General features: G+C 48.3%; 1 protein-coding gene and 3 non-coding genes across 4 annotated transcripts; all 4 read left to right on the forward strand.

Annotated features, from left to right (window-relative positions):
• The first annotated feature begins 16,585 nt into the window (after window positions 1-16,585).
• Window positions 16,586-239,335, forward strand: TRPC5 (transient receptor potential cation channel subfamily C member 5). Its single transcript, XM_060249986.1, is given in 11 exon segments — window positions 16,586-16,985; window positions 93,817-94,338; window positions 155,968-156,304; window positions 172,355-172,494; window positions 188,121-188,443; window positions 201,716-201,911; window positions 228,270-228,366; window positions 228,369-228,475; window positions 229,077-229,118; window positions 235,323-235,412; window positions 237,927-239,335. Coding segments are annotated over 11 exon segments (2,964 nt in total). The 5' UTR covers window positions 16,586-16,607; the 3' UTR covers window positions 238,659-239,335.
• On the forward strand, window positions 159,569-159,640 carry TRNAP-GGG (transfer RNA proline (anticodon GGG)). Its single transcript has one exon. It is a non-coding gene; the product is annotated as a tRNA-Pro (tRNA).
• Window positions 160,102-160,173, forward strand: TRNAP-GGG (transfer RNA proline (anticodon GGG)). Its single transcript has one exon. It is a non-coding gene; the product is annotated as a tRNA-Pro (tRNA).
• TRNAA-UGC (transfer RNA alanine (anticodon UGC)) lies at window positions 227,695-227,763 on the forward strand. Its single transcript has one exon. It is a non-coding gene; the product is annotated as a tRNA-Ala (tRNA).
• Window positions 239,336-263,242: the final 23,907 nt, after the last annotated feature.

The raw sequence follows: 263,242 nt of genomic DNA on the forward strand, positions 1-263,242 counted from the left end.
GATAATGCTCAAGTTCATGTGTTTGATTTGCCTAATGAGGCCATCCCGACTTGGGGAAATGAAATGGAAACAACGGCCTCACTGCGTCCTTCCAAGTAAACTGATTTTATTGGTTGATTTCCTTCTCCACAGTGGCTTCCGTCCTTCTCCTTGCCTCCTTGGCCTGGTGGCGCGCCCTCCCGAGTGAGATCCGGGCCCTGTGGGATCTGATGCAATTCTTCAGGGCCCATAAAACTGAAATGCTCAGCCAGGCCTGTGACTGAGGCGATGGCAGAGTTGTCTGGACTGGCCTCCCCCTGCCTTCCCTTGGCCACCTACGCTGTCTTTAACACCAGCTGACCGTCTGGTGCCACACACAAGGGATAGTTGTCCCTCGGACAAGAGGCATCAACTGTTCATCTGTGTGCCATCTGCTTGATATTGATAATATGCTGGAAATTGTTTTGAATAGCTCTTTTGTAATCATTGTCACAATCACAATTTTTATTGTTTTTCCTGTTGTTGTTACCTGAGCCCTGCTGTGCAGGACAAGGCAGATTATAAATCCAATAAAGCAAACAAACAACTAAACAAGAAGTGTGCTACCAGCCAGCCAGCTTCCAGAGCAGAGCAGAGGTTTTAACGTGGCCTCCCAGATCCCAGTCCTAAACTCTCACTCAGGGGTCCTGCAGGTACCCTTGGGATTCTGACACTGTGGTGGACACAGCCCTTGAATGGCTGCTGCGGGAGGTGAAGCCGGTCACAAATGGCTGCTGCGGGAGGTGAAGCCGGTCACAAATGGCTGCTGCGGGAGGTGAAGCCGGTCACAAATGGCTACTACCGGAGGTGAAGCCGGTCACAAATGGCTGCTGCCGGAGGTGAAGCCGGTCACAAATGGCTGCTGCGGGAGGTGAAGACGGCCACAAATGGCTGTTGCGGGAGGTGAAGCCAGTCACAAATGGCTGCTGCCGGAGGTGAAGCCGGTCACAAATGGCTGCTGCTGGAGGTGAAGCCGGTCACAAATGGCTGCTGCGGGAGGTGAAGCTGGTCACAAATGGCTGCTGCCGGAGGTGAAGCTGGTCACAAATGGCTGCCACAACTTACCTTCAGTCACACAGTGAAGATCCTTGTGCTGTGGTGGCAGGCCAATCCAATCCCCAGTGGCCAATCAGAAGCCTTGCAGGGCAAAAGCCCCACCTGGCCCTGCCCACTTTCTAAAAACACTTTGTGGGGGCTTGGAAAAGCATCAGCAGATGCCGCAGTGCCCACGGGCAGCATGTTGCAGACCCCTGTCTAACTACTATACCACACAAAGCAAATGCAAAAAAGAAAAAGGTTTCTGGTGGGTAGCTGTGTTGGTCTGAAGCGGCAGAACAAAGTTTGGAAGTGTCTTTGAAGTGGGATAATTGGCTGTGTAGAGTTATTTCCCCTGTCCCCAGACCAGAGAAATACATCGCAGTCTACCATTCCAAATTACATTACATTTTACTATTCATTACTTTGCATTACAGTCTGCTCTTCTAATCTATTATTGCAAATAAATACAATAAAATAAAGCGGGCGTATGGCTCTTCTGGGGGATTGATGAGAATACAGATGTAAGGGCTGGATGATGTTAGCATGTGTAGTGAAATACAGTCTGAACAGAGACATGACCAGAATGACGGCCAATAGAAATCATCACTTAGATAATCTCCAAAACCGTAATTAGAAAATTTTAAAATACGTGAGAAGATAACGCAGAGGAGTTTTTTAAATGAAAAAAAAAATCACAATGTGCCCATGCAAATATCTGTTTGTGTGCTCTCAAATAATAGATCTTTCCAAATCACTCCAGTTCCGTAACGTTTATGGAGGCCCAACTCCATAAAAGCTGCTTGGACTGTCTTCTGCAAACACTTTAGTAGCAGCCCAATTTCGAATCAAAGTGAACCTCTGCAGTAAATTGTTCACATTCTGGCACTGCATTCAACAAACGTAATAACAGTCTTGCAGTTTTTCCAGCTCCAGTAATGGACAAAGGCAGGTAGCTGATGCTCAGCCTCTGTCATTTTAAGAACCTTTCTAAACTCTTTTTAGGGACGGCAGCCTCCAGAATGGACCTCAGGATCCCTTGGAATTGCAGCTCACCTCCAGACTAAAGAGATCGGTTCTCCTGGAGAAAACTGATGCTGTGGAGGGTTGGACTCTGGCACTGTACCCCACTGAAATCCTTGTATTCCCCAGGCTCCATCCCCAAATCTCCAGGAGTTTCCTAACCTGCAGCAGTCCACCCTACCTTCCCATTCCCCACTGGTGGCCGGGGTGGGGTGGGGGGACCTGGCAGCCCTACAGCACAACTTCAGCTTTCATCACCCTTAGTAGAACAGCTTGTCCCAAATGCAGGAGCTTTGTTAAGGCATCTTTTAAGCACGCAACTAGAATAGGATGGGGAACTTTCACCATTTCTCTACTGAAATCCATGCTATGCCTTAATTTTCTCACGAATTGGGTACTTGATTACTTACAAGTGCAACACACTGGAGGTTGCCCCCCTCCTCTTCATGCGCTCGTCACCTATCTGGGTAGCTTGCAATGAGCAGCGGAGCCAGGCGATTGCTTATCTCACAGCTGCATTGCATCATTTTGTCTTTAGAGCTTTCTGCTCATCCGTAGCTGTGTTAGGAGACAGAAGAGGACCGGCGGCTCTCTGCATTTCACGGCTGCGTCTCAGGGTGGCTTTGCTCATTTAGACTTCGGGCTTGCACACCTGCCTCCGACCGCACTTTGTCATGTGTGACTGAAAAGTGCATAGGCACCTGCCCTGCATCCTATGCTTCTGTCAAGTTCGGGGGAAAGGGGGTGGGCATGGGAATGCACAGCTGGACTGGGACACAGACCCCAGATGTGCACTGATCCCCCTTTCTACATACATGTGGATGTTCCGTATAATATGTGAAATGGAGATAGGTGTTGATTCAATCCTGTGTACTACATGCCTTGGGACCAGGAGATCTGAAGGACCATCTTCTTCTGTATGTTCTTGCCTGGAAATTAAGGTCAACCAGTCAAAGAAGCTCATCTGGTGGGCAAATGAGAGAGGGGCTTTTGGGGGGCAGCCCCACCGTGATGGAACAACCTCCCCAGGGAGGTGTGCCTGGTCTTCTCACTTCGGATCTTTAGGAAGCTGCTTAAGATGGTTTATTGCAGGGGGGTTGAACTCAGTTGTCATGAGGGCCGGATCTGACATAAATGAGACCATGTTGGGCTGGGCCATATCAAGCCAGGTCATGTGCGTACTTATTGAAGATTAGGTAGCAGAGATACAAGCTTTATAAGGGACACAGATAAACACAAAGACTTTTTAAAAACTTAAAACAAAACATGATTAAAACATTAGCATTTGGTTTTAAAGGTGCTTTTCTTTGTATCTCTCTTGTGGGATTGAGTGAACTGGGCAAAGGAAGCTCTGGCTCTTTCCTTCCTTCCCCAGGGGACCAGGAGGGGGAGGAACCTCAACCAATAGAAGGAAGAGAGGCTTGGCTCAGTAGCTCTTCTGTGTGATTGAGAGAGCCTGGCAAAGCAAGTTATTCCTCCCCAAGGAAGGAGCCTCAGCCAATGGAGAAAATAGAGGTTTTGCTCTGTAACTCCTGTGCAACTGAGCAAGGCTTGCAAAGCAAGCTGTTATGCAGAAGGAAGCAAGAGAGAGGGAGAAGATAGCAGATGACAGCCAGTTGCTCGGGGGCCTGATTCGGCCTCCGGGCCGCATATTTGACACACCTGGTTTATTAGGACTGCATTTTGTTCTGTTTACTGGCAGTCTTGCGAGTTTAAATTTTGGGTTTCATGTTTTGATTGCATTTTATTTTATGTGTTTTGTGCGGTAAACTGCCTTGAGCTCTGTAAGGAAGAAAGTCAGCTAATGAACATTTTAAACAAATAAATGCACACCTGCTTAAGGGAATTGTGCTTGCGAGCCGCTCCTTGCAGCCATGGTCGGTTTGCTGGTGGTGTGCATGGAGGAGTTCCAGCAGTTTGTGAGAAGTTTTGATCTCTTTGGAAGTAGACTTTTCACATATCCAAGCAATGCAGTAGAGTACAGTGCAATCCGCCGTGTTTTCACGCATGCAGATTCTCAGCCTGAAGGCAGGCCTGCTTTCCCCCACACTAGGGTTGCCAAGTTCAGTTCAGGAAATATCTGGGGACTTTGGGGATGGAGCCAGGAGCAAGATTATGACAAGCATAATTGAACTCCAAAGGGAGTTCTGGCCATCACATTTAAAGGGACGGCACACCTTGTAAATGTCTTCCCTCCTTTGGAAAGAATGGAGGATAGGGGCACTTTATTTTGAGGCTCATAGAATTGGACCCTCTGGTCCAATCCTTTTGAAACTTGGAGGGTCCTTTGGGGAGAGGCACTGGATGCTATGCTGAAAATTCGGTGCCTCTAACTCAGAAACAACTCCCTCAGAGCCCCAGAAACCCTCAGATCAATTCTTCATTATATCCTATGGGAATTGGTCTCCATAGGAAATAATGGAATTCCCAGCAGACATTTCCCTCCCCCTTTCTAATGACCCTGAAGGGGGGGGAAGGACCTCCAAACTGGGGAATCCCCTGCTCTCACCTGGGGATTGGCAACCCTAACCCACACACACACATTGGGCAACCAATGGTATGAGTAAACAATGAGTAAATTGCTCAGCCAGTGATACCTAAATATATATATATTTAAAGTCTTACAGTTTGTTTCTGTTTGAAGTTGGTGCAATTAACATTATTATGTGCATGCATGATTTCTTGGGTGCTGCTTTTTTGGGGGGGGGGGGGTCAGGGTTTGTTTTTTTTAATCTTCATTGCTGTGTAAGAATGACACAGTAGGAACAGGATTTGGAGCTGGCCTTTGCAAGAGCATTAGCCTGAAAAGAAGTGCTCCTCTGCCTAGTAGAGGAGGATTCAGTTACAACAACCAGAGCTGGGCTGGTTTCCCCAAAGATATTGAACACCACCTCGCAGGACTGGCAACTCTAGGGTGGGAAATTCCTGGAGATCTGGGGTTGGAGAAGGCCAGGACCTCAAAGGGGCATAATGCCATCGAGTCCACTCTCCAAAACAGCCATTTTATCCAATGGAACTGATCTCTTTTAGTCTGGAGATTGGTTGTAGTTCTTGGAGATCTGTAGGCCTCACCTGGAGGTTGGGAACCCACTGTATAGGATAAACTTGTGCTTGCGTTGCGTATGAGCCGAGTCCTAAATGGCTTTCCAGTCCCGTTTTTAAAGAGGTACATCAGCGTTCATTGCTTCAGCCACAAGTTGGACTTCATGATTGTTGATTTCAGGGAGGGGCTGTGGCTCAAGCAGAAGGTCCCTGCTTCAATCCCGGCATCTCCAGTTAAGAGGATCTGGTAATAGGTGGTGTGGAAGACCTCAGCCTGAGACGCTGGAGACCTGCTCCCTTTCTGAGTAGACAAGACTGACATTGAAGGACTGATGGTCTGATTCAGTATACGGAGTCTTCCTGTCCATTCATGCGATGTTTGTAAGAATACAGCTACTTTTAAAAACTTCTTTTGTCTTCTGTATATTCTGGGTCCTGCTCTTACGTTCATTTGTGACACATTGAATGGCAAAAAGGAACAGGAGGAGAAGGGATGATTGAGTTAAAGGAAATGGTGCAAAGCCTCTCCTTGGGTTTTGGGGTACGTCGTGTTCTCTGCTTCCTATCAACCCTTCCTGGAACTGGGCTGCTTCTGAATATCGTCAGCAATCGATCAAATTTGGGAAGCAGCCTGTGGTATTAAGCTAGAAGAATTTTGGGACTGTGTTCTGGGTGCATCTTTTGAGCAATGTGATTCTCATACTTAACATGCCGTCAGATTCCTTGCAGAAACGGAGACTTGAAAGTGGCTCAAGCATGCTTGCCTGGCAGTGCTTTGAGAAACCCCAAAAACCTGAGGGGTGGAGCAAATTAGTTGGGTTGCCAACCACCAGGTGGGGGCTGGTGATCTCCCAGAATTACGGCTGATCAGACTGCATAGCTTGCTTATTAATTTATTTAATACCTGTATTCCACTTCTTCCTGGAGAAAAAGCTTGCTTTGGAAGGTGGACTGTAGGGTATCCTACCCTCTCTAAACCCCCCCCCCTCCCGGGCTCCACCTGCAAATTCCAGGTATTTCCGAATCCAGAGATGGCAGCCCTGGATTGCTGGGAAGGTATTGCAGCGCCCGCCTCACGGCCTCACTGGATCTCTATATTTTCGTCTCTTCGGGGTATTTTACTTGTTCTGTTGATGGGACCACAGCAGCTTTGTTTATTCTTCCCACAAAATATATAGGCTCACGAGAACTTTAACTTAAACCCCAGATTTATTGTAACAAAAAGTCTTAAACTGGGGATATGGGAGATATTTACACAGGCTTATACTTTGTTCTGTTGTTTCAGGCTTTACATTCACTTTTCCTTTTGTTTTGCGTCTTTCACAGTTACACAGTTCACCTTTCACTCACTCTCCACCTCTAGCCAAGGTCTGGCCTCTTGGGATTGATGTGTCTAGTCTCACCCCTCGACTGGAGTCTCTCCTCTCAGCCCTTCTTGGTGTCTCAGACCCACATCCACTCCCTCAACCTCCTCACTAGATCTTTAGAGTAGTTTCCTGGTGTCTGTGACCGTTCAGGTCTTAACTGACTCACACACACACAGCCCTCTTGGCTGGTTTTGTCGAGCTTGCAGTCTCTGGAAGACTTCCCCGTCTCCGTCTCCAGCTTCTTCACAGGATCAGCTGCCCTCTCAGCCCTTCTGGCAGGCTCGAACTGACCCTCTCAGTCTCTGTCAGGCCCCAACACTGACAGACTTCTCTGACAGGCCTCCACTCTGTCAGACATCAACTGACTGCACTCCTGCCTTAGCAGTTTCTCCCCTCAACTACTTTTTTCCCTCCCTGAGAGCTCTGAGCCCTTTGCCCCCACCTGACTCAGCCCTGTGCGTCTTCAGCTTATGCTTAACCCATTGCTTTCCGTCACAGAAGGCAACTGCAGAAACAAATTCCATCCAAATGCTATATATAAAAAAGTTGCTGTGTTGTGTCCACAAACAATTTCAAGGGCCTGTGACTGAATCAAATGAAGCGGAGGGGAATGCACCAAAAACTGACCAGGGCTTGAAAGTGAAAGTGTGGCTTCCTGTAATTCATCTCATATGATTAGCAAATTGAAGGGCAGCTTACAGTCGCCATGTTTTGACTGAGGTGGGTGCTTCCGATCCCACGCCATTGTTTTCCCTACCCCCCCCCCCCCCACACACACACTTATTTTGACCTACTAAAGGAGAATCGTCATACAGAATGTGAAATAGGGTTGCCAAGTCCAATTGAAGAAATATCTGGGGACTTTGGGGGTGGAGCCAGGAGACATTTGGGTGGAGCCAGGAGAAAGGTTGTAACTGAATTCCAAAGGGAGTTCCGGCCATCACATTTCAAGGGACTACACACCTTTTATATGCCTCCCCTCCCTTGGAAATAATGAAGGGTAGGGGCGCCTTCTTTGGGGCTCATAGAACTGGTCCCCCTGGTCCAATCTGTTTGAAGCTTGGAGGGTCTGTTAAGGAAAGATGTTGGATGCTATGCTGCAAATTTGGTGCCTCTACCTAAAAAAACAGCCCCCCCCCCAGAGCCTCACATACCCGCAGATCAATTCTCCATTATTCCCTATGGGAATCGGTCTCCATAGAGAATGAGTGCCCAGCAGACATTTTGCTCCCTCCCCCCCTTGCTTTCTGATGACCCTGAAACGGGGGGAGGTTTGGGGATCCCAAACCAGGGGATCCCCTGCCCCCACCTGGGGATTGGCAACCCTAATGTGAAATCCCTCCCTCTCCATGGCTTCTGGGAGTCCCAAGGGAGACTGCAGGGTGGAGTTGCTGCGTCAGAATGTATTGAGGAGTCTGATACTCTCCCACTAGGCCTCACTCACAGTCATGGTTTCCTCTCACGCCGCAGAGGTTGAACTAGTCTGGCAAGCCTCCATCTGTTTCCGCTCTTGCAAATGGGCTCTGTGCTTAACTGATATGCACTTGACCTTTGCATAGAAATGTCACGGACTGTTCCTCTTGCATTTTATTGCCTTTCCTCTCTTTTGCCTTTTGTTTACATTTTTTCCTCTTTACCTATGAATGTATGCGATATACAGCTTCCATCTGAAGACCCTCAATGGGCCTAAAGTAGCGGGTTCTCTAGCAGATTACGAAATCTGTCAGTCCTCGAGGTGTCATGAGATTCAGAATTGCTTAGGGTTGACAGCCTCCAGGCGGGGCCTAGAAATCTCTTGGAATTATATCTGACCTCTAGACTGCAGAGATAAATTCCCCTGGATAAAATGATTGCTTTGGAGAGGGGGACTCGATGGCAGGGGTGGCTAAATTGTGGCTCAAGAGCCACATGTGGCTATTTCACACACAGTGTGTGGCTCCTGAAGCCCCCACTGCCCTGTTGGCCAGCTTGGAGAAGGCATTTAAAGTTAAGTTGCTTTCTTTCCAAGTCTCCCTCCTTTCTCTCTTCCCCATCTATTTGCTTTCCTTCCTTCCTTCCTTCCTTCCTTCCTTCCTTCCTTCCTTCCTTCCTTCCTTCCTTCCTTCCTTCCTTCCTTCCTTCCTTCCTCTAACAGTATCCCACAGGCGATGACCAGTGCGAGTCATTTGGGCCAGCTGCCTTTCCGCAAAGCTTGTGTGTCATTCCTGAGCTTTTCATGTAACAACTGTTAATAGACTTCCAAGGAACCAGAGTTTCCCCAGAGCGCACTTGGAAGGCGGCTTCTCCAGAGCCATGGTCTTCAAACTTGGGTTCCAGAGCACTCTGCATTTCCTTAAATGTTTCTCTGGCAGCCCTTGCTGAGATTGTTGACATTGACAGTCAAGCTTTTCTGAAAGGCAGTCATCTATTTGCTTTCCTTCCTTCCTTCCTTCCTTCCTTCCTTCCTTCCTTCCTTCCTTCCTTCCTTCCTTCCTTCCTTCCTTCCTTCCTTCCTTCCTCCCTCCCTCCCTCCCTCCCTCCCTTCCTTCCTCCCTTCCTCCCTTCCTCCCTTCCTCCCTTCCTTCCTTCCTTCCTTCCTTCCTTCCTTCCTTCCTTCCTTCCTTCCTTCCTTCCTTCCTTCCTTCCTTCCTTCCTTCCTTCCTTCCTTCCTTCTCTCAAACATCTGATGTTTTATTCTATGTGGCTCTTACACTAAACAAGTGTGGCCACCCCTGTTCTGTGGCATAATGCCATGCTGAGGTTCCTCCCCTCCAAACCCCTCCTCCTTAGGCTCCACCCCACCCCCCACCCCAAATATTCAGCAATTTCCCAACCTGGAAGAGGCAATGTTAACTGCTTTGCAGTAGCAGATTGACACAACTGGCCTTCTGGAACCCCAGCACAGCTGTACTCTGGCTACACCAGGACTGAGAATACTTGGGGTTTTTCTCCTGTTTGAGTGGAAAGATTTTTGCAGTTCAACAGCATGTAGGCTGTTCCCTTTGTAGAAACTGATCCCAGCAGGGCCAGAATCAGGCATCAACACGAGGTAGCCCTTTCAGAAACCCACTGTCTTGCAGAGGGCAGACATGGAAGGCATCAGAGGAAGCCAAGTGTGCCCCCCCCCCAGTCATCCCAGCAGCCCTTTTAGACTGGTTGGCGCAGATGGGACTGGTTGGCGAGGGGGGGTGTATTGAGAGGACCCTGTTCCTGACACTGAAGAGGTCGATGGAGGGTGAAGGTGTGATGCAGGGTTCTAGAGACAACTTGAGCCCTAGGGTTGCCATCTCTGGGTTGAGATATTCCTGGAGATTTGGAGGTGGAGCCTAGAGAAGGTGGAGTTTGGAGAGAGAAGGAAGGCTCAGCAGGGGATGTGATGTCATGAAGTCCATCTCTGAAGCAGCTGTTTTCCCAGGGATCTCCAGAATTCACCTGGAAACTGGCAACCTTAGCCTATGGGAAGCTGCAGCTGGCTCCAGGTCCCAGCCACACGGTTTTCTTTCCTTGTCATTCTCTCTCAGTGCCTTCAGTTGGCATCACAGCCCTCCCCAGTCTGTCACAGATAATGTCGAGTGTTGTGTGGTCTCACTGGTGGTCAGAGTTCAAGCTTGCGTCCACAAGTCCAGCATCTCCAAATGGCTAGTAAATGACTAGCAGCAGCCTTCCACTTTTATTTGCTGCCTATTAAAAAAAATAATTTACCCACCTGGTAGAAGATATTGGATTTATATCCTGCCCTCCACTCCGAAGAGTCTCAGAGCGGCTCACAATCTCCTTTCCCTTCCTTCCCCACAACAGACACCCTGTGAGGTAGATGAAGATATTGGATTTATATCCTGCCCTCCACTCTGAAGAGTCTCAGAGTGGCTCACAATCTCCTTTCCCTTCCTCCCCCACAACAGACACCCTGTGAGGTAGATGAAGATATTGGATTTATATCCTGCCCTCCACTCTGAAGAGTCTCAGAGCGGCTCACAATCTCCTTTCCCTTCCTCCCCCAAAACAGACACCCTGTGAGGTAGATGAAGATATTGGATTTATATCCTGCCCTCCACTCTGAAGAGTCTCAGAGCGGCTCACAATCTCCTTTACCTTCCTCCCCCACAACAGACACCCTGTGAGGTAGATGAAGATACTGGATTTCTATCCCGCCCTCCACTCCAAAGAGTCTCAGAGCGGCTCACAATCTCCTTTACCTTCCCCCCCCTCCCACAACAGACACCCTGTGAGGTAAATGAAGATACTGGATTTATATCCCGCCCTCCTCTCCGAAAAGTCTCAGTGTGGCTCACAATCTCCTTTCCCTTCCTCCCCCACAACAGACACCCTGTGAGGTGGATGGAGCTGGAGAGGGCTCTCCCAGCAGCTGCCCTTTCAAGGACAACCACTGCCAGAGCTATGGCTGACCCAAGGCCATTCCAGCAGCTGCAAGTGGAGGAGTGGGGAATCAAACCCGGTTCTCTCAGATAAGAGTCCACACACTTAACCACTACACCAAACTGGCTCTTAGAAGACTAAGTCGGGCAGAAAAGTCCTTTGCAAACGTACCACAGAGGGGCATTCTGCTTCGCCGCGAGATGGATTTGTTTAGATCCTATACGATTGCAGTTTGAAGAAAATAAGCCCTCAAATTAATGGAGAATCTTAGAATTCCCTGTTGGTAGTTTGCATCTCCTCCCCCCCCTTCCATCGCCCCCACCCCCTTGTCTCTGCTCTTGTGTTTGATGTTTGGGAACTTTTTATTCTCTACAGGGTTGACTGGATACTAAGAGCTGAAGTTTCATTTGCAGCCTGCTCTCCAGGGAGGGCTTTATTGCAGTCATTTTGGGGCAGAGGGAGCACAGAACCAGCCTGTTGTTTGCTACACCGGAGCCGTCTTAGGGGTTTATTTATAAATGGAGCAGAGAGAAAGAGAGAGAGTTACACTAAAAATAATTGAATGTGTCAGGATGCAAATTAAACCATCACAGGCTCACATGAAGAGCAGGGGGAAAGTGAAATCTCCTGCCAGGGAAAAGGTAACAGAAGCAACGTAGATTCACTGGAATGGGCCTTGGCTCGAAAGGCAAGAGAGTCTCATTACGGGGCTGGCTGTAGAAGAGTCCCTGATTTGCACATGCTGATCTCTGTAGGCTGGTGACCAGTTGTAATTCTGGAAAATCTCCAGGCGGTTGGCAACCATGGGTACAGCTAATGTACTGAGGGAAGCAGGAAGACTCTGCTTTATTCTGGGTTTATTCTGGGTTGCTCCCACATGTCTGTGATGCATTCAGTAATTCGCAACTGGTTTGACTCGTCTATGCAAAAAAACTCAGCTGTGAATGCTTGCTGTGGTCTGAAAGTAGAGCAATATCCCATAATGCACAGGTGCACTTTGGAGTGCCCTGAGCCCTCCTCACATCTGGCTGTTTTGGCTGTCTGGCACCTGCATCCTGTATGTGTCACATTCACCTAAGTAGGGCCATCACTCTGTGGCAGGGCAAAGTGCATGCGTATTCCCTGGAGACTGCGCAGAAATGCGCTAAATGAAGTCTCCAGCATCTCCTGGTAAAGGATATTAGATCACAAGGCCGGGACAGATCTTGGAGTCAGCCCAAGTAGACAGGACTGCACTGGGCATGATGGATCAGTGACCTGACCATGTAGAAGACAGTTTCCAAAGCCATAACCTTGACCTGGGCACAGAAGCCAAGTGGAACTCAACACATAATAGACTTTCTTCTGGGGATGGGCCTTATTCCAGTGGCACATCTTTGGCGAAGGGCTGTGGCTCAGTGGAAGAGCCTCTGCTTTGCATACCAGAGGTCCTGAGTTCAATCCCTGGCACCTCTAGTTAAAAGGTGGTGAGATGTGATGTGAAAGACCTTTCTGAGACCCTGGAGAGCTGCTGCCAGTCTGAGTAGACAAAGCTGACCTTGGTGGACCGATGGTCTGGTTCAGCAGAAGGCAGCTTCCTCTGTGTGTTTCCTGTTGAAGAAAACTACTGGGTTGTGTCAGTGGTCAATGATGTCAAGTCCTTAGTCTCCAGACAATCTCACTGGGTGACCTTGAGTCACTTCTTATCTCTTAGCCTAACTTCACAGGGTTGTGAGGGAAATCAAATGAGAAAGAGAGAACTGTGGATGCTGCCATTAGCTCCTTGGAGGAAGGGCAGGAGTGTGGTGCAGTGGTTAGGGCACTGGTCTAGGAGTGGGGACATTCACATGAAGCTTGTTGGGTAACTGCATCATTCACTCTCTTTCTCACCTAACTCACGGGGTGGCTGTGAGGTAGGGTTGCCAGGTCTGGGTTGGAAAATAGCTGGAGACTTTGGGGGTGGATCTGAGAGAGGGTGGGGTTTGGGAAGGGGCCTCAGCATGGTCAAGGCCATAGAGTCCACCCTTCAAAGCAGACATTTTCTCAAGGGGAGCTGATCTCTGCCAGCTGGAGATCAGTTGTAAAAGCGGGAGATCTCCAGGCCCCACCTGGAAGCTGGCAACCCTATGATAAAATGGGAACGGGGAGGAGAATGACATAAGAACAGAAGAAAAGCCAGCTGGATCAGGCCAATGGCCCATCCAGTCCAACACTCTTTGTCACACAGTAGCCCAAACCCTGGAGCCATCAGGAGGTTCACCAGTGGGGCCAACTTGAACTCCTTGGAGCAAGGGTGTGAAAAAAACCCCCTGCAAAAATGTACAGAGAGAGAAAATTAACAAGAAGATCCCAGGCTGAGTGAGAACTTGGGAAATGGCTTTCCCCTGAGAAGCCCCAGAATCAACAGCAGCTCTTGGGAAAGACTTTTTGGTGGTCTCAAGTCCTTGGAGAGCTACACGGTTGTAGCAATTGAGCAACTGAGTCCCAATTTAAGCTATTAAAACAAGGTTTATGGTGGACAAGGGTCATTTTGTAGGGGGGGAAAGTGCAGAAGCTCAGTAGCATATCTCATTTGCATATGACCCATGAACTCCCCACCGCTTGCAGACCCTGGCTGGAGCTCCAGCTGAATTCGAGCCCTGACTGTGGATCTTAATAAACAGGCATAACAACTACTGCATTACTCAGTAAGTCAGTATGGGTCCAAGAGAAATCTGTTTCCTGATTTACCATACTGCATCATCCATCGGTAGGGATGAGCCAGTTTGGTGTAGTGGTTAAGTATGCAGACTCTTATCTGGGAGAACTGGGTTTGATTCCCCACTCCTCCACTTGCACCTGCTAGCATGGCCTTGGGTCAGCCATAGCTCTGGCAGAGGTTGTCCTTGAAAGGGCAGCTGCTGTGAGAGCCCTCTCCAGCCCCACCCACCTCACAGGGTGTCTGTTGTGGGGGAGGAAGGTAAAGGAGATTGTGAGCCGCTCTGAGACTCTTCGGAGTGGAGGGCGGGATATAAATCCAATATCTTCATCTTCTTCTAGGGCTGCCTACCTCCAAGCGGTAACAATCATAAAGAAGAATTACATTGTAGGTGCAAACTGGCAACAACAAAAAATCTTACTGTAGTAAGATGCTAGGTGTCTAAATAACTTTATATGGGATTTTTAGAGTCGGCTGTGAATTTCTTTAGGTTTAGTACCACTTCCATATGTTTGATTGGCGATTCTCTTAGCTTTGTTAACAGTATAAACTTCATGACACTTGTTGGAATTGAATTAGAAAAGCTGTACGTCTTTCTGTATTGGTCCATGGAATTGGAATGAACGTCACTCTTATTTCTATTGGAGTTCATAGGGATTTTAGAGAAAACGTTGTATAAATTGCATCGCTTTGGCGTTGGTCTCACTGAGGAAGTTGATCGAAACCGGGGTGCTTTTATCTGGGGTCCTTGTGGGATGGTTCTTCCCTTTGATGTTGATGATTCTTCCCTCTGATGGCTTTACTTATTGAAGTTTGGATTTATCTTGTTCTTGGAATTGTTTGTATTGACTCTAGTGGAGTTGTACTGTTATGTGGGGTTTTTTTTGTAAGCTGTATTTTGTATACTGTATATCAGGGCTGGCCAACGATAGCTCTCCAGATGTTTTTTGCCTACAACTCCCCTCTGCCCCAGCCAGCATGGCTGGGGCTGAGGGGAGTTGTAGGCAAAAAACATCTGGAGAGCTACCGTTGGCCACTCCTGCTGTATATGACACCTTTATGTTATAAAATCATAGAATCATAGAGTTGGAAGGGACCTCTAGGGACCAATCATAGAGTTGGAAGGGACCAACCCCTTGCATAATGCAGGAAACTCACAGACACTTCCCCCTAAAATCACAGGATCTTCATTGCTGTCAGATGGCCATCTAGCCTCTGTTTAAAAACCTCCAAGGAAGGAGAGCCCACCACCTCCCGAGGAAGCCTGTTCCACCTAGGAACCGCTCTAACGGTCAGGAAGTTCTTCCTAATGTTGAGCCGAGAACTCTTTTGATTCAATTTCAACCCACTGGTTCTGGTCCTACCTTCCGGCGCCACAGAAAACAATCCCACACCATCCTCTAGATGACAGCCCTTCAAGTACTTCAAGATAGCAGAAAAATAATTACGATACAAAAATTTTGTATAAATTTATTTAGACATTTAGCGTCTTATCACAGTGGATTTTTTGTTGTTGTTGCCAACCTCCAGGTGGTGCCTGGAGATCTCCCAGAATTCTCCTCTAAAGAAAATGGCTGCCTTGGAGGGTGTTACAGCTCTCCAAGGGGACTGGAACAGACACTGCTGGGCCAGTTGTGCCCTTCCTCAAACCTGCCTTTCCAAGGCTTTGCCCCCCACCCCCATCTCCAGGAATTTCCCAAGTCAGAGCTGGCAGCTCCGTCCAATGGGCAGTGCCTTCTGTTCTGTTCTTCTAGCCTCTAATGCATATGAACAAACTGCTCTTTGCCAGCACAGCAGATAATAACAGGCAAGGTTAGGGGTGCCAGCAAGTTTGGTGTAGTGGTTAAGTGTGCGGACTCTTATCTGGGAGAACCAGGTTTGATTCCCCACTCCTCCACTGGCACCTGCTGGCATGGCCTTGGGTCAGCCATAGCTCTGGCAGAGGTTGTCCTTGAAAGGGCAGCTGCTGTGAGAGCCCTCTCCAGCCCCACCCACCTCACAGGGTGTCTGTTGTGGGAGAGGAAGGGAAAAGAGATTGTGAGCCGCTCTGAGACTCTTCAGAGTGGAGGGCGGGATATAAATCCAATATCTTCATCTACCTCACAGGGTGTCTGTTGTGGGGGGAGGAAGGTAAAGGAGATTGTGAGCCGCTCTGAGACTCTTCGGAGTGGAGGGTGGGATATAAATCCAATATCTTCTTCTTCTTCTCTCTTCTGGCAACTCCGCAGGAGCACTGGGGTGGGGGTAGACACTGTCAGAAATGGCGTTGCGTGATGTCATGCCATCATTTCCAGTTGCACACCCAGGAGTGATATTGCAGCATCAGTAACACTCTAGGAATCAACCAAATCTCTGTAGTAAAAATCATAGCAATTTGGGAAATGCGGAGAGTGTGGAGGATCAGTCTATCAGCAGCGCTTAACTAACCATGGTGACTGAAGGGAACATCCACATTCAGAGTCAGTCAGCCTCTGAATCCCAGAGCCAGGAGGCAACATCGGAGGAAGGCCTTGGCCTCTGTGCCCCGTTGTTGGTCATCCGGAGGAGTTGATTGGCCACTGTGTGAGACAGGATGCTGGACTAGATGGACCACTGGCTGATCCAACCCTGATCCAGCAGGGCTGTTCTTATGTTCTTATGAAGGACTCAGCCTCTGTGCCCTGTGGTTGGCCCTCCAGAAGAACTGGTTGGCCACTGTGTGAGAAAGGATGTTAGATTAGAGGGACCCTCACTGGTCTGATGCATCAGGGCTCTTCTGATGCCACTTTCATATATGAAACTGGAAGTGACATCACAGTGTCATGTCATGCGAGCGCCCCTGCTCTCGTTTTTGCTTCCACTGCCCATTCAGTGGCAGCAGAAGCTTAGACTGTGGATGTGGGAGATTGCCAGCCATGGCAGGCAACCCGGGAGCTAGCTGGAAGCTAGCTGGAGAAATGACACCATCGTATGTATGTAGAAATCTCCATATGTTGGTCCAATAACATCCAGGCAGGTAGAACTTTCTGCTCATGGTAGGAGATTTTGAGCAGCGTCTCAAAAAGTGCTCTTCTTTCTTTTCCAAACAGGTCCCACAGTCGCTATGAACAATGGCTCAGCTGTATTACAAAAAGGTGAACTATTCACCCTACAGAGACCGGATCCCACTGCAGATTGTCCGGGCGGAAGCAGAGCTTTCCTTGGAGGAGAAGGCCTACCTCATTGCTGTGGAGAAGGGGGACTATGCCAGTGTGAAGCATGCCTTAGAAGAGGCAGAAATCTACTACAACATCAACATTAACTGCATGGACCCTCTTGGACGCAGTGCCCTTTTAATAGCCATAGAGAACGAAAACCTGGAGATCATGGAGTTGCTACTGAGCCACAACATCTACGTAGGAGACGCTCTCTTGTATGCAATACGGAAGGAAGTGGTAGGGGCTGTGGAACTCCTCCTAAACTACCGGAAGCCAAGTGGGGAGAAACAGGTAGGTTGAGCATGAAAACAAAACATCCAGGGTGATATGAATTCCAAATGCTGGGATCCTTGCAGATAACATGTTCTGAAACCAAACTCAGTTTGCTCGCAGTACCCGTTTCCTCTTGAGTCAAAGACCCCATCTGCTCAGCTATTTGTTCACAATTTGAAAGCGGCGGTGTTGTGAGCGTATCGCATCTGTGCATTTGGCAGCAGGCTTGGTTGTGTAGTTGGCTGGACGGGCGCCACCTTTGGTGCATGCTCAGAACTTGCTGGGGGGCTGGGGTTGAAATAATTTGGTTCAGTTTGGAAGCCGCAAAAGCAGTTCAGCTCCCATAGACCCTCAGCAAGGATTCATGCCGGGGCAGAAAGAGTCATTTGGCTTATCCAGTGTTTATAGAGCCATCCCTCATTAGAGGTTACTTCCCCCACTTAGAGAGAGTTGTGAGACAGGAAGGGGATTGGAACAGACACAGCTGGGTGTTGTTGAATACTCCCTAATTCCTGCTGTTAAGTAGGGTTGCTGGAATGAGGCCCTTGCCGGCAATGCAGTGAGGTCACTTCCTGTGCAATCAGAAGTGATGTCAGCACGTTGCCGACGATGCTGCAACAGTCGGAAAAGAGTCCAGTAGCACCTGAAAGACTAGCAAAATTTGTGGCTGGGAAGGAATTTTCGTGAGCCACCGCTCACTTCTTCAGCTCTGTCTTTCAGGTACTACTGGACTCTTTTCTACTGCTAGAGTCAGACTGTGAGCTTTCGTGAGTCACTGCTCACCTCTTTAGATAGAAGAAGATGAAGAAGAAGATATTGGATTTATATCCTGCCCTCCACTCCAAAGAGTCTCAGAGTGGCTCACAATCTCCTTTACCTTCCTCCCCCACAACAAACACCCTGTGAGGTGGGTGGGGCTGAGAGGGCTCTCCCAGCAGCTGCCCTTTCAAGGACAACCTCTGCCAGAGCTATGGCTGACCCAAGGCCATCCCAGCAGGTGCAAGTGGAGGAGTGGGGAATCAAACCCGGTTCTCCCAGATAAGAGTCCGCACACTTAACCACTACACCAAACTGGCTCTCCTAGCTGAAGGAGTGACCAGCGACTTATGAGAGCTCCTCCCCTGCCACAAATTTTGTTAGTCTTTAAGATGCTATGGAATTCTTGCTCTTTTCTACAGAATGGGGGATATCCAAAAATTTATGTATTCAGACATTAGGGTGCATGGGGACAAAACTTTCCCTGGGTTGTTGCATTATATATAGAGTGAGAACTTAGCAAACGGTGCATTTGGGACAACCAGAGTTTGCATGATAGATGTTCCTCTGCTGAATAATACGGGACTGAGGTGGGCATGGTGGAATCCGTGCTGCTTGATAAGGCTGGGCTGAAGGTTCAGGACTGAATTTCTCCAGTTTGAAATAAGTTTCTCCAGCATTTTTTAGAAGCCGTGGTGACCAGGCACCTGGGATTTTTCAAACCTTGTCATAGAATACGTAACAAGGAATATGTTCATTTGATTTCTTGCTGCGGATATATTTCTGTGGTTCTTCTGGATCCATCACTAACTTTTCCAGATCCTTGTTTGAGATAGAGTGGGCATCAGTGGCCATCCTCTTGCATCGTCATCATGCCCCTCCCCACCGACCATCTTGTGGCACCTTTCCTTTGCTGTTGAGAGCTGGTCTAACTCTACTCAGCTCAGCAGCTGTGTTTGGGCAGAGATCAGTGAATGTCCCAAATCAAACTGGGAACCTGGAGGCATGTGTTTCTCTTGTGTTTCCCTCTCCCGTTCCCATTCTCTGCATCTAAAGCCCACCCCGAGCTTCAAAGTTCTCTCTCTTTGGGTTTAGCTTTGTCAGGTAGGGAGGCCAGCCTGGGGACCCACTGGAATGACAGCTCCTCTCCAGACTACAGAGACCAGTTCCCCTGGAGAAAATGGATGCTTTGGAGGGTGGACTTTATGGGATTGTGCCTCAGTGATACACCCCTGTCAATGGAGACAGGTTTTGGTGTTATACCTTCCTCAGTCATAGACTTTTTTGCCATTCAATGCATTGCAGTTTTTCCTATTACAATATAAGGCTAGCCAATAAAGCATCATACCAATAACCCAATATTCCATAAAGAGACAAACACCCACTCATGGTCACCAATAGCATCGAAAAATGACTTTTTTGGTGACAGTTTGGTGTAGTGGTTAAGTGTGCGGTCTCTTATCTGGGAGAACCGGGTTTGATTCCCCACTCCTCCACTTGCACCTGCTAGCATGGCCTTGGGTCAGCCATAGCTCTGGCAGAAGTTGTCCTTGAAAGGGCAGCTGCTGTGAGAGCCTTCTCCAGCCCCATCCACCTCACAGGGTGTCTGTTGTGGGGAAGGAAGGTAAAGGAGATTGTGAGCCGCTCTGAGACTCTTTGGAGTGGAGGGCGGGATATAAATCCAATATCTTCTTCAATATCTTCTTCTTATTAACCGGGACTCCAAGCCAACAGCTTTAACAAGACAAACATCTTATATTGTAATAGATGCACAGAATGGCAAAAAAAGTCTACAACTGAGGAAGGTGTAATACCGAAATCTTCGCTATAGGAGTTGCTTCAGACCCTCGAAGCCAAACACGATCCCTTCTGCCCTTTCCTAATGCGTGCATACTGCTGCATTCCCTCACCCCCACACCTCTTGTTTGATTGTTGTTAATTACATTATTTCCTTTTTGTTCTAAAGTCTGCTCGGATGCCTGTGCAGGGAGCAGCGACCAAGGACATGAAACGCACTTAAGTCCAAATTGAACAAATACTTTTTTCCACCTCCTGTTGGTTGGGCTTTGGAACTTCTGAGATCGTCTTTTCCTGGGCCATAACAGCTTCGTTGCTGGAGGAAGCCCAGATGTCTTCCTCCAAGGGAATTCTTATGTATAAGGGAAATTGCATTTTCTAGTGCTTAAGATGCTCAGAAACTGCTCTTTTCCTCTGGGCTGACTCAAGGTATTTTGTCAGTCAGGAGCCGGGGTGGGGAGAGAGAAGCATCTCTCTATCATGAGCAGCACTTGGAGGGGAGAGCGTGCACAAGAACAGAATTTAAAAGCTCATCCATCACTCACAATAGACATCTTTTCCCCCTGGTTTTGTAAAACATCATATCAAATATTGATTAACATCCCCCCCTATAAATGCTACATTTCTACAGGAAATTGGATGCACTGCAACTAACAACCACACAGGAAAAATACTTATGTGTTTTTTTAAAAGATGGGAAGCCTGTGCAAGCTGCTAACCTATTTTTATTTTCCTGGCCGCTGAGCCAGTAGCCAGGCACACAGAAAGGTCAAAGGGGATGTTTTCTCTTCCACTAGAAATGTTTCACCTGTTAACTTATTTTAGATCATTCTGGAGCAGAAGTGGGAGCCATAAAAATCCATCATAAGCCTGAAAGCTTCCTTATCACCTGCAGGCATCTAAGCCAAGGCTGCAAAAGTATACATTGGTATGGTTCTAAAACAAAAAAGCCATGGAAAAGAACTCCCATTTCATTTCCCGATTTCCTAGTTTTTTCTTTGCAAGTGAGCTGTTGTAGCAGAATGAAAGAGGAGTCTGGTGGAGTCTTAAAGATGAACAAAACGAGCTTTTGTGAATCAGGCCGCACATCATCAAATGCAAAATCTGGAGCCTACCCTGAAGTGTTTGGAAGCTGCAGCTAGTGCAGAACGCCGTGCTCGACTGCTGGGAGCAGGTGACCCCAATATTACAGCAGTTACACTGGCTATTAACTTGCTCCCAAGCCCAGTTCAAGCTGTTGGTTTTGTCCTTTAAAGCTCTACCTGCCTTGGGATTGGGGTATTCGAAGGGCCGTCTTCTCCCATAGATTCTTCCCTGAGCATCAAGATCCCAGGGAGAGGCCCTCCTGGCTGTCCCATCAATCAAAGAAGCTCATTTGGTGGATACATGAGAGAGGGACTTTTCAGTGACGGCCCCATGATGATGGAACAGCCTCCCCAGGGAAGTGCAGCTGGTCTCCTCACTTTGGATCTTCACGAGGCACTTGAAGGCAGATTTATTTAGGATTGCATCTGAGTAATTTATTTTTTATTTCTTGGCAATCCTCACTGAGATTTTAAATTGTGTTTTTATAATCATTGGTATTTACATTGTAAACACTGCCAGGAAGCTAAAATGACTAAACTGAGGCTATTGTACTTGGTTTCATTATGAGAAAGATTGATAAGAACATAAGAGAAGCCATGTTGAATCAGGCCAATGGCCCATCCAGTCCAAAATTCTGTGTCACACCGAGGCCAATATATGTGTGGGTGTGTACACACACACACACATATATGTATACACACACACTGTGGCTAATAGCCACTGATGGACCTCTGCTCCATATTTTTATCCAATCCCCTCTTAAAGCTGGCTATGCTTGAAGCCGCTGCCACCTCCTGTGGCAGTGAATTCCACATGTTAACCACCCTTTGGGTGAAGAAGTACTTCCTTCTATCTGTTTTAACCTGACTGCTCAGCAGTTTCATCGAATGCCCATGAGTTCTTGTATTGTGAGAAAGGGAGAAAAGAACTTCTTTCTCCATCCCATGCATAATCTTGTAAACCTCTATCATGTCACCCCGCAGTTGACGTTTCTCCAAGCTAAAGAGCCCCAAGTGTTTCAACCTTTCTTCACAGGGAAAGTGTTCCAAACTTTTAATCATTCTAGTTGCCCTTTTCTGCACTTTTTCCAATGCTATAATATCCTTTTTGAGGTGCGGTGAGCAGAATTGTACACAGTATTCCAAATGAGACCGCACCATCGATTTATACAGGGGTATTATGATATTGGCTGATTTGTTTTCAGTTCCCTTCCTAATAATTCCCAGCATGGCGTTGGCCTTTTTTATTGCAATCACACACTGTCTTGACATTTTCAGTGAGTTATCTACCACGACTCCAAGATCTCTCTCTTGGTCAGTCTCTGCCAGTTCACACCCCATCAACTTGTATTTGTAGCTGGGATTTTTGGCCCCAATGTACATTACTTTGCACTTGGCCACATTGAACCGCATCTGCCACGTTGACGCCCACTCACCCAGCCTCAACAGATCCCTTTGGAGTGTCTCACCATCCTCTCTGGTTCTCACCACCCTGAACAATTTAGTGTCAACTGCAAACTTGGCCACTTCACTGCTTACTCCCAACTCCAAATCATTTATGAACAAGTTAAAGAGCATGGGACCCAGTACCGAGCCCTGCGGCACCCCACTGCTTACCGTCCTCCACTGCGAAGACTGCCCATTTATACTCACTCTCTGCTTCCTATTAATTAGCCAGTTTTTGATCCACAAGAGGACCTATCCTTTTACTCCATGACTCTCGAGCTTACTAAGGAGCCTTTGATGAGGAACTTTATCAAAAGCTTTGTGGAAGTCAAGGGAAACAACATCTCTTGGGTCCCCTTTGTCCACATGCTTGCTCACCCCCTCAAAGAACTGTAACAGGTTAGTGAGGCAAGATCTTCCCTTACAGAACCCATGCTGAGTATTCCTCAATAATTTGTGTTTATCAATGTGCCTACTCATTCTGTCCTTGATAATGGTTTCTACCAACTTTCCCGGTGTTGAAGTCAGACTGACTGTCCTGTAATTGCCTGGATCTCCTCTGGAACCCTTTTTAAAGATGGGGGTGACATTTGTTACCTTCCAGTCCTCTTGATGCACAAGAGGACCTATCCTTTTACTCCATGACTCTCAAGCTTACTAAGGAGCCTTTGATGAGGAACTTTATCAAAAGCTTTGTGGAAGTCAAGGGAAACAACATCTCTTGAGTCCCCTTTGTCCACATGCTTGTTCACCCCCTCAAAGAACTGTAACAGGTTAGTGAGGCAAGATCTTCCCTTACAGAACCCATGCTGAGTATTCCTCAATAATTTGTGTTCATCAATGTGCCTACTCATTCTGTCCTTGATAATGGCTTCTACCAACTTTCCTGGTACTGAAGTCAGACTGACTGGCCTGTAATTTCCCGGATCCCCTCTGGAACCCTTTTTAAAGATGGGGGGTGACATTTGCTATCTTCCAGTCCTCAGGAACGGAGGCAGATTTCAATGAAAGATTACATATTTTTGTCAGGAGATCCACAAGTTCAACTTTGAGTTCTTTCAGACCTCTTGGATGTATGCTATTCGGACCTGGTGACTTATTAGTTTGTAATTTGTCAATCAGTTGTAGGACCTCCTCTCTTCATTATGGAAAAGACAATAATGCTAGGAAAGGTAGAAGGCAGCAGGGAAAAAGAGGAAGGCCCGATAATGAGCCGGGTTGACTCAGTCCAGGCAGCCGTGGCCTTCAGTTGGCAAGACCTAAGCAAGGCTGCTAGCAACAGGACACTTTGGGGGTAGGGTTGCCAGATGCCCCCTAGCCACTGTCAGCGGATGAGGGGGTAGGGTTGCCAGAATCTAGACTGGGAAATTCTTGGAGATTTGGGGATGGAGCCTGGAAGGACAGGGGCCTCAGAGGCTTACGATGCCCTAGAGTCCACCCTCCAAAGCATCCACTTTCTGCAGGCGAACCTAATCTCTGTAGTCTGGAGATGAGCTGAAATTCTGGGGGATTCCCAGGTCTCACCTGGAGGCTGGCATCCCTCCACCCCTGCCCCCCATGCAGGGTCTTTAAATGGGGGGGAGAGACTGGGGCTGCTAGGCGGCCAGGTGGCAGAAGCAGCCAATCTGCCTTCCCCTCCCATTTAAAGACCCCCGCCAATCGGCTGATCGACGGGGGGGTCTATAAATGAGGGATAGGCGAAGGTCGCAGCAGCCCTGCCCCTTCCACCCACCCGGGTCCCTCGCTCCAAGGCTGCCTTGCCTACAAGGGGAGGCTGTCTCGGAGCGAGGCTGCATTGCCTCTTTTGCCCGCCCAGGCTCAAGGCAGGCAAATGGGCCGGCGTGGCACCTCTGCCTCATGGCCCGGTTGCTAACAGGCCATGGACTGGTTTGGGACCCCTGCCTTATGGCATTGTACCCTCCTGAGGCCCCTCCCCTCCCCAAACCCCACCCTCCCCAGACTTCAACCTCAAAGTCTTCAGGTATTCCCTAGCCCAGAGCGGCCAACCCTCCTTCCGGCATTTTCTCCTGCCCACCTTCACAAGCGGCCATAATTTCAGGCCCTCATCCTAGACTTACGTCCGGGGCCTCAGAATCACTCCCCCCGCCCTTGCTAACAGCTCAGTAGTCAAAAGCAAGCTCCGCTGAAACCCATGCAGCTTGGTTGTAAGTAAATGCGACTCGGTGCGTCGTCTTGAATGTGTGAATAGTGTGAAGTTGAGATGCGTTATATGACAGTCCTGCGGTATTGTCTAGAATCGTTATCCTCAGATTTTGCAGTTGTGGGGGTGGGCTACAACCCCGTACCCCCTTCCCTGTTTCACCATCTATCACTTCTCAGCCCCTCAGCGGAGACACTTTTTCGAGACGGGGGGGCTGAAATTGATCGATGGTCTTTTCTGACAACTCTCCGAGAAAGGCTTTTATAACTGTCATGATACGATCTTTATTGATGAAACGTACTTTAGCCAACCTTCGGCGCAAACGGTCGGGGCCGTTCTGTCTTTCCGAGAAACCCAGTCGTGGAAATTTGGTTCTTCCTTGTCTGCTCCTGGCTACGTTTGGCAGACATCTGTGGGTACCTGGCAGAAGTAGGGTGCTTGTGGAGTAGGGTGGGGTAAAAAATCCCCAAATAAAGCAATTAAAAATAAGTATCTCCAAGAAAAGCACAGCTAGGATTCTTCTGCAAAGGACCGCATACACAGTGAGGTTAGTCTGTCTAATACTTTCAGCTCACTCCTCGCTGCGTTTGCATATGCCCCCAAAATAGACCATTTTACAGTGTGCTTCTCTGCTTCGGTTCTGGTAGTAGTTCCTTCCTTGTGGGCGATGCTTTGGTTCTTCCTTGTCTGCTCCTGGAGATGTTTGGCAGACATCTGTGGGTATCTGGCAGAAGTAGGGTGCTTGTGGAGTAGGGTGGGGTAAAAATCCCCCAATAAAGCAATTAAAAATAAGTATCTCTAAGAAAAGCGCAGCTAGGATTCTTCCCCAAAGGACCGCATACACAGTGAGGTTAGTCTGTCTAATACTTTCAGCTCACTCGTCGCTGCGTTTGCATAGGCCCCCCAAATAGACCATTTTACAGTGTGCTTCTCTGCTTCGGTTCTGGTAGTAGTTCCTTCCTTGTGGGCGATGCCTGCAGGGCAGCTGGGCTTAGGTTTGGAATCCTGACCACCCACTAGCTCCTTCGGCCTGCAAGTGGATCGCTTAGCCCCTCGGTTGGCAGCCACCACCGCTACCCAGCCGGTGAGGGATCATGTCGGAAATGCGATGACTTCAACATTCTGCTTAACCAGTAATGTACTTGTGCAAAAGGTACTGACTAAGCAGAATGTTGACGTTTGTGGTCATGGAATTGTACAAAAGGTACAGGCAATGCTTTCTGGAAGGGCGAGGGTGACACAATGGCCAACCACCTCTGCTCCAGGCCTGGCTTGAAAGCCTCTTGCTGGACTCACTGTTAGCTGGCTGCTTTGATATTTCTCAATAATCAGTCTTTTGTTGTTAAATCAAAAGTTACTTTATTGTAGAAACTGCAAAGCTTTGTCAAGGACAGAATCCTTGGAAGTAATGACGTGTACAGACTCACATGGTTACTTTATAGGATAGCTTCAAAGGATAACATACAGATGCCATTTGAGTCACGGGTTCAAAGGTTACTACTACGTGTCTCTTTCATGCTAAGGGATGTGAGTAATAGAAACATCTCCCTTTCTCACACTTTCTCTGCGAGTTGATGACCTGTCTGTGTGAATCTGGGGGAGAGGCACATCGCACTGTTACCAGTAAGGCTAACCTAAACATCCTTGAGCCAGATGGATTTATTATTGCCCTTAGGTTGTAAAAAGAGGGGGGGCAGGAGAGCTTGGTGTCCTGTTCTTTGTCTGATGAACTGTACTGGCACTCAGAAATATGCATGCTTGACAGCTGCGACATTACAACACTTTACACACAAGGGTAACATGGGTGATCTCAGAAGTGCAGCCAGTTAGTTTTGGCTCCTCAATGAAAATAAGGTAAATATTGCCTACTCTCAGGGCTCTTTTTCTAGCAGGAGCTCCACTACATATTGGACCACACCCTCTAACATAGACAATCCTCCAAGAGCTTAGAGGGCTTTAGTACAGGGCCTACTGTAAGCTCCAAGAGGATTGGCTACATCAGGGGGTGTGGCCTAATATGCAGAGGAACTCCTGATAGAAAAAGAGCCCTGCCTACTCTGAGTCCCCAGCTTGCTTGGGGGAAAGCGTAGATGATTGGGGAAGGCAATGGCAAACCACCCCGTAAAAAGTCTGCCACGTTGTGAAAGCAACATCACCCCAGAGTCAGAAACGACTGGTGCTTGCACAGGGGATCTTTCCTTAAGAGCCCTGTGGCGCAGAGTGTTAAAGCTGCTCTGCTCACGACCTGAGTTCGATCCCCGGCGGAAGCTGGGTTTTCAGGTAGCCGGCTCGAGGTTGACTCAGCCATCCATCCTTCCGAGGTCGGTAAAATGAGTCCCCAGCTTTCTGGGAGGGAAAGCGTAGATGACTGGGGAAGGCGATGGCAAACCACCCCGTAAAAAGTCTGCCATGAAAACGTTGTGAAAGCAATGTCACCTCAGAGTCGGAAACGACTGGTGCTTGCACAGGGGACCTTTCCTTTCCTTTTCCTCCTCTGACTGGCAGCAGCTCTCCAGGGTCTCAGGTGGAGGTCTTTTACATCGCCTACTACCTGGTCCTTCTAACTGGAGATAGCAGAGATTGAACCCGGGACCTTCGGCAAACCAAGCAGAAGCTCTTCTACTGAGCCACAGCCCCACCTGCAAGGTTTCTATGGGTATTTGACAAATGCAGTTACAGAGTGTTACTCTTGATGCAAACAAATGCTCCACAGGTATCTGCCTTTCGGTATGTCAGCATGTTCATCATTTCCCCAGTGCTCATTTTCTGTTTTGGAATCTACTGGCAACGCATCCCCCCGCGGTGTCAAAGAACTGAAGGATTAATGTTACTTAACTCCAGACGAGATTTTCTTTTCCCATTAACGAGGTCCGTGGTGTGAAGCTTTTTGATAATAGTTGTAAATAAGCCAAAGGCAAGCAATGGAGCCATGAGCCGGTTCATCACAGTAACCGCAAAGGGGGTGCAGGTTACGTATGAGACACAGCGCAGACCACCTCCCCGAGCAGCCTGCGTGAGGGCTCCTGAACTCTAACAAGGACTTGGCGGACAGAAAATCAGAGGAGCAGCGGGCATAGCGGCTGCTCGTTTTCATTTTGGCTGCCTGGAAGAACACGCCGGCAACCCTGGCAAAACGCGGGAGAGCTGCACGGTTCAGAGTTGCTCATGGATGACTTCCAATTATGAGTGGAAGAACTTCTGGTCTGTGGTGTGTCTCCTTCTACGGATGCTTACACCTAGGCCTGGCACAGATCTAATGCTGCGAGGCCTTGAAGTCAGCGGGCGCTCACAGGAGTGCAGCTCCTGAACCTTTCTGAAGGTTCCCCCTCCTCCTCCCCACCTACCGTGTCCATTGAATAGTAGGTGCAGCTGCATAACAATCCCTGGATTAGGAGAGTGAGCAGCCAGCCAGCCTCCAGGGGCTTTGCCACGCCCCCAGCAGCCCTCATTAACCCCTGGAGAAGCCCACGCCACCCTTTCTCCACTTCTTATGTGATTTTGGGTGGCAGGTGGCTTGCTGGCCTTTTGACTGGAGGGGGGGGGGGAGGCAGCCAAGGAGAACCCCAGGTGCTTGGGCTGGCTGGATCTCTAGTCAGCCCAAGCAGGCCTCACTCACCCAGGGCTTTTCTGTCTTGCGTGGGGTTGCTTTCGACTTGGGGTGGTGGTGGTGGTGGTGCAGCAAATGCTAATGAGTTATGCTAATGAGCTCCACCAGTGTCAGGAGTTGCTCGGGAACAAAGGGAGAAGCTTCAGATCTGTGTGCTGCTGCCCCACAACGGCGAGATGGTTTTTAATAATAATAATAATAATAATTTTATTCTTATATCCCGCCCTCCCCCGCCAAAGGCGGGCTCAGGGCGGCTCACAGGCATGGAATTCCATGGTTCAATAAAACAATACTTGCTCTTAGGCTTGCCAACTCCAGGTGGGACCTGGAGAGCTCCTGGAATTACTACTGATCTCCAGGCCACAAAGATCAAGTTCCCTTGGAGAAGATGGCTGCTCTGGACTCCATGACATTATGCCCCCCCCCAAGGTCCCTCCCCTCCCCTCCCCAAACCCTGCCCTCCCCAGATTCCACTCTTAACTCTCCAGGAATTTCCCAAGCCATAGTTGGCAACCCTCTGCAAGAAGCAGTGCTAATAGCCCAGTTTGGCCCAATACTGGGAGCTAAACTGGGTTGTCCCAAGGAAGTCTGGGGTTGCTGTGCAGAGGAAGGCAAGGATAAACCACTCTTCCTTTGCCTTGAACACTTCTGCAAGAAGCTCATGGTGGCATGTGCAGTTCTCCCTTCCTCTACTTTATCTGCACAACAGCCCCTTGAGGCCCTCTGATGGCCACCTGACAGCAATGCAGATCGTGTGAATTTAGGGGGAGGTGTTCGTGAGTTTCCTGCATTGTTCAGGGGGTCGGACTAGTTGACTCTGGAGGTCCCTTCCAACTCTATGATTCTGTGAGGTATTGGTCTCATTCACTGCCCCAAGGGCCACCCAGGAAACTTCATGGCCACGTGGGAACGTCAACGTAGGGCTCAGCAGTCCTAGTCTAACCTCTGCACCACTGACTCTCAATATGGTCACACAACTTGGTGTAGTAAGTGGCTCAGGAGATCCAGGTTCAGGTCCTCACTCTGCTGTGGAAACTGGCTAGGTGACCTTGGGTCAATCATATGCTTGCAGCCTAACCTATCTCACAGGGTTGTTTTGAAGATAAAACAGAGGAGGGGAGGAACAATGTCAGCTGCTTTGGCACCCAGTTAGGGTGGAAGAGAAACAAACCAGAGAGCTCTCTGGGACATGGAGTGTGATGAAGTGTTCTCAAATTCTGAGTTGATATCTGATCATCCATTCAACTTACTGCCTCCCCTTGCTTGGGAAGGACTGTAAAAATTAGGGGTGGGGCTATGGCTCAGTGGCTTGCATGCAGAAGGTCCCAGGTTCTAGTTAAAGGGACCAGGTGGCAGATGAATGGGGTGGCATTCCCCATTGCTATGTACAAATGGACAACGAAGAAAACTACAAAGATGAAAATTGATTCCTTTGAACTGTGGTGTTGGAGGAGAGTTTCATGGGTGACGTGGACCGTCAAAAAGAGAAATCAGTCGGTTTTCGATCAAATTACGCCTGAATTCTCTGTAGAAGCTCAAATGACTCACCTGAGGTTAGCGTACTGTGATCCCATCATAAGTCGACGAGACTCAGTGGTAAAGACAATAACGCTAGGACATTTGGAAGCCAGCACGAGAAGAGGGGTATCCCACCTGGGATGGGTTGACTTGCGACGGGCCTTCAGTTTGCAAGACCTGAGCAAGGCTGTCAGCCACAGGGCGCTTGGGAGGTCATTCATTCATAGGGCCATCGTGAGTTGAAAGAATCTTGGTGGCGCTTCACAGACCCAGTAGGTGATGCGAAAGATTTCTGCCTGAGACTCTGGAGAGCTACGTCCAGTGAGCGTAGATGGAACTGACAGGAGACCCAGTGGCTGACAGCATGCGGCGATTCATGTGTTCATTGTGTTCCTTCATGTGTTTGTTCCTTCCTTCTGGAAGGAAAACTTTCTCCAGTAGAACACGGCACTTGAGCCCGAAAGATTCTACAAACCCTAATCATGTGTTCATTGGCTGGGCAGCAGCATTTTCAGCTGGATCGTCCTGTGGGTGATGGGGAAGCTCATGGGTGAGCAGGAGCTGATAGGGCAGGGCACATTAGGGTTGCCACCTCCGGGGTAGGAAACATCTGGAGATTTGGGGGTGGAGCCTTGGGAGGGCAGGGTTTAGGGATGGGAAGGAGCCTCAGTGGAAAACAAAATTGCAAACCTTCAGGTAATGGCTGGTGATCTTCTGCTATTACAACTGATCTCCCAGAGACAGAGATCAGTTCCCCTGGAGAAAATGACCACTTTGGAAGGTGGACTCTGTGGCATTATGACCCATTGAAATCCCTCCGCTCCTCAGGCTGCACCCCCAAAATCTCCAGGTATTCCCCAACCCAGAACTGGCAATCCTAGTAGAGTATATTTCCATAAAGCCCCCCTCTCCAAAAGGAGCTATTTTCTCCAGGGGAAATTGTCTCTGTAGTCTGGAGATCACTTGTAATTCTGGGAGACCTCCAGCCACCACCTGGAGGGTGGCAACTTTAGGATGTATAGGTGGGGAATAGGGAGGGGGGCTGAGCATTGTCGTTTTAACCTGACTACTCAGCAGTTTCATCGAATGCCCATGAGTTCTTGTATTGTGAGAAAGGGAGAAAAGAACTTCTTTCTCTACTTTCTCCATCCCATGCATAATCTTGTAAACCTCTATCATCTCACCCCGCAGTTGACGTTTCTCCAAGCTAAAGAGCCCCAAGTGTTTTAATCATTCTAGTTGCCCTTTTCTGCACTTTTTCCAATGCTATAATATCCTTTTTGAGGTGCAGTGACCAGAATTGTACACAGTATTCCAAATGAGACCGCACCATTGATTTATACAGGGGCATTATGATACCGGCTGATTTGTTTTCAATTCCCTTCCTAATAATTCCAAACATCAAAGAGAGCGGAAAAGAATCCAGAGCTTAAGAGAGGAAGTGGGGGAAGGGTGGCTTTCCGGTTTCCTAACAGTGATTCAGGAGCAGGCAGTATTATGACAGCTTCGTCGCTTGTCCTCCGAGTGACAGGATCTTTGTGTGACCGACTGCAACTGGGCGCTCGAAGCCGAGTTCTGTGGACCTGTTAGTGCAATTGCTCGAGATGATTCATATGATCGTAACTATAACAACCCCGCTCACCGCTTTGTTTGAATTAGAGGTGCCCAGAGTGGAAAAAGGAGAAGAGAGGGTGTTTACATCTGAAGCTTAAGAGATCTGCGAGCGCATGAAAGGCCGTGTGAGGGGAGCCACGGAGCATGCCTGGCAAAAAGGGTTCGCGGCATTTGCGTTGAAGGGAAAAGAATTTATTTTTGCTTCAGCCCCGAGATCTGCACTGTTCCCAGGAGATCTGTTGCTTCTCAAGCTGACAATCGGTAGGGCCTGGCCCCCATCCAGCTCCGAGTGAACAGCTCTTAAGCCCATTGATTTCAGATATAAAACGCCCACTCTGTAGGTACTTATATAGGCATCTACTTAACTTCCTGTCAAATGAGATTAATTGAGGAGGTGACTCTGAAACTTTGCTCAATCTCAGCAGCTACATAATTCAAACCTAAAACCCTTTGGAGGTCTGTTTGCAAGATCCCTAGGACTGAACGAGGGGAAGTGGAACGGGGCGGTATCACCTGATCTTGCCAGATCTTGGAAGTTCAGCAGGGTCAGAACTTGGATGGGGGACGGCCAAGGAAGGCTCTGCAGAGGAAAGGTGCAGCCAACCACCTCTGCTTCTCACTTGCCTTGAAAGCCCCCGGCTGAGATTGCCATAAACTGGTCATGACTTGATGGAATATGCATACTTAGGCCTGAACGATGTGAGGACCACTCCTTAACAGACCTACTCAGAAGTAAGTCCCTTTTTATTCTTCTGGACTTACTCACAGGAAAGTGTTGGCAGAATTGCGGCCCTAGTCATTCCGAGTTAGTACAAGTGTCCTAAGCAGCTTGCAAAGGAACTACATCGCCTGCCGAGAAACGATGCAAACAGGAAATTTGGGATCACATGAAGACTAACTCCTATCTACACTTCCATGGACTGGAGTCAAAATGTTGTAACTGGCAGGGTCAAAGAGCCAATAAATGCAAGCCATTCAGGGTCTGACCACTGTTCCCTCTAAGCTGCAGAGTCTTGTGAGCAAAAATTCTACTTTGTGAGCTACTGGTATTAACGTTGTGAGCTACCGCATAAATTAGTGTGCTCTGGGGTCATCCTTCCTGAGCGGAGACAAAAATGTGGGAGCTGGAGGCTAAAAATCTGCAAGCTAGCTCATGCTAACTCAGCTTAGAGGGAACGCTGGTTCTGACATATCTAATTGTGAACTTGTTCCCCAAGTGCAGATTAAAAAAAAAAAAAAACCATGCAGTGGGGCCAGATGCAGAAAGAGCAGATGTTTCTACAAACATGTGTCAAACCAGGTTTACAGACACCCCCCCCCCCAAAAAAAAGTTTCACAGATGGGTGCAACACCCCTCCCATGGAAAAATGTCGTATGCGCCTGTGAACACCTTGGAATGCCAGCTGAGATATTCCAACCCAATTTGCCAGGTTTCCCCTCTCTTCCTAGACTGTCACCAATTGGGAGAGGGCAGGGGAAAGTAGCGAGTGTACCCCATATATAGCCTGTCCTCAGCTGCTGTTGAGCCAGTGTGTGTTAGTGATCAGAAGAAGAGAAGATTTTTATACGCTGCTTTTCTCTACTTCAGTGAGTCTCAAAGCAGCTTACAATCACCTTCCTTTCCTCTCCCCAGATGGGGAGAAAACAATTCCACAGCATCCTCTATATGACAGCCCTTCAAGTACTTGAAGATGGTGATCATATCACCTCTCAGCCGTCTCCTCTCCAGGCTAAACATCCCAGTTCCTTCAACCTTTCCTCATAGGACTTGGTCTCCAGCCCCCTCACCATCTTCATCGCCCTCCTCTGGACCCAATCCAGCTTGTCTATATCCTTCTTAAAATGTGGTGCCAAAACTGAACACAATACTCCAGGTGAGGTCTTACCAGAGCAGAGTAAAGCGATACCATCACATCACGTGATCTGGACACTATACTTCTGTTGATGCAGCCCAAAATTGCATTTGCCTTTTTAGCCACTGCATCACACAGTTGACTCATGTTCAGGGCATGATCCACTAAGACCCCTAGATCCTTTTCGCACACACTACTGCTAAGACAAGTCTCGCCCATCCTATAACCATGCATTGGATTTTTCCTACCTAAATGCAGAACTTTACATTTATCCCTGTTAAAATTCATTTTATTGATTTTAGCCCAGTTTTCCAGCCTGTCAGGGTCATCCTGCATCCTGTTTCTGTCTTATTCTATGTTTGCAACCCCTCCCAATTTCGTATCATCTGCAAATTTAATAAGCATTCCCTCTATTCCTTCATCCAAATCATTGATAAAGATGTTGAACAAAACAGGTCCCAGGACAGATCCTTAAGGCACTGCACTTGTCACTCTTCTCCAAGAGGATGAGGAACCATTCACAAGAACTCTTTGGGTGCGATCTGTCAACCAGTTACAGATCCACCTAACAGTAACAGAATCCAAACCACATTTTACCAACTTGTCAACAAGGACAGTATATGGAACTTTATCAAAAGCCTTACTGAAATCAAGATAAACGATGTCTACAGCATTCCCCTGATCCAGCAAGGTAGTCACTTTCTCAAAAAAAGAGATCAGGTTAGTCTGACATGACTTGTTCTTGAGATAACCATGCTGGCTCTTAGTAATCACATCCATTCTTTCTAAATGTTCCAGGACCGACTGTTTGATGATTTATTCTAAAACTTTTCCAGGTATAGACATCAAGCTGATGGGTCGGTAGTTACCCGGATCATCTTTTTTCCCCTTCTTGAAGATGGGGACAACATTAACCAACCTCCAATCTTCCGGCACCTCTCCTGTTCCCCAAGAATTCTCAAAAATAATAGCCAGAGGCTCAGAAATTACATCCACAAGCTCTTTTAGAACCCTTGGATGCAATTCATCTGGCCCTGAGGACTTAGTTTCATTTAAAGAAACTAGGTGTTTATGTACTACATGCTGATCCTAGGTTGGAACTTCATACCCTCCTTATATGTTCTGTTTTTGCCATGTTGAGCACCGTTTCCCTCAGAAGAGAAGACTGAGGAAAAGTAGGAATTGAGCAGTTCTGCCCTCTCTTCATTACCTGTTACAATTTCACTCCCCCCACCCACCCCCATTGATCAGATGTTGAACCTTTTCGGCCCTTGCTTGCCTTCTGTTTCATTTTATATGTAGGACCTCTCTTCTACTCTCTCTCTTACCTGGGCTTGGAGCTGTAGCAAGTTAACCTTTCTGAAGTGAATCTGTTCACGATAAATTAAATGTAGCTATATGAATGTGTTCTGTAAGATGTGCTCCTATCTTTGTAAGTAAAATTTCTTTCTCTTGTTACCACTGGAAGTAGATCATCTTTGTAATTTGTTTGAACAGTATTTTCCCCTTAACTGGGAAATGTGGAGAAGCAGGATACTTCTGTGCTTGCAAGGCCATTGATTTTTTTTTAACATTTAATCCCGTAAGAACCACGTAATGGATATATAGCTAGACAGAGGGTTGTTTGCTCTCCCTATGCCAAGCGTGGGGAACCTCTGTCCCAAGGGCCGTATACAGTCATTCATCGAGGTCACTTGGTGTGGCCCTCTGGGATTGCTGGACCAAACCGAGCTATGTGGCAGCCTCCCTGGGGCCTGGCTGGCCAGTGAGGATTGTGAGGCCCAGCCGCGCTGTGCAGTAGAGCCTCCCCAGGGCCAGGCAGGGATCACGGGGCCCAAATGTACTGTGTGGCAGCCTCCCTGAGGCCTAGCTGGCTGGCCAGAATTGTTGCAGGGCCTGGAAAAGTTACTGTCACCGTTCATTTTGCACTTGATTATCCCAGATGGTGTGGCCTAATATGCTAATATTAGGGGATGTGGTCTAATATGCTACTGAGTTCCTGCTGGGCTTTTTCTACAAAAAAGCCCTGGATCTATGCATTTGCCTAGGGCCGTGTGTGTGTGTGCGCGCGTGCCAGGTTAGGCTCTCCCCACATGACTTCAAATAGAAAAACAATGATTTGCATTAATTTTGCCGGCCTGAATCGGTCTCTCTTGGCAGAGCACTGTTTTTTATGTTGATAATTTTTTATGGCCCGCGAATGATGTTATAAATATCCATATGGCCCTTGGCAGCAAAAAGGTTCCCCACCCCTGCCCTATGCAGTCAGTGATCACTTCCTTGCTGCCTTCCTGTAGGTGATGGGTAGGGTTGCCAGCCTCCAGGTGAGGCCTGGAGATGTCCTGGAATTACTGCTGATTTCCAGACTATAGAGATCAGTTCCCCCCAGAGAAAATGGCTGTCTTGAAGGGTGGACTCTGTGGCACTATTTCCTGCTGAGGTCCCTCCCCTCACCAAATCCCACCCTCCCTAGGCTCCACCCCCTCCCCAAATCTCCAGGAGGCAACCGTGAACAGCATTTCTAACAACAGGGGTTAAGCTCTTGGGAAGGTTGATAAAGCATTTTGCTCAGGGCCTCATCACCTCTGGAACTGGCTGTTCTCCTGCATTTCCTCCCATACATTAAGATATAAGAACATAAGAGAAGCCATGTTAGATCAGGCCAATGGCCCATCCAGTCCAACATTCTGTGTCACACAGCGGCCAAAATATATATACACACACACACACACTGTGGCTAATAGCCACTGATGGACCTCTGCTCCATATTTTTATCTAACCCCCTCTTGAAGGTGGCCATGCTTGTGGCCGCCACCACCTCCTGTGGCAGTGAATTCCACATGTTAATCACCCTTTGGGTGAAGAAGTACTTCCTTTTATCCGTTTTAACCTGTCTGCTCAGCAATTTCATCGAATGCCCACGAGTTCTTGTATTGTGAGAAAGAGAGAAAAGTGCTTCTTTCTCTACTTTCTCCATCCCATGCATTATCTTGTAAACCTCTTATCATGTCACCCCTCATATTTTCTTGAGGCTCTTCTTTCATCGTCCCCACCTTCAGAGATGAGCTGGATGGCCTGTCGTGGCAAATGGGGCTTTTTCTGTGGCCCGCACCAGACGTTAGAATTCCTTTTAACAAACATGTACCCGACAGCCTTCCGTGCGAGGTCACGCAGCCTTTTGCTTGACAGCGGATAGATTTCTGGCTGTATCTTCTCTTTAGACACTTGCTGGTTTCTTTCTTTTTATCCTTCGGTTTTGTTTTGATGATAATGATTTTATGGATGCTGGAAATAGCAGTGGAAAATGAGGGTGTTGGACAGACAGCGTAAAGATGAGCCAACAGAGAAATGTCTGCTCTGGGAGGAAATCGGGAAATGTTCTGGATGCTTCCAAAACTCTCCTCGTGTGAATTTGCCCCTGCGTTCTGGAGTTTTCTGGTCTTGTTTCTGACATGGAGCTGACAGATTAGGGATCCTCCACATTCAGAGGCAGAACGCCTTGAGGTTGCTGAGGAGTGACAGCAGTGAATATCTGTGGCGCACACGCCCTGCTTGCGGGAGGTCGCCCAGGGAGTATGGCTGGCTCCCGTGAGAAACTAGGAAGGCTATTGCATGTTCTTAGGGCATTATGTGGCAACTTTTCTTCCCTTCTGCTCCTCTCCAGCTTTCCCCTCTCACTCCACAATAACTTATATCTTTGTATGTGTGGGGGTGGCTGGATGTACAGGAAAATCAATCTTGATGTGATAGTATTTATGATTGGATTGTGGGGGAGGGGGGGTTGTGTGTGTGTTGTTTTACCAAAGCATGAAATGCATTTCTACATCAATGATGTGTGTGTTATGTGCGGTCAAATTGTTACTGACTTATGGCAACCCTGTAAATGGATAACCTCCAAAATATCCTTGCTCAGATAGAATCCTAGAATCACAGAGTTGAAAGGGGCCATGAAGGCCATCTAGTTCAACCCCCTGTTCAATGCAGGATCAGCCTAGAGCAGGGGTGTCAAACATGTGGCCCAGGGACCGAATTAGGCCTCCGGAGGGCTCCTGTCAGGCCCCTAAGCAACTGGCTGTTATTTGCTTCCTTCTCCCTGTCTCCTGCTTCCTTCTGCATAACAGCTTGTTTTGCAAGGCTTGCTCAATCGCACAGGTGCTACAGAGCAAAACCTCTATTTTCTCCATTGGCTGAGGCTCCTCGCTTGGGGGGGAAGAGGGGAAGGCAGAGCTTGTTTTTCCAGGCTCTCTCAATTGCACTGCAGAGATGCTGAGCCAAGCCTGGCCCCCTGGGGAAGGAAGGAAGGAAGGAAGGAAGGAAGGAAGGAAGGAAGGAAGGAAGGAAGGAAGGAAGGAAGGAAGGAAGGAAGGAAGGAAGGAAGGAAGGAAGGAAGGAAGGAAGGAAAGAGCCAGAGCTTCCTTTGCCCAGTTCCCTGGATCCCATGGGAGAGATGCAAAGAAAGTACCTTTAATACCAACGTGATAGCATTTTAAGCATGTTTTAAGGGTTTTTTTAAAAAAATATTTAATTGTGTTTTTCTTTGTCCTTTATAAAGTTTAAATCTCTGCTCCTTAATCTTAACTAGGTATGCACATGGCCTGGCCCAACAAGGTCTCATTTATACCAGATCCGGCCCTCATAACAAATGAGTTCGAGCATCCCTGACAAGGGTGCATTCAGCCGCTGCTTAAAAACTGCCAGCGAGGGGGAGCTTAGCCCCCCACCCCCACCCCTGGCACCTCTTTGCTCTGCTGAACTACTCTGACTGTAAATACATTTTGCCTAATATCCAGCCGGTACCTTCCCGCCCTTAATTTAAGCCCATTATTATGAGTCCTTTCCTCTGCTGGGTAGCTTCTTCAGACTGAACATTTCCAGTGCTCAGCCTTTTCTCATAGGGCTTTTTGGTCTCCAGGCCTTGCAAATGGAAGCTTTTCTTTATTGAGTCCATCCATCTCATGATCGGGTCTTCCTCTTTTCTTGCTGCCTTCAACTTTTCCTAGCATTGCTGTCCTTTCCAGTTAGTCTTGTCTTTGCATAATGTGACCAAAATTATACTACAGTATTAATTCACTGCCACAGGAGGTGGTGACGGCCACAAGCATAGCCACCTTCAAGAGGGGTTTAGATAAAAATATGGAGCACAGGTCCATCAGTGGCTATTAGCCACAGTGTATGTGTGTATATAATTTTTTTTTTGCCACTGTGTGACACAGAGTGTTGGACTTGATGGGCCGTTGGCCTGATCCAACATGGCTTCTCTTATGTTCTTATGTTCTTAATAATACAGAGACAAAAAGAATCTCAATGGACTCCTAAGAATGATCGCTTCCATGTTGCTTCCATGTCTACTGTTTCCCCCCCAGTGTTTTCACAAGGATCCATTATGGGAAGGGAAAAAAGCAAATGAATGGGAAAGGACTGGAGAGCCGGGACCACCTGTGCATCTTCTTCTCCTGGAATTACTTTCAGAAAGGCTTTTTTGTTGAAGGGAAATTGAGGAGGAATTGAGGAGGAAGTTTGCAGAGCAAAGTCCCAGAATAACCAAGTGGAATGGAGGAAATCAATTTAGCTTTTGAAATAACAAGTAAGGGTGTAGCACATTTCACTTGAGACCAGTTCTGCAATCTGAAAAAGCTTTCCTTGTGAGTAAACCCAATCACAAGATGCTCCTCCACCTCATGCCCTGCCCCTAGAGTTGCCAACTTCCAGGTAGGGTCTGAAGACCTCCCAAATTACAATTGATCGCCAGACAACAGAGGTCAGTTCCCTCGGAGAAAATGGCTGCTTTGGAGTAGGGTTACCAGACCCCAGATGGGAATGGTGGATCCCCCCAATTTAGCAGGCTCCAAACTGCTGCTGGCCAGCTGGCTGATGGGGGAAATCCCACCGCCTGGCACAACATCTCCAACATGTGGAAATGACATCATGCTGGGGATGCCACACAGTGACACTCTAGTATTTTATGCAGAACTCTCTGGAAACCATAGAGTTTTGCCCAAAATACCAGAACATCACCATGCAGCATGGTGTGACGATGTCACTTCTGGGTGATGTCATCACATTAGGGACATCGCACATGGGGGTGCCACCCTGCCCCTGCAGTCCCAGAGACCTCCCCACCCTCCACTGGGGAGCAAAGAGGACCTGGCAACCCAACTTTGGAGAGTGAATCTGTGGCACTGTAGCCTGCTGGGGTCCCTCCCCCCTCAAAGCCTGCATCCCCCAAGGTTCCACCCCTCACATTTCCAGGTATTTCCCTGCCCAGACCTGGCAGTGCTTACACTGCCCCCAAATGCTCCCAGGATTACCGGCCCCAGGGTTGCCATGTTGGGAAACCCCTGGAGATTTGGGGGTGGAGCGTGGGGGAGCAGGGTTTGGTGAGGGGAGTGTCCTCAGTGAGGAATAATGCCCTAAAGCCCACCCTCCAAAGCAGTCACTTCCTCCAGGGGAACTGTAGCCTGAAGATGCATTAGAATTCCCAGAGATCTCAACCCCCCCCCCTACCCCCGCCCCGGAAGCTGGCAGCCCAACTGCTTGGCGATCCCCCGCATTCCCCTCTTTCCAAAGCCGCAAAGGAGAGACGGTCTGAGCATGAGCAGGATGTGAAGCAACAAGAGGGGGGGCTTCTGCAGCACCCCTCAAAGGACTGGATTGAACCACAGGCTGCCCCGTTTGTCACCCGTGCTGATGACACTTCCTTCCGAAATCAACTTCCATTTTTATTTTTAACTCATCTTTGAGCGGCGGATCATTCCCTGCCCCATGCCAACGGCGGGTGTCTTCTCCTCTCTCCACAAAGGCAATGCCCACATTCCTCTTTTATCTGCTGTTGTTAGAGGTTTGCCCCTGGCAGATGGCTCCAAATTAATATTTGGCTCACAGATGGGACCGAACGAAGCAGAAGGCCTCCGTCTGAAAACAGCAACATTGCAATTTTTCAGTATCATTTAAAAAAAAAAATGTATGCTTGAATCTTGCTTCAAAGGTCAGACGTCCCCCCCGCAGTCCGTCATTCCAAGCTCAACAGATGCTCAGATCCTTCCGTCCTGGAAGATGCAGAGTTCAGACACAGATTTTGTTTTGTCAAGAGACCCCCGGGGGAGAAAGATGGGGAACTGTAAGGACCTTGGTGATAAGCCCATTGTGCTTCTTAAAAGAAAGGCTTCCTTAGCCAGCTGTGTTGGCTAACTTGAATCTGACCTTTGGATTCGAAGAGGTTTGCCGCAACTAATGTTAATTTTCCAGCTCCTCGAACCTTCTGCATAGCGAATCTGCTTTCCCCCTGAATTTTCCAGCAGGGATAGAAGGGAGAGTCACAGTGGGGGAGCAGAGTGGAAAGGGAAAATAATAGGCAGTGTTTGGGAAACTCTCACCTGAGAACTGTGCCTCCTCCAATGATCTTGTATATATGCATTTATTTGATATATGGTATCGCTTTATTCTGCTCTGGTAAGACCTCACCTAGAGTATTGTGTTCAGTTTGGAGCATCACATTTTAAGAAGGATATAGACAAGTTGGGGGAGGGACGGTGGCTCAGTGGTAGAGCATCTGCTTGGTAAGCAGAAGGTCCCAGGTTCAATCCCCGGCATCTCCAACTCAAAAGGGTCCAGGCAAATAGGTGTGAAAACCTCAGCTTGAGACCCTGGAGAGCCACTGCCAGTCTGAGTAGACAATACTGACTTTGATGGGCCGAGGGTCTGATTCAGTATAAGGCAGCTTCATATGTTCATATGTATGTTCATAAGTTGAATGGCTCCAGAGGAGGGCAACGAAGATGGTGAGGGGTCTGGGGATATTTAGCCTGGAGAGGAGGCGGCTGACAGGTGATACTTCAAGTACTTGAAGGGCTGTCATCTAAAGGATGGTGCGGAATTGTTTTCTGTGGCCCCAGAAGGTAGGACCAGAACCAGTGGGTTGAAATTAAATCAAAAGAGTTTCCAGCTCAACTTCCTGACCATTAGAGCGGTTCCTTGGTGGGACAGACTTCCTCGGGAGGTGGTGGGCTCTCCTTCTTTGGAGGTGTTTAAACAGAGGCTAGATGGCCATCTGACAGCGATGAGGATCCTGTGAATTTAGGGGGAGGTATTTGTGAGTTTCCTACATAGTGCAAGGGGTTGGACTAGATGACCCTGGAGGTTCCTTCCAACTCTATGATTCTATGAAATAATTATGTCAATCCAACCTCCAGTGAACACTCAGAAACATCTCTGGGCAAAAGCCCCCCCTGCCCCTCCTCATCTTCTAAAACCTGTGGCAGGCGCCAGGGAAGGCATTGTGGCACCCAGGGACACTGCGTTGGGGATCTCTGCTAGACCCCGTTAAAAGTGCTGGTGAATCAAATGGTTTTGGGGTGCCTCCTACATATTTCTAGAAATATCCCTCTTCACCGCCTCAAAGTGCCCTTTCTGCAGAGTGAAAGCTACAATAGAAAAGGGCGCAGCCTGGATTTGATATCAGGCAGCCCACCCTAAGCAGGGCAGGCCACTAACAAGTGGCAGTCAGAGAAGTGTAATGGGAGCCTGGGCCACGTGGCAGGAGACTGGATCTGTTGGTCCAAGACTGTGGAAGCCTTTAAAGTTCATGACCAGGATCTTGCAGGCGGTGTGGATGTCAGCCGGCAGCCAATGGAACTGTTTTAAGACGGGCAAGATAAGTTCCCTTCCAGCTAGCAATAACAGGGCTGCCACATTCTGAGCCACCTTGGACTAGATGCTTGGACTAGATGACCTGTATGTTCCCTTCCAACTCTGTGAGTCTGTGGTTCTATGACCTGCGGCCTCTAGGTTGTCTTCAAGGGCAGCCCCAAGGTAGAGTGCAGTATGGTAGTCCAACCATAATTGGAAGGGAATTGAAAACAAGGGAAGGGAATTGAAAACAAATCAGCCAGTATCATAATGCCCCTGTATAAATCGATGGTGCGGTCTCATTTGGAGTACTGTGTGCAGTTCTGGTCGCCGCACCTCAAAAAGGATATTATAGCATTGGAGAAAGTCCAGAAAAGGGCAACTAGAATGATTAAAGGGCTGGAACACTTTCCCTATGAAGAAAGGTTGAAACGCTTGGGACTCTTTAGCTTGGAGAAAGGTCGACTGCGGGGTGACATGATAGAGGTTTACAAGATAATGCATGGGATGGAGAAAGTAGAGAAAGAAGTAGTTTTCTCCCTTTCTCACAATACAAGAACTCGTGGGCATTCGATGAAATTGCTGAGCAGTCAGGTTAAAACGGATAAAAGGAAGTACTTCTTCACCCAAAGGGTGATTAACATGTGGAATTCACTGCCACAGGAGGTGGTGGCGGCCACAAGCATAGCCACCTTCAAGAGGGGTTTGGATAAAAATATGGAGCAGAGGTCCATCAGTGGCTATTAGCCACAGTGTGTGTGTGTATGTATAAAAATTTTTGCCACTGTGTGACACAGAGTGTTGGACTGGATGGGCCATTGGCCTGATCCAACATGGCTTCTCTTATGTTCTTATGTTCTAACCATGAGGTTGCAAAAGCATGGATGAGCATGGCCAGATTAGCTGAGTCTAAGATGGGAGAGAGCTGGAGAGCCACTTGCATATCATGGAAGGCACTCCCGGCCATTACACCCACCTGCGTTTCAAACAGCAAGACTGGGTCCATGAGTGCCCTCAATGTAGCTGCTGTCTGCTGACTCTACTTCTTCACCGGGCCCTTCAGGTTCATGCTGGAGGCTATGTTGTTTTGACGCAGAGAAAATAGCCTCAGCGAGTGAAGCACCAGAAAATGGAGAATTTCCAGAATTCTCCAGATATTGGAAGCAGTTTCGTTTGGATTAGCTGTCTTGTGGAGGTTAATGAGCAAGGCATATTCAGGTTGATTTTGATTAGTGACTTTCCAAACGCAGTTCGCTGTTGCTTGGAACCGGAAGCGAACAACTGAGAAACTGAGAAAGCCGAGATGTCTTTCCCAGGGGGTTTGCCAAACAAGGGGGGGAAGTATTGTGCACAAAAAAGAAATGTGCTCATGGCGCAAGTGCTTTCCCATCTTCTTGCACACTCCCAATTTGAAGGGGGGAGGGGGGGGAGCCTAGCTGCTATGCCAACATCTATTCTTTTCATTCTTTTTATTGATATTGTAATAGTTCCTGACTGCAGCTAGCAATAGCCTCGATCACAAAAATGCTGCTCTGGGAATGGATCCCATACAGTTAAGCCAACAAGAAAAAGGTGACTTTATTTAATCATCACTAATGCAACCCGAAAAGGCAGTCAATAAGTGCAAGAGATGTAGGAACAGAGGGTGACCAGGGCTTTTTTCCCTGGGGGAATGTGGCAGGACTAGGGTTGCCAAGTCCAATCCCAGAAATATCTGGGGACTTTGGGGGTGCAGCCAGGAGACTTTGGGGGTGGAGCCAGGAGACACTGGGGTGGAGCTAGGGGGGAGGGGGGGAAACGGCGCCGGGGAGCGTGGCGAGCTGCCCCATCTCGGAGCGGGCGACGCTGCTGCACGGCTGCCGCCTCTTCTCTGCTCGCCATGGCTGCTCCTCCGAGATGGGCTCAGGCTGAGCCCATCTCGGAGGAACAGCTGGGGGGGCGGGGGGGCGGCAGCAGCACAGCGGCCTCGCCCGCTCCGCCTCTGGGGTGGAATCGGAGGGGGGTGGAGGCGGGCTGGGGGCGTGGCGAGCCGCGAGTCCGGGTCCAAGAAGGGCCCGGATTCGTGGCTCGCCATGCTCCTGGCCTGCCTCTGCCCTCCCCTTCTCTGGGTTTGCCTCGCTGGTTTTGCCTGCGCTGCTGCCGCCTCTTGGCTGCTCCTCCGAGATGGGCTCAGCCTGGGCCCATCTCGGAGGAGCAGCTGCTGTGGGCGGGGAGGGGGCAGCAGCGGTGCGGTGGCCTCGCCCGCTCCAGGATCGGGCGGCTCGCCATGCTCCCCGGCGCCGTGTCCCCCCCGCTTCCTTTGGGGGGGGGAGCGGGGGAAGAGGGTGGAAATCCTGGGGTCCCCCGCCAGGGCGGGAGGGTTTGGAAGCCTAGGTAGGACAGAGTTCCAGAACCTCTTCATGGAAACAAAATTCTCAAAAACTGTTTAAAAGTTCATGAAGGGATCTCGTGTATTTCCCCTTCATTTCCCTCTTGAGAGCTCCAGCACCTCGTTTTTCCAGGAAAAAAGCCCTGAGGGTTACCAGACCTCCAGGTGGGGCCTGGAGTTCTTTCAGAATTTACAACTGATCTCCAGACTCCAGAGATGAGTTCCCCTAAAGGAGGAACGGATCTGAGTGCAACAGATCTGAGTCCAGCCACACCTTGGAGCAGCCCCAAAGTGAAATTATATCCCTTGGTGAGCTGCCTGAGGAAGGACTCACTCTGAAAGTGGACGGAAACAGCAGTCCAGTTGCAGCCACCCCAGTTTGGGAACTGCAGTCACACCTGCACTGGACTTCAGGAAGTCCTACAGACGAAGAATAAACATTGTATATTGCAAAACAGACTGTAAAATATTTCTAAATTAATATGTGAAGAATACTGTGGTTTAAAACTTTGTGTTCAGTATACACCTTGGAGTCATACAGCTTGGAGACCAGCAAAAAGTTTCAGAATATCAGCTTTCAAGAACCAAAGCTCCCTTCATCAGATATGAGGAAGAAGAAGAAGATGATATTGGATTTATATTCCGCCCTCCACTCAAGGGTCTCAGAGTGGCTCACAATCTCCTTTATCTCCCTCCCCCACAACAGATGCCCTGTGAGGTGGGTGGGGCTGAGAGGGCTCTCACAGCAGCTGCCCTTTCAAGGACAACCTCTACCAGAGCTATGGCTGACCCAAGGCCATGCTAGCAGGTGCAAGTGGAGGAGTGGGGAATCAAACCTGGTTCTCTCAGATAAGAGTCCGCACACTTAACCACTACACCAAACTGGCTCTCTAGGAGGAATGGTGATGTGAGTCTTTTTATCCCAGGGCTCTCTTCCCCTGCTCTGGGTCTCCAGGCAACCTCTGTGGAGGAGGAGAGCTTGCCAGCCTGCCTTTCCCCCCCTCCTTCCCTGCTTCACACAAGGCAGAAATAGATGCCTACCTGGGGGTCAGCACTGAGAGGCTGACTGAGGTCCCATTGCTAACTTGAGAGTAAGCCACCTCGACCTTCAGGAGCTGCACAACACAGTTTGGCTACCCTTGACATAGAGTCCAGCCTCCAAAACAGCGGTTTTCGGTAGGGAACCTGTGTCATCTAGAGCCCAGTTGCAATTCTGGGAAGTTTCCAGGCCCCACCTGGAGGCTGGCAACCATAGCTCATGGATCTTCTAAGTCTTTTTTAAAAATAAATAAATGAATGGCTCAGGGCACCTTTCTGATTGCATGTCCTTGTGAGAATATTATGGGAGTGTTCTGCAGCTCAGTTGGGGCTGGTGAACAAGTGTTTGCCATTAAGGCATTTAACGAGCCAGTTATTTGAGTATGGGATTTGGGTTGGGAAGATCTGGGTTCGAATCCTTGCTTGACCACGAGCCTCATAATGGGTGACTTTTATGGGCAAGTAAGGGCACAACCAGGCAAGGTGGCAAAACGAGGTGAGAAGCTGCACTAAAATGGGTTGATGGTCATTCTCATCCAACCATAGTTACCTCTGGGAATCACTGGAAACTCTGTTGTAAACCATAGAGTTTCTGGCAATTCCTAGAGCAACCACTGCCTTCTCCAGGTTTTCATCACACTTTCTTTTTCCGCTGCTGCTGTGTGGAGTGGCGGCAGCAGCAGGAGCTAAAGGCAGAAGATTCCCCCATTGCATCTTGGGACTTGGCAGCGCTACTTGGATCCAAGGATAGCTTTTTCAGGAGTGGGGTTGCCAGCCTCCAGGTGGAGCCTGGAGATCTCCCGCTTTTACAACTGATCTCCAGCTGGCAGAGAGCAGCTCCCCTGGAGAAAATGGCTGCTGTGAGGGTGGACACTAGGGCATTGGACCATGCTGAGATAGGGTTGCCAATCCCCAGGTGGGGGCAGGGGATCCCCCGGTTTGGAGACCCTCCCCCCACTTCAGGGTCGTCAGAAAGCGGGGGGAGGGGAGGGAAATGTCTGCTGGGAACTCTTATTATTCGCATAGAAAATCATGGAGAATTGATCCATGGATATCTGGGGCTCTGGGGGGGGCTGTCTTTTGGGGTAGAGGCACCAAATTTTCAGTATAGCATCTAGTGCCTCTCCCCAAAATACCCTCCAAGTTTCAAAACGATTGGACCAGGGGGTCCAATTCTATGAGCCGCAAAAGAAGGTGCCCCATCCTTCATTATTTCCTATGGAAGGAAGGAATTGAAAAGGTGTGCCGTCCCTTTAAATGTGATGGCCAGAACTCCCTTTGGAATTCAATTATGCTTGTCATAGCCTTGATCTTGGCTCCACCCCTAATGTCTCCTGGCTCCACCCCCAACGTCTCCTGGCTCCACCCCCAAAGACCCCAGCTATTTCTTAAATTGGACTTGGCAACCCTATGCTGAGGCCCCTCCCCTCTCCAAACCCCGCCCTCTCCGAGATCCACCCCGAAAGTCTTCACATATTTTTCAACACGGACTTGTTCAGGTGGGACTTCAAAAGTGCCTCCTTTGAGTTAAAGATCATTCGTTAACTCTTGGACCCACAAATTTAATCCCCCGTTCAGATAGTTTTAATAAGCCAAGCAGTGCAAGGGTCAAGCCCTGAAAATGTCAGCTGATATTATTAGTACTATTAATTCAGGGCTGGAAATGATCAGGCACTTGGCATACAAAGCGAATTACGTTGTTGTTGTTTTAAGTAGAATTTATCCGTCATCCTTCTACATTAAAAAATGAGCTCAGACCGACTGAGCAAGCTAAAAATAGAACACAAGCCAAGTTTTTTTTTTAAAAAAAGCAAGAATTGATCATTAAAAGATATCGTCATTAAAAAGTAATCAGTGTCAGCAAAATCAAATACAATTAAATAACATCTGCATCATTCATTAAAGCCGTTTCTCATGAAAACATCTGTGAACAAGGACAGCCTTCCCACTCTCTTTAGAAAGTTTATACCTTTTCCCACGCAAGCTCGTGAAAGAAGCCATACAAGGGATTTCTCTAGTGGTTTTCCCTGGGCAAGAAATTTTATAACGCAGCTACGAGGGGGCCTCTGGGGGCACAGCACACCCCCCCCCCCCGACTTCTGGGCGAGGCTCCCCTGACTTTTTTTTTAAAATCAATATATGAAATTTTTTATTAAGAAAAGATGGACATACAAAGAAAAGAAAGAATAAAGAACGAACAAATACAATCAACATTAATCATACGAAAAAGATACATTCCAAACACCTTAGACGCTTGGGCGCGCCATACAGTCAAAAACACATCTATGTCTAACGTCTACCACTACATCCCAATCATACACACTGGGGGATGGAGAGGATTTGAAAGGAAAAAAAAAAATTCTAGCTACTCCATGTCGAAGCCTCTACTTTTGACCCATTTATAAATGGGGTCCCATTCCTCCTGACATTTTTGCACATTACCCTCTCTTAATCTTGTGGACATTAGATCAGATTCAGCGACTTCCAACAGCTTATTAATGAATTCGTCTCTGTTCGGGATTCTATCATTTTTCCAATACTTGGCATACAAAGTTCTAGCAATGGTAACTATATACAGTAACACTTTCAGTTTGGTCGTAGGCAAATTTTGCCTACAGATATTCAGAAGATACAATTCTGGCACATGCTTAACTTGTATTTTCAAGATTTTTTGAATCCAAATATTAACTTGAGCCCAATATTTCCTGGCTTCTTTGCATTGCCACCATATATGGAACAACGATCCTTCAACTTCTCGGCATTTCCAACATTTATTAGAGTATGTGGGGTAAATTTTGGCCAGTCTATTTGGTGTAAGATACCATCTATATACCATTTTATATAGATTTTCTTTGAGATCAGTTGGCTTTATTAGTTTTAAATTCTGTTTCCATAACTTTTCCCATTCATCCAGATCAATATTATAGCCAAAATCCTTAAGCCAGCGGATCCAAGCTTCTTTTACAACTTCATCCTGCATCTTAACTTGAAGTAGCCAATCATACGTTTTAGAAATTATCTTCTGCTTGGACTCTAAGATAAGATCTAATTCAATTGGTTTATTCGAAAAGCCCCTTTCTTTGTCTTTCTGAAATCTTGATTTGAGTTGACACTGGAGCCACCAATTTAACTTAGATAGTTCTTCCTCAATCAAATCATTTTGGCTATTCAACAAATAGGCATAATCTTGTGGGTTATCCCAATTATACAAGTTGGGGTGAGTCAGAGCTTCTATCGGAGATAGCCACTTTGGAGTATAAGTATACATCAGCTTAATTTCATCCCAAATCTTATACAAGGATCTTCTTATTTCGTGTCTGAAAAAGCGTCCAGTTTTTACAGGAGTGTGATACCACATATAATTGTGCCAGCTTTTTCCCAAACCTACGCCTTCAATAGTCATTAGCCTCTTATTATCTAGCTTACACCAATCCCTTAACCATGCAATACAACAAGCCTTATAGTACGGATTCCAATCTGGGAGAGCAAGACCACCTCTTGATTTGCTGTCTTGTAAAATTTTCAATTTTATTCTGGCCTTTTTCCCTTGCCAGATAAACAACTTGATCATAGAGTTAAGTTTCTGGAAAAATAGTTTGGGTAAGGTGATTGGGATTGTTTGGAAGAGAAATAAGATCCTTGGAAGAATGTTCATCTTTATTGTAGCGACTCTACCTAAGAGCGAAATATGGAGATCTTTCCAGGCTCCCCTGACTTGGGGCCCCAACCAGCTCCCGGGGCCTCTGCCACGTTTTCACACACAGGGGCAGTGGCAGAAGCAGCCACCATCCTCCTGCACAAATTAAAAGGGCTGCCTGTCAATCAGTCGATTGGTGGGCTCTTAACTTGCACGGGAGGCCAGGACTGCTTCTGCTGCCAGCCCTGCGCACTATTTGAGTGGCGGGGAAGGGAGGGCAGCGGCGAGAAGGGCAGGGAGGGAAGAGAAGACCCTTCTCTTCCTTCCCTGTTGCTCTCTTCGCTGCCGCCCTTCTGCTGCCGGTCCCGTGCACTCTTCCCTCCCTGCTGTTCTCGTTGCTGCCGCCCTCTTCCCCTCCACTCCGTTCCCCTCCCCATAGCGCACAGGCCAGCAGCAGAAGCAGCCCCCAGCTTGCTGTGTGAGTTAAAAGGGCATGGGGCGGCCCACTGATCCCCTTTAACTTACAGGAGAGGCTGGGGGCTGCTTCTGCCGTGGGCCCCCCACGCTGTTTGAGTGGCAGGGAAGAGAGGGCTGCAGCCACGAGAGCAGCAGGGAAGAAGAAAAAGATATTAGATTTATATCCCGCCCTCCACTCCGAAGAGTCTCAGAGCGGCTCACAATCTCCTTTACCTTCCTCCCCCACAAAAGACACCCTGTGAGGTAGATGAAGATATTGGATTTATATCCTGCCTTCCACTCCGAAGAGTCTCAGAGCGGCTCACAATCTCCTTTACCTTCCTCCCCCACAAAAGACACCCTGTGAGGTAGATGAAGATATTAGATTTATATCCCGCCCTCCACTCCGAAGAGTCTCAGAGCGGCTCACAATCTCCTTTACCTTCCTCCCCCACAAAAGACACCCTGTGAGGTAGATGAAGATATTGGATTTATATCCCGCCCTCCAGTCCAAAGAGTCTCAGAGTGGCTCACAATTTCCTTTACCTTCCTCCCCCACAACAGACACCCTGTGAGGTAGATGAAGATATTGGATTTATATCCCGCCCTCCAGTCCAAAGAGTCTCAGAGTGGCTCACAATCTCCTTTACCTTCCTCCCCCACAACAGACACCCTGTGAGGTAGATGAAGATATTGGATTTATATCCCGCCCTCCACTCCGAAGAGTCTCAGAGCGGCTCACAATCTCCTTTACCTTCCTCCCCCACAACAGACACCCTGTGAGGTAGATGAAGATATTGGATTTATATCCCGCCCTCCAGTCCGAAGAGTCTCAGAGTGGCTCACAATTTCCTTTTCCTCCTCCCCCACAACAGACACCCTGTGAGGTAGATGAAGATATTGGATTTATATCCCGCCCTCCACTCCGAAGAGTCTCAGAGCGGCTCACAATCTCCTTTCTCTTCCTCCCCCACAACAGACACCCTGTGAGGTGGGTGGGGCTGAGAGGGCTCTCACAGCAGCTGCCCTTTCAAGGACAACCTCTGCCAGAGCTATGGCTGACCCAAGGCCATTCCAGCAGGTGCAAGTGGAGGAGTGGGGAATCAAACCCGGTTCTCCCAGATAAGAGTCCGCACACTTAACCACTACAACAAACTGGCTCTCCAGGGAGGGGAGGGGAAGGACATGTGGGGCACCAGCTGGTGTGATGGCAGGCTGAGGTTGCCATAAGAGCAGCTATTGGTTGGGGCTGCTGAGTGCCCCCCCCCCCCAAAAATGAAAGGCACCCCTCCTGACCTTCCAAATCCTGGCTACGGGGCTGTGGGTGCCACAACAAACAAGACCCTGCCCTGACTGCAGTAATCAAAGATTTCTCAAGTTAAACAGAAATACGTATAATCGGGAGGGGGCCCCTCGGTGACACATAATGGGCTTCGCTTGTAGTGGTGATGCCCACCTGTTGCTTTTGGAATTGTCCAAAGAGACGACGTTGTGTAATGGTTGGATGGAAAATGCTGTCAAGTTGCAGTTGACTTATGGTGACTCAGGAAGTTTTTCAAGGGAAGCGGCGGTCAGAAATGGTTAGTTTGGACTTCCTCGGTGGTCTCCTATCCGACTACTCACCAGGTCTGACCCTGCTTCGCTTCCAAGATCTGACAAGACTGGGCCAGCCTGGCCCTCTAGGACAGGGCAAGATCTGCGAGTCTCATGATCGGGTCACTGCTTGAGTATGGAAGACTGCTGGGTGGCCTTGGGCCCATGACCGGTGCGTGGGGTTCTGCCTCCCAAGGCAGCCCCGCGCACTATCTGAGTGGCGGGGAAGGGAGGGCAGCAGCGAGAAGGGCAGGGAGGGAAGAGAAGACCCTTCTCTTCCTTCCCTGTTGCTCTCTTCGCCGCCGCCCTTCTGCTGCCGGTCCCGTGCACTCTTCCCAAGGCAGAACCCTGACACATGCCCACTCCCCTCCCACCGGGGAAAAGTTTTTGCAAGTTTCGAAAAGTTTTCGTTCGTGCGGCATGATGACATCACCTAGAGGCGACGTCATCACATCGGTCACTGAAGTGCCATTGTTTCTGGGCGCTGAGGGGCCGGAGGAGTTCCTTTGACCCCTCAGCACCCAGAAAGAATGTGCGGCGCTTTCAGTCCTCGGTGCTTTCTTTGGAATTGGGAGTTGCAATGACCCCAAGGAAAGGAGTCTTTGCAACCTGAATTGTTGAGTATGTAGTAGGAGCAGGAAAACGCCCTGCGTTTGTGCTCTGTCAAAGCTTTCCTCATGCCTGTAGCGTCATGGAAAAGCTCAATTGAACTGCACTGCATTTTTGGAAATGGGGTCATTCTGTCACCCAGCAGGATAAGCCTGGACATGTTTGAAGGCATCCCCTGAACCTCACATTTTCCAGACTTGAAGGAGCCATGAAGCCTGGAAATCTAGATGACCTCTGGCTGCCTGTTTTCTGAGCTAATTGCTTCCCTTTGTCCTTCAGATTTTGCAAACCTCAGAGTGATCTTCTCAACCTTACATATCTGGGGGAGGGGGAATACTCTAGATGACCCCAGTCACCTGTCCACATAGTTGATTGGTTCCCTTTGTACTTCAGATTTCTGAAACTTCTAATTTGGTCATCTCAACTTTACAGGGGGAAGTCAGTCTAGCTCAGGGGCGTCAAACATGCAGCTTGGGGGCCAAATCAGGCCCTCAGATGGCTCCTATTAGGCCCCTGAGCAACTGACTGTCATCTGCTTCCTTCTCCCTCTCTCTTGCTTCCTTCTGCATCACAGCTTGCTTTGTCAGGCTTGCTCAATCACACAGGAGCTACAGAGCAAAGTCTCTATTTTCTCCATTGGCTGAGGCTCTTCCCTTGGGGAGGAAGGGGGGGAGGCAGAGCTTGCTTTGCCAGGCTCTCTCAATTGCACAGCAGAGCTACTGGGCCAAGTCTCTTTTTCTTCTATTGGCTGAGCTTCCTCCCCCTCCTGGCCCCCTGGGGAAGGAAGCAAAGAGCCAGAGCTTCCTTTGTCCAGTTTCTTGGATCCCTTGGGAGAGATACAAAGAAAGCACCTTTAAGACCAACGAATGCTAATGTTTAAAGCATGTTTCATTTTAAGTTTCTTTAAAAAATATTTAATTGTGTTTGTGTCCTTTATAAAATTTCTATCTCTGCTACCTAATCTTAAATAGGTACACACACGGCCCAACCCGACATGGCCCGGCCCAACAAGGTCTCATTTATGTCAGATCCGGCCCTCGTAACAAATGAGTTTGATACCCCTGATCTAGATGACCCATAGCCACCTGTACACTGAACTGGTCACCTTCAAATTTTCCAAGCCTCTGAGTCACCTTCTCAACTTTATATATTTGGGTGGGTGTGTATGGAAGGTTACAATGATTGCTTTCTTTAAAATAAACAATTTTATAGATTCCCAACTGTGTCTTCTGTTTTAAAAATGGTGGGGTCAATCTGACCCCATTAAAGTTTTTGTAGTTTGATGTTTTCAGTGAGGGGTATTTTTGACCCCAATCCCAAGTTTTACTCTCCTTTGTCCTGCATTTCTGAAGGAAGTTATTCTTGAGGCCTGGTTTTTTTTTCTTAACAGCTAACTCCTTGACTGAGAGAGCTATCAGGTTTCTGTTGCTTTTCACTGTAATGTGGGGTCACTTTGACCCCTATGTCAAAGTAGTATAGCTGGTTTTTTTTCCTTGGGAGGGTTAAGGGGGGGGGAATTGCAGGGAGACGCTCTACCCATGGGATGGATTAAAGACCTGGGTGGGCCAGTCCCATCCTGCAGGCCATTTGACACCCCTGATCTAACTGCTACACCACACTGCCTTCCACTGGGTGGCTGCTGTTGAACAGAAACAAGCAGCCCAGCCTAGATGACTCATGCAAGTCAGGCAGCATCAAGTCACCCAGAGGTTGCTACCAGGCCTCAGGCTGCCAGCCTCCAGGTGGGCCCTGGAGATCCCCCAGAATTACAACCAAACTGGAGATCTGCCACCCTGGAGAAAACAGATGCTTTGGGCAGTGGACTCTGTGGCATTGTATTGGAAGATATTGGATTTATATGCCACCCTATACAATGGATCTCAGAGCGGCTCACAATCTCCTTTCCCTTCCTCCCCCACAACAGACACCCTGTGAGGTGGGTGGGGCTGGAGAGGGCTCTCACAGCAGCTGCCTTTTCAAGGACAACCTCTGCCAGAGCTATGGCTGTCCCAAGGCCATTCCAGCAGGTGCAAGTGGAGGAGTGGGGAATCAAACCCGGTTCTCCCAGATAAGAGTCAGCTCACATAACCACTACACCAAACTGGCTCTCATACCGTGATGAGGCCTCTTTCCTGCCCAAAGCTTGCACTTCTCACTTTACCACAAAATCTCCAGGGATTCCCCAACCTGCCGCTGGAAGCCTTAGCCAGGCCTAGCCCTGGAAAGAGCCCTCCCCCTGCCCTTTTACTCACAGAAACCAAGCCTTGGGATACTGTGGCTGCCTAGCAACAGCCACTGAAGGAATCTGTTGTTTAAAGCTGCAGGTGCTCCTTTTATAATTTTGGGGTTTTTAAAGCTGTCCAATCCCCACCCCCACCCCAGTTTGCATTATTCTGCAAACCTTGGGACCTTTGTAGAAAGTTGTGGTCTGTCTGCCCACAGCTCCAGTCACCAGATGTAAGTATCCAAGAGTTGACCCACTTCACTGTTAGTATGCAGATAGAAAAGAACAGAACGGAATGGGGCAAGATAGATGATTGATTGATAGAGACAGAGGGAGGGAGAGGGAGAGAGAAAGATAGAAGAGAGGCAGAGACAGACAGACAGACAGATAGAAAAGAGGCAGAGAGAGAGAGAGAGAGAGAGAAATTTAATCCTGCATTCCGCCCCCCCCCCCCCTTCCTCTATTTTGCTTCTGCCCTGTAAATTCTGCTCCTTCCTTCCAGCTGTCTTGGTTCCCAGCATCGCCTATATCTATAGATGAGCTCTCGTATGGAGTGGAGAATATGTCAGGCAGGCAAATGGAAGCAGAAAATTCACTCCCCTCCTTAGAGGACTGATTTCTAAAGAAAACCGGGTGAAACTCCTGCCCCCATTTTATGCATGTTAACAATCACAAATTGCTGCCCGTAGAATTGCTTTATTGAGCATGTTTTGGATTTAAGAGGAGCTTATCTATCAAATGTACGCTGTGTCAGATGCAGTCATACAAAGTATTAACAGCATTTGAGTGGGTAAGCTCTTTAGTGAGCTTAATTCCCAGTCTTTTTAAAATGTACCATTGGTTCTTAGTCATTCTTACCACCAAAAATTCCAATTCCCGGCATTTAAATAGTTCTTAACACACTAATGAGGGGGGGGGGGATTGCAAAGCTACCCATCGACAACTTTGTGGGTTTTTTTAATGAGAGGCATAACATTTTCATCAGTGCAGAATGCAAGAAAGTGTAGGGTAATGATTCATGCCTTTATCGCTAACACACAGAACGTCTCAGAACTACCGCCAGGAAATGAGGTCACAAGAAACCTGTTGCAAACCTAACATTTTTAAAAGGTCAGGTTCTCTGAGTTGTGAACCCTTGAGAGCTCACGGATCAGGGCTGGTGTCAGCGTGCCCGCAGGTGGGGCAGCTGCGAGGGCCCCTGGGGTTTCTGGCAGGGCTGACTGATGCTGGTACCCCCTGCCCGCTTCCTTGCTAGCGCTCCATGCACTGCCCGGTGCCACTGGGAAAACATCCGCAGGCAGCTGTGAGCAGGGGCAGCGGGAGGGCTTGTGAGCTGACAAGGGAAGGTGGCTTGGGAGGGAAGGAGGGCAGGAGTGCCTGCTAGTGGGCAGAGGAAGGGGGGCTGGGAACTGCCTGTCCAAGCCTCCCCTCCCCAAACCTGTCATGGATGGCTCCTGGAAGGCCAGAGTGGGGTACAGGGTAGGGCTGCAGGGGAACCTTGGGATACCTGATCAGGAGGAACCTAATCAGTTCCCATCCCCTAAAATGGTACCCTCAGCTGCTGCTCAAGCCCAGGCATCTTCAGTCACTAGCAGATGGACGTTTTGGAACAGCCTGCTCCAGGAAGTTCAGGGAGCTCCTTCTTCAACCTTCTTTTGGAAGGCATAACAGAGATTTCGGAAGGTACTGTGGCTTGGTGGTAGAGCATCCGCTTTGCATGCTCAAGGTATCAGGTGTTATCCCAGATTAAACAGTCATGGAGTGGGTGGTGTGAAAATCCTTGGCTCCGCGCCTGTCTTCGGATTTACTGCTGGACCACTTCGACCCACTCAGCCTGGAAGAAGTTGATGGAATTCTCTCCGCTGCTCGCCCAACAACATGTGATCTGGACCCTTGCCCCTCCTGGCTGATTAAATCTTGCCAGAGGGAGCTTAGATGTCCTCTACGGGACATCATAAATAGATCCCTCTTAGAGGGGCGTTTTCCAACGCCTCTGAAAGAGGCCTTGGTCCGCCCCCTCTTGAAAAAATCAACAGCAGACCCGGCCGAATTGGCGAACTATCGACCGGTGTCTAACTTACCATTTTTAGGTAAAATCATCGAGAGGGCAGTGGCGTTGCAGCTACAGAGATTTCTAGATGACGCTTCTATCCTAGACCCGTGCCAGTCTGGCTTCCGACCGGGCCACGGGACGGAGACGGTCTTGGTCGCCTTGGCAGATGACCTCCAACGGCAACTGGATCGAGGCGGTGTAGCAGTGCTGATGTTATTAGATCTGTCGGCTGCATTTGATACGGTCGACCATCGGCTACTGATCCACCGCCTCGCCGACATTGGGGTTAAGGGGTCTGCTTTACAATGGCTCTCCTCTTTCCTCATGGGTCGGGGACAAAGGGTGGCGATCGGGGGTGAACGATCCCAGAGGCGCACACTAGATTGTGGGGTGCCTCAGGGAGCAGTCCTCTCCCCGATGTTATTTAACATCTATATGCGCCCCCTTGCCCAGATTGCCAGGAGGTTTGGGCTGGGCTGCCACCAATATGCGGATGACACCCAGCTCTATCTGCTAATGGACGGCCGGCCCGCCTCCCCCCCGGAAGGCCTGGATCGGGCGTTACAGGCTATCGCAACGTGGCTTAGACTGAGTGGGCTGAAGCTGAATCCGGCAAAGACAGAGGTTCTCTGTGTGGGTCGCGGCGCTCCAGGGAGGGAAATATCCCTCCCGACCTTCGATGGTGTGCAGCTAAAGGCGGCGCAGCAGGTGAAGAGTCTGGGTGTTTTACTGGAGCCTTCATTATCAATGGAGGCCCAGATAACAGCCACTGCCAAGTCAGCTTTCTTCCATCTGAGGCGGGCAAAGCAGTTGGCCCCTTTCCTGGAGCGTCGGGACCTAGCAACGGTGATCCATGCGACGGTCACCTCACGATTGGACTACTGTAACGCCCTCTACATGGGGCTGCCTCTGTGCCGGACCCGGAAGTTACAGCTAGTGCAGAACGCGGCGGCCAGGCTGTTACTTGGTCTCCCAAGATGGGAACATGTACGGCCGGGGCTACGCGAACTGCACTGGTTACCGATTGTATACCGGGTCCAGTACAAAGTGCTGGTTATCACCTTTAAAGCCCTATATGGCCGAGGACCAGCCTACCTGAGGGACCGTCTCTCCCCGTATGAACCCCAGAGAGCACTGAGGTCAGTAGGAAAGAACAGACTGACTACCCCTGGGCCAAGACAAATTAAACTACAGAATACTCGCTCTCGGGCCTTTTCGGCCGCAGCCCCACATCTCTGGAACCAACTCCCAGAGGAGGTGCGGGCCCTGCGGAACCTTGATCAGTTCCGCAGGGCCTGCAAGACCACCCTTTTTAAATTAGCTTATGAATAACTGAAAATCCGCCATCAGCATCAACTAGTAGAGTGTCAAGGATAGCGTCATAAAATGTTTTAGTTAATTGTTTTAATTCAGGCTTTTAAGGTTAGTTTAATGTTAATTTAATGTTTCTAGTGTAACTGTTTTATTGTTGGTGCACCATTGGTCACCGTATTGTTAGCCGCCCTGAGCCTGCTTCGGCGGGGGAGGGCGGGGTACAAATAAAATTTATTATTATTATTATTATTATTATTATTATTATTATAGAGAGGATGGAGAGCTGCAGCCACTCAGAGAAGACAGTATTGACCTTGATGGACTAAGTGATCAGACTCTGCATAATGCACCTTCTTGTGGTCTTTTTAATAACTGAAACAAGATTTTCTTTCTGGTTTGGCAGCAACCCTGTAAAGTAAGAGACCCAGATAGGGTCACCAACTCCAGCTTGGTAATGTCCTGGAGATTTGGGGGTGGAGCCTGGGAAGGGTCCATTTGGGAAGAGAAGGGAGGGACCTTGGTGGCAATGCGACATCACTCAAGAACTTGTGTTTCTCCAGCACTCTGGTATACTGTAGTAGAATCTTTTCTCCGAAGCTACCATCTCCTCCAGAGGAACTGATCTCGGTAGCCTGGAAATTCTGATTCCCCAGAGATCTCCAGGCCTCACCTGGAGGCCGGCAACCCTTTCCCAGAAGACTTTGTGACAAAGCAAAAGTGTCTAAGTAGGCAAATGGGAAACTTATGACTGCTTACCCCAGTTCCCTGCTGGTGCTTACAAGCCAGTGGGAGAAAATTTGGAAGAACCATAAACTTGGGGGGGGGGGGTATTTGTGAATTACCTGCATTGTGCAGGGGGTTGGACTAGATGACCCTGGAGGTCCCTTCCAACTCTATGATTCTAACTTTAGGCCTAGTGTTTCCAGCAAATTCTCAGGTATCAGGTTTTTACAGGAAGTGATGTTGCTATCCAACAGGACACTGCAGCACATGTCTCTCTCTCTCTCTCACACACACACACACACCCATGCTTGACGGGAGGTTCCCTGGCAACTCTGCCTCATTTCATACTACAGAACTGGAGGCATGAGGAGAGGAAAGAAGGGGTCACAACACAGTAGGTGGGTCTAGGTGAAGGAACTGGGCTTCTCTTTTTGATTGCACCCACATACATTCAGAAAATGGCCCTTCCATGTTTCTTCATGACAGCAGAATTCATACAATATGCTGCCCTAATAACCAAAACGCTATTTCTTGGGATGTGAACGAGTTTCATTCAAATTCAGATTCACCTCATGAGAGTCTTTAAACGTTTTCTTTTTTAGTAATGCTACGATGTGTGCTTGGAGCCTCGATTGTATCTGGATTTTAGGTTCAGTGAGAAACACACTTTCCCCAATAACTTTGTTTTTTGTCTTGCACCGAGTGGAGATGAAATGCTCAGGAAGTACAGCCCTCACAGTGGGAGGGGGAGGGGCGTTCCTTCCTCTGGCTTTGTGACAGATGAGAGAAAGTCTTCTTGTTCTAGAGGCAATTCCCACATACTGACCAGGCTGGGAGAAGAAAAATGCTCCACATAGGCAGGTGCTCGGTGCATTGAGTTAAGAGCAGGGGATTAGTGTCTTTCCCTATGCATCCTATTCCCAAAAGAGCTTTCTCAGGCCCACCTGAGGGTGTCTGTTGTGGGGAGGGGGAGGGAAAGGAGATTGTCAGCCGCTCTGAGATTCTTGAGTGAAGGGTGGGGTATAAATCCAATCTCCTCCTCCTTCATTGTGTCTCATCTCTCTTGCATTTTGTGTGCATGGGATACGCAAGTTAGAGAAAGAAGTACTGTACTTCTCTTTCTTTTTTCCATACAATGGAGCGGGCACAGTGGCAGGACCTCTAGCCCCACTGGTGGACCTCTGGATGGCATTTGGGTATTTTGGCCACTATGTGTGTGACACAGAGTGTTGGACTGGATGGGCCATTGGCCTGATCCAACATGGCTTCTCTTATGTTCTGCTGTGACACAGAGTGTTGGACTGGATGGGCCATTGGCCTGATCCAACATGGCTTCTCTTATGTTCTTCTGTGACACAGAGTGTTGGACTGGATGGGCCATTGGCCTGATCCAACATGGCTTCTCTTATGTTCTTCTGTGTGACACAGAGTGTTGGACTGGATGGGCCATTGGCCTGATCCAACATGGCTTCTCTTATGTACTTCTGTGACACAGAGTGTTGGACTGGATGGGCCATTGGCCTGATCCAACATGGCTTCTCTTATGTTCTGCTGTGACACAGAGTGTTGGACTGGATGGGCCATTGGCCTGATCCAACATGGCTTCTCTTATGTACTTCTGTGACACTGAGTGTTGGACTGGATGGGCCATTGGCCTGATCCAACATGGCTTCTCTTATGTTCTTCTGTGACACAGAGTGTTGGACTGGATGGGTAATTGGCCTGATCCAACATGGCTTCTCTTATGTTCTTCTGTGACACAGAGTGTTGGACTGGATGGGCCATTGGCCTGATCCAACATGGCTTCTCTTATGTTCTTCTGTGACACAGAGTGTTGGACTGGATGGGCCATTGGCCTGGTCCAACATGGCTTCTCTTATGTACTTCTGTGACACAGAGTGTTGGACTGGATGGGTCATTGGCCTGATCCAGCATGGCTTCTCTTACGTTCTTCTGTGTGACACAGAGTGTTGGACTGGATGGGCCATTGGCCTGATCCAGCATGGCTTCTCTTATGTTCTTCTGTGTGACACAGAGTGTTGGACTGGATGGGCCATTGGCCTGATCCAACATGGCTTCTCTTATGTTCTTCTGTGACACAGAGTGTTGGACTGGATGGGCCATTGGCCTGATCCAGCATGGCTTCTCTTATGTTCTTCTGTGGGCACTCAATGAGATTGATGAGCAATAGCTTTAGAACAGATCAAAGGAAGTACTTTTTCACCCAAAGTGTAATGAACACGTGGAATTCACTGCCGCAGGAAATGGTGGCAGCTACAGCCACAGACAACTTCAAAAGGGGATTGGGTAGACATATGGAGCAAAGGTCCATCAATGGCTATTAGCCACAAGGTATAGAGAGAACACTGTCTGAAGCAGTGATGCTGTGAATTCTTAGTGTTTAGGGGGCCACAGTGGGAGAGGGCTTCTGTAGTTCTAGCCTCGCTGGTGGACCTCCTGATGATACCATGCCTCTGTGTGACACAGAGTGTTGGACTGAATGAGCCACTGGCCTCATCCAGCATGACTTCTCTTATGTTCTTAAGTTCTCTTATGTGTTTGTTCTCTCAATTCCTAGCTCTACTCAGTTCTCTCAATTCCTAGCTCTACTCAGTTCTCTCAATTCCTAGCTCTACTCAGTTCTCTCAATTCCTAGCTCTACTCAGTTCTCTCAATTCCTAGCTCTACTCAGTTCTCTCAATTCCTAGCTCTACTGCTAGGTAGGTAGGTAGGCATTGCCATTGCTTTGAAGACCAAGTATGTCTGTTGGTTGCTTGGGGAGCCCCTGAGCTTGTTCTCTATGTGTGAACAGGAACCTCCTATGTCCAGACAGAAACTAGGAATAAGTAAAATAAAATAAATATTTGATTCAGTCCTTACCCCCTTCCCTTTTGCTTCCACCAACTGGAAGACGGCTGAAGAATTCTGAGAGGTTAAGGCTGCATGAATTAGTAACTGAGAGACGTGATTGTTCACTAGGCCATTTCATTTAAAAGGCCTCTTCGTTCAGGACTAACATTTCAATTACACAGTGGCTGTTTTCCATGCTCTGTGCCACATTAACCATGTTTGCTTTACTCCCAAGTTTGTGTTCCAGGGTCAGGCTCCCCATAAATCAGGTTCCGGTGACTGTTTTTGGTTCGCAGCTCCTCAAAATCCTAATGGTATCAAAATCCGCATCACATGAGAATAAGGTTGCACTTATCTGGATGGCTCCAGCTTAGGCTTCCCAATCCCCAGGTCCTAGCAGGGGATCCCCCGTTTTGACAGGCTTCTCCCCGCCCCCAGCCAGCTAGCCGCTGGGGGAAGCCCCGCCCCCACAGTCATCCTGTAGTTTTAGAGCTCCTGCAGGTTTAGAAACCTGCAGTTTTTAAAATTTGTGCCTTTAAGGCTGAGCAGGAAGCAGGAAACAGGAAGGGCTTCATGGGAAAGGATCAGTAACAGTTTCCTCAGAGAAGGGCCCTTCCCTTTCTTTTGCTTTCGTTTTCAGAGCAAGTAAAGTTCTCCAGGAACAAGAGCCGGTAAGTATTTGTATGTGAGAGAGAGGGAGGGGGCAGGGGATTCCCTGGTTTGGAGGGCCCCCCCCCCACTTTAGAAAGCATGGCGGGGGAGGGAAATGTCTACTGGGCACTCTATTATTCCCTATGGAGAACGATTCCCATAGGGAATAATGGGGAATTGATCCGTGGGTATTGGGGGCTCTGGGGGGGCTATGTTTTGAGGTAGAAGCACCAAATTTTTAGTATAGCATCTAGTGCCTCTCCCCAAAATACCCCCCAAGTGTCAAAACGATTGGACCAGGGGGTCCAATTCTATGAGCCCCCAAAAATGGTGCCCCTATCCTTAATTATTTCCTATGGAAGAAAGGCATTTGAAAAGGTGTGCTGCCCCTTTAAATGTGATGGCCAGAACTCCCTTGGAGTTCAATTATGCTTGTTCCTGGCTCCACCCCCAATGTCTCCTGGCTCCACCCCCAAAGTCTCCTGGCTCCACCCCCAAAGCCCCCAGCTATTTCTTGAATTGGACTTGGCAACCCTACTCCAGCTAGCCCAACCTTATCAAAACTCAGATGCTAAGAAGGGTTCATACTTGGATGGGAGACTACGCAGAGGAAGGAAATGGCGAAGCACCGCTGAATGCCCCTTGCCTTGAAAACCTTTTGGGGTTGTTGCCGTAAACTGTCTGCTACTTGAGGGCACTTTCCACCACATCTGGTTGCCAGCCTCCAGGTGGGGGCTGCGGATCCCCTGGAATTGCAGCTGAGCTCCATATAACAGAGATCAATTCACCTTGGAGAAAATGGCTGCTTTGGAGGGTGGAGTCTGTGGCAGTATAACTCCAGTGAGGTCCCTGTCCTCCCCAGGCTCCATCCCCAAATCTCCAGGAATTTCCCAATCTGGAATTGGCAACTGCAAGTAAAAAGAAGAAAAAGGTACACTAAGCGACTTTAGTGAGGTTGACAATCCAGACCCCGTTTTGTGCATTGATTATTTGCCAGTAAAAATCCGTGGACTGCACAACTTCCTTGTAGGGTAAGCACTGAAGCTGGGACACTGTCCCAGAAATGGAGGCACAGTTGCTACAGTTCCCACCCTCCAGGTGGGTCCTGGTGATTCGCCAGAATTTCACTTGGTTTTCAGGTTACAGAACTCAGCTCCCCTGGAGAGAATGACTTCTTTGGAGGGTGGACCTCAAATGTCCAGGAGTTTCCCAACCTGGAATAGACAGCCCTTTTGCAAAAAAAAAGCTGTTTTTGTCTGAATTTTTCCCAGAGTGAACGAGTTCTTGATACGGTTCTGCCGGCTCTTCCTCTTTGCACGTTATCTTTCCCAGTTATCTCTCTATTACATAAATGAAATAGAGCAGAAGCCTTTAATAAAAGGAGAAGCGGTCCTATAAAGCACGCGTTTTGTCAGGATAATAAACTTCCCTACCGTGTTTATTATAACCACCACTAAAATTAGAAGTCATAAACAGAAGAGAGGGTTTAGCTGTTCCGCTGCTTAAAGCTCAGGACAAGCTCCCTGCCATTGCTTTGCAAACTGCAGACCTTCCAGGGAAACAGAATGACAGATTGCAAGGTGTCAGTGGCGACTGCTTTAGAAAACATGGTCATTCAGGCAATGCAATGCAAAAGGCTGCGTTCAATTAGCTGCAGAAGACCTACGTTCAATATTGCTAATCCTGCTTAAAAAAAAAAAAAAGAGCTTATTTTCTCCCATTTCTCTCCTTTCTGCCCAATGGTTCAAATGTTTAGGTATCGTTCTGAGCGAAAAAAAGAGTGAGAAATCTTCCCTGGAGGGAAGATCCAGGGAACAGGCACTTTTGTATGTCTTTAATTGAGGGGGGAGGAGAGTGAGAGGTTTCCATGGTAACTTAAGGTCATGATATAGAAATTCCATTATTATAACCTACCTCCCCTCCCCTTTAAAACAGCTGTGGGGGAGTGGTCAAAGCTGCCAGGTACTTCCTGGGTCACCTGTGGTCTTCCCTGGTCACCTCCAGGGATTTCCCAGCCTGGGGCTGGCAACCCAATTCAGATTCCTAACTCATCCCCCACCCACCCACCCAACACACACACACACACACACACACACACACACTTGCTTTTCAGGGGGTTCGATCTTCTTGTAAGAGATAAAGATAGGTTTGTAAGAGGTGTCCACCTCAGTAGACAGCTTATTAAGTTTGTCTTGATTTTTCAAACACGAAATAACATTAAAGCACTTGCTAGAATCAGCAACAAAACAAAATCTCTTGAAACTAAATAGTGACCCTCCATCTGTGATAAAAACATCCAGATACAGTTAAATAACATTCTTTGGTTGATATTTATTAAGGAGTTTTGAGTACTTTTGCACTGTCCTGATCTCTCTCTCTCTCTCTCTCTTACACTGGAGAGATTAGAGAAATAGTTCACCAGTTTCTAGTAGATATGCCAAAGTCATATATTGCGCTCCTCTCTCTCATCCTCCCACCCCTTACTCCTTGTTCTCTCTCCCGTTCTCCTTCTGCTGATGTGTACAGAGAGGAAGAACGTGTGTAGTGGAGAGCTTTTGCATTGGGCTCCACTCCCATGCCTATCAAAAACTGCAGAGCTCCTCCTCTAACTTCACACTTGAACTTGCCACATGGAAGTTTGGGGGGGGGGGGGTTGTTAGCACCCATAGCTAATTTGTCACATCCAGCCTGCAGGGGAGTTGTGGGGAGGGATTAGGATGCATCGAACAAAACCAGCATGTCAGGCAGGAGGTTAGTCGAGAACATGTAGTCCTGTGTACCCTCATCCTTTCTGGCACTGCCCTGCAGTCTAAAGTGGACCAGCTGGACAAAGGCTAAACTACAGGTCTGTTCTGTTCTCCCAAGGGGTAGGCCTTGCACCTGCTGGGCGTCATGCCTCCTCCAGCCCTCGGGAGTAGGGTAGCCAACTTGGAGCTGGGAGATTCCTGGAGATCTGGGAAGGGGTGGAGCCTGAGGAGAGTGGGCTTTGATGAGGGGGGTGGGACCTCAGTAAGGTATAATGCCCTAAAGCAGCCCTTTTCTCCTGGGAAACTGACCTCCGAAGACTGGAGATCAGTTGTGATTCGGGAGATCTCCAGGCCCCACTGGAACATAAGAACTTAAGAGAAGCCATGTTGGATCTGGCCAATGGCCCATGCAGACCAACACTCTGTGTTACACAGTGGCCAAAAAACCCAGGTGCCATCAGGAGGTCCACCAGTGGGGCCAGGACACTAGAAGCCCTTGGCAGCCCTACAGTATAGAGAGCTTTGGACCACCCCAGCCATTGAAGACAAGCACTGCACGCAGCAGCAGAGGCCTGAATCTTTGGCTCAGCAGGACGATAGCTCTGCCAGGTGATCAAATGTTAATACTGCCCCAGGACTTGGGGGCGGGAGACATTTCTCCAGTCTTAGTAGCAAATCCGGAAGGTTTTTGTCAGCACCAAAACTTTTCTCCTTTTGACTCTGGCCCTACTTTATCCAAAACACAGACTGCGTTCAGACATCTGTTCTAATCAGTGTGACTCCCAAATGTGCGCAGTCTCCACTCGATTTCATGGATGTTTCTTGCTCCTTCTTCGCTCTCTTCTTGGTGGAGAATCCTGAAACCAGCTGTGGTTCCCCAGCCCATATAAGTGCAGCACATGTATAGCCAGCCTTCTGTGCCTGAATCAAAACTTCATTTGCGGAATGGACTGATTCACTTGCACACCTGCATTTGTGGGTCGCAGGGAATTGGAGTTAGTTTCTAACAGAGATTCTCTACATGCGGAGAGGGAGTGAGAGGTAGCCAACTGGGTTTGTGATGTCTGAATGCAGCTTTAAAGTATCCCAAAGGAAACTTTTCCTCTCCAGTGCATCTGCTTCATGGCTTAGGGATAGCCACATCTCTCAGAAACAATAATCACTCTAACTACTCTAATTGACAAGGCATGTATTGTCAAGCATGGTTGAATACTATTGATAATTGATTGTTTTAGGGTCCTGCCTAAACCTGGTCTGTGAATTGTCATGGAGGATCCATTCCTGTTAGTTTGTTATTCTTTCCCTTTCCCCTGTCCTGCTTTATGGCTGTTAATTAAGAATAGTGAGAAGGGAACCAAATAATCAGCACCTTCCCAAATATCCTTCTAAGGGAGGACGAGACATCTGGAGAAGGCAAGGACAAAGTCCTGATAACGCCCTGGGAACGTAGACAGTTTTGATAGTTTATGTGCGAACGCTACCCCGCAGCCCCATCCCTTGGAATCCTTTTGAAGTAAGCCTTAAAAGTATTGTATCAATGTATCAGTTTCATTACTCTCAAGAAATGGCTTCCGCTAAAGTATCGGTCTATCAATAAACGTAGTCTTTGTATCAACTTCGACTCGTCATTGAACCCGCATGCTTGACATGTATTATGCAATGCATGCGGACCCAAGTGAGAACTGAATGCGTGTTCCTGCCTGGCTCATTGGAGCCAGATGGCCAGAGCTTGGGGACCTGGGAACAATGGGCAGCAGGATCCAAAACCCCGCTGCCGTGCTCCAATCACGAGCCCCCTACTGGTTTGAATGGACCAATCCAGTGCTTGCGCGGGAACACAGGTGTGCATATGGTTGGCCCTGTGGGCCCAGTTTAGCAGTCTTATGTGTATGCCTCATGATGCTGTAACCAATAAAGAGCTGGCTACCACCTTGCCTCTTCCATGCATTGAACCCGCTATATTGTACTTCCTTTGTGTTCCTCTTTTTGCCCGAACTTGGATGGCCCAGAACCGAAGCAGGGTCAGCCCTGGTTTGTCCTGGAGTGAGAGACTGGCAAGGAAGTCCAGGCTCCCTGTGCAGAGGCAGGCGATGGCAAACCTCCCCTTGCCTCGAAAGCCCCAGGAGGGATCACCGTAAGTCGGCTGTGACTTGACGGCTCTTTCCACCACCACCCCTCTTTTCAGCCTTGGCTTCCAAAGAGACTCTCAGGATTCAGAACCCCAGATAAACTCGCAACTGAAATTGTACCGTGAGGAGGGGGTTGGCACTGGAGCCTGATCCAGGCCCAGCAAGAGGCTCCTGGGCTGCTCTTTGCTCTTCCTCTGGCGGTCCAACTGACGGCAGGTGGAAGGAAAGGTGTCCTCAATTTGAGCCGGATCCAGGTGCGATTCAGGGATTGGCTGGTGACTTCCTGCCAGGCCTTGAATTCAGCAGGAGCTCACAGGAGCACAGCTCCTGAACCTTTCTGAGCGTTCCCCCTCCTCCTTCCCACCTACCTCGTCCATTGACTAGTAGGTGCAGCTGCATAACAATCCCTGGATTAGGAGAGCGGGCAGCCAGCCAGCCACCAGGAGCTTTGCCACGCCCCCAGCCCTCATTAGCCCCTGGAGAAGCCCGCACCACCCTTTCTCTATTTCTTATGTGATTTTGCGTGGTGGGTGGCTTGCTGGCCTTTTGACTGTGGGCAGGGGGGTGGCCAAGGAGAGCCCCAGGCGAGCGAGGCCTGCTTGGGCTGGCTGGATCTCTAGCCAGCCCAAGCAGGCCTTGCTCGCCTAGGGCTCTCCTTTCTTGCATCAGGTTGCTTTGGCTGGTGGGGGGCCGGCATTTGCTAATGAGCTCCACCACCTATTTTTCTACAAAGCGACCCCTGCTTCCTGCCATCTCTCTGACAGTCCAGCATATTTGTATGATTAGCTGCTTCCCACCTCCCCTCCATGTCTGACTGCAGTCGGAATCTGCAGGAAGGGGGACTGGATGAAGGAGAAGCCCTGATAACCCTCGAAATGCCCCAAGACAGAGGAAGAAGTGAAGGACACATCCTACCTCGTTACACAAAACTCTGGCACAAACAAAGAAACAGCCCTTGACACCCTGAGGACCTGAAGTTGGCAGCGGGTTCTGTTAGTAGGGAATACAGCAGAATTCAAGAGATTGATCTCCGTGACGGATTGGGAATAATTTCCAGTTTCCTTCCTGTTTCCTCCCCCAGTTTTGTTGACTTTTTGACCGTTGTAGCGCTGCGGGTCGAAGCCAACCCGAATGACTGCAGAGCCTTGCTTGGGCGGAGGTAGCTAGCTAATTTAGAGCTCTATCCATGCGTGCATCCATCCTCCCCATCAAATTGCAGAGACGCTGCTCTTACGGTCAGAGCAGTAAGTGGGATGACGTCGTCTTCTGACAGCCGAAGCGCTTCCACTGCATCTCTGAAACAGCTGACTGAACACAGAAAGGGAGGACTTCTGATGTCACAGTCAGATATCCTTTTTTCCTTCTCATTCTCTGTGCTGACCCCTTCCAAGGGCGCACTTCCATTCTTATGTGGGCACAGGGATTGCTGAGCTGTGACCGTGTGAAGTGATTAACGAAAGCTTTATTCAGGAACTCACAGGGTGGTGAAAAGTGCTGTCAAGTTGCAGCAGATTTATGGCGACCCCCGTATGGTTTTCAAGGCGAGAGGCAAGCAGAGGTGATTTGCTGTTGCCTGCCTCTTCGGGATGGCCCTCGATTTCCTCGGTGGTCTCCCATCCATATACTAACCAGGCTGACCATAGTTAGCTTCTGAGATCCGACAAGTTCAGGCTCACCTGGGTCATCCAGGTCCAGTTGGGAACTAACCAGCCCCGAAGCTAAGAGTCAAAGAGGGAGGGGGCCACAGGGGGGACATAGGAGGGGGCGCCATGGGGGTGAGAGCAAGAAGCTGGAGAGGCTGGGGGCCACCCCTCTCCCTCCCCTCTCCAATGTGATTTAGATTGCATGTAAGCTCTAATTCCCCTTCTACCTTTCCTGGAGCTCAGCCTGCAGGGATCAACTTCCAAAGTTGAAAAGAAGGCTGATTTGTATCTCTGCGCTCCCTCCTCATTTCCCTGCTTTCCTGTGCCCTTCTTCAAGTGTGAGCAGCAGGGAATGCACAAGGCTTGTACACGCTGGCTGGGGGGAGACATGTCCTAGCTGCCTCCCTCCCTCCCCACCCCAAAAGGACTCTAGCTGCTCTTGCAGCCTATGCAATCCAGGGGCCTCTCCTCCCTCCCACCCAAGAACTTAGCATTCAGGCTTATGGCAGTGGAAAGCAAGGCAGCGCATGGAGTCCCCAGCTCTTCATGGCCAGACTAAGGGCTGCTGGGAGCAGGGGGTGGGGCTGGCTGCTCACCTACTCATCCAACTTTTGGAATCTAATAGTATCACCTACAATGTGAATAATAATAGTAGGCCTTTTTTTGAGCAGGAATGCACAGAAACACAGTTCTGGCTGGTTTGGTGTCAAGGGGTGTGGCCTAATATGAAAATAAGTTCCTGCTGGGATTTTTCTACCAAAAAAAAAAGCCCTGCATAGAAGCTAGTGGTAGTGGCTGTATCACACAACACAAGCTTGCAGGCACTCAAACAGACATTTAGGGCGTTTTCGCACTTACCTTAAGCCGGAGCGACGTCCCTCTTCACCGCGCAGCGTCTGCACGGATTTCGCACTAATTGCTCCGCAGAACCTGGAAGAGCTGCAAAGTCCCGCGGCTTTTGCGTCGCAAATGTAAACCGCCAAAAACCAGTTTACATTTGCGACGCAGAAGCCGCGGGACTTTGCGGCTCTTCCGGGTTCTGCGGAGCAATTAGTGCGAAATCCGCGCAGACGCTGCGCGGTGAAGAGGGACGTCGCTGCCGATTAAGGTAAGTGCGAAAATGCTCAGAGTGACCCGTGTGCTCACAGACACAACTCCAGTTTGTCTTAAACTGTTCTCAACAGTTGAATCTTCACAACTGAAACGTCCTTAAGTGGTACAAATAATTTTACAATAACGAGTCAAGAAACAGAACAGAATCAAGTCTAAAAGAACAGAAGCTGTTCCGCTAGAGCTGTAGAGTTCCAAAAAAGTTCAAAACGACATGGAAGGCAATCAAGATAGTAATCTCAGTTATCTTCAAGGGAAGCGGTGGAGTCCCTTAATGCTAATAACGTTGCTAATGTTGAACTGGAGCCATGCAGAATATATAGAGGAAGAAACGAGATGCATTTCCTAAGGAAGCTTCACATTTCAAAAACTTCTCTGCATTCAGTTAAATAATTCAGCTTTCAGTTGGAACTAAACCATAAAAGTCATAAATAGTATTGTAACAATTATATGCAATCCAAACATTGCTAGGGAATTCACAGATAGTAAAAGTAGACTTACCCCACTTATCCCATGAAATGCATAAAGTCAACAGCTACATGACTTCTGTGCCAGAATAAAGGTTCTTACACAAGGTGTACCAGAGAAGTTAAATCCCCTCATTTTTAATTGGCAACAGGCATTAATATGAGAAATAAAGGAGAAACACTCTAGCTAAAGGGAGAAAAAGCAACATTCTGATTTAATCCAAAAGGAGCAAAAGTCCATAAATTAAAATATAAACGGAGTCTCTTTCTGCAACAATATTTGGTTAACATCCTAAGTATTATAAAGCTACAATTTATATTTATAAATAACACAAAATTTCAAATCCCCAGCAGTATGTCTATTTTGGATGTAAATGTTCAGCCGTCGGGGCTTCTTCTATCTGGATTGATGGTTGAGGATCTGAGTCTTAATTAAGGTGAAGTAGTCTCCTGTGCTAGCACCAGTCGTTTCCGATTCTGGGGTGATGTCACATCACAACATTTTCACGGCAGACTTTTTTATGGGGTGGTTTGCCATTGTCTTCCCCAGTCATCTACGCTTCCCCCCCAGCAAGCTGGGTACTCATTTTACCAACCTCGGAAGGATGGAAGACTGAGTCAACCTTGAGCCGGCTACCTGAACCCAGCTTCTGCTGGGATCGAACTCAGGTCGTGAGCAGAGTTTAGGACTGCAGCTTTACCACTCTGCACCACGGGGCTACTTCTGAGCCTTTACCTTCATAGAAATTCCAATATGAAATAATCCACAAGGGCAAATTACTAAATATGCCGCCTGTTTACTAGGGCAGGTGGCAAAAAAACAGCCCTTCGCCTAAAGGAAGAAAGGAAGGTGTTGACCCCACTTTCCCATCTGACTGGCCCTTCCTCTTGCTGCTCCCTGAAGGACCTTCCCCTCTGCTTTTGTACACCAGACGTTGCTTATGCCAGCATAAAACACTTATGCCAGCATAAGACATAGACACTTGCAGCCAAATTAAAGCCTAAACTAGTCACTGTTAGCAGCTGCAGGCCTCCGTACCCTGTCTTTCAGAAGACTGGCATTCTTTGACTCTCACACTGGCATCTAAATCTGGCATAAAATGCTCCATAGTAGGTGTATTCAAATATGTATTTTAATGTGAATGTAGTTCTGCATATTCCATTGACTACCTTCTTGAATAGTTCCAGTGAAATCAGTGAAGCTAAATTTAGGGTAAATGGCTTGAAGACTGAAAATGTAGTAGGAAAGGATGCCACATTTTCCTTGCTGTTGATGCTAATTCATGTAACCCAGTTGGCACAGTGGATGGATCTGTGTAAATGTTAGTCTGGGGCACAGGGGCTCTGGGACAAATGCCTTTCAGCATTTCAGTAAACAGTTCTCACAAGGAAGAGAATGTAAGCAAAGGACTCTCCCAGGGACCCATATTAAGACTCCTGCTTTTAGGGTTGCCAAGTCCAATCCCAGAAATATCTGGGGACTTTGGGGGTGGAGCCAGGAGACTTTGGGGGTGGAGCCAGGAGACACTTGGGTGGAGCTAGGGGGAGGGGGGAAACGGCGCCGGGGAGCGTGGCGAGCCACCTCGTCTCAGAGCGGGTGACGCCGCTGCGCCGCTGCCTCTTCAGGCTGAGCCCATCTCGGAGGAGCAGCCACAGCGAGCGGAGAAGAGGCGGCAGAGCCCATCTCGGAGGAGCAGCTGCCAGGGGGGGTGGCAGCGGCGCGGCGGCCTCGCCCGCTCCGCCTCTGGGGTGGAATCGGAGGGGGGGTGGAGGCGGGCCGGGGGCGTGGCAAGCCGCGAGTCCGGGTCCTAGAAGGGCCTGGATTCGCAGCTCGCCATGCTCCTGGCCTGCCTCTGCCCTCCCCTTCTCTGGTTTTGCCTGCGCTGCTGCCGCCTCTTGGCTGCTCCTCCAAGATGGGCTCAGCCTGGGCCCATCTCGGAGGAGCAGCTGCGGTGGGTGGGGAGGGGGTGGCTGCGGTGCGGCGGCCTCGCCCGCTCCGGGATGCGGCGGCTCGCCATGCTCCCCGGCGCCTTTTCCCCCCTTCCCCCGCTTCCGTTTTTTTGGGGAGCGGGGGAAGAGGGTGGAAATCCTGGGGTCCCCCGCCAGGGCGGGAGGGTTGGGAAGCCTACCTGCTTTTTAACTTGTTCCTAAATGACCTAGAGTTAAATCTGCCAGCTCAGGGCTGGAAAATACCTAGCGATTTTGGGGCTAGAGCCTGAGGGCAGAGTCTGAGGAAGGGAGGGAGGGTCCTCAGTGGAGTACAATACCATAGAGTCCACCTTCCAAAGCAACTTTTTTCTCCAGAAGAACTGAACTCTGCTGCCTGGAGATCGGTTGTAATCAATGTTCCCTCTAAACTGCAGAGTCTTGTAAGCAGAAATTCTGCTTTGTGAGCTCCTGCATAAATGATTGTGTTCCTGAGCTAAGACAAAAATGTGTGAGCTGGAGGCTAAAAAATCGTGAGCTAGCTCACACTAACTCAGCTTAGAGGGAACACTGGTTGTAATCCCAGGAGATCTCCAACCAGCATTTGTTTAGCATTTGAAACGTACAGTCAAATGACTGAGTTTGCAGAGATCACCAGTTTTGTTCAGGACAGGGAAAACCAAAGATTGCGAAGAGTTCCAAGAGGAATATCCCTAAACAGGAAGAGCAGGCAACAGCATGGCAAATGAAGCTCATGGCTTATGGAAGTGGAAAGTGACACACAGTGAGGCAAACAATAAGATCTGACTTCGCAGTATCATATCTAGGAATAGGGTTTGTTTTGGATTTCATTAATATAGCAGAACTGCCAATCAAAGGGATCGCCTTCTCCATGGGCACTGGCACTGTCAGAGGTTAGGCAGGCAGTTGCCAAGAAAGGCCCTTTTCTGTGACCTTGCTGCTCTTAAGAAATTCTCTCTCCAGTCAGTGCTGTTGAGCACTGCCATCATTGGGTGCCTCAGTTTATAAGCCTATCTTATTAACTCATGCGCTTCTCCGCTAAGAACATCTACTTTTTTAAAAATTGAAATAAGGTTTTACTGCCAGTTTTGCTTTGTTTTAATCTGTCAAAAATTGTGGCAGGGTAGGAGCTTTCGTAACTCGCCATAGCTCCTCCCCTGCAGCCACAAATCTGGTTAGTCTTGAAGGTGTTCCTGGACTCTGGTTCTTTTCCGTCTGAAGAAGTGAGCAGTGACACACGGAAGCTCCTCCCCGATACAAATTTTGTCTGTCTTGAAGGTCATACTGGACTCTTGCTCTTTTCCACTGCTGCTGACGTGGCTATCTGTCTTGTTTTAATCTGGATCGTGTCTGTTTTAATGTTGTTCTGTAAAGCCTCCTTGGATATTATTTGAACAGAAAGGTGGGGTACAAATTCCCATATCAGAACAAAAGAAGCCGGAGGCTGCCCGATTAGATTGCTCAGAGAAGTTCACAAAAGTGGCAAGATGTTGGTACTCCTCTCCTCTACCCTTTGTCATGTGCCAACCTCGGTCGCAATCAGAGCTATACTGTGTGTCGGGAAATAAGAGAGCTATAGGTGGTTTGTACTGATGAAAGAAATCTCAATCAGGCCTAGGAGCTGATAAGTAAATCTGCATACATTTGTATATGAGAAGAAATAAGTTCTCGGGGGAATCTTGCTTTTTGTTGGCGATGCACCTGTGAGTTGTGGCGGGCAACCTCGGAGAAGAGGCGTTTCTCTCACCTAAGAGGGAAGGCCTCTCCTAAGATGGCCGCAGCTGCCAACGGCAATTGTCGCTACTGATATTACAAATCATGTAAAACGTTAAAAGTCCACTGCCTGATTGTTGCCACCTATTTAATCAATCCAAATATTTTAACCATTGATTAATCTGATTATCGAATCAGTGTTGCTGCCTGACATGACATATTTAGAGATCAGAAATAACATCATGGAGTTTACTTCCCAAAGTTTAGGGTTGCCAACCTCCAGGTGGAGTCAGGCGATCTCCTGCTATTACAGCCTATGTCATTCCTGGAGAAAATGGCTGCTTTGGAGAGTAGACTCTATAGCATTATGCCCCACTGAGGTCCCACCCTGGCCTTCCCAGGCTCCACCCACAAATCACAGGAATTTCCCAACCTGGAGCTGGCAACCCTAAATGCATTGGCAGTGAGTTGTGCTCACCTTAGGGCCCAGTGGCACACAAAAATGGGCATCTTGTACCACCAAGCCGGCAGTGTGCATCACCAATCATGGTTGGCCCCACCCATTATACTGTGCCACTAAAGTTTTGCAGCCAGTGCTGGGCAGCAAAACCAACGGGCAGAGGTTATTTATTGAAGAAGAAGATATTGGATTTATATCCCGCCCTCCACTCCGAAGAGTCTCAGAGCGGCTCACAATCTCCTTTACCTTCCTCCCCCACAACAGACAACCTGTGAGATAGATGAAGATATTGGATTTATATCCCGCCTTCCACTCCGAAGAGTGTCAAAGCAGGTTCACAATCTCCTTTCCCTTCCTCCCCCACAACAGACACCCTGTGAGGCAGATGAAGATATTGGATTTATATCCCGCCCTCCACTCCGAAGAGTCTCAGAGCGGCTCACAATCTCCTTTCCCTTCCTCCCCCACAACAGACACCCTGTGAGGCAGATGAAGATACTGGATTTATATCCCGCCCTCCACTCCGAAGAGTCTCAGAGCGGCTCACAATCTCCTTTCCCTTCCTCCCCCACAACAGACACCCTGTGAGGCAGATGAAGATACTGGATTTATATCCCGCCCTCCACTCCGAAGAGTCTCAGAGCGGCTCACAATCTCCTTTCCCTTCCTCCCCCACAACAGACACCCTGTGAGGTAGATGAAGATATTGGATTTATATCCCGCCCTCCACTCCGAAGAGTCTCAGAGCGGCTCACAATCTCCTTTCCCTTCCTCCCCCACAACAGACACCCTGTGAGGTAGATGAAGACATTGGATTTATATCCCGCCCTCCACTCCAAAGAGTCTCAGAGCGGCTCACAATCTCCTTTACCTTCCTCCCCCACCACAGACACCCTGTGAGGTGGGTGGGGCTGGAGAGGGCTCTCCCAGCAGCTGCCCTTTCAAGGACAACCTCTGCCAGAGCTATGGCTGACCCAAGGCCATGCTAGCAGGTGCAAGTGGAGGCGTGGGGAATCAAACCCGGTTCTCCCAGATAAGAGTCCACACACTTAACCACTACACCAAAATTTTGATCTTGCCTTTCCCATAGAAAGATAGTTAAAATGACTTTTTTGGAGGGGGGAGTGCACCATAAAATAAGACAAGGAATATACATAGAACACAAACTAAAAACCACTTTAGGGGATTTGAAAGCATTTGCCTGCTGGAAGACCCATCTCAGTAGCTTAATCTTACCATTGCCATTGCAATGGTAATGTTGCAGAGAGCTTTCTTGCTGGCTCAGGAAAGCCATTCCATCTCCCTTGAGGCCATGGCTAAGAAAACTCTGGTGTGGAAGGGCAGATGTTGACAGGGCAGGAACCAACCCACTTCCCTCAAGCATTTGGTAGGCATCAGGAAAGGTTGATTGTAGACAGGCCACCATAACATATATATGAACATATGAAGCTGCCTTCTACTGAATCAGATCCTGGGTCCATCAAAGTCAGTATTGTCTACTCAGACTGGCAGCGGCTCTCCAGATTTTTCTGAGGTTTTTCATGCCTATTTGCCTGGACCCTTTTTAGTTAGAGATGCCGGGGATTGAACCTGAGACCTTCTGCTTACCAAGCAGATGCTCTACCACGGAGCCACCATCCCTCCCCAAGTTATCAGATAGCCAGCAAATGGCTGCCTGATGACTGTTTTTCAGATATATGGCCCCCAGGTCATGAAGGGCTTTAAAGGTCATGCCTAAAGAGGTGTTGCATGAGCATTGCAGCCAGATTGAGCCCCCCCTCCCATAATTGCCAAAAGAGGGAAGGGCATGATTTTGTGTATTCATTGGTATGTCCAGGGCTTTTTTTGTAGCAGGAACTTTTTTGCATATTAGGCCACACACCCCTGATGTAGCCAATCCTCCTGGAGCTTACATCAGGCCCTGTACTAAGAGCCCTGTAAGCTCTTGTAGGATTGGCTATGTATGTCATAAGAACATAAGAGAAGCCATGTTAGATCAGGCCAATGGCCCATCCAGTCCAACATTCTGTGTCACACAGCGGCCAAATATATATATATATATATATATATATATATATATATATATATATATATATATATATATATATATATATATATATACACACACACACACACACACACACACACACACACACACACTGTGGCTAATAGCCACTGATGGACCTCTGCTCCATATTTTTATCTAACCCCTTCTTGAAGGTGGCTATGCTTGTGGACGCCACCACCTCCTGTGGCAGTGAATTCCACATGTTAATCACCCTTTGGGTGAAGAAGTACTTCCTTTTATCCGTTTTAACCTGTCTGCTCAGCAATTTCATCGAATGCCCACGAGTTCTTGTATTGTGAGAAAGGGAGAAAAGTACTTCTTTCTCTACTTTCTCCATCCCATGCATTATCTTGTAAACTTCTATCATGTCACCCCTCAGTCGACGTTTCTCCAAGCTAAAGAGCCCTAAGCGTTTCAACCTTTCTTCATAGGGAAGGTGTTCCAGCCCTTTAATCATTTTAGTTGCCCTTTTCTGAACTTTCTCCAATGCTATAATATCCTTTTTGAGGTGCGGCGACCAGAACTGCACACAGTACTCCAAATGAGACCGCACCATTGATTTATACAGAGGCATTATGATACTGGCTGATTTGTTTTCAATTCCCTTCCTAATGATTCCCAGCATGGCGTTGGCCTTTTTTATTGCAAACGCACACTGTCTTGACATTTTCAGTGAATTATCTACCATGACCCCAAGATCTCTCTCTTGGTCTGTCTCTGCCAGTTCACACCCCATCAACTTGTATTTGTAGCTGGGATTCTTGGCCCCAATGTGCATTACTTTGCACTTGGCCACATTGAACCGCATCTGCCACGTTGACGCCCACTCACCTAGCCTCAACAGATCCCTTTGGAGTTCGTCACAATCCTTTCTGGTTCTCACCACCCTGAACAATTTAGTGTCATCCGCAAATTTGGCCACTTCACTGCTCACTCCCAACTCTAAATCATTTATGAACAAGTTAAAGAGGATGGGACCCAGTACCGAGCCCTGCGGCACCCCACTGCTTACCGTCCTCCACTGCGAAGACTGCCCATTTATACTCACTCTCTGCTTCCTATTACTCAGCCAGTTTTTGATCCACAAGAGGACCTGTCCTTTTACTCCAAGACTCTCAAGCTTTCTAAGGAGCCTTTGATGAGGAACTTTATCAAAAGCTTTCTGGAAGTCAAGGTAAACAACATCTATCGGGTCTCCTTTGTCCACATGTTTGTTCACCCCCTCAAAGAAATGTAACAGGTTAGTGAGGCAAGATCTTCCCTTGCAGAACCCATGCTGAGTCTTCCTCAATAACCCGTGTTCATCAATGTGCCTACTCATTCTGTCCTTGATAATGGTTTCTACCAACTTTCCCGGTATTGAAGTCAGACTGACTGGCCTGTAATTTCCCGGATCTCCTCTGGAACCCTTTTTAAAGATGGGGGTGACATTTGCTACCTTCCAGTCCTCAGGAACGGAGGCAGATTTCAATGAAAGATTACAGATTTTTGTTAGAAGATCCACAAGTTCAACTTTGAGTTCTTTCAGAACTCTCGGATGTATGCCATCCGGACCCAGTGACTTATTAGTTTTTAATTTGTCTATTAGTTGTAGGACCTCCTCTTTTGTCACCTCAATCTGACTCAGGTCTTTCAACACCCCTTCCAATATTAGTGGTTCTGGGGCGGGCAAACACTTCTCATCTTCCACGGTGAAGACGGAGGCAAAAAATGCATTCAGCTTCTCAGCCATTTCCCCATCCTCCTTCAGTAATCCTTTTACCCCATGGTCATCCAAGGGCCCCACTGCTTCCCTGGCTGGTTTCCTACTTCTAATATATTTGAAGAAATTTTTATTGTTGGTCTTTATGTTTTTTGCAATATGCTCCTCATAGTCCCTTTTTGCCTGCCTGATCACAGTCTTGCATTTGATTTGCCACTGCCTGTGTTCCCTTTTATTAATCTCACTTGGACTGGTTTTCCACCGCTTAAAGGAGTCCTTCTTACCTTTTACAGCTTCCATTACTTTGTTTGTTAACCATGCTGGCCTCTTCTTATACCTGTTTGTGCCTTTCAGATCCAGAGTCAAGGAAAAGACAGTTGAAGTTCAAGATCTTTATTCCAGCTTCATGGGCATACACACGCGTTGTCGGAACTGACCTCTCTGTCAGTTCCCCCAACTTATAAACCTTTGCCCTGACCGTTATAATTCAAGCCAAAGCGCACCAAGCAAAAGCAGGGGTTTTGCTAAGCTCTCATCACCACAGGTGCCCGCTATCAGTTTATGGTTTGCATCTCCTCCAGCTCTTTGACCTTGATTACTTAGCGACTAGCCAATTCCCAGACATGGCATTCTCCCTCCAGATAAGCAACAAGTTACAGTTATATCAAAGGCATAGCAAGTGCAGCATAGCATTGAAGCACAGCAAAGCATTGTACAATTGAATACACATGACAAGAGGAATAAGATGGAGTGACTCTTGACATTCTGCCCCCCTAAGACCCCCTTTCCCTGGGCTTATTAGGATGTTTGTTGTAAAAGTTTTTAATTAAAGCTCTACAGTTGGTATCTTTGGAACTGACACATTCGGCCTGACTTAATGGAAAGTGCGTCCATTTGATGAGATAAAACAGTTCACCACATTTGATCTTGGCATCAAAGATTTCCTGCACTTCATGATGAATTGGACCACGAACCAGAGTTGGGGTTAGTGGTTTCATCTGGGGGTGTCAAAGTGAAGGTCCAGGGTCCTTCTTCAGGTAGCTGCCATGGAAACAAAGGTGGACATGTTTAAAGTTTTTTGGCAGTTCCAGTTCAAAAGTTACCTTATTTATAATCCTTTTGATTGGGAAAGGTCCCAAATATTTCATCCCCAATTTTTTACAGTTTTGTGCATTAGGCAAGTGTTTGGTTGAAATATACACCTTATCTCCCACTGCTAAGTCCCAAAGTTCAGAGTGTTTTTTATCATATTGGGTTTTGTAGGCTTCTTGCGCCCTCTGTAGTTGCTTACTAATAATCTCCCAACCTCCTGTTATCCCTTGCCACCATTCGGTAAAGTCTGCGGGGGGCTGACAAGGGGTGGGGGCAAGTTCAGGGAACGGTTTGCTTTCATATCCATACACCGCTTGGAAGGCGCTCACTTTAGTGGCGCTATGCACACTGTTATTGTAAGCATACTCTGCAAAGGGTAGCAGAGTCACCCAGTTGTCCTGTTGGAAGGATGTATAGCAGTGTAAGAACTGTTCAAGCACCGCGTTGGTGCAATCTGTCCGTCCGTTTGTCTGTGGGTGGTAGGTGGAGCTGAGCTCCTGCTCCATTCCCGCTAGTTCACAGAGGTGCGACCAAAATTTGGCAACGAATTGTGGGCCGCAGTCAGAGACCACCTTAGCAGGGAAGGCATGCAGCCGAAAGATGTGCTGGATAAACAACTGAGTCAGCTGCTTGGCTGTGAGGAGTTGCTTACACGGCACGAAGTGAGCCTGCTTAGAAAAAGTGTCCACTACCACCCAGATCACTGTCTTCCCCTCTGAGGGAGATAAATCAGTTATGAAGTCCATAGGTATGCATTTCCAGGGGCTCAAGGTGGGGGGAAGAGGCTGTAAGTGTCCCGGCAGCAACCCCGCCCTTTCTTTTTCGCCATGATACAGGTGGAACACCCTGTTGTATATTCTCTCATATCCTTTCATAAACCTGGTCACCAGAATTGTTGCTGAATCAAGTGCACTGTCTTTACAAACTCACAATGCCCCCCAGTTTGGAGTCGTGCGCCCTCTGGATGACTCGCTTATGTAAAGAGGGGGGCACATAGAGTTTCTCCCCTCGGCGCCAAAATGCATCCTCTGCTTTTGTTAATTGTAAATCCTCCTCCGGGGGACTGTCGAGGAAAGCTTGTTTCAGATCGGGGGCTGCCTTTCCTTCCGGCTCTGCGCATGCATGGTTACCAATGGGTTGGGAGAGCGTGAACAATGAGTCGATAACTTCCTCCCTCTTGCTATCGTGTTGAGGGAGGCGGGACAACACATCCGCCAAAATGTTCAGTTTTCCGAGGATGTGCCCCAGCTTGAAATTGAACTGCCGAAATAGCCCCGCCCACCTTACTTGTTTATTGTTGAGGTTGAGGGTGCCAATGAGGCCGGCCAAGTTTTTATGGTCTGTCCAAAGTTCAAATGTTCCCACACCCCTTCTAGATAGTGTCTCCACTTTTCTAGGGCCAGTTTGATGGCTTCCTTGTCCCACACTGACCAGTTACGTTCAGTCGTGCTGAACTTTTGAGACAAGTATGCGCAGGGGTGCAGTTGGCCATTTTGCCCCTCCTGGAGTAACACAGCTGTGCGGGCAATGTTGTTCGCGTCACTTTGGACCACAAATCTTTTGTTTTCATTGGGGTGTATTAGGCAGGGCTTGGAGGTGAACCGGGCCTTAAGTTCATCAAACGCCTTTTGGCACTCCCCCATCCACAGGAGGCTAGAGCTATCCTTAGTGGCTTGCAGCCCCTTCCCCTTGGTTTTTAATAGTTCTGTGAGGGGTACAGTGATCTCGGTAAAGTTATTGCTGAACCCCCTATAAAAATTTGCAAACCCGAGGAAACTCTGGAGTTGTTTCCGGGTTCAAGGGGGCTCCCACTCCACCACGGCTTGTACATTGGTAGGATCTATTCCCAGCCCCCCCCCCCCCCCGTGGAAATGCGGTATCCCAAAAAGTCGAACTCTGTCTTGTGGAACTCACATTTGGACAGTTTGGCAAATAACTTGTGCTCGTACACTGTTTATAGCACCTCCCTTACCAACTGGATGTGTGAGGGCAGGTCTTGTGAATATATCAAAGTGTCATCCAGGTAACAGACCACGCCCTTATATAGGTATTTATGCGATACTTAATTGATTAAATTCATGAATACCCCTGGCACCCCCTTAAGGCCGAACGGCATGACCAAGTACTTTTATTGGCCCAGGGGTGTATTGAAGGCTGTGTTCCACTCATCCCCCTCCTTGATGCGCACCCGGAAGTAAGCATCTCTGAGGTCAAGTTTAGTGAAGATTTTCCCTTGGGACACCTCCCCTAAGAGATCCCATATGAGGGGGAGGGGGTATGCATTACTCATGGAAATTGCGTTCAAGCCGCGGAAGTCAGTGCAAAGCTGTAAACTGCCGTCTTTTTTCTTTCTAAATAGCACCGGAGTGGTGTGTGGGGACTTGGTGAGTTGGATGAACCCCCTACGCAGGTTGAGTTCCAGGAATCTCTGTAACTCCTCCCTCTCCCCCCGACTCATTGAATATAGCTTGGCTTTGGGAAGTGGCTCCCCCTCCACCAGTTCAATGGCACAATCAGTGGATCTGTGGGAGGGGAGCTCATCCGCCTCCTGGGCGTCAAACAACTTTTGCAAGTTTTGATACTCGGGGGGCAAACTGGGCACTTCAGCTCTGGTGATGCAAAGTTTCTCAAGCTGGGGAGGGGAGTGTGGGCCCCATTTTTTATTCCACCAGTGACTCTCGCACACCAGATCCAAGAAGTAAATGGCGCTCCCACTCCACTGGACCAGCGGGTCGTGGTCGGCCAGCCACTCCAGACTGAGAATGGCTTGGAACTTGGCGACCGGGGTGATAATGAACATGCAAGGTTCCCAATGTTCCCCCACCCCCACGGCACACACTTCAGTCCCCATCCTACATGATTCCCCCTTCATTGGGCTCCCATTCATTTGCTCAAACACGTAGGATTCTTGAAGGGGCACCGTTTTTAATCCTAGCGCTTTCACCAAGCTCGGGATAATAAGTCTTTGGAGCATCCTGAGTCCAGTAGGGCCCTGATGCAAGAAAATTGTTTTGTAATGGGGTTTACTAGTTATGGGTACGTAATACAAAGTCTCAGATAATCCCACCTGTAGTGGCGTGGCCGTGGCTCTGACCTGCTGTTGCGCGCTCCTCACAGCAGGTCTGGGTCGTTTCCCGGCAGCTGGGCCTCTCTGTCCTCCTCCTCAGACTCCTTGGGGATCGGCTCGCAGAACTGCAGCACTGCTGACTTGACCTTGGCCGTTGGGGCTCTGGTGCTGCCAATTTTCTTCTTAGCCTCCAGTTTCAGGGGTGTGGAGGTCCGCGGCTCCTTCGGCTTGCTGGGGCATTTGCTGGCAATTTGATCCCCCCCCCCACACACACACACTTGAAGCACAACTTCGCTTTGGCTCTCCAGTCACACTCCTCACGCAAAAGCTGTTCAGGGGCACGCTTGCGTAGATTGGGTTGGGATGTCTTCTCCCGAGCTTCTTTTGGAGGGATCCTTGTTGCTTCTTATGTAAACAATCCTCTTGTTGCGATCCTCTATTTTGCAATCTAGCTGGGTCCACCCGACCAGATCTCATGGCTCCCCCAGTTTCTGGGCCTCTCCATATATGTGAGAGTTGAGGCCCCTCTTGAATTGCTCGATCCTGGCCCCATTGTCCCATCGCTGAACTGTGGAATTCAGCGCCCTGAACTCGCTGAGGTACTCTCGGACCGATCCAGCGCCTTGCTTCAGGTCCTGTAGGGCTGCTATCGCGTTAGTCTCCTGTAGAGGGTCTTCGAAGTGGTGTCGTAGAGCCCTCAGGAGGTTTGTGGCTGAGTTCAGCACAGGGGATCGCCTCTCGAATAGGGTGACATACCACTGGGCCGCCAGGCCCCGGAGGCAGCTGCCAATGTACACTACTTGCGACTGTTCCGTCAGGAAGTTATGGGCCCAGATGCTGAGGTGCCCTCGTACAGTCACAATGAAGTAGGCTAGTTCCGATGGGTCCCCATCAAATCACGCTTCACTTACTCGGGGGCCTCCGGGCACTGCCACTGGCTCCTCCAGCTCAGGTTGAGGTTGTGGCACCCAGTCGCCACCCACAGGTTGTTTGCCTCCCACAGGGGCTCCCCCCCAGCGGGAATCAGCGGTGTTTCCCCCCCTCAGGGGCTGGTTGCAGGGGGGTGCAGCTGCGATCTGCTCCTCCATCTCTCACACTTGCCGGGCGAGGTCCTGCATCTCTTGGATCATGAAGGCGTGCATGGCTTGCATTTCTTCCCGTAGTTGGGTGCTTTGAATGGCTAAAGCTTCTTGCATCCACTCCGCGTTTGCATCCCCTGGCCCACCAGTTCGGGGGTCTTCCCCACAACTTTCGTCACCCTGGAACCCCCACGGATGGTAGGAGCGTTGCAGTCCTAAAAGTGGTGCTGCTGGGGGTCCTCTCTCAGATCTCCGATAATGCGCTCCCAGAAATCCATGGAGCCCCAGTTTTGATTCCTCACCGTCCGTTTTAGTAATCCCTGTAGCCTGGTCCTGTTCACCAGCCATCGTGTGTTTGGGGTTAGGCTAGGCCAGGGTGAAAAGGGAGTTCTGACAAAATGTCAGACCCAGAGTCAAGGAAATTGAAATTCAAGATCTTTATTCCAGCTTCATGGGCATACACACACGTCAAAACTAACCTCTCTGTCAGTTCCCCTAATTTATAAACCTTTGCCCTGACCGTTATAATTCAAGCCAATGTGCGCCAAGCAAAAGCGGGGGTTTTGTGCGGGGTTTTCGCTAAGCTCTCATGACCGCAGGTGCACACTATCAGTTCATGGTTCGCATCTCCTCCAGCTCTTTAGCCTTGGTTACCTAGCAACTAGCCCATTCCCACACATGCCATCCTCCCTCCAGATAAGCAAAAAGTTACAGTTATATCAAAGGCATAGCAAGCGCAGCATAGCTTTGAAGCACAGCATAGCATTGTACAATTGAATACACATGACAAGAGGAACAAGATGGAGTGACTCTTGACAACGTCAAGGAGTGTGGCCTAATGTGTAAAGGAGTTCCTGCTACAAAAAAAGTCCTGGGTGTGTCAGACTATGATCTGAAAGATCTGAGTTCTAAACCTTACTCTACCATGAAGGAAACTCAGTGATCATCTTGGGCCAGTAGTAGCTCTCCTTTGGACAATTCTACCATTGTTATTAGGATAAAATGAACGAGGGGAGAGAACCACGTGGGTTGCCGTGTGTTACTATAAAAATGTACTCAATCGATCAATTGCGGGGCAAGAATTGGGGGTGGGGGGAAGCATAACCTAAGCACTGTTGCAGGACGGCTACAACCCAGTAATAAACATTCGGATAGGGACAATAATACTTTGCATGCCAAACTGCCAGTGCCTTTGAGGAGACGCGTAGGCCTTCTTCATTGCAATTGGAGTACGGAGCTTTCTGGAGGTTTTCCACTTAACGGCCTGTTGTGTTGGGAGATAAGGCGAATGGGAAATAATTTGTAATTCATGTCACTCACTGCAAACAACCTTGGATGGTGCAGATCTTGGAGTGAAAAGAAGGTCTTCCTCCGTCTCTGCTCCGGAAATCTAAATTGGAAAAAAGTGGTCCTCTGAACAGGAGTTTGGCCAGAATGGATGATGCTGTGTGAAGGACGGATCGTCAGCAATTGCGCCACCTGTCAGTTTGTCAGATCAGATGTTGCATTATCAGGCAAGGATCTCTCTTTATGTCAGCATCAGAGGTGGGAGGGAGGGTCACTGACTGAAAGTGGAATCTGCAGACTGTCAAGGGGTGATGTGAGGTCACCTCATATGCCAGAAGTGTTGCACTAGCTTGACCTACAGCCTGTCCTCAGCTTATCAGGATAAATCGACAACTGTTGCAGTTGACAATTTTCTGATGCGGCTGTTTAATAACGAAGTGGGGCTTCTTCTTAAGGAACTTTCAGGTCGATATTGTAAAGCAGGGGTGTCAAATTTGTCACGAGGGCCGGATTTGACATAAATGAAACCTTGTCGGGCTGGGCCATGTGTATCATAAAATGTAATGCCAGGTAGTGGACGTATAAACTTTCTAAAGGGCACAGACACACAATTAAATATTTTTTTACTTAAAATAAAACATGCTTAAAATATTAGCACGCTTGCAATATTTTGTTTTGCAGTCTCTGATAAATGTCACCTCTTGCTATGAATTATTGCATCAAAAACTGCAGACAATGTCTGTGCTGTACCAGCCCAAAAATTGCATTTGCCTTTTTAGCCACCGCATCACACTGTTGACTCATGTTCAGCGTATGATCCACTAAGACCCCTAGATCCTTTTCGCACAGACTACTGCCGAGACAAGTCTCCCCCATCCTATAACTATGCATTGGATTTTTCCTACCTAAATGCAGAACTTTACATTTATCCCTGTTAACATTCATTTTATTGATTTTAGCCCAGTTTTCCAGCCTGTCAAGGTCATCCTGGATCCTGTTTCTGTCTTCTTCTGTGTTTGCAACCCCTCCCAGTTTCGTATCATCTGCAAATTTAAGTTGAATGGGAATATGTAGAAGATTGCAATTAGGGTTACCAACCTCCAGCTGAGCCCTGGAATTCTCCCAGACTACAGAAAACACTTCCAAAGGAGCAAAAGGTTGCTTCGGAGGGTGGACTGTATGGCCTTGTGCCCCACTGAGATACCTCCCCACGTTCCACCTCCAAATCTCCAGCAATTTTCCAACCCAGAGTTGGCAACCCAGAGGCAATAATAATCAAAGTTGTCATATATCCAGGCATAAACTTCCATATGGTATTGGAAATGGTTCATTACATGGTCGAATACAAAATACGGCAAGACAAAGAGTAATTCACTGTTTTCGTTAGTTTTAACTTTTGCTAAGAAATTTTTTAGGATATGCTGATAATTCTATCTCTATTGAACAGCTTTTGGGTGGAGAGCCAGTTTGGTGTAGTGGTTAAGTGTGCGGACTCTTATCTGGGAGAACCGGGTTTGATTCCCCACTCCTCCACTTGCACCTGCTAGCATGGCCTTGGGTCAGCCATAGCTCTGGCAGAGGTTGTCCTTGAAAGGGCAGCTGCTGTGAGAGCCCTCTCCAGCCCCACCCACCTCACAGAGTGCCTGTTGTTGGGGAGGAAGGTAAAGGAGATTGTGAGCCGCTCTGAGACTCTTCGGAGTGGAGGGCGGGATATAAATCCAATATCTTCTTCTTCTTCTTCTTCTTCCTCCTCTTCTTCTTTTCATTTTGCGTGATTTTGCATCTGATTCTCTGTTGCTTTTGTATTGAATCGTATTGTGTTCTATATTTAAAATAACCTACAAGTTCTTAGATTGATTTTTTCAAACATTGTGATCGTGGTAAACATTTCAACAATAGTGAACATTAACGGTTTGTGTCTTCATTGATTTATTTCCTTCATTTGTGCTCCACCACCTCCCCAGCGGGGACTCAAAATGGCTCACACCATTCTCCGCTCCTCTGGTTTATCCTCAAAACAACTCTGGGAGGTAGGTTAGCCTGAGAGTCGTGTGTTACTGGCCCACGTTTGCCCATTGGGCTCCATGATGCGTCTCTGGAGAAAATGGCCGCTTCCAAGGGTGGACTCTCTGGCATCACATCCCTGCTGAGCTGCCTCTCTAGGCTCCACCTCCAAATCTTCAGGAATTTCCTCACCCCAACACTCTAACCGCATGGTCTCATGATTTGTCTATTAAATAATCAGATGTAAAAATGGACCTGTAGAATAAACAACGTACATCATGTTCTGGCTGTCTTGAGCCTCCCCCCCACCCCTCACACCAGCAGTCACTCTTGGGGGCCCTGTAGTCCCCAGAGTTTCCATGGCTACCTCAAAGCCTGAGGCAGAGTTCTTGAAAACTCTACAAAAATAATGGATTAGGTTTCATACAACCTTAATCTCAATTCTAACACTGTGGTGCCAGGGTGATCTTTTGACTAGGTATGCCAGCTCTGGGTTGGGAAATCTCTGGAGATTTGGGGATGGAGGGTGTGTGTGTGTGCAGAATATGAAGGGAACATAAGAACATAAGAGAAACCATGTTGGATCAGGCCAATGGCCCATCCAGTCCAACACTCTGTGGCCAAAAAACCTCCCCAAGTGCCATCAGATGGTTCACAAGTGGGTCTAGAAGCCCTTCCACTTTGCCCCCCCACCCCACCCCAAGCATTGGAAAAAGTGCATTGGAAAAAGTGCAGAAAAGGGCAACTAGAATGATTAAAGGTTTGGAACACTTTCCCTGTGAAGAAAGGTTAAAACGCTTGGGGCTCTTTAGCTTGGAGAAACGTCGACTGCGGGGTGACATGATAGAGGTTTACAAGATTATGCATGGGATGGAGAAAGTAGAGAAAGAAGTCCTTTTCTCCGTTTCTCACAATACAAGAACTCGTGGGCATTCAATGAAATTGCTGAGCAGACAGGTTAAAATGGATAGAAGGAAGTACTCCTTCACCCAAAGGGTGATTAACATGTGGAATTCACTGCCACAGGAGGTGGTGGTGGCTACAAGCATAGCCAGCTTCAAGAGGGGGTTAGATAAAAATGTGGAGCAGAGGTCCATCAGTGGCTATTAGCCACAGTATAATATATTTTTGGCCACTGTGTGACACAGAGTGTTGGACCGGATGGGCCATTGGCCTGATCCAACATGGCTTCTCTTATGTTCTTTTATGTTTTTAAGCACCAAGAATACAGAGCATCACTGCCCCAGACAGTTCCAATAATATACTGTGGCTAATAGCCACTGCTGGACCTACCTCACAGGGTATCTTTTTTTTGGGGGGGGGGGGGAGGTAAAGGAGATTGAGACCGCTCTGAGGCTGAGATTCAGAGTATAGGGCGGGATATAAATCCAAATCCAATATCTTCTATGTTGCTTATTCTACAGGTTCATTTTTACATCTGCTTATTTAATAGCCAAATCATGAGACCGATTGATTAGAGTATTGGGGTGATCTCTGTAGTCACAGAATTGTCAAATCATACTTGGAATGAACCATAGAGGTCACCTAGTCCAACCCTCTGCTCACTGCAGGATCAGCCTAGCACACCCCTGACAAGTATTCATTCAGCCACTGCTTAAAGATTGCTAGGGAGAGGGAGCTCAACACCTCATAGGGATCTGCTTGCACTGCTGAACTACTTTACTAGGCTTCCCAATCCCCAGGTCCCAGCGGGATCCCCCGGTTTTACAGGCTTCCCCCCACCCCCAGCCAGCTGGCCGGTGGGGGGAAGCCCCGCCCCCACAGTCACCATGTACCTCTAAAGCTCCTGCAGGTTTAGAAACCTGCAAACAGGTCCGTTTTGAAAATGTGTGCCTTTAAAGTTGAGCAGGAAACAGGAAGTGCTTCATAGGGAAGAGTCAGCAGCAGTTTCATCAAAGCACAGACCCTCCATTTGTTTTGCTTTCATTTTCAGAGCAAGTAAAGTTGTGGAGGAACCAGACCCAGTAAGTGTGTGTGAGAGAGAGAGAGGGAGAAGGAGGGGGCAGGGGATTCCACGGTTTGGAGGCCCTCCCCTCACTTTAGAAATCTTTAGAAAGTGGGGTGGGGAGGGAAATGTCTACTGGGCACTCTTATTATTCCCTATGGAGAACGATTCCCATAGGGAATAATGGGGAATTGATCCACAGGTATCTGGAGCTCTGGGGGTGGGGGATGTTCTTTGAGGTAGAGGCACCAGATTTGCGGCATAGCATCTGATGCATTTCCTCAAAACACCCTCCAAGTTTCAAAAGGATTGGACCTGGGGGGCCAATTCTATAAGCCCCCAAAGAAGGTGCCCCTATCCGTCATTATTTCTGATGGAGGGAAGGCATTGAAAAGGTGTGCAGTCCCTTTCAATGTGATGGCCAAATGTTCCAACCTTGCTCATGACTCCACCCCATGTCTCCTGGCCCCACCCCCAAAGTCCCCAGATATTTCTTGAATTGGACTTGGCAACCCTAACTCTTACTTCTAAAAAATTCCTAATATCCAGCCAGTATTTTGCTGCCCATAATTTAAACCCATTATTGTGAGTCCTTTCCTTTGCCACCAACAAGAACAACTTCTTGTGCTTTATGTGATGGCCTTTCAAATACTTTTAGAGACTAATCATACCCCCCTCCCCAACTCCTCTTGCCCATCGTGAACATTCCCAAGTTCCTCCGCCTTTCCTTGCAGGGCTTTGTCTCCAGGCCCCTGGTCATGATCTGTGCTGTGAGACAGAGGCCTTGGGAGCCTGGGAGGCCTATGTAGAAGAAGAAGAAGATATTGGATTTATATCCCGCCCTCCACTCCAAAGAGTCTCAGAGCGGCTCACAATCTCCTTTCCCTTCCTCCCCCACAACAAACACCCTGTGAGGTGGGTGGGGCTGGAGAGGGCTCTCACAACAGCTGCCCTTTCAAGGACAACCTCTGCCAGAGCTCTGGCTGACCCAAGACCATGCTAGCAGGTGCAAGTGGAGCAGTGGGGAATCAAACCCGGTTCTCCCAGATAAGAGTCCACGCACTTAACCACTACACCAAACTGGCTCTCCTATGTAGCAGTAGGGAAAGACAGCCTACAATCCCCAGAATGCTTGGCGCTGGTTTCAGCCCCTCGGCGTCCAAGTAGGCTCTGAGGGGAATTGTTTAAAAGCTCTCTCAGGAGACAAATGCTTGTCTTTCCTCCTGAGCGGTCAAGCAGATAGGACAGCTGCTGTTAGGAGGAAGAGCCTCACTCTGAGGGAGAGAGGGAGCAGGCCAAGGCCTGGGGCCTGACAGACTAGGAACAGTGAAGTCTAGTCGCATTAGGGACTTTATGTTTATTTTCCTTCACTACGTTACTAAAGCACCTTATCTGTTCGCTTCCCCTTTATGGATTTTCCTGTGTAAAATAAACCTTTTTGTTGTTCTTTGTTATTCTGCCTGGTCTATCGTGCCTGTTTTCTTGGCCAAAGCAAGGGAAATCTGAAGGGCTTGGGAGGGTCCTCTGAGCCTTCCCAAGGGACCCTAACTCCAGAGTGATGGCAGTGACAGGCGGCACTCCATCTGGGTCATTTCACCCCTAATCATCTTGGTCATTCTCTTCTGCATCCACATCTCTGTTCCATCCACATCATTTTGAAGTGAGTCTAGAGGTCAGTTGTAATTCTGGGAGCTGTCCAGCCTGCCCTTGACAACCCCCTGTTTTGACAGACCTTTCTTGAAGTTAGCCATCATGAGGCAAAGGTGTGTGGCATTCACCTGTAGTAACTCTCATTCTGAGCAGAGAGGTCACACCAAGTCCCAGGAGCTGCCTCTATTTTGTAAGATAACAGCAAACCAAAATGACCTGGTTACAAATGGCAGTGAGTGGAAATGCTTTTGCCTGCTCATATTTCAGTGTGCTGGAGAACAGATGTACCTCACAAGCCACAGCAGGGTACACGGTGTGTTGAGCTTTATTCTTCTCGCTACTCAAGTGGTGCGGCAATAAGCTCATTGCATGCAATTGTCACGTTGGCGTCTCACAGGCTGTTTGCATCACATTTCCGTTTCATTTTCCTCTTGTTAAACCGAAGGAGTTGGAACAACCAATCCCTTTTCTGAAGGACAGCCCAACGTTTACCTCAAAAGAACAACAACAAAAGTAGTGCCACTTTTGCCCAGCTGTTTTGCTGTTTTAAAATTCCCAGTATCCAAAATGCAGTGCTACTAAGTGTGATGCCACATTATGAAGGGTGAGTTTACTCAGTCAGTATGAATGGCTATCATTTTCTGTTCTGACTATCTGGATTTGGGGCAGGGGGGGTGGGGGCTTTAAAAATGCACTTTTCAAATGTGAATCTTCTCTGAATGGAACCGCTTCACGTTGGGTCTTTTGCTTCATTTACAGCATAGCTCATCTGCCCTTCTAGTCACAAGAGGCCAGTGGCAAGCTGCAAACAGCACCTCCTAGTGACAGAATGTATGGAGATGATGTATGGAGGGGGAAATCCTTGGGAATGCAGGAGGAAAATTGAGCCATAGGGCAGCATTTCCTTGAGGTCCTGTTCTTTCAAGACTTGCAGTGTTCAGTAAAATCTGTTTTTGTTGCACACCTCAGTCTCCTGTAGCACCACATTGGGAAGTCTGAAGAAACAAACATTACAAATTGGCCAGCTTTTTTAATAGTTATCAAAGGAATGCAAAGAATAACACTCAATAAGTGTGTTCTAAGCCCTCTCCAAAGAGAAGTCAAAGCAGCAAAGACAAGCCGTGCCCTCACCCCTGGCTCTAATATTGCCGACTCCAGGCTGGGAAATGCCATAGAGTCCACCCTCCACACTGCCATTTTCTTCCAGGGAACTGATCTCCCTTCCTCCCCCTCAACAGACACCCTGTGAGGTGGGTGGGGCTGAGAGGGCTCTCACAGCAACTGCCCTTTCAAGGACAACCTCTGCCAGAGCTCTGGCTGACCCAAGGCCATTCCAGCAGGTGCAAGTGGAGGAGTGGGGAATCAAACCCGATTCTCCCAGATAAGAGTCCGCACATTTAACCACTATATCAAACCGGCTCTCCGGTTTGGTGTAGCCAGCCCGACTGTAGCCAGCCCGACTGTAAAGAGGCGCAGAGTGCTGTGAGAATCTCTTTGGGACCATAGAAAGCTGGTGACAAATGGAGGAAGCTTCCAAAGGCAGGTTGAGGGCCCTGAAAGGGGTGATCAGGTTGGTTGCCACGTGGGTTAAGGGTGCTCAGTGATGGACTTCTCATATAAATACTGCTGGGTCTTTATTGAGGGGGAAGGAAGGGGGAGTGCTTCATCTTGGCCCAGTTAACCTGCTTCACAGAGTTGTCATGAGACTAAAACAGGAAGGGGAGAAACCGTGAGCCTTGCCCTGAGTTTTTCAGAGAAAGGTTGGGTGAAAAATGCACTTTCAATCCACGTCCAGTGCACTTTAGCAATCGTTTGTGAGTGGATTTTACAGTTTCACACAGTAACGTTGCAAAGTGTGTTAGAGGTGGAAAGTTCATTATACAGCATGTGTGCAAATGTCTGCTGAAAAGGACAGCCGTTTTCAGGTGTCTCTTGGTCCATGAGGACATGTGTCTTACTTAGCCGGAGAGCCAGTTTGGTATAGTGGTTAAGTGTGAGGACTCTTCTCTGGGAGAACCGGGTTTGATTCCTCACTCCTCCACTTGCACCTGCTGGAATGGCCTTGGGTCAGCCATAGCTCTGGCAGAGGTTGTCCTTGAAAGGCAGCTTCTGTGAGAGCCCTCTCAGCCCCACCCACCTCACATGGTGTCTGTTGTGAGGGAGGAAGGGAAAGGAGATTGTAGGCCACTCTGAGACTCTGTCCTTGAAAGGGCAGCTGCTGGGAGAGCCCTCTCCAGCCCCACCCACCTCACAGGGTGTCTGTTGTGGGGGAGGATGGTAAAGGAGATTGTGAGCCGCTCTGAGACTCTTCGGAGTGGAGGGCGGGATATAAATCCAATATCTTCATCTACCTCACAGGGTGTCTGTTGTGGGGGAGGAAGGTAAAGGAGATTGTGAGCCACTCTGAGACTCTTCGGAGTGGAGGGCGGGATATAAATCCAATATCTTCATCTTCTTCTTCTTAGCAAGTTGGTCCAACTCTTTCCTATTCCTTTTTCAACCCCATTCTCCACCTTGGAATGCAGAAGCTGCTGGCTCTAAGAAACCACTGCGACATAATTATGCTGATTTCAGAGGAAAAGCCCCTGCTCTCTCTAACCAAATGGAAGCTCAATGCCTGACTTTCCGCTCTGCTGAATAATACTGCTGTTATTTCATTCTGAGATAATATTATACAGCTCAGCAGAATGCAAAACAAATGACTGCTCTTCCCGTCAGCTGTGTTCTCAGTATAGTTCGGGGGGAAAGGCAAAGTGGTTCCAATATTACTTCTCATCTAAGTAATTTTTATTATTCAATACCTAGAAGTTTTAGGTGCTTTATTACCAAACTATGTAAGAACTTTTAACTATGAAATATTCCTTTTACTTGTATGTCAGGATTAGGCTTCTCGCTCTGGCTCAATTTTATAGTCCTCTGACTCTTCTTCAGCCTTTGTGACCACTAGGTATAGCTTCGGTTTTGGTTTCCGTCATCAGTTCTCCCCTAAATTCTGCACAGAAGATAAATCTGATGGAAGCTTGAAATGCTCCATTATTGACCAAAGGGTATAATCTGGCATCTTTCTATACATTGCTGGAGACGCAAAGGAGAAGAGGACCACTTCTGACACCATTTATTGCTCTTTTTGGTTGTAAGGCAGTACTCTCAGGTTCATACAGCAGGTTAATTTATTAACAAGAAGGTACAAAGGTGGGAACAACTAGTTTCAGAACAAAGGAGCTCATATCATTGATACTTCTGGCCAACAGACTGTACTGACTAAGCACAGTGTTCCCTCTAAGCTGAGTTATTGTGAGATAGCTTACAGTTCCTTAGCCTCTGGCTCACACATTTTTGTCTTAGCCCAGGAAGGATGGCCCCAGAGCACACGAATTTATTGCACTGGCTCACAGTAGCTCATGAAGTAGCTCACAAAGTAGAATTTTTGCTCAAAAGACTCTGCAGTTTAGAGGGAGCATTGTCTACCCCGTGAGACTAAGCCAACTCATATCAACATTGGAGGGATTCAAATTGTTCCTTTTATGTGCACAATAAATAGACTACTTACTGCCGCTGTATATTTTTATCCCAACCTTTCTCCAAAGTGCTCAAGAGAGAGTACATGACTCCCCCACTTTTACCCTCCCAACATTCCTATGGAGTAGGCCAAGAGGTAATCTCTGACCCAAGTAATCCAGCATAGAGTTGTCAGCCAAGTGAGGAATGAAAGCTGGCATCACTCCAATGGCACAACATCACTTCCACCACAAATGTGGAAGGGATGTTATTGAGCCAAAACAATGCTGTAGGATTCTGCTGAAACTCTGTAGTTTCACCATAAAGTTTCAATGGAATCCTAGAATGTCACCTCAATGTGAAGACAACACTTCCGTGCTTGCACCAGAAGTGACCTTGTACCATTGGAGCCATGCACTGTAGTAAGAGCTCCATTGCTGGACAGGGAAGAGCTTGAACTCAGCTCTGCCCCGTTTTAAGTTCTCCACCCTGCTGGCATTAATAATAATAATAATAATAATAATAATAATAATAATAATAATAATAATAATAATAATAATAATAATAATAATAATAATAATAATTTTTATTTTTGTATCCCGCCCTCGCCCGCCAAAGGCAGGCTCAGGGCGGCTAACAGGCATGGTAAGTACCATGGTACAATAAAATACAATAAAATACAATCATTACTATAAACAGTTACTATAAACAGTTAAATAAATTAAGTTACATTCATAAATTAAACTAGAACTTAGATACAAGAGAAAACCATTCTGATTTATCATTTAAAGTGCTACATTCAGAGTGTGTATAGAATGGCTTGCTGTCACATCTCGGGCTTCATCCAAAAGCGAGCTGAAAGAGGGCGGTTTTGCAAGCCCTGCGAAACTGGTTTAGCTCTCGCAGGGCTCGCACCTCCTCTGGTAGTTGATTCCACCATTGGGGAGCCATTGTTGAGAAGGCTTGCTCCCTCGTTGATTTCAATCTAGCCTCCCTTAGTCCAGCGATTTTTAAAAGGTTTTGAGAACTAGATCTCAGTGCTCTCTGAGGAACATATGATGACTATGGGAGTCATAACAGTTTTTCTCATGCTTTTCAAAGGTGAAGTCTTGTCTAAAGTGACTGTAGAGTATGCTCTGAGCAGTTGTCTTTTAATTGGTGTCGACAGGATAGACAGTGATCTGCTGTGGTTCACAGCTTGTGCAATAAAAATCTTTACTGACTGGTTGACTTTTTGTGTAGGTCCCCACTCTGATGATGGACACTCAGTTTTCAGAATTCACCCCCGACATCACCCCTATCATGCTGGCGGCTCACACCAACAACTACGAAATCATCAAGCTGCTAGTCCAAAGACGGGTCACAATCCCGCGCCCGCACCAGATCAGATGCAACTGTGTGGAATGCGTCTCCAGTTCTGAGGTGGACAGCCTGAGGCATTCCAGGTCGAGGCTGAACATTTACAAAGCTTTGGCCAGCCCATCCTTGATTGCCTTATCTAGCGAAGACCCTATCCTGACAGCCTTCCGGCTGGGCTGGGAACTGAAGGAGCTCAGCAAGGTGGAGAACGAGTTCAAGGCGGAGTACGAGGAGCTTTCGCAGCAGTGCAAGCGCTTCGCTAAGGACCTTCTGGATCAGGCCCGAAGCTCCAGGGAGTTGGAGATCATTCTGAACCACAGGGATGATCAGAGCGAGGAGCTGGACCCCCAAAAATGTCATGATTTGGCAAAGCTAAAGGTAGCAATAAAGTATCACCAGAAAGAGGTAAGGGCTGCTTTTTTTGGGGGGGGGGGTGGAATTGAGGGTTAGACAGAAGTGATAGAAATGTCTTTGCTAGAGTGTATTACCAGAAGCAGAGTGCTGGAGATCTAGAGATTATGACTTCCTTGAGCAGAAGTCTTTTTCTCATGGAGGGGTGTCTTCTGTGACATAGGGATGGATTTCCTTGAGTAAAAATATTCTCATGGAGGGATGTCTTCTGTAATGTAGGGATGGACTTCCTTGAGTAGAAGTCTTCTCATGGAGGGATGTCTTCTGTGAGCAAATATATATATTGGGGTCCAACCCATGCTCTCAATCCATTCCATAATGGGTGTAAATATGCATGTGTGAGTATGTGGGTACACCACCCAGTTTTATTTTAATACCAGTCAAATGCTCATTATAGGTGGTGTGTGACTATGTCCATCTGCTGCAAGGATCCCTGGGAGGTGTGAATACATCATGCACTCTCCTTTAGTATTGCCCTCCCCATTGACCAGTATGAGATGTAGAGGGCAGCTTTCAACCTCAGTGCACCTGTGTCTACAAATGGGGCACTTTTCCTCACAGGACTGAATGGCGGACATTATGGTATTCAAGGGAAAGTGATGAGGTTCATTAAGGGATACCTCTGGGGTGGAGGTGAAACCTGTCTCTTGCCCCCGGTGACCCCAGCATCTGGAGCATGGAATAGAACAAAATGGGTTTTCCTCTTCCCAATTGTGGTACGCTTGTTTTTATTTTTATATAGCCGAATGGGAGCCAGTGAAAAAAGCCATGCCTTCCCCTATTTGCATAACCACACCCTTTGATTTGCATAATTCTATGTTGGTTACGATACACAAGAAGATTGTAGGAATCAGCTTGCGTACCAAGAGAGAATGGGTGATTCTGCTCAGATTTATTTGCCACCAATTCCAAATAGTAGGGTTGCCACCTCTGGCTTGGGGAAATTCCTGGAAGTTTGGAGGTGGAGCCTGGAGAAGGTGAAGGGGAGGGAGGGAAGGAGGAAAGAGCAGCTCAGTGGGGAAGTGATTCCATAGAGGTCACTCTTTGAAGCTGCCATTTCCTCCGAGGGAACTGACCTCTCTAGTCTGAAGAGCAGTTGTAATTCTGTGAGAACTCCAGACCCCACCAGGAGGCTGGCAACCTGGCCAAATTGAAATGTTGGGTGCTTGGAGCCGTCACAGTCAAAACAGGGTGGAAATACAGCTGCCAGCTGCGCGGCTTTGATTTAACTGAGCTGCCAAGGAGGACTGCCGGCCTAGTGCTGGGGGCCACTCATCTCTCGCCCCCGTGATGGATGGAGCTTGCAAAATGGAAGGCATTTGTGGCACATTTCGTTTTATAAGGAACCTTCAGTGCTGATGGGACTCTGATGGCTGAATAATCTCCTTCTCTGCAGACTGGAGTTTGTCATCAAGATGCAGGAGCCTTTCATTTTGACAGCCAACCAAGCTCAATCCCCCGATTGAGTGTGGCTCTTCAGCAGGCCGCCTTCGCTTATTGAGACGGAATCCGTTTCCCACCCAAGCGGCGGGGTAGCAGGGAGTCTATGTATCCAGGGCTTTTTTTGTAGATGAAGCCCAGCAGGAACTCATTTGCATATTAGGCCACACCCCCTGGCACTAGGGTTCCTAAGTCCATCCCCAGAAATATCTGGGGACTTTGGGGGTGGAGCCAGGAGACTTTGGGGGTGGAGCCAGGAGACTTTGGGGGTGGAGCCAGGAGACACTGGGGTGGAGCTAGGGGGGAGGAGGGTAAACGACGAGCCCCGGCCTGCCTCCACGTCCCCGGCCCGCCTCCACGTCCCCGGCCCACCTCCACCCCCCCCTCCGCTTCCACCCCAGAAGCGGAGCGGGCAAGGCGGCAGCGGCGCGGCGGCCTCTTCTCCGCTCGCCATGGCTGCTCCTCCAAGATGGGCTCATCTGAGCCCATCTTGGAGGAGCAGCCACGGCGAGCGGAGAAGAGGCCGCCGCTGCCGCCTTGCCCGCTCCGCTTCTGGGGTGGAAGCGGAGGGGGGGGTGGAGGCGGGCCGGGGACGTGGCGAGCCGCGAGTCCAGGTCCTAGAAGGGCCCGAATTCGCGGCTCGCCATGCTCCTGGCCTGCCTCGCCCTCCCCTGCGCTGCTGCCGCCTCTTGGCTGCTCCTCTGAGATGGGCTCAGCCTGGGCTAATCTCGGAGGAGCAGCTGCGGTGGGAGGAGAGGGGGCAGCAGCGGCGCGGCGGCCTCGCCGGCTCCAGGATGCGGCGGCTCGCCATGCTCCCCGGCGCCGTTTCCACCCCCTCCCCCTGCTTCCGTTTTTTGGGGGAGCGGGGGAAGAGGGTGGAAATCCTGGGGTCCCCCGCCAGGGCGGGAGGGTTGGGAAGCCTACCTGGCACCAGGCCTGCCAGAACTGTGTTCCTGTGTGATCCTGCTCAAAACAAACACTGCATATGACTGCTGGTCTTTGGGGGCTGGTGGCATGGAGATCTCTTTGAATGTGGGACTGTGAGCATGAGTCCTGGCAGAAGGGGGGAAGGACGGGCCATCCATGAAGGGGGAAGTCCTTGTCCCGGGGAAGCTGTCACCGAAGGCAGCGGTCTAGGTCAGAGATCCCGAATATTTTTGAGCCTGCCTGCGCCTTTCAAATTCTGACACAGCATGGTGGGCATAGCTACGAAAGGGCTACCGCAGGTTACCTTCAGTCCCACAGTAAAGGTCTTTGTGCTGTGATAGTAGCTGCTGCTGGACCAACATTTTTAAAAAATCAAATTATGGCCCATCAGCAGCCTTGCTGGGCAAAAGCCTCATCTGCCCACGCCAGTTTGGTGTAGTGGTTAAGTGTGCGGGCTCTTCTCTGGGAGAACCGGGTTGGATTCCCCACTCCTCCACTTGCACCTGCTGGAATGGCCTTGGGTCAGCCATAGCTCTGGCAGAGGTTATCCTTGAAAGGGCAGCTGCTGTGAGAGCCCTCTCCAGCTCCACCCACCTCACAGGGTGTCTGTTGTGGGGGAGGAAGGTAAAGGAGATTGTGAGCCCCTCTGAGACTCTTCAGAGTGGAGGGCGGGATATAAATCCAGTGTCTTCATCTACCTCACAGGGTGTCTGTTGTGGGGGAGGAAGGTAAAGGAGATTGTGAGCCCCTCTGAGACTCTTCAGAGTGGAGGGCGGGATATAAATCCAATATCTTCATCTACCTCACAGGGTGTCTGTTATGGGGGAGGAAGGGAAAGGAGATTGTGAGCCGCTCTGAGACTCTCCGGAGTGGAGGGCGGGATATAAATCCAATATCTTCCTCTACCTCACAGGGTGTCTGTTGTGGGGGAGGAAGGGAAAGGAGATTGTGAGCCGCTCTGAGACTCTTCGGAGTGGAGGGCGGGATATAAATCCAATATCTTCATCTACCTCACAGGGTGTCTGTTGTGGGGGAGGAAGGGAAAGGAGATTGTGAGCCGCTCTGAGACTCTTCGGAGTGGAGGGCGGGATATAAATCCAATATCTTCATCTACCTCACAGGGTGTCTGTTGTGGGGGAGGAAGGGAAAGGAGATTGTGAGCTGCTCTGAGACTCTTCGGAGTGGAGGACGGGATATAAATCCAATATCTTCATCTACCTCACAGGGTGTCTGTTGTGGGGGAGGAAGGGAAAGGAGATGCTTCATGCTTCACTGTGCAAAAATATCAGCAGCATTTTTTTTTTTTTTGAAACGTGCAAAACTACTCTGAGATTTGGGTGGGAAGGTCTGCCAGTGATGTTATAGGCATTAGCCCACAGGTGCTCAACAGAACAGGTCTTCTCTTGTTCAGACTGAGCCTAAAGTTGTTGTTGTTTTTTACTCCAAAGCTTACCTTGAGAGACAAAAACATACAGCTTTTTGGAGCGCAGTGGTTCTTGCAGTTTTAGGTCTGTCTTCATTCCCAGGCTGTGTACCATTTGGAGTCTTGGGTACACAGGGCTTTTCCACATCAGCAAGCAAGTTCGATTGCATTTCAGGTTTCACATGCACTGGGATGTGCAGATTATTCATATCCCGATCTCCCACTACTGCATTTGATCTTCATACTACAGAGATCCGTCCCACTGGAGAAAATGGCTGCTTTGGAGAGTGGACTGTATGGCCTTATACCCTGCTGAGGTTTATTTATTTTTATTTTATTTGGTAGGCTTATATTTTGCCGTTTCCCGAAAACAAGCTCAGGGCGGATTGCAACATACCATAATAACAATAAGAAAACCTACAGATCAAAGTTAAAACACTACATTAAAATTAAAGAGTAAATCAATAAGACAGTAAATAGAGTGAGGCAGGGAGGGCACTTCATAGAGGTTTACAAGATGATGCATGGGATGGAGAAGGTGGAGAAAGAAGTCCTTTTCTCCCTTGCTCACAATACAAGAACTCGTGGGCATTCAATGAAATTGCTGAGGAGTCGGGTTAGAACGGATAAAAGGAAGTACTTCTTCACCCAAAGGGTGATTAACATGTGGAATTCACTGCCACAGGGGGTGGGGGCGGCTACAAGCATTGCCAGCTTCAAGAGGGGGTTAGATAAAAATATGGAGCAGAGGTCCATCAGTGGCTATTAGCCACAGTGTGTGTGTATGTGTGTGTGTGTGTATATATATATATATATATAAATTATTGGCCACTGTGTGATACAGAGTGTTGAACTGGATGGGCCGTTGGCCTGATCCAACATGGCTTCTCTTATGTTCTTCTGTGACTCAGAGTGTTGGACTGGATGGGCCACTGGCCTGACCCAACATGGCTTCTCTTATGTGACACAGAGTGTTGGACTGGATGGGCCATTGGCCTGATCCAACATGGCTTCTCTTATGTTCTTATGTTCATACGGGTAAACAGTTATAGGCCCAGATTAAATGATGGTAGTAATAGCAGGATACTACTGCAGTAGGGCACAGTGTCACCACAAGGGAGGCCAACGGATGGAATAAAAGCTGGAATAAGACACCCACTGCCTCAGCCACAGCCCAGTGGAATAACTCCACCTTGCAGGCCCTACGAAATGGCAGTAGCTCAGGTAGGGCCAGATTTCCATAGGGAGCTGGTTCCACCAGGCAGGGCTGAAAAGACCCTGGACCTGGTTGAGGCAAGTCGAACATCCTTCGGGCCAGGAGTGGTCAGGAAGTGTCGCGTAGCCGATCGTAATGACCACTGGGGTGTATCTGGGGAAAGGCGGTCCCTCAGGGATGTTGGTCTGAGACCACGTAAAGCGGATCCAGTACTCAATAGGTAGCCAAGGCAGGTGGCGCAGCGCTGGCTGAATGGTTGCCTGTAGAGGCAATGCAGTTAACATGCCTCCCCTATCTAACCCTCTTCCTCCTGGCTCCACCCCCAAATCTCCAGAAATTTCCCAACGTAGAGCCGGCAACCCTATCTTGTTGCTGGCATAGTCCATCAGTCATGAGCTGTGTGGGTCTGTTGGATGTTGCACATTCTTGTTTAATGGCGATGTACGTATTGCTAGCAGCAGGGGTGCAAGCTTAATCAATCACTCTGGGAAATTAATCAATTAAGCTGCAGATTAAAATTCTGGTTGGCCTCTAGGACTTGATGGGAAGAAAATGTTCCAGGAACCAAATCTTATGAAAGGCTCTCCTTGTGTAAGCACTGCAGGTTACCCCCACCCACACACTCTTCTAAGCCTAAACAGAAACAAGATTCTCATTATTTACTGCTTAAACCCAATAGTTGGTTTCCCATTCAGGAGGCCTACTCCCGTGACAGTAGCAGCACTCAAGTAGCAGCTTTGGGATTACTGATTCTAGAAAACTTTTCAGTTCTTGTGAAATAGGGTTGCCAACCTTCAGGTTGGATTTAAAGATCTTCTGGAATGCATGGGATGGAGAAAGTAGAGAAAGAAGTACTTTTCTCCCTTTCTCACAATACAAGAACTCGTGGGCATTCGATGAAATTGCTGATCAGCCAGGTTAAAACGGATAAAAGGAAGTACTTCTTCACCCAAAGGGTGTTTAACACGTGGAATTCACTGCCACAGGAGGTGGCGGCGGCCACAAGCATAGCCACCTTCAAGAGGGGTTTAGGTAAAAATATGGAGCAGAGGTCCATCAGTGGCTATTAGCCACAGTGTGTGTGTATGTATAAAAAATTTTGCCACTGTGTGACACAGAGTGTTGGACTGGATGGGCCATTGGCCTGATCCAACATGGCTTCTCTTATGTTCTTATGTTCTGATGACAGTTGATCTCCAGAGTACAGAGTAGGTTTGCCATTCCCCCTGGCTAGGGAAACCCCCAGTTTTGGGTACTTCAGCTCACTGCCAGCCAGTTGGCCAGTGGAGGGAGCTCCACCCCCAAACAGGGATGTCGCTGTGGATGTTCTGGTATTTGGGCTAACTCTGTGATTTTGAGGTTGAAAAAAACCATAGTGTTTGCCCAAATACCAGAACGTCCTCACACAACGTCCCTGGCGTGATGATATCCTCCAAGTGACGTCATCGCTTCAGGGACATCATGGAACATCTCCACCCCACCTACCCCGAATGCCCCCCAAAGTCTCCAGCCAAGGTAAGTCTTGGCAACCCTGGTACAATCACACACTGTCTTGACATTTTCAGTGAGTTCTCTACCACGACCCCAAGATCTCTCTCTTGGTCAGTCTCTTCCAGTTCACACCCCATCAACTTGTATTTGTAGCTGGGATTCTTGGCCCCAATGTGCATTACTTTGCACTTGGCCACATTGAACCTCATCTGCCACGTTGACGCCCACTCACCCAGCCTCAACAGATCCCTTTGGAGTACCTCACAATCCTCTCTGGTTCTCACCACTCTGAACAATTTAGTATTATCTGCAAACTTTGCCACTTCACTGCTTACTCTCAACTCCAGATCATTAATGAACAAGTTAAAGAGCATGGGACCCAGTACTGAGCCCTGCGACACCCCACTGCTTACTGTCCTCCACTGCGAAGACTGCCCATTAGTTGGTTGACATCTTGCCCCCACACCCAGGACCAAGATTTTCATCCATCACCATTCTGATTGCCATGTCTAGATGGAACTCAAGGACTGGTGCAAAACTGAGAGGCCTTGAGTGCACGAAAGGTTCGAGGTCCAGATCTTGGGTATGGGTAACAATAAGGAGATAAAGCACCAGGTCCAAAGAGTTTCTGGTCCACTGAATCAGAAAGCTGCTGAGGAGCTGCAAGTCTTATTGTGCTGATCTTGCTCGTGCTTTCCTCAAGAATTGGAAGGTGATTGCGGAGAGAGTAGCTCCAATTGCTATCAGGGTTGCCAATCCAAATGCAAAACCGCGCACTGAGGACAGCGAATAGTTGTTTTTAGAAGCAAAAAATGCTGAATAAAATATCAGAAGTGTTGGGATTTTTTTCTTAAGCTTGAAACGAAATGTGGGTGTGTTGGTGAATGCTAACTTGTGCTGATTGATTTTTTAAAAAATAATTTATTAATAGCACAACAGCACATCAGCGTAACATCAACGACGACAGAAGAAAATTACTACAGAATTTAAAAAGATTGTTATTATCTTACATAAATCTAAATTCTTACATTAATGAGATAACTTTAAAGTAACGATGAATACTGAAGGGATAAGTGGAATCTACATTATTTAATTTCCCCCCTAAAACCGGGTACCACTTACGCTGGAAGTTTGACTCCAACATAGGATATTCATTTGACCTCTTAACATCTGCTATTTTATCAAAAATTATGTCGTCCCACAAACATATATACTGTTCCTTTACAACTGTGCTGATTAAATTTAAAATGAGTTTGTACTGAAAAGAGGCTGTGCTTCTGGCTTCCCAAAAGCCAACCTTCTCTGTGGGTTTACCAGGGCCGGATTTAGGGGTGGGGGGCAGAGGGGAGTGCTTGCCGCAGGCACCAATGGAGGGGGGGGGCGCCAAATAGTATTCTATGGGACCATAACATAGAATGACCTATAAGGGGCATCATTTTTTAAAACCCCCCCCCCTTAAAAAACCTGTAGATCCAGCCCTGGGGTTTACTGTCACCTTACTTACATGTCATCGATTAATCGGTCACTTAAAAGTCAGATAAATAGCCTTACGTGTCCTCCCCCACCCGTTGAAAAATGACACAACAACCCAGCAATGCAGCCACAGCCTTGGCTTTGTAGAAGTGGTGGAAGAACCCACATGTGTACTCAATCCAGGTTAAAGCAAGGGTGGAGGAGAGGGCGGCCAGCCTCCAGGTAGTGTTTGGAAATCTCCTGGGATTACAGCTGTTCTCCAGGCAGCAGAGATTAGTTCCCCTGGAGGAAATGGCGGCTTAGGAGGGTGGGCCATATGGCATTATACCCTGCTGAAGTCTCTCCAAGCCCCACCCCCCTTAGACTCCACCCCCAAATTCTCCAGCCGTTGTCCAACTTGGAGCTGGCAACCTTAGCGGAGGGGCCTGTTTTAAAATGACAGTGCATGGCACGGGAAAGAGACGATCATCTCCGCCCACACACATATCTTACGTCTGCTGCTTTCAGCTTTTTTTCTCCCAGCCATGTCCCAATGCCAGAAGAGACCTGAGTTGTAAGAGAAATGCCGAAAGCAGTGCAGTATAATGAGGGAGCCGGCTTTAGTTCCCCTCCCTGTTGCAAGTCAGTTTTCATTTTAAAAGTCGCTCCTGACTGTCTCACCGATCAAAGAAGCTCGAATGGTGGTCACACAAGAGGGGGTCATTTTGGTGGAAGCCCTGTGATTATTGGGGTTGCCAGCCTTCAGGTGGGACCTGGAGATTTCCTGGAGTTACAGCTTATCTCCAGACATCAGAGATCAGCTCCCCTGGCGAAACTGGCTGCTTTGGAGGGTGGAATCTAAGGCATTGGATCATGCTGAGGTTCCTACCCCACCCAAAGCCCCATCCTAGACATTTTTATGGCATTTCTTAGGCATTGTACTATGCTGAGGTTCCTACCCCACCCGAAGCCCCATCCTCTCTAGGTTCCACTCCCAAATTTCTGGGAATTTCCCAATCCACTGTTAGCAACTATGACAGTTATGCAGCGGTCTCCCCAGGGAGGTGTGCCTGGCCCTTTCAGCAATTGGAGTTTTAAAATTGTGACCTTTTGTATGTTTGCAGAATTGTTGTTTTACCTATATTGTTTTTACTGTGTTTTTAGTAATCTTTTTATTTATATTATAAGCCACCTTGAGTTCCACAAGGAAGAAAGGCGGGTAATAAGTTTTTTACATAAAAAAGTAAATTTTTAAAACATTGCTTAGACATGAATGGATGGACACTTAAGCAGATGTATGTAGATCCCTTTCACATTACCATTCTAAACCAGATGTTATTATTCGTTGTTGGCCCAGTTCCCAGTTAATTTATATGGAGGTTTCATACAGTAAATTTTATCCCATTAGTGAGCTGTCTGTGAAAACGATCTGGTCATTTCAAACAGCTCCATGCTGTTTTCCCTGCCCTTTTATTGTGTGTGATCTTCCTCACAATTTTTTAAAACATTCTTAGTTGAGTGCTATAGTGCTAGACCAATATAGCACTTCTCAATATATCTTAATGGTTCCAAGGCATCACAGTGGGGCTGCTGTAGCGCTGAAGTGCTATATCGGTTTAGCATTATAGCACTCAACTTAGAATATTTCCCCCAAAATTTGAGGAAGATTGCATGGTGAAATATGACAGGTGGGGGAAGCATGAGGCTATTGAAAGTGCTGCAGACCATTTTAAACAGCAATTCAGAAGCACAAAGGAGAGATGAAAATGAAAGAAAGCAGTTAACCTAAAGAACGGCTCAACAATGCTTTGCTAACTGGACGCAAGCACCTTTGTATGAAAAGGTAAATAAAATCAGTTAACAACCAGTTGCTAAAACAATTGTGTCTGAAATGACACAAAAAACGCTACCAAAATGGATTACCAAGGCTGTCTGAAAGGGGACGTAGATTCTGTTTCCCTAATAGCTTGGCTGTCAGCAACAGGTTCCAGGGCTGAATTATTCAGGATGCTAAATGTGTGGGGTTGTTTTTTCAAATGACAGAGCTATCTAGAGTTCCCCAGCCTGAATTATGTTCCTCTTTTGCCCAGAACTTTAGAATTTTTGCAATGTGATGACTGGTGTTCCCTTAGTGCAAGAGCAGCCATTTCCCCATATATAGACAAATGTTAAAGACTGGGAGCCTGCCAGAAGGAGTGCACTCTGCCGGAGGAGCATTCTCCGCATTGCAGAGGTTCTGAAGAAGAAAGCAAAATAAAAGCGGATGGGATTGTGGATGTCTTTGTTCCTGTGCACACACACTTTATTAATTAACCCTGATAAGTCCATGGCCACCTTTGTGAGTGGTTTGTAGTTCGAGATTCTGACCATTTCAGGCCCTTTTCCAAAGCTTCTAAACATTTACACAGTTTTAGAACAGGTCAGGCAAAGAACAGCGCCTCCTCAGAGAAGATCTCTGTCCTTTCTGCATGAATCTCTCATCTCGACGTACATTCTGACAAAAAGGAGGCAAGCCTGGAACAATAACTCACGCAGAGATGCCACGAGCAGTTTCCCTTGTGGCTTTGCACCGAGATGATGCTCATACCCAGGGCACTGCAGGGATGCACCTGTCCCCGCTGAAAGCTGATTGGTAGAGACAAGCCTAGAGCAGTAAATCACACAGAGACTATAGCAGGCAGTTTCCTTGGGGGCATGCTTTGAGCTCACTGGGACTAGTGAAAACAGTTGTTGTTTGGCGTTCCAAAGAAGGAGAAGAGTAAGCAGGAGGACAATGGATAACAGTTTTTCACTGATCCATATGGTACCTGGAATGGAAAAACATTTTCCAATGTTACAGTGGGAAGGAGAAGAGGCCATCGTTTTAAGTTGCAGGAGTGTAAACTGAAATGAAAAGGGGGTATTAACATCCTGTTGGTACGATCATATGGGCTATGAAGCAATTTGTCCGGGAAATATGTCGAATATTTTTCCTTTGAGGTTTGACGAGAGCGTCTGTGCAATCATCTGTCAGGGATAATTTAGGTCAAGTGGTTCGTGCCTTGGTGCGGGGGGGTTTAAAACCAGTGACCTTCAAGGTACAGCAAAAAAGTGACGCACATTTGAGGAAATCCAGAAAGGAAGAACTTACATTTTGTAAAGCTGTGCAAATATTATTCTGGTCCGCGTTGCAGGCTGAAAATAGAACTCGAGCAGTTGAATATATTTTTGCCTCATTTCTTCTTCTGTCCGCTTTGGCTTATTGGCGATCCCAGCCAGTCAGCGATCACATACAGCAATGGGGGGGGGGGCGGTCCACAATAGCCTATCCGCTACTGGATGCTGCCATGCCCCTACCAGGGTAGCAGCAGTCAGTGGGGTTGGAACAAGCAGGAAGAGCATCTGCGCTGCCCCATCCCCACTGCATTCACTGCTGCTGCCTCACCCCCAGCCCCCCTTTCCTCCATCACATCTGTGCAACACAATGGCCTGGAACTCTTCCTCCCTTTTCCCCTGGTGCACCACACTGTAGCACTGGAGCGCAGATTGGCTGACAAGGTGGCGGGGAGGCCCTTAAAGCCCTTTAATGGGGGCAGCAAATGCCCCATCACCATTCTGAAGTAGGGTTGCCAAGTCCAATTCAAGAAAAATCTGGAGACTTTGGGGGCGGAGCCAGGAGACTTTGGGGTGGAGCCAGGAGACATTGGAGGTGGAGCCCGGAACAAGGATGTGACAAGCATAATTGAACTCCAAGGGAGTTCTGGCCATCACACTGAAAGGGACAGCATGCCTTTTAAAATGCCTTTCTTCCATAGGAAATAATGAAGGATAGGGGCACCATCTTTTGGGGCTCAAAGAATTGGATCCTCTGGTCCAATCGTTTTGAAACTTGGGAGGTATTTTGGGGAGAGGCACTAGATGCTATACTAAAAATCTGGTGCCTCTACCTCAAAAAATAGCCCCCCAGAGCCCCCCATACCCACGGATCAATTCCCTATTATTCCCTATGGGAATCGGTCTCCATAGGGAATAATAGAGTGCCTAGTAGACATTTCCCTACCCCCCGCCATGCTTTCTAAAGGGGGGGGGGGCTCCATACCAGGGAATCCCCCCTCCCTGCCCCCTCCCTCTCTCTCACACACACAAATACTTACTTGGTCTTCTTCCAGCAGAACTTTGCTTGCTGTGAAAACGAAAGCAAGGCTGCACAGGAAAAGAAAGGGAGGGGCCGTTCTCCATGGAAACTGTTACTTTCCCATGAAGCCCTTCCTGTTTCCTGTGCAGCCTTAAAGTGGCACACATTTTAAAAACGGATCAGAAGCTCTACAACCTACAGGTATGATGCCTACAGGTATGTTCTCTCTCCCCCCCGCCCCCTCTCCCGCTTCCAGATTTTTTGAGAGTGGGGGAGGAGGCTGCAAATTTGGGGGTTGGGAAGCCTATTCTGAAGGTGGAACTTAGTTTAGCCCCCCACCAATTTGAAGGTGTAGCTTAGCTCCGCCCCCTCTCCGTAGTGACTGTGAGTGGAGCATCCAGATGGACGCTGCACCCACAGCTGCTGCACAGGTTCTCCTTTGAGCCTGATTTCAATAGATTATTTATTTACTTCATATATACCTGGTCTTCCTCCCCAGTGGGGGCCCAAAGCAGCTTACATCCTCCTCCTCTTCTCCATTTTATCCTCCCCGCAACCCAGCGAGGCAGGTCTGGCTGAGGCTGAGGGAGACTGGCCCAAGGTCACCCACGAGCTTCCATGGCACAAGCAAAGATTTGAACCTGGATCTCCCAGACACTAATGCAGCACTCTTCACCCTTACACCACACTGGCTCTTCCGTTTTTAATCCATCTCAAAGGGGGAAATGATGGGGAGCCAGACGGGTTGTGGCCACATCAGTCAAGCATCATCAAAACACCGTAGGATCTTCCTGCCGTTCGTGCAGCGAGAGCCTCTGCTGTGAAGGCTGTTGGGCCCTGAAAGAGGAAGGCCCTCTTCAGCTTGGCTTAAAGTGTCGCCAAAAGGCAAGCAGTAAATGTGACTTTCTCCAGTTTTCAGTTCCTGTGTAAGTTAAGACAGTGGTTCCCAACCTTTTTTGGCACCAGGGACTGGTTTCATGGAAGATAATATTTCCACAGACCGGTGTGTGTGTGTGTGGGGGGGATACTGGGGTTTTTGCTGCCCCAGGCTGACACACCCCTGCCCGCGCCCCATCCCTCTCCCCCCCATAGGGATCTTTAAATGAGGGGTAGGCAAAGGTCACTGCCGTGCTGCCCCTTCTGCCTGCCTGGGACCTGGGCAGATGAAAGAGGTGGTGTTTCGGAGCGAGGCCGCCCTGCTTCTTTCATCTGCCTGGGTCCCGGGCAGGGGAAAGGGGCAGTGCAGCGCCTCTGCCTCACCTTGTGGCCCAGTTACTAACAGGCCATGGATTTGTACTGGTCCACGGACCAGAAGTTGGGGACCCCTGAGTTAGAAGACCCAGGGTCAGGTAAATGAGTTTCCCCAATGGCCTGGGAGCTCTTTGGTCTTTCTCCCTCCTTTTGCATGATGATTTCTCAAAGATCTTTGAATGGTTCCGATTGCACCTCAGTAGTCTTCCCCTGAGAAAAGTTGCTGAACACCCACAAGGCTTTTAATCTCCCTCTGGTGTCGCAGCGAAGGAGCCTGGATGAGGGCTACATGTTTTGGATGCCTCTCAGGTCCCAGCTGTAATTGTGGCTGTGCTGATGAGGCACTGATGAGCCATCCCTGCCCTTGATGGGCTGAATTGGAAGGATTTCGGTTTCTTGCCAGTGAAGGACTCTCCTGTCTCCTTGAAACAGACAGGAACTAAAAATAGACAGGTCAGGGTGAATTTGACCAGTGCTTTATGGCTCTGTTGCCCTGATTCTGCTGCTTTGGGGGTCTGTAGGTAATGCAGGAGAAGGCAGTTTGAGCACCCTTTTTTTGGTTTCCAATTCCAGATTCCTTCCAAGGACCCTTGAAGGGCTGCCATATAGAGGATGGTGCAGGGTTGTTTTCTGTTGCCTTAGAAGGCTGGACCAGAACCAACAAGCTGAAATTTAATCAGGAGAGTTTTTGACTAAACGTTAGGAAGAACTTCTTGACCGTTAGAGCCATTCCTCAGTGGAACGGGCTTCCGTGGGAGCTGATGGGCTCTCCTTTTTTGAAGGTTTTCAAAGAGATGCTAGATGGCCATCTGACAGTAGTGCTGATTCTGTGAATTTAAGCAGAGAGGGAGGGCAGGAGGGGCTGTATCAGTGCTCAGTTCTCGTGGCCCTTCCTTACACACCCAGGGGATGCTGTTAGGGGGTCAGGCAGCCATTTTTCTCCAGGCCAGTTTGGCCAGGGATCCTGGAGATGGTTCCCATCCCATCTTTCTGAGCTTGGAGTACAGGTCACTGGGGGAGTATGGGGGGGGGGTACGTGTGAATTTCCTGCATTGTGCAGGAGGTTGGACTAGATGACCCTGGAGGTCACTTCCAACTCTAGGATTCTATGACCCCTTGGACCCCTTCTCAGCCGTCTGCAGTGGCCCTTTAAATACCCAGCTCTTATAGGACTGCCAGGCCCCGTAAATAAGGGTGGCTCTAGGAACTGCCAGGTTTACCATAGAGTTTCCAGCAATGTCATTTTTGCATTTTCCTCGAAAGTGCTGCTGTGGCACACACCAGAAAAGGGCAACTAGAATGATTAAAGGGCTGGAACACTTTCCCTATGAAGAAAGAACGCTTGGGACTCTTTAGCTTGGAGAAACGTCGACTGCAGGGTGACATGATAGAGGTTTACAAGATTATGCATGGGATGGAGAAAGTAGAGAAAGAAGTACTTTCCTCCCTTTCTCACAATACAAGAACTCGTGGGCATTCGATGAAATTGCTGAGCAGACAGGTTAAAACGGATAAAAGGAAGTACTTCTTCACCCAAAGGGTGATTAACACATGGAATTCACTGCCACAGGAGGTGGCGGCGGCTACAAGCATAGACAGCTTCAAGAGGGGTTTAGATAAAAATATGGAGCAGAGGTCCATCAGTGGCTATTAGCCACAGTGTGTGTGTGTGTGTGTGTGTGTGTGTGTGTGTGTGTATATATATATATATATATATATATAAATTTTTTGCAACTGTGTGACACAGAGTGTTGGACTGGATGGGCCATTGGCCTGATCCAACATGGCTTCTCTTATGTTCTTATGTGACACAGAGTGTTGGACTGGATGAGCCATTGGCTTGATCCAACATGGCTTCTCTTATGTTCTTATGTGACACAGAGTGTTGGACTGGAGGGGCCATTGGTCTGATCCAACATGGCTTCTCTTATGTGACACAGAGTGTTGGACTGGAGGGGCCACTGGCCTGATCCACCATGGCTTCTCTTATGGTCTTATGTGACACAGAGTGTTGGACTGGATGGGCCATTGGCCTGATCCAACATGGCTTCTCTTATGTTCTTATGTGACACAGAGTGTTGGACTGGAGGGGCCATTGGCCTGATCCAACATGGCTTCTCTTATGTGACACAGAGTGTTGGACTGGACGGGCCATTGGCCTGATCCAACATGGCTTCTCTTATGTTCTTATGTGACACAGAGTGTTGAACTGGAGGGACCATTGGTCTGATCCAACATGGCTTCTCTTATGTGACACAGAGTGTTGGACTGGATGGGTCATTGGCCTGATCCAACATGGCTCCTCTTATGTTCTTATGCCATGCTCCACCAAGTCCCCATCTGTGAAGCTCCTACCAGGTGCCAGCTCTGCAGCTGTAGGCTTGACAATTACTCTTCTTCTGGCCCACTCCCCATGAGCTTTGTTGTGGAAGGAGCTTCGTTGCCAGGATGTCTCCCTTCCTACCTCTTGACGACCAGCTCCTGAAGGCATTTGGAGGGACCAGATTACTGGGAGGCTGAGTCCCCCAGCCTCAGGCAGGTGGCAGCTGTGCCCCCAAGCCCCCCCTCCCCGCCCGATGGGGAGCCAGGGGGCAGGGACCAGCCAGGAGGCTTCCTTTGAGAATGGAACATAAATATTTTCATTAATTTAACTAAACAATATTGCAACATGTTGATGTTAATTCACTGTAAACGTTTTAACTAATTGACTAAGCAGATATTGCAACACATGGATTTCATAAAATTTAAAATATGCAACATTGTATTACACTGATAAATTACACTGATGAAAAAAGGGGCAGAGTGGGGGGAAACATTACACGCTGCGGCTGTATTTATAGTATTTGCGACTAAATAAATGTCCTTTTATTGCTTTTTTAATTTTTGCTTTTTTGGCAGAGGCTTTTCGCCTGTGGACCCATGTGCAAATTTACTTTCACACTTGAAAGAATACATTTGATCCCTGGCTCCTGTGAGCTCTGGGGAATGACAAGAACGTTTCTAGGCATTGAAAATAAAAGAAAGATTTTTCTTCTTTAAACAAACTTCCATAAAATGTAGGTGCTTGTGGTCTCGTCCATATTGTCAGATGTAATAAGGAAACTAAACACATCCTCATATCCCTCATTATTTCGCCGATGGAAATTAGGACCCTTATGTACCCCTCTCATTCACACAACCAGGGCTCGTTTTGTAGAAAAATAAGTGGTGGAGCTCATTAGCATAACTCATTAGCATATGCCACCACCACCAGCCAAAAGCAACCTGATGCAAGAAAGGAGGACCCTGGGCGAGCGAAGCCTGCTTGGGCTGGCTAGAGATCCAGCCAGCCCAAGCAGGCCTCGCTTGCCTGGGGCTCTCCTAGGCTGCCCCCCCCCCCAGTCAAAAGGCCAGCAAGCCACCCACTGTCCAAAATCACAGAAGAAGTGGAGAAAGGGTGGTGCGGGCTTCTCCAGGGGTTAATGAGGGCTGCTGGGGGCGTGGCAAAGCCCCTGGTGACTAGCTGGCTGCCCACTCTCCTAATCCAGGGATTGTTATGCAGCTGCACCTACTACTCAATGGACAAGGTAGGTGGGGAGGAGGAGGGGGGCCATCAGAAAGGTTCAGGAGCTGCACTGCTGTGAGCTCCTGCTGAATCTGAGGCCTGCACACAACCAAAGCCATTCAGCCCTGCGTTCTGTTGTTTTGCCTGCTGTACGTTCTGCCTCCTCTGAGCTGGTGGCCCAGGCTAGCCCAGTCTCATCAGATCTCAGAAGCTAAGCAGGGTCAGCCCTGGCCAGTCTTTGGAAGAGAGGCTGCAAAGGAAATCACGTCTCGCTACACAGAGGCAGGCAATGGCAAACCACCTCTGAATGGAAGAGCCAACATGATGGGGTGGCTAAGAGCAGTGGGCTCTAACTGGAGAACTGGGTTTGATTCCCCACTCCTCCATGTGAAGCCTTCTGAGTGACCTTGAGCCACTCACAGTGCTCTCAGAGCTCTCTCAGCCCCGCCTGCCTCACAAGGAGCCTGTGGTGGGGAGAGGAAGGGAAAGGTGAGTGTAAGCCACTTTGAGACGCCTTATGGTAGAGAAAAGCAGGGTATGAAAACAAACTCTTCTTCTTGAATGTCTCTTGCCTTCAAAACCCCACAGGGTTAACCTGCTATGAAGACAGATTCAGGTGGGCTGCGATGTCGGTATGAAGCAACAGAACAAAGTCTGGTGGCACTTTTAAGACCAACCAAGTTTTATTCGAAGTATCAGCTTTCATGTGCATCTGAAGAAGCGTGCATGCACACGAAAGCTTATACCCAGAATTAAACTTGGTTGGTCTTAAAGGTGCCACTGGAGTCAAACTTTGTTCCCCTGGGCCACTGCTGTGACTTGATAGCAAAAACAAACAAAACATTCTGCGCTTTCAGGTTTTCACGGCTGGTAACATCATTAGGGTTTGTAGAATCTTCTGGACTCAAGTGCCGTGTTCTACTGGAGAAAGTTTTTCTTCCAGACGTTTCGTTCTCAGCTGCGGAGAACATCCTCAGTGGCGTTGCAGCCGGAGCAGGCACTCTGACCTTCTTGACTGCTGTGCGTTGAGTGAGGCCAGGGCTGCTGGAGAGCTGCTATTTCTAGGCTGGAGGGGATTGATGAAAGGGCAATTGGTTTGTGGATGTGCCCATTGTTTGGTGGGGCTTCCTGGAAGGGTAGTGATAAGGAAACTGGCTGTTGAATGTGACCATTGTTTTGTGTTAATTGCTGGGAGGGTTGGAAGGGGTGTGAAGATAAGGAAGATGGTTGTTGACTGTGCTGATTGTTCTGTGGAATTTGCTGGTTGTTCTGTGACTTTCTGCAATTTATAGTCTGGAGGGTGTTTTGCAGAGTTGGGTACCAAGATTGGTGGATGAAAATGCCTTCTTCCTTTGTGCTGGTGTTTGTAAATCTCAATAGCTTCTCTGTTCAGGCGGGTATGATAATGTGAGACCATAGAAAGGCCTTCAGTTCTTTCAAAGTGGATGACGTGGTCTCCTTCTTGAAGTGCATGTTCAGCTACAGCTGATTTTTCTGGCTGAAACAAGCGACAGTGTCTCTTGTGTTCGGTGAGGCGGGTGTTGATACTGCGTTGGGTAGTGCCAATGTAGACTGCACCACAGGAGCAGGGTATTTTGTAGACTCCAGGGGTTGAAAGTGGATCTCCGCCACATGCTGCGCTCGGCCAAAGATCTGAGAGATCCACTTTCAACCCCTGGAGTCCACACCCCCTCCAGCATAGAAATAGCAGCTCTCCAGCAGCCCTGGCCTCACTCAATGCACAGCAGCCAAGAAGGTCAGAGCGCCTGCTCCGGCTGCAACGCCACTGAGGATGTTCTCCGCAGCTGAGAACGAAACGTCTGGAAGGAAAACTTTCTCCAGCAGAACACGGCACTTGAGCCCAAAAGATTCTACAAACCCTAATAAAACATTCTGCCTCAGCTTGCCAGGGCACAACATGCAGGATGTACTGATGGCCACCCACCTGGGAAGCTTTGAAAGGGAAGTGGACAATTTCATACAGGCTGTCAGTGGCTACTAGTCATGATGAATATCCACTCCCTCCAGTACCAGAAGGTGCACGCCTCTTCCAGTCAGTTGCTGTGGAGTACGGGCAAGAGGATGTGGTTGCAGACATCCCACCTGTGGGCAGAAGGTCGGCCACTTTGGGAACAGAATGCTGAACTTGACTGCCTTTGGTCTGATCTTGCATGGCTTTTCTTATGCTGATTTTAAAGAGAAATGGGTATTGGGGGTTTTTTTAGGTTAAAGATAACACATCATTCCCACACAACATGTTACAAGCACTGCAAAACCTAGCTTAGCCAGTCAGTGGGTATGTTCACACGCACTAGATCACACACTTTGCAACTGGATTTTTACTGTGTAAGAATGGCAAAATCCACTTGCAAAAAATCGCTTTGTGAAAGCACTCAGTGTGTGAAAGGCAAGGTAAGGGGCACATGATCCTGGGCCTTGATGTTGACGGACCTTCACTCGGATGGGACAAAGCAACCAATCAGTTCACTCTGCAAAGGATTCCTTCACCCAATGAGGTGACAGGGTTGTAGCGTTAAACTGTGCTTCCGTGTCAGGTGTGAATGTCTGGTCCTCCTGGAGACCTCCTTGACTCGCCCAAGCTGCCATTTCTTTAGGGTATTCAGAAGATAAATGCAGAACCGCTACCACCACCATGGAAACTCCAAGCCCTCTGATGTGGTCATTTGTTTTGAAATGTCTGTTTCCAGGGGGCGAATCAGTTTTAAAAGTTAATGAGGCAGATTCTTTCTCTTAACTGGACTTCTTAATTACAATTCTGAACATGAAGAACATTTGCCAGAGTCAGTAATATTTTTATGGGGGGCAAATGTACTGGAGAGAGAGAGAGAGAGAGAGAGAAGAGGCACGGACTTCATTTTGCCTTTGCAAAATAGTGGGGGAAATTATAGCTTCTTCCTAATAAAGACTTTTGTTGCTGTACATGCACCGTGATGGTTGTTTAACTCAAAATTAAAGCTATGCATACTTTATGAAATGCCAGATTAAAATGTACTCATGTGTGATTTAAAAAAAAAAAACCCTTTGCAGTTTCTGGACAAAGTAGGAAAGAAATAATGTGGGTGTGGGTGTGCTTTATATATTTGTTTTTCAAAGCTTGCACATAGCCTGGAAAGCAAATTACCTTTTTACTCAAGTGGCAGAGAGTCAATTATATAGGAAACATGAGAACATGCCCTTTGGTGGTTTCTGTAGGACATGGTTGATGAATGTTGATAGTCCAAAATGGAAAGCTCACCCTTCCCTTTCAGTCTTCCTGGCCCTGGAAGCTGTTTTCTACATGGAATGGATGCATGTGTTGAATTTCAAATATTCTGAGGGCATCTGATGAATTATTTAGAAGACAGGAGGGACATAAATTGTTTGCAAAACATTTACACGCGATGCAGATAAAAATAATGCAGGTCTCATGTGCTACAAAACTGGTTGTTGAGCTCTGTCGGATGGTCATGCTTTGGTGAGTGCATATCCGTTCCCCCAACAGCTGAACTCCTTAAGACCAATAGATCTTGTGCTTAAAGAGGTAAAAAAAGGCCATTCTTCGTATCAGAAAGCATCCGTAATGTTCATATCATCCCTTTTATTTATCCGGACGACAGGGAACAAATTGAATGAAAGGGTTTCATCACTTCACCATTATAACAAAATGCAAGTAAAAGGTAAGAGAAAGTAGGACTTGAAAGGGAGGTGCTGGGCACTTGTGTTTGTGTATGTGCAAGAATTCTGCAAGCAAATCTGTTCAAATGCTCGTCAATGTCACTGAACGTTTTGGAGTGTTTGACGGAGAGTTTTGGTCCAGCGTGGAGATCTTCACCGATCACTGCTCTTGGAGGAACTCATGGATTTTCATGGCTGATTTGTCCACGGCTTTGCTGGACCTGTGGGAAAGGTTGTCGACGGTGACCACCAGCATCGTTGCTGCCAGTTGTCTTTCTTTGTCATTAACAGTAAAAGAAATTCTCCTTATTTATATTACAAAGTCTGAGTCCAGCGGGAAGGGAAAGGAGACTGTAAGCCACTCTGAGACTCCAAGTGAAGGGTGGGCTATGAATTCAACTCCTCCTCTTCTGTCTTCTTTGTCTTCTTCTTCCCAAAGTACTATAGCTTCAGTTTGGTCATTTTAGCTTCCAGGGATTGTCTAGGCTTGATTTGACTTAGGCCTCAGTTATACAGCCTCACATAATACAATCCTTGTATAAACTCCATTATGTGGCCCCGCAACTGCCAGAACCGGAGGCATGAGGTCTGTAGGTGGGGGAAGAGCTGCAAGTGATTAAAGGAATAAATTCTGTCCTATGAACCATCCTCCCATGTTTGAGCTTCATGGACTAGCAGCGCAAATGTGAATTTGGCTTAATGAAGTCCTCAACAAGTTTTGGAGGGACAGTAAAAATGGAAAGCATGCATGAATTATGGCTTGCCCTTTCCTCTTTGTAAAAGCTTGTTTTTTTGCTCCAATAACAATACATTTTGACTGACTTTGGTTTCCTCTTTTGCATGGCTTGGATCCATCCCAAATTTCAAACTGCCAAGTCTGACTGTCATGCCTCTCGTTCCCCACAAATGCCCCCCTACATACATTTCCTGGCTGCCATTTAGGATCAAGAGTTCTGTCCCAGGAAAGGAAGAGGTGGGTGCTGTAGAGAGCTTGATCAACGCCTATCGAACATGCATCCTTCTGTTAGAGCAGACAGTTTGTGCTTGTGGCATGAACAGCAGATACTTAAGCTCATTTCCTTGTCTGTAGCAATAAACATTCTGTGTGTAGTAGATGAAAGCACAAACAACAGAAGCACTGTTCTCCAATAAGCATATATAATTGATTATCTTCGACATAGGAAGGGCAGAACCCACCGCCCTCCCAGAATAGGCATCTACGGTCTCCAGGCCCCTCAGCAACCAGTCATGGGGGGGGGGGAGTTACTAGGTTGGGGGTCCTGTCTTTGGCAATACCCTGATATTTAGGGTTGCCAATCCCCAGTTGGGGGCAGGGGATCCCCCACTTTTGAGGCCCTTCCCCCACTTCAGGTTCATCAGAAAGCAGGGGGGAGAGGGAAATGTCTGATTCCCATAGGGTATAATGGAGAATTGATCTGTGGGTATCTGGGGGAGCTGTTTTTTCAGGTAGAGGCACCAAAGTTTCAGCAACGCATCCAGTGCCTCTCCTCAAAACACTTCCCAAGTTTCAAATAGATTGGACCAGGGGGTCCAGTTCTGTGAGCCTCAAAGGAGGTGCTCCCTATCCTTCATTATTTCCAAATGGAGGGAAGGGATTTAAGAGGCATGCGGTCCCTTTAAATGTGATAGCCATGGTTCAGTCATGCTTGTCACACCCTTGCTCCTGGCTCCACCCCCAAAGTCTCCTGGCTCCACCCCCAGAATCCCCAGATATTTCTTGAGTCAGATCTGGCAACGCTACATCACTTCCTGTGCACACTGAAAGTGATGTCAGCACAAAGCATCTGGCATCCCTAGTGTTCCCCAGCAAGGCACAGAGTGAGTGACAGTGTGCAGGGACCCTGATGATACCACCCCCCCCCCCCATTTTGGTGCCATCCTCCCCAACTGGCCAGCTGAGCTGCAGTGGGGAGCACCTGCTGGGGGTAGGGGATTCCTTGCCCCCGGTGGGGCTTGGCAGCCCTAAGACTGGGCTCTCTGCATGGCCAAGGGTGAAAACAAAGATCTTGGAATCCTTTTGTCTGACCAGCTACCTTATTAAACTGAGTTGGAAATAAAAATGTATTTGTTTAAGCCTTCCCGAGGTCATCTTTTAAGGTTAACATAAGAGAAGCCATAAGAGAACCTCCTGTGGCAGTGAATTCCACATGTTAATCACCCTTTGGGTGAAGAAGGACTTCCTTTTATCCGTTTTAACCTGACTGCTCAGCAATTTCATCGAATGCCCACGAGTTCTTGTATTGTGAGAAAGGGAGAAAAGGACTTCTTTCTCTACTTTCTCCATCCCATGCTTCATCTTGTAAACCTCTTATCATGTCACTCCGCAGTCGACGTTTCTCCAAGCTAAAGAGCCCCAAACATTTTAACCTTTCTTCATAGGGAAAGTGTTCCAAACCTTTAATCATTCTAGTTGCCCTTTTCTGGACTTTTTCCAATGCTAAAATATCCATTCTTGAGGTGCGGTGACCAGAATTGCACACAGTATTCCAAATGAGACCGAAGGTTGTTTCTTGGACAATTTGCTATCTGTAGCTGTGGTTCTCCTCTTAGGTTTCATGCAGTAGGTGCGGGGGGGGGGGGGGAGAGGGGTGCAGAACTGCAGGGGGAAATGCCCACTTTGATATCGAGAGCCCACACCACAGCAATAGATGAAAACCCACCATGCAGCATATACATCATTTTACGTTGGTATCCCCTCCCCCAAAGCTCTACATTTTCTTATGAGGGAAGCTTCAAGAGTTATTTCCAAAGATAAAAGATTTGAGCAAAGCTATAATTTTTTCCAGGAGACTTTTATTTAGACAAACACACCAGAGAGGCAGCCCAACTTTATACAGTCGGTCTTCTCAGTGGTTCTATATAAAGTTCTGTGGTGCTGTGAATCTGTCAAGCTTGAATTGGAGCTCCCCCCCAGCTGTGAGGAAACCTGGAGAATTTCTAAGGGGCAGTTCTGATGGCTTAAAAAAATGACTTTTTAAAATGTTACCAGTGCAAGAAGAATGGCTGCTAGAGTATGTGGAGATAAATATCCTACTTGCATAGCGGGCAAGGCAGTTGGCCCCTTTCCTTGAACGCCGGGACCTCGCAACAGTGATCCACGCAACGGTCACCTCAAGACTAGACTACTGTAATGCCCTCTACTTGGGGCTACCTCTGTGCCGGACCCAGAGATTGCAGCTAGTGCAGAGCGCGGCGGCCAGGCTGTTGTTGGGTCTCCCGAAACGGGAACATATACGGCCAGGGCTACGTGAACTGCACTGGCTGCTGATTACATACCGGGTCCAGTACAAAGTGTTGGTCGTTACCTTTAAAGCCTTATATGGCCGAGGACCTGCCTACCTGAGGGACCGTCTTTCCCCATATGAACCCCAGAAAGCACTGAGGTCAGCGGGGAAAAACCTAATGACTATCCCTGGGCCGAAGGAAATAAAATATCAGAGTACCAGAGCACGGGCCTTTTCGATCGCGGCCCCTACCCTATGGAACCGACTCCCCGAGGAGGTGCGGGCCCTGCGGAACCTTGAACAGTTCCGCAGGGCCTGCAAGACCACCCTGTTTAAATTAGCATATCCGGACTGCTAAGAAAAACGGTAATCAAGATCCGCCAATGCGGTCCAAAGATCTATACCGCAGTATAATTGTATTTACTGGATTCGTTTTAATTTAATGTTTTAATGCCTTATTGTTTTATATTGTAAATCTGAGGTTTATTTATTACTGTATGTTTTTATGGAATGTTGTTAGCCGCCCTGAGCCTGCCAAGGTGGGGGAGGGCGGGATATAAATGAAATAAATAAATAAATAAATAAATAAAATAGACTCTGTGTGTAACTGAAACCCACACTGTTTTCTTGAGGAAAAACAAAGTTTGAGTCCAGTGGCATCTTTAAGACCTACCAAGTTTTATTAGAGGCAGGACTTTTTTTGAGCAGGAATGCACAGGAACGCAGTTCCGGCTGGCTTGGCATCAGGGGGTGTGGCCTGATATGTAAATGAGTTCCTGCTGGGCTTTTTCTACCAAAAAAGCCCTAGTTAGAGGTATCTTAAGAAGTGTGTATGCATGTGAAAGCCTCATAGGACATGGAGACCAAGTCCTATGAGGAAAGGTTGAGGGAGCTGGGGATGTTTAGCCTGGAGAGGGGGCAGCTGAGAGGTGATAGGATCACCATCTTGAAGTACTTGAAGGGCTGTCATATAGAGCAGGGTGTGGAATTGTTTTCTGTGGCCCCAGAAGGTAGGAACAGAGCCAGTGGGTTGAAATTAAATCAAAAGAGTTTCCAGCTCAACATTAGGAAGAACTTCCTGACCATTAGAGCGATTCCTCAGTGGAACAGGCTTCCTCGGGAGGTGTTGGGCTCTCCTTCCTTGGAGGTTTTTAAACAGAGGCCAGATGGCCATCTGACAGCGATGAATTTTATTTTGCCACTTTGTATTTTTAATAGTTGATTATATGACAACCACTTTTCTTCACCCATCTCAGCTGTTATTTTTATTACTTCTGCTGGCACTATCCATAACGGTTTTCTCTCATCTCCATATTTCTTATATTTCATCCATGTATTTAGCAAATTATTTCTTATATAATGGTGAGAGAAAAAACCATCCATCTTTTTTCCCATAATACATATAAGCGTGCCAGCCAAATTTATTTCCATGACCTTCCAACACTAAGAGTTTTTTGTTTAACAGCATCATCCATTCTTTTATTCACACTAAACAAACTTCTCCGTGATATAATTTTAAATCTGGTAATTGGAATCCTCCTCTCTCTTTTGCATCTGTTAAAATTTTCATTTTAATCCTTGGTTTCTTCCCAGCCCACACAAACAATTAAGTTTTTCTTTGCCATGTATTAAATTGTTTACTGTCTTTCACAATTGGGATAGTTTAAAACAAATACATTATTCTTGGTAGAATATTCATTTTAATTGCAGCTATTCTGCCCAGCAATGACAAATTAAGTTTATTCCATTTTAACATATCTTCATCCATTTTATGTCATAGCTTTTCATAATTATTTTTGAACAAATCAATATTCTTCATTGTTATCTCCACACCCAAATATTTTACCTTAGAGGTAACTTCACAACCCGTTAGCCTCTGCAATTCCTTTTGCTTATTTACTTGCATATTTTTACATGTTTTTACATATTTTTACTTGCATATTTTTACATTCATTTTAATTAACTTATGTAACTGAATTGCATTTTAAATTGTTGTTTACATTGTATTTTATCCAAATCATGGTATTCCATGTCTGTGAGCCGCCCTGAGCCCGCCTTCGGCGGGGGAGGGCGGGATATAAAAATAAATTTACTTTACTTTACTATAGAAGTTTTGATTTTTCTTTATTAATACAAAGTCCAGCCAGTTCCCCATATTCTTGTATTTTAGCTAACAACAAAGGTGTGACTTGTATGGGATTTTCATTTATAAACATTATATCATCTGCAAATGCTCTATATTTGTAAATAAATTCTTTTACTTTTAATCCTTCTATTTCTTTATCTTCTTGGATTTGCATTAGTAAGATTTCAAGAGTCATTATAAACAACAATGGGGAAAGCGGACAGCCTTGTCTTGTACCTTTGCTAATTATCATGTCTTCTGTAAGATCTGCATTTATACATAGCCTTGCACGTTGTTCAGTATAAATTGCTTTTATCATCCTTATAAAGTTTTCCCCCAACTCCATTTTCTCCATTACTGCAAACATAAAGTCCCAATTTAAATTATCAAATGTTTCATCTGCAAAGAATAATGCTACTTCCTTTTCTGGATGTCTTTCATAATATTCCATAATATTTACAACAGTTCTAATATTGTCTCTTATTTGCCTTTTGGGGAGAAACCCCGCTTGATCTTCCTTTATAAAATGTGTCAAATGTTGTTTAAGCCGTTCTGCCAAGATTCTTGTGTATATTTTATAGTCATTATTTAATAGTGAGATTGGTCTATAATTTTTTACATTCATGACATCTCTTATCTTCCTTTGGAATCAATGAAATAACAGCTTCTTTCCAAGTATTTGGTATTTTCCCTTTTATTCTTATAATGTTCATCAATTTCTGAAGTTGTGGTATTAACTCCTCTTTGAAGGTATTAAAAAATTTAGCTGTATATCCATCTGGCCCAGGTGCTTTTCCATTTTTCATTGCATTAATTGCTGCTTCAATTTCTATTTTTTCAATTGGATCATTCAACACTTTTCCCATATTTTCTGTTAAGGGTGCTATTTTAATCTTTTGTAAATACTCTTCCATCTTTTGTTTCTTTATTTTAACACCCTTAAATAATTTGGCATAATACTTAAAGAATTCTCTTTTTATTCCTTCTTGATCTACCACCTCTCTTCCCTCCACCACAGTTTTATTAATAATTTTACCTTCTTTCTTTTTCTTCAGTTGCCAGGCCAAATATTTTCCAGGTTTATTTGCTCCCTCAAAAGATTTCTGCTGCAATCTTTTCAGATTCCATTCCAGTTCTTTATTTAATAAATGTCTCATTTCTGTTTGTAATATTATAATCTCCCTCATAATTTTCTTTTTCACTGGCCTTTTTCTCAGTTCCCCTTCTTTTTTCTTTATTTCATTTTGAATGTCCAGCATCTGTTTTTCTTTTGCCCTCTTGTCTTTATTATTCAATGTAATCAGTATTCCTCTCATTACTGCTTTATAAGCATCCCACACCGTCTGAAATTCTATATCTTCTTTATCGTTTATTTGGAAGAAAGCTTTAGTTTCATTTTCTAGAGATGTCACTGTTTCTTTATTCTGTAGTAAATCTTCATTCAATCTCCATCTTCTTGACTTTTTAGACAATTTTGTAATCCACATTATTGGGTTATGATCAGCCCCTATTGGTAAAATCTCTATTTTCCTTATTATAAGGCCTAAATCTTTAGTACCCCACAACATGTCAATTCTGGAAAAGGTTTTATGTCTTGCTGAAAAAAGGGTATAGTCCCACACTTCAGGATTAAATTTCCTCCATATATCCTCCAAATTTTCTTGTTTGACCAATTCGAAAAAAGACTTTGGCAATTTTCCTTCCTTATTATTTCCACACACACACACACACCCTCGACCTATCCAGTGTGTTCTTAATCATTCCATTAAAGTCCCCCATTATCAAAACTTGATCATATGTCACTTCATCAAATTGTTGTATAATGTCTTTAAAAAAAGCATCCTTTGCTCCATTTGGTGCATACAGTCCCAGTAACAACTTTTTTTTGCATTTAATATTATTTCTACCGCTATAAATCTTCCATCTTTATCTTTAACCACTAATTTCAGGTCAATTCTTGTTTAATATAAAAAATCACTCCCCTTTTCTTCTGTTCAGCCAATGAATGAAATTCTAGTCCCAATTGCTTATTCCATAAAAATTTGTAATCCTTTTGTTTGATATGTACTTCATGTAAACAAACTATATTACAATTTTGCTTTTTAATCCAATGAAACATTGCCTTTCTTTTTTGTGGTGAATTTAGTCCATTTACATTCCAAGATAATAATTTGTAATCCATCATGGTGCAAATTCTTTATGTTTTTCATAAAATCCACACAGTTCCTGTGTGCTTGTAATTGTAATCCTTTTTCCTTGTAGCTCAAAGCTCAAACCTTCAGGTATTATCCATCTATACCTCATTTCATTGTCCCGTAATTTTTCTGTCAATTTCTTATATGCTCTTCTGTCATTTATCACTTGTCTTGGCAACTCCTTCATAATTCTTACTCTGCTGCCTCCCACTATCAATGTCTTTTCAAAGTTTTTATTCATGATTTTTCCCACCATTTCTTTTGTCATATATCTTATAACCACATCTCTTCGTAGATTTTTTTTTTTTTGGCATATAAGGATTTCACTCTATACATATAGTCATACATGTTTCTAGTCCCTTCAGGATCTTCCTCCAAAAATTCTGCAATTATTCTTATTATATATTTTTTCAAATCAGTTTCTTCATCCTCAGGTACTCCTATCAGATGTATCTGGGTCTCCATCAATTTGCAGTCATGAATTGTCACTTTTTCTTGTATTTTTAACAAGGTGGAATCATGTACTTTCACTCTCCCTTCCACCTCTTGCACTTTTTTTGATGTCACCACAGTCTCATTTCTGAGATCCTCTATATCTTTTTTTAGCTCTTCAATATCTTTTCTGATTTCTTTTTTGGAAGCAGTTATCATCTCTTTCATCCCTTTCACTATTCTGGCTTCCATTGCATCTAATTGGTCCTGCATTTTCTCCAGTGAAGCAGTCTTTGCACGGGTTTGCTTGTGGTCTGACATGTAAAAACACCAAAAATTTTGACCTCACCAAATTAAATTTCAACTGTCAGATTTAAAAGAGTGAGGCTTGCTCTTTCCAATAAGCCTAATTTTGCTGTCCTCAGAGCCTCCTTGGCTCAGATATTAATTTTTAAAGTTTTTATTTTTTTCCAAAATGGCGGTCGCGACTTTCTGCTTCACTTTAAAAAAAATTTCCTTTTTCCTCTAGAGGCTTCTAAAATGGTTATTAACAGTAATGTCCAATAGTCTTTACCTTATAATTGTCACCTCTGTCGGCTCCACCAATTTTTAATGTCCCGAACACTTTAAAATTTTTATTTAAATTTTAGTCTCCTAGCAATGGTAATAGTCCTAGAGTAGGCTGGCTGCTTCAATGATTTCCCTTTTCCATCCGATACTTCCTGCTTTGCTTGCCACCAAATCCTGTTTTCACTGGTAGAGAGATCTCATGATACTTGACATATTTCCTGTGTTGGCTGTGGGAGCTGCAAATCTATGACAATGGGGCTTTTTCTCCAAAACTGCAAGTAGACAAAACAATACATTCCTTTCCACTTTTTAGCACTATCCTTTAAATTTACAAAGTCCAAATTTCGCCCCTTCTCCCCTTCTTCTTCCAAGCTTTCTAGATTTCAATTTCCCACCTTCTGGTTGTATTTTGTTTAACTTTAATTAGTCCCGGAATGAAAGATAGCAATCTGTATCTTTTCTGTAGTTATCCAGATGAACACCGGTCTTGTATAGCTTTAGATGTTTAGCAGTATCAAAGAAGATTAGGATCCTGTCGAGCTTATGTCAAATAAATGACTCTGGAAACTTCTGCAGATGATGAAAATGCAACTTGTCTCCAGAGACCCCTCAAAGCCTCAAAGGAGCCCCTCCCCCGGGACTCCCTTTTAGCCAAGGTAAATCTTCTCAAAGTTTCCTGTGCATATCTTGGACTGATCTCTGACTGAGAAAAGTAGGCAGTAGGCATTAGATTGCCTTCCACTACCCCGAACAGAAGTTCCAGCCTGCTCCCCTTCTGAGAAGCAGTTCAGCTTGGCATTTTCCAACCCCGGAAGTCGAAAGTTATACTCTTCTTTAGGGCTTTTTTTGTGGAAGGAACTCTGTTACATATTAGGCCACACCAGGGGTGGCCAAACTTGCATAATGTAAGAGGCACACAGAATAAATGTCAGATGTTTGAGAGCTGCAAGAGGTGAATGTCAGATATTTGAGAGGCGCAAGTCGAAAGGAAAGCAAATAGATGGGGAGGGAGGAAGAGGTAGAACGAAAGCAATTTTAACTTTAAATGCATTCTCCAAGCCGCCAGCTGGCTTGGCTTGGAGAAGTGATTTAAAGAGACAAACGCCTTTTCCAAGCTGCCAACAGGGTGTGGGGGCTTCTAGAGCCACACGATATGTGTGAAGAGTCACATGTGGCTCCTAAGCCACAGTTTGGCCACCCCTGGGCCACACCCTCCTGATGTAGCCAATCCTCCAAGAGCTTACAGGGCCTACTGTAAGCACCAGGAGGACTGGCTACATCAGGGGTATGTGGCCTAATATGCAAAGGAGTTCCTGCTACAAAAAAAAAGCCATGCTTTTCTATTTTGTATGGAAATTTGGTTTTAGGCTTTAATGTACCTCAACACTCTTGGTTGTCTGGATAAGCAATTTGACTGCCTCTAGAATTCAGTACCCTGACCTGGAGGGCCCAGGCTAGCCTGATCTTGTCAGATCTCAGAAGCTAAGCATGTTCAGCTCTGGTTAGAACTGCCAGACCTCCCAGTGGAGGTGGGCATTCCATGCTTCCAGGCCCCATCGCCCACCACCAATCAGCTGGCCAGCAGGGTGAACTTAAAGAAGAGGGAGGCTGAGGCTATGTTCAGCAACATGTCTATGTCACTGTCTGCATGACCTGGAAGTGACATCATCATGTCAGGGATGTTGGGCAACACTCTGGTATTTGGGCAAACACTCTGTGGTAGAAGCCAAATTTACCATAAAGCTTTCCCCTCGATACCAGAGTAGCACTCTGATGTCCACGACATGATGATGTCAAGTAAAAATTGACACAGACTTGTCATTGCACATTGGTTGGGCCTCTCTCCTGCTCCCAGGAAGTCCTCCCCATCCCTCCCCCGGCTTCCAGGAGGGACGTGGCAACCCTAGCTCTGGTTACTACTTGGGTGGGAGAGCACCAAGGAAGTCCTGAGGCAGGCCATGGCAAACCACCTCCATTCACCCTCCAGGGTCACCTCAAGTAGGCTGCAGATTGACAGCACCTTCCACCACCACCAGAATTTCATGACTGTCAGTTTGTACACGTTGATCAGAACACTAAGGAAAGGTGATGTCTCACTGAGAAATTGGGTAGAACGTGACATCCACATGAGTTCCCAGTGTCTCCAGGAGTTATGCTGATTTATTGAGGGGATTCATATCTACAAAAATGTACTCCAGGCAACTAGATACATGAAATACATGAAACCATAAAACCACAGCATTCAAACAGATAATACGTCTAACAGCAGAAGATAACGTATCATCAAGAAGTATTCAGAAACTCAAAGCACCAGAAGGAGGACATAAAAGTGATGTAAAACAGAACATAAAGCATTTCAGATACACAACACTCACTAGCTTCAGTGTAAAAAATCTGTTGAAATCACTGCATGGCAGCAGTGTGAATAGGGGGGAAAAGGGAAAACATTTTCCTTTTGATAGCAGCAGTATAAAATCAATCAGCAGCATGATATCTATATAAGTTTCAAAGATCTCAATACACTTTTTGGCCATAATCACAAACATTGAAGGCCATTAAAAAAAAGATACATGTTAAGATTTTTTTTCACAAAACCATCAAAGGAAAGAGACTCCTGTACCTTGACCAGGAACGAATGCCAGACCTTGAGGGTAGGGTTGCCAACTCTGGGTTGGGAAATTCCTGGAGATTTGGAGGTGGGGCCTGGGGAGGGGAGAGAGCTCTACAGGGTACTATGCCATGCCATAGAGTCCCCCCCCCCCCAACAAAGCAGCCCTTTTCTCCAGTTGAACTGATCTCTGTTGTCTGGAGATTGCTTGTAATCCCAGGAGATTTCGGGCCTCACCTGGGTGTTGGCTACCCTAGGCCTGGGAGACTTGATGCCACCTGACTGGCATGATTTAACTAGGCCTGGATACTTGCTCCTGTTCAGCAGCAGCCTCCCTATGAGAGCCAGCATGACTTAGCAGGTGCCAATTCCAGGTTGGGGGATTCCTGGAGGTTTGAGGGGCAGAACCTGGAGAGGATAGGGCTTGAGGAACGGTGGGACCTCAGACAGGTACAATGCCATAGACTTCACCCTCCAAATGAACCATTTCCTCCTGTGGAACCACTGTTGCCAATCTCCAGATGAGGACTGAAGATCACTCAAAATTACACAACTGCTCTCCAGATGGCAGAGATCATAGAATCATTGAGTTGGAAGGGACCTCTAAGGTCATCTAGTCCAACCCCCTGCACGATGCAGGAAACTCACAAACAACTCCCCCTAAATTCACAGGATCTTCATTGCTGTCAGATGGCCATCTAGCCTCTGTTTAAAAACCTCCAAGGAAGGAGAGCCCACCACCTCCTTAGAAAGCCTGTTCCACTGAGGAATCGCTCTAATGGTCAGGCAGTTCTTTCTGATGTTGAGCCGGAAACTCTTTTGATTTAATTTCAACCCATTGGTTCTGGTCCTACCTTCTGGGGCCACAGAAAACAATTCCACCCCATCTTCTATATGACAGCCCTTCAAGTACTTGAAGATGGTGATCATATCACCTCTCAGCCGCCTCCTCTCCAGGCTAAACATGCCCAGCTCCTTCAACCTTTCCTCATAGGACTTGGTCTCCAGACCCCTCACCATCTTCGTCGCCCTCCTCTGGACCCATTCCAGCTTGTCTATATCCTTCTTAAATTGTGGTGCCCAAAACTGAACACAATACTCCAGGTGAGGCCTTACCAGAGCAGAGTAAAGCGATACCATCACATCACGTGATCTGGACACTATACTTCTGATGATACAGCCCAGAATTGCATTTGCCTTTTTAGCCACCGCATCACACTGTTGATTCATGTTCAGTGTGTGATTCACTAAGACTCCTAGATCTTTTTCGCACATACTACTGCTAGGACAATTCTCCCCCATCCTGTAGTTATGCATTGGATTCTTCCTACCTAAATGCAGAACTTTACATTTATCTCTGTTAAAATTCATTTTATTGGTTTTAGCCCAGTTTTCCAGCCTGTCAAGGCCATCCTGTATCCTGTTTCTGTCTTCTTCTTTGTTTTCAACCCCTCCAAATTTAGTATCATCTGCAAATTTAATAAGCATTCCCTCTATTCCTTAATCCAAATCATTGATAAAGATGTTGAACAAAACAGGTCCCAGGACAGATCCCTGAGACGCACCACTTGTCACTCCTCTCCAAGAGGATGAGGAACCATTCACAAGCATTCTTTGGGTGTGATCTGTCAACCAGTTACAGATCCACTTAACAGTAACAGGATCCAAACCACATTTTACCAACTTGTCAACAAGGATAGTATGTGGAACTTTATCAAAAGCCTTACTGAAATCGAGATAAACGATGTCTACAGCATTCAGCTCCTTTTGAGGTGGGGGTAGTGAATGCCTTCACTTGGGTGGGTGGGAAGACAGGGAGGGTGGGGGGCACTAGTCCAGAGGCTCTATCTAGAGCCTGTTGTATTTTTCCTCACAACGGGCTTTATTCCTAGTTAAGAATAACTTACTGAACAAACCCTTGTGATGGCAGCAATGAAAGGGTGCCCATGTGCTGCCATTTTGTATTTAAACAACAAGCAAAAAAAAAAACTACAGGCTGGGTTGAAGTCATGTGACTTCAGTGTTCCTTTGGTTAAAAATACACCAGAGAAACATAATTGTCCTATAATGTGTTATCGTGCTGAACAGTTCAACATGAACTTCACCATCTGCAGCCTTTTCAAGAGGCAGGCGGTGAGTTACATGATGGTGCTTTTGAGTTCGTGTGCAAGCAGTCGACTGAAGATGCATCTACCTCGCCTTCCCGCCCCTAGAAGGAAACAGGATACAACATGGAAACTGGCCCTGGCACTATGCCTCTCTGTACACTACCCAGTGTTTTAAAAGGTATCCCCCCCAAAAAAAATTAAATATGTGTAGAGTTTAGGGTTGCCAAGTCCAATTCAAGAAATATCTGGGAACTTTGGGGGTGGAGCCAGGAGACTTTGGGGATGGAGCCAGGAGACATTGAGGCAGAGCCAGGAGCAAGGCTGTGATAAGCAGAATTGAACTCCAAGGGAGTTCTGGCCATCACATTTAAAGGGACAGCAGACCTTTTAAAATGCCTTCCTTCCATAGAAAATAATGAAGGATAGGGGCACTTTCTTTTGGGGCTCGTAGAATTGGACCCCCTGGTCCAATCCTTTTGAAACTTGGGGAGTATTTTGGGGAGAGGCACTAGATGCTATACTGAAAATTTGGCGCCTCTACCTCAAAAAACAGCCCCCCCAGAGCCCCCGATACCCGCAGATCAATTCCCCATCATTCCCTATGGGAATTGTTCATGGAGGTGCATGATGGCTGTGGGGGAGGGGCTTCCCCCGCCGGCCAGCTGGCTGGGGGAGGGGGGAAGCCTGTAAAACCGGGGGATCCCCCGCTGGGACCTGGGGATTGGGAAGCCTAGTAGAGTTGAACGGGGCCAGATACCAGAAAATCACAGTCATCCCGGTCAGTCTGTTAAGGGTCCACAGGGGTCCACAGCCATTTTGAAACTTTGGAATTTTGAAACAGGGTTGTGGGTACAATCGCAAAATGCCTACCACAAGACCACAGGATGTCAGGAAACGAGGTTATGCATAGTTCTAACAATAACAATTCAGCATTTCGGGCAAAAGCTCCATTTAGCAGGATGCCCTTTAATCTGCAGAGCCAACTGGAAGTCCTGCTGAGCAAGTGTCCCTCCTGGCCCCACCCACTTTCTTAACAGGAAAGGTGCTGGTGGGTGCCATGGCGCCCACAGGCACCACATAGGGAACCTCGGGTCTAGGAGGACCAGGTGTCCTTGCACCATCCACTGTCACTGCCCAGTGTAGCAGCCGCATGGGGGGGGGGGCAGAAGTGTCATGGTAGAGGCATGATGTCACTTCCAGTCACATGACGTTTTACAGTGGGATTCTGGGGATTGCTAGAGTATCATTGTGATGTCATGGAATGATGTCACATGGTGCATAGCCCTGCCCCCAAAGGCTCCTGAGGGGGTTCGCCCTTGACTGGCAGCCATAGTCGGGACTCTTGTGGGGGAGAGTAGGCTTTGCTTCTCAGCTCAGACGCTGCCTCTCAGCCATTTTGAAACAGGGTCCTGGGAGGCATTTGCATTCTCCTTGCGAACTCTACTAGCAGTGTAGCCCCTCCAGTAGGAGGGCTTCAGAGTGCCATTTCAGGTTGAGGGACTGGGCCTGTGGAGCCAGGTCATCTTCTAGGGTTGACAACCTCCAGGTTGAGCTTGGAGATCTCCCAGAATTACAGCTGATCTCTAAGCTGATCGCCAAGGATCCCTGAAGAGTGGACTCCTTGGTATTATACCCTACTGAGATCTCTCCCCAAATTCCACTCTTCCCAGGCTCCACCCCCAATCTCCAGGAATTTCCCACCCCAACCCTACAATCTTCTGCTGGGCTCAGTGACTCCTTCTGCTACCAGCGGTACCTCCACGTTTATCAGATTGCACCCAGAAACAGGAAGCACGGCTCAGCGCTTCTCCCAGACTTACCAGCTGTGCCCCTCTTCCCCGATTAGGCTCCACCCCAACTCACAAGGCGCCTCTCCCCATCCTGTGAGTCACCACCTGGCAATTCTGTATGATGCACGGTCAGATATTTAAGCTTGTGCCATGTGGAAATGCTACTCTTTTGTTTTCACGATAGCAGAGACATGAATAAACTGAGAGTGTGACCAGGAACTGCCATCTGGTAGTGTTCTGTACGTGCGGAAAATGTTCTCCCACACTTTCAGAGCTGACTCGAGTTGAAAAGTGCTGATGCTAATTGGGTATTAAGGGTAGGCATGAGACGAAACAGCAAGGGGCCTGTTCTCGCATCCTTCGGGAGCTGTTGAAACACTGGAGAGTCAGTGGTGTTTACCTCAGGCTCGGTATCCAAAGACTGCACACAAGCTCCACGTGAGCGAAAGATGAAGATGTAAGAAGAGTCCTGCTGGATCAGACCTGTGGCCCATTTAGTCCAACATCCAGTTTCAGAACCAGTTACTTAAGGGGGGAGCAGTCAATGGGGCATGGAGGCTGAGGCCTTCCCCTTACGTTGCCACCTAGCAATGGTCCTCTCCCCCTTGAATCTATCTCATCCCCTTTCAAAGCTGCCTGTGACCATCACTACATCCTCTGGCAGAGGATTCCACATTTTTAATAACACAGTGTGTAAAGAAGAATTTCCTTTTGTCCGTCCTGTCACTACAGATTATCAGCTTCATTGGATGCCCTCAAGTTCTAGTATTTTGGGCGAGGGAGAAAGAATTTTCTCTGTCCACTCTCTCTATACTGTACATACTTTTATAAACTTCTGTCATGTCCCCCCTTAAGTGTCTCTTTTCTAACCTGAAATGTTCCAGGCTCTCCAGCTTTTCCTCATAAGAAAGTATCTCCAACCCCTTGATCTTCTTGGCTGCCCTTCTCTGTACTTTTTTTCGGCTCTGCAATGACTGATATCATCAAACAGTCAGTCCTGGAACATTTAGAAAAGATGAGTTTCTTAAGAACAAGTCATGTCAGACTAACCTGATCTCTTTTTTTTGAGAAAGTGACTACCTTGCTGGATCAGGGGAATGATGTAGACATTGTTTATCTTGATTTCAGAAAGGCTTTTGATAAGGTTCCACATACTGGCCTTGTTGACAAGGTGGTAAAATGCGGTTTGGATCCTGTTACCGGTGTGAACTGGTTGACAGATCACACCCAAAGAGTGCTTGTGATTGGTTCCTCATCCTCTTGGAGAGGAGTGACAAGTGGAGTGGAGTGCCTCAAGGATCTGTCCTGGGACCTGTTTCGTTCAACATCTTTATCAATGATTTGGATGAAGGAATAGAGGGAATGCTTTCACGGCAGAGTGAAGATTTGAATCTGGTTCTTCCAGATCCTAGTTCAACATTCTAACCCACTACACCACACTGGCTCCCACTATTAACGAGAATTAAATTGAATTGTGAACCAGTCTTCTTCAGCTGTTGCATGATCAGCATTTTGTCTGAAGTCAAGGTATTTGTGCTCTGAATATAAATGACCATCAGAGAATGCATCTTGGAGGATGCTCCTTGAAGGGTCAACCTGTGAGGATCCTGTTGGTGCCCGGCATTCTTTGAATCTTAAGACCAGGAATCCTCTTTGTCCCAGCGCACCTCAGCTGTTCCTTCCCCGTTCCAGCTGAATGATGCCATCTGGGTGTTGGCCAGGGGCAGGCATAGAGAGCAGGTGCTCTAGAGAAGCGTGGCTGGAACAGTCTGATTTATAAACCTGTCATCCAAACGCAGCTTCTTAATTCAGTTCTGGACATTCAGGTTTGCGTGTCTCTCCTGTCCTCCTAACCTCCATGGGCTGAAAGACATCACAGATAAAACTTTTCCGCAGCCCGCCATCACTGAAATATTTGCAGTCCTGACTTCTGCACCGGCAAATCCCCCAAGCAAAAGGTCAGGCTGCTTTTCAAGTGGGAAGTATTTCTAATTTTAAGAAATCAGCTTGGAACCGTCCGTTTTAAATGAACTCGGCAACAACGCTTTTAGTCTATATCAAATTAGAATAATGGTCAGGGAAGTCATTTCGGAATGACAGGGAGACGTGACGATCTCATTGCTCTTATTGGGGGAGCCAAAGCGAGTGAGTCATCCTACCCAGGAGGGATTTTGGTCAGAGAAAGCTGTTCTGATTTCTGAACGTGATGGCGGAGGTCTCATTGCCTTGTTTATCACCCCCGGTGGCCTTTCCTCTCCCAGCTGTCATCTGGCTAGGGCCATGAATCTCTCACTTCAGAACTATGATTCATCCACACCCAAACAGAGACGCCAGCTATGCCAGGGAAGGTATACTGCAGGGGGTCCCCAACGTCGTGCCTGGGGGCACGAGAGCACCAGCTGACCTCATTCCTGGTACCCGCTGACTGATTTTAGAAAACAGGTGGGGCCACGAGTGGCTCTTGCCCAGCAGTGCTTCTCTTTGGCCACGGGAGAGCTGATTGGCTGTTAAAATAATGTTTGAAATGTTTTAAAAATGTTTCTACCGCTGGTGCTGCTGCTACCATGGTGTTGTTGTTATTCTGTCTCTCACTCCTCTTCCCTAGTATGTTTTTAAATTACCTCTCTACTCCCCTGCTTCCTTGGAGTGACTCTGCCTCTTGGGGCAGCCATTTTGTGGTTGGTTTCACCTCTTGCAGCAGCCCCACTCTCCTGTGTCACAATTCCAAATGTAGGAATTCATAGGCTTGAAATGGTCGGGGACCCCGGTATGCAGTTTCCAGGTTCATAGTGCCCCATATGCTCTCGGTGAGTGGAAAGGGCAAAGGAACTGTCTTCCTTCCCCCTCTGTTTGCCCTCCTGTTCCTCTTGTAGATGATGCAGTTGAAAGACAAAAGGGGTTAAGGTTGTCAGCCTCCAGTTGGGGCCTGGCGTTCTTGCCGAATCACAACTGACCTCCAGACTACAGAGATCAGTTCCCCTGGAGGAAATGGCGGCTAAGAAAGCAGGACTCTGGGGTGCTATACCTTGCAAAGGCCCCTTTTCTCCCCAGACCCCGCCTTCTCCTGGCGCTACCCCCAAAGGACCAAGAATTTCCCCACTCTATCTATCCCGACTGCCTGCTTTATGAGTTAACAGGTGAGGGAACAGCAAACATGGCCGCTTCTTCACCTCTGCTTTGGCCTTCAGAAATAGGGTTGCCAAGTCCAATTCAAGAAATATCTGGGGACTTTGGGGGTGGGAGACTTTGTGGGTGGAGCCAGCAGCAAGGTTGTGACGAGCATAATTGAACTCCAAAGGGAGTTCTGGCCCTAACACACCTTGTAAATGCCTTCCCTCCATTGGAAATGTTGAAAGATAGGGGCACCTTCTTTGGGGACTCATAGAATTGGACCCCCTGGTCCAATCCTTTTGAAACTTGGAGAGTGTTTTGAGGAGAAGCATCAGATACTATGCTGTAAATTTGGTGCCTCTACCTCAAAACACAGCCCCCCCCCGAACCCCAGATACTAATGGATCAATCTTCCATTATACCCTATGGGAATCAATCTCTATAGGGAATAATGGATTGCCCAGCAGACATTTCCCTCCCCCCTCCCTGCTTTCTGATGACCCTGAATCAGGGGTAGGGCCTCCAAACTGGGGATTGGCAACCCTATTCAGAAAGTTTGATCTAAGTAGCAAAATGCCTTGGGGGGGGGGGGTCAGTGGCCACCTTTGTTCCCAGGCCAAGATTCCCTCTCAACCCTCTCTCCCCATGCCACTGAAACCCAAATGCTGCCTTTCCCAGGTTCCTCCTCCAAATATCCAGGAACAAGCTGGAGTTGGCAACCCTATATGGGATGCATCATTGGGTTGCTCTCTGTGGCAGCAGCCTGACTGCCAACTGGCTTAGTGGACAATCCGCTTGTCTAGTTTCTTATTCAGATTTCTGAGGGCTGTTGGGACATTGGACTTTGTGGGTCTTTGCTGGTTCTGCTGTACACCCTTTTCTTCATCTAGGGTTGCCAACCTCCAGATGAGGCACGGAGACCTCCCAGGATTACAACTGATCTCCAGATCACAGAGATCTGTTCCTCTGAGGAAAATGGCTGCCTTGGAAGATGGGACTTTGTTGAAAAAAAGAGATAGGATTTAGTATAACCTGCCCTTCACTTGGGTGTCTCAGAGTGGCTTACAATCTCCTTTCCCTTCCCCTCCCCACAACAGATACCCCGTGAGGTAGGTGGGGCTGCTCTTCTGAGAACAGCTCTGTGAGAACTGTGGCTTACCAATGTCACTCAACAGAGTGGGGAATCAACCCAGGTCTCCCAGATTAGAGTCTGCTCACGTAACCACTACACCAGACTGGCTCTCAGTGCAGCATTACACCCTGCTGCAGGCCCTTCCCTTCCCAAAACCCACACTCCCCAGGCTCAGCCTCCAAAATCTTCAAGAATTTTCTATCCTAGAGGTGGCAACTCTCCCCAGTACCTGTCTCCAGACCCTTTCCCCACCAAGTTCCCTGTACCTGAAATAGGGATGCAACCCCCAGGTGGGGCCAGAATTACAGCTCATCTCCAGACTACGGAGATCAATTTCCTGGAGAAAATGGAGGCTTTGGAGGGTGGACTCTAGGGCAGAGGTGTCAAACATATGGCCCTGGGGCCAAATCAGGCCTCTGGAGGGTTCCTGTCAGGCCCGCAAGCAAGTCTGCTTCCTTCTCCCTCTCTCTTGCTTCCTTCAGTAATCAGAGACTGTTTAAACAAAATACTGCAAGAGTGCTAATCTTTTAAGCATGTTTTATTTAAAGTTTTTTTTAAAAAAAATTAATTCTGTTTGTCTGCGTCTTTTATAAAGCTTATGTCTCCGCCACCTGACATCTGTGGGAAGGCTTCCGGGGGCTACCTGATGAATTAGAAGCCCCCCTGCCACGATTCATCAGTCAGTATTGATTCAATTATATAGATTCTTTACACAATTTTCAAAATAGAGGGACGCAGAGCGTCTCCAGCAGCAATTTCACATCGGCTACCGCTCAGTATGTGGCTTCTTGTGCAAGAAGCCCCATACCGAGCTGTAGCCGACAATTGTGTAAAGAATCTATCTATATAATTGAATCAATATTGGTCCCAGGTCTGATGAAGACTGGAAAGAAACAAGTACTTAATCGATTGGCTTGTCACCACACTACTTTGGGACTTGAATGTACATGTTTTGGACATTTGGACTGGTTTCTATATACTTCTTAGTAAATTGGTCACTAGCTTGCATTTTTTGTTGTGTTACCGTCTGGAGGTTGGCAACTCTACTGCACCCCCAAATCACCAGGTATTTCTGAACCCAGAGCTGGCAAATGTGAGAGCCAGTTTGGTGTAGTGGTTAAGTGTGCGGACTCTTATCTGGGAGAACCGGGTTTGGTTCCCCACTCCTCCACTTGCACCTGCTGGAATGGCCTTGGGTCAGCCATAGCTCTGGCAGAGGTTGTCCTTGAAAGGGCAGCTGCTGTGAGAGCCCTCTCCAGCCCCACCCACCTCACAGGGTGTCTGTTGTGGGGGAGGAAGGGAAAGGAGATTGTGAGCCGCTCTGAGACTCTTCGGAGTGGAGGGCGGGATATAAATCCAATATCTTCTTCTATATCTTGTGCAATTTTTTTAAAAAATGGTGCCCAGGTAGTAATACTCTGTGGCTGGGAGGCCACATGTGGCTCTTTTTCATGCTGCCTGTGGCTGTTTTAAGAAGCACTGCCCAATCTGGCACCTGCCCCACATTTCAGGAAAGTGGGCAAGGTCCTTGCCTGCTGGGGATTGTGATTGGCAGGTGATTCCCACCTAGGAACAGGGAAGCTGCAAGCCTACATGAAGTCCAGGCCATGTACCAGGGATCGAGATAACTGTGCTTCTTTTGCTTGATGGTAATTGTGGATGTGCCTCTCCATGACCCATGGAGTGAGCATCATTGCGCTAAGTGGTCCAAGGAATGCTGCATCCAACCAGGGTTGTTGCGCCTGCACACCCACGCCTGTAGGAGCAGGGGATCCTTCGGGCCCAGCTCACATTTTCTGCTGCCGCTCTTGAGCTGCACCATACAAAACTGGCAACACAGTCTGTAGCAGGAAACAAAACAGCCACTGTGTACAAAACCCACCATAAAATATATACAAAATAATTCTAAATCCTATATTCATTTCAAATAATACCAAATACACAGTATATCAAAAAGTTTCACAAAAGGAAGGGACCCACAGGATATCAATGTCCAGAGAATGTCCAGTCCTTCTCCTGTCTTGTTTAATCCCGTGTGGTATCCAAATTCCTAATAAATCCTGGCTCCAAAGGTGATGTTCCCTTACGTGCCTGTCAGCTGGAGAGCCAGTTTGGTGTAGTGGTTAAGTGTGCAGACTCTTATCTGGGAGAACCGGGTTTGATTCCCCACTCCTCCACTTGCACCTGCTGGAATGGCCTTGGGTCAGCCAGAGCTCTTGCATAGTTGTCCTTGAAAGGGCAGCTGCTGTGAGAGCCCTCTCCAGCCCCACCCACCTCACAGGGTGTCTGTTGTGGGGGAGGAAGGTAAAGGAGATTGTGAGCCGCTCTGAGACTCTTCGGAATGGAGGGCGGGATATAAATCCAATATCTTCATCTTCTTCTTCTTCATCTTCAACTTGGATCACGTTTCACATGAATGCTTCCTCCAAGAGCCAATCTGCTCCATTTTTCTTTTTGATGTCAACTAAGACCACTTAATCAAATTTCCAATAGGCACTAATAGCTCTATTGGAAATTTGATCAAGCTGACAGGCACGTAAGGGAACATCACCTTGGGCACGCTGGCACTCCCTAGCCCTCCTGAACAAACCTCCTGAACATCACCTTGGGCACGCTGGCACTCCCTAGCCCTCCTGAACAAAACGAAACAACAAACCACAATTTGTTTGGAAAATTAAAAATAAAAAACACCAACCAAACCACTGAATCAGGTAAACCAATGAACTATGAAACAAAATGAATTACCATTTTTGCATTTCATGCCCATCTCTAATTACAACACATTGAGTGAATACAATCGATTGATGGGCCATTGAATGAACAATGCAATAGGAATTAGGGTTATAGAACCAAACAGAAGTTTAAAAACGGAACTGAAGCAAAGCATAAATGTTGATATGCCACATTAAATAGTGCAAAATTCCATGGTAGGATGATAGTTTCAGTGAGCTATACACAGTAGTAGAAATCACAATTCCAATTCTCTTTTTTGTATGGGTGGGGCTCTCCTTCCCTAGAATTTTAGGAGGCACTTCACAGGTATCCACTAACAGTCTTTACAACAAAGATATAGATTCACACATAAAACTGGCGGCACCTTTGATTCAACTAGGTGTGTTTGTGTAGGCATATAGATAGGGTCGTAAACTGAACAGACACCGTTCTGTATTTAGCTCAAAGAAAACGAAAGCTTTGTAGCTCTTCACACAGAGGATCAGAGGGAACACACTTCCTTGACAGAGCTGAGACGTGCTTCTATACGTTTAGAGACCCACATTTTGCTTTCACTGCTATCTGGTTTGTAATTCTAATTTGCACTACAAATACCTGTCCTCAGCTTTCTCTCCTGGCTGGGAAACTCTCTGGAGTCAGCACAAAAAAAAAGGCTCTGCAGGAGTCTGTAGTAGGGTTGCCAAGTCCCATTAAAGAAAAATCTGGGGACTTTGGGGGTGGAGCCAGGAGACATTGGGGGTGGAGCCAAGAACAAGGATGTGACAGGCATAATTGAACTCCAAGGGAGTTCTGGCCATCACATTTAAAGAGACAGCACACCTTTTAAAATGCCTTTCTTCCATAGGAAATAATGAAGGATAGGGGCACCATATTTTGGGGCTCATAGAATTGGACCCTCTGGTCCAATCGTTTTGAAACTTGGGGGGTATTTTGGGGAGAGGCACTAGATACTATACTAAAAATTTGGTGCCTCTACCTCAAAAAATAGCCCCCCCAGAGCCCCCAATACCCATGGATCAATTTCCTATTATTCCCTATGGGAATCGTTCTCCATAGGGAATAATAGAGTGCCTAGTAGACATTTCCCTCCCCCCCCCACGCTTTCTAAAGGGGGGGAGGGCCTCCAAACTAGGGAATCCCCTGCCCCCTCCCTCTCACACACACACACTTACCAGATCTTCCTCCGGACAACTCTACTTCCTGTGAAAACGAAAGCAAAAGAAAGGGAGGGGCCGTTCTCAGAAGCCCTTTCTGCTTCCTGCCCAGCCTTAAAGGGGCAGACATTTTGCAAACGGCTCAGGAGCTCTACAACATGAAGCCTAAAGGTATGTTCTCCCCCCCCCTCCACCCCCCACCCCCGCTTCCAGAGCTTTGAAGAGCGGCAGATGAGGCTGTGAACCCAGAAGTCTCCCGCCAGAGCGGGAGGTTTGGGAAGCCTAGTCTGTAGCTTCACTTGCGAAGACCCCCTTCAGTTACTATGCCAGTTAGGGTGCTCTATGACCTGCGGTCCATGAGTTTTTCTTGATTCTGGGCATGCCTCACCCAGTGTCTTTGTTTGGTTCCAGCTATTATTTTTGAAAGTAAATCTTCAGCCCAAGGGTCCCCAACGTGGAGCCCATGGACATCGTGGCACCCATTGTCAAATGCCTTGCCACGTTTGATTGTTAATGCTGCATTTTTGCTGTGCTTCTTGGCCTCACTGCTTCCGCTGCACCTGTCTTTAATGTAACAAGCTGCTCAAATTATTTTGGCTGCTCTGGTGGGTTGCTAGGGGAACCCCAAGGTCAGCCTCCCAGATTGGATGCACCTGCAAGGAAAGGGCTCGAACACGTCTTGGGGGGAGGGATCGCTGAAGCCGCACTTTGCTTCCCGTTTTTTGCTTGAAAATGTAACGGTTGAATCTAACCACGCATAAGGGGGCCGAGCAATAGCCCGCCAGTCTTTGCAAGGCCCGTTTTGCCTCCAGAACGGTCAGTGATCAATAAACTGCCATTCGTGAAGTGGACTGTTTGTGTTTCCTGAACTGCTGGGGTCTTGACACCGGTCAGTTGTTTTTAGAAAGCAAGTGGAATCCGGTGGGGCGCTTGCCCAGCAAGGATTCTGATTTGCACTGGAGATACTCTATGGCATCATGCCCACTGAAGCCCCTCCCCTCCCTAAACCCCTCCCTCCTCAGGCTGCACCCCCAAATGCTCCAGATATTTCCCAACCCAGAGCTGGCAGCCCTACCGGAGATTCGAGCCGCAATGTGCAAGCAGTATTTTGTCCAGTCACGGAGTAAGAAAGAAACCCAGCCCCGCCTTCCATTGCTGTAGCCATTGAGGAAAGTCACAACTGTTGACTGACTAAAAAGAAGACCTGAACTAATCCTGGCCTGTAAAAACAGTCCAGGCAAAAGATGTTCCCTTTGATCTTTCAGTCTGTCCACAGCGTTTTTGTGGTGATTATAGGAGCAATCCTAAGAGTGCTTTTCAAGGAGGAAGTGAGTCCCATTGAACAGAACTGGGGCGAGGGGGGTCGTCAATCAGAGCCAGCATAGTGCAGAGTTCTGCCTAAGATTAGGATGGTCGCAATTCAAATCCCTACTTAGCCTCCACCCCTCCACTGATGTGGGGGGCTGTAGGGCTGCCCGATCCAGGTTGGGGAAATCCTGGAGATGTGGGGGCGGAGCCCGGGGAGGGCAGGGACCTCAGTGGGGCACAAGGCCACAGACTCCACCCTCCAAGGCATTAGGCTTGCCAATCCCCAGGTCCCAGCGGGGGTTCTTCTGCTTTCCCAGGCTCCTTCCCACCCCCAGTCAGCTGGCCAGCGGGGAGAAGACCCTCCCCCAGAGGACCATGTGCCTTTCCACCTCCCGAGGCTTCAGTCTCCAATTGAAAGGCTTCCTCTTGGGATGGGGTGTCTGTGTTACTTGGAAGAAGTTGGCAGCAACTCGTGAGTAGAGAGGCCAATCCCTCGCTTCAGAGTCACCAGAAAAGGGGGTGGGGGGAGGGGAAACGTCTGCTGAGCACTTCGTTATTCCCTATGTGGAGATCGATTCTCATAGGGTATAATGGGGAATTGATCTGGAGGTTTCGGGGGCTCTGGGGAAGCTGTTTTTTTGAGATAGAGACACCAAATTTTCAGTATAGTATCTAGTGTCTCTCCCCAAAGTAATTCCCAAGTTTCAAAAAGATTGGACCAGGGGTCCAATTCTATGAGCCCCAAAAGAAGGTGCCCCTATCCTTCATTATTTCCTATGGAAGGAAAACATTTTAAAAGGTGTGCTGTCCCTTTAAATGTGATGGCCAGAACTCCCTTGGAGTTCAATTATGCTTGTCACACCCTTGTTCCTGGCTCCGCCCCCAATGTCTCCTGGCTCCACCCCGAAAGTCCCCAGATATTTCTCGAATTGGACGGCAACCCTACAAGGCATCCATTTACTCCAGGGCAGCTGATCTCTCTAGTCTGGAGAGGAGCTGTAATTCTGGGGAATCCCCAGGTCCCACCTGGATAGTGGCATCCCTATCTGACACGCTTCAGAACCTTTTTGTGAGGCTAAAAGGATGATGGTAAGCTCCTTGGGGAAAGCATAGGATAAGAAATGTAATAGGTAAAATGGTTAGACAATGCTGAAATGAATGGCCTTGATTTACATAATTAGTCAGCATGTGCATGATGAGCTAACTAGACTGGGGGAATGGAATAGAGGAGCATCGCACACCAGTGTTACACTAAATAGAGTTGCCAACTCCAGTTTGGGAAATTCCTGGAGACTTGTGGGTGGAGCCTAGGAAAGGAGGGACTTAGAGAGGGAAGGGACCTGAATAGTGCGTGATGCCACGGAATCCACCCTCCAATGCATCTATTTTCTCCAGAAGTGAACTCCATAGTTTGGAGTTCAGTTGCACTCTCAGGACGGGGAAGACTTAACAAACCTTCTCTCATACCGCTGCCCTGATTGGAAAGGGCTCTTTGTGTGCCTGACAACTGAATTAAAAAAAAAACAGCAACCACCAGACAGCTCCATTCACAAAACTCCCAGCATCTTCTCTGGCTGGGCCTGCAAATAATATATGGACTAGCTTTATATGCTAACCAATTGGGGATGTCAGCCTCCAGGTAGGACCTGGGGATCCCCTGCAATTAGGGCTCATCTGCAGACTACAGAGATCAGTTCCCCTGGAGAAAACATGCTTTGGAGGGTGAACTAGCACTGTACCCCACTGAGGCCCCTGCCCTGCCCTGGAGCTTCCCAACTTGGGTCTGGCAACCCTGTCTCCACTGCCACCACCCCGCCAGTGGCCAGGAAGGGTCTGGCAACCCAATAATCGATTGCACCCTGGCAGGCTGAGAAGCACTAAGCCAGAATTAAAAGGCAAAGGGAAGCTTCCGTATGAGGGGCCATGGCTCAGTGGGAGAGCACCTGCTTGGCATGCAGAAGGGCCCTGGTTGAATCCCCAGCATCCCCAGTTAAAAAAACCAGGCAGCAGGGGATATGTCAGCTCCTGAATTGGAAAATACATGGAGATTTTGGGGGTGGAGCCTGCAGAGAGTGGGGCTGGAGGAGGGGAGGGACCTCAGCAGGGTGAGATGCCACAGAGTCCACCCCCCAAAGCAGCCTTTTCCTCCAGGGGAACTGATCTTGGTGGTCTGGAGATCAGTTCTGGAGGTTGGCGACCCTACCCTGAAGTGCTGCTGCCCGTCTGAGTAGACAATACTCACCTTGATGGGCTGATTCAATGAAAGGCAGTTTCGTGAGTTCTGCAAGCAGATCCCTTAAATGGAGTCAGTCCCTTTTGGCAGAAGGACCTGCACTCTTATCACAATCTGCAGATGTATATGGGAAGTGAAGTGTTGTGTAACTGGAAGTCAGACAGCTGAAATGGGAGCACTTTCAGTTTCAGAATGATCTACGTTGGCTGGTCTGTATTCATCAGATTAACAAGATGTTCTTCCCCTGACCAGGCATGTTTTTCCTCAGAGGTTTATGCACAGCCTGGCATAGCTTCGCCAGCGATCCTTAACATTTTTTGCAGAGAGCGAAAGCTTGCAAAACCCAGCATCTTTCAGTCATTCCCACTTCTCTGTCAAGCGCCGATATTTCCCAGTAACCAAGTCCTTTGTTTGAATCAAAAGTAGGTTTATTGTTAGAAACTCAGGAGCTTTGCCAAGGACACAAGCCTTGGGAGTAATGGAGTCCCAACAGTTACACAGTTGCTATATAGGATATCATCAAAGGTTACACTACAAATGCATACTTGAGTCACGGGTTCAGAGGTTACTAAGCAACTATCTATTTTATTACTAAGGAATCCTAGGCTATTGGAAACATCAAACCTTCTCACACTCCTTCGTGAAGAAATAAGAATTGTCTGTGTGAAACGGGGGCAGGGGCCAGCCTCTAGTATAAACATCCTGAAGCCAGATGCCCTCTGGGCTGTAAATAATGGGGGAAAGCTGGAGAGCTGATGGCCCGCTCTCTACATAGTAAAATGTGGTCCAGAAATGAGCACGCTTGACATACTGCCCCCCCTAAGCCCCCCTTCTGGGCTTTGAAGGATATTTAGCATAGAATTGTTTAATTAATGCTGGGTCTCTTACATTTGAACTAATAACCCATTCATCGTGTGCTGTTGAGAAATGTTTCCACCTAACCAGAAAGTACAATACACCCCGCTTCAGTTTAGTATCTAAGATTTCTTTTACTTCATGGTGATTCTGATCTCCCACCAGGATAGGATCTGGAGCTTTTGGTCTAGGGTGCCAGGGCGTCACTCCAGGGTCTTTTCTAAGTAAGCTGCAATGAAAGATTGGGTGTATCTTACTAAACACTTTGGCAACTCTAGTTCCACAGTCACTTTATTGATTACACGTTTTATACAAAATGGTCCCAAAAACTTGTAGGCCAGTTTTTTAGAGGTTTGTGATAATGGCAAGTTCTTGGTAGACAGAAATACCGTATCTCCCACTTTAAAATCCCAGGCAGGCGAGTGACGCTTGTCATAATGTTTTCTGTATGTCTTTTTAGCCAATTCTAAATTTTCCTGGATGTTGCCCCAAGCTTTCCCCAATTTTCCCCACCATTGTTCAAAGGTGGATGGGTTTTCTGCTGTCAGTCCTCCCGGCAATTGGGGAACGGGCTTCCCTTCATAGCCATTCACCACCAGGAAGGGGAAAGACTTGGTGGAGCTGTGCATGCTGTTATTATAACCATATTCCGCAAAAGGGAGCAACTCTGCCCAATTCAACTGCTGATAGTTCACAAAGCACCTTAAATATTGTTCTAGCAACGCATTCATCCTCTCAGTCTGTCCGTCCATTTGAGGGTGATACGCAGAGCTCAGTCCCTGCTCAATTCCGGTTAATTTACAGAACTTCCACCAGAAGTTGGCAACGAACTGTACTCCTCTGTCACTAATTAATTTATCTGAAAAGGAATGTAATTTCACCACGTGTTGAAAGAATAATTGAACTAGTTTCTTAGCCATGGGTATTTGGGAGCATGGGATAAAGTGCACTTGTTTAGAAAAGGTGTCCACTGCTACAAGAATTATGGTTTTTCCCTTGGAAGGAGGGAGTTCCATGATAAAGTCCAGCAACACCACCGACCAAGGTCGGGCTGCTGTCTCCAATGGTTGTAATAATCCTGGCGGTTTTTCCCCTCACCTTTTAGCCATTAGACAAATTGGGCAAGAAGCCACATATTCAGATATGTCCCCTTTCATAAACGGCCACCAAAATTGTCTATTCACTAGGTGCAGGGTTTTGACTTACCCAAAATGCCCGACTATCTTGTTGTTGTGGCAGGATTGCAGTGCTTCTTTTCTGAGGTTCTCTGGTACGTAAAGTCTATTGTCCTTGTACCAAAAGCCGCCCTCCCCTTTTTTCACCCCCTCAGGTTTTGCATCTCCTTCCTTTTCTACCTCTTTACTCAGTTTCTCTCCCCACTGCTCTTCGGTCTCTTCGTGCTTTGACTGTGGGCGGGTGGTCACCGCTCCCCACAAGTGGCTGGGGGAGATTAACGAATCAATCACCTCCTCTCTTTGGCTGTTGTGCTGGGGGAGGCGTGATAAAGCATCCGCTAGAAAGTTCTTAGACCCCGGTATGTGTTTTAACTTGAAATAGAATTTGGTGAAGAACCCGCCCACCAGATTTGCTTCTCAGTTAGTTTCCGACGTCCTGTTAGGGCTTCCAAATTTTTATGGTCTGTCCATATCTCAAACGGGACCCTTGCTCCTTCAAGCCAAGATCTCCATGTCTTTAACGCGAATGTTACGGCGAATGCCTCTTTGTCCCACACCGACCAGTTCCTTTGGTCTTGGGAAAATTTTTTGGAGATGTAACACCCCCCCCCCCCCCAAAATCTGGTTGCATTAGAATTGCCCCCACAGCGACATCTCTGGCGTCACATTGAACCACAAAGGGTTTTAATTCATTGGGGTGGGTCAGGATGGCTTCAGTGGTGAACAGTCTCTTTAATTTAGTGAACGCCTATTGACAACTTTCTGTCCATTTCAATTTGGCTCCTGGCCGTTTGGCCTTGGGACCTTTCCCTTTCGTTATAAGGAGGTACGTCAGGGGAAGCATTGTGTGGGCAAACCCCTGTATAAAATTACGATAAAAATTTGCAAATCCGAGGAAGGATTGGAGCTGTCTACGTGTCCTCGGGGGTTCCCAATCCAGCACAGTTTATATTTTGGCTGGGTCCATTGCCAAACCCTTCCCCAACACTGTAGCCCAAGTAATTCAGTTCCATCTTATGGAACTCACACTTAGATAGTTTTGTATACAGTTGGTTCTCATAGAGGATTGCTAACACTTCCCTCACCAATCTCACGTTTGAGGGGAGGAGTTTTGAATAAATAATTATATAATCCAGGTACACCACTACCCCACGGTACAAATATTTCCATAGCACTTCATTTATGAAGTTCACAAAGACCCCGGGGGCTCCCTGTAAGCTGAATGGCATGATTAAATATTCAAACTGTCCCATCGCCATGTTAAACACTGTTTTCCATTCGCCCCCCTCTTTAATGCACACCCGGAAGTAAGTGTCTCGCAGATCCAGCATGGTAAAAATCTTGACCTCCGACACAGTGCTTAATAGATCTTTTATGAGGGGTATGGGGTATGCATTGGAAGCCAAAATCACGTTAATCCCCCTAAAATCTGTGCACAGCCTCAGCCTTTTTTCTTCCTTAAGAGCACTGGAGCGGCGTGGGGGGTGGTGGCCGGCCAGATGAACCCACGTTTTAGGTTCTTGTCTAAGAACTTTCAGAGCTCTGCCTTTTTGGCCCACCCTATGGAGTATATTTTTGCTCTGGAGAGGCTCTGCCCCGGAATTAATTCTATGGCACAGTCAGTGTCCGGGTGGGGGTGGGGGAGCTTGTTAGCTTCTTATTCACTAAACACTTGTTTTAAGTCTCAATACTCCTTCAGGATCGATCTCACTTCCTCTATGGTGAGGCATAGTTTCTCGTTCAGGGGGGGGGGGGAAATTCAGGGCCCCATCCCTCGTTCTATCTGTGAGGCTCACACACCCCATCTCTAAAGTCTATGATTTGGTCCCCCCCATCTTATATTAGGTTCATGTTTAGCCAGCCACCCCACCCCCAAGACGATGTCAAACAATGATGAGCGGGCCATGACAAAGAGCTCCGTGTCCCAGTGGTCTTCTATCCCTACCGGCACCCCTTGGGTTTGCTCCGTGCAGGGCTCTCCCTTCATCACTGTCCCATCCACTTGTGGGGCTCGCACACTGCATCTCTAAAGTCTATGATTTGGTCCCCCCATCTAATGTTAGGCTCATGTTTAGCCAGCCACCCCACCCCCAAGATAATGTCAAAAGAGGATGAGGGGGCCACGACGACAATAATAATAATAATAATAATAATAATAATAATAATAATAATAATAATAATAATAATAATAATAATAACTTTTTATTTCTATCCCGCCCTCCCCGCCGAGGCAGGCTCAGGGCGGCTCACAACATAAAATATATTATACAACAATTATACTTATAAAATCATAGTTAAAACAGATTACAGATTATTAAAATTAACATTAACAATAAAGTGCTATAACATTAGATCTTCAATAGAATTCAGTAACTAAAAGCATTTTCAACGGCATTTTCAATGGCACTTCTTGGCTTGTCGTTAGTTGAAGGCTATTTTGAAGAGGTGGGTCTTACAGGCCCTACGGAATTGATCTAAGCATCATAGGGCCCATACCTTCTCCGGGAGTTGATTCCACAGCAGTGGAGCAGCAATAGAGAAGGCCCGATCCCGAGTGGCCTTCAATCTGGCCTCTCTTGGCCCAGGGATATTCAGCTGTTTTTTTCCAGCTGACCTCAGCGCTCTCTGGGGCTCATATGGGGAGAGACGGTCCCTCAGGTAGGCAGGTCCTCGGCCATATAGGGCTTTAAAGGTGATAACCAGCACCTTGTAACGAACTCGGTATACCACTGGCAGCCAGTGCAGTCCGCGTAGCCCCGGCTGTATGTGCTCCCACCTTGGGAGCCCCATCAGTAGCCTAGCCACCGCGTTCTGCACCAACTGCAGCTGCCGAGTTCGGCACAAGGGCAGCCCCATGTAGAGGGCGTTGCAGTAATCCAGTCTCGAGGTGACCGTAGCATGGATCACCATTGCTAGGTCACGGCGCTCCAGGAAGGGGGCCAACTGCTTCGCCCGTCGAAGATGAAAGAACGCAGACTTGGCAGCGGCCGCTATCTGTGCCTCCATTGATAATGAAGGCTCCAGAAGAACCCCCAAGCTCCTGACCTTATGGGCTGCTTTCAACAGCACACCGTCAAAAGCCGGCAAGGGGATTTCCCTTCCCAGAGCGCCGCGACCCAAGCAAAGGACCTCTGTCTTCGTTGGATTCAGCTTCAGCCCGCTCAATCTGAGCCAACCTGCCACGGCTTGCAATGCTAAGTCCAGGTTTTCTGGGACGGAGTCAGGTCGGCCGTCCATTAGTAGATAGAGTTGGGTGTCATCTGTGTATTGATGGCACCCAAGCCCAAACCTCCGAGCAATCTGGGCAAGGGGGCGCATGTAGATGTTAAACAACATCGGGGAGAGAACTGCCCCTTGTGGCACCCCACACACTAGTGGGTGCCTCTGGGACAGCTCCCCCCCAATTGCCACCCTTTGTCCCCGTCCATCAAGGAAGGAGGAAAGCCACTGTAAGGCCAACCCCCTTATCCCTGCGTCGGCGAGCCGGCGGGCTAGTAGCCAATGATCGACCGTGTCGAACGCGGCCGACAGGTCCAACAACATCAGCACCGCCACGCTGCCTCGATCCAGATGCCGCTGGAGGTCATCCACCAAAGCGACCAGCACTGTCTCGGTCCCATGACCTGGACGAAAGCCGGATTGGTGAGGGTCTAAGGCGGAAGTGTCATCCAAAAAACTCTGCAACTGTAACGCCACTGCCCTCTCTATAACCTTACCTAAAAATGGTAGGTTCGAGACCGGTCGATAGTTCGCCAATTTGGCCGGATCTGCTGTACTCTTTTTTAAGAGAGGGCGGACCATAGCCTCTTTCAAAGATGTTGGAAATTGCCCTTCCAAGAGGGATCTATTTATGATATCCCGTACAGGATATCTAAGCTCCCTCTGGCAAGATTTAATTAGCCAGGAGGGGCATGGGTCAAGATCACAAGTTGTGGGGCGTACAGTTGAGAGAATTTCGTCGACTTCCCCAAGACAAAAATCTCAGTGTCTCAGTGGTCTTCTATCCCTACCGGCACCCCTTGGGTTTGTTCCATGCAAGACTCCCCCTTCATCACCATCCCATCCATCTGCTTGAATTGAATGGGGTGCTGAAAGGGACTCGTAGGGAGTCCGAGATCCTCTACTAGTTTGGGGGTGATTATGTCTCTGGTGCACCCAGAATCTAGTAGCGCTCGGGCGCATATAAAACGTTTAAGGTTAAGGTTCAGTAAAGTCAGTGGGATGAAAAACAAAGTCCCCGTAATTCTCACCCTCAGTGGTGCCATTAGTTCTATGACCTGCTGCTCGGCACCGCTCAGTGCAGGTTGTTCTCATTTCCCACCGGCTCTTCTTCCCAGGATTATTCTCCTAGTTCGTCGATGACAATGATCTCTTCTTCCTGTGGAGTTGCAGATGCCGAGCTGCCCTTTGCTGGCTCCTTTGCTTGTCCCTCTGCCTTCTTTGCTTTGGGCGCACTGGTCTTCGGAGTGGGGGGGGGGGGCTCAAGGCCTCTCAGGACAGTTTGCAGCCATGTGGTTAGGGTCTCCACATCGAAAACAGCGCCAGGGTGTGGGTGGTTTGGATGCTCCCCCGGACTGGCCTACCTTCTGCCTTTCCGCCTTTGTCCCCGGCTGTGACGTCCCCCCCCCTTACTCCCTTGCTGCTGTTGGCCACTCGCTTCATGTTGGTCTCTACGTCTCCCGCCAGTTGCACCCACCCCACCAGCGATGTAGGGCAAGCTTGTTGGAGGATTCAATCCAGCACACTTGCATTCAGGCCTCTCTGGAACTGCTCGATTTTCATCTGCTCGTTCCAGCCCCGTACTTTGGTGGCATTGGCCCGAAATTCTGCCGCATCCTCTCTTACTGTCTTGGACCCCTGTTGTAGGTCTCGCAGGGTCATCAGCGCTCACGTCTCTTGCAAGGGGTCTTCGTACTGCGTCAGTAGTGCCCGCAGGAACGCTGCCACCATATCTAGTTTCGGGTTTCATAGAGGCTCACGTACCATCTCTTGGCGGCCCCTTTCAGTTTGGATCCTAAGTAATCCACTCGGCTGAACTCATCGGGGAAGGTGTGCCCCCAATAGTACATGAAGCTGTTAGCTTTTATCGAAAAGTATTCCACCTCCTCGGGGTCCCCATCGAAGGTGGCATCCAACTTGCGGCCCCTACCATAACTACTGGCCTCGGTTGCAGCGGCAGTTGGGGTTGCTGCGGCGGTGGGGGTAGGGGTTGTTGCGGTTGATGAGGTTGGGGTGGGGGGGTTGTTGTGGTTGTCCCCTCCCCCCCCGGCGCTGGTGGTTGCAGTGCCCAGTCGAGCTGCCTCCTTACATCTTGAGTCATGAAGGCGTTGTTCGCTCGCATTTTCTCCCTGAGAGTTCTGGCCATCTCCACCATTTCAAACCTCATTATTTGGAGGAAGTCCCATGGGTTCAGAGGTTACTAAGCAACTATCTATTTTATTACTAAGGAATCCTAGGCTATTGGAAACATCAAACCTCACACTCTTTTGTGAAGAAATAAGAATTGTCTGTGTGAAAGGGGGGGGGGGAGGTCAGCCTAAAGTATAAACATCCCAGGGCCAGATGTTTTCTCTACGTACCCTCTGGGCTGTAAATAATGGGGGAGAGCTGGAGAGCTGATGGCCCACTCTCTACATAGTAAAATGTGGTCCAGAAATGAGCACACTTGACATCTCGAATGGCCTTCACTGACTAGAACTGCTAAGTAAGTTCGCCATCTAGGTAATAGCACAAAATATTAATTTTTACTGTTTTAGAATTTTAATAGATTTGAATTAATTGTGGTTTAAAATGTTGTTCTGTACTATGTATATTGAATTTTGTTGTTAGCCGCCCTGAGCCTGCTTCGGCGGGGAGGGCGGGATATAAATAAAAGGTGATTGATTGATTGATCTCATGTCCCAAGCCCCATCCATTGCTTAACAAGTTTTGCCTCGTCTCGCACCTCTGCCTGACAATCAAGGGAAGATGGAGAAGGGAGCCGCTTGGTTGCTGGGTGAAAATAAATGCCTCATGTCCTTCCCGCTGATTACAGAACATGGATAATTGATGCATCATAATTTCATTGTTGCTAAAAAGGGACCAGGGATGCTAATGGGATGGTGGCCTTAACCGAACGGCGCTTGCCTAAGGCGTGATGGATGGTGCGAATATAAAACAAAGCCGATTCAATCCTTTATAGTCTTCCCCTGATTTGGCTCAGCACAGCGTATTCCACTCACATGGAAGCTTGTCCCATATGGTGGAGTCATGTGGAAAGATAATATGTATGCAACGCGCACGCGTTCTTTCTTCTGCAGGGCAAATGAAGAAAGATTATAGAGTAGAATGAAAATGATGTTTGGGGACTGGTGGCACCCAGAAAGGAAGTAAAACACTTTTGCCACAGTTTCATACTAGAGGAGGAAGCAAGGCCAGGATTACGGAATGCGCCCAAGCAACACCAGGGGTGAGAAGGGGAGGGATAGGATTGCAAAGTCCCCCTCTGGCCACTGGTGTGTGGGGGAGGGGTGTGGGGGGGGTTGCAATCTCCAGGGTGGCAAACTCCAGGAGATTTGGGGGTGGAGCCTGGGGAGGACAGGAATCTTGGTGGGGTACAATGCCGCAGAGTCCACCCTCCAAAGCAGCCATTTCCTCCAGGGAAACTGATCTCTGTCCTCCGGAGATGAGCTGGAATTCCCTCAGCAGTTACAGAGGGCAAATACAAAAAGTGCCCATATGAAGAAAGGTTGTGCATCTGCGGGGAGGGGAAGATAGAGACAAGGGAACATGCACAATTCGAATGCAAACTTTATCAGAATATTCGGATGGCCTAGATATCCCCGATCTGTTGCCAACTTCTGAGGAGGGATACCAGATTTTATTTAGATAAGTTTGTAGCTGGCAGGGACCAGGAAATTACCTTAAAGGTGGTGACATTTACTATGCGAGCTATAAAACACCGGAAAAAGTCATCAGGGATAAATATTTAATTATTTTCTCAATTTTAAGTCTGAAATTTTAGAACTGGAATATTGGCATTTGTACGCCTAGGTTTTAAATTGTGTCTGCCTTGAATTGTACGTTTTGTTATTTGATTAGACTGCATATTTTGTCGTGCTGTGCTATGTTATGCTACTTGATGGGTCTCTGATGGTATTAGATAGATAGATAGATAGATAGATAGATAGATAGATAGATAGATAGATAGATAGATAGATAGATAGATAGATAGATAGATAGACAGACAGACAGACAGACAGACAGACAGACAGACAGACAGACAGACTAATTGAGCTGTAATTCCAGGGGATCCCCAGTTCCCACCTGGAGGCTGGCATCCCTAGTTAGGTGCTAGCCGTGACCTGTAAAGTATCAGGTGAAGCTTAATTTCTAAAAAAGGAAGGGAGATCACAGATCTGTTTAGAAGCCAAGCCTTCTAATGTCAACATTGCTGGCTCCTCCAGGGGGGGAATCAACTGGGGGGTTCTCAGGCAGAAGGGAAAGGCATTTTGTGCCTGTTGACTTTTGTCTGAATAATTGCTGCACAGATCCCATGGACACAGCTGGCTTCGAAAGCCACAGATGACCCCTGCTGATGGCCAAGGCTCTGCATTCTTTGGGAAAGAGATCTTTTTTGCCTTTTGTGTTCAGCCTGAGAGCCAAAGCAGACCTCTTTGTCTCTGCCATGGGGGGAGAGGGGGCAGCACCATAAAAACACTTCAAGGGCCCAGTCCTGACTGTGTGTGGAGTCGTCCCTGCTGGGAATGGCTGACAAGAGTTATAACTGACGTCCAGCATACAGAGGAGGCAGTAGTGGGACCATCCAGTGTTGCTGGCCCAGCTTAAGCAAAGGAGCAGCCCTGCTGGATCACCCAAGGGCCACTCTGCTCCAGCAATCAGTGTTGCCAGCTCCAGGTTGGGAAATTCCTGGAGCTTTGGTGGCAGCGCCTGTGGAGGGTTATGTTTAGGGAGGGGAGGGAGCTCAGCTGGGATGTGATGCCAAGGAGTCCACTTTCTGGAGCTGCCGTTTTGTCCAAGGGAACTGATCTCTAGTGTGATCAGCTGAAACACCAGGAGTCCTGTGCCCCAGCGGTCATTTTGTAGAAAAATAGGTGGTGGAGCTCATCCAGGGATTGTTATGCAGCTGCGATACTATTCAATGGACAAGGAGGCGGAACTCTCAGGAGGAGGAGGTGGAACTCTCAGAAAGGTTCAGGAGCTGTGCTCCTGTGAGCTCCCACTGAGTCTGAGGCCTGCCTGGCCCCATCTGGAAGTTGGCAACTCTATCTACAATTTTTCAGTGTCCTACAGGAGCAAGCCAGGTGCCTTCAGAAGGTCCGAAAACTGTGCCTCTTAGGGGTTTTTTTTGGGGGGGGGGGTTCTTTCCTTTCTCCTTTATTTTGCTTTTTCTTGCCTTTTTTTTTTTTTTTTTGCTTACATGATTTTCTGTTTGGATGATGATGTTGATGATGATAGTAAAAAAATCCAGGTGGGTAAATGCGACAGTCTCAAGGAGATACTTGAGTCTATAGAGAGGGGGAAAGAACAGTAGTGCATATATTGAACGAGGCTTGCCAGATCTGGGTTGGGAAATGACTGGAAGCCTCCGCAGGGTAGAGCTCTATGGAGTCCACTCCTCTGCGCAGCCAGCATCTCTTCCCTCTCCAGACATCAGCTTGAAGGCTGGCAACAAACACGAGCTATTTTGACCCTGAGGCAGAATGCATAAAAAGCTTCACACTGAGACCCAGGGTCCCTAATAGAGAGGAATGTTTTTAGAAGGCTGAAACTGTAAATACAGTTTTGCAGAAATCAGATATGGAGAGGTGGGGAATTAGTAGGTCTAGGGAGAAAACATGCATGCCCAGCTGTTCCAATCTACTTTTTATTGATCAAGATTAAACTTAATGGAATAGTTTTTTTAAACCCTGCTAAAAGGAGCTGGAGAAGAGGTCCTTGTAGCTTACCTGGGCAGCTTTGCCTTGGCCCTTGTGTGATTCTGAACCCCGAGAGGAAGCAGACTCCACTACAGAGAGAAAAGGCTACCTAGGCTTGCCAAGCTCTAGGTGACACCTGGAGATTTCCTGCTAGTACAGTTGATCTCCAGCTGGCCGAGATCAGTTTCCCAAGAGAAAATGGTGGCTTTGGAAGGTGGACAGTATGGCATTATGCCCTGCTGAGACCCCTCCCCCCCAAACCTCATCTTCCCCAGGCACAACCCCAAATCTCCAGGTATTTTCCAGCCCAGAACTGGCAACCATAGGCTGCCCCCATGAAAGCTGCATGTCCCTCCCCCCCCTCACCGTTTCCCTGTTGCATCTTGACAGCCCTGTTTCTCAGAGGTCCCTTGGCAGGAAATGTTGGGAACTTCTGGCTCAGAGTTAAGACACACAATGCTGGATACATTTCAGAGTTACGTTATTGCTTCCATTTTGTATCGTTATGCTCTTTGAGTATGAATGAATCAATGGCTGAGTGGCTAAGCAAAAGCCTAAATCCCTACCCCTACCCCACCCCACCCCCGCCTCCATCCTTTCGCTTGAGGAAATTGTTCCTTTTTGGAAGAGTCCTTTTGTTTGAGGCTAGTGGAGGCTGCGAGTCAGTGACCAGGGAGCAGATCTGTTGGACTGGGTGCCAAGTGCCATGGCTGTCTGCTTCAGCTCCTTTCTGAAACAAAGTGACTCCAGTATGTGTCTGCAGAAGTGTTGCATGCACATGAAAGCCGATACCCAGAATAAAACTTTGTGGGTCTTAAAGACGCTGCTGGACTCAAACTTTGTTCTGTCGCTTAAGACCCTCCTTTTTGCAACATTTTGCCCACTGAGGCCAAGGGGCAGACTCGGTTAACAGTCATAACAGCTATTTTTAGTGGCACATTGTTTGTTTGTTTTTCTTAAACTGATCTCAAAAGAGCCTCTTGAATGATGTATGGGGTCTCTTAACTTTTAATGACATATTTTCACTGAGGACAAGCACCGTCTTGGGGTGATTTGCAGAACAGAAGAAGCCCTCTCCCCAACCCACTCAGAAAGGCAACATGATGCCCCCTCCCCTCGTGCACAGCTCTCCACTGTGTCCCAAGAGCTCCTCTGGCTGCAGCCTAGTTGTAAAATCCCAGGGGGTTGGGGGCGGAGTCTAGGGAAGAGGAAGGACTTCAGATGCCATAGAGCCCACCCTTGGGGAACAGATGTCTGTCACATGGAGATTGGTTCTAATTCTGGGAGCTCCATCTGGAGGCTGTCAACCCTGAGGGGCTGTAAGTTCAGAGCTTTCCTGAGCCGTCAAGTGAGCATTTGCCAGTTGCTCTCACTCAGTCTAACGTACCCAATGGGATTGAAATGAAGTGGACAGAGGGAGCTGTCTGTGGAGCTGGTGGACCTGACTGAACATTCATGTGAGGTGCACTCCCATGAACATGAAGCTGCCTTATACTGAAGGGAAGGGATGGTGGCTCAGTGGTAGAGCATCTGCTTGGTAAGCAGAAGGTCCCAGGTTCAATCCTTGACATCTCCACCTAAAAAGGGTCTAGGCAAGTAGGCATGAAAAATCTCAGCTTGAGACCCTGGAGAGTCGCTGAGTAGACAATACTGACTTTGATGGACCAAGGGTCTGATTCAGTAGAAGGCAGCTTCATATGATCATATGAAGCCTTGGTCCATCAAAGTCAGTCTAGTCTACTCAGACTGGCAATGGCACTCCAGGGTCTCGGGCAGAGGCCTTTCCTACCACCTGGTCATGTTAACTGGATGTTCGGACCCCATGTCAGATTCAGACCACGTCAGCCCCCATCAGGACCCTGACACTTGTGTCCCACCTCCTTGGGCTTCTCTGGTCCACCTGAGCACCCAGTCCACCCCTGGAAGGCGAGCACCTCCCAAGGAGATACCTGACATCCAGACACCTCTGCACAGAAAGGGGGAAAAGGAGGTGGACACTGATTTCCTTGGAGACAATCCTTGGAGAATTTCCTGGAATGCCCTCCACCTGGCCCTATGGAGCCTACAGTTGGCAATGTCAAGCAATGTTTTATTTTTTTCATAACTGTCTATGTTTATCAGAATATAACTGCCAAGCTGTACCTGTTACTAACCCTGAAACAAAGCTGAGGCACATCAAAGTAGAAAATTAGTCGGCGCCTCCTCCCTGCGCCTCTTTCGCTTTTACTAACAAATGCAGGAATTCGCTCTTTGAAGATAAAGCCTACAGGGACATTTTCCCAGGCCAAGCCTGGACCCAGGAAGTATAACCGCAGGGAGATAAAGAAAGTACTGTGTGAATTTTCACACGTGAATACAGGACTGTTTAGTAATTGTAGCTTTGTTGATAAAACCTTTGATGTGCCATCTTTAAGTATGCATTCTGCTATTACTCTGTATCAGTTCCAGTTCTTGGCTCAATAGAAGCACATGGCTTATCAATAAACCTATACTTTGTTTCAACTAAAGGACTGGTTACTTTGAGATCCGCTTGCTTGACATTTTGGAACTGATACAGAGTAATAGCAGAATGCATACTTAAAGATGACAGGCAACACCTGCCAGAGACAGGAAGATTGGAACCACCTGATGAGAGTGGGGAGGGGTTACAAGTTCAAATTCAGTGAAGGGAACTGGAACCAAGGAGGAACAAGAACACGAGACAGCTGGACAAGAAGGTTCTTTGGAACAGAGAATGAGATCTTTGTGGAAGACCTGTCCAAAGCAAATGTCTGTGTGTCACAAGGAGAAGAACTAAAGTGCATGAAACTCCTTCTCTGGTGACATCTGAGGCTATAGGAAACCTTCAGCACACAGGTTGAATGGTAGCCCTGGAGCCCAAGGACCAGAGGTCCTGACTGACCTATGGATCTGGAGATGCTGAGAATGGAACCCCAGACCTTCTGCATTCCCAAAAGATGCTCTTCCACTCAGCCACAGCCCCTCCCAGGCAACCAGAGGAGAAAGGCAAGCATGGCAGTTGTATGAGCTGACCTGGACTCTAACCTGAATGGCACAGGAGGGCAATCAACATAGCACCCAGCTTAGGATGGCCAGCAGCCTGGAGATTTGGGGGTGGAGCCTAGGGAGGGAAGCATTTGAGAAGGGGAGGGATTTCTGAAGGGTGTAAAGGCCATAAGGTCCACCTTCCAAAGCAGCCATTTTCTCCTTGGGAGCTGATCTCTGCAGCCTGGAGACCCATCTGTTATCATCCTGGGAGGCTGGCAACCATAATGGCTGCTGTTGCATGGTTGGCTCCATTCTGTTGTTTCCCTGGGCCTGGTTCCCCTCTTAACCGGCCCCATTTCTTCCCCCGCCCCCATCTGTCTCTCTCTCTCTCTCTCTCTCTCCCCTTCCAGTTTGTCGCCCAGCCCAACTGCCAGCAGCTGCTGGCCACTCTCTGGTACGACGGCTTCCCCGGGTGGCGGCGGAAGCACTGGGCGGTGAAACTCTTGACCTGCATCACCATCGGGCTGCTCTTCCCTGTCCTTTCCGTGGCCTACTTGTTTGCCCCCAAGAGCAGGCTGGGACTGTTCATCAAGAAGCCATTCATCAAGTTCATCTGCCACACAGGCTCCTACCTGACCTTCCTCTTCATGCTGCTGCTGGCCTCACAGCACATTGTCAGGACTGACCTGCACATGCAGGGGCCTCCGCCCACCGTCGTGGAGTGGATGATCCTCCCCTGGGTCCTGGGTAAGTCCACAAACGCCCGGAAGTTGGCAACAAGCACGGCAGGGGGAGGGACCAGGGCTGGAGTGCCGCAGGGCTCAGTACTGGCTCCCATGCTCTTTAACTTGTTCATAAATGATTTGGCGTTGAGAGTAAGCAGTGAAGTGGCCAACTTTGCGGATGACACTAAATTGTTCAGGGTGGTGAGAACCAGAGAGGATTGTGAGGCACTCCAAAGGGATCTGTTGAGGCTGGGTGAGTGGGCGTCAACGTGGCAGATGAGGTTCAATGTGGCCAAGTGCAAAGTAATGCACATCGGGGCCAAGAATCCCAGCTACAAATACAAGTTGATGGGGTGTGAACTGGCAGAGACTGACCAAGAGAGAGATCTCGGGGTCGTGGTAGATAACTCACTGAAAATGTCAAGACAGTGTGCGATTGCGATAAAAAAGGCCAACGCCATGCTGGGAATTATTAGGAAGGGAATTGAAAACAAATCAGCCAGTATCATAATGCCCCTGTATAAATCGATGGTGCGGTCTCATTTGGAATACTGTGTGCAATTCTGGTCACCACACCTCAAAAAGGATATTATAGCATTGGAAAAAGTGCAGAAAAGGGCAACTAGAATGATTACAGGTTTGGAACACTTTCCCTATGAAGAAAGGTTAAAACGCTTGGGGCTCTTTAGCTTGGAGAAACGTTGACTGCGGGGTGACATGATAGAAGTTTACAAGATTATTCATGGGATGGAAAAGGTAGAGAAAGAAGTACTTTTCTCCCTTTCTCACAATACAAGAACTCGTGGGCATTCAATGAAATTGCTGAGCAGTCAGGTTATAACAGATAAAAGGAAGTACTTCTTCACCCAAAGGGTGATTAACATGTGGAATTCACTGCCACAGGAGGTGGTGGTGGCTACAAGCATAGCCAGCTTCAAGAGGGGGTTAGATAAAAATATGGAGCAGAGGTCCATTAGTGGCTATTAGCCACAGTGTGTATATGTAAATTTTTGGCCACTGTGTGATACAGAGTGTTGGACTGGATGGGCCATTGGCCTGATCCAACATGGCTTCTCTTATGTGACACAGAGTGTTGGACTAGAGGGGCCATTGGCCTGATCCAACATGGCTTCTCTTATGTTCTTATGTGATACAGAGTGTTGGACTGGATGGGCCATTGGCCTGATCCAACATATGGCTTCTCTTATGTTCTTATGTTGCAGCAGAAGAGCAAGACTCAAGTCCAGGAACTCTTGAGGGACCAACAAGGCTTCCCTGGCAGAAACTTTGTAGACAGATTCAAGGCGAGGTGGCTTCATTGGTCTGAAGCAGCAGGACAAAGTGTGAGCCCAGCGGCACCTTTAAGAGCCCCAAAGTTTTATCCCAGGCATAAGCTTTTGTGTGCACACATGAAAGCTTACGCCTGGAATAAAACTGTGTGGCTCTTAAAGGTGCCGCTGGCCTCGCACTTTGTTCTTTGGAGACAAAATGAGCTTTCACGTGAAGCTCCCTTGCACTGAATCTGCCAGTTGCTCTGCCAGTTGGATACTCAGACTGGCAGAGGCTCTGCAGGGTCCTCCAAGCAGAGGTCACCGACTCCCTGGAGATGCCAGGCGTTGAATACGGGACCTTCTGCAGGCAAAGCAGATGCTCAGTCAACTGAGATGCAACTTTGGTTCTCGGAAGTTTATACCTCGGGTATCTTGTGGGTCTTGAAGGTGCTCGGAAGTTTATACCCCGGGTATCTTGTGGGTCTTGAAGGAGAGCCAGTTTGGTGTAGTGGTTAAGTGTGCGGACTCTTATCTGGGAGAACCGGGTTTGATTCCCCACTCCTCCACTTGCACCTGCTGGAATGGCCTTGGGTCAGCCATAGCTCTGGCAGAGGTTGTCCTTGAAAGGGCAGCTGCTGGGAGAGCCCTCTCCAGCCCCACCCACCTCACAGGGTGTCTGTTGTGGGGGAGGAAGGTAAAGGAGATTGTGAGCCGCTCTGAGACTCTTTGGAGTGGAGGGCGGGATATAAATCCAATATCTTCATCTACCTCACAGGGTGTCTGTTGTGGGGGAGGAAGGTAGAGGAGATTGTGAGCCGCTCTGAGACCCTTCGGAGTGGAGGGCGGGATATAAATCCAATATCTTCTTCTTCTTCTTCTCCTGGACTTCAGGGGGAGGAGTTAGAGCTGCTTGCATTTGGCTGAGAAGGGAATTTTTGTGCAAGCAAGGCTGACGCCTAAATCTGCCTTATAGGGAGGGTGAGAAATAGATGAAGTACAGAAGCCAGTGCAGTTCCTGGGGAGCAGCATTCACCAGTCATGAAAACCTTTAGCCCTTCCCGGCTGTCTTTGAAATCTCCTCCTCCAATAAGAGGGCAGGACGCAGTGTGGTCCAGAGGGTGTGAGGCTGTTCCGGGCAAACATGATGCTTCCTGTTGTGCCTGCCCCTTCACAGGTCTTTGTGGTGGTCTTGCCTCTCCAGATTAATTTCATACTAGAGCTGCACTCCAGGTAGGCTGGAAGTTCTAATATCCCCAGTGGGTTTGAACCAAGGTGTGAATAGCTGCAGGATTTCTCTGCAATTCCACTTCCATCTCAGCACCACTGAGATCTCTGGGCCTGGCATGTTGCTTTGCATGTGGGAGGGCTTTGCGCTTGCAGATCCCACGCTAGAGATGACATCCCCAGCTGGCGCACATCCCATCCCCAAAAGCCATCCAGCACCCAGCTGGTTCTCCGGAGAGGAACTTCTTTCCCACTCTCTTCGTTCGCAAACAGGGTGTTTGTCATTCTGGGGTTGTTTGTGAAACCTAGCCCAGGTCAAGTGAGGTGATTGGATACTGTTTTGCCATAGCGCTCAAAATATTGCCCTGGTACTCTAAGCTTCAATGATGCATGTGGCTGAAGTATTTTTTTTCCTCTGTGGTTTCCCCGCCCACCCCCCCTCCGTAGCAGTCTGTCCTTACTTGCATTCCCCACTGGCCAAGTGTTAAGTGTTAAAAGTTAAGCACTATTGAGTATAAAGCACCATATGGCGTGAAAATCTCTTCTCTCCTTTGCAGTACTATGAAAGGGGATTGATTTAAGTAGAATTAGGAAAGCCAATCAGCATTCTTCAGTAGAACAGATACATTTCCCGTCCCTCGTCGGTGCAAGCAGGGTGGGACAGTGGCTCAGTGGTAGAGCATTTGCTTGGGAAGCAGAAGGTCCCAGGTTCAATCCCCGGCATCTCCAAAAAAGGGTCCAGGCAAATAGGTGTGAAAAACCTCAGCTTGAGACCCTGGAGAGCCATGAATGGGGCTGTGGCTCAGTGGTAGAGCATCTGCTTGGGAAGCAGAAGGTCCCAGGTTCAATCCCTGGCATCTCCAAAAAAGGGTCCAGGCAAATAGGTGTGAAAAACCTCAGCTCGAGACCCTGGAGAGCAGGGGAGGGATGGTGGCTCAGTGGTAGAGCATCTGCTTGGGAAGCAGAAGGTCCCAGGTTCAATCCCTGGCATCTCCAAAAAAGGGTCCAGGCAAATAGGTGTGAAAAACCTCAGCTCGAGACCCTGGAGAGCAGGGGAGGGATGGTGGCTCAGTGGTAGAGCATTTGCTTGGGAAGCAGAAGGTCCCAGGTTCAATCCCCGGCATCTCCAAAAAAGGGTCCAGGCAAATAGGTGTGAAAAACCTCAGCTTGAGACCCTGGAGAGCAGGGGAGGGATGGTGGCTCAGTGGTAGAGCATCTCCTTGGGAAGCAGAAGGTCCCAGGTTCAATCCCCGGCATCTCCCCAAAAGGGTCCAGGCAAATAGGTGTGAAAAACCTCAGCTTGAGACCCTGGAGAGCCATGAATGGGGCTGTGGCTCAGTGGTAGAGCATCTGCTTGGGAAGCAGAAGGTCCCAGGTTCAATCCCTGGCATCTCCAAAAAAGGGTCCAGGCAAATAGGTGTGAAAAACCTCAGCTTGAGACCCTGGAGAGCCGCTGCCAGTCTGAGAAGACAATACTGACTTTGATGGACCAAGGGTCTGATTCAGTAGAAGGCAGCTTCATATGTTGTTCATATATGTTCAAGCAGCCTTGACCTCTGACACGAGTAAGATCCTGCATTACGTTTTATGACACACATGGCCCAGCTCAACAAAGTCTCATTTACATCAAATCCGGCCCTCATAACAAATGAGTTTGACACCCCTGGCCTAGAGGATGTTCAGAGAGGTGGTTGAATAAAGCCACCTGACTGCTGGAATTCCAAGGAGGTCTCCCATCCAAGTATTTGCCAGAGTCGACCCTACTTAGTTTACGAGATCTGACCAGATTGGGCTTACTTGGGCTATCCAGGGCAGGTCTAACCATCCATCAGCTCTTGATGGACACTGGCTGGTTGAGCTGTGTTTCAAAAGAGAAGAAGAAGAAGAAGAAGATATTGGATTTATATCCCGCCCTCCACTCCGAAGAGTCTCAGAGCGGCTCACAATCTCCTTTACCTTCCTCCCCCACAACAGACACCCTGTGAGGTGGGTGGGGCTGGAGAGGGCTCTCACAGCAGCTGCCCTTTCAAAGACAACCTCTGCCAGAGCTATGGCTGACCCAAGGCCATGCCAGCAGGTGCAAGTGGAGGAGTGGGGAATCAAACCCGGTTCTCCCAGATAGGAGTCTGCACACTTAACCAAAAGAGCTGCCCTTGCTTAGGGAAACAGTAAAAGGATCTGAGATACCCCCACAAAAAAAACCCTAGAAGGGGGAATCGGGTTCTACCATCACCTCCAGCAGAATAATCTTTGAAAGGAGCAGATGCGGCAGCTCACCTTTGCCTCCTTCAGGACCCTGGACAGCAGTCTGTGGCTGCTCAGGCAAAGCAAGCCAAACGCAAGGCAGCGCTGCAAAATATTGACCTTCTCCTCACTTTCCTAGTACTGGGGACAGTGGAGACAGTTCAGAATAAGGAGCACTGACTTACTTCAAACCAAAGCAAATTGGTTCATTAGAATACCAAAACAAAGAGAGGAGAAAGGGGGAGTTGGGATCAGTGCGTTTGAGAGGCAGCAAGGACTCAGACACTGCTCACGGAGACAAACGCGAACATACAGTCTTAAAACACATTCGCCGGCTGGATACATCCCTGGCAATTGAAGGGTGGCATCCAAAGCGGAGTTATACCCTGACTTGAACGGCCTTAGAAGGGTCTGACTCTGTTTAGGATAGCCATGGCTCAGTGGAAGAGCCTCTGCTTTGCATGCAGAAGGTCCAGTCCCTGGCATCTCCAGTTAAAAGGCGGCAAGGCGTGATATGAAAGACCTCTGCTTGAGAGCCTGGAGAGTTGCTGCCAGTCTAAGTAGACAGTACTGACCTTGATGGGTCAAGGGACGGTGGCTCAGTGGTAGAGCATCTGCTTGGGAAGCAGAAGGCCCCAGGTTCAATCCCTGGCATCTCCAAAAAAGGGTCCAGGCAAGTAGGTGTGAAAAACCTCAGCTTGAGACCCTGGAGAGCCGCTGCCAGTCTGAGAAGACAATACTGACTTTGATGGACCAAAGGTCTGATTCAGTATAAGGCAGCTTCAATGATCTGATTCCGTGTGAGGCAGCCTGGCCCTGAGAGATCCTGATGGTGGAACTGGTGACTGGGAAATGGGTCTTCCTTCCCCTTCCACCTGCTTGGGTGGTTCAGAACAACAGAGGAAAAACTGGCTGAGCTGAATGAGACAAGACTGGACTGGATATGAAGCGGGCCTGGCAGCTCTGTTTTTCTTTCCACAGGTCATTTGAAATCTGCTACGCAGCTTCCTCATTGGCTTGATAGACAAAGAGCATTATTTCTCCCTCTCCTTGGTGAAAGAGCCCCGTGGCGCAGAGGGGTAAAGCTGCAGTACTGCAGTCCGAGCTCCCTGCTCATGACCTGAGTTCGATCCCGGCAGAAGCTGGGTTCAAGTAGCCGGCTCATGGTTGACTCAGCCTTCCATCTTTCTGAAGTCAGTGAAATGAGTCCCCAACTTGCTGGGGGGAAAGCGTAGATGACTGGGGAAGGCAATGGCAAACCACCCCGTAAACAGTCTGCCGTGAAAACGTCAAGCAACGTCACCCCAGAGTCGGAAACGACCGGTGCTTGCACAGGGGACTACCTTTGCCTTTATCCCAAGTGAAGCTAATGGGCAGTAAGTTCAGGATGGACATAAGGAAATACTCCTTTACAGAGAGAGTTTTTAAAAGGTAGAGTTCACTGCCAGAGGATGTGATGGCTGCAGGAAGGAACAGCTTTCAAAGGGGATGAGATAGATTCATGGAGGATCAGTCTATCTGGCTACTAGCCCTGGTGACTGAGGGGAACCTCCACATTAAGAGGCAGTAAACCTCTGAATCCCAGAGCCAAGAGGCAACCTCAGGGGAAGGTCTTGGCCGCTATGCCCTGTTGTTGGCTGTCCAGAGGAACTGGTTGGCCACTGTATGTGACAGGATGTTAGACTAGATGAACCATTGGTCGGATCCAGCAGGACTCTTCTTATGTTCTTATGCTTTCAATTTCCAGCCACCTTACCTGTCCAGGTGTGCATTTGGGGAGAGAGGTCCTGGGCAATCTAGTGGGGTGAGACAAACCATTCCCAGGTTGTTCAAGGGAAAGGGTGCTGGCTTATCCCACTTGAACAAACAAAGCTGCCAGATCCCAATTTTGGCCCATCAAATCCAGCCTGGTCTTCTCAAACTGTAGTGGCTTTCAAAGGTCTCAAGCAGAGAAAGCTCTTTTCCAGCACCTCTGACTGGAGCTGCCAGGGACTGAATGTAGGGCCATGAGGTTGACCATGGGGTCAGTGCCCCTCTCCCTACACCAACAAGTGCAGCCAGTGACTGGAATTCTTTTTGCTTCTCTGTTGCTTACAATTACAGCTCTCACTCCCCTTCTGTTGGCCTTATCCAGAGCTTTCTGCACATCCCTCCTTCTCCATTGGTCACATCTGTAGTTCTCACACTTTTTCTGCACATCCTTCCTCTCTGTCAGTCACATCTGTACCCAGGGCTTTTTTTTTTCCGGAAAAAGATTTTCTGGAGTCTCAGGAGAGAAATGAAGGAGAACCACCTGGGTGCCCCTCGTTAACTTTTAAACACTTTTTGAGAATTGTGTTTCCGCAAAGAGGTTCCAGAACTCCATTCCACCGCATTTCCCAAGGAAAAAGAAAGTCCTACCATCTTCTTTCTTGAACATCCGTCCCTCTCAATCAGTCACATCTGTAGCTCTCATTCTTTCTGCAGGTCACTCCCTCTCTGTTGGTCACATTTGTAACTCTTGCTCTTTCTGCATATTCCTCCTCTGTTGGTCACAGCTGTACACCCTCCTTCCCTCTTAGTCATAGAATCATAGAGTTGGAAGGGACCTCCAGGGTCATCTAGTCCAACCACCTGCACAATGCAGGAAACTCACAAATACCTCCCCCTAAATTCACAGGATCTTCATTGCTGTCAGATGGCCATCTAGCCTCTGTTTAAAAAAACCTCCAAGGAAGGAGAGCCCACCACCTCCCAAGGAAGCCTGTTCCACTGAGGAATTGCTCTAACGGTCAGGAAGTTCTTCCTAATGTTGAGCCAGAAACTCTTTTGATTTAATTTCAATTCATTGGTTCTGGTCCTACCTTCTGGGGCCACAGAAAACAATTCCACAGCATCCTCTATAGGACAACCCTTCAAGTACTTGAAGATGGTGATCATATCACCTCTTAGCCGCCTCCTCTCCAGGCTGAACATCCCCAGCTCCTTCAACCTTTCCTCATAGGACTTGGTCTCCAGACCCCTCACCATCTTCATCGCCCTCCTCTGGACCCCTTCCAGCTTGTCTATATCCTTCTAAAAATGTGGTGCCCAAAACTGAACACAATACTCCAGGTGAGGTCTTACCAAAGCAGAGTAAAGAGATACCATCACATCATGTGATCTGGACACTATACTTCTGTTGATACAGCACAAAATTGTCATATCTGCATATCCTCTTTATCTCCTTTTCTCATCAGTAGCTCTCCCTCTTTCTGCACATCTCTCTCTTTCTGTTCTTCATGTCTTCTCACTGTCTTTCCCGGTGTCTCTCCTGTTGCTTCTTCATTCCACCCTATAGATGAGCTTTTTGGAGGAGAGCACAAAGAGCCCAGGTGAGCCACAGTGGTTTGGTTTGTCACTAATAATGATAGTTTGAAATAATGTTTTATACACTTCATTAATTCCAACAGAGCCTCATAAGACCTCATAAAAATTAAAAGTTTGATTGGATTTGTGAGCAGGCAAGTGATTTTTAAAAATAATTCATTACCCTCTCGTAGCCTCGTGTTTCTTCATGCAGACTATTCTCACAGTTCAATCACAGTTTCTAAAAATGAAACCGAGACTGAGGATCTGAGAGTGCCAAGCCACGGGAAGGAGCCGTCACAGAAAGGGATGTGCGGCTCGCAGCCACAGCCGAGAACAATTGCCTAACCTGGTGTGATGTGTTAACACATCTCTTCCTGCCTCCCCGATTAAATTGCCTGCAATTCTTCTGGGGAAACAATGAGGAAACAAAGAGGAGAGATTGTTGTAAATAAGTTGATGATGTGTCTTGTGTTCGGCTAGCTATTTGGGTGTCTTCTCGCACTCACATTCTCTTCTTTGAAAGGTTTTTGTTGCTCTCCGATAAACAAAGGCATAATAGGGTTTAAATGGAGGAATTAAGGCAACGTTTCCCTGCAAATAAGTTCTGCCTTTGAAAGAAATTATAAAATGCCTCCTCTTGGAAACGGAGAAAGATGAATGGAAAGAACAGTCACGTTCTGTGCAGACAGTATTTCGGTCACTATAGTAACAAGTCTAACAATGATTACTCACAATGAATGTAACATTTGGGTTGTTGTGTCAGAAGCTTTTCCGCTGATTCGTTTCTGCAGGCAAAGAATGCGGGATCTAGGAAAGGAAGTTTCAATCACGGCCAGGGCAGAGGGACAACTTGGAAAAGGGCTGTTAGGAGAAATTCTCTTAATTCCTCCTTTTCCCCAGTTTCTCCCTGAAATTCAACAATCCACTTCATTCCCTCTTTTTAGGAGCTGGGAGTCAGTTGCTAATCAGTTCCGTTTCGATGCAAAGAGAAGAGGGGCAGGCAGGAAGGCCCTGCCACCTTGCAAAAAATTTGATTCTGGGGAGCCACAGAGGGAGGCAATGCCTTCCCAAACCTTGTTACGCTCTTGCTAGAGCCCCCCCCCCCCGCTCCACTGTGGTGTGCCACGTCAGACAATCAGGAGGGCTGATGTTACAAAAGGATGCATCGGTTTCCCTTCAGAGAGAAACCAAGGAGAAATGGAAGAGAAATCCCTACGATGAATTTGATGGCTTTACCTGAAAAAAGTAAATTTCAGAAAAAGAAACTCCCCTTCCCCATAACAAGGCTGACTTGAAAGGGCCCAGGAGCACTGGCAGTGCCAAAGAAGGTGCTGTGCTCAGACCCAGCCAGCAGCAGCAGGAGAGGAAGAAGAAGATGATATTGGATTTATATCCCACCCTCCAGTCCGAAGAGTCTCAGAGCGGCTCACAATCTCCTTTCCCTTCCTCCCCCACAACAGACACCCTGTGAGGTAGATGAAGATATTGGGTTTATATCCCGCCCTCCACTCCGAAGAGTCTCAGAGCGGCTCACAATCTCCTTTCCCTTCCTCCCCCACAACAGACCCTGTGAGGTAGATGAAGATACTGGATTTATATCCCGCCCTCCACTCCGAAGAGTCTCAGAGCGGCTCACAATCTCCTTTCCCTTCCTCCCCCACAACAGACACCCTGTGAGGTAGATGAAGATATTGGATTTATATCCCGCCCTCCACTCCGAAGAGTCTCAGAGCGGCTCACAATCTCCTTTCCCTTCCTCCCCCACAACAGACCCTGTGAGGTAGATGAAGATACTGGATTTATATCCCGCCCTCCACTCCGAAGAGTCTCAGAGCGGCTCACAATCTCCTTTCCCTTCCTCCCCCACAACAGACACCCTGTGAGGTAGATGAAGATACTGGATTTATATCCCGCCCTCCGCTCCGAAGAGTCTCAGAGCGGCTCACAATCTCCTTTCCCTTCCTCCCCCACAACAGACACCCTGTGAGGTAGATGAAGATACTGGATTTATATCCCACCCTCCACTCCGAAGAGTCTCAGAGTGGCTCACAAACTCCTTTACCTCCCCCCCCCCCACAACAGACACCCTGTGAGGTAGATGAAGATACTGGATTTATATCCCACCCTCCACTCCGAAGAGTCTCAGAGCGGCTCACAATCTCCTTTACCTCCCCCCCCCCCACAACAGACACCCTGTGAGGTAGATGAAGATACTGGATTTATATCCCACCCTCCACTCCAAAGAGTCTCAGAGCGGCTCACAATCTCCTTTTCCTTCCTCCCCCACAACAGACACCCTGTGAGGTGCGTGGGGCTGAGAGGGCTCTCACAGCAGCTGCCCTTTCAAGGACAACCTCTGCCAGAGCTATGGCTGACCCAAGGCCATGCTAGCAGGTTCAAGTGGAGGAGTGGGGAATCAAACCTGGTTCTCCCAGATAAGAGTCCACATACTTAACCACTACACCAAACTGGCTCTGGAAAGGGATGCATTTTGCAGTCTAATGCAAATAGGAGCCTTTGCACACAAGCAAGATTTTATTCCAGTCCTAAGCTTTCTCCAGATTCAAAAAACGCAAGCGGATGTTCCTTGTGCACTTATTCCATTGAGGTTTATCTCCTCCTCAACTCTGCAGGTGAATCCTGTCCCTCTTTTATCCTAACCTTCCCCCAAGGAGCTCAGAGCAACTTAACATATTTCTGCCCTTTGTACTATTCTGTGAGTTGTATTAGACTGTGGGAGAGTAACCTGACCAGACCGAGGAGATTCGAACTGAGATCGCCAAGACCAGAGTCCAGGGCTCTGACCACTACTCCACATGGACTCCCACAATTTCCCATTAAGGGAAGGCACTGACAGCCCTTCCAGAAAACATTACAGTTCTTTTGCGTCCGATCTCAAGGCTCCCGTTTGAAAGCACTTTGAGCTCAACCCTTCTGAAGTCATATTCGTCGCAAGTCAAGACGGCGAATGCGAAACAATATTCTTAAGTTTTCAAAAGCCGGGCTGGATCGATGCATTCGCCTCTTCCCCTGCCGTTTTGTGATCACCACCTGGTAGGAGGATCCACAGGGGAATCTCGGATCAACATCCAGAGGACGACTGCTGAAACCATCGGGAATGAGATGCTGATGAACATAAGAGAAGCCATGTTAGATCAGGCCAATGGCCCATCCAGTCCAACATTCTGTGTCACACAGCGGCCAAATATATATATATATTTGGCCGCTGTGTGACACAGAATGTTGGACTGGATGTATACACACACACAGACACACACAGACACACACACTGTGGCTAATAGCCACTGATGGACCTCTGCTCCATATTTTTATCTAACCCCCTCTTGAAGGTGGCTATGCTTGTGGCCGCCACCACCTCCTGTGGCAGTGAATTCCACATGTTAATCACCCTTTATCCGTTTTAACCCCGACTGCTCAGCAATTTCATCGAATGCCCATGAGTTCTTGTATTGTGAGAAAGGGAGAAAAGGACTTCTTTCTCTACTTTCTCCATCCCATGCATCATCTTGTAAACCTCTATCATGTCACCCCGCAGTCGACGTTTCTCCAAGCTGAAGAGCCCCAAGCGTTTCAACCTTTCTTCATAGGGAAAGTGCTCCAGCCCTGTAATCATTCTAGTTGCCCTTTTCTGGACTTTCTCCAATGCTATAATATCCTTTTTGAGGTGCGGCGACCAGAACTGCACACAGTACTCCAAATGAGACCGCACCATCGATTTATACAGGGGCATTATGATACTGGCTGATTTGTTTGATGGAATAATAAAATGTTTAGAAAGCAGCCTGACTGCTAGTCTGCACTTAGGTTAAAATAGAAAACATTTTAGCAATGTATCAACAGCCCTGGAAGTTACCCTTGTGGCTGCATGCCGGAGCGTGGGCTTTGTCAGCTCACTTTCCCTCTGGCCTAGTTCAGGGCTAAGGTAGGACAAGGCGTGAGGCTCTGGAGGCTGCTGCCAGCTGGAGAAAGCACTGCGAGTGGCCCGTCTCTCTCTCTCTCAAGCTGCTTCGTCTGTTCAGTCTTCTAGTGAGTCACGCCTGGCCATTGACTCTCGAGTTTGACTGGCAGCAACTCCCCGAGGCCTCTGACAGAATGTGCAGGAGGCAGCCTCCGACTGAGCCAGACTGTGGCTCTCTCCAGGCCGGTATCATTTGTTTGATTGGCAGGGGCTCTCCAGAGTCAGGGGGGCAAGGTCTTTCACATCACCCCCGACCTGACCCTTTGAACTGGAGACACTGGGGATTGAATCTGGGGCCTTCTGCATGCCAGGCAAGCGCTCTGCCGTGCAGTCATGGTGCCTTCCTGGGCTGTCCCAGGGTGTGCATCAGTAACTCAAGGAATGTATGAAGGGCATGGCTTTATCTTGTGTTCTAATAGCCACCCATGGCCCCCATCTGAGGATAGTTGAGGAGAGTTTTCATGTGGAGACTAAACAGATTTCTCAGCAACCTCGGGGCACTCCCCAGGTTGGCAAAGAAATCTGAATTTTTTAAATCTTCCCCACCCCAAAGTGCAGAAATTTTTAAATCCCCCCCGCTCCAAAGTGCAGAAATTTTGAAATCCCCCCCGCCCCAAAGTGCAGAAATTTTTAAATCCCCCCCGCCCTGAAGTGCAGAAATTTTTAAATCCCCCCCGCCCCAAAGTGCAGAAATTTTTAAATCCCCCCCGCCCCAAAGTGCAGAAATTTTTAAATCCCCCCGCCCCAAAGTGCAGAAATTTTTAAATCCCCCTGCCCCAAAGTGCAGAAATTTTTAAATCCCCACACCTCAAAATGCAGAAATTTTTAAATCCTCCCCACTCCGAAATGCAGAATTTTTTAAATCCTTCCCACTCCGAAATGCAGAAATTTTTAAATCCCCCCACCTCAAAATGCAGAAATTTTTAAATCCTTCCCACTCCGAAGTGCAGAAATTTTTAAATCCCCCCCTCTCCCCAAAGTGCAGAAAATGCACTTACTTTGCTTCTGCAGTGGCAGCATGGGCAGATGCCAGGAGCCTTTCGGGGCCCAGCCACAGCATCGGCGCATGTCAGGAGCCACTCCGGACTCAGCAGCAGTGGATGCCAGGAGCCTCTTGGGGCCCAGCTGTGGTGGACGAGGGCAGGAGCTGCTGCAGGCTTGAGGTGGTTTCTAGACAACCACACTGCAGCTGCGCCCAAGGCCCTCCCTGCTTGAAAGGGCCCTCTTCCTGCCCACAGCACCGTGAACATCACGGAACATGGATGCCATTTCATCGGCTCGCTCAGCTGCACGGCCGCATGTGAGGGTATATTTGCATTGACAGTCTGATAATTTTAACTGATATTTTAATTGTTATTTTAGATTTAACTTTATACTGTGCAATGGTTTTATGATATTCTTATTGTTCTACCCTATTTGTTGTTACCTGCCCAGAGCCCACTTGAGGGAGGGTGAGCTAGAAATATGAATGAATGAATGAATGAATGAATGAATGAATGAATGAATGAATGAATGAATGATGAGAAGTTGGGCCTGAACACACTGGCTCATCGATGTGGGGGAGACGGGATTCCCTCCCCATGAGTTTTGCAGAGCCCCCCTTGTCATATCTAAAAGTCAAAATGTGGCCTAATCTGTAGATTAATCTGCAGATTGAGGCCAGCCTGACTTAAAATAGATACTTACACAAACTTGGGGGATCCTCCAGGTTTACAAAAAACCCTGAAAACCTAAAAATATTATATTGGAGGTGTTAAAACTCCCGCCCCCCCAAAAGAGCATTGCCTGAGCATGTGCAGACAATGTATTTACCTGTGCCCGGGAGAGGGAGCAGTGGAGTCTGGGAGCTGCTCCAAGGTTGGCCATGTGGTGGCCATGTCCAAGGAGCCCCTCTAGGTCCAGAGTGGCCCCCAGGCACCACTACAAAGGCCAGGAGCTGCACCGGTTTGGGGGGTGGGGGGCTGGACCGGAAGAGAGTCATGCTGGGACTCAGAGGGCAAGGGGGAATAGGATTCGTCCCCACCCACAAATCTTGTGGGCCCTCACTTGTAAAATCATGGATCCCTCTACCCCAGGATCCTTTTTACAAAAGCAACCAACAGGATGACCAAGAGACATAAGAACATAAGAGAAGCCATGTTAGATCAGGCCAATGGCCCATCCCGTCCAACACTCTGTGTCACACAGTGGCAAAAAAAACTTCACACACACACACTGTGGCTAATAGCCACTGATGGACCTGTGCTCCATATTTTTATCTAAACCCCTCTTGAAGGTGGCTATGCTTGTGGCCGCCACCACCTCCTGTGGCAGTGAATTCCACATGTTAATCACCCTTTGGGTGAAGAAGTACTTCCTTTTGTCCGTTTTAACCTGTCTGCTCAGCAATTTCACGAGTTCTTGTATTGTGAGAAAGGGAGAAAAGTACTTATTTCTCTACTTTCTCCATCCCATGCATTAGCTTGTAAACCTCTATCATGTCACCCCGCCGTCGACCTTTCTCCAAGCTAAAGAGTCCCAAGCATTTCAACCTTTCTTCATAGGGAAAGTGTTCCAGCCCTTTAATCATTCTAGTTGCCCTTTTCTGGACTTCCTCCAATGTTATAATATCCTTTTTTAAGTGTGGCGGCCAGAACTGCACACAGTACTCCAAATGAGACCGCACCGTCGATTTATACAGGGGCATTATGATACTGGCTGATTTGTTTTCAATTCCCTTCCTAATAATTCCCAGCATGGCGTTGGCCTTTTTTATTGCAAACGCACACTGTCTTGACATTTTCAGTGAGTTATCTACCACGACCCCAAGATCTCTCTCTTGGTCAGTCTCTGCCAGTTCACACCCCATCAACTTGTATTTGTAGCTGGGATTCTTGGCCCCAATGTGCATTACTTTGCACTTGGCCACATTGAACCGCATCTGCCACGAAATCAAGGACCTTATAAGACCCTTATAATCAAGACCCTTATAAGCAAAGCATAAAGGGACCAGCCGCCCCCACCCCCACCCCACCCCGTTAGCCCTCCCGAAGAAACTGCGCATCTGAGCATGGAGGGCTGATTTTCACTATCAGGCCTAACAGCAGGGGCTGTTTCGTAGAAAAAGAGGTGGTGGAGCTCATCCAGGGATTGTTATGCAGCTGCACCTACTATTCAGTGGACAAGGTGGGGAGGAGGAGATGGAACTCTCAGAAAGATTCAGGAGCTGCTGCTGAATTCAAGGCCTGCCTAAAAGCCATCCTCAGTGCATTTCTCCAATCTCCTTTTCAGATCATCTTAGCTAGTGTCCATTTGGGGCAGCCAGTGAATGGCACTGAATTCCAAAGTGTTGCATGCAGAAGTATTTCCTTTTGTCTGCCTGAAATCCAGGCATTTCATTGAGTAGCCCTGAGTTGTACCGTTGTGGAAGAGGGGGGAAGGCTGTCTGTCATTCCCCCCCCACACACACACACACACTTTCTTGGCATCATTGCAAAGGCTATTTCAGGCTAACTTCAGCAGGCCAGCTTCACAGTTGCACAGGCTGCAGTTCAGGTGGCCTTAGTCAAGCACTACGGTTGCCATGGGCCCAGCAAACCCTCTCCAATCAGCCGCTTTTTTTGATCCCTTAGGAAGAAGCCTTTTCCCTCAAAACATGCATTTGTTGTAAATGAACTTGAAGCTTCTCTGAGGGAGGGGGGGAAACAACTGCATCCTATAGACCTGTCTTGCGATAAAAAGAGTGAAAAGTCAATTGCTAGTCCTGTCTGGGGAGCTTAAATCCTTTCCAGCGGACGCCACGATGCAGCTACTGCTGTTTGCACACACACACACACGCACACACCCTGTTTCCAGCCATATTTCGTATTGCATCATAAACCGCTCTGCAAGCAGCACCATTACATTTTGCAGAAAGGAGAAAGAAGGGGGACGGAGGCAGGTTGTTTCGAGCCGTTGCTTTTTAACGGCCTTTTCCCTACATTCAATTTGCTCCGCTTTGGTGCCCGATAATGGCGTCTCACACAAACGAACTCTCTTTCCGCAGGTTTTATTTGGGGAGAAATCAAGGAGATGTGGGACGGAGGCTTCAACGAGTATGTTCACGACTGGTGGAACCTGATGGATTTTGCAATGAATTCTCTCTACCTGGCAACCATCTCCCTGAAAATTGTCGCATACGTCAAGGTACCGTAACTTGGAGCTTGTGCGCCAAGCCCTGAGCAGCAGCAGCAGCCGTTTCCAAGATCATGAATTTCTTCTGCCTTTGCCTCCTACTTGGTGGCACATTTTGGGCACCGCACAGTGCAGTGCAGATATAATGCTGGCTCCCTGTAAGTGGTGGCTGACCTTGAGGAAAATGTACTTCTCTCTTTCCAGACACAAATCCCCTCCTTCCTTTACCTGCGGCACGGTTCAGAGTTAAAGCTGCAGCGTGTTTAATGCTTGCCACGGTTCTCTCTTAACCGTGGTTTAGGAGTCTGCTTCGAATAAACCCTGGCTTCAAACCTTGTTTGAGACGGGAGCCCGGGTGAGTGTTAATTGTGCCAAGGGATGCATAGCTTATGCCAGTGGAACACTACAGCAAGTGTAAAACTAGCAGGAAAGAGGGGGTGAAGGAGCGCACCATTCTCTGACTAGCTCTCAGCTTGCAAACTGTGATTTGCAGGGGACTGTCGTTGCACCTGCACCAGGAATGTATCTTCTCGTGTGGGAGCAGGGAGACAAAATTGGGGCTGCTTCTCTACCACAATCTGTATGGCATTTCTCTGTGCTACTATTGGTGCATGGCATTTGGGGCAGCCAGTGGAACAATTGCTTTTTTGCAGGGTGTTTTTTTTTTTTAAATAACCATGAAATTACAGAGCAGCATCAGTAGATCTAGTACAACAACGAGAGAAAAATAAAAAGATCATGAGCAGAGAGCAGGAAGGGATGTGCCAGTGTTGGGCTCTCACGACCCCTTTTTACATGCCCAGGGCAGTGCCAATCGCCACACTGGGGCCAGGAAGGAATTTTCCTCCAGGCCAAATTGGCCCCAGGGGTCACTGGGGTGTGTGGGGGGCGGGGGTGAAGGTAGTTGTGAATTTCCTGTGTTGTGCAGGAGGGTGGGCTAGATGATTCTTGAGGTACCTTCCAGCTCTGCGTTAATAGCAAAGATGGCGAGGGGTCTGGAGAGCAAGTCCTCTGAGGAAAGGTTGAAGGAGCTGGGTCTGGTTAGGAGGCAGCTGAGAAGTGATATGATAGCTATAGTCAAGTGCTTGAAGGCCTGTCATAGCAGAGTTGTTTTCTGTTGCACTACAATGTTGAACTGGAACCAGTGGACTGAAAGTATATCAATTCCTAAAGAGTAGAAAGAATTTCCTGACGGTTAGAGTGGTTCCTCAGTGAAACAGGCTTCCTCGGGAGGTGGTGGGCTCTCCTCCTTTGGAGGTTTTGAAGAAAAAGTTGGACGGCCATCTGACTGTGTGACCCAGAGTGTTGGACTCCAGGAGCCACTGGCCTGATCCAAGATGGCTTCTCTTCTGCTCTTACGACAGTACAAGGATTCTGATCTGTCCCAAGAGCCAAGTGGGAGGTGGTCTCTTGGTCTGGTTGCATTCCGAGCATCGGAGGGGAGGGGCCAGAAGGTCAGGGCATCTCCAGTGACCATTCAGAGTATTATTTATTTGTGTATTTATTTAGCCCATTTTTATTCCGTGTTTCTGCCCACTTGGGGTCCCCAGAGTGGCTCACATTAAAAAAATTGAACGATTAAAAACATTTAAAATGATAAAATAATTCAATGAAAACATATTAAAAAAACCAATACCAGAACCAGGAAGGGGGGCCAGGAGTAGTTACTGGGGGCAGGCCAAAAAGTCTTCACCCACCAGCAGAGGACACAGGAGAGAGGGAGGGAGACGGATCTCCCTGGGGAGGCAGTACCAAAGACTTGGCACCACAACCGAGAAGGCCCTTCCTCAGGCCTCCTCCCCTCCAACCTCTGATGCCAGGGGCAACCAAAGCAGGACTTCCAGCAGTGACCGGAGTGAAGAGGCAGGTTTCACATGTCTTGATTCTGCACAGCAATCTGCAGGATGCTGGCTTTTCCCACAACAGCCTTGCGAAGTAGAGTAGGCTGAGAGAGCGACTCGCTCAAAGTCACCCAATGAGCTTCATGGCTGAATAAGAAATTAAACCTGAATCTCTTGAGACTTACACTTGTCCGCGGTGACTGTCACTCTCCACCTGGGAAAAGGCAGACTATAAATCTGCAAAATAAATAAATACCAGCTGCACCACACTAAGTGGGAGGGGGCAAGGCGAGCGGCTCTTGTCTCAACTACACGTACCTTCCAGTGCCCACGCATCAAGCACCAGAACACACAGCCAGCCGTTTCATGGGCTGCACCCAGGAAGGTTCCTTTTTGAGCTCTTCGGATTGGAGCAGCAGGATTTTCATGGAGCTGTCCAAATTTTCAGCTGAAAGATATTAAGGAGTTCTTGCGTTTGACTCAGGAGTAGGCATAGGTCTGAGCCACGACAGGCGTGATTTGATGGCACATTCCCGTGAATTGCATTTGTCGTTCTGGATGCAGCCCTCAGGCTCTCCGTTTCCTAAAGCTTTTTTTTTTACTTCCTGCTGCTTGTAATGCAAGCAGAAAAAGGAGGTGAAGCCCCAGGAGGCTAAATATTTTACTAGGCAGGCAGGAGGCTGCGCACGAGGAAAGCTAGGGCATCGATGCTCTGGCTGGGAGAGACTGGTGCCAAGGCCCACTTGAAGGCCTAAATGTTACGGCGGCCCGATGCACAATGCGCACTTCTTAGAGTGCAGGCACAGGAAGCCGCTTCTCCCCAGACAGGGATTGCCACACAGCAGTAAAAGATTGCCTCTTTTCTCTGAGGCTTTGAAAGCTGCAGAGGCAACGGCTTGTGCTGTTTAAATGATGGAGCCTGAAAGAAAGCACATGTTGGCAACTTGATGCACGCTGGTTCTTCTCGCAAGGAGCGGAGCCTGAGCTGAAGCCCTTCTGTGTGGCTGAAGGCTGTTCCGCGAGGCAGGAGTCAAGTGGCACCTTTAAGACCGACCAAGTTTTATTTAGAACGCAAGCTTTCATGTAATAATATAACAATAATAATAAAATTCTATTTATACCCCGCCCTCCCCGCCGGGGCAGGCCCAGGGCGGCTCACAGGGTGTGGCAAAAGCCATGTTAAACAACAAAACAATCATACATTTCTATACCATTTAAAATTTACCATTAAGTTTACATAATATAAAAGTCTAAAATCAATCTAAAATAATCTCATCTCATTGCTCTCTCAGTTATATTGATGTTAGTGATGCTCTCTAAGCACACTTCATCAGATGAGGGGATCGGGTATTGTGGGCTGAAATACAAGCAGTTTGTTGATGAAGTATGCAGACTGCTTGTGTTTCAACAAACTGCTTGTATTTCAGCCCACAACACCCGATCCCCTCATCTGATGAAGCGTGCTTAGAGAGCACACGAAAGCTTACGTTCTGAATAAAACTTGGTTGGTCTTAAAGGTGCGATTTGACTCCTGCTTTATTCAACTACTTCAGACCAACACAGCTGCCCACTTGGATCTGTCTAAAGGCTGTTCTGTTCCTGCTGCCTTTGCGTTCTCAGGAATAGCTTTTCAGTGATGGTTAGCTTGTTTGCCTACAGATGCCCAGTGAAGATCCTGTAACATCGGCAGGCGGCAGGCTCAGGACGGACAAAGGGAAAGGCTTCATTTCTCAACAAGTAATTCCGTTGCGGAATTCACCACCAGTGGCTGCAGTGATGAGCAGGAGCCGGTGGTGGTGGAAAGTCCTGTCAAGTCACATCTATGCTGACCCCATAGGGATTTCAGGGCAAGAGACGTTCAGGGGTGGTGTGCCATTGGCTGCCTCTGCATAGTGACCCTGAACTACCTCGGAGGTCTCCCATCCAAATACTAGCCAGGGCTGAGCCTGCTTAGCTTTATTATTGTTGTTGTCGTTGTTGTTATTATGGCAGCAACAGCAATAAAGCAAATAGGAGCTTAAATTAAATACAACCGGTATAAAATTCTTTTGAAATGCCTCTGTTCTTTGGCAAATAATTTAAAATAGGCGACCAGGTTCTTTTAAACTTGGTAACCATTGCTGGTGAAGGCAAGGAATTAAGATTAAAAATTAGTTTGGCCAAAAGCTCTTGTTCCCAAAGTCCGGAGTGCCGAGCCGAAACCGATGGAGATGAAGGGGATTTCCATTGAGAAGCGGTTGCAAGTTTTGCAGCCGCTGGTAGGATACCAATAACCGGTTGTTTCCATGTTCCTCTGAGCTCCTGAGATCTGATGAGATCCAGGCCAGGCCAGTCCCCCATAAAGGGACACAAGAGATGTCACTGGAGAGAGACGCCACTTACATCCCCGCAGTGATCTAAATAAAGCCAGGCTTGTTTTTCTTCTAAATAAGGCAGATCCCTCATTCATGAGTTCTGCTTCACGAGTAAAATTAGGTAATTTAGGATTCCACAATTGGGGGAGGAATTCATATGAGGCAAATTTTTATAAGCATTCCTAGCTTTGTCCCCCAAATGCATTCTAGATTGTTTTCTTTTTTGGACATTCTACGGCATGATGTGATGTTAGACTTTGGGAACAAGAGGGTTTAGCCAAACTAACTTTTAAGCTTAATTCCTTGCCTTCACCAGCAATGGTTACCAAGTTTAAAAGAACCTGGTATCCTCTTTTAAATTATAGAGAGGTTTCATTTGCAGCATTCGTCAGGAGTAAGACAAATCAATTATAGAGGCACTAAATGTCACCAAATTTATATATATCCCCCCCGCCCCCGGCAATACAAATGTAATCCCTGAACAGTTCTGATTTTCAGAGGCCTGCCGTTATGTTCCAAGGTGGATTATGACCATCACAAAGGTGAATTGATCATCTCGGAGGCACGATTGATTTATAGACTAGTTGCCTCTCCCCACGCTTGTCTCTCCTCTTCATAAGAACATCTTGCATTATTACCTTTTGCCTTTTGGGGAGGTGGCTAAATAACCTCTCAGGCTAACCTGTGTCTCTGATGCTGGAATCTTTCATCCATTGCAAACAACCAAAGTTTGTGGGCTCTACCGTTTTAATCCCAGAGTTTAGCTGTACAATGTGCATCATTTCCATTCATTGATTAATATGAGCTGGGTGATTAATTGTTGCTATTTATAGGAATGGGAGGTTCAAATAAAGCATCTCTGAACATGTGCAAAATGCCTTTCCTTCTAGGGTGAGCAACCCTGACCAGTCTTCAAGGTGGATTAGGATTTAGGGAGAAGGATTTCCACTTCAGAATGTAATTTGAAATCCAGTAGGTCTCCCCACCCCCATCCCAGATTAACTTCTAATTTTTTTGTTGCTTGGAATGCTGCTTTCAGTAGTTTCCCATGGGTGGCTAGAACTTTAACACAGGACAAAGGAAAAATGTGTCATTGACTTGTTAAAAATGGTCCGCTTAGAATCTGTCCCTGAAACTGCCAAAAGCGATAGATCTGGGCAACCAATTGACTTTGATGAGTTCTTCTTCTTCAGGGTTCAGCATAAACACTGGTGAAGAGCCATGTACCTTTGGGATGTGTGCCAAAAAGGCTCTGCAGAGTTTGGCATCTAACAGTACCTTTACAGGCTTCCTCTTCTCAGCCTTCTTGGAGAAAGGCCCCGGGAAGAGTTAAAAGCACAGCAGTCTTTTCCGTGCCGTATTGTAAGGGCCTTCCACAAATCAAGTTAACTTGAGTCTATCCGTGACATGCACGGAGGCAGAGAACAGTTTGAAATGTCAGAAGCAATCAGAGGCCATGCAGAAATGCATTGGTACAGGACTCCACTTCTTCTATACATGGGAAGAATTTATTTTTTTAATCCAAGTTTTAAAAAAATCTTCAGGCCTCCATAGAGAGATTTCACTTGTGGCATTTGTCTGGAGTAAGACAAATCAATTATAGAGCCACTAAATGCCACCAAAATTATACATCTCCCCCCGCCCCTGGCAATACAAATGTAATCTCTGAACAGTTCTGATTTCCAGAGTCCTGCCCTTATGTTCCGAGTGAGTGTAACAGCAGCAAAGAACGGTTTCAAAAAGTCCCCGGTGTATTCTCTTGAAATGTCCAGATCGTTTAGCCTGACCTTCTGTAGCATTTGATGCCGCTGTCGGGTTATGAACTCCATGTTAGTCTGTCTCAGCCAAAGCAGAAGGCTTTATGGCACCTTGGAGCCGCCTAGGACAATATCAGAGCAAGACCCTGAGCGGCACTGTCACATGGATCTGACAGGAAGCACCAAGCTCCCACATGGTGCTGGGCTCTTGTTCTCGTGTGTGTTTAGTGCTGAACGTGTTCTTGTTAACAGCCTTGTCCAGGCCTCACAAACTGAGGGCCGCGGCTGCCTTGAGCGAGTCAATCCATCTCATGTTGAATCTTCCTCTTTTCCTCCTGCCCTTGAGTTTTCCTAATATTATGGTCTTTTCCAGTGACTTCTGTCTTCTCATGATGTGACCAAAGTACAATAGCCTCAGTTTAGTTATTTTAGCTTCTAGGGAAAGTTCGGACTTGATTTGGTCTAGAACCCACTGGTTTCTGTTAGTGCATCTGAAGGTCCTTTGAGTCCGTGCAGGAGATCCTATGCGGCAATGCTTCAGTGGTGGCCCTGAATCTGTTGACACCCACAAACCCACCACCTGGGTTGCTTGCACTGTTGGGTTACCCCAAGGCTTTTTTTGGTAGCAAGAACTCCTTTGCATATTAGGCCACAACCCCTCTGATGTAACCAGACCTCCAAGAACTTGCAGTAGACCCTGTTTACAAGAGTTTCACAAGCTTATGCATGGGACAGAGAAGGCAGAGAACGAAGTGCTTTTCTCCCTTTCTTACACTACAAGAACTCGTGGACACTGAATGAAATTGCTGAACGGTCGGGTTAGAACGGATAAAAGGAAGTACGTCTTCACCCAATGGGTGATTAACACGTGGAATTCACTGCCACGGGAGGCAGTGGTGGCTACAGACATAGCCAGCTTCAAGGGGGGATCGGATAAACATATGGAGCAGAGGTCCATCACTGGCTATTAGCCACAGCGTATCGTTGGAACTCTCTGTCTGGGGTAAGTAATGCTCTGTATTCTTGGTGCTTGGGAGGGGCACCAGTTTGAGGACTTCTAGTGTCTTAGCCCCACTGATGGACCTCCTGATGTCACATGCAGTTTTTGGCCACTGTGTGACACAGAGTGTTGGACTGGATGGGCCAGTGGCCTGATCCAACAGGGCTTCTCTTATGTTCTTCTGTGACACAGAGTGTTGGACTGGATGGGCCATTGGCCTGATCCAACATGACTTCCCTTATGTTCTTATGTGACACAGAGTGTTGGACTGGATGAGCCATTGGCCTGATCCAACAGGGCTTCTCTTATGTTCTTCTGTGACACAGAGTGTTGGACTGAATGGGCCATTGGCCTGATCCAACATGGCTTCTCTTATGTTCTTATGTGACACAGAGTGTTGGACTGGATGGGCCATTGGCCTGATCCAACATGGCTTCTCTTATGTTCTTATTTTCTGTAATAAGGGCCCTGTAAGCTCTTGGAGGATTGGCTACATTGGGGCGTGTGACCTAATATGCAAAGGAGTTCCTGCTACAAAAAAAGCCCTGGGTTACCCTGTTAGAAAAGGTATCTGCCCTTCCACATACCAAGTGAGAGTCATCACAAGATCACTGTGGACAGACCGAACTATTCAGAACGGCATGGCTTGGGAAATGACACGTTTGCAACTTTATCTTGGGAAAAGGCCAGCGTTTCAAGAGGAGCATTCAAGTACTGAATCGAGAGCATGAGGAACAGCCAGGCATGGGAAACGCCTCGTGCATCTTCCCACGGAAAGCCTGCTCAGCGGGGGAAGGGGTGGGCTTTGAAAAGTTGCTGAGTCCCTCTCTGTCATTTCGGGTGTGCTAGAAGGTGAGGCTGGCGAAACGGGAGCAGTCTAGATTGAGGCGCTACAGCATGCGCGGCTTGCTGCGCTGTTTTTGTTTGCGCGCTGCATTTATGTGTAGCCCACCGTTCTCCAGAATGGGGACCCAAAGAAGCTGACGTTGTTCTCCTCTCCTCTATTTTATCCTACCAACAACAACCCTGTGAAGCAGGCAAGGGCGTGACTGGCCCAAGGTCACCCAGCAGGCTTCCGTGGCACAAGCAGGAAGGCCGGGTCTCCTAACCTGTCCCTTCAGCCACTACACCCTGCTGGCTTTCCAGTCTTTAGAGAGAGCCAGAGTGTCAAAGAGAGGGGAGGATTATCTTCTGCAGCTTCCACTTGGGGACTGGAACGGTGAGGCAGGGGACCGTGGAGTGCTTCTGCCTTAGGCATAGGCCTCCTATTAACCCATCCCCAGCAGGGAATTACCCACCTCCAGCCCCAGTTTCCCACCCTTGAGGGGATGGAAAACTGGCCTCTGCATGGTGACCTAGGAATTTCCCATCATCTCTATGGATAAAATCATAGAGACTAGGGGAGGCACTTTAGAGCAGGGGTGTCGAACTCATTTGTTATGAGGGCTAAATCTGGCATAAATGAGACCTTGTAGAGCTGGACCATGTCAGATTGGGCCGAGCCATGTCAGGCCAGGCCGTGTGTTTACCTATTTAAGATTAAGGAACAGAGATACAAATTTTATAAAGAACACAGGCAAACAAAAATATATTTTTTAAAAAAACTTGAAACATGCTTAAAATAATAGCACTCCTTGGTCTTAAAGATGCTTTCTTTGTATTTCTCCCATGGGATCCAGGGAACTGGGCAAAGGAAGCTCTGGCTCTTTCCTTCCTTCCCCAGGGGACTGGGGGTGGGGGGAGAAGCCTCAGCCAATAGAAGGATGAGAGGCTTGGCTAAGAAGCTCTGCTCTGCAATTGAGAGAGCCTGGCAAAGCAAGGTATTCCTCCACCCTTCCTCCCCAAGGGAGGAGCCTCAGCCAATGGAGAAGATAGAGGCTTTGCTCTGAAGCTCCTGTGCAATTGAGTAAGCCTTGCAAAACAAACTGTGAAGCAGAAGGAAGCAAGATATAGGGAGAAGGAATCAGATGACAGCCAGTTGCTCAGGGGCCTGATGGGAGCCCTCCAGGGGCCTGATTTGGTCCCCGAACTGTATGTTTGACACCCCTGGTTTAGAGCATGAGGCAGCATGCCCTTTTGACCATCAGCTGGCTTCCATGGCAGAGTCTGAACTTGGGTCTCCCAGATCCTAGTTTACACCATGGTGGTTCTGTGCACCAAACCGACGGAAGATGTTTCAACCACACATGCTTCCAGAACTCTACTGCAATTTCACTGGTTCGTTTATATTTGTGCCCCAGTTTTCAGGTGAGGTTAGATCCCAAAGCAACCGTTAAAACTGCCACTCAAGATTTAGTAGAAGGTCTTAGGGATGCATCTGTGGTTTGTGGCGATCCCTTCTGGTCTCTGGCTGGCATTGGAGCAATGCAGGGCCAGACATAAATGAGACCTTGTAGAGCCAGGCCGTGTCGGGCCGGGCCTTGTGTGTACCTCATTAAGATTAGGTAGCAGAGATACAGATTTTATAAAGAACACTGACAAACACAAATATATTTTTAAAAATATATAAAAAGAGAAAGGGAACGGAAGGCCTGCAAGCAGTCTGGGATCCTGTGAATCCATTCTGCTAAAGTGGCACTCCCCCCCCCCCCCACACACACACACACACAAACACACAAGGAACCTTCCTGGAGAGCCGGTTTGGTGTAGTGGTTAAGTGTGCGGACTCTTATCTGGGAGAACCGGGTTTGATTCCCCACTCCTCCACTTGCACCTGCTGGCATGGCCTTGGGTCAGCCATAGCTCTGGCAGAGGTTGTCCTTGAAAGGGCAGCTGCTGGGAGAGCCCTCTCCAGCCCCACCCACCTCACAGGGTGTCTGTTGTGGGGGAGGAAGGGAAAGGAGATTGTGAGCCGCTCTGAGGGTGAGATATAAATCCAATATCTTCATCTACCTCACAGGGTGCCTGTTGAGGGGGAGGAAGGGAAAGGAGATTGTGAGCCACTCTGAGACTCTTCGGAGTGGAGGGCGGGATATAAATCCAATATCTTCATTTACCTCACAGGGTGTCTGTTGTGGGGGAGGAAGGGAAAGGAGATTGTGACCCGCTCTGAGACTCTTCAGAGTGGAGGGTGGGATATAAATCCAATATCTTCATGTACCTCACAGGGTGCCTGTTGAGGGGGAGGAAGGTAAAGGAGATTGTGAGCCGCTCTGAGACTCTTCAGAGTGGAGGGCGGGATATAAATCCAATATCTTCATCTACCTCACAGGGTGTCTGTTGTGGGGGAGGAAGGGAAAGGAGATTGTGAGCCGCTCTGAGACTCTTCGGAGTGGAGGGCGGGATATAAATCCAATATCTTCTTCTATCTTCTTCTTCTTCTTCTGTGTCACAGGCCTTTTGAGACAGGGCTGGGAATGCCTATATTGGCAGAAAGTTGGGTTGCCAACTGTGTCTTGAGAAATTCTCAGGGGGGGGGGAACCTGGGGAAGAGATAGGGATAGGTGAAGGCAGGGGATTCCCTGCTTTTGCTCCTGCCCACCTGTGGCCAGCTGGCTGGGAGGAAATTCCCCCCACCTCCACCCCCCAAACAGTGACGCCATGTGCAGTGTGCTGATGTAACCTGACAATGGTGCCAGAGTGTCGTTCATGGGGGGGGGCGCAAAACTCTGCTTTTGGGGGACAAATCTCTAGTTTGTGGCCAGTTTTACCGTAGAGTTTTGCCAAAAAGCAGTGTCGCCCCTGATGTTGCTAACATGTTGGATGTCACTTCTGGGTATGTGTCGTGCAACATCCCCACCCACTCCTGGAATGACCCCTAGATTCCCCCACCAGAGTGACGAAGGGATCCGGCAACCCTGCCTCAGCAGGGTATAATTGATTGACATTACGAACAGTCCACTTTTCTTACTGGGTCCCAAAGCAGCTTACACAGAGAGGGTTGATACACTCAAGAGGGTGGGACGTTCAAAGAACAGTGAGACACGATTTTGATTGCAGAACCAGCCAGAAATCTGAAAAACAGAACTGAAAGCAAAGCACAAGTGTTAATGTGACGCATTAAATGGTTACATAATAGGATCCAATTTACAGTCAATTATGCACAGTGCGTAAACGATAGTCCCTAATAATTTATCCAAGTAACTTTGTAAATCGTTTTGTACAGTGCTACCCTGTTTCCTTTGCAGAAAAGCCCTCTTCAATAATTATTTTGTTATGCAATAATCAATCACATCGTTAACTGCATAGTTTGCAGAAAGCCAGGAGGGCGGGGGCCTTCCTCCTGACCGCCTCAGCCATACCATTCCACAAGGCAGGGGCCACAACGGAGAAGGCCCCTGTCCAGGCAGTTGTAGATTTTGCCCATTGGCAGGTTGGCACTGCTCAGATGAGCAAAACTGTCATGGCCAAGGAGCATGGGGGAGAGACAGAGGAGGAGCTGTTTCCTCCAGGGGAACTGGTCTCTGTCATCTGGAAATCAACTGTAATTCCAGGAGGTCTCCAGGCCTTACCTGGAGGTTGGCAACTCTAGCAGAAAGAGGTCTGCCGGATTCAACCAGTGGCTTGGATGATGGTAATGATTCCAGCTCACTGAAGGAGCACTTATACCAGTACTCTGCTTCTTCCGCCGCTTTATACTTTGTACTTGTCAATCCCACCCCTGTTGGCTCAGTAAACAGTCCATCAGTTTCAAGAATGGTTTGGTTTATTAAAGCATCAGGAAAGATAGTGACTCCACATTTGGCTTGAGTCAAGGCTGAAGTCAATGACTCAAGCATACACTTTATACTTTGCAAAAAGGTGTGTGAATGCGAAAGCTTTCTGCCCCCCCCCCCCCAACACCCCGGTTTCCACAGTCCTGATCAAGTTATTCTCAGAGCCCAGGCTGGTGCATAAACATTGACAACACAAAGCAAAACACTATGGTTCTCAGGGCACCTCTGCTGGTATATACATCTTAGCGTGTGGAAGGTCATCCATTTGGAAATTAATAGGCCACATCGCCGGCAGACTAGACTTCCCCAATGTATGTGTTCAGCAAAAGAGGCAGTAGGAAAGATATCTGTTCTGTTTATTTGTGGAAAGAATAAGGTTTGGATTAAGCGAGTTTTTCGAGAAGGAAAGTCTGGCACTGCAGAAGCTGATATTTCAACAGCAATGACATTCTTATTAAAGCAGAGCGCTACTTAATACTAAATTACTGCATTACCATCAGCGGCCTCAGCTTGACGCTGAAATCGGTGGCTGAGGCAAGATAACACTGCGAATTATCATCCTGAAGGGCCATCAAGGTCGGGACTTCACATTATCTTGGCAAATTGTGTGCCCTGCGCATAACCGGTGGTGTGCTGAGGATGTGGAGGTGGGAAATGGGGGGAGGGGGCTGACACCTTCTCACTCCCACTCATTCTCTCCCAGAAGTGCCCTCACTGGAGGCTGTTTTATCCTCTCTCAGAGGAGGAGGAAGTCGAGTTGGGAAATTCCTGGAGTTTTGGGGTTGGATCCTGGGGAGGGCAGAGCTTGAGGGCAGTGCCGTATGCCGAAGAGCAGGAATCCCCATCTCTTTTGAGCCTGTAGTCACCTCTGGGATTCTGATGCACCATGGTAGGTACAGCCCCAAAATGGTGTCTACAAAATGGCTGCTACAGAAGCCACAAAATGGCTGCCACAGCTTACCTTCAATGACACAGTGAAGAGCATTGTGCTGTGGTGACACCGGTTGCAAAAGCAGTGTCTTTAAAAATTTGCACAGCCAATCAAATCTCCATTGGCCGGTCAGGAGTCTTGCTGGGTAAAAATTCCATCTGGCTCCACCCACTGTCTAAAAGCACTTGGCAGGCTCCAGAAAAGGTGTTGGCAGATGCTGTGGTGCCCACGAGTACCATATTGGGGACCCCTGCCGTATTCTCCCTTCAAAATCATCTTATTTTCTCCAGGCCAATTGAACTCTGTCGTCTGGATATCAGATGTAATTTCGGGAGATATCCAGGTCTCACCTGGAGGCTGGCAAGCTGCAGAAAAAGACATTTTCAATGGATTATAGACTCCATCTGTCAAAACATGCTTACATGATCCATGACAATGAAGAAGCCACTGCCGCCAGCTCTTTAAGACAGGCCTCTGCGCTCGTTACTTTTAGGAATACGCCTAAGATGTCTTTTTAGAGTACCCACCTTGAATGTGGAAATGCAACAAACTAGTGTTTGGAAACACAGGCCTTTCCTTCATCAGACAAGCCAACACTGACTGCAGAACCCTGTTGACTGTACACCTAAACTGGAAATCAGAATTTTCTTGCAATGTGAAGCAACTCTGACTAATTGCTTGAACAGCCAGCCTCCAGGCGGGACCTGGAGACCCCTCGGAATTACAGCTCACCTCCAGACAACAGAAATCAGTTCTCCTGGAGAAAATGGATGCTGTAGAGGGTGGACTTTATGGCACTATATCCCCCTGAAGTCCTTGTTGTCCTCTTCTGCCTCCATGCCCAAATCTCCATGAGTTTCCCAACCTGAATCTATTCCCCATCTCTCACTGGTGGCCAGAAGAGACCTGACAATGCTAAAATAAAAGTGTGGTGACCACCAAGGTCATCATCCCAAAATACTTTATTACAGGTACAGGGAGGCCTTGACTGTTGACGCTGTATCGATAGCGAGGAGCATTCAGTGCTGCACCAGCCTCTTGGGTGGGTCTAAGTGGCAGAGCAACTACTTTGCTTCTGTGAGGTCCCAGGTTCAATCCCCGGCATCTCCAGTTGAAAGGATCTCACTTTGTGGATGCTGGAGAAAACCTTCTTTTGTCTGAGAGCTGTTGCTAGTCAGAGTAGAAAGTTCTGAGCTATGGTTTGAGGTATGAAGCCACTTCAGACATGGCTCATAATGGTCAGAAAGAGGTTTTCCTTCTAATCTCAGTCTCTGTAGGGGAGGGGAAACGTCTCAACAGAAGAAGACAAGCTTTGCATGCAGAAGGTCCCAAGCTTCTCCTGGTGCTTTTGCTGCCTGAGACCCTGAAGGGTTGTTGCCAGTCAGATTAGACAATATTGAAGAAGGTGGGCCAGTGGGCTGACTTAGTCACAGCAACTTCAAGTGCCCAGCTTTGGGCTAGGAGTTTCCTGGAGATTTGGGGGCAAACCCTGAAAAGGGCAGAGTTTGAGGAGGGGTGGGAGTTCAGTAGAGTTGAGATTCTCTAGAGTCTGCCTTCTAAAGCTGCTGTTTTCTCCAGAGTAACTGATCTCTGTAGTCTGGAGATCGTTGTACTTCCAGGAGAAATTCCTTTTCCACCTGAAGGCTGGCAACCTTGAATAGATTTCCCACTCTCCCTATGCCTCTCTCAGGCTCCTCTTCTCGGCGGGGCTTCTGTCTGATTTCACACTGTCTGCCTTGGGGCTGCAGCTAGCTTCACTTTTTTTCACACAGCAACAGAAACTGGTTTTTAGAGGTTTCTGTTTGCTGGGTGAAAAAGGCAAAGCTAGTTGCAGCTCCGGGGCAGATAGTGTGAAATCAGATGGGAGCCCCGCTGAGAAGAGGAGCCTGAGAGAGGCATAGGGAGAGTGGGAAATCGGTCCTGGTCTGGGGAAGAAAGGAAGTGAGGGGCAGGCCCTTCTGCCTTTTTTCCATGGCACTTCCATTCAGTGAGTATTATTTGTCTAGGGCAGGAGTCCTTCTTAACCTTGTTGAGCTTGTGGACACGTTAGGAATTTTGAGAAAGGTTAGTGGATAACACTACAAAATGGCTGCCTGAGGAGGTACGGCTGATCACAAAATGGCTGCCAGGAAGCAATCACAAACTGTTGGGAAGTATCAAGCCAAGCACCTTCGTGTGAGGGGAGCAGCTATTTCCAAACAGGTGCTTCCTACAGACAGAAAGATCTTCTGGAGCACCTCCTACCTATGGTTGCCAGCTCTGGGTTGGGAAATTCCTGGAGATTTGGGCAGTGGAGTCTAGAGAGGGTGGGGTTTGGGGAGAAGAGACATACAATGCCATAGAATCCACCCACAAAATCAGCCATTTTCCCCCAGGGGAACTAATCTCTGTAGCTGTAATTCTGGGAGATCTCCAGCCACCACTAGGCTGAGGAAAGCCAGGGTTGCTTGGGAGAAGAGAAGCTTGAGGGGAGAACTAAGTGGGTACCAGGAAACATAACCATGGGCACCATAGACACTACACTGGGGGACAGAGTCGCCAGGTTCCTCCTGGCAACTGGTACGGGTCAGAGGGGACTTGCCAGCCCCAGGGGAAGCCTAGGCCGGTGTTACAACGACATTGCTGGCAACATGACATCATTTCTGCTATACACTAGAAGTGATGTCACTGCATGGCCTGCAACACAAGATACTCTGACGTTTACGCAAAAGCTCTGTGGTGGATGTCTTTTTTTACCATAGAGGTTTTGCAAGAGAGTATGAGCGTGTCTCATGGTGCCAGCAACACAGTGACATCACTGCTGGCATGCCCCGGAAGTGATGTTGCCAGCAACATGACAGCAATGCCAGCCTAGGCCTCTCTCAACCGCTGGTAAACCCCGCCCCCGCTGGCCAGCTAATCAGTAGGCGTGGGGTGGGGGTGACTGGGGACAGGGGATCCCCTTTCCTGATGGGAGCCTTTCACCCTCCCTGGGGGAATCACTGCTCTCGGCTTATCTGTGCAAATGCTCTGAAAACTGAACTGAACTGTGTGGTTTGGAAGTGTTGCCTGCAACCATTCACCTGTGTTCCTTTCCCCCCTCCCCTGTTGTTTCTTGCAGTACAATGGTTCCCGTCCAAGGGAGGAATGGGAAATGTGGCACCCCACTCTCATTGCAGAAGCCCTCTTTGCAATATCAAACATTTTAAGCTCCTTGCGTCTCATCTCCCTGTTTACAGCAAACTCCCACCTGGGACCCCTGCAGATCTCTCTGGGACGCATGCTGCTCGACATCCTCAAGTTCCTCTTTATTTACTGCCTGGTGCTGCTGGCGTTTGCCAATGGACTCAACCAGCTTTATTTCTATTACGAAACCAGTGCCTCAGAAGAACCCAACAACTGCAAGGGGATCCGATGTGAGAAGCAGAACAATGCCTTCTCCACGTAAGACTCCTCCTCCTCCTCTCCTCCTTCTGGGTCCCAGAACGCTCTTCTTGCTCACCTCCCAAGCCTCCTTGGAGTGCTGGCTGCCACTCGAGTGAACATCCCTTGGTTTGTTCGTGTGCCGTTTGTAAGGGTCGTGCATGCAGGTGGCGGGAGTGATCTCCGGGGCGGCTGACCCAGCAGCCTCCACAAGGGCCTGATGCCAGCAGCCGTGCAGGAGTGACAGGCGCTCTTAACGCCGGGGCTGTAATTCCTGTCGTTAGCATTTGCCTGTCACAAAAGATAAAGGCCACAGGGACGCTCCATGGGTTTGTTCCAAGAGGAAATGTCATCCTCCGCTTTTCGTGGGGGCCAAAGAGCCATCAAACGATATCTGTCTTGGTCTGCCACAAATGCTCTGTGAATTGAGTCGTGCAAAATGGCTAAAAGGAGGTTATGCTTTAAAAAACGGAGCATGTGAGCTTGACATTAGACGCTCTTTCCCCCCCTCCCCAGTAAGCCAGGAGTCTTCCTTCTTGGCTTCTTTAGATATATATTGTGATCAGAACAAGAGCGTGTTGGGTCAGACTAAGAGGCTCTCAGATCAGGCCTCCTGTCTCTAAAAGTTACCTGCCAGGTGTTTCCAAGCCAGCAGGGCACAAAGGTAGCAGTCCTCCCCTGTTGTTTGACCACCACCCCCCCCCCCCCGCACACACACACACACACAAACACACCTGGGGTTGCCAGTCCCCAGTTGGGAGAAGCAATAATCAACAATAGGATCACAGTGGAGACATATTACAAAAAACAAACTGTGATGTAAATAGGCTACCATACTTTTTTATATATATAATTACTTAACGATATACATACTTTTAAAATATAAAACTACTTTTAGATTGACAAATGTCTTTGATACAGAAATCCACAATAACAACCATAAGAGACATTTAAACCAATTTCAACAGAGCCCAATATTATTTTAGTGGTACAACGTACTAGTTGCAATAAATGCGTTTCGTGTTGCACTTCATCAGTATTATAAAAGTCCTTGTCTTGTTGAGGTGTATACGAAAAAGGAGTAAGCCAGACCGTTTTCACACACAGCTTACCACGTGGCCACATTCCTGTTCTCTCCGCAGCGTCCGTCGGATTTCCCACTGTCTGCGCCGAAGTTACAGGAAGTGCCGCGGCTTTTGTGTAGCAAACGTAAACCACTAAAACCCAGTTTACATTTGCTACACAAAAGCCACGGCACTTCCTGTAACTCCGGCTCAGATATTGGGAAATCCGATGGACGCTGCGGAGAGAACAGGAATGTGACCGCGTGGTAAGCTGTGTGAGAAAACGGTACCAGTTTCCTTCACTCAAAGCATGTACAAAATCTTTCAATTTATTGATTACACTAAGCAGGGCTTTTTTTTGTAGAAAAAGCCCAGCAGGAACTCATTTGCTTGTTAGGCCACACGCCCTGACATCACCATTGTTTCACACAGGGCTTTCTTTTTTTAAAAAAGAAAAAGAACTCATTTGCATATTAGGCCACACCCCCTGATGCCAAGCCAGCCAGAATTGCATTCCTGGCTCAAAAAAGCCCTGACACGATAGCGCAACATTGTAGTGATTTATTGCCGTGATCTAATTCCTCTAAATTCTCAGCTTTCACTTTTGAAGCAAAAGTTGGTTGCGGAGCTCTAAGAGGAAAGGTTGAGGAAGTTCTTGTCCTGGTTGCCTGGAAAGAAATGGGGAGGGAGAGCTGCAAGACAGCTGGAGTCAGGCCATGAAAGCAACTTGGGAAATCACTGCTGTGCAAATTCAGTCCATTACTTCGTCTTATCACAGTAAATTTTGTACGTTAATTATCCCTTCTGTAAAGGCGTCCTTTCTTTTACATGTCCCAACTCTGCCACCAATCAATTTCATGGGCTGACCTTGAGTTCAAGTGTTACGGGGGAGAGAAACAGAGTAAGAAATCTCTCTATCCATGGCCTTGCATAATTTCATTAATCTCAGTCATTTCTCCCTTTAATTGTTTTTCGCCCTTAAGAAAAAATCCCCGAACTCTGTAGCCTCTCTTCGTAATGAAGGCGCTCCACTCTCTTCACCATTTTGTGTGCTGCCTTCCGTATAGACCCGGTTTCTGAGGAATTCTTTTGAGACGGAGGGGCCAGAACAGCCCACAGGCATGCAATTTTTAAAGGGTCCATTTTTTTGCTAATTGTTAGACCCAAGTCCGGTAGCTGTTGGGACCAAGGGAGCTTTGACTCTCAAAAGCTGATGCCCCAAAAACCTTCTTAGTCACTATGATACTCCTTCCTGTTCTACTGCAAACAGTGTTCCTCGGAAACACTTTCGTTAATGTGTTGTACGACTAGGAACGTGATGCAGGCAAAACTGACAAGGTAGATCTCATTCGATAGGTGTGCCCTCTGAAGACCTACGCATGGCGTGCCACGAGGGTCACGACAAGGAGCGGTCTCGGAGGCAGCTGTGGTCTCCTTGAGGGCGCCTGGAGCCAGTCGGAGTAGACAATGCGGAGTCAGGAGCATCGTTCTGTTCGTTTTCATATCCAGGTTGAGTTGGGCTTCCGTGGCATGGGGGAAGGGGCTTGAGGCGGAATCTTTGCCTGGAAAGCTGGGTGGCTGTGACCCCCTCCCCCCCCCCACGCCAGGGCATTTTGCTACTTAAATCAAGCTTTCTGAAGGCCAAACCAGATGCGAAGAAGCAGCCACATTTGTTGCTCCCTTGCCTGTTAGCTCATAAAGCAGGCAGCGGGGATAGAGTGACCAATTCTGCTTTGGGATGCTTGGGGGCAGAGTCTGGGGGTGGCAGGTGCTGGGCAGTAGCAGCACTTCAGCGGGGTCTAATGCCAGAGTCCACCCTCCTAAGCAGCCGTTCCCTCCGGGGAAACTGCTCTCTGTTCTCTGGAGAGAGGGCTGCCAGGTCTTCTGGCGAAGCGCACTAAGGGCGGTGACATCACCTGAACATCATCACGCCAGACACGTCACACGGGGGAGGCTCTAGCACAGGGGTGGCCAAACTGTGGCTCAGGAGCCACATGTGGCTCTTGGACATATATTGCGTGGCTCTTGAAACCCCCACTGCCCTGTTGGCTTGCTTGGAGAAGGCATTTCTCTCTTTAAAGCACTTCTCCAAGCCAAGCCAGTCGATGGCTTGGAGAATGCGTTTAAAGTTAAAGTTGCTTTCTTTCTACCTCCCTTCCCCCCCCCCCCATTTATTTGCCTGCCTGTCTTGCAGCTCTCCAACATCTGATGTTCATATCTTGTGACTCTCCAACATCTGAAATTCATATCCAAATGCAAGAACATCCCCGCATGACAAGCCTGGCGCGATGACATCACTTCTGGGTGACGGCATCACCCCAGGCATGTTGGGTGCCAAGAGAGCTCTTTGGGGGAGGAATCCCCCACCTCCCTGCCAGCAGCTAATGGCCACCTCTGTGCCAGCGGCTTGGAGGAAACCCAGCTGTAATTCTGGGAGTTCTCCAGGCCCTTTCGGTAACCGTAGCATGAGCTAAGATCCAAAGATCCCGCTCAGCCCCACAACTTTCAGTGTGGTCTGCACCATCCCATCTCCCCAGCTATTTTCTTCCTCCATTCTGTTGCCTCAGACCCTTTTCTCTCCATCGTGCGTGGGCGGGGGGAGAAGGTCTGCATGCAGAGGTGTGACTCTGTTAGCTGGCACCCATTTGTTAGCAGCAGGTCTCGGATTCATGGAGAAGTCCTCCTCTAGTGGTTAAGCATGGAAACCTAGTGGAGCACAAGAGCAGCCCAGTGGCTTGATTTAAAAAGCTGACTTAAACCATGGGCCATTTTAAATCCTGAAAAAAACAGTCCGGTTTAATGCTTTGATTTAAATAACATTTCCAGTGGTCTAGTGCAGGAGTCTCCGACCTTTCTGAGCTCACGGCACCTTTGGAACTCTGACGCCGTGCGGTGGGCCCAGATACAAAATGGCCGCTGCAGGGGGCGAAGCTAGACATTAATTGACCGCCGCATCTTACTTTCAGTCACGCACATCTTTGTGCTGTGGTTGCAAGGTGCTGCCAAAGCAACAGTTTAAAAAAATCTCCACAGCCAATCAAATCTCCCAATAGCCAATCAAAAACTCAACTGGGCAAAAGCCCCATGTGGCGCCTCCCACTTTCTAAAAATGGTAGGCCCCAGGGAAGGTGCTGGGGATCTTTGATTGAGTTACTCTCCCAGGATCCAATGCAACAGCTCTAACCAGAGTGGCCTTGTACACTGTCGAATTTGACTTGGCCTGTGGAAGCAACCAGGAAGTTCAGGAGGTCTCTTGGGTTCTGTGTATATTGGCTAAGCAGGATGATTTCCTTGACGCCTCGAGCGTTCTGCAAAAGGAAGGCGTGGCAGAGCAGACGTGGAAAGTCAACATCGCCCTTGTACAGTCTGCCTTGTCAAGCACAAAACTTGCAATTTCTTGTGTCATATTTATAGTGTTTTGAGGTGAAGCATCCCAGATCATGGCGTGCGTCTGAAGAGTTAGGCGCTGCCATCCAAACAAACTATAAATCATTGAGCTGGACACAGCTTCATGGTTTTGTTTTAAAGAAATCATGAGTTTAGAATGCCATACGTTTCTTTGCACACCAATTGCAGTCTTCAAACGCTTTTTTAAAAAGATTCAAGCCGGTTTAAAAAAAAAAGAAGAAGAAGCAACCCTCCAATCTTATTTTGAGGGATTTTGAAAAAACGTTTTTAAAAATCCATCCTGAAAATTAGCCTCTTTCTGAGTACTATAGTAGATGCTGAGTGACAGACATGGGGGGGAGTGACCTGTTCAGACCACATTTTGGGCAAGAGCTCACAGGAATGGAACTCCGGGACCTCTAAATTTTATCGTGCTCTTTCTTTCTTATCCCTCCCCCCCCCCCCCCAAATGCTTGCTTCTGGGCTTCATTGTTGAACACACACACACACCCCCGTGAGAATCTTGCTGAACTCTAAGATCTGACAAACTTTCTAATACTTTTCCCCACAAAAATTGGCAAAATAACCAAAACATATAAAGCAGAAAGATGAAAAGCTTCATCGTGCCACTGTGGACACATAGGAGAAAGTAATTTTTAAATTATGATGGGAGTCAGGTTTTATTACGACAATTATAATTCAAGATGCATTTTAAGGTAGAAACTGAGCTGATATAATTTAGATGTCAGGGGCGTGTGGCATATGCAAATGAGTTGTGCTAATGAGCTCCGGCCCCTCTTTTTTTTATGAAATGACCCCTGGACCTGGTCAACCTGGAATGGCAAGAGCTGATAATAACATAGACTCTTTTTCTCTAGCTGTTCCATATGCACACTTTTTCACTCATCGGTAATCCTGACAACAGCCCTATAAGGTAGGGCTATGCACTTTCCTAAGTGGCAAGGTGTCTGGGGACTGTGCTGGTATGGAATTTGCACTTATTGATTTATAGCCCACGTTTCTCCTCAGATTTTCAGACTCCTCTCCTTCGTTTTTCTCACAGCAACCACCCTGAGAGGTAGGCCAGGCGGAGAGTTTGTGATGGGCCCGAGGCAAAGTTCCATGGTAAAAATGGAGATTTGAATCCAGGCCTCCCAGGATTAGTCCACCACTCTGTCCAGTATACCGCACTGGCCCTCACTTCAGAATATCCTGTGAACAAGGGAGCACTTTTCTGTTCTCAAGTTGCAGCTGACTTAACAAGGACCCTATTGGGTTCTCTAGGCAAGAGACAGCCAGAGGGAATCGGCCATTGTCTGCCTCTGCATAGCAGCCCTGGGCTTCCTGGGAGGTATGGAGGGGGGGACACGCTGTGGCTCAGTGGCAGAGCATCGGCTTCGAATGCAGAAGGCCCCGGGTTCAATTCCTGGCATCTCCATTGAAAAGATCTGGCAGGGGGTGATGCGAAAGACCTTTCTTTGCCTGAGAACCCGGAGAGCTGCTGCCAGTCTGAGGAGACAAGACTGAGGACCAAGGGCCCGATTCAGTACAAGGCAGCTGCATTTGCTGATGGGTAAAAACCTGGGCCAACCTTCTTAGCTCCTGATGAGATGGAGCTCCTCTGGACCAGCCAGCCAGGTCAGGGCAAGGAGACACTGGAGACTCTGAGATACCTGTTTGTAGAAGCCAACCCTAGGAGAAGCAGGCAGCCTCCTCACAGGGGAAGCCAGCACTGCGAGTCCTGCTTCGGACCCCCTAAGAGCAGCGGCATATTCTGGGGTGGGGCCCTCAGCCTAGAAAAGCTCTCTGCTGTTTTGCACCTTCTCTGCCTTTCTGACGCCCCATTCTAGCTATCTGTTTGAACCCACTCATCTCTCTTCTGATGGGTATCCTGCTCCAAAACCAGGAGCCCTTAAGGAAGACCCAGCCCTTTGGGAATGTCCCTGCTCACTCGCCATGTTAGTCTGTATCGCTCCAGGCTAGCACTGTGGATGGAAGCCGAGGCCCAGAGAGGGAGACTTGCTGAGAGCCCTTGCCTGGCTGTAACCAGCGGGGAACAGCTCCCTTCACTCATAGTGCCAGGACGTTGCCCTCTGAGAGCTGGTGTGGTGCGGCGGGTTCGTGGGGTTCTAGGGGGATACACCAATGGACTAGGTCCCTTAGTGACCCAGGTTCGAATCCCCACTTCTACCGTGGAATCTGGCTGGGCGACCTTGGGCCCATCATAGACTCTTTGCTGGGCCTACCTCACAGGGTTGCTGTTCACAGAAAATGGAGGAGCGATGTTCCAAAGCCACTTAGAGTCCCAACCGTGGGGAGAAAAGTGGGATATCAGTAAATAAATGCACCGGCATAGCCTTCTGGGCCTCCAACAAGGGCTGCTAATGACTCCTCCCCAGTGGCTTTTGGGAATTCCTTCCTAACAGGGACGTTTTATTTCTCTTGAAATTCTCTTGAATTTCACAGACGGAAGAGCTGAGGCTCAGAAGGCAAAACGGGTAACTGCTTCCCGGAGCCGCCACTTCACCCTGCTCCCGTGGGGGCTGTGCGGCTCGAATCCTCATATGCCATTTCGGTTAGAAAAGGCTGCTTTCGTACCTTCCGCTTGGGCACGAGCCCATGATAGAAAACTGAAGGGAAGGCGAGGAGTATTACCTGACAAGCAAACTCCACGCAGCGGCTGGATGCTGCCTTGAGCACACACGAAAGCAAACCTGGCGCACGCACACACATCAGCGAAATGGCAACGCACGACACCACAACCACCGTGTGAGGGGGCACAGACGGGAGGGGCCGAGATGCTCTCTGGAAACAATGGAGCCGCAGGGGGAGCGCATTAGAGCGGCAGACTCGACCCTGGCAGGTGGGCCGAAAGCAGGGCCCCCGCAGTGGGGCTGGAGACTTGCCTCAGCGGCTCACTCGGCTCACTCTTCAAGGCTGAAACAGTCCTTATTAACGCCCCTGGTGCCAAGTGACATTTTGCTCCTCAAATAGGCCCAGCGGGAATGACTTGCTAAGAACGGGCAGCCAGCAAAAGGAGAAATTATATCTGTGGGCCAGCGTGATGGAACGGCATTGCCATGGATCTGACCCCCCCTTTCCCCCCCCCCAGCGCTGCTTTGAGTTGTCTTCATTTAAATCCCCCTCCCTGGATGGAAGACGGAAGCCAGGCCTTCCTTTGGGGCTGAAGAATCATTCGCTTTAATAAGATCCGGTTTTGTAAGGGAGCAAACTGGAGTTCTTGTTCTTTCTCCATTCAGCTTGTTTATCGAATGGGATTTGTTGACCCTCAGGCAGTTTCTTATGACTTCCCATGGATAGGGTTAATCGCTTTGCAAAGGAGGTGGCCCAAAGCATGGAGAGCAGCCGTTCACACACCAGTCCCTTCCCACACCAATTGGGTTGCCAGCTCCAGGCTGGAGGATTCCTGGAAATCTGGGGGTGGAGTCTGGGAAGGGACCTCTGCAAGCTGTAATGCCATTCAGCTCAAGCTCCAAAGAGAGCCAGTTTGGGGAAGTGGTTAAGTGTCTGGACTCTTAACTGGGAGAACCGGGTTTGATTCCCCCACTCCTCCACTTGCATCTGCTGGAATGGCCTTGGGTCAGCCGTAGCTCTCTTATCTGGGAGAACCGGGTTTGATTCCCCACTCCTCCACTTGCACCTGCTGGAATGGCCTTGGGTCAGCCATAGCTCTCTTATCTGGGAGAACCGGGTTTGATTCCCCACTCCTCCACTCGCACCTGCTGGAATGGCCTTGGGTTAGCCAGAGCTCTCTTATCCGGGAGAACCGGGTTTGATTCCCCACTCCTCCACTTACAGCTGCTGGCATGGCCTTGGGTCAGCCATAGCTCTCGCAGGAGTTGTCCTTGAAAGGGCAGCTGCTGTGAGAGCTCTCTTGGCCCCACCCACCTCACAGGGTGTCTGTTGTGGGGAGAGAAGATATAGGAGATTGTGAGCCGCTCTGAGACTCTGATTCAGAGAGAAGGGCGGGGTATAGATCTGCAATTCTTCTTCTTCAAAGGAGGGGTTTTGTTAGGGGGACTGGTTTTTGCGGTCTGGAGATAGGGGCTGCCAGATCCAGGTTGGGAAACTCCTGAAGATGGAGCCTGGGGAGAAGAGGGACCTCAGTGGGGCAGACGGCCGTGGAATCCACCCTCCGGAGCATCCATTTTACTCCAGAGAAACTGATCTTTGTAGACTGGAGGTGAGCTGTCATTCCAGGGGACTCTCAGTTTCCAGCTGGAGGATGGCATCCCTATTCATTCCAGATCGCCAGACCCCAGCAAGAGACTGGCAACCCTACAAAGCGACAAAAAAAAGGCTGAACCATTCAAAACACGATTCATCTTTCAAGTTGCTCTTGGAAAACAAAGTCTTCTGCTCCGACGGCCCGTTGGAAAAATATGTTGACAAAGGAGTCTCGCGTCAGAACGTTAAGCATCTGGTCCCCACCGAAAGCAACAAAATCTTGTTTAATTCAAGGATCACGTTGCCACATTCAAATATCCTGGGGTGATGCATTTCGACGCATCAATTTTCAAGGGCCGGAGAAATGCGCTGTGCCATGAAATTCGATGTGCCGCAGCCTGCAGCTGTTTGCAAAAGCAGATCTCTGGTTCATGTCATGGGGACTTTGGGCATTGGCTAATTGGCGTAGATGGTGCTGCGGGAATGGGGCAAGGATGGCAAGGTTGCCAATCTCCAGCTAGGGCCTGGACATTTCCCAGAATCACAACTGATGACAGAGATCAGTTTCCTGGAGAAAAGAAGAACATCAGAAGAGCCCTGCTGGACCAGACCAGTGATCCATCCAGTCCAGCATCCTTCCTCACACAGTGGCCAACCAGTTCCTCTGGAGGGCCCACGACAGGGCGGAAAGGCCGAGGCCTTCCTCCTTGTTGCCTTCTGGTGCTGGGATTGAGAGGCTCAGTGCCCCTGAATGTGGAGGTTCCCCTCTGTCACCATGGCTAGTAACCGTTGACAGACTGATCCTCCATGAATATCTAACCTCCTTTGAAAGCTGTTTATTCCTGTGTCCATCACGACATCCTCCAGCAGCGCACTCCATATTTCGATCGCTCTCTGTGGATTTCCTTGTGTCCATCGTGAACCAACTGCCCGTTGGAAACTAGAACTGCACACAATATTCCAAATGAGGCCACGCCGTAGATCCATACAGGGGTGTTGCAGGCAGTACTCCCTCTAAACCGTAGAGTCTTGTGAGCAAAAATTCTACTCTGTGAGCTCCTGGCATTAAAGTTGTGAGCTCCTGCATCAATGAGTGTGCTCTGGGCTCATCCTTCCTGAGCTGAGACAAAAATGTGTGAGCTGGAGGCTAAAAAACTGTGAGCTAGCTCACACTAACTCAGCTTTGAGGGAACACTGGCTGCAGGCCATTTCATTCTCAGTCCCTTTCCTAATAATCTCTAACACAGAGTTTGCCTGTTTTTTGACTGCTGCAGCACACTGGGTGACGCTTCCATTGAGCTATCTCAATTGTATGTTTTTATAAGATTTTATATAAAATTGTATGTTTTTATAAAATGTTGTTAGCCGCCCTGAGCCTGCCGAGGTGGGGAGGGCGGGATATAAATAAAATTTATTATTATTATTATTATCTGCTACAACCCCAATGTCTTTTCCCCTCTCGGTGGCTGCTTTGGGGGCATGGCTGGCTCGCCCGCTAGGCAAACTAGGCAGTTGCCGGGGGCGCCAAATTGATCACCTCCCCTCCCGGTGCCCGAGACAACCGCCTAGTTAGCCTCTCCCCCCCCCCCCGCCACTGCCACCAGCCCCTCCCTTCCGCCATGCTTCCCTCCACCCCAAGCTTGCCACAGCGAGGCCGGGCCCTACCAGCTTCAAGGCAGCTGCACGTTTTTTTGAAGCCAGCACTGAAGGAGGCCTTGCGCCCCCTCACTTCCGGTTTCAGAGAAGGGGGAGAAGCCTCCTCCTGCCCTGGCTTCAAAAAACGTGCGGCTGCCTCAAAACTCAGAGGGCCCGGCCTCGTTGTGGTGAGCTTCAGGGGGGCATGGGCGACAGAGGAAGGCATGGCGGAGAGAGGCGGCAGTGGGGGGCCCACCTGGGGTGCCATGCACCCTACGGCCGGCGCTGTTTGGAGGACAGGCTCAATGGCATTCTATCCTGCTGAGATTCCTCCCTTCCCCAAATGCCGCCCTCCCCTGGCTTCACCCCTCAAATCTCCAGGAATTTCCCAACCCAGAGGTGGCAATGCTATTAAAGCATGCACTCTCATTAAAAAAATCCCCGTTGAAGAGTATCGTTTCCTCTGCAGTGCGCTTTTGCACAAGACCTTGTCTTTGTGGAGATATTCTACTCTTTCTCCTGCACAAAGGAATTGTATCCTTTATCCTTTCTAACCCCCCTCCCGCTGCCATCGCCAGTAATGGAGCAGAAGAAATAGACTCCCCTCCCAGGGCCATTTCTGTGTGAAGTGTAGCTGATAACAGGAATGGATTTTGTTCCGGAGCTCCTAGAAAGTAGGAGATAGCTGGTGTTGAAAGGGAACACAGACACTCACTTCGCTCTTCAGAAGGCTGCTGGGGTTGATGGGCCCCCCCCAAAAAATGGAAGTCAAGAGAGGAGAGCGTTTGGTGTGCCAACTAAATGCCTGCTGGGCTGGACTCCATAAATTACTGCTGAGGCCTCAAGATTCACTCACACTGTCGCACTTCTGTCAGCCTTTCCCTGGTTTGCGTCGCATCCTCTTTTCTCCAAGCATCAGTCTTCTTTGGCTTGAAGTCGGTGCTTTGTGCGACATCACAGAAAAGATTAGAGGAGGACAGGTTGACAACACCCAGAGCTTTCTGGAAGTCTTTGGAAGAAAGGGGGTGGAGTCAACTGTTTGCCTTGTCCACTGAAGAGAGGCAACGTACCATTTGGGGGAAGGGTGTTAAATGCCAAGAAGTTGATTTTAGGCCAGGTTTCTGACTTTGCTGAAACCGAGAGCATTTCAGCACATCAGCTTTGAGCATTTTCCAGCCTAGGTCTGAGCTGAAGAAACTTGCACGTGAACCCATGAAGCTGCCTGATGCTGAACCAGACCCTTTGTCCATCAAGGGTCTGTCCAGCCTTCTCAGACTGCCAGCAGCTCTTCAGAGTCTCAGGCAGAGACCTTTCACCTCCGAGCCAGTTTGCTGTAGTGGTTAAGTGTCTGGACTCTTATCTGGGAGAACCGGGTTTTATTCCCCACTCCTCCACTTGCGCCTGCTGGAATGGCCTTGGGTCACCCATAACTCTCACAAGAGTTGTCCTTGAAAGGGCCGCTGCTGTAAGAGCTCTCTCAGCCCCACCCACCTCACAGCTGGAAGAAGGTAAAGGAGATTGTGGAATATAAATCCACTATCTTCTTCTGCTTGGCCCTCTCAGCTGGAGGTGCCAGGGAATGAGCCCAGGGCTTCTGCATGCCAATCATGTGCTCTCCCACTAAGGAAGGGCCCCTCCCCCTTGTACAGCCTTCCAGGGAGGGGCTCCATAGGGAAGCACCTTGGCAATCCCTGCCCAGTCCCCGGCATCTCCTCTTCAAGGATCTCAAGAACCCACAAGGCTGCCTGGGATGCCGGAGAGCCCCTGCCTCTCGCTGTAGTTAGATGGGCAGATTTGATTTCAGGCTCATCCATACCCCCGTTCCTGATCGGGGATCCTCATGGCACCCACCAACACCTTTCCTGTGGCTTTTCCACGCTCTCCTCACTTGTGTGCTCCTGTTGCTGGAGGGGTTGGTGTGTTCCTGTTCTACATGTCTTTTGCTTCCTCTGATGGTCTATGCTACATTACATCACTTTATGTCCGGCATACAATCTTGCAGTTTAAATCAGCAGGAAGACATGTCAGACAAAGCGATGTAATATCAAATCAACCCCTAGAGGGAGGAAAATATGTGCAGGATAGGGGGAACCCTAGAGGGGAGACTCTATAACATTGTACCCCACTGTGGTCCCTCCTCTTCCCCCAAACACTTCCCTCCCCAGGCTCCACCCCCCCCCCTCCTAAAATCTGCAGGAATTTCTCAAACCTGAATGGAGCCTGGGGTTCTCCCAGAATTATAACTGATCTCCAAACTACAGCGATCAGTTCTCCTGGAGGTAATGGCCATTTTGTTTGATGGACTCTATGGTATCACATCCATGCCACACTGCCTCCCAACCTAAACTCTGCCCTCTATAGGCACTGCCCCCAAATCTCCAGGCATTTCCCAAGCCAGAGTTGGTGCCACCAGTGCTGGTCCCATAAAAAAGGGAGCCCGTTTTTGCTGGATCTTGGGACCGTCAGATCATGACAGCAGGCATGAGGTCCACCTTTGTCCCCTGACTCTGTAGGAGTCGGGGTCACACCTTTCTTATTTTGGAACAAGACTGAAATTCAGTGCCAGCCACAAATTTTGATGGTCTGTATACTGTAGGAATGGCAGGTCCCAGGTGGGACCTGGGGATCTCCAGGACTTAAAGCTCATCTCCAGATTACAAAGATCAGCTCCCCTGGAGGAAAGGGATGCTTTGGAGGGCGGACTCTGTGGCATTTCTGTCCCACGGAGGCCCCACCCTTGAATCTCCAGGAGGTTCCCAACTGTAAGCCCTACCTCCCATCCCTCACCAGTGGCCAGGGCTCTGGCAACCTTCGTATGCTGGCCCTTGGGAACAGAAGCTCAAGGCTCAGGAGGAAGCAGCCCTAGAAACAGGAAGGGAGACGAGGTGGAACTTTGGTCTGATTCAGCCTGGCTGTTCATAAATTAGCCCTTTCAGATACATGCAATTTAACCAATTGTTTGATGTGCTTCAACACCCACCTTCAGCTAGTAAACAGCAATTTGTCTTTTTTTTTGCAGGCTCTTTGAAACCCTACAGTCTCTCTTCTGGTCTGTGTTTGGTCTGTTGAACCTCTACGTCACGAACGTGAAAGCCAGACATGAATTCACAGAGTTTGTTGGGGCAACCATGTTTGGCACCTACAACGTCATCTCCCTGGTGGTCCTGCTGAACATGCTCATAGCAATGATGAACAACTCCTACCAGCTCATTGCAGTAAGTCAGCCCAGGGGCTCCTTTTCTGGTTTCCCTAGAAAGATGAGTTTTGTTGGCTCTTTGTGTTTTTACCTTGACTGTTAGCTGCCCAGAGTCTGCTCGCACAGTGGGCGGCATATAAATCTAAAGTAAGTCAATAAATAAATGTGTATAGACGTCTCTGTCAGGCATTTAGGCCAGTGGGTTCTTCAGAAGCAGTTTGGCTGACAGAGGTGGGTGGGGTGTGCAGAAGGAGAACCAGATTAATTCTTTTTGCTATAGGTTGCCCGGGCTCAAGAAACTCTCTATGACTTTTAATATACCTCAACAGCATGAGATTGGCCCCACTGAATGAATGGAATTTGCACAGGAATATTATGTTGTTACCTGAATTGCCCTAAAATTAGGTTTGGGGAATTAGAGGGTGGGCAGTTAGGCTTCAGCGAGATCTTTTGGATCTGTGTATACAGAAGTTTCTCCTTTGAAAGTCAGTCAATAACGAGGAGATATTGTCTAATAAGCACAGGGTTTTATTATGAAATAAAGGCACGCGTACAAGGGTACAAAATCATACAACACACATACAGGCCTAAGAAAGCAGATATGAAATTGATAGAGGGGTAACACAAGGATAAAACATAAGACAGGATATACGACCTGGTCCTGATGGGCTTAGGGTCCAGTCACAACTAGAAGATATAGACATGCACTGCCATGTGCCATGCCCGATGCTCTGTACTTAGAGTAGGGAGAGGGGAACCATCTGATTACATGTTGCTCAGGCAGAGAGAGAGAGAGAGAGAGATGAAGCTTCCTCTCCTGTTATAGTATTTTGGAAAGGAAGAGGCCCTCCCAAAAAGGGGCTGGCTTGCAGTGGGCAGTGATTAGTCTATTCTGGGTACCTGATTGGGGGCCCACCTCAAGCCAATGAGCAGACCTGACTCTTGGTCACCTGAATGGATCTCCAGGTAACAACTGGGCAGGGGGAGGCTCCAAAGTGACAGTTTGGGCAAGGCATGGGCGAGTCATGGGTGGAGGTAATTAAAACAAGCTATACAGACTTATCTAAAAGTGACCCTAGAGGGCTGAATTGATACCTAAGGTGCCACTCAATCTACACAATAGCTCTGGCCCTGGGTTAAGGCTGGTCTTCCTCTTCTTACTCCTCTGGCTGGCACCATCCTTTGTCTAGAGTTCCGTTTGACGAAAGTTTGGGCAGTCCGGCAGGATCCACGCCTAAGATAAGCATGATTGCCTCATGCAGATGTTTGAAGCAACCGTTGGATACGTGAGCCTCTTGTTTCTTCATCATGGAGTCTGGCGGTGCAGGAGAATGGTCGCTGATGATGTTAGCCTTGGATAAGGGCTTCTCATGGAGAAGGGCTGGAAACTGCTTGATGGGACAGCTCATGGCAGCGCGGCTTCTTCCACTGCAGTGGCCGAGATTGGGCACGCACGGAGGGGCTGGGAGCTCGTCTGTACTTCTGGCTGGCAACCATTCAGAGATAGAGAGTGCTGCTATAAAGCTGAGGCTTTTAGTATCCACATACGTTCTTTAGAAAATGGCAGGTAAAACCCACGTCTCACAGCAGATGTGTGTGAGTCGAAACTCCAAGCACCCTGGCAACCAAACGGGTGATCATGATGTTCGTATATAAGTAAAAATAGGGGGCTCTCACTCACAATGTCAAGATTCTCGCTCCGAAGTCCTGTACCTGCTTTAGTACTAAGCTGTTGGCTGGGCTGCCCCAATGCGGAACAGGGGGAGGCAGCGAGCACATGCTCTCAATGACATTGGGTATTTGGCAGGACTTCTGGAACAGAAAAGACAAATGACTCCCCTTTCCTTCCCTCCCTTTGTGTGGCCTGGAAAAGCAGCTCCTTCTGTTTTATTAGATGCACCGGCAAACCTGGTCATCCTAAATACTGAGGGGAAAGTTCCTAAACCCCAAAAGCAAATTGGGCCCATTAACCTGCCACTGATTTGGGCCTTTGTGAAGTGGTGAGACTGTGCTGTCCCTTACTAGGGAATGATAGCATAGGTCAGGGGCCTTGAACTTTTTGAGCCTGTGGGCGCATTAGGAATTCTGGCACTGCATGGTGGGCGCAGGGCCGGCCCTGTCACTGGGCAAGCTAGGCAGTTGCTTTGGACGCTGGCCTTCTGGGGGCGCCAAAGTGGGGACTCACCATGTGACTCAGTGACATTATCAGTGCGGGGCGGGGGGGGGGGGCTCCAGAAGTTAGCCTTGCCTAGGGTGCCAGATAGATGCTGAAGCTGAAGCTCAAATACTTCGGCCACCCAATGAGAAGGGAGCACTCCCTGGAGAAGACCCTGATGCTGGGAAAGACAGAAGGCAAAAGAAGAAGGGGACGGCAAAAGATGAGATGGCTGGACAGCGTTACCGATGTAACTAACACGAATTTGAGCAGACTTTGGAGGATGGTGGAAGACAGAAGGTCTTCCATGGGGTTGCAAAGAGTCAGACTCGACTGTGCGACTGAACAACAAAGGGTGCCAGACAGTCTAGGGCTGGCCAGGGCCGGATTAACAATTAGGCATAGTAGGCACTGGCCTATGCCCCCCCCCCCCTTTAGGGGCCCAGGGCTGGCTTCTTCCCCTGGTTTCTTCTTCCCCCGGGCTGGCTTCTTCTCCCTCCCAGCCTGCATGGGCAGCCAACAACTAAGCTACACTTTGCCCGACTTGCCTGGTGTGGCTGCAGCTGGCGTTGTGGCCAAGTTTGCCTCTCTCTGCCTCTCCCCCGCAGCTTTGTCAAAGGAACTTTTGAGAAGGGGCCTGCAGGCTGCAGTGGGGCAGCCCCTCCCACTCTGAGATAATTTGCAAGGGGGCCCCCAAGATTTTGACTGCCTCAGGGCCTCCACAGGATTTCATCCGGCCCTGGGGCTGTCCCTGCCTTCTGGAGATGGGGGAGCTTCATTGTGCCTTCGTGCTCCCTTTAAAATCCCGGCCAGTTTGTCCAGGTTCACCAACTGGGTTCGCCCCCGTTCCACGTTCTTGATCTGTCGCTTCCCTCAATGTTCTGGGTCCACAGGATGCCTCCCCCCACCCTCACGTGCTGTGCATCGTGACGGTGGTGCAGAGCAGCTGAACGCTAAGCAAGAGACCAGCATGACCTCTGCATTGTGTAAGGGGAATGGACGCGTGCCAAACTACGGCAGTCTTTTTTTCACCCTTTTGGGCCAAGCTATTTTAAACGTCGGGAGCTGCCTGTTCCCTGGGGGACACCTTGAGGCAATGCCATCATCGATCGCGGCTCTGAACCAACCTGCCTTCTTTTCTTTTCTTGCTCCTTCCTGTCAGAACTTCTATTCTAAGAGCCACGTTGGCCAAATCTGAGGATACTTAAATCCAGAGACTGGAGCTGTGCAGGCCCAAGATGGATCTTTCGACAAACCTGAATCGTGCTCCAGGTTTGCAGAAAAATCTGAAATGTGAATAATTAATAATAATAATATCTGGGGAGTTATAAAACCCCAAAATGACAAGATGAGCCCTTGCATAACTTACATTCCACCATAGGTAGATCCAAGCGGGCAGCCGTGTTGGTCTGAAGCAGTCGAACAAAGCAGGAGTCAAGCTGCACCTTTGAGACCAACCGAGTTTTATTCAGAACGCAAGCTTTCGTGTGCTCTCTAAGCGCACTTCATCAGACGAGGGGATCAGGTATCGATACCTGATCCCCTCGTCTGATGAAGTGCACTTAGAGAGCACACGAAAGCTGACATTCTGAATAAAACTCGGTTGGTCTTAAAAGTGCCACTTGACTTCCGCTTTGCTCTCCATCATAGGAATCAGGGTACCTTACCGAGAAAGCCAAACTTGGCTACACATGCGGACGGGTCTTGTGGGAACTTGCAAAGCAGCTACAACCGAGTCATTTGGTGCCCGAGCACGGAATGCCACCCGCGTGTGTCTTTTACGCACTGCTGGATTTCCTCATCTCAGAGATCTTTCAAGACCCGACAGAAATAGCCGTCGTTTATGAATACAGACAGGCTCTGTCATGACTGCCAAAAGAAGGGCAGTGCAATTTATGTCTGAGAGGTGGGGACGGCCAGGTGGCTCCATTACTCACGAGCAATGTAAAGTAGTGGGGTGGGTAATGAGGCTGCTGGCTGATGCGGCCAATGATTTCTCCTCCCCCGCCCCTTGCCATCTCTTGGCTGCTATGTGAGCGAAGGAGTCCTTCTGGACATCTGGCTCATCCGCTCGGAAAAGGGCCCTCGAGCCTGAAAGAGGCGTCTGGAAATCAGTCCCTCTCTCCAGAGCTGATTTTTGAAAACGCGCCACGTACTTGGGATGGCAGTCTCGAGGCGCCAGGCATATTTTGCAAGAGCAAGCCTTCTGCGTGCCCACTGAAGGCACAGGCTGGTCTGGGCATGAGCTGGAGGACCCTAGAGCTGGTGTCCCTGGCGAGGACCTTCGTTCCACCAAACATTCCAAGTGGAGATGGGATGGACTGGGCTTTGCTGGGCAGTGCTGCTTTCCTGCAGCCTCCAAATGGACAAAGGAGGCTGCCTTATGCTGCATCAGACCCTTCGTCCATCCAGATCCTTGCTTCCTAAGACTGACAGGGGCTTTCTGGGTTATCAGGCAGGGCCGGCCCCAGGGGGGTTGGCACCCTAGGCAGCAAGGGAGTGCCAGCTCTGAGCACCCCCGAGTGCATGTGCCACCCCGCTGCCCCTGCTCAGCCTTCCCAGGTTTGTGCACAGACCCGGGAAGGCTAAGCAGGGGTGGCAGGGTGGCGTGTGCACTCGGAGCTGGCCCTCCCTTGCCACGGTGCACCCACCACCACGCCACCCTCACTCAGCCCCTTCGCTGCCACCGCCCACTTGCAAGCCATCGGGCTGAATGGCGAGGCAGAGGAGGCTACAAGAGCAAGTGTGGCGGCAGGGAAGGGGCACTGGGGGGCGCCTGCCACCCGCCCCTGTGGCCAGGTGGCACCCTAGGTGACCGTCTAGCTGGCCTACCGGGTCACGCCAGCCCTGGCCTCTGGCAGACAGAGGTCTTTCACATCACTTCCTATGTGATTCTTTTAACTGGATATGCTGGGGATTGAACCTGTGATGTTCTGCATGCCAGGCAGAGGCTCTAACTTTGAGCCCCAGCCCCTCCCGAATGACAAAGGCCACTTGTCTTGTTCGCTCTGCTCTTGCCGCACCCATCCTGTTGCAGATTGTGCCGTTTCTGCCGCTGGTCTGTCTGTGAGAGCGGGGGGTGCTATGAGGGGGGTGGGAGTCAGTCAGCGCCTGGAAGAGGCAAAGGCTCTTAGGCCTACTCCAGATCAGGAGTGCGCGGTAAGGTTGCCAAGTCCCCCCTGGTAACTGGCAGAGGGGACTTACAGCAGGGGGAGGCCTAGTCTGGCATTGCAGTGACGTCACCAGTGACTTGACTATGTCACTTCTGGTGCACACCACTCTGTGGTAGGAGCTGTTTTGACCATAGTTTTTGTCCAGATGCCAGAGCGCCCCACACCAATGGTGACTCAGTGATGGCACAACACAATCTTGCAAGGCTGGACCGCCCCCTACTGCTGGGAAGTCGCCCCCATCGGCCAACTGATTGGTGGTAGGGAGTGGCGGCTGGGGGCGGGGGCTTGGTAGCCCTTCTGTAAGGCTACAGTCTCCCTCCCCCTCTCCATAAACTCCCAGGAGGCTGGGGGGAGGGGACAGCAGACTCAGGTCCGGAACTAGTGGGGGCTTTGCAGGCTGCAGGGCCGTCTTAACAGCATTCTGGGCCTCGGGCCAAGCAGTGTACCGGGCCCCTGCAACAGCTACTCACAGGAATGAAAATGCAAATGGTTGATAAAATTAAATATATATTTCTTTTATTGGCACTTCCAACACAATCGGTGTTGAAACATTAAAACCTGTGCAGCAGCAACTAATCAACATGATAAACATTTGAACAATACACGAGGCTTGGAAAACAAATCAAAAGCTTATCCATTCATATATTCACAAACTATCAATACCTGGTTATTCGTACTGCATCATACACAGATTAGTATGGGGCCCCTATTAGGGTTGCCAATCCCCAGGTGGGGGCAGGGGATCCCCCGGTTTGGAGACCCTCCCCCCGCTTCAGGGTTGTCAGAAAGCGGGGGGAGGGGAGGGGAATGTCTGCTGGGAACTCTATTATTCCCTATGGAGATTTATTCCCATAGAAAATCATGAAGAATTGTTCTGAGGATATCTGGGGCTCTGGGGGGCTGTTTTTTGGGGTAGAGGCACCAAATTTTCAGTATAGCATCTAGTGCCTCTCCCCAAAATACCCCCCAAGTTTCAAAAAGATTGGACCAGGGGGTCCAATTCTATGAGCCCCAAAAGAAGGTGCCCCTATCCGTCATTATTTCCTATGGAAGGAAGGAATTGAAAAGGTGTGCCGTCCCTTTAAATGTGAGGGCCAGAACTCCCTTTGGAGTTCAATGATGCTTGTCACAGCCTTGATCTTGGCTCCACCCCTAATGTCTCCTGGCTCCACCCCCAAAGTCCCCAGGTATTTCTTGAATTGGACTTGGCAACCCTAGCCCCTATGCTCGTGGGGCCTACGGGCAAGTGCCCATCAGGCCCATGCGTTAAGACAGCCCTGGGCTGCACCCCCTTTCAAATCTGCAGCACTCCCCACAGACCACAGCAGAGCAAACCTAGGAAGGAAAGACCCCAGAGCCACAGGTGCAAGGAAGGTGAGGGGCTGAGAGAGCCCTCTCCTCTTTCTCTCCCCCTCTTTCTCTGGCCAGCAGCGGGGCCTTCCTCGGCCTGCCCTCGCCCAGCTCCAGCAGTTGTCGCCAGCATTGTTCTTCCTGCAGCACGCAGAGCCAGAGAGTGATGCTGGCCAGCAGGGCGTTCCCCCTGGGTTTGGCTGCTTGGGGGCTGCTTCTGTTGCACCGCTGGCTGGGGCCACATGCATGGGCTGACCTTTCCGCTCTGTGCCAGGCATGCCGGCAGGTGGAGCATGTCTTCGCGGGAGGTGCAGAGTGAGTAAGGAGCTCCAGGAGGAAAACCAGTTTGTGGCTTTACAGCTAGAAAGAAGGACTTGCGTGCACGGAGTGTCGTTTTCTTTGGTTTGGAATTACATGTGCAAATAGGGTTGCCAAGTCCAATTCAAGAAATATCTGGGGACTTTGGGGGCGGAGCCAGGAACAAGGGTGTGACAAGCATAATTGAATTCCAACGGAGTTCTGACCATCACATTTAAAGGGACAGCACACCTTTTTTAAATGCCTTTCTTCCATAGGAAATAATGAAGGATAAGGGCACCATCTTTTGGGGCTCATAGAATTGGACGCCCTGGTCCAATCGTTTTGAAACTTGGGGGGTATTTTGGGGAGAGGCACTAGATGCTATACTGAAAATTTGGTGCCTCTGCCTCAAAACATAGCCCCCCCCCAGAGCACCCAATACCCGAGGATCAATTCCCCATTATTCCCTATGGGAATTGTTCTCCATAGGGAATAATAGAGTACCCAGTAGACATTTCCCTCCCCACCCACGCTTTCTAAAGTGGGGGGAGGGCCTCCAAACCAGGGAATCCCCTGCCCCCTCCCTCTCTCTCTCACACAAATACTTACTGGGTCTTGTTCCTGCAGAACTTGACTTGATCTGAAAACGAAAGCGATACAAAGGGAGGGGCCGTTCCCCGAAGCCCTTCCTGTTTCCTGGTTCCTGCTCAGCCTTTAAGGCACATATTTTAAAAACGGACCTGCAGGAGCTCTAAAACTACATGGTGACTGTGGGTGGGGGGGGCTTCCCCTGCTGGCCAGCCAGCTGGGGGCGGGGAGAAGCCTGTAAAAATGGGGGATCCCCCGCTGGGACCGGGGGACTGGGAAGCCTATGTGCAAACCTTGGTTTCCCTGGTGAGATACAAAATGGACTCTCTCAATTTCGTTTCATTTAATTTGTATCTCCCCCCGCCCCTTCAAAAAAAAAATCCTGGCTAAGACTAAATCCACAGCTGACTGTATCCCCGGGCTAAAGGATACCCGTCTGATTAGTACGAGGGCAAGAGCCTTCTCCGTGGCTGCAGCTGCCCTCCCTGAAGAGATCAGGGCCCTTCGGGATGCGCCACAATTCTGCAGGACCTGTAAGACATACAGTACCTGTTTAGGCAGGCTCTTAATAAGTAACTGGAGGTGCTCCAAACATCTACGGGGGTGCGCAGTACCCTCCATCTCACAGCATTAACATACATTATTTTGAACCAGACAGAACGCCAACTGAAACTGTATTTAAAATTGCTTTTAACATTTTAATAATGTTTCATTGTAATAATTTAAATCTGTTATCAAATCGTTAACCGTTGTTAGCCGCCCTGTACCCGGAAGGGGAGGGAGGGATAGAAATGCAATAAAATATATAAATTAATTAAATAAATATATCCAAGCCAAGGATAGGGCTGGCAGGGCCTGTGTTGGAAAGTACCTGGAGACCTCGGAGATCAGTTGTAAAAGTGAGAGATCTCCAGGCCGCACCTGGAGGCTGGCAACCCTAGAAGAAGCAGGCTGTGATCTGCCACTCCCAGCCTCTGGTCTTCCAAGCCTGAAGCTGAAGGCTGGTCTTCCTCTTTCGATCGGGTGGTTGCCAGCTCTGGGTTGGGAAACACCTGGAGATTTTGGAGGTAGAGCCTGAAAGGGGTGGGATTTGGCAGGGAAGGGACCTCAGCAGGGCTCCAAAGCCACTGAATCCGCATTTTCTCCAAGGGAACTGATCTCCATGGTCTGGAGATCAGCTATAATAGAGGAAGGTCTCCAGGTGCCACCTGGGGGCTGGCAACCCTAACTGAAGAGTCTCCCACCTACTGAAGCCCCCAGAAATATCAAAACTAAATTTGAGACTCAGTGACATTTTCAAATGGATATTGGATATTGGTTGTTCTGTAAGAACAGGCTGGATCTTGCCTAGCAAGCATTCCTGGCACTGCTGCCCCCCCCTTTTTTTTCTTTTCTTTTTTTGCATTTCCACATGTGGGTGGTGAGTCTGCGCTCTCAAAAGGGCTGGGGAGACAGAAGTGTGGCTCCGTGTAGAATCGCCAACCATCTAGTATTTTACTGACCTTCATGAACACATGAAACAAATCAGCCAGTATCATAATGCCCCTGTATAAATCGATGGTGCGGTCTCATTTGGAGTACTGTGTGCAGTTCTGGTCGCCGCACCTCAAAAAGGATATTATAGCATTGGAGAAAGTCCAGAAAAGGGCAACTAGAATGATTAAAGGGCTGGAACACTTTCCCTATGAAGAGAGGTTGAAACGCTTGGGACTCTTTAGCTTGGAGAAACGTCGACTGCGGGGTGATATGATAGAGGTTTACAAGATAATGCATGGGATGGAGAAAGCAGAGAAAGAAGTACTTTTCTCCCTTTCTCACAATACAAGAACTCGTGGGCATTCGATGAAATTGCTGAGCAGACAGGTTAAAACGGATAAAAGGAAGTACTTCTTCACCCAAAGGGTGATTAACATGTGGAATTCACTGCCACAGGAGGTGGTGGCGGCCACAAGCATAGCCATCTTCAAGAGGGGTTTAGATAAAAATATGGAGCAGAGGTCCATCAGTGGCTATTAGCCACAGTGTGTGTGTATGTATAAAAAAATTTTGCCACTGTGTGACACAGAGTGTTGGACTGGATGGGCCATTGGCCTGATCGAACATGGCTTCTCTTATGTTCTTAACACACAAAGCTGCCTGGGACATTGGAGTCAGTATTGCCTGCTCAGACTGGCAGCAGCTCTCCAGGGTCTCAGGCAGAGGTCTTTCACATCACCTATGGCCAGATCTTTTAACTGGAGATGCTGGGGATTGAAACTGGGACTTTCTGCATGCCTAGCGGATGCTCTGGCACTGAGCCACAGCCTCCCTCCCCATAAATTGCTAGGTAACAAGTAAGCTAAGTAACAAGTAAAAGCCAGTGTGGTGTAGTGGTTAGAGCAGGGATGTCGAACTCATTTGTTATGAGGGCCAGATCTGACATAAATGACTTGTTATGAGGGGTAGATCTGACATGGCCTTGTTGGGCCAGGCCAAAGGACACACAAACAGAATTAAAGATTTTTTTTAAAAAAAAACTTAAAATATGCTTAAAATGTGAAGGCTCTTGCAATGTTTTATTTACTTAACAGTTTCTGATAACTGACACCTCTCACTCTGAATTATTGCATCAAAATCGAGAGACAAGGTCTGTGCTGTAGCCATCTTGAGTATGCTGTTCAGGTGTATCTCTGTAAGTTGCAAGCCTGCTTTTGATGTATTGACATACATTACAGAAATCTCATGGCCAATGCTTTGAGCCTGAGGCTCAGGGGAAAACATGAAATGGGTGGGCATTGCAAGCTTTTGTACATAAGTTGCTTCGTGTGCTGGTCAGCCAATAGAGAAAATAGAGGCTTTGCTCTGAAGGCTTCCGTGCAATTGAGCAAACCTGGCAAAGCAAGTTGTGATGCAGAAGGAAGCAAGAGAGAGGGAGAAGGAAGCAGATGATGGTAGGGTTGCCAGGTCCAATTCAAGAAATATCTGGGGACTTTGGGGGTGGAGACAGGAGACTTTGGGGGTGGAGACAGGAGCAAGGGTGTGACAAGCATAATTGAACTGCGAAGGGAGTTCTGGCCATCACATTTAAAGGGACCACACACCTTTTAAATGTCTTCCCTCCTCTGGAAATAATGAAGGACAGCGGGACCTTCTTTTGGGGCTCATAGAATTGGACCCCTGGTCCAATCTTTTTGAAACTTGGAGGGTCTTTTAAAGAGAGGCATTGGATGCTATCCTGCAAATTTGATGCCTCGACCTGAAAAAAACAGCTACCCCAGAGCCCCAGATACTTGCAGATCAATTCTCCATTATACCCTATGGAAATCAGTCTCCATAGGGAATAATGGAGTGCCCAGCAGACATTTCTCTCTTCTCCCCCTCACTTTCTGATGGCCCTGAAGTGGGGGGCAGGCCTCAAACTGGGGGATCTCCTGCTCCCACCTGGGGATTGGCAACCCTAGGTGACCGTAAGTTGCTTACAGCCTCATAGGGGCCTGATCCGGCCCTCGGGCCACATGTTTGACACCTGTGGGTTAGAGTGTTAGGTTCCAATCCCCGCTCTGCTATGGAACTTTGCCAGCCACCCACTCTTCAACCTCACAGAGTTGTTAGGATAAAATGGAGGAGAGCAGAACATTGTAAGCCATGTTGGGTTCCGATGGAGGAGAAAGGCAGAGTATAAATGAAGTAAATAAACAAATGTACTGGGGCCTAAAAAATCAGGATCCAGGTTCTGCTCAAGCCCCCCCCAGGACCTGCAACCATTTCTCCCCCACCCCCAAGTCACCCTGGCCTTGCCAAACTCTTTCTCATCCAGTCATATTCCTTCAGGGTCCTTCCTGACAGGCCGCAACCCACACTACCCAAGGGTCCCCTCTGTGTGTGTGTGTGTGTAGCCTAGTCCTTCTATCACACCTACATTGCTTCCAAGGTCAAGGCGCATTTCTCCCATCATTTCCCTCAACCTCTAAAACGTGCTGCAGACCCTCTGCTCAGCAGCAAGAGGCTCCACGGGGGTAATTTTGCTCGGCATACATCACTGGAGTGGAAGGAAACCTAATTGTTTTCCAGGAGCAAGAGCAAGTGCTGCATCTAACGATGCAGGACTGTTTGTCTCCTTTGTCGGCGTTCAGCTAATTACATCTCACCTGTGGGCTTCAGCCAAGCTTTTAATATTCATCAGCTGTTTGCTGGCCGTTCAATGCGTTTGGACTTCAGACGCTCCAGGAATCCGTAAATGCATTTCTGCTCTCTCTCACACACACACACTAACACATACATTTCTGTCTGTCATGTCTGATCCTGATCCAGGTGGGTCGCTGCGTTGGCCCGAAGCAACAGAACAAAGTTCAGGCCCCGTGGTACCTTTAAGACCACCAAAGTTTAATTCTAGGTAAAACTTTGTTGGTCTTAAAGGTACCACTGGACTCAAACTTACCGTATGTGTGATCCTGCAGATCTTTGAACATATGAACATATGAAGCTGCCTTCTACTGAATCAGACCCTTGGTCCATCAAAGTCAGTATTGTCTTCTCAGACTGGCAGCGGTTCTCCAGGGTCCCAAGCTGAGGTTTTTCACACCTATTTGCCTGTACCCTTTTTTGGAGATGCCAGGGATTGAACCTGGGACCTTCTGTTTCCCAAGCAGATGCTCTACTACCGAGCCACAGCCCCATTCATGGCTCTCCAGGGTCTCAAGCTGAGGTTTTTCACACCTATTTGCCTGTACCCTTTTTTGGAGATGCCAGGGATTGAACCTGGGACCTTCTGCTTCCCAAGCAGATGCTCTACCACTGAGCCACCGTCCCTCCCCTTTCAACCCAAGTGCCACTTTTATTAACCTTTCGTATTGCTCTTTGTTATCAGAGTGGATTCTCTTCCAGTCTCTTTTCCACAGCTTTGCTCCACATTATTTCCCTCCAGCTAAATTCCTGTTTAACTAGGAGAATTTTTAAAATTAATGTTGCAACCAAAACAGATTGCTGCTTTTTATTCCCTGTGCACACATTTGCCAGTGCAGCTTTAACAAAATACTAAATATATATATATATATTGATTTGGTCCAACGTATGATTGCATCATGATGCTTTTTGAGGAGGGTTTCAACAGGGGCACCTGTGATCCTGCACATTATTTGAACACCACAAAAAAGATGGAGAGAACCTTTGTTCAGCCAGAACAGACATCGTATTATCTTGAGATGCTTCCTTTGCACTGGTATAGCGATGGACACATGCCCATTGGTACCTTGCCTGATCAGTATTGGACCCTCGCAGCTGGAATAGAAGAGAATGGTGGACCAATTTCGCACATAGCTTACCCCGCAGTCACGTTCCTGTTCTCTGCGCAGCGTCCGTCAGCGTTCCCACTATCTGCGCCGGAGTTCCTGGAAGTGTCACGGCTTTCGCATAGCAAACGTAAACCGCTAAAACCCAGTTTACGTTTGCTACACAAAAGTCAGTCGCGGCACTTCCTGTAACTCCAGCGCAGAGAGTGGGAAATCCAACGGACGCTGCGCAGGGAACAGGAACGTGACTGCATGGTAAGCTGTGTGCAAAATCGGTAGTGGTCTTAAAGGTACCACCGGGCTTAAACTTTGTTCTGTTGCTTGAGACCAACACAGCTGCCCATCTGAATCAGGATCCGACATGACAGGCAGCAACAGAGGGAGAATTTTATTGGCCTAGAAAATAGGGAGGGACTGTTTCTTCTGTGTCTCTGGTGTTTGGCTGGGGGGATGCCTTGGGCGAGGGCTACAATCACTAACTCTCTCATCGCTATTGAATGCAGGGAGATTCAGTTAAAAATGAGTCTTGCCTTTCATTGCTGCTAGAACAGGAATGCTTTTTCCTACCTCCCTGAAATTCAGAAAGTAGAATTCCGTGGTTCTTCCTTGGACACTTCCTGAACATTTCCTTCCAACTGGTAGGAGGACAAAAACAAAAAGCATAAGTGGGAATGTTTTCAGAGGGGAGCCATGCTGGTGTGCAGTAAAACAGTTGTATTTGAGTCCAGTAGCGCCTTAGAGACCACTAAAAGTTTCAGGATATAAACTTTCGAGAGTCAAAATTCCCTTAGTCAGAAGCATCGGGTGAAGGGAGTGTCGGCTCTTGAAACTAAGCGTGTCCCCTGAAATTGCTGTGCTCCTGGTCTTGAATATAAGTGGGAATGAAACCAAATGCATTGAAACCAAATGCAAACATCTCCTGATACAGTGACTCAATACATGGCAAAGCAGTATCAAAGAATCCAAATACAATAAAGTGAACAAAAATGAATTTGGGGGGCACAACCTTCTCCATCCTTGGGCTTGTTGCTGTCCCCCTCCTCTCCCCCTGTTGTTTCCCCTCTGTTGAAGTTCTGAGTGTGAACTCCTTGAAGCGAAGTCTGTTCTTTCCTTTTCGCTTCACTCTGCAAAGCACCATTTCATTTTTGATGGCACCATATAAATACCAATAATAACAGTAATTCCGGACAATCACATCCTGTCAATCTACTAGAGCGCTGCGGATAAGTCCGCATAAGCTACTTGCCAGCAATAATTTTTGCTGGAGCTCTATCAGAAAGCCTTAGGACAAACCTTTTTGGTGAGGCAGAGAGGCTTCTTTTTTTTGGGGGGGGGGGGGGGAGAGGCCAAAATGTTCTTCCCCTCCCATACATGCATCTTACCACTTCTGCATCGTTTGCTGTGTTCCTCCCTCCTTTATCACGTAGTCCTCACTCTGGAGAGTTGAGAGGAGGAAGGAAGTGAAACAGGGTCATCCTTGAAACTTGTTAGTGAGGAAGAGGGGAATGGCCACCTCACAGAAAAGAGAGGTTTCCCCACTCCCTATGTGCAGCCTCCACCCGCAAAAGAACCCAAGGGAGGTCTTGGCCTCTATTCTCTGTTCACTGGGCCTCCAGCCCAACTGATTGGCCACTGTGTGAAATATCCAGTCAGACTCAGTGGACCGCTGATCTGCTCCACCAGGGTTCTTCTTCGAAAAGTGGGAGCCTTTTCTCCTAGAAGTCAAGGTGTAAACATCACCCTTGTCCACGTGTTTGTTCACCCCCTCAAAGAACACTTTACAGGTTAATGAAGCAAGATCTTCCCCTACAGAATTCACGCCGATTCCTCCTCAACAGCTTTTGTCCATCAATGTGCCTACTGATTCTAGCTCTAACAACAGATTCTGTGAACTTACCCGGTATCGATGTTAGACTGACTGGACTGTAATTTCCCGGATCTCCTCTGGAACCTTTTTTAAAGATGGGAGTTATATTAGCTACTTTCCAGTCCTCAGGACTGGAGACAGATTTTGTCAATAGATTGCATATTTCTGTCAGGAGATCCACAAGCTCACCTTTGAGTTTGCCACCTAGGCCTGGTGATTTGTCAGTTTTTGGTTTCTCCATCAGTTGTAAGACCTCCAAGAGTTTCCAAACCTGAATCTGGCAACCCTACCCACCAGGGAGTTGGCCTGCCTGTAAGCCGCTCCGAGTCTAATTTAGAGAGAAGGGCGGGGTATAGCCCTGTCTCCTAGCCTGCGAATAGGTCTGCCACGTCAGGCAAACCCTAACGTTCACTCAACTGCTTGCCCACACTTGCAGCACTGAACCTTTTTGGCCCTTAAAAACAGCCTTGTGAAGCATCCCTTACTCATCTTGTGTGAAAACAAGGCAAGTGGTCTTCGATGGGGGTTTTCAGTGCCATGTTCAAAGCAAAAGAGCTCCCCCAAAAGAGATGTCCTCCAGTGAATCCTGACAGTGCTCCCTTTTTTTGTTTAATGTACGTCAGTAGGATTTCTACAGTAGGATTTCTGCCAGCTACAAGCAAAGGGGCATTGTGAGGGCTCTCGGGTGGCATGATGGGGGCACCAACACACCCCGGGGAAGCCACGGGGATCACAGTCCAGAAGGCACCCCTGACAAGCTCCATGAGCATCTTGCATTAATTTAAGGAAGGCAAGATACAGAAGGTGAAGGGAGGGTCCAAGCTCCTGCTGTTCCTTTCCTTGGCAACCTTTTCTTCCTTTCCTCCTAGACCCTTGTCACACCAGCAGGGGAGCTGAAAGGGCCTTCTAGAGCCAGTGCGGTGTAGTGGCTAAGTGTGTGGTTAAGTGTGCGGGCTCTTCTCTGGGAGAACCAGGTTGGATTCCCCACTCCTCCACTTGCAGCTGCTGGAATAGCCTTGGGTCAGCCATGGCTCTGGCAGAGGTTGTCCTTGAAAGGGCAGCTGCTGTGAGAGCCCTCTCCAGCCCCACCCACCTCACAGGGTGTCTGTTGTGGGAGAGGAAGGTAAAGGAGATTGTGAGCCGCTCTGAGACTCTGTCCTTGAAAGGGCAGCTGCTGTGAGAGCCCTCTCAGCCCCATTCACCTCACAGGGTGTCTGTTGTGGGGGGAGAAGATATAGGATTGTAAGCCGCTGTGAGTCTCTAATTCAGAGAGAAGGGCGGGGTATAAATCTGCAATTCTTCTTCTTCTTCAGCTGGCTGCCACCACTCTGGTAAGGGTCTGTCTAGCAGAGCCCAGAGCACCCTCCCAGCCCCTCTGTCTTCCCTATCAGCAAGCACCTTTTAACCATGACGTGAGGACCCAGGCAGTACAACAATAGCAACAGGTTCATTATTGTAAGTGCTCAAAAAGAATAAGTGGGTGGTAAAACTTTTTAGTGCAACAGTGAATAAAGAAACAGTAAAGGTTGGTGCAAAGGACTAAAAACCTTGATGCAACTAACCCAAACGTTCCCTTCCTCTAATCCCAACAGACTCACTCACCCTTCCTTGCAGGAAGGATTCCCTCATGCTGCCTTCTCTCCAGACTGCAGCCTCTCCAAAGAGAACCACCCTGTCTGCAGCTTGGCTTATTTATGCTTTTCTCTCAGGTCCCCACCCCTCTGGGCTAGTTTGCCCTCCAAAATCTCTGCCACCCTCTCAGAGGAACAGAAAGGATCCTGGGAGATGTAGGCCCACTAGCAACAACAAGGCAGGCTTCTCTAGGCCCTCAAGGCCTCACTAGGGTTGCCAGGTCTGGGGACTTTGGGGGCAGAGGCCGGAGCCAGGGTGTGGCAAGCACGATTGAATTCTGAAGGGAGTTTTGGCAGTCACATTTAAAAGGACCATGCTCCTTTTAAACGCCTTTCCTCTATTTTTGGAAATAATGAAGGATAGGGGCACCTACGCTGGGGGCTCATAGAATTGAACCCCCTGGTCCAATCTTTCTGAAACTTGGGGGTTGTTTTGAGGAGAAGCGCAGGATGGTATGCTGAAAATTTGGTGCCTCTACCTCAAAAAACAGCCCCCCCAGATACCCATGGATCAATTCTTTATTATACCCTATGGGTATACCCTATGGGAACCAGTCTTCGTAGGGTTTAATGGAGTGTCCAGCAGACATTTCCCTCCCCCACCCCCCACCCCCAGCACACTGTTTTCTGATAATCCTGAAGCAGGGGGAGGGCATCTAAACCAGGGAATCTCCTGCCCCCAATTGGGGATTACATAAGAACATAAGAGAAGCCATGTTAGATCAGGCCAATGGCCCATCCAGTCCAACATTCTGTGTCTCATAAGAACATAAGAGAAGCCCTGTTGGATCAGGCCAATGGCCCATCCAGTCCAACACTCTGTGTCACAGAAGAACATAAGAGAAGCCATGTTGGATCAGGCCAGTGGCCCATCCAGTCCAACACTCTGTGTCACAGAAGAACATAAGAGAAGCCCTGTTGGATCAGGCCAATGGCCCATCCAGTCCAACATTCTGTGTCTCATAAGAACATAAGAGAAGCCATGTTGGATCAGGCCAATGGCCCATCCAGTCCAACATTCTGTGTCACACAGCGGCCAAATATACACACACACACACACACACACACACACTGTGGCTAATAGCCACTGATGGACCTCTGCTCCATATTTTTATCCAACCCCCTCTTGAAGGTGGCCATGTTTGTGGTCGCCGCCACCTCCTGTAGCAGTGAATTCCACATGTTAATTGGTAACCCTAGGCCTCATGGCCCCAGGCCTAGGGCACGATGACCCTGAAAATCAGATCTATATAATGAAAAAAACATTTGCTTGGGAGAATAGCCAGATCCTCAGAGAAATGCTAAAATATACATGAGACGGAACCTACATGTTGTTAGATGGGCCCAGCATACAAAGAGTCCTGGGAGCAGAGACGCCCTCCCCCCCCCCCCCCCCCAGACTTCAGGCAGGAACCAACACCACACACACATATCTCCTGCAGTCTGCAGAGCCGGATATTAGCCCTTTAGCTATCACACTATTCCACTATTCATCAGCTGCTATTTACTGTGCTCCTAGGGTTGCCAAGTCCAATTTCAGAAATATCTGGGGACTTTGGGGGTGGAGCCAGGAGACACTGGGGTGGAGCTAGGGGGGAGGGGAGGGGAAACGGCGCCAAGGAGCGTGGCGAGCCGCCCCATCTCCGCTCACCGTAGCTGCTCCTCCGAGATGGGCTCAGGCTGAGCCCATCTTGGAGGAGCAGCTAAAATGAAGCCGAGAAGAGGCGGCAGCAGCGCCATCGCCCGCTCCGCCTCTGAGGTAAAATCAGAGAAGGGGAGGGTGGAGGCAGGCCAGGAGCGTGGCGAGCCGCGAATCTGGGTCCTTCTAGGACCCGGACTCGCCACGCTCCTGGCCTGCCTCCACCCTCCCCTTCTCTGATTTTACCTCAGAGGCGGAGCGGGCGATGGCGCTGCGCTGCTGCCGCCTCTTCTCGGCTTCATCTTAGCTGCTCCTCTGAGATGGGCTCAGCCTGAGCCCATCTCGAAGGAGCAGCTACGGTGAGCGGAGAAGAGGCGGCAGCCGCACAGCAGCCGCCCGCTCCGAGATGGGGCGGCTCGCCGCACTCCTTGGCGCCGTTTCCCCCCTCCCCCCCGCTTCTTTTTTGGGGGGGAGCGGGGGAAGAGGCTGGAAATCCTGGGGTCCCCCGCCAGGGCGGGAGGGTTGGGAAGCCTATGTGCTCCGTAGCATGGAAAACCCCAGGAACCTCTGACACCTGGGAGTGGATGTGAGAAGCGCCCTCCAGTCACTTCTGACTTACAGCAACCCTGTGGGCTAATGACCTCCAAAACAGCCTATTATTAACAGGCCCCACCGGCCACTGGCAGGGGATGGGGGGTACGGTTGCCAGATCCAGATGGGGAAACTCCTAGAGCCTTGGGAGGATAGGGACCTCAGTGAGGTACAGTGTCACAGCGTCCACCCTCCAAAGCCTCCAGTTTCTCCAGGGGGATCTGATCTCTCTAGTCTGGAGATAAGCTGTAATGCTGTAGGATCTCCAGGTCCCACCTGGAGGTTGGCATCCCTAGCTTGCTGAGGTCTTGCCAGCTGAGAGCCCTTGTGGCTTCCTTGATTGAGTCCATCCATCTCATGTTGGGCCTTCCTCTTTGCCTGCTGCCTTCAACTTTTCCTAGCATTATTGTCTTTTTCAGTGACTTTTGTCTTCTCGCAATGTGACCAAAGTATGATAGCTTCAGTTCAGTTGTTTTAGCTTCTTGGGAGAGTTCTTATTGATTTGATCCGACAGGGTTACTAATCTCAAGGTGAGATCTGGAGTTCTCTTGGAATTACAACTGACCTCCAGACTACAGTTCCGCAGGAGGAAATGACAGCTTAGGAGAGTGGACTGTATGTAAGGTTGCCAATCTCTAGGTGGGCCTGGGAGATCTTCAACAATAGCTGGTCTCCAGATGGAAGAGATTGGTTCCCCTAGAGAAACGGGCTGCTTAGGAAGGTGGACTAGTTGGCATTTTACACACAGAGTTAGGCCCTGGGGCGATAGTCTTCGACAGAGGTCATCTTCTAGGCTTGCCAACTCCAGGACTGGGAAATTCCTGGAGATTTTGGGGAAACAGCTTCACCATGGAAACAAAGGCCCCCTGCTGAGCACAGGTCAGCTCCATGGGTTGCTGTGAGAAAACGGCACAGCCCAAGAGAGGCCTGAGGAGAGCAGGAAGGGGAGGGACCTCAGCAGGGCCATTTATTCCAGGGAAACTGATCTCTGTAACCTGGAGATTCGTTGTAATTCCAGGAGATCTTCAGGCCCCGCTTGGAAATTGGCAACTCCCTGTCACCTCCAAAGGAAGCAATGAGTGCAGATATTTGCAGGGGGGCAACTTATCAGCATGTGTTTTCCAAGATGGGTCCAATCAAGGCAGCCTCCTCTTAGCAGTATTAACACATCCATCACACCTCTTGCCTAGTCAATAATAATTGCTAATGGCCTTAACACACAGCTCGCAATTACATTAGAGAAATGCAGCTCACTGCTTGGTAAGGGGTTGGGGGATTTTTTAAAATCCTTCATGGAAAGGGGGATGGAGGAATATTTTGTATTTTTTTTAAAAAAATGCTCTCTCAGGACTTGCTATCTATATGATCCACAATTTGGCTTATTGAGTAATTAAAATCTGTTTTTCTTTGGGCTCAGCAGTATGTAACAGTCTTGGCTTCTAATTGTGAAATGTTCCTCTCTGATGTAGCCAATCCTCCAAGAGTTTATAGAGCTCTTTTTGCAGGGCCTGCTGTAAGCTCTTGGAGGATTGGCTACATCAGGGAGGTGTGGCCTAATATGCAAAGGAGTTCCTGCTACAAAAAAAGCCCTGCCCCTTGGCCATGGCCTCTGACAGGGCATCCGGGGACCTTTGGGAATGTGGGGAGGCAGAAGAGGTGTGTGTGTCTGGGTGGGAAGGGGCACGTGGTCAGAGAAAGCTGAGAGGTTTTTTTTTTAATTATTTGTCATGTTTGAGAGGAGCCTGTAAGGGCTGCCTCTCCATTTGCTTTCCCCCCTTTCAGTCCTCCTAACATCTTCTCATTTGATTGGAATATTCAAATCAACCAAACAGGTATGGCGGTCATGACTAAGGGTGCTGAAAAAACACCAGGAAGAAGTCAAGGTGAAACTTGGGCATCTTTAGTATTTCTCACTTATCCCTGTCCCTCTGTCAAGCAGCGATATTTCTCAATAAATAGTCTTTTGTTGTTGAATCAAAAGTTGTTTTTATTGTAGGAACTCAGCAGCTTTACCAAGGACACAAGCCTTGGAAGTAATGAGGTATAAAGTGTTACATAGTTACTATATAGGATAACTTCAAAGGGTATCATGCAGATACAGTTTTGAGTCGCAGGTTCAAAGGTTACTGCACAGTATCTATTTTATTACTAAGGAATTTAGGCTATTTCAAAACATCTCCCTTTCTCACACTTCCCTGAGACCTGATAAGAACTGTCTGTGTGAATCTGGGGGAGAGGCACCTCACAGCTTTATTAGCCAGGCTGCAGCGTAAACATCCTTGGACTAGATAGATTTATTACTTGCCCAAAGGTTGAAAGGAGAGGGGTGGTGGTGGTAGCGACTGGTGACCTGCTCTTTGTCTAAGAAACCATCATGGCGCACGGAAATATGCATGATGCCTGACATCCTCCTCTGCCATCACAAGAGAGCACTGGCCATTCACAACAGTGGAAAGGCGGGATTTGAGTCCAGTGGCATCTTAAATAGGGTTGCCAACTCCGGGTTGCAAAAATACCTGGGGATTGTTGGGGTGTGGAGTCTGAGAAAGGTGGGATTTAGGAAAGGAGGGACCTCAGCAGAGTACAATTCTATAGAGACCGCCTTCCAAAGCAGCCATTTAGCCCAGGTGAATGGATCTCTATTGCCTGGAGATTAGTGGCAGTCCCAGGATATCCCCAGCCAACACCCTAAAGGCTAACAAGATTTCCCAGGATATGAGCTTTTCAGAGTCCAACTTGACTCACAGAAGCTTGTACCTTGGAAGTAGGGATGCCATCCTCCAGGTGGGGCCTGGGGACCTCCCAGAATTACAGCTCATCTCCAGACTATAGAGATCAATTTCCTAGAGAAAATGGATGCTTTGAAGAAGAAGAAGATGATGATGATATTGGATTTATATCCCGCCCTCCACTCCGAAGAGTCTCAGAGCGGCTCACAATCTCCTTTACCTCCCCCCCCCCACAACAGACACCCTGTGAGGTAGATGAAGAGATTGGATTTATATCCCGCCCTCCACTCCGAAGAGTCTCAGGGCGGCTCACAATCTCCTTTCCCTTCCTCCCCCACAACAGACACTCTGTGAGGTAGATGAAGATATTGGATTTATATCCCGCCCTCCACTCCGAAGAGTCTCAGAGCGGCTCACAATCTCGTTTCCCTTCCTCCCCCACAACAGACACCCTGTGAGGTAGATGAAGATATTGGATTTATATCCCGCCCTCCACTCCGAAGAGTCTCAGAGCGGCTCACAATCTCCTTTACCTTCCTCCCCCACAACAGACACCCTGTGAGGTGGGTGGGGCTGGAGAGGGCTCTCCCAGCAGCTGCCCTTTCAAGGACAGAGTCTCAGAGTGCCCTACAATCTCCTTTCCCTTCCTCCCCCACAACAGACACCCTGTGAGGTGGGTGGGGCTGGAGAGGGCTCTCACAGCAGCTGCCCTTTCAAGGAAAACCTCTGCCAGAGCTATGGCTGACCCAAGACCATGCTAGCAGGTGCAAGTGGAGGAGTGGGGAATCAAACCCGGTTCTCCCAGATAAGAGTCCGCACACTTAACCACTACACCAAACTGGCTCTCTTTGGAGGGTGGATTCTGTGGTCCCTCTCCTCCCCAGGCTCCATATCCAAATCTGCAGGAGCGGGGACCTGAGAAGCCTGCTTGGAAGTCTTGCTGATCTTGCTCCTAGGGCAACCCTTGCTTCCCTACACCAGACTACCCACCTGAAACCACACTCATCCCTGGCAGCATTATCCACAGAGGGGTGATGGCTCTCAGGGTGCCAGGGCCTTTGTCTTCATCTCAGGTCCTGATTTACACATGCGTTGGAGTTCTTGAGATGTGTTCTTTTGCTGTTGGTGGGGGGAGCCAATATAAGCACTAGGGAAGGGGGGGGGGACTTCCACTTATGCCCATTTCCAGATTGAAAATCCCCTCCCTGAAAAAAACGAGATTAGTGCTTGCAACAGGGAGGGTGGACATGGTGCCGGACTTGACATCTGGGGATCCAGGGGTTCATTCTGAGAAATTATCCTGAGTTGCAGCAGTGCAGGTGTGAAAGGAATTCCCCTTGGAAGGGACAACAGGGCATTAACAAGCAGGCTGGTTGTATCATTTGGCTTTTCAGTGTGACAGGCAACAGAGCTGAGATCAGCGGTGCATTTTTTCAAAAACGGAAGCACGGCGGGCGGCTGCTGCGCATTGTTTACGGCTGAAATGGGCTAAGCTGAAAATAATTGAGTGACAGCTGGGAGGGAGGGAGGAGGTTGGTGGTCTGTGGAGGGGAGGCAGCCGGCAGGAGCTTCAGGAAAGGGCAGTGGAATCAGATCTTGGGCTGGTGACAGCTTCACCATGGAAACAAAGGCCACACGGCAGAGCGCAGGTCGGCTCCACGGGTTGCTGTGGGGAAACGGCACAGCCCAAGACAGGCCTGCGTGCTCCCGTGCAGGGCCATGCCAGAAATGTCCCTGTGATCTGTGGTACAGAAAGTGCATTGAACAGGGAAAGAAATTCCATCACACCAAAACAGTATGGCAAATCAGTCCCAACCCTCCGTCTGTTTCGGGGTTGCCAGCTCTGGGTGGGGAGATACCTGCAGATCGGAGGGGTGAAGTCTGAAGGGGGGGGTTGGGGAGGGGAGGGGAGGGTACAAACTGGAGAGCCAGTTTGGTGTAGTGGTTAAGTGCGTGGACTCTTATCTGGGAGAACCAGGTTTGATTCCCCACTCCTCCACTTGCACCTGCTGGCATGGCCTTGGGTCAGCCATAGCTCTGGCAGAGGTTGTCTTTGAAAGGGCTGCTGCTGTGAGAGCCCTCTCCAGCCCCACCCACCTCACAGGGTGTCTGTTGTGGGGGAGGAAGGTAAAGGAGATTGTGAGCCGCTCTGAGACTCTTTGGAGTGGAGGGCGGGACATTAATCCAATATCTTCATCTACCTCACAGGGTGTCTGTTGTGGGGGAGGAAGGTAAAGGAGATTGTGAGCCGCTCTGAGACTCTTCGGAGTGGAGGGCAGGATATAAATCCAATATCTTCATCTACCTCACAGGGTGTCTGTTGTGGGGGAGGAAGGTAAAGGAGATTGTGAGCCGCTCTGAGACTCTTCGGAGTGGAGGGCGGGATATTAATCCAATATCTTCATCTACCTCACAGGGTGTCTGTTGTGGGGGAGGAAGGTAAAGGAGATTGTGAGCCGCTCTGAGACTCTTCAGAGTGGAGGGCAGGATATAAATCCAATACCTTCTTCCTTCCTTCTTCTTCAATGTCAAATCCACCTTCCAAAGCAGCCATTTTCTCCAGGGGGACTAATCCCTGCCCTCTGGAGATCAATTATAATTGCGGGAGATCTGCAAGCCCCTCATGGAGGTCGAAGACCTGGAGATAAGCATGCCCCTATATCGTTATCACTATACAGTATACACACTTGCTAATAAAGACTCTTAATGATCAATTGTGTCTGAACATATAATTACAATTATCCAGTCGTGCTACAGGAGACATATTAATATATGTATAGATAAATAATGTTGCTGTAATAGACAGAGTCCACCAGAGCTAAGCGGGGGAAAATTTCTCCAATGCAATAAATGTTCAAAAGGTGCTGCTCCCCACCCCCATCCCCCAGAATAATGAAAGTGACGCGCTTCCGGTAACAAGGAGCGTGTTTCGATGGCGTCCTTCGTCCGACAATTTCTTCATTATTCTGGAACCGCAGCTCAATTCATAAAGAATGACAGAACGCAGTCATCGGTTTCACAAGGCACAGACAGTTCTCCTTTGCAGCAGCAGCGGCCACATTCTATCAGTAATTAACAACCTGGAACCAGAGCTCAATATTCTATGAATGCCGAAAATCTGGTCAGTTACTCAAAAGGCCCAAATGGTTCTCCACACGGAGGCTGGCAACCCTAGTCTGTTCGTGGCCTGTGAGAGACATCCTCTGGGAAAGGGCCGTTGAGTCAGAGCTAGAGAGGAACTTCCAGCCCAGTGAATTCTCTGTTTGGATCATGTTTCTGTTCCAAGGGAGGAACTGCCCTGAAAACATGTTGGGGTCAACACTTGGCTGCACTAGAGTTACCAACTCTGGCTTGGGAAAGTCCTGAAAATGTGGGGTGAATCCTGGAGAGGGCAGGGTTTGTGGAGCGGGAGAGACCTCAGCAGGGCACAGTGCCGTAGAGTCCGAGGATGGTGGCTCAGTGGTAGAGCATCTGCTTGGGAAGCAGAAGGTCCCAGGTTCAATCCCTGGCATCTCCAAAAAAGGGTCCAGGCAAATAGGTGTGAAAAACCTCAGCTTGAGACCCTGGAGAGCCGCTGCCAGTCTGAGAAGACAATACTGACTTTGATGGACCAAAGGTCTGATTCAGTAGAAGGCAGCTTCATATGTTTTGGGGAGGGACGGTGGCTCAGTGGCAGAGCATCTGCTTGGTAAGCAGAAGGTCCCAGGTTCAATCCCCAGCATCTCCAACTAGAAAGGGTCCAGGCAAATAGGTGTGAAAAGCCTCAGCTTGAGACCCTGGAGAGCCATGAATGGGGCTGTGGCTCAGTGGTGGAGCATCTGCTTGGGAAGCAGAAGGTCCCAAGTTCAATCCCCGGCATCTCCAAAAAAAGGGTCCAGGCAAATAGGTATGAAAAACCTCAGCTTGAGACCCTGGAGAGCTGCTGCCAGTCTGAGAAGACAATACTGACTTTGATGGACCCAGGGTCTGATTCAGTATAAGGCAGCTTCATATGTTCATATGTTTGGGGGAGGGACGGTGGCTCAGTGGTAGAGCATCTGCTTGGGAAGCAGAAGGTCCCAGGTTCAATCCCTGGCATCTCCAAAAAAGGGTCCAGGCAAATTGGTGTGAAAAACCTCAGCTTGAGACCCTGGAGAGCCGCTGCCAGTCTGAGAAGACAATATTGACTTTGATGGACCAATGGTCTGATTCAGTATAAGGCAGCTTCATATGTTCATATGTTCTCCCAAGCAGCCATTTCCTGCAGGGGATCTGATCTCTGTTGCCTGGAGATCAATTGTAATTCCAGATCTCCAGGCATCACCTGGAGGCTGGCAACCTTGCTAGATACTTGCGAGCACACCCAGAAGAAGGCAAAGAAGAGCACTCCTCCTTCCCTCCTCCATCATTAATGCCTTCCCTGCTTTGGAAGTGGGGTGGGGTTCCTTGCCCCTTCTCCGAGCACCACCAAGAAGCAGCAGAAATTAGGGACAGCTGTAGAAAGAGAAGTGAACTCGTCTGCTTTAGGGAGAAGCTGTGGCTCAGTGGAAGAGCCTCTGCTTTGCATGCAGAAGGTCCCAGGTTCAACCCCTGGCATCTGCAGTTAAAAGAATTGGGCAGTAGGTGTTGTGAAAGACTTGTGCCAGAGACCCTGGAGAGCCGCTGCCGGTCTGAGTAGGCAATCCCGACCTTGAGGGACCAAGGGTCTGATTCAGTCTAAGCAGCCGGATTTATGTCCACGTGTCCTTGTTTCTTCTTGTATCTTCTTCTTCTTCTTTCAGTGGTGGATGGGTGGAAAAGTCGAAGACTGGGGATGCTAAGTGTGGGTGTGGAGTGAGGGCAGAGAAAAGGATGGGGTTCTTCCATCTCTCTGCGTACTCATCAATCTCGATGGCATTAGCAAACAGAGCCCTGCATGCAGACTCAAGGGACAAGCTCTCCTATGCCAGGATCCAGAGGGAGAGAGCTTGACTTCATCACAAACAGCCAGCGCTAATCTTTGTCTCCAGCCTGCAGAGCTAATGGGCTTCACTGATTCACACTCAAGATGGGCAGTTGGCAAATGCTGGGCAGTAATTTGCTCTTTCCTCTCCTCCTCCCTCCACCAGGATCACGCTGACATCGAATGGAAATTTGCACGCACAAAGCTCTGGATGAGTTACTTCGATGAAGGGGGCACCCTGCCACCCCCTTTTAACATTATTCCCAGCCCAAATCGTTCTGGTATCTCTGCAAGTGGATCCACAACAGGCTGTGCCCATCGATGGACCCAGAGAACGAAGAGAAGAGGCACGAAAACCTGAAGACGTTCACGGTAAGGAGAGCGATTTGGGCACTCGCCGCTTTCTCCTTTCCTCCTTTGTCATGATGCATTTCCTGGCCAACTTTGGAAATCTAAACTAGAGAAGTTTGGGATCCCCTCCTGCCCCTGAGATCCTCTCCCTCCCTGTTGCTGACTTTGGTTGATAAAAAATGAAACCCAAACCAAGAAAACTGAATGCAAACTTCTTTATGTGCCCTCAAATTCCAACGGGTTGGATCCCACAGATCTTCCATAGATCACCCCCACGGCAAGGAGTCCCTCTTCTGACCCAAGAGCTTCTTTGCTGCTCTTTGAGCTTCTTGTAAATGGGGAAGGCTCCTTGCATTGGAGAAAGTGGCAGCACAGTTGTGCAGGATCCAACCCACTGCCCCCTAGTCCCTTCTTAGTCTTTGTCTTCCCTGTGAGATAGAACCTCTCTGTGACATCAGAGCTGCAAGGTCTGCATAGAAGAGAAGAGGGTCAGTTTCCCCCACAAACTTCTCTCGCTGATACCAGAAGATTTGCAAGTTGGCAGCGGCACTGATGCCTTACAGTGGGATGCTGGCAATGTTATTGAGACCAGCTTAATATATTTGTGCTCTTTTCCTTTCAGGAACGTCACGCTGACAACTTAATTCAGAATCAACATTACCAGGTAAAGGGCATTTCTTCACTCCACCACTTTTTGTAATGGCTTAATTGTGATCGTTGGGACCTAAAGTGCTACTTCAGGGATGGCCAGGAGTTTTGGCGGAAGCGTGGTGCTTTCCCCTTGGGATGGGAGCCCGTATCACATCCTGCTTGTGAAACTCCTCTTGCGCTCAGAGCATGTTTCCCATGCAGTGCTCAAAGCTGCAGTGTGCAAAACACAAAGCTGCCGCGGGTGCAGGTGGGAGGAGTTTTGGGATCCAGGCCAAGAGTTTAGTATTCTGCACCTGATCAGGACTTCTCAGCAGCATTCCCAAGCTGTTATTGCGTGCGTTAACTGGATTTGCGAAGAAATCTTCATACACCCGTGTAGCCGCATCGAGACTTCTCTTTCACACACTGGGACTTAGTGCATGGATGCGCTCATGCAAAGAGCGCTAGTCTTTCAGAGGCATGGTGGTTAGAGGGCACAGTGATTACTTTTCTCTAGGTTTTCCAATCCTCGTGTTTCCAATAGCCCTGTGAGTCAAGTTGAATTGAGATGAAAGGAGAGTTCTTCTGCACGTGTCCCATTGGAATGAACAGCGGGAATGCTGCCCAATCATGGCTTGCGCAAGAGACGTTTCCAGTGGGTCACGCTCTGAAACATGTTAGGCTACTTTCCCCAAAGGACGAAAGAAACGCTTGGCCTCAGCCCGCCTCGGAGAGCTCACATTATGAATGTTTCCCCTTTGGCTTTGGAGTTGTATTCCCAGCTTGTCGAGCTTCATTAATTCTTCCAATTAAAAGATTTGCTAAGATTAAAAGATTTACTCTGCCAGCAGCTCAAAGCCATTTCCAAACCATGGAAGGCTTAAATGGCATTTCAGATGTGGATTTTTGTTATGCCCACATCAGGACAGAGTCTCGCGCTTGTTTCTGGGGCAAAAGAGGAATAACTATCCCTCCGAGCCAGGAAAGCTCAACTTCCACTGGGTGAATTTTCAGGCCACTCACACAAAAAGCAAGCAAGTCTCCAGTGGCAGGCTGAGGGCCTTGTTCTCTCCCAAGTAGAGCCTCCTCCCTCACACTTGGGGGCGCAGGCTCCTCCCACTGCTTCCTTGTGACTGGGGAGGGGGGGTAATGGCAGGTGCCCTCAAGTCGCACCCACGTTATAGGGACCCCCCCCAATAGGGTCAGGGCTCCTTGAGAGTAGGTCTGCTTAATTACAAAAAAAGGCAAAGCGGTGAAAGAGGAAACTGTCACTTTTGTTGACTTGGAGAAACAGTACGGAGACTAAGCCTTACGAAGGAAGCTGTGGGACCTGGGAACGTTCAGCCTGCAGAAGAGGGGGCTGAGGGGAAACAGGATTGCTCTTTTTAAGGGCTGTCCTTTAGAGAAGCAGAGGGCCCTGTTTCAGCTGGCAGTGGAAGACAAGACTCCTAATGATGGGTTGAAATTACAGGTGGGGAGATATCAACGGGAATATCAAGAAAAACCTTTTTTCAACAATGAAGGCAGTTCAGGAGCAGAATCCGTTGCTTGGAGATGTGGGTTCTCCCTTCTTGGAGATGTTTAAGCGGAGGTCGGATGATTATTTTTCAGGGATGCTTTAAGTCATCCTCCACAGTGCAGAGGGTTGGACTAGGTGGCCTTTAGGCCCCTCCCCCTTTTTTAATTCTTTGATTCTAAGCTTACAAAAATTCTGACCCAGCAACACCAGTGTCTACCATTTTTGCTCCTCTGTTATCTGACCGTGCGGCACACTGAATTCAGCCCAGGCAAATCACCTATTCTGCCTTAAAGAGAGCATCACCTTCTGAGTCTTGAAAACAATTCAGTAATGTGTGCACAGGAGTGCTGTGGAGTGTGGACCACACAGTAATCCCTCAAGGGCCTCAGCTTTCTTTTGAAACAAGCAGTAAACTGAAAAGAGCCCAGTAGCGCCTTTCGTGAGTCACGGCTCACTTCTTCAGATACAGCTATGTGAGTCCATCTATTCTTATATTGTGGCCAAGATATTTATTTATTTCATGGGATTTCTGTCCTGCCCATCCCGCCAAGGCAGGCTCAGGGCAGGTTACAAGCATAAATAAATCACAATATCACAATAAAAGCATAAAATGCACAACATACAATTTGTATAAGAACAGATGGACACACATTCTAGCAGTATCTGAAGAAGTGAGCCGGGACTCACAAAAACTCCCCTGCAGCCACAAATTCATAAGAACATCAGAGAAGCCATGTTGGATCAGGCCAATGGCCCATCCAGTCCAACACTCTGTGTCACAGAAGAACATAAGAGAAGCCATGTTGGATCAGGCCAATGGCCCATCCAGTCCAACACTCTGTGTCACAGAAGAACATAAGAGAAGCCATGTTGGATCAGGCCAATGGCCCCTCCAGTCCAACACTCTCTGTCACATAAGAACATAAGAGAAGCCATGTTGGATCAGGCCAATGGCCCCTCCAGTCCAACACTCTGTGTCACAGAAGAACATAAGAGAAGCCATGTTGGATCAGGCCAATGGCCCGTCCAGTCCAACACTCTCTGTCACATAAGAACATAAGAGAAGCCATGTTGGATCAGGCCAATGGCCCATCCAGTCCAACACTCTGTGTCACACAGTGGCAAAAATTTTTTGTGGCTAATAGCCACTGATGGACCTCTGCTCCATATTTTTATCTAAACCCCTCATATTTTTATCTAAATTCTGTTAGTCTTTCAGGTGCTCCTGGACTCTGGCTCTTTTCTGCTGTTACAGACAAACACAGCTACCCATCTTAATAAATTGAATAAAAAAAATTTGCCTTAGGGCAATGATGTCACTTTCTCTCGCAGAGCATATGAAACTGCATTCCACTCATGGCTAAGTGGGGTTTTCATTGTGGGTCTCCATGCTCTGGATCTGGAATGTTAATCTCCACACCACATGATGGTTCTCAATCTGAGATTGGGAGGGTGATCTCCTGCCCTATTGGCAAGATCAATAGGGAAGGTTTTGCACACTTATGAAAGCCAGTGTGGTACAGTAGTTAGAGTGCCTGGGAGGCCCAGGTTCAAATCCCCACTCTGCTATCAAACCTTGGGCCAGTCACACACTCGTACCCTAACCTACCACAAAGGGTTGTTGTGTGTGTATAAAATGGGAGTATGATGGGACCCTTTGGGTCCTCAGGCTCACCTGCCCAGGAGGGTTTGAGGCACTGGATTTATCAAATGTCTGTGTAATGATCTGAACTTATATATGAGTGTATGGGGGGGAGTGAAAGAGAGGGAATGAGTGAGTGAAGTGATTGGTTGGTGACTGAGAGAGTGTGAGCAGAGCTAAGAAGTATGTGTGGAGAAAGAGAGAGAGAGACAGAAGTCAGGCAGGCAGGCAGTCAGCAGTGAACTCTCAGCAGAGGGTCAACAGCTAACTGTCAGTCGTGGTCAGTCAGCAGTCAGAATCCCAAACTTGTGCTGTGAAAGGCATTAAGATTCTAAAGAAGAAAAGCAGAATACTTTAGAGGACATATGAGGGGCTAGAGAGAGAGCCAAAACCTAATATTGTCAGAATATTCTAGGAGTGTGAGAGACAGAAGCTGTCAAAAAGTTGAGTCAGGAAGAGAAAGGAGGATTTGAGAGGGAGGCATGTGCGAAGTGGAAGAGTGACACCTCAGTCGGAAGTTATTATTATTCACTGAAGAATTAAGCTCTATAAACATCATGAAACCAATACGCTTATTGTACAAATACAGTTTCATTTTGTTTTATATTAAACCTGGAGTCCTATGACATTAAATTATAAGAGCCTCATCCTCAGGGCCACAAACGAAGAAACCTTAGAGGTTGGACACAATTCAGTTGGGAATGCGAAGCGTTTGGGTTTAAATTCCTGGCGGCAGCATTACATACATTAAGAGGGAAGCCGTGACAGTCTGCCTTTCTGAAGACAAGGGGACTTTCAAAACCGCTTGTGAAAGGTCCTTTTTTTGAAAAACCTCAAGAGATATGGTTGCCAGTCTTCAGCTGTGGCCTGGAGGTCCCCCAGAATTACAACTGATCTCCTGGTAACATAGATCAGTTCCCCTGGAGAAAATGGCTGCTTTGGAGGGTGGACTCTATGGCATTATGCCCCACTGACATCCCTTGCCCCAAATTTCCAGGAATGTCCCAACCCAGAGATGGCAACCCTGTCAGGAGATCCCGTGATCATGTCCAAGTCCATGCTCACTTCTAAAATCTCTCTGGCAGATATTACCTTTATCATTCCAGTACTGAATGAATATAGACCATCTCTTGGCACTCTTAACTGCTCCCCACCTTCCTCCTCTAGACCTTGCATGGTTGGGGTCCCCCCCGTGTCCCACATTCTCCTAAATCAATCAAGTGTTCCCATCTTACTGCTTTAAAAGCAACAGCCATCAAATGACCCCGTGCCCTCTCTCACCCTGCTTCAAGCTGGCGAAGCTGGCAGTGGCTTCCGGTACAGCGCTCAACTAATGGCAGAGCACAGAATAGGTTCCAGGGGAAGCCAAAACCATCACACTATCCCATGCCCGCCTCCTTATCCATCTGCTTGCAGCTGTAGAGATATTAGTGCCGTTTGTGACGTGCCGGCAGCAGAGATTCAGAGCATGCATTGATCCGTGCTGAATGTTAAGTTACTGTGGCTCCAGAGAAAGAGGAGAAAAGAAGCTGAGAAGCAGTCAAAACCATGAGGACTCCTTTACAAAATGGTTCTTTTGATTCTCTTCAATAGCACGTCACAAACGGGACCTTTAAGGACTCCACCCTATAGCACTTTTCATTGAACTGGACTTAGGTTGCTTCCCATCTTAGAAGACCTTAAGTGCATATATTGGGGGAGTGTTTCACCTTATTGTTCCTTTGTTATATTTGTCTAATATTTGCACTAAATTATTGCATACACACAATGAGAGTGTGATATCACTGTTGACTGGTGAATTTTTATGTTATCTACCCTTCGTAAATCTTCGTTCGCGAAGCCAAGCCGAGAGAGAGAGAGATTGGACGTCAGTACCAGTTACTTATATTGTAGAGATATTAGCAGCTATTGATGTATTAGAAACACCTTTTAAGTCACACGGTTTACTCTCCTAAAACTATCACCCATGAATTCACTTTTTTCATATACACAGGCAATGTCATTTATTCATCCCAATCCAGTTATTCATCCCAATCCAGTTATTCATCCCAATCGAGTCATCCACTGATTTAGAGCCCCAGCTTTCTGAAAATGGCCTACAAACAGCAGAGTCAAAATAAATCATTAAAAAAAGGTAAAGGGAGTCCCCCTGTGCAAGCACCAGTTGTTTCCGACTCTGAGGTGACCATCGCATTACAACATTTTCATGGCAGACTTTTTACGGGGTGATTTGCCATTGCTTTCCCCAGTCATCTACACTTTCCCCCCAGCAAGCTGGGGACTCATTTGACCGACCTCGGAAGCATGGAAGGCTGAGTCAACCTTGTGCCGGCTACCTGAACCCAGATTCCGCCAGGATCGAACTCAGGTTGTGAGCAGAACTTGGACTGCAGTACTGCAGCTTATCACTCTGCGCCACAATATCATAAAATGACTGATGCCAGTTATCTATTTTCTTGTTTACTTCACTGGAGACCTGAAGCAGCATATGATATCCTCCTCTCCTCTCTTTCATCCTCACAACAACTCTGTGAGGTAGGCTAGGTTAAGCTGAGAGTGCTCAACTGGCCCAAGTGTGCCCAGCAAGCTTCCACAGCAGAGTGGAGATCCCCCAAGTATTACATATCCAAGATAAAGAATTCATAGCTGATTGTACAGAGGAGAAGAATCTTAGGTAAATGTGCCAGACCTCAGAGGGCAGTGCTGCTATGAATGCCCTTCAGTGTGGGAGATGCTGCCACTTGTGAATGCCTCTGTTTTCAAAGGATGGGGCAAAAGGCCGGAAGGCTCTTAACGAAAAAACACAAGACCTACACATTACTGGCATAAAACCATTTGCGGGTCTGCCAGCAATCTTGCCTGTTAGGTGTTTTTGAGTGCTCAGCAGGGATGCTCACAAACATGCAAATCGTTCCCCTGCGAGCACAGACAGATCTGGCCATTGCAAATTCCAGACCACACCGATTTATCATTGGTATTACAGATGCAGGAATATCAAAACCGACATTTTAAGGCCAATTGCGGCAACAGCTGAAGGCTTTCATGGCAATTCAGTTTCTTTTTGTCTTTCATTTCAGGAAGTGATTAGAAACTTGGTGAAGAGGTATGTCGCAGCAATGATAAGAAATTCTAAAACCAACGAAGGATTAACTGAAGAAAATTTTAAGGTAACCAATTATGTGCAGTGTAATGACCCCATTCCCCACTGATCAGAAATACAGCAAAGATGGTACTGAAAATGTATGAAAATTGTGATCATTTGATCTATTTTATAGGGTGCACTGGAGACATGGCTCTTGGGGAACAGACTTCTAAGATATTAAATGGACTAGCCAAGTAATTATTAGGTTTTGGACTGAAGTTTTAATACAGATATTTACATTTGAGGGACCATCATTAGACCAAGTGATTATATTACTGGTATATATGAAAAAATAGCAAAAGAAAAGCAATGTCTTGATTTGTATTGTATCATCCCATAAGCAGCACTATTAACTGCAGTATTACCTGTGAATTTAGGGGGAGCTATTTGTGAGTTTCCTGCATTGTGCAGGGGGGTTGGATTTGATGACCCCGGAGGTCCCTTCCAACTCTTGTGATTCTATTTTGGAAATACAAAAGTGTTATTCAGCATCTGAAGTACAACAAATACAGCAAAATTAACACCCGGGACCTTTTTTTCTGTAGAAAAAGCCCAGCAGGAACTCATTTGCATATTAGGCCACACCACCTGGTGCCAGGCCAGCCAGAACTTCATCCCTTGCATTCCTGCTCAAAAAAGCCCTGTTGACATCCACAGGAAAGGGGGAACTATCAGCTGGCTTAGATCCAGAGGTCAACTGTCCAGTTCTGAATCAATATCTATTTGCATTCTTTCTCTCCGGTAATCGCCACCACCACCTGACCTTTGCACAGCATTGCCCGCTGGGAGGGTCAGGACTGCCAGCGCCCCTTCCAAGTTCTGAAGCCTTGTCCCTGTGATTCCTGCTGCCACTGCCTGGTCATGTGTCATCTGATTCCTTCTCACTTGCTCGCTCCCTTCTTCATCACAGCTTGCTTTGCCAGGCTTGCTCAATCACACAGGAGCTACAGAGCAAAGCCTCTGTTTTCTCCATTGGATAACCAGACCATGATGCAATTTATGTACAAACTGTTTACTCCCCTGGGAGACCCTGGAGGAATAGGGTCATTGCCTTCCCCCCCCCCCCCCCCAGTTTTTCTAAAACAGTGTTTCTGAGACAGTAGAGGTCAGGGTGGTACCGAGAACCCCTGCCAGCACCAAAAGTTATAAAGTCTTTATTAAAAAGAAAATGTTTACAATCGTACTTTTAGCACAGCACCAAACTGAGCGAGGGATACAAAAGAAACGGGAAACGTGCAAATCCTCTGTCCTTCTGTCTATACATGCCCTGTCTGATGTTAAACAATGGGACAGGCTCTTTAGCTTTGGGGTTCTAGATTTCTGTAGAGTCCCATTGCTTCGAAGTTCCCTTCAGCTGACCAGGCCAACCATATGGTCAGTGGCTGTTTCCTCAACTGAGAGGCCTCTCTCATCTCCTGGCCTCAGCACCCAAGGAAAAGAGCAAGAGAGTTCCTTCCTGCTGCAAGGAGTTTTTATCATATCTGTTTCTCCACCCACTGACTTCTTCCCTAGGAAACAAGAAGAAAGAAGCCATAGGAAAGTATTTTTTTTTTCCCCTGGAGATTATTCCTGGATACATCCTAGCCTAAAGCCCTCCTAATCTCTGTTCCCTGCTAGGATGAGGTGGCAGATCTTGACCCTCCCATGATCTCTCCTGCTAGATCCATTAGCACAGGGGTGTCAAACATGCAGCATGAGGACCAGATCAGGTCCCTGGAGGGCTTCTATCAGGCCTGCGAGCAACTCACTGTCATCTGATTCCTTCTCACTTGCTCGCTCCCTTCTTCATCACAGCTTGCTTTGCCAGGCTTGCTCAATCACACAGGAGCTACAGAGCAAAGCCTCTGTTTTCTCCATTGGATGACCAGAGCATGATGCAATTTATGTACAAACGCTCACAATGCCCAGCCATTTCATGTTTTCCTCTGGGTCTTCGGCTCAAAGCATTGCCTTGAGATTTCTGTAATGAATGTCATGCGCCCTTTTAATAAGTTTCCCTTTTAGAAACATGTCTCCTCTCCTCATTCCTTTTTCAGTCATTATTAATTATTCGGCTATCGATCATTATCCTGCCCTTCCAAGGATCGCAGGGGAGTATGCTTTCATTTTATCCTCACAACAACTCTGTGAGGTAGGTCAGGCTGAGAAAGTGCAACAGGCAGGCAACATTGCCATTTGAACCTGGGTCACACCACCTCTAGATGGCCAGACTTAGTATTATTATTATAGCAGCAAGTAACACACAAGTAATACACATGCATGTAGTATTATTTGGGTTGGTGTTAACGAAAGGTCTTGAATTGAATGTGACTACTGATATTCTTAATCTAGCAAGGCTTTTGCCTTTAACACACAGAAATGATCCCATTTCGCCTTCTAACTAATGAAATATTTATTTGCAACTCTTGCACACCATGATCCGGAATAATCCATTTGCATAATGCCGAATGCTTCTCTCATGAGAGCGTAGTCTTTTCTTTCTTGGCCACAGATGAAGCTGTAGCATTTAACTCCTTTTCTTCTCCTTCTCTGAACGCAGGAATTAAAGCAGGACATCTCCAGTTTCCGTTACGAAGTCCTCGATCTCTTGGGCAACCGAAAACCCCCGAGGAGGAGTTACTCTACCAGCAGCACGGAGGTCTCCCAGAAGGACGAAGGCCACGAGGAGTGTGCCGGAGAAACATCCAAAGCCAGGAGTGTCTCTTTCGGGGTTTCCAACAAAAAGAAAGACTTCAACGTTTCTGCGCTAATTAAGACTATGGGAGGAGTGGATATGGTGACTGAGAAGCCCAAGAGCAACGGGATAAATAAGCGTTCCTTTGTTCGAAACGGGAATAGGGTTCAAAGGCTTTCCAGCTCCAAGAAAGAGTCCTTCAAGAGACTGGGTCTCCTGTTCTCCAAGATGAACGGTCATCTAGCCGAACCAAATTCGGAGCCCATGTACACCATTTCAGATGGGGTCGTCCAGCCGCATTACATGTGGCAAGACATTAAATATTCTCAGATGGCTAAGGAGCGAGAGGAGAACTGTTCCAAAAGTGAAATTAACCTCAATGAGGTGGAATACAATAGGAACAGCCGGCATACGGGACAGAGCCAGTGCCCGGTGGTTTGCACCAGCTCCCTTCACTGTGCTTCCAGCATCTGCTCCTCAAACTCCAAACTCATAGACTCCTCCGAGGACGTTTTTGACTCATGGGGAGATGCTTGTGACATTTTTAGGAACCAATGGAAAGACGGGCAGGAGGAACACGTTACCACTCGCCTATAAGTGGAGCTATTCAGTAACTCGCTGTAGACCATAACTAAATACTGGAAACTGTTTGCTATCACAGACTCTCCATAGTTAGGATTCCTCTTTTCCCCCCTCCCCAATTTGTCTCCAATGATGAGCATAGACCTCAGAGCGTTTTAGCCTATTTTGTAGCCACTGCGCCCCAGTTCTCTTTTTTAATTTGCTTTTCTTACACACACACACTCCAGACCTTTGGTTAGAAACATCCCCAGGTTGTTCTAAGATAAGGTTCCATGTAATACTCCCTTATGTTTGTTTCATATTTCCAACATATTTTCCTCTTTTTCTCTCTCTTTTCCTTCTGTCAGCGCTATAGGATTTCTATATTTTTCTTATCTACCATCAGAGAACCTCTCGAGCATTGCAGCCTCCCTTTGATCAGCAGGTCCGCTTTCCACCATTTTGGTATTCCATCTTTCGGCCATTTACCGCTTTTGGAAACTGGAAGACTCCCAGTAACTTAGCTGGAGGCTGAGACCAGCTGAGGCTACAGGCTGGGAGAAGGATTCCGCTACAAATGGCCTTTTCGCTTTCAAGCAATACAACCCCCCCCCCCCCTATGATTTCAACTGTGTTTTCCTTTCCTGGAGGTTGCGTATTTGTTTTCTTAATGTAAATTATTACCACAATAAGTTAAAAGTTGAGTTCTGGAATTTGTATCTGGTCTTTATTTTATTTTATTTATCCTGCTGCACATATTTACCTCCCCACCAGCCGAAAGAATCTCGGGCCTGTAACAGCCACTGCCTTCCCCGAGGAATGGTACACAGCTTTTTATTATTCATTTATTTAAAACATTTTTATGCTGCCTTTCCAGCTAATCAGGGTCCACAGGGCAGCTAACATTAAAAAAAATTAAAATATTTTGAGTAATCAAAATTAAGTAATTCAATTAAAACATATAAACTATACTAGGAGGAGGGCCAGTAACTTTTACTGGAGGTTTGCTGAATGAAACAAAAAGGCCTTTACCTGCTGGTGAAAGACACTGATAGATGGAGACAGATGAATCTCCCTGGGGGAGGGAGTTCCAAAGTTTTGGTGCCACAACCAAGAAGGCCCTCTTTTGGATGACAGAAGCCCTACATGATCTTGAACATACTTGAGACAAACAACAATTCTGTTTGTACACTTGAATCAATTTTTCTCTAGGCAAGTTTTCTCTAGGCCAGGATCTCCAGGGATCCTGGAGAGGTTTTGTTTTGTTTTTGCCATCTTCTGGGCATGGAGCAAGGGGATGTAGGGGGGAGATACATGTGTGTTTCCTGCATTGTGCAGGGGGTTAAGTGCACGGACTCTTATCTGTGACTCTTATCTGGTTGGACTAGATGACCCTAGAGATCCCTCTCAGCTCTATGACTCTATGAAAACACCCAGGCCACAGATCCTTTCATGAGTGCTGGAGATGTGAATAGATTTTGGGAGCTTTAACTGTTTCACTGGGTATTCTGTACTTACACCTACCAAATGTAGAGCTAATACCTTTTTTATGGACTAGAGCACATGGTTTTCTTAAACAGCACCAGGTTCTCTCTTCATGGAAGATCAACTATGCAAAGGGCTGCCAATCATGAGGTGGGGCCTGAAGATCTTCTGGAATTCTAGCTGATTTCAAGATGACAGAGATGAGTTCCTCCGGAGAAAATGGCTGCTTTGGAGGATAGACTCTACATTCAACTGCTTTCCAGCTCCAAGAACGAGTCCTTCAAGAGACTGGGTCTCCTCTTCTCCAAGATGAACGGTCATCTAGCAGAGCTAGATCCATACATCCTTCTGGGATCTCTCCCCAAACCTCACCTTCCCCAGGCTCCACCCATAAGCTCAACAGCTGTTTCCCAACTCAGCATCGGCAATCCTTAATATGCACCCAAGACACGCAATGACTCTTGATATTGGGTTGGAGCCAGACTGAAGGTGCTTTCGCACATGTTGGATAAGGTGCTTGCAATGCACTTGAGCAATCATTTGCAAGTGGATTTCCTGTGTGAAATGATTGCTAAAGTATATTGAAAGTGTATTATCCAATGTGTGTGAAAGCATCCTAGATTTTCCACACTTCAGTCCACAGAACAGAACTTTCTCAATCCCCACCCACTGCAGGCCCTCCGATCAGCTGGAAAGCAGCTTTTGATGGTGTTAAGTGGCCTGTTCCTGGAAGCACGCACAGGGTGCAAACACTCTGTGTTCCCATCCATTAATCAACTGCCTGATCGCCACTGGCGAACAGGAAGTGAGTCAAACCGGGAAGCGGTCAAGCAGCCCCAGCTAGCGGTTCTGAATTCTTGGGGAGTGTAAGTTGTACAGACTGCTGCCCTAAGTATGTGAGACCAGTAATGACGTTGCTCCAGCATAGCACGAGGCACTTTCACAGTTCTGAAGCACAGGTGCTCATGCACAAAATCCCAAAGAGAAGTCACCGCTTCAAATAGAGAATTCTGTGTTTTTCTTGTAACTTGAATGCATTTTCTATTTGAAGTTGTGGCCAAACCTTTGTGTTAAGAATGGATAAGTCCTCTAGAAATGAGATAAAACTGCTTCAGGCCCTGGGTGCTGCCCAAAGACAACCAGTTGGCCATCTCTGGCCTATGCCCAAGTGCTGCAGCGGTGAGAACATCAGAGTAGGATCTGAGAGATGCAGGTTCAAATCACTACTCTGCTGTGGAAACTTGCCACGGGGACCCTGGGACAGTCACTATCTCTCGGTCCACCTAATCCACCTCACAGGGTTGTTGTGAGGATAAAATGGTGGGGGGCGGGATGCAAGAAAATTGCTGCCACCCTGATGACACTACGCCACTTCTCACATTACCGTGGAAGTGATGTCATCATATCAGGGCAACACTCTAGGATTTTACTGAAATTCTATGGTAAAACTATCATGTTTCAGTGGAATCACAGAACTTCATCCCAGTTCAATGACACACACACACCCAATCCAAGATAAGAACAACCTTTAGAACAGAGGAGTAACTTATTCTCAGATGAGCTGAAATGTCTTGCCTTCTTCTCCTGCCCTGACTCCACAGTCCATGCCCTCAGCCCTCATCAGTGACATGGGGAGTCTGGCAACCCTACCTGTCTTGGACCACAGTTACCCTGCCTCGTCCCTGGAAGGTCAGTTTCCCCAGGCATCCATCTCCAGATCCTTCTCCTACCAAAACTTCAAGAGGGACCAGTTCTAGAACCCAGGGTCTTTTGTTCTGAACTTGCCAGGCAGACTTCCACCCCTAGCCTCCCCCCACCCCACACACACACACCCTCTACCACAGACTTCCATCCCAGGACACATCATCTTGAAAGACCCATCTTCTTCTTTGGTCTCATCAGGGCTTTTTTTGTAGCAGGAACTCCTTTGCATATTAAATTTGCAGATGATACTAAATTGGGAGGGGTTGCAAATACAGTAGAAGACAGAAACAGGATACAGGATGATCTTGACAGACTGGAAAACTGGGCTGAAACCAATGAAATGAATTTTAACGGGGATAAATGTAAAAGTTCTGCATTTTGATAGGAAAAACCCCATGCATGGTTATAGGATAGGGGAGACTTGTCTGGGCAGCAGTATGTGCAAAAAGGATCTAGGGATCTTAGTGGACCATATGGTGAACATGAGTCAACAGTGTGACACGGTGGCTAAAAAAGCAAATACAATATTGGGCTGTATCAACAGAATTATAGTGTCCAGATCACGTGAAGTGATGGTATCACTTTGCTCTGGTAAGACCTCACCTTTTGTGTTCAGTTTTGGGCACCACATTTTAAGAAGGCTATAGACAAGCTGGAACGGGTCCAGAGGAGGGCAATGAAGATGGTGAGGGGTCTGGAGACCAAGTCCTATAAAGAAAGGCTGAAGGAGCTGGGCATGTTTAGCCTGGAGAGGTGGCAGTTGAGAGGTGATATGACCATCTTCAAGTACTTGAAGGGCTGCCATAGAGGATGGCGCAGAATTGTTTTCTGTAGCCCAAGAAGGTAGGACCAGAACCAACGGGCTGAGATTAAATCAAAAGAGTTTCCGACTCAACATTAGGAAGAACTTCCTGACGGTTAGAGCGGTTCCTCAGTGGAACAGGCTTCCTCGGGAGGTGGTGGGCTCTCCTTCCTTGGAGGTTTTTAAACAGAGGCTGGATGGCCATCTGACAGCAATGCAGATCCTGTGATTTTAGGGGGAGGTATTTGTGAATTCCCCGCATTGTGCTGGGGGTTGGACTAGATCATCCTGGAGGTCCCTTCCAATTCTTATGATTCTATGATTAAGCCACATGCCACCCACCCCTGATGTAGCCAATCCTCCAAGAGTGTACAGGGCTCTTAGTACAGGGCCTACTGTAAGCTCCAGGAGGACATCAGGGGTATGGCCTAATATGCAAAGGAGTTCCTGCGACAAAAAAAGCCCTAGGTCTCATGCAGCTGAAATGCTTCCATAATCCGCTTATAGACTATTGTGCTTTAGCCTCCATTTCATAGACTCAGGAATGAAACCATATTTCCAGCAGGTTTCCTTCTTTGCTGCACTGATTCTAAAAAGAATCAGTTCTACCCTCAGATATTTCAACTGACATTTTCCATTCTGGGCACCGCGGTTTGTGCTGCTTCACTTCAATCGGAGCAATGTTCAGGCTGGAAGGCTCACAATGTGGGTCAAGTGATTGTTATGCACTTCCCGGTGTGGCGAAAAGTTCCCAAGGCGGCACTACAGGGCTTGGGTTCCCATCAATGAGAAAGCACCAGAGAGTTCTGATGCCTCCGTATTATTTGTTTTATTTACAAATATGCAGACGGAGAATGACAGAGGCAAATTCACAGAAAGCAATTTTCTCCGCCATCCTCTATATGCAGCTATGTGCAGATGCAAAGCCAATGCCAGATTTCCAGAGAGCAACTTAAGCAAAATCCCTTGTCTCCGCAAATTCTACCATCAGCTGCAACTAGCTAGCTAGAAATTTTTCATCTTCTTCTCCTTTGTTCAGGTTGCTAGCTGCTTTTCTTGCCTTTCTGGCCTCAAAAAAAGAGATGGCTAATCGTGTATCTTGGTCTGTTCATGAAGCACAAATTGCCTCAGGGCCATGGAGAGAATTGAGGAAGGGGTTTAACCCTTCAACTTCCACTCACTTTTACTCTGCTGTTAGCATTTAAATGCATGCCCCTCTTTCCCTTTAAAATGCTAAAAATGAACAACGGCTTTGCTTAGACTAAGCCGAAGAAGGACTAAACCCAAGGTGTCAAACTCATTTGTTGGGAGGGCTGGATCTGACATAAATGAGACCTTGTCGGGCCGGGCCATGTGTGTCATAAGAAGAAGATATTGGATTTATATCCCGCCCTCCACTCTGAAGAGTCTCAGAGCGGCTCACAATCTCCTTTCCCTTCCTCCCCCACAACAGACACCCTGTGAGGTGGGTGGGGCTGGAGAGGGCTCTCACAGCAGCTGCCCTTTCGAGGACAACCTCTGCCAGAGCTATGGCTGACCCAAGGCCATGCTAGCAGGTGCAAGTGGAGGAGTGGGGAATCAAACCCAGTTCTCCCAGGTAAGAGTCCGCACACTTAACCACTACACCAAACGGGCTCTACGCCAAACTGGCTCATAAAATGTAATGCCAGGTAGTGGAGATATAAACTTTATGAAGGACACAGACAAACACAAAACTTAAAAGCTTAGAATAAAACACGCTTAAAACATTAGCACTCATTGATCTTAAAGGTGCTTTCTTTTTATCTCTCCCATGCGATCCAGGGAACGGAGCAAAGGAAGCTCTGGCTCTTTCCTTCCTCCCCAAGGAAGGAGCCTCAGCCAATGGAGAAAATAGAGGCTTTGCTCTGTAGATCCTGTGCGATTGAGGAAGCTTGGCAAAACAAGCTGAGATGCAGAAGGAAACAAGAGAGAAGGAGAAGGAAGCAGATGACAGCCCGTTGCTTGGGGGCCTAATTGGAGCCTGATTAGGCCCCCCCCGGCTGCATGTTTGACACCGCTGGACTAAATCTTGTCTCTCTGCTTAAGACAAATGGAGGTTGCTCCAGTTTGCATTTTATGGTTATGACAAGATGGGTATTTGTTTCTCTTCAAGCCCATACACACTCTTCCAAGCACAAGCTTCAAACTGTGTTCTGGGGCGGGGGGGGCGGGGGACGTTTGAGAACAAGTTATATTTTCTGACTCTCATCATGCAACACAGAACCAAAGACTGCCGCACTCACGACATCATCACCATCCTCATTCCAACAGCACTTGCTCAGTTGGAGTGGTGGTTCTGTACTTGTACTTATAGTTATTTTGCAGAGACACACCTGGTAAGCTGCAGTACCGCTCACAACCCGTTTGATCCTGACGGAAGCTGGGTTCAGGTAGGCGGCTCAAGGTTGACTCCGCCTTCCATCCTTCCGAGGTCGGTCAAATGAGGACCCAGCTTGCTGGGAGGGAAGTGTAGATGACTGGGGAAGGCAAGGGCGAACCACCCCGTAAAAAGTCTGCCAAGAAAACATCGCGATGTGATTTCACCCCCATGAGTCGGTAACAACTTGGTGCTTGCACAGGGGACCACCTTTACCTTTTTTATATATACTTGGGCTTGCCTCCAATCCTACATTCAACACAGCACTGCAGCCAGCAGTAGTTTCCTGATGAGTGAACCATCATGAGCAAAGCACTGGAATCCCTGTATTTGTCACACTCGCACACAACATCACGGGTGTAGACATAAAACAACGTGCTGCAAAGGGCGTTAAATGGCAACCTGATAATCTTCCTAAATGTCACTGGGTTTGGAGGGCCATTTGTTGAGAGGATCCCCAATCAGGCAACAAGGTTCTTTATGGTGCTTTCAGCTCCATAAAGCCCTTCTTTTGGTCAATGCTGTCGGTGTATGAAGAGGGACCCCTGAATAATTATGAACACCCCTATAATAATAATAATTGAAAATATGGTTTTGCCTTTAACAGCAAAGAGAGTGTCTGATGCAATATTTGAGGAGCTGTAATTGTTAGAAAAGCAGGCAGCTCAAATGGGTGTAAGACACAGATGTGTACTGATAAAGAGGCCCTCTGAAGAAGCTCCTTGCCGAAAGTTGATAAGGCAAGGGCAGAGGAAAATGCTAGAAGTTACTGGAAGGAATGCAGGAAGGGTGGATTTGAATAAGATAAGCAGACCACCAGGGAGAAAGGGGAGGAGAAAAGTTGAATCTGATAACTGCAGGCTGGCTTTTTGCTTAAAGGGGATGGTTTGAGAAGTGTACGGGGTTCATTCTTTTGGGGAGCCTAGATGCTCAAGTGAACCTGCTTTGATGTCAAAGTAAAAGACCTCGTTTCAAACCAAGCAATGTCTTGTTATTTTCCTGCTACATGTATGCGCGTGTGCCGTCAAGTCAAGGAAACTCCTGCAGGGGTTTCAAGGCAAGAGATGTCCAGAGGTGATTTGCCATTGCCTGCCTGTGCATAACAACCCTGGAGCTCCTTCGTGGTGTCCCATCCAAACACTAGCCAGGGCCCAACTCTGCTTAGCTTCCAAGATCTGACACGATCAGGCCGGCCTGGGCCATCCAGGGCAAAGCAAGAGACTTTCAGAGATGGTTGGCCATCGCCTGCCTCTGCAAAGCAAGCCTGGACTTCCCTGCTGGTTTCCCACCCGTGCTAATCAGGGCCAACCCTGCTTAGTTTCCGAGATGTGATGAGATCAAGCTCACCTGGGCTATCCAGGTCAGGGGGAAAGTTTGCTCTACTTACTCCATTTCCCCCTAATTGGTTGCTTGTAAGCCAACAGTGAAGAGTGAGCCTTGCAAACAGAACAATCTGCTTCCGTTTTGACAGAAGTTGTTGTTCTCCACTGTGGACTGTTAAAAGAAATCTTGGTCGCCACAGTCTACAGGGCTAAAAACTCCCAAGCTGACAAAGGCACCTCCTGAGACAAGTATCTTGTGATATTTAAAAACACAGTATGATTTTTTTTTTCGCATTAGTAATACGATTAAGATATTGGATTAATATCCTGCCCTCCACTCCGAAGAGTGGCTCACAATCTCCTTTCCCTTCCTCCCCCACAACAGACACCCTGTGAGGTAGATGAAGATATTGGATTTATATCCCACCTTCCACTCCGAAGAGTCTCAGAGCGGCTCACAATCTCCTATATCTTCTCCCCCCACAACAGACACCCTGTGAGGTAGATGAAGATATTGGATTTATATCCCGCCCTCCACTCCGAAGAGTCTCAGAGCGGCTCACAATCTCCTATATCTTCTCCCCCCACAACAGACACCCTGTGAGGTAGATGAAGATATTGGATTTATATCCCGCCCTCCACTCCGAAGAGTGGCTCACAATCTCCTTTACCTTCCTCCCCCACAACAGAAACCCTGTGAGGTGGGTGGGGCTGGAGAGGGCTCTCCCAGCAGCTGCCCTTTCATAAGAGAACATAAGAGAAGCCATGTTGGATCAGGCCAATGGCCCATCCAGTCCAACACTCTGTGTCATACAGTGGCAAAAAAAAATTATATATACACACACACTGTGGCTAATAGCCACTGATGGACCTCTGCTCCATATTTTTATCTAAACCCCTCTTGAAGGTGGCTATGCTTGTGGCCGCCACCACAAGGACAACCTCTGCCAGAGCTATGGCTGACCCAAGGCCATGCCAGCAGGTGCAAGTGGAGGAGTGGGGAATCAAACCCGGTTCTCCCAGATAAGAGTCCGCACACTTAAGCACCACACCAAACTGTATATGCAAATATATACAGCTTTAACATACTAAACAAAAAAGAAATGAATATCATTCATAGAAAAAAATGTGCAACCCTCAGCAGTTACAGCTAAGGACCAAACTACTACGCAACTGAGTTTTTAGCAAGTTGTACATTTCGTAAAGGCTCAACAGGCAAGACCACTGTCCTCCAAACCGTGGCCTCACCAGCATCTTTCATGGCAGGTTCTAAAAGTGTTCAACATGCTGCACAGAAACGGATTCCAGAATGTCACTATTTTAAGATGGTTTCCCTGCAGGATATTGAATCTGAATTCCATTCTTCTAAAGAACAACCATTCCCCAACTGATGCTAATCTCTTTGGCTAATTGTTACCATTCAGAGCACTGTGAGATGATTGGAAGGAAAAGGGGTTACAATGAAGTCTAAGGAGAGTCCCCTGACCACAGGGCTTGCAGGAGTCCCCTGACCACAGGGGCAAAAACACGCCTCTGGAACAGCCTACAAGGGCCATTTTCTAGGCAGGTGTAAGGCCCTCTTTTTCTTGCACGTCAGGATTAGGGTACTCACTCAAGTTCCTGGCCTCATGTTCATACAGCAGACACAGATGTCTTCAAAGTCAAGGAGAGAATGTACTCACTTCAGCAGCACATATACTAGCGCTAATTGGAACAAGGAGATATAGGGATGGGAGCAACTGGTTTCAGAACAAGGGAACTCAGGCAGTCTGTTTCTAAAGACTGGAGAGAGCTCACCTCAGACTGAATTTTCAGTCTCCATTTCTAGGCAACAGAACTAACTAAGCAGGGACTCCTCCCAATGAGACTATACCAATTCTCACAAATATCAGATGGGGAATAGACTGTTAACAGCACAATGTGTGCAATAAATATATACCACAGCAGAAATTTCAGCACTGAGATCCAGCTCTCAAAATCTTTTAACAATCCCTGGGCCAAGAGAGGCTAGATTGAAGACAACCAGGGAGCAAGCCTTCTCAGCAATGGCCCCTCGATGGTGGAATCATCTTCCAGAGACGGTACGAGCCCTGCGGGACCTGAATCAATTCCGCAGGGCTTGCAAAACATTTCTTTTCCAGCTTGCCTTTGAAACAGAACCTGGCTAAACTGATGTGTAGCCACCCAGCCATCTTGTGGATATTATGACTCATAGTAATTTAGCACCTATTTTATCTATTTTAACTAATTTATTATGTAATTGATTATTTAAAATTGTTGTTGTACTGTATTGTTTTATTGAACCATGGAATTCCATGCCCGTGAGCCGCCCCGAGCCCGCCTTTGGCGGGGGAGGGCGGGATATAAGAATAAATTTATTATTATTATTATTATTAAATTTCAGCCCTCAGTTTAGGAACGGTTGTATTTGCATATTTTACACTTGACGGATGGGCATAAATGCATTTTCAGCTAATGCTCATTTTTCCTTTCTTCTCAAGGACATGCTTTCATTGGCATCTCACTATGAGTCAAGAATCCATCACACTTTGGTAGCTCATTCGGGTATGATCAGCTGCATATAAAAGTGGGTTATGTATAAAGAGGCGGCATGTAAAATTAATGCAGGGCTGTGCAAAGGAGTTTGAGCAATGGGTTTGCAAACGTTTTCCAACCATTGTGGATCTTCACAATGGCAGAAACAATCTGACAGTTCAATCAATCAATTTTATTATTATGGTTCATGACCAGCACATATCAAGTTAAATGAACTGTACCCAGGGCTTCTTTTGTAGAAAAAACCCAGCAGGAACTCATTTGCATATTAGGCCACACCCCTGCTATCACCAAAACACACACCCTGATATCACCAAAAGCAGACCAATATTTTAATGTGTGTGTTTTTTTTAAATCAGTTTCCTACCACTGTTTCATTTAGAAGTTATTCCATTATCCGATTTGGTCTGAATCTTCAGAATGGGAACCCTGCCACTCTAAGTCTGCTGACAATATACATTTAGCCTGCATGGAAAACTGGATTATTAAAAAAAAAAACAAGGCTTTGCCCAAGAGAATTACAAGCTGAAAGTTACTCCAGGATCTGTGGTATTGTTCACACTCTGTGTAAACAGAAAGAAAAGATATAAAGAGAGACAAAAGGTTAAACAGAAAGGAGAAAGAGAGAGTTAGAAGGAGGGAGGGAAGGTATGAAAGAAAATAAATGGAAATAAACTGAAAGAATGGAAGGGAAAGGGAAAAAATAAATTAACAAAAAAAATGAAAGGAAGGGATAACACAGTTCCAGCTGGCTTGGTGTTGGAGTGTGGCCTAATATGCAAATGAGTTCCTGCTGGGCTTTTCTACAAAAAAAGCTATGCGCAAAACAATGATGATATCAGGGGGTGTGGCCTAATATGTAAATAAGTTCATGTTGGACATTTTCTACAAAAAAAAAACCCTGGAGAAAATGGATAGAGAACCTTTTCTCTCTCTTCCATAAAATTAGAACAATAGGGGCAGAAGTCAAAGGGCGATCAATTTAGGATGGACAAAAGGGAGTATTTCTTTACTCACAAGAGTAATTGAATGACAGAATTCATTGCCAGTGGACGCAGCGATGGCAGCGCAAGCCAGAAGCATCCGACATCTCTTCTAGAGTTGCCAACTTCCAGATGGTGGCTGGAGAGCTCCCACTCTTACAACTGATTTCCAGGCGAGAGAGATCATTTCACCTGGAGGAAATGGCAGCTTTGGAAGATGTTACTCTGTGACTTTACACCCCATGGAACTCCTTCCCCTCCCCCAACCCCGCCCTTCTCAGGTAGTTCCCAACCCGGAGCTGGCAGCCCTCGCCTCTTCTCCCATGCAAACGATAACCCTGGTGTGGGATTCTTCAGTCACACTCCATTTCTGTGGTTCCTACTTGCCAGAGAAGAGAAAGTCGCGACATGATGATGCTATGCGTTGTTCCCCCTTGTGTGTTACAAACCGCTACTGTGAGAGGAGGACAAAAGGGGCAGCGATCCTATGCCAGGCCTAGCATCTGGTCTCAGTCCAAGCCAAAAATATTAATGTCGGCATCCATGGGAAGAGGGACATCACTGGACCCTTTCCCAGAATTAAGCCATCATTAGGCAAGTCAGTCAAACATGAATGAAATCTGCTAGGTTGGCATGCCCACGGTTGCTCGGGAGTCAGTCTAATGAGTCTTTTAACTTGGTTGGAAAAGAAGTCCAGCAATCCCATGCTGCTTCTTGGCGACGTGAAGATTTGGATTACTTTCCACCGTAATTTTCTTTTTTTTAAAATCCCCTCTTTTAACACGCAGATGTGAGGAGCCCTGCAGACGCCACAAACTGAAGCAGTATTAGATGAGCGCCATCTTTTGAGCACAGAGACTTCCCCCCCCCTTATGGTTGCACATTTTCCACCACCAGCAGCTGCAGCAGCCCACTACCTCTTTAGGGTTGCCAACTCTGGGTTTGGAAATACCTGGAGATTTGGGGGTGCAGCCTGAGGAAGGCAGGGTTCAGGAGGGGAGGGACTTCAGTGGGGCATAATGCCATAGAGTCCGCCTTGCAAACTGGCCTTTTCCCCCAGGGGAACTGGTCTGTGAGGTCTGGAGACCTGTTGTAATCCCAGGAGATCTTCAGCCACCATCTACCCAAATCCTGCCATGAGAAAGAAATGAGTCATGTTAGCGGGGATCTTTTTTTTTAGAAAAATAGGTGGTGGAGCTCATCCAGGGATTGTTATGCAGCTGCACCTACTATTCAATGGACAAGGTGGGGAGGAGGAGGTGGAACTCTCAGAAAGGTTCAGGAGCTGTGCTCCTGTGAGCTCCCACTGAATCCGAGACCTGCATGTTAGTCTCTGGGCTCTATGAGGGGCCAGGGTGTTCCCTCCATTTATAGCTGCCCTGAAGAGAAGACATGGCTCCCCCAAAGTGAGGCTACAGGGCTGGTCTGTGGGTCTCCTTCAGGCACTCTGGGGTCTGGTGGGAATGGAGCAGACTCTCCTTTGTCCTAACTGCCATTCGATGGCAAGTTGTTCCCTTTCCTCCCGACTTTGGATGTTGGTCTCCGCCATTTCCAGCCATGTGGGAGGTGGAGAATCACAAAACAGCTGCTGCGGGAGGGCCACAAAATGTCAGGGAGTGAGAAGGACAGGTTTCTTACCTGTAACTGGTGATCTTCGAGTGGTCATCTGTGCAATCACACATATGGGTAATCCGCAGGATAGGCCCTGACCTCGGAGAGTTCAAAGCAATCTTGATCGTAGATCTGGCGCGCCTCCCACTCGTCCTGGGGAGGAGGCACCTACTGCGCGTGCCTGGACGAGAGGGAGGTGCTTAGCCACTCAGTTTCTTCCCGCCGCCGGACAGGTGGAAACAAATGAGCTAGATGAGCGTCCAGCAGCGGGGAAGGCTGGGTGGGTCTGTGTGATTGCACAGATGACCACTCGAAGATCACCAGTTACAGGTAAGAAACCTGTCCATCTTCTTCGTGGTCTCTGTGCATTCACACATATGGGTGATTAGCGAGGTATTCTTTCGGAGGTGGGTGCTGGATCTGTAAGAATATGTATGGTTAGAACAAGAAACGTAATGAGCATCGTACTCACAGTAGTTAATCGAAGATGGAGCGCAGCACTGCTTGTCTGAAGGAGGCATCACGCCGGGCACGGACGTCAAGAGCGTAGTGCGAGGCGAAGGTAGATGTCGAGGACCAGACGGCGGCAGCGCAGATGTCCTCTATAGGGATGCCTTTCATGAAGGCCGATGAGGTAGCGACGGCTCTGGTCGAGTGAGCTCGTATGTGTTGAGGGACTGGCTGTTTTGCCAGTTGGTAGCAGAGTTCGATGGCGGCAACGAGCCACTTGGAAAGTCTCTGAGTAGATATTTTGCTGCCCTTATTGTGGGCGGCGTAGGTGACAAAGAGTCTGGGGTCCTTACGGAACTGTCGGGTCCTGTCTATGTAGAAAGCTAGGGCCCTACGTGCGTCCAAGTTGTGGAGCGCCCTCTGTCCTGCATCCGCGGGGTGCTGGAAGAAGGCTGGTATGGTTGATTGTCTTCCCAGGTGAAAGGGAGATACGACCTTTGGCAGGAAGGTCGGGTCGGGTCGGAGTACCACCGTGCTGTTATGAAAGATCGTGTATGGTGGGTCCGCCCTGAGTGCACAGATGTCGCTGGCCCTCTTACCTGTGGTGAGAGCCGTGAGCAGCGCTGTTTTCCATGAAAGCAGGTGTAGTGGAATAGAAGCCATGGGCTCAAAGGGTGGCTTCATGAGCTGGCTGAGGACGAGAGAAAGACTCCAGGTAGGAAGGATTTGTTTGATTGGTGGGTGTAGGCGGATGATGCCCTTTAGGAAGGCTCTTGTGGCATGGTGAGAAAAAACTGTCGTGCCCCCGATACGGGGGTGGAAGGCAGAGATGGCTGCCAGGTGCACCTTTAGCGAAGAATATGAGAGTCCCGCCCTAGAGAGTGTTAGGGTGTAAGCTAGCACCTGGGGTATGGTGGCGCAGCCAGGGTCGAAGTTGTGTTGGGAGGCATAGTGAGAGAATCGTTTCCACTTAAGCAGATAGGATTTTCTAGTGGATGGCTTTCTGGAGTTTACTAAGACCTGGCGGACATCAGGGGGAAACTCTAGGAACTGATCCTCCAGGCTGTCAGTTTGAATGATGCTGGGTTGTGATGAAGGACCCTGCCGTCCTGCTGGGAGAGGAGATCCTGTGCTTGAGGAAGTTGGAGGAATGTATTGTTGGACAGAAGCAGCAAGGTTGTAAACCATGGTTGGCGCGGCCACCACGGGGTTATTAGGATGCAATCCGTGCGGTCCAGCTGAATCTTCTGTAGAACTCTGGTGATGAGTGGAATGGGGGGAAAGAGGTAGTGGAGTGCCCCCTTCCAAGTTTGGAGGAAAGCGTCCCCCTTGGAGAGTTGGGATGGAGGGCCTCTCATGTAGAAGTGGGTGCATTGGGCATTTGATGGTGAAGCAAATACATCTATTTTCGGGGTTCCGAAGATGTTGAAGATCTGTCGGATGTAGCGGCTGTTGATGGACCACTCGTGGTTGTTGGTCGAGTGGCGACTCAGGGCGTCTGCCTGGGTGTTTTCAGCTCCTGGTAGGTGAACAGCCGTGAGGAAGATGCCCTGGCTTATGCTCCAGTGCCACAATGCCAGAGCCCTCTTGCAGAGTCTGATGGAGGCGGTGCCTCCCTGCCTGTTGATGTAGAAGACCGTGGCAATGTTGTCGGAGGTGACCTGAACATGTTGGTGCCTCAGCGATGGGAGGAAGGAGCGTAGAGCCTTGTGCACTGCGAGGAGCTCTAGGCAGTTTATGTGGAGAGAGCGTTCGTAGTCTGACCATTGGCCCTGCACCGTGAGGGTTCCCAAGTGGGCTCCCCATCCCCACTTGGAGGCATCTGTGGTGACAATCACCGAGGGGGGTAGCTGTTTGAACGGCATGCCCCTGTGAAGGTGATGTTCCATTGTCCACCATTTGAGTGATGTCACGATGTGTAGTGGAAGGGTGAGTAGTGTGGACTGGTGCTGTGTGTGAGGACGGAAGGTCCTGACGAACCACATTTGCAGGGGTCGCATGTGCAGCTTTGCGAAACGTAGAACTGCGGTGGTTGCTGCCATGAGGTCTAGCATTCTTTGAAATGTGAGTGCTGTTTGGGAGCGCTGGGCGATGATGGTGTTGGCCAGAGACTGTATGCTGCGTACTCTGTCCTGAGTGTGAGGAAAAGCCCCCTACTTTTCATACATGTGAACATCATGATCACCAGCATGGTTGCCAGGGTGCCTGCCATTCCCATTCTCACCCCAGTCTAATACCTTGGGGCCAACCCAGGCAACATTGCAGCTTGGAAATTTCCAGGTTCACTGGACTAAGGTGAAGTTCATTGGCCAAAGCAGGCATCCAATTAGGTGTCAGTAAGGAATGTCCAGCCTTCTTGAACCTCCCATCTCTCCTCCCTTGGACCTCCCAGTCCCTAAGGGTCTGAGGAAGCCTATTTAACCTCTGACCCAACTCCACTCATGTGTGCTTTCTATTCAGCAACCCCTATTACCCGCTGTCTAGATCCATCCCCAATTCTGGCCACAGTGTTGGGTCCATTTCCCCTGTCCTCTTAAGTCGCCATTGGAAACCTTCCTGGAAGACTACGATGGTAAATATTACCCTGTCTGTTTATCCATATATGTTCCCCTATTGATCTATCTATATTTCCTAGACCTGTGTGAATGTGTGAGTGTTTTGTATTTTTACCTTGTATGAAAGAAATATTATTCTAAATAAATTACAATTGATTTTTACTAAATTAGAGTCTCTTATTGAGCATTGACTCTCTGAACGGTTGAGCCTGGTATACAATTGATAACAAAGATTCCTTTTTGGGGCTAACTGTCTCTCAATCTAATTCCCCAATCTCATTTTGAGAGCAGTTTCCCTAACATGAGGTAGGGAAGCTGTTTGAGAGACCGTGGAGATGTCTGCTCCTATGAACTGTATTCTCTGGGTGGGAACCAGTTTGGACTTTGATAGGTTGACTTGGAGGCCTAGGGTGGCCAGGAGAGAGAGGGTAGTGGAGACGTCCAGTTGCAATTGTTCTTTTGAATGGGCGACGATCAGCCAGTCGTCTATGTACGGGTAAATTGATATGTGTTGCTGACGTAGTGTGGCGGCTACCACTGCCATACACTTGGTGAAGACCCTTGGGGCTGTGGAGAGGCCGAATGGAAGGGAACAGAACTGGAAGTGCTGTTCCCCGATGGCGAACCTGAGGAATCTTCTGTGGTGATGATTGATTGTAATGTGGAAATAGGCATCCTGAAGGTCTATGGACGCCATCCATGATTGTTCTGGGATGAGCGGAAGGATTGCCTGGAGCGTGATCATACGGAATTTCTTGTAGGTTATGTGCAGGTTGAGTTTGCGGAGGTCGAGGATGGGGCGGAGTCCTCCGTCCTTTTTCGGCACCAGGAAGTAGCGGGAGTAAAATCCGGTGCGATGGTATTGAGGTGGAACTGGTTCTATCGCGCCCTTGTCTAGCAGAGATGCGATTTCCGCCTGCAGGGGTGTGGACGGAGGTGTGGTGAGGAATCTGTGGTGTTTCGGAGTGGATGTAAACTCTATTAGGTAGCCCCTTTGTATGACGGCGAGGACCCAGGAGTCCGATGTTATGGCCCTCCAGGCAGGGTAGAATGGTTGCAGTCGAGTGTGTGTGTGAGGGTTTGGCTGATGGGGGGAAACTGGACGACTCAGGGCAGGGTGGTCAAAGAGACGGCTTGGAGGTAGCTGCGGGTTTCTTAGTTGTTTGAGGGCGTGACCTGTGTTGGAAGGAGGGTTTGGACTGTGGTTTACGTCTCCATGGTTCCTGTTGTCTTGGAGACCTGGTTCCTTTGTAGTGGCTGGGTCTCCAACTCCTCTGTCGATTGAATTGGGCTTGGTGTTGCGAGACTCCCAGTCGTTTTGCCCTCTTCCTGCCATCGTCTACTGATGTGAGGATGTCATCTGTGGTTGTGTTGAATAAACCAAGACCATCGAAAGGTAGATCCTCAACCTTGTACTTGATGTCAGGTTGGAGGGATGAGGATCTAAGCCATGCGTGTCTGCGTAGGGCTATGGCTGAGGCCAGGATTTTGGAGGAGCACTGTGCAGCGTGACGAGCTGTATTGATCTGCTGCTTGCTCACTCTGGCCAACTCCTGTAGAGCAGTGGTCGCTGACTTCTGGGATGTCTCAGGCAGCGAGGGGATCAATGTGTTGAGGGAGGTAGTCAAGTTGTAGGCGTATGCCGAGAAGCACGCCATGTAATTGTGTATCTTAGTCGTGGCCGTGGTGAGGGAGTATATCTTCCTCCCGATAGTGTCGAGCTTCTTGCCCTCTCGTTCTGGGGGCACTGGGTGTCTCGTTTGCTTCAACTTCGAGGAGGAGTGGACGATGATCGAGTTCGGAGCCGGGTGGGTGAATAGAAACTTGGAGTCTGGTGCGTGTATTTTGTACAGGGCTTCAACCCTCTTGGATGTTGGTGGTACCGATGCCGGCTTGTCCCATGCTTCCTTAAGCGTTTCGAGGAGGACGGGGAGCATGGGAAGGGAGGAACTCGATGGGAGGTCCGCATGCACTAGGTCGAATACGACGTCTGAGACTCTGGGTGCGTCTGTGTTAAGTTTGAGGTTCAGAGAGTTTGCCATATTCGAAACGAGGTCGAGGTAGGACTTTGGACCCTCTGACGGTGATAGGTCTGCTGGTTTGGCTATATCGGAGTCTGGAGATTGTAGGTCCGAACCCGAAGAGTGGTCGGAGTCGGAGAGTTCCGCCTCGGAGTCGTCATCGGTTCCTTGGTGCGGTTCAGGCTGGGGTTGGAGTGCTGGCTGTTTGTTGGGAGCAACGTGCCCGGGTTCGAATGGTGACGGAAGTTCCGGTTCGGTGGTGGGACGGACGGGGTCGTCACGGAGCCGGAGAGGTCTCTCTAGATCAGGGTGGTGTCTGCGCGGAGAGATGTCACGGTATCGACTCCGGTCAGGTCTGTCGCTGCGATCTTGGTACCGAGGAGATTCGTGGTAGCTGCGATAGTGGCGGTCCCTTGGGTCCGCGTGGTAGGCGTCGGAGGAGGGCGATCGTCGGTATCTTCTTCGGTCCCGTGGGGACGGAGACCTGGACCTCGATGGGGAGTAGTAGTAGTATCTCCCCCTGCGGCGGCTGTGGGACCGTCGGCGACTGCGGGACCTTGGTCTGGTTGGGAGAACTCTCGGGGTCGAGAGTTCTCTGGCCAGAGAGTGGGCATCCAGCGGTTGCGAGAGATCCACAAATTGACGAGGGTCGAGAGGGCGGTGGCTCTTAGCGGAGATAGGAGAGTGGGTCTCCAGTATCTGGTCCGGTGGAGAGTTCGGAATCGACGGAGACCTGGATGAGATGCGCACGATTTCTAGTGGTGTAATCGGCGGTGTTGTGGTCGACTTCGATGCCGGAGTTTTCGGGATCGAGCCGGAGCCGCTTACGGTCGGGTTCGATGCCTTCGGTTTGGTTGTGGTCGAGCCCGTGGTCGGGTTCGAACTCGAGTGTTGTCCTGTTTGTTCTGAGGGTCGATGTCCGGTCTTAGACTTCTTTGAGCTGGCAGTGCCCGTCGGGTCCGCGTGGGCGGAATCGGATCGGTGGCGCTTTTTTGAGTCATCCGACTTCTTGGTGTGCTTGCCGGACTTAGGCTTGCAGGGACCTTGAGCCACGGAAGCTGCCGACTGCGTCTCTCCCGCGAGAAGTGGGGAAGATGGCGCGAGTTGTTGTTGTCCGCCATGCGGCATGGTCGGTCGGAGGGAGGTTTCCATAAGATGGCTCCTGAGCCTCGCGGCGCGGTTTTTGCGGGCCTGTTTGCCAAATTGGCTGCAGTGCACGCAGGAGTCTGTACGATGGGCCTCCCCGAGACAGAATAGGCAGAGAGAGTGGCCGTCGGATGAAGGGATTTTGGAGGAGCAGCGGGTGCAGCGTTTGAAAGTTATTTTGTCCCTTCCTTCCATCCGCCCGGGGGGGGGGGGAGGGAGAAAGTCCGGAAAAATAGTAAAGAGAGGTTTTTTTTTTTTTTAATACGATACCAGGAGAAGTGTAGAAGACGAAGGATTGAAGTGAAGAGAAGGTGGATTGTGAAGATTGCAGTGAAGAAGTTGGAGATCAACGAGGGAGGTGCGATCCGGTCGGCGGTAAGGAAGAAACTGAGTGGCTAAGCACCTCCCTCTCGTCCAGGCACGCGCAGTAGGTGCCTCCTCCCCAGGACGAGTGGGAGGCGCGCCAGATCTACGATCAAGATTGCTTTGAACTCTCCGAGGTCAGAGAATCACAAAACAGCTGCTGCGGGAGGGCCACAAAATGTCAGGGAGTGAGAACGGTTATACTCCTTAACTCCAATAGTGACAGTTTGACATTTCAGGCAGAAGCCTTGTTGAACAGGATGCCTTTTAATCTCCAGAGCCGATCAGAAGCCCTGTTGGGCAAGTGCCCCACCTAAACTCTCTCGCTTTCTAAAAAACATGTGGGGGGGGGCACCAAGAAAGATGTCAGAGTGGCTTACAATTTCCTTCCCTTCCTCTCCCCACACCAGACACCCTGTGAGGGAGGGAGGGCTGAGAGAGTAATGACTGACTCAAGATCACCCAGCACGGCTGCATGTGGAGGAGTGGGGACACATGCCCTTGTTTCATGAAGGAAATGTGTGATAAAACTTAACCGGAACAGGCACTCCCCAAATAATGATCCAGTTGGAGGGTATGGGATTGGTCACCCACAAGAATGTACTTAAATGACCAGAACATTGTATCGTAGCATGCATTGGGTGTTAGGAGTTTTATACAGTCCTCAATGATGCAATGCAATTAAAGAGCCCTCCAGTTTGCACGATCACAAAGCCCTCCCCATCTATAAACAAGCCATCCTTACAGTGGGAATTCTAGCAAAGACTCCATCCACTGGAATTTGGCCTTTATTGTAATGTAGGGGACATCCTGGCTAAACCTCCCACAGCAGAGATGGCCGATCAGCAGACGAGGGTCAAGCTCTAGTTTATTTCAGTGGAAGGATGCCCATGTCACTAACCCTTCTAGGTGCGAGTTGCAAAGTATACTCCATTGAGTTTACCCACCAGGCACAAGTTCCACCCTTTGCTCACTGCAGCAGGGTCTGCTGTGCAAGTGCCAACCTGCAAATGGGCAAAACCAACAACTGCCCATAGACGGGACTTCTCAGCTGGGGGCCCCACCTTATAGCTTTTCCCGAGGAGGTCAGGAAGGCCTCCCCTGGGCTTTCTACAAACTATGCTTCAAGATGGCTTTTCTATGTAGGCAACAGTCACACTGAACTAAATATTTCACAAAGCTACTTGGGAGAAATTATTAGGAACAGTGGTCGATATACTACTGTGTATAGCTTGCTGAAACTAGGTTCCTATTATGCATCTGCTGAAGAGAGTTGTACTTCTCGAAAGCTTATGCTACAAGAAAAGTTGTTAGTCTTAAAGATGCTACTGGACTCTTTACTAGGATCCTACTAGGTAATTGTTGCACCATTTAATGTGTCGTGTTAATGCCTATGCTTTGCTTCCATTTTGTTTTTAGGCTTCTGGTTGGTTCTACAACCCTAATTCCTGTTGCCTCGTTCACTGGATGGACTCTGTGCAACGTCAAGATGGGTCGCCATGTTAGTTTGTCTGAAGCAGCAGAAAAGAGCAGAAGTCCAACAGTACTTTAAAAGCTTAACAAAACTTGTGGCAGAGAAGGAGTCTGAAGAAGTGAGCAGGAACTCGCGAAGGCTCCTCCCCTGCCACAAATTTTCTCAGTCTTTAAGTCGGGACGGCGGCTCAGTGGCAGCGCATCTGCTTGGTAAGCAGAAGGTCCCAGGTTCAATCCCCGGCATCTCCAACTAAAAAGGGTCCAGGCAAATAGGCGTGAAAAACCTCAGCTTGAGACCCTGGAGAGCCATGAATGGGGCTGTGGCTCAGTGGTAGAACATCTGCTTGGTAAGCAGAAGGTCCCAGGTTCAATCCCCGGCATCTCCAACTAAAAAGGGTCCAAGCAAATAGGTGTGAAAAACCTCAGCTTGAGACCCTGGAGAGCCATGAATGGGGCTGTGGCTCAGTGGTAGAGCATCTGCTTGGTAAGCAGAAGGTCCCAGGTTCAATCCCCGGCATCTCCAACTAAAAAGGGTCCAAGCAAATAGGTGTGAAAAACCTCAGCTTGAGACCCTGGAGAGCCATGAATGGGGCTGTGGCTCAGTGGTAGAACATCTGCTTGGTAAGCAGAAGGTCCCAGGTTCAATCCCCGGCATCTCCAATTAAAAAGGGTCCAGGCAAATAGGCGTGAAAAACCTCAGCTTGAGACCCTGGAGAGCCATGAATGGGGCTGTGGCTCAGTGGTAGAGCATCTGCTTGGTAAGCAGAAGGTCCCAGGTTCAATCCCCGGCATCTCCAACTAAAAAGGGTCCAGGCAAATAGGCATGAAAAACCTCAGCTTGAGACCCTGGAGAGCCATGAATGGGGCTGTGGCTCATTTGTAGAGCATCTGCTTGGGAAGCAGAAGGTCCCAGGTTCAATCCCCGGCATCTCCAACTAAAAAGGGTCCAGGCAAATAGGCATGAAAAACCGCAGCTTGAGACCCTGGAGAGCCGCTGCCAGTCTGAGTAGACAATACTGACTTTGATGGACCGGGGGTCTGATTCAGTAGAAGGCAACTTCATATGTTCAAGGTGCCGCTGGACTCTGGTCCTTCACTCTGTGTAATCTTCCTTGAGTCCAAGTGAGAAAGACAGACCATAAATGACACCAGTAGAATGAACGCATCAATAAAATCTGAGCTGCTCTTCTTTTGCACAGCACCGTCTACCCAAAGATATTTATGTTCTGCTTACAGATCCTGCCAGTGTTCGTGGCTCAAGGGAAATCCTTCTCTACAGCAATTCTCCCAAAGTATGAGGAAGGGAGTGAAGCTGACCTTTCGGGTCAATCTGCGTTTGATAGGCTCCTGGAATGAGCACAAGGTATGGGACGGCTGGATAAGTTTGGCTGTAGGGCCAGGTGAAGAGCTCTGCAAGCATCACAATTGTTCAGCCACCAATCGCCAGCTCCCACCTAGGAGTGTGCCAGACCAAGTCCATCTGGGGGTTGTAGCCAGTCGGCTTGGTAACGCTCAAGAATTGCTTCCAGTCTGTCGAGTCAGAATTTAAACTCTGTGTTCCGACAGCTCTGCTTGCAAGACCAGAAAGCTCCCCGTTGCAATTTCTGCACCAGCCCAGGAGTTCTTATTGTGGGAAGCACAAGAACCATTCTCCATGTACATTTGCAGGAAGTGATTATTCCCACAGCTCAGCAATAAATGCCCTGTCCTGCCAGCCACACACTCTGCAGGAATCGATTCAGGTGGGTAGTCATGCTGGTCTGAAGCATGGGGGGGGGGGGCAAACTTGCTGAACATAAGAGACACATGGTATAAACGTCAGATGTTTGCAAGCTGCAAGACATGAAAATCAGATGTTTGAGAGCCAGGAAGGAAGGCAGGAAAATAGATGGGAGAGAAAAGAAAGCAACTTGAACTTTAAATGCATTCTGGCTTGGCTTGGAGAAGTGATTCGAAGAGAGAAATGCCTTCTCCAAGCTGGCCAATGGGGTGGTGGGGGCTTTGAGAGCCGCACAATGTGTGTGAAAGAGCCACATGTGGCTCTTGAGCCACAGTTTGGCCACCCTTGGTCTAAAGGAACAGGACAAAGTTTTAGTCCAGTGGCATCTTTAACACCAACACAGTTTTATCCAAGGGAGAGGCTTTCATGTACCCAGAATAAACCTTCATTGGTGCCAGTGGGCCCAAACTTTACTCTGCAGGAATGGGAGGCTGAAAATGTCAAGAAAATGTCAAGACAGTGTGCGATTGCAATAAAAAAGGCCAACGCCATGCTGGGTATTATTAGGAAGGGAACTGAAAACAAAACAGCCAGTATCATAATGCTCCTGTGTAAATCGATGGTGCGGTCTCATTTGGAATACTGTGTGCAATTCTGGTCACCGCACCTCAAAAAGGATATTATAGCATTGGAAAAAGTGCAGAAAAGGGTAACTAGAATGATTACAGGTTTGGAACACTTTCCCTATGAAGAAAGGTTCAAACGCTTGGAGCTCTCTAGCTTGGAGAAACGTCGACTGCAGGGTGACAGGAGAGAGGTTTACAAGATTATGCATGGGATGGAGAAGGTAGAGAAAGAAGTACTTTTCTCCCTTTCTCACAATACAAGAACTCGTGGGCGTTCAATGAAATTGCTGAGCAGTCGGGTTAGAACGGATAAAAGGAGGTACTTCTTCACCCAAAGGGTGATTAACATGTGGAATTCACTGCCGCAGGAGGTGGTGGCGGCTACAAGCATAGCCAGCTTCAAGAGGGGGTTAGATAAAAATATGGAGCAGACGTCCATCAGTGGCTATTAACCACATTGTGTATATATATGTGTGTATATATATAAAAAATTTTGGCCACTGTGTGACACAGTGTTGGACTGGATGGGCAATTGGCCTGATCCAACATGGCTTCTCTTACGTTCTTATGAGGCATTTTGAGCCTCCAAGAATCTCTGATCTCAGTGTAATGATGCTACGGACGCAGCAACAGGATGCCCAGCTGGGCTTATAGGGGAGCTCCTGCCTCCTTTTGGTTCATGCTGAAGAGGTTACAGGGCAAGCCAGTCAGTCTCCACAGCAGAGCTGCAGCACTCGGAGCATTTATCAAAGACAGACCATTTTATTGACCACATTAAATGGAATCCATTTGATGCTAATCAGGGCTGCGCTCTCCACGCCAAAATAATTAAAAGTTTGCATCCAAGCAATTTAAACTCATCACTGAGAAAAACTAAATTTAATTCCTTGTATAAACCAGGCATCGGGGAAGATTGGAGTGTGCTGTCCTTTTTGCATAATTTATTCTGCCATGTTGACTGGTTTCTGTAATTTATTCTGCTCCAGCTAGCCTGGGGGAAGTTCCCCACCTGCACCCCCAGTGCTGCCACAATTCTTCTGCTGCCCATCTGGCTTCAGAGGTTCAGACCAGAGATGCTGAAAACTCCACAAATGGCTCTTTAGTACATCATTCACTGCTAAACCACCAGCAAGGGGACCCCAAACTGGATTGGGGGCTGGGGTGGGGGGGAGGGCTAACCCTTCTCTCCTGCACTGTTTTCTTGGCCTCAAGGGGCTCTCCAAAGCCTCAGTGGGAGAAAAATTCAGGCAACAGAAAAGCTGCAGGCTTCCCTTTTGGGGCAAACAGCAGCGCGGGGGGTACTTTTGAGGTTGGGAGAAAGACGGGAGAAAATAAAATCCTTTTTGCATATTGATCACAAGAGCTATGCTCAGAATCCTCTTTTCGTTTTAATGGTTTCCCGCTG

This window comes from Heteronotia binoei, chromosome 11 (assembly GCF_032191835.1).
Source record: "Heteronotia binoei isolate CCM8104 ecotype False Entrance Well chromosome 11, APGP_CSIRO_Hbin_v1, whole genome shotgun sequence".
NCBI classification, from domain to species: domain Eukaryota; kingdom Metazoa; phylum Chordata; class Lepidosauria; order Squamata; family Gekkonidae; genus Heteronotia; species Heteronotia binoei.